Below are 285608 nucleotides of genomic sequence, written 5' to 3'. Positions count from 1 at the left end.
TGTAAAGCACATGAAGTCTCAATGTGTGTCAATGATGGAGTTTCATCACAGTCAGTCAGAGATGATGGATTCTCTTTAAGTGATGAAACATCTACTGGAGTCTTTACTGTAAACATCAGTCATCTGAGAGAAGAGCATTCTGGGATATACTGGTGTGGATCTAACATCATCACTAAAGTGCATCTAGAAGTGAAAAGAAGTGCTTCATTCTCAGAACCAAATATATTGTCTATACAGTAAAATAAATCAGCTTCAAATCAGGTTTAAATAGGGATACAGAGAGAGTCTGGATCCGTATGTGACTTTGGTAATAAAACGACACTTTTGTCTTCCTCTAACCATGAAACTGTAAAGAAAAATACACTGTTAACGATTTGCTTGTATTTTTACAGTACGTTACTGGCAGCACGGTTGCCAGTAAGTTACTGTATTTTGATTTACAGTGCTGTACTGTAATAGATTACTACAGTACAAAAAATATTGCTGTATAAATACAACACAGTACTTTACTGTATTTTTACTATATTTTTACTGCAATTTACTGTAATACCTATATTGACAAATTACTATTTAATTCGTATTGGCAATAATTACAAATATTATTATATATTTTAGCTAGTTTGGATATAAATCTGTAGTTATTAATATTATAAAACTGCTATACTTGACATTATGAATCAAAAGGCAATCCAGGCAAATTTTTTATTGAATCATTTCATTGAAACAAAAAGTATTAAAACATTTAAAACAGTATTGAAGAATGATGTATTACATTAACAACATATAATGACTATGTACAGTAGTCAACATTTAAAGTGGATCAAAAAGGCGAGAACAATACCTATTCTTGTAACTTTTTTGACCCACTTCAAATGTTGACTACTATATATATTACAACATTTAAGTGAGCAAAAATATTCATACATTACATATCAAAACAAACAATAGCAACAAAGTGACAGGTGTCATCTAACACTGGCAAAGAAAACACTGGTCTGTAGTTAAAATGTTCCATTCCACCTGAGTGTCGTGTGTAAGAGTGTTGTGTGTGGCTGTGTGAGAGTGTTGTGTGTGAGAATGTTGTGTGTGGCTGTGTGAGAGTGTTGGTGTTTGGGTGAGTGACAGTGTTGTGTGGGGCTGTGTGAGAGTGTTGTGTGTGTGTGTGTGTGTGTAAGAGTGTTGTGTGTGGCTGTGTGAGAGTGTTGGTGTTTGGGTGAGTGACAGTGTTGTGTGTGGCTGTGTGAGAGTGTTGTGTGGGGCTGTGTGAGAGTGTTGTGTGTGAGAGTGTTGTGTGTGGCTGTGTGAGAGTGTTGGTGTTTGGGTGAGTGACAGTGTTGTGTGTGGCTGTGTGAGAGTGTTGTGTGGGGCTGTGTGAGAGGGTTGTGTGTGTGTGTGCGGGTGTGTGAGAGTGTTGTGTGGTGCTGTGTGAGAGTGTTGTGTGGGGCTGTGTGAGAGTGTTGTGTGTGGCTGTGTGAGAGTGTTGTGTGTGTGTGTGTGTGTGTGTGTGAGAGTGTTGTGTGCGGGTGTGTGAGAGTGTTGTGTGTGGCTGTGTGAGAGTGTTGTGTGGGGCTGTGTGAGAGGGTTGTGTGTGTGTGTGCGGGTGTGTGAGAGTGTTGTGTGGTGCTGTGTGAGAGTGTTGTGTGCGGGTGTGTGAGAGTGTTGTGTGTGGCTGTGTGAGAGTGTTGTGTGTGTGTGTGTGTGTGTGAGAGTGTTGTGTGCGGGTGTGTGAGAGTGTTGTGTGTGGCTGTGTGAGAGTGTTGTGTGGGGCTGTGTGAGAGGGTTGTGTGTGTGTGTGCGGGTGTGTGAGAGTGTTGTGTGCGGGTGTGTGAGAGTGTTGTGTGTGGCTGTGTGAGAGTGTTGTGTGGGGCTGTGTGAGAGTGTTGTGTGTGTGTGTGTGTGTGTGTGTGAGAGTGTTGTGTGCGGGTGTGTGAGAGTGTTGTGTGTGGCTGTGTGAGAGTGTTGTGTGGGGCTGTGTGAGAGGGTTGTGTGTGTGTGTGCGGGTGTGTGAGAGTGTTGTGTGGTGCTGTGTGAGAGTGTTGTGTGCGGGTGTGTGAGAGTGTTGTGTGTGGCTGTGTGAAAGTGTTGTGTGGGGCTGTGTGAGAGGGTTGTGTGTGCGGGTGTTGTGTGCGGGTGTGTGAGAGTGTTGTGTGTGTGAGAGTGTTGTGTGTGTGTATGAGCGTGTTGTGTGGTGCTGTGTGAGAGTGTTGTGTGGGTATTTTTGTCGAGAAACTACATGACTTGCAGTTGTAACTGGACATCCTGGGATGACTTGCCTGGTTTAAAAATGACTGTAACACAAAAAGCCAAAAATAACAAAATCTGTTAGCCATTGAAATAAGTACAAATTGTGAAGTAAATGGTGAAAGAAAATTCAGTAACACTTTACTATAAGGTTTTATTCCATAACATTTATTAATGGTTTAGATAATATGAACTAACAATGAGATAAATTGATTGATTAAAAAATGTATTGCCAAATGTTAAAATGTATTAACATCCTATGTTAACAAATAGAACCTTATTGTAAGTGTTACTAAAAAGTCAGAAGTAAAACCAGAAACAAATTTGAATAAAAGTTGTATTATAAATACATGGTGAATACTTACAGAAACTCATAAGCCCAGGGTGCAAAAGTGGACCAAACTGTGACGTTAGAGCTGTAAGAAGAAATATATAATGATATGTTACTTGCTGAAATTTAGAAACCATTCTGTTTATTATATACGCTTAAGATAGTCAATCAAAAATGTAGCAAAATGATCATTTAAATGTTTTCCCCTGTATACATTAACATTAAGGGTTCAAATATTTGGGATTGCATTTTCTATACCGTTGGTGTAGCGAAAGTCAATGTGTTTTTGGAAATGCATTTAAAGCTGATCGCGCTCCTCTTTCCGTACAGCGTCATTACGTAAAGGCGGAGTCAGCAGCGCTCTTAAGCAAAGTACGTGCATTGATTTGAGGTGTTGGAAGCAATATCGCTACAAATATATTGTCATACAAAACTTTTTGGACAACTGAATGTAAAACACTCTAAAGAACATCATATCTGCTTCTGCGGATATACCGTAAATACAGAAATAAGCGCCGCAAACACATTTATAAATCTGTTAGTAATGAAATCTGTATGGATCGCACTCATCGCAGTTAAATATGACGTTTCATTTTGTGTAAAGCAGTTTGGTAGCTGTGTGGGCTACTTTACAGTGACTTTGTTATTTCGTATGAGATTTATTTAGGAGGAATCTTAGTTGAATTGGTCAAAGATTATTTTATTTGAACACAAACGCGAGTTTATCTATTACCAAATACAAGTCGGTTTACCTAGCTTGCCATTATAAACGAACTTCAACTATTTGACAGAAAATAAACTCACCAAAACCCTCATAAATGGTTGAAATAATCCTATATTCATTAAGTGAGATGTGTAAAACGGGTTTAAGCAGTGGGCTGACTTAGTTTAATTTCTGAGGTAGAAGCAACGTTTGTTGGCGACCATATCTCTCTCATTCCACATTTAAAACAACACTGTGACAAACTGTTGTGCAAAATACAAAAACAAAATATTTTTTTGTATGAAACACATAAAATAAACCAAACTAAAAACTTACCAAACTGCCAGAAATCGATTATCCTCCTCCAGCTGCAGCCAGGATGGGCTCTGTGTGATTTGACGTGATGACGTTGTGGCGCACTTTCGTTACACATTACAGCAAAGCTACAGCGAGGTTACAGCGAGACCAAAATTTACTGTAAAAGTTTCCCGCTCAATGAAAATTACCCAGAATGCATTATGAGCTGCAGTATTTTACTGTAATATACAGATGCAGTATTGTACTGTGGATTTTTACAGTAATGTGCTGCTAATCTACAGCGACATCTAACAGTGTAGGCATCCACCCATACATGAACTCAATGATGACATTTAACTGCTTTGTGTTTGAGTTTATTCAACATGGTGTGCTCTATTTTTTAACTTGTTCTCCAAATTTGATCTGATAATCTCTGAATTTATGGAACTTCATACATTTGCGTGTTTATCAGGTTCAGGTGTTTTTGAAAAGATTATCGCTGCTATCCATGTGGCCCCGCCGCTGATAAGAGTATTGATCCCCAATTTAGCTCAAGACTCGAGGTGATGCACGCACGCACGCGCGCACGCGCGCGCGCACGCACACGCACACGCACACGCACACGCACACGCACACGCACACGCACACACACACACACACACAGACACTTTTTAACGGCATGCTGGTCTTGTGTGTCCTGGTATAGTTTAAACATCCCCTTCTATCATAAATCACAAGATTTTTAAGACATTTCAAGTAAATTTGATGAGATGCCGTATTGATGTGAATGAAAAAAATATAATATAACGAAAAAAACAAATTTGAACGCTTGTGACTATGATGTGATGATCTCTTCATCATGTTTTACGTTACATCAATTCAACTTAATCATTTAACCAATTACAGCAACTTACAGTATTACTGGTCTTATATTTACTTAAAGTTAAAACAAAATAAGTTTAAATGTTTTTTATTTTTAGGGCACCAAAACATTTACTGTGTACTTGTATTAAAACATATTGCATGTGAGGTATGAAAAATAAATGTTTAATATCACAGAATTTCATCAAAGGTATAACAATATATTTATTTTTTGTAGTATTTTATTGTGTTCCGTATAGGCACATATGGCCAGAAGGAGAGAAAACAGCAGACGAGTGGAGAGGTGAGCTGTGTGTGTAGACGTCTGGCTGTACAGGTGATGATCAGATATAAACATCCTCACAAATATAATGAAACATTTTAAGGTGTCTGATGCTACCTGTGACTATGAAAATGTTCAAGACCTCAGAATGGAGCGTTTGTCCTCACACCATACAGAAGATGTGATGTATTCCACTGTTGGGATCACCCGCAAACCCTCCTCATCCACAAACGATAAATTCTACTGTACAATTACCCACAATCCCCTCTGATGATGTTCTGTTTCCACAGGCTTGAAGATTCTGTCAGTGATGATACAGTCACCTTCAGTAAGGACGAGATTTCAACACTGTCAATCGCAAACCAAGACTCAACGAAAAGCTTTTTGTATTTATTAGTTATTTATAGACCTCGTAGTGTTTTTAGTTTGTGATTAATATTATACGAGATCACATGAGGCACATTAACCCAGTGAAGAACTTTATGCCATCCAATGTCCAGACCTGTGACCATCACAGCAGCCTCATTCATATCCTTACAGTATTTACTGTACATTATCTGTTTGTGTTTGTCTCCCCCTGCTGGTCAGTATCAAACATGCCATTAAACCCACCTTCAGTTCTGATGTTCTGGTACATTTTGTATTGGTTTTATTTTACATCAAATAAATCAAAGCACACGATGTGTCTTTGTAGTTAAACGGAAGAAAACACTGTTCTGGTAAAGAGATTTCCTACAACGCGTCTTGAGATCTTCACCAAACTCTATCTTCAGTATCATGGCCCTCGACACAGTCATGCAAATAATTCTCTGATAAAGAAGAGCTAAAAGAACTATAAGAGCTATAAAGAACACAACACTTCCTTAAAAAGGATAGATAAAGGAACAGATGCAAATATTAATACATCTCATAAAGTATTTGACCAAAGGCTGGTAAAGCGTGTAAGCAAAAAAAAAACAGTGTGACAGTATTTCATCAGAGCAGCAGTGGGTCAGCGAGGGAAGAACAACAACCCTTCAGAGATCCACAATTCAGATCCACCAGAAAATAACAAACATCATTGATGATAAAGACCCTCCTATTGATCTCCATCTTCCTCGGTCAGATATTCTGTGACAGTTGTTTTGTTATTGTCTTATTGTCATTGGATGTGTCTGCCAGTGTCATAACTTTCAACAGGACTGAATTTTGATTGACAGGTCACGTAGACGGGGCTGCTGAAACTGTGAGTGGCATCGCTGGAGAAAGTCTCCTCATCAACCGTCCATATCCACTGGAAACATCTGAGAAAGACAAAGAAAGATACGGCATAAACTACATCTCTGGTTCAGATACCTGCTGTGGGATCACAAAATCAAACTGGTTATGTAAGAAGTGTTACTGTCATCTGTTAATATCCAGAGAAATATAAGAACTATGCCAAGCATTTGTACAGATTGAATAATACATCTCTAGAGTCTGTCATTCATGTTCTTGGAGATACACTATTGTGGACAACCCCGCAGCAAAAGTCTTCACTGTGACTATTAAGAAAGTCAGTAGACACGATGACGGCATCTAGAAAAGAACTACATTCACATTTATCTCAAAGTTTCAAATCAAAATCAAACCTCTTTAGTTGAGAAACGTTCTCATGAACGGCACAGCAAAGTACAGGATCTGTCCAAGTTCAAGCAAAACAAGCAATAATGCTTCAGTCTTATAATCATAAATGTCTGATATATCATGAGCCAGTTTCTGTAATAAAATATGAAAGATTATCCAGAGCATGAGCAGAAATGTTCAGATTGACAATATGAATTCAAGCTTCTGTCCGGTTGAACTTTACTAATCAATTATATATTAGATTTTCATGCAAAACGATTCACAGGTATAAATAATACTAGTATAAAATCAGATGAAGTCGTCACCAAGAATAATTATTGTGTGTTTTTCAGATTTCTATATGATTATTACTAAAGTGTGTGTGTTTGATTCTGCTGGCAGCTGGAGGACTGAGTTTGTTGGGGTTCAAGCTGAGATGTAAAAGAACGCAGGTACTCTACAAACACACAGCAATGTTATTTAACTGCTGTTCATTTTCTTATCAGTTTTCTTATATCACATTTTTGATAATCAACAGGTTCAATATCATCATCAAATCAGAGGAACTCAATAGAATGTCAGGAGGTAGCGTGTGTTTTTACATAAAGTTAGGGTCACTGTCACATAAAGTGTGATCATCCTAGTCGAGTCCAGCAGACCCTTAAAGAGACGCAACATCACTGCCAAACAAATACCACACTGGTGAACATCACAATCTTTTCACAAATTGTACTCTGGGTTTTCACAATTAAATATTGTATTTAATTTTGTGCTTTGAGTTAATTTACACAGCAAAAGTGTATAACCCAGTAACACGTGAGGTCACACGATGATCACAGTGATGTCACCATCAGCTTTCATAATACTCACCATGAGGTCAAAATGAAACCTCACAGCAAACTCACTGTGTGCTTAAACTGTGATCTTACTATTGTACTGTGAGCTCAGAGGTTTACATGTGACTGGTTTATCATTTGAAGTCAGCTTTAGTTGAGCTTTTAGTTGGGCTGAATGTTGTGATGGTGTGTTAAATAGCATTTGTTGAGGCAATGAAAACTAAGATCCATTGGGCTCAAGTGATTGGTGACTGTAATCACTGTGTGGTTATTCAAGTAATTGCTCAGGAGTGTCTTGTTATTGCTCCAGTATGAGATTTAAACTACAACACAAAATGATCTTATTGAATTGAAAAAAAAATCTAATTTTGCTGACTCAATCAAACATCAAGAATCAGTGTTTGAAACTCAACAATGGTGACAATCAACAAAATAAATCTTCTTGCGGCAATGCATGCTGGTTAACATCAAAGTACAAAACTAATTTATGCATTGAGGTTGATCTGTTTACTTGCATTAGTTTGATGATTGTCATCCCTATTGATGTCCAAGTATGTCAGTATACATAATTGTTTATTTATTTTGCGCTCTTAAAGAAACCAATTTCCACATTATTTAGTGTCACTACTCATCTTTCACAAATATAAAACATAAATTGATATTCCTTTTCACAAGTATTCTTATTGAATCATTATTGTAAACACTTCCAGAGAAAATAAATTAAGTTAATCTGGACAGGGATCAAGAGACCAATTTACAGCAAACACTGATCACAATAATGTTGTTGAAATGTATAAATTTGAATACATTTGTTTCTGAGTTATGTGTAATCCCCTGTGGGATCGAACCCAGCATTGCTAAATTAAACCTAACATGGCCTGAGACATCTCAAAATAGCCCAAACATAATTCAGATAGAAAAGCAAAAGTCTCACTGAATATTCCCACAATTTTTCCACCATACAGATTTTAGAAATTGCTCTTTGTATAACACTTAATTTAGTTTTAATGCGAAGGCTATGAAACATTTCTTTGGAATCTATAATTGTCTAAAAAATGATCCAAGATCCTTGATGCAATATTTAAACAGTCTTTCACATCACTAACATTCAGCCAGCAGATGCCACTATATTAACATTGAAATAAATGAAATGGCTTGTACACCACCATTATTGTCATCAGTGTTTGCTTTAGTTCTCTTATATTTTATTATAAGGTTTTTGGCCTTAATGTGTCTTAAAATGCATTTGTTGTCAAATAATGTTAAGCGTGTCGTGTGATTGATGTGAAATTACTGTGTGATATAAAAGCAGTGGTATAATACACTGTCATCATGTTAGGAATTAAATATACTCCAATCTTGTCGGCTAACAGAATCAATTATACATCAAGAATCAAATGTTGTGACAATCAACAAGAGAAAACTTCATGCTGCATTGCATGGTAACATCATAGCACAAGTTCATGACTCGCATTCATTGCTGTTTATCTCTTTGATGATTGTCACCATTGTTAATGTTTGTATAATGAGTGTTTATGTCAAACTGTGTCAGTACAGCTTTTGTTGTTCCCTCTTAACCTTAAAACTTTTGCTAATAATGAAAGCAACTGATTCAGTGCATCATCTTTTTACCGTGTTCATTGTGGTGACATTTACAGAAAGTAGCGTTAAATCCGGTATGCTATGGAGAAACAGACTTCAAAAACAAACTTTAAGGTTTGGGAAACAGTTTGAGAACTTGGGTCACACACATTCTTCCGATGTGCGTCTGTAACCGTCTTACGCTACTGTAAATATGCGATGATGTGCGCCAGCCCACTAATCGATAATGAGATTTGATAACAACAATTTTCATGATTGATCATTATCGTTTGATTGATTTGATCAATCTATCAGCCCTAATTTCATTTTAAACCAGTGTTTTTGTCAGTGGCATGGTAGGAAGATAAGCCTTCCAACTTTTATTTCTACTCTTTTCTGGTACCTTTCTTCCCCAACACATAGACAGCACATCACCCATCTGCAGCATTGATTTTTGAATGCAGACTTCTTTATGTAATTTGGTGTAAATCTATTTTACATAAGTCTATGATTAGAAATGTCACATGAGCTATATGTAGCAAAGCCAGAAGAACTAGTTTAGCGAGTTTGCTGTGAGGTTTCATTTTAACCTCATTGTGTGTATTATGAAAGCTGATGGTGACATCACTGTGACATCAATGTGTTCACTGGGTAAGATCATTTGTGCTCATGCTAGACTGTAGATTCCTACTTGTGTGTTTGTCTATAGGAATTTATATAATTTTTTTATCAAAGTTAAAGCTTATAAGGGAACATTTGTTGTTGATTCACGTCCATTTAAGGAAATTTGGATGCAAATGTTGACCTGTATAGATAAGCATTCATTCAACATGTGAATAAGATAACTCAGACACACCCCTGATGTTTGTCTAGTGTTACAGGAACAGCCCTGTATTTCCATAAAACAAAGACTTGTGTACTTTCTGTTTCACTTAAGCAGAGAAACAAATGTTGACAAAAGTCCTGGGGTGTGATATGTAAAAGGAGCCATTACTTATTTGACCCATGCATGAGCAACCCAAACGTGTGTTTACGGTTAACCAACCAAACCAGAACTTTGATCCAACTCAATTTAACCAGCATTTTAGAGTTTATTGTAAGAACAGTTCTCACTTTTATCTAAAAGTGAATTTACAACAAAGTTGGATTGGGTGCTTGGTTACACATCACTTAAGAACTATAAAGACTATATAAGACACTATAAAGTAATCCTCATCACCAAGCACAACATAACCTAACACCAGACAAATATGTTTTTGAACACTGAAACTGACATTTTGATCCAAAGAACAATCCAGGAATGTTTTCATCAAAAACCTTAATTTCTTTTCGACTAAAGAAAAATATACATAAACATCTTTGATGACATTTACATTACATTTTACATTTAGGCATTTGGCAGACGCTTTTATCCAAAGCGACTTACATTGCATTATCCTATACATTTTTACATAGGTCTCTGCAATCCCCTGGGATCCAGAAAATAAGTATTTGGTCACCTACAAAAAAGCAAGATTTCTGGATCTCACAGACCTGTAACTTCTTTAAGAGGCTCCTCTGTCCTCCACTCGTAGTAAGTAACAAAGCCTACCATCAGTAACACACAAGCCGCCAGGGATTCAAATTTGGCAGCGACAGACGTTTTCCCTGCGTATACCAGTACATGTCCGGGCCCGTCTGAAGTTTGCTATAGCGCATTTGGATGATCCAGAAAAGGATTGGGAGAATGTCATATGGTCAGACGAAACCAAAATATAACTTTTGGGTAAAAACTTAACTTGTCGTGTTTGTAGGAGAAAGAAAGAGAGTTGCATCCAAAGAACACCATACCTATGGAGGCAGAAACATCATGCTTTGGGGCTGTTTTTCTGCAAAGGGATCAGGACGACTGATCTGTGTAACGGTATCTTGGATTTTGAGTAAAAACCATCAGCAAGGGCATTGAAGTTGAAACGTGGCTGTGTCTTTCAGCATGACAATGTCCCCAAACACACCGCACGGGCAACGAAGGAGTGGTTTCGTAAGAAGCATTTCAAGGTCCTGGAGTGGCCTAGCCAGTCTCCAGATCTCAACCCCATAGAAAATCTTTGGAGGGAGTTGAAAATCCGTGTTGCCCCAAAACATCACTGTTCTAGAGGAGATGTCATGATTCTGCCTTCTCTTGTCTTGATTTTCTGGTCTAGGGGCAGAATCATGACAGACCCACGTGTTTTATGTGGAGAGAAACATATTATTGTCAATCAGGACATAATATGTGTTCTCTCCTGTCTCGTCATTTGGCCCCGCCCCTCTCGTTTCTAGTATAGCTTTCCTCCTGTGTCTTATTACCCACACCTGCCCATCGTAAGGTGCCATTATGTCCATATATATATATATATATATATATATATATATATATATATATATTATCTGTTCATATCCACCTGTTCATATCCATATATATATTATCTGTTCATATCCACCTGTACATTAATGTTCATAGTATATACCTACTGTCAAATTTTCATAGAACATACCTACTGCTAAATATTTGTATAGTCCATGCCCACTGTATTATATTCTCTCATATTGTATTCTGTATTTATTTTAACTGTATATCCTGCACTTGCTAACTGCACTTCTGGTAAGACCTAAACCACATTTCGTTACACTGTACTTGTATATGTGTAATGACAATAAAGTTGAATCTAATCTAATCTAATCTATATATATATATATTAATAAACATCTACTGATTTAAGACAACAGTTAGGTTATTCCAGTGCTATATTTCAATGGCTTTTTATAAAAAGTTGCATTCTCGGAATATGCACTCTTTTAATTTAATTACATTTTCAGTACAAGAAATTTAACTTTAGAGTATAGGAAAAAATAGTGTTGAGGAGGCATATTATGAATACAGCCCCTGTGATCATAGACAAATTTGAACACATTTATGTTATGTGATTTTTACAGATATATTAGTATATTACTATTTATAAGTATAGTATACAAGTATATTTCATTAAGTATATCATTACATAAAATTGTATAATATAGAGGTACACTGTAAGATATTAGGGAAAAGTAAAAAAAAGGGTTTTACAAGCAGTGACCTGTGTAATCCAGGTTTAAGGTTTAAAATATAATTATTGAGCATCAATGTTTGATTTTACCCACTTATTTAACTATTTAATTTAGCTTTTTAGATCAAGTATCACTTTTGATCAAATTAATTGTTCCAAGTACCACCTAATGATCACCAAAATCATATGAATAAATAGTAGAGCTGTGAATCTTTATCTTTCCACCCCTAATCTAATACAAACACGTTTTTATTCACCAGCTGTCTTCAAACTAAGAACATGTTTTTTTTCCATGTTTTTCAAGTTAGTCAGCAGTAATGCTTGCTGTCTGCGTATCCACTTTAGACATCACACACGTCACTTTCTCCATAGTCTATTTCCATAGACTAGTAGTGTTAGTAAATTACATTGAAGTTTTATGGAGATATTTCTGAAGTATTTTTACAAAGCAAGTAACTCCAAGTGCACCTAAAAGAAGATATTTTAAGTTAAATTGATTTCCTGTTACAGAAGGTCTGGTACCCAAAACCAGATGATGTAGGGATGAAAGACTTGTAATCACTTGTCTCACATCATTGTCTTGTACAAAAGAAATCACAATAACTGGACCCACTTCTTTCAGTACCACCAAGAGATTTCTGCTTTTGCAAAATGATTGAAATTGTGAGCCCACAAATTTTAACCCATCAAACAACCCTGCCAGTAAACCTTTTCCAGCTTCCTTTTGTTTCAGATTCTCTTCCTTTACTTTCAGATTCTCTTCCTTTTCTTTCATATTCTCTTCCTTTTGTTTCAGATTCTCTTCCTTTACTTTCAGATTCTCTTCCTTTTCTTTCATATTCTCTTCCTTTTGTTTCAGATTCTCTTCCTTTACTTTCATATTCTCTTCCTTTACTTTCATATTCTCTTCCTTTTCTTTCAGATTTTCTTTCATATTCTCTTCCTTATCTTTCAGATTCTCTTCCTTTTCTTTCAGATTCTCTTCCTTTTCTTTCAGATTCTCTTCCTTTTCTTTCATGTATGTTTCATACAGTTTTTTCACTATTTTCTCTTGTACCTTAAGCATTCTCTGAGCTTCCTGGTACAGTTCATTGGTGTAATGAGCTCGTCCATTTCTCTCAAACAGTCTGTTTATCTTCTCTAACAATTCAGTAACCTGTGTTCGGTCATTTTTGTCTTTGTTATTGAAACAGTGATATCCACCCTTACATTCCCTAATCAGCTGTTTGAGATGTTCATTTTCATTTATATACTCCTCTATTGGCTTATCTAACTGATCGTTTCGGGTGAACAGAACCATTGCGTAATGCATGGCCTTATCTCCAAAGTTGTCTTGAATCCATGTCACTGTGTTCTTCTCCTCATCTGTGAACTTCACATCCAATCTGATGACCAGCAGAAACACATGAGGACCAGGAGCTGACATAAATATACACTTCTCAATCTCAGACTTCAGCTCCTCTGGTTTCATTGATGTGTCAAAGAGTCCAGGAGTATCAATGACTGAGATGACTTGTCCCTCCAATTCTGCCTCTTGTTTTTCACACTGTTCAGTGCCAGACAAAGAGCTACTTGATTCTGTAAACTCATCGCTGCCCAGTATAGTGTTTCCTGCTGCACTCTTTCCTGATCCAGTTTTACCCAGCAGAACGATCCTCAGATTATTATCTGCACAGACACATTATAATATGTACACAAAAATGTTTTTGTGAACATCTGAAGAAATGATAAAAAAAATGTAATGCCATGTAACAGTCAATAAATAAACCTTAAAACAAAGTTATTTTTTTCACCAGATTTTTGAATAATACAATAAACATTGCTTTACCTGGAAATGATGCCATTATTCTTGGTCAAAATAATATATGTTTAAGAGTGCTTGAGATTGTTCTCACTTTCTTCCTGAATAGAAAATTAAACAAGTTCAACTTGTTTTTAGCTCCTCTGGTTTTGCTGAAAAGAGTTTATATAAAACAGTATTACAGTCCACATAAGTGTTATTCTGATATGAACATATGATGTAAAAATTGTTTGTTATGTAAATAAAACTGAACAGATTTGAAGAAATATCAGTGCAGGTTCTTTTCAACAACTCTATCTATTTTAATCCAGAACTAATTCAGTCCCTGTCTGTGTTACTGCCCTAAAGAGTTATAACTATTATCACAATAATGGTTATTGGTAGAAACGTCAACATTTTTTCAACATTAATTGTGGGTGCAAAAGTGATCAAATCACTTGTTTTAAATCAACAATTTTTAACATTGATTCAATGATTGGTTGCTAAACTTTTGTTCCAATTATTTGCATGCTGCTGAATTTAAGATTCGCCACTGAAAGCTTTTCACATTATAAAATATATCAATTGAAATAAATAAATATTTTCTAGACCTTTGTAGATATTTGTGTTTATACATACTCTTCACACTCTTATGAGAATGTACAACAACGATACTGTAATATTTCTACATACCCCTGCATGACACAACAACAGTATGAATTAATTAATCTGTTATATTCTTTAATGCTGGAGTCTCTGTTCACGCTATTTTACCATTCATGGATTATGTGTGACGGATCTACTTTTAATAAATCCCTTATAGTCTAGTATTACAGAAAATGTGTACTTATAGAAAAACTTTCGTATGTAATAATGTCCTAATATTACCACTCACCCTGTGTTCCCTTTAAGATTCCAAGTTGTCTGTACAGCAGTATTTCTTTTGTTGCGCACATATCAAAAACCCCAAGAGCCTCTCCCACATACTGTACCATTACTATAGCAACCTCTCAAACACACACCCATTATTCAAAACCAAAAGCTTTTGTTAGACCTACTCAATTTGTATTTGGTTATGCATTAGACCCAGAGGTAGAGTTACACGCAAATAAGTTCAGGCACAGTCAAACTACTACCGAGTTTAGTTTCCATAATCCTCTCCAAGTTTCACTTAGGTATGATCAGTATATAAGATACATCCCACGTAATAAACACTGTATGAGGTCATGCGATGATCACAGTGATGCAGGGGCGGACTGGCCATCTGTGTGATCTGGAGAATCACAGAATGGCCGGTACTCCTGGACGCCCGCCACGCACGCAGTCATCACAAGTTTTTTTCCAACCCATTAATCTGTTTCACACTCCAGTACTGTAGGTGGCAGCAATGCACCTTTAAGTTAGATGCCAGCTGCACTGGCCACGGCCGCATTGCTTGGCCGCCTATACAGTCTATGTTGGCCGCCAAGTAAGGAGAAGAAGAAGAAGAAGAAGAGGAAGAAGCGGGAGGAAGAAACTAACAGCAAAGACGTTAGAGGCTAGAAACAAATAAACCTTATGCATAACACGGCTGCGGGTCAAAAACGGAAAGAAAAGGGTGGGGCTGAGAAAGCGAGAGAGAAAAAATTGCGAAATTTAGATGCTGAAGCCACTAAATGTCGCAAACTAACAGAAATATTTAGCAGCACAGCCAGCAGCAGCACCTCGCAGCTTAAAATTATCAGCAGTGAAGAAGTGAGCCAGACAGCTACGCAGCAACATGCCACCAGTGATGAGGGACAGAAAGGTGTGCTGGTCTCACAGGCAGATACAGGGCAAGTAAGTATGGAACATGAGAGGAGAAAGAGAGTTACTTAGGGATGATGTTAGGAAGTTATATTCAGGTTGCTACATTTTTAATGATTACAGTAGTCAAAATTGTATCTGTAAAATGCCACATGCAGTAGCTAATATTAAGAAATATGTTTTGCTTTTACTTTTGGTAATGTTGGTAACGTTACAGTTAATGCTTACAAACTTTGAAGATTTTCAATATAGAAGTTACATTTGTAATGGTGTATTTTCATTTAGATGTGGTATTTTTTGTGCAGTAAGATTAATTACTGCATAAATTAAGATTATTAATAAATTCATTTTAAAACAGCATGGAATAGATTGTATAATATGCTGTTATAACAGCATATTATATGACGTTTTATTTAACAAAGTTTGGGAGGAGCAGGTTCAGATAATTTACCCAATTAGCACAAGTGGAGATAATTCAGTAATCAACTCAATGACCAGGTATATATACACAGCAGACCTACCTCTGTTCATTGACAGTTTATCAGCATCCCTCCTCCACCCCATCTCCTCACTTGTAGTTCCATCTACTACTCTTACCACTACCGGGGAGTACTCTGGGTTCAGGCCTCCTCCCGGACAGCATACCAAATAAGCATTACCTTTTATTGTATTCATTTTATGTAGATGTGAACTCGTGAAATAATCTATTCCATGCTATCTTGAAATAAAACCTGTTTTTATTTTTGTTGAGACCTCCATTTCTATGTGAGAATTCAAGTTAATCTAGAAGAATATGCTTTTAACACAACATCTAGTCAACATCAGTGCTATTGCTATAATTTGGATGGTATAGTATTATGAGCCACAATTAAAGTCTTGTAACACTCATGCCAGGCGTTGTTGTTGTCGAGTTTCCGCGCGCTGTTTGCTCTGGGCCGGGCCTAGTCAAAGTCCAGGGCCGTTTTTTAGTCCCAGTCCGTCCCTGCAGTGATGTCACACCCTTCTCATACCGTGACAGTGTGAGTAATATGTGAGCTTAATGTGAACACATTTTATTTAGTCACCATTATGGTGATTAATGTTTGCTTTAGTTGGACTCTTCACACTGTTATGAAAATATTCTTTGTATTGCTGCAGTATACTTTTATGTCAGAATTAACATTTGAATCTACATTTGTTTAATACATGTCTAAATGGAATTTTTACTTCTGTGTATCTCCAAAACTACTTATTTCTGTCTATACACATTATGTAATCAAGACAATGAATCAATTGCATTTAGACAGACATTATGAAAAATTAATTGTTTATTCTGTGTAAAGTGGAGAAGGACGTTGAATTTTAAATAAAATCTTCAAACTCCATTTACATGTTTTTACGAATTTTTTCTATTTTTTATCTCCCATTTATTATCAAAAATGGTGACAAAAGACAAAATAAATCTTTAATGAAGGCCCCACATGGGTTGGCGCAGATGAAATGAACACTGCTTAGGTTCAATGTGGTAAATGTGACACTGAATGTAAAAGATAATGAAGTGATAACAAACAGAATCACTGATGGACACAGAAACACCTAATTTAAAACATTAGATCTCTCACCAGAGGAACAATAAACCCCACAAACATTATAATCATCTTCACCTATTTACTTTCTTGAGAATAAACACTTTTGATTGCCAATGTTTTATTGAAAATAATTGTAAGGTTGGACGTCACCATTATGGTGATCAGTTGAGTCTTATTGGCAGTTTGAAACTTGACGTTTCAGCTATAATATTTCTCTAGTTTCCTATGTCAAGAAAATCTGGAAGTTTGAGCACACAGTGAGTTTGCTGTGAGGTTTCATTTTGACCTCATGGTGAGTATTATGAAAGCTGATGGTGACATGACTGTGACACCAACGTGTTAAGATCATTTGTGCTCATGCTAGACTGTAGATTCCTACTTGTGTGTTTGTCTTTAGGAATTTATATTATTTTTATCAAAGTTAAAGCTTATGAGGAAATATTTCTTGTTGTTGGTTCACGTCCACTTACAGAAATTTGGATGCAAATGTTGATGCAAATGCTTATCTGTTGTATAGATAAGCATTCATTCAACATGTGAATAAGATAACTCAGACACACCCCTGATGTTTGTCTAGTGTTACAGGAACAGCCCTGTATTTCCATAAAACAAAGACTTGTGTACTTTCTGTTTCACTTAAGCAGAGACACAAATATTCCTTTTACATTTCACACCCCAGGACTTTTGTCAACATATGTTTCTCTGCTTAAGTGACTGCACAAGTCTTTGTCAGTGGATGTGAAACAACAAAAAAATGTATTTCCTTATCTTTAACTTTGATAAAAGAATATAAATTCCTAAAGACAAACACACAAGTAGGAATCCTCAACAATGGTAAGAATAAACTGAAAATCACAAGGTCACAATATGCGGCTGTTGCCTGTAACAACAGTCGTCAGCGAAACCCTGAAAGCATTCCATCCCAAAGGAGTTAAATTGTTACACAGTAAAATGTCCAGTGTTAAATCTCCACTACTCAGAGTATATTTAGTCCCACTCTATAGAGTATTAAAGTAACACTGATGTAGTGTTGAAGATAATAAGGCAATTAAGTGATTAATTAAGAGATGATTAAACAGTAATGATGAACACCTACTGTTAACAAGCAGAACCACTAAAGGAACCAGAAACACAAGAACTACAACTGACATCCAATCATAATAGTAGATGAAATCAACAGAAGATAAAATAAGATATTATATCTCGCAAGATATGAATAAACAACTCTAGAAACAGCATTACAGCTTCACTTATTAGGTAAGAATATTTGAAATATATTGAGTTGAATGATCAATAAGATAGTAAGCAACCCTTGAATCAATGTTACGAATTTTTGATCTTTTTTTATCAAGGTAATTACATAATAAAACAATATATGGCAATATAATCAAACCACAATATCAGTGTTTCCCAGTTCGATCCTGAGCTCTGTTAAACAAATTGTACAGAAGTATGATCTGCTCTTTATGATATATCCAAAGATAGATGCTGCTTCATGTAATATTGAGAGTTATACTTTCATGCAGATATGGGCATTTCTGATCCTGCAGAGTCTCTAAATTAATCTCAGTCAACTCACTAGCTCCCAAGGTTGTGAATCAGTATATCATGTACACAAAGTCAAGGACCCTGGCTCACTACACATCCTTCAACCTTCAAAAATATAATTGTGACAACACTGTCATATCACGGGGTGGCAAGACAAAATGTAAAAGAACAAAACCATTGATGCTGCAATGCATGTGTTGAAATAAACAGTCTGTGAAAAACTGCCTCCTGGGCATTGTTTAGAGGGGCTTCTCTGGAAGATGTGTGCGCAGCAGCTGGTTGGTCATCATCTATAACATTTGATAAATTATTTCGTCTCGATGTTGCTATGACGGTTATTACCTTTCGGTCGAAGAAACCAACGCAGCACTTACCATGGGTGGGCTTACAAAAATACAAATTCTCTGGTCCAGTCAATATCAGATATTTAGAAAACGTCATGAAAATATGTAGAAATACCTTTCACTTTTGGCCCGTAAAGGGGACATCTTTTCAACTTAATTAAGGGCGTAGAAAAGACGTCTTTTGGACATAAGAGAACGTACACAGATTTTACAGGAATAGCTGTTGTTTACAAGAAAGCTTGACATCACAGGTGTGTTTGTATTCTTCTATTTACATGTCAAAGTAGTTCTTTCACTTTCAAGGCTTGCGGAAAAACCTCCTCTGACAATGTATTCCAAATCACAACTATCACAGGCAACTAACACATGCTTTAACATAGGAGCTCAACTAAAGGAAACACTAAACTCTATTGGGTTGACTTCTTATTGTTCATGGTTTATTTCACTGATAGTGGTTGTTAACAGCAGGTGATCATCATTAATGAGATAATGAAGTTATGATTTATTAACTCAACCTGATTTAACTCATTAACATATTTATGTGTTATTTAAGACAACATTCAGGGTTGGAAGGCCTGTGGCCTGAATTGGAAGGAACACATTTTTTGGTTAACTGGGTGCGTGTTTTGTCTTTCACTTGTATTGTTGTAGGAGTGGCTTTTTCTGTCTGTGGACATTTACAGGGATATAAGCTTTTCTATTCATATTCTGCTCATACAAACATCAGGTAAGTGTTAATATTTTAGATTAGCTCCGGGTGGCATTGGTTGTACTTTAATGTTAAAAAACTGATGTCAAAGTCCAACTTTGCCTTGAATTAAATAATGATATTTTTAAAATGTTGGTAACAGAAAATCGATGGCTTATTTGGGTCTTTTACATTAAAAGTTATTGGGGAACCAATTATTTTTAATTACCAACGTTCTGCAGAAATCATACGTGTTCCAAACACCTAGATAATGAATTATTTATTAAGGAATTTCCATTTTCAGGTGAACTATCCCTTTAAAGCAATATTCTCAAATATATCATTTTACTTACTGGGTTTTGAAGCAACAGCAAGTAGAAGCTACAATGCCAGATGAAAAAAAGACAGATGATGGAATGATCTCAAAAGCAACAGCTGCTGGATTTCTCCTAGTAGCAGCAGCAACAGGTTATGCAGTAGCAACAGGATCACCAGCTTCAGTTACAGTAACTACACCAGTGGTTAAATTGGATATGGCAGTAAATACAGAGAAGAAGCAGGATTCAGGGTAATTTATAACTTTTGTTCTCACTGTTGTTTAATCTCTCCTTCTGTATCAACCTTCTGTTGAAGATTAATATTACAGAAAAAATATTATTTACTATATAACAATTTAATCACCTTTTAGTTTTCCTCATAAAAGTTTGGTCTCTTTTAAGTACTGTATTTACCCACCTTGACTTCAAAGTGACAAAAAACATGTCAAATTATTGACATCAATCGGATTCGCATTTTTGACATTCACTTGACGTCCACACATGATGTTCTTTAAACCACCAAACCACATCCACAATTTTGCACTTCAAAACATCATTATTGTGAACAGTGCTTTAGTCGGGCTCGTGATTCGTGCTCTATCATTTAAAGGGGTGACATGACACGTCTAAAACGAAAGTTATTTTTACCCTAGTAGTCATCTACTTGTTGACTTCTTAAATTAGTTTTAGGCATGCACTGCTCCTGTTCCAGCCCGTTGTCTGTCTAGCTTTGTCTGCTTCATCAATTGACATGTTATTCTATTCTATAGTTTTAGGGTGTGGGCCTGATATGAATGCAATGCCATTTGGAACAGCATCTTTACTAAGCTTCTTTTAATGTTACCTTTTATTTGAATTTGTACTGCTGTAAGACATCTGATTTGTGCACTTCATTATCTTTAGATACAAACACGTATGCGTTACTGCCCGTAACCAATTTAAGGCTTGTTAAATCAAACACAATTAAATGAAGGATACAGGCCGAACATATGAAAGAGTCACAACACCTTACAGCTGTTGCACCAACAGTTGGTTGTAAGCCCAATGTCGGACTTAACTACGTCCAAACTTGTGATAAATATTTAAATTAAAGAAAAACGCTTAAGAATAAAGAACAAACTCTTAATGAACCTACATTCAAATACAGTACAAATGAAAGAATAAACAAAACGTCTACATATGAGATTATTGCAAAAAACCTAGATCTCAAAGTTTTTCATCACGATTGCCAAGCAACTTTTATAGAAATATGGTTAAAATTCTTTAATCAAAATATTTGTTACAATGGTTTATGCCACAAATCGCACTACTTTTATGATGTTTCACTCAGTTATTAGATTTAAAAAGGTGTATATATTAAATGTTCTCTTTATTTGATGCTTTGTGCCTTTTTGTAATATAACATCCTTTAAGACTCCAAGCTGGTCAAGTTGTGTGTGTTTTATTAAGGAATAATGTAGTAGTTGTTCATTGGCTATTATTGCTGATGCTCATGCATATGTGTGGTCATAAATGTTAAACTTTGACTGCCGAGTTTAAAATCTCATTATTATTTCTAATTAAAAATAAAATTTAGGTCAGTTTTTGTCAGATTATTTCTAGACTATAAATTCTGGATGTTGCTCAGACCAGAGCTGTACCACTGAATGTTTCTTATTTGAAAGTGGAATATTATAGTACATTGAAACCAAACTAGAGTGAAGACTGCCATCTAGTTTTGAAGCATATAATTCACGACTACTTCATGCAAATATTCCTGTGGTTTGGGAGGCAGTCATATTTTGCAGGATCACTAAATGCACAGCAAACCAAAGTGTTTTTTTAGTCTGCACTAATTCTTAAAACACTCATGCACAACATCAAAAACAAATACACATACCCTGGGTTTTCCCTTTAACAAGTCTTTGTTAATTTTAAACAGTCTTTGATATATAAAGCAAGATTAACATTTTCAGTTTAAAAAGAACCCAACTAAAAAAAAAAACACACCAGAGTACCGCTGAAGAAAAAAGTACCTGATCCTGCAAGCACTGAACCAATCCCATCTACTGAAGTTACTCGACCCCCCACAAACTTAACTTTGAAAGTAACCTATAAAAGTGTGTGTTATCTCTTTAAACTTCTGATTCAGTCTGTTGTTCTTCCGGACGCTCTTGAAGCTATTACGGGTGTCGAGATGTTCTCCATTCCTCCTCACCATTTGCCTGACCTGAGACACATTTACTTTGTCGTTGTTGTTGAGCACATGATATCTGCCACAAAAACCGTCTATAAGTTTAAAAATCTTTCCGCTTTCTTGAATAAAAACTTCCACTCATTTTCCTTTAAGATGATTGACATGTGTGAAGAGGACAGAGGTGTTCAGCGATTCATCATCTCCAAAGTTCTCATTACTCCTCCACTTCTGTAAATCTGTCCAGTTTGATGACCAGCAGGAACACGTGAGGACCAGCAGCAGACCTCAACAAACACTTCTGAATCTTTCTGATCACATGATCCTTTGACAACGATGTCAATCACATACTTATGATTGAGTTGTGGGTGATATTTATTTTACATTGCATTGTGAGATTAAAGCAGTGTAACGGCTGTTGTAACTAAAAAGATGTTAAAATTCTTAATGTCAAAACAGATAGAAATTAAGAATTAGTGTATGAATCCCAACAAGGTTGACAATCATCAAAAGTAAGTTGCTTGCTGCAATGCATGCTGGGTAACATCATAGCACAATCTCAGAAAAGAATCCCAGCATGCATTGCAGCGGCATTAAACAGAACTTTAATATTGTCACCATTGTTGAGGTTTGTTTGGGTTTTAGGGTCTCTCTTCCTTCAGAGGATAAAAATAGTTTTTCCTGCTTTAAATGTTAGTGATGTAGATTAGATTAGATTCAACTTTATTGTCATTATACATATACAAGTACAGTGTAACGAAATGTAGTTTAGGTCTAACCAGAAGTGTAATTAGCAAGTGCAGGACATACAGTTAGAATAAATATAGAATACAATATTAGAAAAATATAATACAGTGGGCATGGACTATACAAATATTTGCAGTAGCTGTGTTCTATGAAAATATGACAGTAGGTTTGTACTATGAACAATATATACAGATGACTATATACCATGAACATTAATGTACAGTTGGCTATGAACAGATAACATTTAGACAAAAATAATTTATATATATATAATTTGTTTTGAAAAAATATCCTTTATGATCTCATGCTCTTAGAATATATAATCTGTTGAATTAAAACTGCTGTAGTCAATGCTGTTCTAATATTACACAAATTTACTTTCATAAAACACAATTGGACCTGATGAAAGAAAAAGTTATTGTTGAAAGTCAAAATGTCCTACTGAAGCAAACAAATATAACCATAATGGTGACATCACTCAAAATCCTATTTCCAATCAAATGTAAAGTAGATTAAATTCTCACTAAAATTGTCTATACACATGAAATAAAGTCAATGTGGTGTCTGTTATAAGTGAAGATTGTAGTGTTGTTTGTGTTTAATTTTCCACTGGTGAGTTCTTGACGTCAACAAGATGATTGTGTTCAGAGACCCGTTTCAATAAGGAGGTTCAACCAACACTGAGTTAAAATATGAACTCTGAGTTGATTTACTCTGAGTTTTCTGATTCAGAACAGCTGATTTCAATGAGTTCAATCCACTCTGAGTAAGTTCACCCTACACTTTAAAAAAAATTATTTTATGGCTTTGTAAATAAAAAAATCAAATTTTTGCAAAGAATAATTTTGTTGAAGTAAAAAAATTAGAGTATTCAGTAAAATCTACATATGTACTGAATTTAAACTTGTAAATATTAGAAACCCAACAGTAAAGTAAATTTTACTTGTGATTCTTTGACAAATGTACATGAATTAATAACGTACGTGTGACAATCAAGTAAAATTTAGGCCGAGTCCAAGCAATCTGCGCATGCGCGAAAAAAGATGACCCGCCATCATCACCAAGAACTTCTCTTGTTTCTTCGACAGGTAAGTAGTTTAAAAGGAATTATATTTTGGCATATTTGACTTATTGTATTTGGTTAAAGTGATAATATTGAACATCCGAGTTGTCACGACTGTAATTCTCTATATTTTCTGCACATTTGGAATGTTTGGAGTCTTTTGTGATCTTTATTCTAACGTTAGTAAAACGTCCTACGACATCTTACAATCTAGTTTTACATAAAGACACGATAAAGTGAATTTGTTTGTTTCTTTACCTGTCTTATATGTTTTGTTCGATTAGATGTTATTCGATATACGTATGCTGTATAGTCATGCAGGGATTCTACGATATAACCGTTATAACGTTACACAACATCTTGAAACCTTTTAAGTAATACGTAAAGTGTAACCTTGAATATGTGATTGGACACGTGATATATGACATAAAAAAATGTGTTCATGAAAACGTCTAAAACCCTTAAACGTCTGACTTGACCCGTGATATACGCGACGAGTATTTCGACAGTCATACAAGACCACATCTACACCAGACGCGAGTGGCGTGAGGCATGATGCTTAAAATGGCGGTTATAATCTCTTTTCGGGTATGATGTTAAAAATAGTGCGTCGGATTTGAACATGTCATTATAGATTGAGGTTTCATTTAATCATGTTTGTATGTGTAATCTCATTCTGGGTGCAGCAATTAACGTAAAATTCACAGATTCTTTTATTTAGCCTTTTTTGTTTCAGTGATGTGAATTCAAATATGAATATTTGGTTTATAGATAGTATTTTACAGTTTACTAATTACTTCTTTTTATGTTTCCTTAACAGCATATTATATCTGGATCCTGTCCAGTGTATTATACTTGTTCCAGATCACTTGAAAGGGACCAAACACAATTCATTTTGGTCTTACGTCCACATTGGGGTACAGTAAATGAATCAAACTGCAGGACTCAAGATTCAGCTTATACTCAATGTAATGACTCAGGTATGTGACGAGTAGCTGTGTAAACCAGGCAATCATAGTTTTATGTTGTTTTGTATAGGCTGCTATAATTTGTGTATTATTAAACAAATCTGATCTTTTTTTGCGTTTGTTGAGTAGTTTTGAGGTCAGTTTTAAACATAGTTACATATCTTTGTTTCTTTACATAAATGCCTTTTTGGAAGGAGGAGGGAGGGACTAACAACAGGTTAATGCACTGATATTTATTTAGAAAACAGCATGATTTGCAAAATGCCATAAAGTCCACTTTAAAGCCTGAAATAGAACACAATCTTTTAGGAATGGGGAATGTTGTCCTTAGTTCAGTATCTGCTATTCTGTCTGCTTTCCTTGGTGAAACAGTGTTCTTTTATCATAAATATAAACAGATCCATTCCTCCACACTCTCTCTATTTTACTTACCGAAGTTAATCAAACATCTTGAATTGGTTATATATTTTAAAACTAAAAAAAAATTCGACTTAACAATAAAGGTTGTTTGGATCGAATATACTTTGATCCAAAGTATCTTTCGATAATGTGTATTACAAATCTCTTCACAGGACAACCGTATTGTGACGAGACGAGATGCAGTAATCCGCAGTCTCATTGTATATCTCGGAGAGGTGCCAGACAACCTATTCAAAGACAGCAATGTAAGTACCAGACATATTAATGGGTAAATTTACCCCAAAAAACTAATTGCTGTTCATTTGCTCACCCTCAGAGAACAGAGAAGAATATTTTTAGCTAAAACCGCAGTCCCCAGTGATTCAGATAATGCAAGTTTGCAGGTTCTGCCTTTTGGAGTGTTCTAAAAGCAGATACATTCAGCAGTAATCTCCACAGTTCCTGGTGACATATTGACGTCTTGTGCAGCAAATTTATTTGTTTTTGCAGGAAACTGAACGTTTCTTACAACAATGGTATAATCTACAGGCTCTGCCAAATGTGCAGATTACACCTGAAATGTGTGCCCTATATATAGGAGCGGAGCCATTCAAGATTAAACTGGGATGATTGGCAGTTGTCTTGTAATGTAGCAGTTTGGATCAGTTTGGTGTGTTATAAGTTGCCCATGCATGCATTTGACACATAAAATTGCAAAAATTTAAGTGTCGGAACAAAATATGCATTCTATCTAAAAGGGAACTCTCACCCAGACCTGCCTGAAACACCTTGTGTTACCACACCCCCACTAATCTACATAATTTCGTGGTATGACCTGACTAAGATCGCTCCTCTTTCGTCGTGTTTATAATGCGGTTTATTGTCTTTGTTGAGTCGCGACGAGACGCGTTGTATTCCACCAATCACCACGCACTGGTTAACTGCCCAATCATTGCACACCTCGCTTTTCAGAGCCATGAGCTTTGTTAAAAATCTGCGCATTTCAGAGAGGTGGAGCAAACAGGCGATACAAACATGCACGTTATGTGGAAAATACAGCGTTTTTGATCCTTAAATCGTGTATACACATTGCATTACATCTAAATCAAACGATAATATTAGTTTTCGCTGTGTCATATGACCCCTTTAAATAACATTTAGGTCTTGATATCTTTGAGACATCAGTATGTCATAAAATGTGGGGATTACTTATGTCACCTGAATCTCCGTTTTGGACTTTCAAAGATGCAGCACCAAAGAATATCCAAATCATGGACCACCTAGAAGCATTTATAGCAAAATAAAAAATTCATAACTGTTCTACTAAAGAAACACCAATGTCTTGGAGAACTGAGAGTGAATAAATAAACAGCAAATGTCCATGTTTGGGTGAACTATACCTTTAAAGCTATACATTTCCTGCCACATAAGCAGGAAAAGCAGTTTGAAGATACAGATTTAAAGAGATTAATATTTTATTAATTTACTGTCATTCCAACCTTTGTGGTTCCCAATTCCTGTTATGAAGTTAACATTTAAATGTTCTTCTTTCCCCTCATCCTCCTGGATTGCAGGGTTGGCAATCAAGAAGACTTCACTCAGGATGTCATGACAATTCTTGCCCATGGAAACGGAGATGAGCCAGTCATGTCAATTGTTCTAGAAGGAAACAAGGTCCTAACACAGTGTGAAAATACTGCAAAGGCTTGTGCTCTTCTGATGGGACAGATTTATGCCTTCAATCTACAGTATGCGTCAAATCTGAAATACACTTTTGAGATTTTTCAGAAACTGTTTCTGGATCTCAATGGATTTAAGCTTTCTCCTAAAGTACAGTCATTGAAAACCAAGCTGCACACTTGAAGTGTGTGAAATGTACTTTTTGATGTTTTTTTATAGGAATTAATCTGTCTTGTTAACCAAACTGCTGGAGCATGCAGATTGATTGTTACCATTCAAATGTTTACAAATGTTCATGTTTACATTCACATTATAATGGCTGTATGCACATTTTGTATGCTTTATTAGAAAAAAGGTTCTAGAGTCTTTTCTGTAAGGGATGTTTTTTGTTAGTTTAAATTACATTCAAATTAGCATTTGGCCATTGACTTGCTGAGTGTGCTTGGTAGGCAGGTTTAATGTGTAACAGCAGTCTGGTAATATCCCAATTTGTTATTCAAATTAAGATTCTGTCCAGTCTTTGCAAAAGTGTAGATTCTTACAATATGTGAGCAAAAGTTTTATTTGCACACATATGTTTACTGTTGCTTGACCTGTTCAAATGTCTGTATGCATTGATTTTAATGATTGTTATGGATCTTAAAGATTTCTGTAACGTTGTGTTATTTGGTAAAAATAAGCTCTCAATAAATAAATCTTGATAGCACATTTGTTGTCACAGTGACTTATTTTATTTGACTAAAAATAATTAACAACACTAAACAAAACCAGTTAAATTCAATTAAAAGAGAAATAAAATGTACTTAATTATATCAATATATTACATCAGGTACATAAGTAAAAACTACTCAACAATTTTAAAAGGCCAAAATGTATTGAATTATTACCTTTGTTAATTTTACTCAACTTCCTTAAGTAAGTTTTACTTAATTTAACAAGTATTACATTTACTTAAAAACCTGAGTGGAAAAATTTGCAAAAGAAAAATTGTGTAGAATTTAATTGTTATTTTTTTCAGTGTAGGTTACACGTGTTCACCTTTAAAAAGCCATCGTCAATATCATCAATGATATTGACCCGTTTAAACCGGAAACTGGTGTTTGAATCACGCGTTGTTTACGTGTATTCTACTTACTTGACGTGTATTTAACACATTAAGTACGCGTTAAATACACGTTAATACACGTAAACCTCAACAAATCCAGATAGGGTTTAAATTTACATTTATGCATTTGGCAGACACTTTTATCCAAAGCGACTTACATTGCATTATCCTATACACTTATACATAGGTATCTGCAATCTCTGGGATCAAATCTACAACCTTGCATTGTTAACGCAATGCTCTTACCACTGAGCTACAGGAAAGCTGTTCACAAAGTTTTGAACGAATGAACGAATGATTATGCTCCTCCTTGCATTTGCTCAATACATTTCAGCATATTATTTAAATAATGTCTAATGTCATTTACATTGCTACATACTGCCAAAATTAAAACAAAATAGTTGAAAAAGACAACAGGATGAAAGGAAAATGTCAGCGTGTGAGAGAAAAAAATATATATGTGTGTTAATGCAAAAGAAGAATGTGAGTGTGTGAGTAGAAATGTATGTGTGTGAAAGGAGAATGGGTGTGCGTGAATGTACTAGAATGAAATTTGGCTTGCACGGCCCCTCATATTCTCAATTTAAAACATCACATTAACGGTATTTACATTACACATAACACAGTTAATGCATTTTGAGCAAGTTACATGACCCATTTTATTATATAAAACACATCATACAAAACATTCACAATTGTTTTTCAAAACATACAAATGTTCCAAGTCTACCAAGGTTAAATGATAAATTTTTCGGAGAAAAGACGCTAAAGTGATAACCATCGACAGTATATCTTCAAATCTCGAGAATTTCTGGGTGAAACAGACATTTAAAATTACCGTTACTTAAAAATGTCTTAAGTGATAAGTCAGCTGTGATTGTGAAATGGCGTTACACTAGTTTGAGTTAACTTATAGTTGCAAGCCTACTACTGGATGGCGAGATCTGCATTCAGAGGAGGTATAAAGCGATGACTGTCAGGTGGGACACTTTATGCTTCCCCTACAGTACTGAACCTGCGGCAGACTGTTCCTAGTTTAGTTAGTACGTGTCCTGTTTGTAACTGTTGTTTATCCTGTCTTGTTTTACCCCCTCGTGGGTTTTTGTTTTGTCGTTATTGTTATTAAAATCTTATTGTTAACCCCGTCATCCCTGTGTCTGCCTGCACTTGGGTTCTTCCCTTACCAAACCTTGACATCATCAACATTACTTGTGGGTGCAAAGGTGATATTGATTCAATGACAAATCATTATTTTTAACATTCAATGGTTGCTTGCTATCAGGTATGTCTTGTCATATGTCTAATCGCTTTTTTTGTGTTTTGTCGCTTCTGGTTTTGCCCCTGCAACACCTCCTGCAATGCCTCCTGCCAAACCTCCAGTTCCTCCTGCAACCCCTGCTCCTATGGCTGCTCCCATTCCCAAGTCTACTGCAGCTAGACCTGCAATTCCTAATCCTACTACAGCTCCAACACCTGAACATACTGCTCCTACTCCAACAGCTCCTACCATTACTAATCCTGCCACTGACGCTATATCTTTTGCCTTGTGACATTTTTCCTTGAATTTCTTTTCCTTCTGGGCTTTTTCAAACATCACATTACTGTAATAAGTTTCTTTATTATCTGCCACCATCCTACTGATCATCTTTAGCAGTTGTGTGACCTGAGAGCGGTCCTCTGTATCTTCATTGTTAAATTGGTGATATCTGCCTCCGCAGCTTCTTATCAGATCCCGTAGTGCTTTGGTTTCTTCTATATAACTTGTCAAAGGTTTTCTCTTCAGCTGATCAACATGTGTAAAAAGTACAATTGTGTACTTTAGTGCCTCTTTACCAAAGCTTTTCTCTATATATGTCACAGCATTTTGCTCCTCTTCTGTGAATCTACCCACTTGGACCACCAGCAGGAAGGCATGAGGGCCAGGAACAGACAGATTCACACACTCTTCTAATTGTAGTGTCATGTCTTTCGTAGTCAAGGATCCACAAAATCCTGGTGTGTCAATCACTGAGATTCTTTTTTTTCCTATTTTCTCGTTAAATTTCTGGCAAACTCGTGTAACACAATTTCCTGCCATTTCTGCATGAAACACATCGTGTCTTAGGATGGTGTTTCCTGTAGAGCTTTTGCCCGCTCCAGTCTTACCCACTAGAATAATCCTTAAACTGCTGTCATCTGTGAATCAACAAATAACAAATAACATTAAAGCTATACATGTCTAAAGTAAAAAAAACTTTACTTTAAAAGAGCCATGAATTAAAACCAACATTTTAAATAAGAGGGAATTGTATTCAAGCGAACATCCTGTAAGTTTCAGAACTGAAAATGCCCTTGTTGCTGAAATGACAACTGTTATTGACACCAGGCTCAGCGAAAGGCAAGTCTTGGAATGCACGGTTGAACACCACCTCCACAGAAGAATATCAATGACTTCTTCTCTAGCCCCGCCCACTGGTTCGCGCAAGACAATTCTGAAGTAACAAAGTTGCGCGGTTGTTGGATTTGCTCCTTTTGAAATCTTTTGTTCCAAGAACGTTATCAGAACATCCCTGCTGGTGTTGAATACATTCCGGGAACTTTCTGATATGTGGAGGTTTTTAAAGGGTGTGGTGACGTTTCTTGGTGGACCTTCACAGAACATTCAGGACATTCTCTGAACGTATAGGGGACCCCCAGAGAGCAAGCAAACAGGTACAAACCATTGCATCAATGTCAATTAATAATGTTAATGTTGAATTTCAACAAACCACCATTATTGCAATTTATTTTTGAATAAATATCAGCTCTGGTCTCCCTGCCACGCCGACCCACCACCTTTTTTCCACACTTGTTCGAACTATATTACATACAAATAGAAAGGAAAGGAAACACAGATATATAGGGGGAAACAATTTTTTTTATATCTTTTTAAATATTTAAATGATGAGCAAAAGCACAACATTCATGTTGTCACACTGGAAGTTTTGATGACAAAAGTTGTCACTTGCCACTGAGAAACATCGTGCTCCAGTCGTGCTGGAGTTTCTTATTGATGAGCGTCTTCAGATGTTTCTTCGCCAGACGTCGTCTCAAACTGATATCTTTACACTGTATATAATATCCAACCACCTGTAAACCTTAACCCAGTAATGATCATTTACGATGTATGTTTTAAAAATGTTTTCAAAAACATGGAAACCTTCTAAGGAACGCTTGGTGAACACACTATTATAACAAACATTTATTAGCTGAGTAAAGAGATCCCTCTGCAAACAAACGCACAACACATCTGCAGGTTTAGGTTTGTTAAAGTGGCATGCAATTACATAAGTCTATTGTTGTCGTAATACTACTTTTGTGTACTGAATGGTGGGTGTTGAAAACACGAAACACATGCAAATGGCAGCCACGGCTCTGAGCTCCCCTATGCTTCTCACTATCATGTGTCTGCACTATGTGTGTACTTTCTTTTGCACTGGAAGCTCCTGTCGCCAAATTCAAATTCTTTGTGTGTTTGGTAATAAAGCTAATTTTGATACAGCAGAGCATGTCTATGGTTACTCATCAGCGTTTTAGATTTTAAGTTTGCAAATAAACATCCTGTAGTTTCAGGCGAGTTGCTACCGGAACCGGATAATACATTGAAAAAAATAGAGGCGCTCAGTTACGAGACCACAATAACCACTGCACTATCTTCTGCACTTTGGTCATGCGTCTCTTAGAAACGAAGCGTGTGTTTGTTGTGGTTGGAAACTCTTGTGCATGAAAGCTAGTGCATGATACCAGTCCTGTAGTGTTTTTAACCTTAACCGTTTATAAAGTCGGAAAGTGTATGAAGCCCGGTATAAAAAATCTGTTCAGATTTTAAAAGCCCTGTTAAGTATTCCTGCTAAAAGTGTCTCAGTGAGATTGTTTGTTTTTTATTTATTTCACAAATTTCATCAGCTATAACAACTTTAATCTACACTTTATTTGAAGCCCCTTGTTTATTTGATCACAACAAATTATCAGAGACAAACAACCACAAATTAACATGCGTAAGCCATCTGTTTTCTATTAAACATAATTAAATCATTTTTTTAATGACAGTCATGAGTCAAGATCTCAACTAAAGCAAAAACTGATCACAATAATGGTGGTTTGTTGAAATTTAAAAGTTGATAGCGGGTGCAAAAGTGATATCGATTTTTTAACATTGATTCAATGGTTTTGACCTGTTAGCTTGCTGTCTGGGTCGGTAACACATCCAGCTGACTCTCATGAACATAGGATTGCCATTCATTTATTTTTAAGCAATACTAAAATTATATATCTGCTCAATGTACAATCTGCACAGTGTTCTGTCTTGTTTTTTCATTGATACATATTACCACTATTTTATACACTATTATAAATAAAATACATGAAGCAAACTTGAAAGTGTGTATAGTGTGCCAGACTAATGTCTTTACCATATAATGATACTTCCTCCAGGTCTGTGAGTAGAGCCACTGTTAAACGATAAAGGAAAAGGTGTAAAACAACCAAACCATTTTATCATAAACAGATTATTTTGCGTTTGAAGACAGAGCATCAAATTATCAGTCATTATTTTCACTATGATTTCCATCTTTAACATGACCTTACTCTGTCAATATTGAAGATATCAAGGTTGAATATGCAAAATGTTATTTACATACAGTATGTAGGATGACAGTAGAAAACTGTTTTACCTGTGTTTTCACATGCAGGCAGGGTAACAAATAATTATATAATCATAATCCTCCAGTTTGTGTAATTCAGAGCATAATGATGTACTCACCATTCTCAGCCATTTTCCTTTTTATTGGTCCGGACAAGGTTCTTTGCAAGGTTCTTTGGATCAGCAAATCATTAAAATAATGAGAACTTGGTCTTATTTGATATACCTGTATATGTCTGTCAACAAGTAGAGGACTTCAGGACGTTCTGGGTGGGATCAAACTGTTCACAGTGTTTTTATTCTAAGTGAAACAGAAAGTAAATCTCTGTTTTATAACAGTTCTGCTTTACAGTAAAACATTCTTTGATATCAATCAAGCCTCTCTGCAAACAAGCCTACACTGGCATTACACAGGCCCACTTAAGGCTAGCCTACACAATAAGATGCCCAGTGTTAAATCAACACTACTCAGAGTATATATGGATTAGTTTGTTTTTAATTGCTGCCGTAACAAAATAGAGAGACTTCCTAATATCACTCGCACTGTAAATGTCACAAATTCACATTTACTTTACTCAACCCATGCGGAAATAAAACTAAATGTACAATATGTTTGCATTACAATATTTCTAAATAGATTTTATTAAATATTTGTAATATTACAGTAGTATTTTAAAGTAGTAAAAACATATTTTTGGCATTAAAAATCAAACATATACCACCTCTGGTTTTGGGGATAAACTTTTTAAACCAGGAATAAGAATAGGAAATAAGAAAATGCCTAATAAATATATTTTAAATGTGAAATGTTGCAACATCATTCTGAAACTAGAAAGCTGTGGTGCTCCACAGAAAAACATAACAAAACATGATAAAAGGTTTTTATTTACATCGGTGTAGAACTTTATTTTTTAGAATCTCATCAACCAACATCTTTTATAATAAATATACAGCTTATAAAAAGACAAAAAACTGGCAATAAAACTGCCTCATTGATGTGTTCCACTGGATCTGGGTCATACCATTTATGACCTGCAATGATGCTTATACCCTCCCACGCGTCGAGGAGTCACTTGATGCCTTGGGAAATGCGCAGCTGTTCTCAACGCTGGACTTGACTTCAGGCTATTTCCAGGTAGACATGAGTAAGGAGGACGGAGCAAAGACCGCTGTTACCACTCCTTTTGGTTTATTTGAATGGACCGGGATGCCGTTTGGCCTTTGCAACGCTCCGGCAACCTTTCAACGTCTGATGGGAGTGGTGCTTGGTGATCTGACGTTTGACATATTGCTCATCTATCTTGATGACATTATTGTATTCTCAAAGGACTTTGATAGCCACTGTCCAATGATTGAAATTGTGTTCAACCGATTGAGACAACATGGATTGAAGTTAAAACCCAGCAAGTGCTTCCTGTTGAAACCTGAAGTGAAATTTCTGGGTCACTTAATTTCCTCCAAGGGAATACAAGTGGACGAAGAGAAAACTCGAGCATTGGAAACATGGCCTGTACCCACGAATGTCAGGGAGTTGAGACAAGTCCTGGGATCCATGAGTTATGACAGGAGGTTTGTTCCTGGTTTTGCTCAGTTGGCACGGCCACTTCATGCTCTGGTTAGTAAGGGAATAAAAGGGAAAATTATGTAACCTTCTACTGAACACCTGAGTGCCAGACTGCATTTGACAATCTCAAGCAGTGCTTAATGGGTTCACCAGTCCTCGCATACCCAGATTTCAACAAGCCTTTCGTACTCACAACTGTAGTAGCCTGCATGGTCTTGGGGCTGTATTGAGTCAACGAGAAGGAGAAGTTGAGCGTGTGATCGCGTATACGAGTCGAGGCCTTTCGTGATCTGGAGATGGCATATCTAGGTGCTGTTGAACAACGGTGGATGGCAGAGTTTGATTTCGAAGTCTACTACAAGCCAGGACGACAAAACACAAACGCTGATGCAATGTCAAGGATCCCGTCTGTTCTGGAGCCGGAACAGGAGGTCTGATAAAGACTTCCTTAAGATGAACTCAGAGGAGTGCGCACGTGCTTATGGCCAGTCTCTAAAAATCAGCAGAAAGTACAAGCATCAGTACAGGTGTCAGTGACAAGGACAGTTCCTGGACATAGCTGGAGTGAGATAGAAGAGCAACAAAAGGTTGACCCTATTATAGCACCTATCTACCGTGCTGTACTTACCAACAAGAATCTGAGTCCAGTCGAGCTGCGAGACATGAATGTGAAATCAAAAAAACTTGCTAGACAGTTAATACGACTCAAGCTTAAGAAAGGATTGCTGTTCCGAACCATCCTTGATCCTCGAGACGGAGAAGAAATTTGTCAATTGGTGGTTCTGGAATCCCTGCGTCAAAAGAAGCTAAAATAGCATCAACAGAAAAAGGTTTTTTAATGTGATCATTTTTGCGATATTCATTCAGATTTTTGGCTCATTAAAAGCAAACTTATATATTTTCTTAACAAAATTCTTACATTTTACTAAATTTTGTGTACAAAATCTAATGTTTCGTGTAGTTTTAAAGTTCTAGATCAGCAGCATCTTTTTTACTTATTTTCTCAGATGTTACGCAGATGTGAGGATTGCTCCGCGTGGTAAAACGGAATCAGGAATGAGTTCAACAGGAAACACTATACTGAACAGAGATGAGTTTACAGTGTCTTATTCACTCATGTCAGTCACAACATGTTCAAAACTAAATATTGTAATGAGTGACAACACCATCATCATAATTGACATTCCAGGACTGTTTAATACATCAAGAACAAATAACCAGCAGTGTGACGTGATCAAGAAGTGCATGGAGCTGCCTGCTCCTGGACCTCATGTGTTTCAGCTGGGCATCATATTGGATATGAGAAATGCAGACTTTAAATAATGTGCTGTATTACACACAACATGCCTTCTCATGCTATCTCGCCAATGCACTAAGGAGAACCTTTTTGGATAAACGCAAAAACCTACTATAAAATGCAAAGGGTCAAGATCCCAACTAAAGCAAACACTCATCACCATAATGGTGACTCAACAAAAGTCCTCAACATGTAAACTTCTGTTAATTCTCAATAAGAACTTTTTTAGACGTACAACAGAAATAAAGTAACAGTGTGCCATTAAGTGAAGGTGGTAATGGAGTTTTTTTCAACTCTACAAACACTTCGTAAAAACTGTGGAATTTCAATGTTCATTTCCCGGAGACTTTTACAGTGTTTTCCGTATTTTTACGGACCTTTTCTGACAACAGCTTTCTCAGTGAAAACTATAGAATTTCACTGTTAATTTCACAAGCATTCTTAACAGTGTACAATATTTTATGGTGAAATATCACAGTCAAATCTTGTGAAAACCTAGCAATTTAAATCTCTATAAAACGTTTCACTTAGTATAATACACTGTTAGGATTTGTTTGAACATATTTCAAGCTCTGACTTTTTCTCTCAGAGTATGTTAGTGTTTTCTTCTGGACTTCTGAAAGATGTGGGTTTGTCAGACATTGATGTTGTTTTTCTTTTAAGTGAAACCGAAAGTAGATGTCTGTATTACAGTAACAGCCCTGGTTTACAGGAAAAGTCATTCAACATTGGGGGGGGGGTTATCTGTTTGTTTAATCTGTATGTCAAACCACAACATTTCCTGCAGTCATAAAATGATAGCCAATGAACCTTATAAAGTTTAACCTATCCTCTTTATTACACATCAACATCAATCAAAAATGTCAACTATAGTTACTTTATGATAGTTGCTTTCAGAATGCAATAAATGTTTTCAGTGAATCACTGCTATAAAAAATCCAAGAGATAAGAATCACAACTTCCTCAAAGTCAGGGATCAAGGTCCAAACTGAAGAAGCTGAGATTTCAAATCTTCTGTTTAGTTTCCTGCCGAAGTAACTTTTATTTACCTCAACCTATTTGTGACAGTGAAGACATCAACATTTATCGAACAAATCTGAACAATGGTGAAAATCTTCAAACCAATTCAGATAAACAGAGTTCCATCAAATTAAAATCTTTTTGTTCTCATGAAAAAATACAGCAAAACTGAAGACTGAGATAGAAAAATGTTTGGAGATGTCAGCTCCTGGTCCTCATGTGTTTCTGCTTGTCTTTAGACTGGATGAGAGGTTCACCGAGGAGGGGATGAACGCAGTGAAATGGATTCAGAAGAATTTTGGATATGAGATTATTAGATTCACCTTGGTTTTGTTCACTGGAATCGATCATTTAGACAAACCATTTGAAACATGTCTGCAGGAGAACATTAAACTGAGAGAAGTCTTGAATGAATGTGAGAATGGGTATCACACAATTACAAACGTGGAGAAGAAAGATGAGGTTCAGGTCTCTGAACTGATGAAGAAGATGAAAACACTGGTGACCAAGAACAGAGGAGAGCATTACACTGAAAAGATGGACCTGGAGAGGAAGAGAGAAATCAGAGAAGAGGAAGATAGAAAAAAACAAGACGAAGTCAAGACAAACTCATATGACTTGACAACTACCCTGCTGAGCGCAGGAATAGCAATTGTTCTAAGTTTTCTTTATAGTGCTGGACAACATTACTTGCGTAGATTTGGTATAATCTAAATTGAAGCTGGTAAAACTTATGTTATTTCATAACATAACTTGACATTAGTATAACATAACATGGGTTCCTCAACCCTGATCCTCAGCGCCCCTCGCCCAGAATGTTTAAGATGTCTACCTATGTAAAACACCTGATTCAACTCATCAGCTGATTAGTGTGTTAATTGTGAAGACTCATTTGGAAAACTAGACGTCAACTGTTAGACGTCCTAGATATCTAGTAGATGTCTGTATGAAATTTATGATTTAGGAATAAAACTGATGTTTTGACACAGCCGATGTTTTCCAGACCTCCAATTCAATAGCAGAATGTACCTGTGCTTTCTGGGGCGTACCTAATTTGAGCAGGTTCATTCAACAAATATTTTATTTTGTAGCAACATGACTTTTTAGAATCTCTAATTTTATCCATTCCAGTTATCCAATCAACAGGGCCGGATTAACCATATGGGCAATTGGGTTATTGCCCAGGGGCCCACGACCTCTAAAGGGCCCTGCGGGCGGTAACATCAATCAACGTGCACTGAGCCGGTCGCGTGACGGCAAGCGCTACAACACAACACGACTCAAAAAATGCAATCACGGAGTAGCTAAGTGGGAGCGCTAATCAGAAATTAAAAAGGTTGAAGGATATCAGGAAGGCAGAAAATTTAAAATATATATACCGAAAATAGGGAATTTCTTTACGCTAGTAAGCAACTAGTCCTAGCCAGGACATTTCTTCACTGCCGGCTCGAGCTAATGTTCACAGCCCTGAGAGCGAAGAGCCCCAGCAGCATCTTCAACCGAAGACCCGGATTCTGTTGCGAGAGCGACATTGAGTGAAGCCGTGATGGGTCTCAAGTCTAACCGCCATCTGAACCGCTCGTCGAGTCTGCGAGCAGCACCTGTTTCACATTCAAAGTCCAGAGAAATGCTCGTGTAAGATGTCTTTGCTAAATGAAATCAAGCATTTCAAATGTTAACATGCTCTTCCCCATTATTTAGGATTCAAATTGTGTATTTTGCCAGATTATTTAGCATTTCTTTCTGTCTTATCTAATTGAGATAAATTGACAGATTTCCAAATGTTTATATTGCACTAAAATGTTTAACCCTTGCCTGTCTTGTTGAACTGTGATGTGACAGGTTGTTTTCTGTTTTAAAGCCAGTTCAAAAGAGTTTAGGAGCTGGGCCCAGTTTTTCAAAAGTAATCCACTAGGATTTTGGATAACAGATTGGATCAAATCTTGAAAATGTGTTTTTCAAAAGAAAAAACGGATTTCATAATCGGATTAGATCACGTAATCCAATCTTGGTTTTGATCCGGATCAAACCTTTAGTTTGGGCTTTTCCGAAATTTTTTGTAGGATTTGGATCACTTTGATCCTAAATATCTGGATTAAACTGATCCCATCAGAAGGGTGGATTCAGAGTGGATTTCATGCCCAAAATGTAATGAAAACTTAAAAAAATGTATCAAATAATGCTATGTTTGGATCATGCAGTATCTTACAAGATATCCTATTTATTCATAAGGTTTTCATTTTATTTGTTCATCCATCAGGCTACAGTGATTAAACATATTCAGCCTTTCAGCATAGGCCTAAAGCAAAGTAGAAAGAGTTTGGCCTCATAAAATAATTATCCAAACAGCTGTCAAAATTGACCAAAAACAATAAATTTTATTCTGTCACTAATTGATATATATATTCATCACAATCATCACAACAAAGTTTTTAGAATATTTATTAGTGATGCATGCAAGGATTACAGAATAACCAAAAAAATGCAAAGAATGGCAATCACTGATTTTTGAAATCCAAAACAAATCCAAATCAGAAATAGTGTCTAACTATTGCGTCCTGTTTGCTCGTTCTGGCAGAGGAACAACTGACTCTGACCAAACTGCAGCAACCCAAGGCCAGACTTGAGATCCGCCTCCTAAAGGCTACTCTAAGACAAGCTGGTCTCTCCACATCAGATGAGGAAGTCTGAAATTATTGTGGAGTATTTGACATTAAGTCTTTTATTTAATTCAATATATCTATACTTGATGCTTGTTATAAATATCCTCAATGTACAGTGTTTGTGTTGTAGGTCTCAGATGAGCGGACTGCAGGAAGAGGATGGGGTGGGGTTTTTCTTTTTTTTTTTTCTTTTTTTTAATTTGTGTGTTTTCATTTCAAATCAAAATAAACTTATATTGACCCCACATTGGCTATTCTACTTGTTGCTCTTTACATATCTATAGTTCTACATTGTGATTTCCTATCCTGTTTGAGCACTGGTTATCCAGCACTGGTTATCCAGATTTGGTGATCCTGAAAAGTTCCTATCCGGATCAGATTGATCCAATCCGATGTTGCTTTAAAAAACTGGCTCCAAAAGTAAGATGGATTACGTGATCACGGATCGCAAAAAAAGGATTACTAAATCCGGATCAATTTTATTAATTAAACCTTTTGAAAAACCGGGCCCAGATGATACTGCATTTGATCAATTTTTTCCTTGTGGTGGCTCGATGAAAATGCTGTAAATTTTGTTTGTTTATTGTTGTTGCGAGAAAACAGCAGATTTCCAAATGTTTATATTGCGCTATAACTTGATTGTCCTATTGAATTCTGAGGTGACGGTGATTTCTGTTTAAAATGAGCTGAGGACCAAAATGCTACTTGATTCTATAGGAGATGGATTCAATGGATTTTTGTTTGTGTCTTGTCTGTGGACTTCCTCTGTGATGGCTCTATCAATTCTATGCATTTGTGTTTGGAGAAGGTGTTGTTAAATAAATATTGGATGCTTTGAAAGTCGTTGCTTATTTATTTTTTGTGACTATGTAGGGGGTCAATTTTGCCAAATGATACTGATGCCGATGTGTTTTGTTTTCATAACATAATGACTGAGTGGTCTTGACAAGAGAACATAGTGGTGCATCTGTAGTTCTATGAGCATTTGCACATCTGTACATCAAAATGCACTTGATGGCAGTTAGTTATTGAATTATTCAGTATTTTGACTGTATTACTGTAATTTATTCTGTATTTTGCCAGATTATGGTGATCCTGGGGTTGTGATGATGGGGCCCTTGAATATTGTTGCCCGGGGTACAGTGAAGTGTTAATCTGGCCCTGCCAATCAAGAAACGTTGTGAAGGATTTGTATAATTGTTATGTCCATTTCCAAGGGTGCTTTATGTAAAACTGCATTTTGATAGTAATAAAAGTAATTGATGTGTTTTAGTTATATTTTTTTGTTTTACGGTTACCGTTCTTCTGTAGACCATTGCCTTTGTTTATTTTTTGGGTAGTGACAGTCCGACTAGTGTTTCATCAAATTTGTTAATCTTACTCTTAAGCAAAAGTGAGCATGCTTTATCTTATTTAATAGTTTGGATCAAAGTTTGTGTTTTTAAGGTATAAAGTCTATGTTAGTGTAGGAGGCATGCTTCAGGAAACTTGAACATTAGTTATGTTGTGTCAGCATAACTTAACAGTATTATATGTTTGACAAACATTCATCATATTTGTATGTTAATCAACATATTTTTTTATTGTGTGCATTTGTCTTTTTGTTTAATCAATTTCAGGTTCATAATAATTTTGCTTAAAATAATGAATTTTTTCCTCTTCGGAAAATATAAGTATAGTTACACATTAAGAAGTTGTTTAATAGTTGTGGTATCACTATTTTTATGTTTGCATTTTTCAACAGGAGCTGAGACAGAAAGAAAGAGAAACGGCATAATAGAAGTACATTAAAAATAAACAGAATTAGTGAACAGGGTAAAAGTTACATTTTGCTTCCTTTATGCGTTTTAGCTAAAATGTTATAATTTAATATAATAGACATGCTTAATTTCTTGTTATAGGTTATTCTGAAGTCTTCAAGTTTCTATTGCAATGGGTGAGTGTAAATCATAGAATCGTAAATTTAGCTAAGTTTAGATCTTACCCTAATCAAACAAATCAAAAACACCTGACCAAGCTCCTCAACATCTTCAAGGTCACATGAACTGCATCTTAAACAAGGTCAAGCAAACGCTGATCACAATAATGATGATCTTATGAAATTTCAACATTAATTACAGGTGCAGAAGTAACATTGGTTAAATCCCATCAACATTGACAAATCAACGGTTTAACACTACGTGCAGAGCAAGTCAAGACTCAAGTCAAATGAAGTCAGTAATTTCCCTCTGGGGTTCTCAATCATGAGCCTAGATAACCCACTGACAGAATGTTTTAGATGTCTCCCTATATAAAACACCTGATCCAACCAAAGCAAACAGCGATCACAATAATGGTGATTTTTGTGGGCACAAAAAAAGAAATATTGATTAAATTCTATTATCATTCAGGACTGGCAACTCAACATAAACCTCCTCTATTGACTCAGGACTTGAAATTTCAAATTACATTTGAAATGTAAAGACAAACCTGTGACTTAAAACCAATGATTAAATGTTCTTGTTATATGCTCTAACATAATTTAAAAAATTGTTGCGAAACACACAGACATCAAGAATCAGCTTATTTACCTAAACAACGGTGACAGTCAACAAACGAAAGCATTGTGCTGCAATGCATGCTGGGTAACTTCATAGTATAACGGTACGTACAGACCGGGACGATAATTGCGTGCTTATAGGTGTGCTTATGCCTGCTGTTTTCCGCGTCGGTGTATACATAGTGAAGTAAAATATTCCTAAAGGAAAAACACTAAAATAAATTAAGATGCTCGATAAATGAACTTGAGTAAAATACTCGAGCACTAAACACCTCTGACAACCTGTTCAAGCTCATCAACATCTTCAAGATCACTAGAAATCCTGACAGCAAGCAACCAATAAATCAATGTTAAAATGTGTTGATTTTTCAATGTTAATGGAATTCAATCAATAGCCCATTTTCACCAGTAATTAATGTGGAGAAGATGTTGACTGGGTATAAAACACATCCAGAGGAAGCCGTTTAGCATTTGATGTGATTCACGCCAATATATAAAAACTGTAGCCAGTTACACACTTACTGGACCCGAAAGCAACAATTGTAGTGTCTTATAGCAACTAATCAGATGAATTAAAACTGCATGTAAACAGGATTGAAGAGCTTTGCTCATGTCATGTAAACATGTTACTGCGATTCAGTCTTGAGAATATTGAAAATAATCACATTGTTGGTGCACATGTAAACGTAGTAAATGACTTGGTCTCACCTCTGTCTTTATGTTTCTGTCTTGTAACACTTTAAAAACTGTTCTGTCGCAAGCTTTCAGCCAGTCAACACACTTGCATTGCTGGTGGTTCTATTATTTTGGGGTAAGATCCTGCCCTGCAGAAGGGGCTATTGTGTTCCTCCCAAACAGGCGATCATGTACTAAAATTCTGGCATGGTTCCTACAGTGTGACCACAACAACAAAATACAAATCGTTACTGCCATGCAAGAGCCCCTACTATGAGAGAATATTAATATGAATTCAATTGTTTTTACAACAAATACACGGATTTTAGTGTTGGGTAAGACTGGATCGGGAAAGAGCACCGCAGGAAACATCATCCTGGGTCAACCTGTGTTTAAAGAATATTGTTCTTCTGAGTCTGGGACCAAGAAATGCAAGGAAGGTCGGGCACAAGTAAATGGGCAGAATATCACAGTGATTGACACACCAGGACTGTTTGACACATCAATGACAGAAGCAGAGTTGAAAGAAGAAATAGAAAAGTTATTTAATTATTCTGGTGATGGTCTTCATGTGATTCTTCTTGTTATAAATGTAAAAGAAAAATTCACAAAAGAGACCCAGGACACAGTGGAGTGGATCCAGACAAATTTAGGAAAAGAGGCCTCACAATACACTATAGTGTTGTTTACACACACAGATCTAATTGATGCAAAATTAGATGATTACGTGAAACAATCGCCAAAGTTAAATTCACTTGTTAATGAATGTAAGGGAGGCTTCTATGGTTTTAGTAAAAAGAACAATGACAGATATCAGGTCAAAGAGCTACTGACAAAAATTTGTGAAATAAAAAATAAAAATAAATCCAAAGGCTATGATAAGAAGAAATATGAGGATACTCAGTGGGATCTTTATAACACAAAATGAAGCAAAGAGCAGTTATAGGGGCATTGATAGGAGGGGCTGTGGTAGGGGTAGTGGTAGGGGTAGGAGTAGGGAGTAGGGGTAGGTGTAGTAGCCATGGGAACAGCAGCATTGGGAACATCAGTAGTAGGAACAGCAGCAGGAGTGGGAACAGCAGTAGGGGGAACAGCAGAAACAGCAGTGGGAACAGCAGTAGGGGGAACAGCAGAAACAGCAGTGGGAACAGCAGCAGGAGTGGGAACAGCAGTAGGGGGAACAGCAGCAACAGCAGTGGGAGCAGCATGCGGCGCAGCAACGGTACCATTTGAAAACCAATGGAAAAACTCTTCGTCGGAAGAAAAAGATAAAAAATACTATTAAAAGACATGTTAAATATTAACTCAGCAACATCATGTAATACAATTATAGATATTATGGAATTGTAGTTTTATTCAAAAGTGAAGTTTGGTGGAAATGTTTTACTGTTTTACAATTTACAGTACAAACATGGTTAATAAAGATTTAAACACGTTTTCAAATCGATTCAGTGGCTTACCTCATGCAGTCGAATCAAGTCAAATTTGATCAAACCACCATCTGTCTGATCAGTGTTTGTTTTATTTTAACCCTTGTGAACCCTTGCCACCCACACATGACAAAGCGCATTGACAACAGGAAGGGATGATGGGTTTAACATGCCAATCTAAACATTTGGAAGTTTCTTCCAAAGTAATCAGGTTTAGAGTTGACAAACCACCGAAATAAATTTAGAAATATTTTGTAAAAATACAAAATTCAATAAATCACTATTGTTTTCATATACGGTTACAAAAGATGCACAAAGAAGGGTGCATAGTGTCTTAGACTTGAAAAAACGTAATTATATACGATAAACAGCCCGACTAAAGCAAACACTTATGTTGAAATTGAAAAAAAATTACATTATTTGCAGAGAAAAAGTGCAGTTGATTCAATGTCGTTTAATGATTGTTGTTATTACTATGAGTTTTGCATTACTTATGTGTTGTACTCAGAGAAATAAAGAAATGACTTTCACATTATACTTTTCTTAACATTACCAATGATAAGAAGTTTCGGTGGACCCGTGATTTTTGTTTGATGTTTTAGCAGGCACTTGGTCAGGCTGTAATGCGGTGGCTTTATGGAGAAATAACTGATTATATCACAAAGACTAAAAGTACAGAATTGAAGTTTAAAGTAATAAGAAAAATATATTATGTTTGTAAAATGTTTAAGATGTTTATTTCATATCGTGGACATTAAAGTTATTTATAGCGTGAGCAGTGTTTTCTTTGTAGTTTACTGTTTTTTATGAGGTGTGATGTTTGTGTCAGCAGTGTTCATTATTAGTGATATAAAGGTGCTCTTTCTCCAACACATGCAGGAAAGGATGCTCCAATCTAACACACTTTGTGTCATGACCCCCAATAGTTGTCAGGGAGGAAATATAAAATGTAACAAAATCCTGTCATTTTCTTATAATAAATGTTGTGTTCATTTTTTTCTAAAGACCTTGATGACCAAGCAACCTGTTTCCCCTGTGCTATATATCTAATGTTTAGTGTATATAACACCATAGATATTGTCAGTTTTGGTGTAATCTGAAAGACTGGGACACACAGTGAAAGAAGCTCCATCAAATGAAGAAACCAGTTGATGAAATTCAGTTGAATTTTAATGTTATGTGTTATAACAAATAAAGCTTAGAGTACAAGGTGTGGGTTAATGGTAAATATGATAAATGCATTTACCCAACCAAAACGAGCACAAGAAAGTGAAGCTTTCGGAGGTTCCATGATTTCTCCGTTAACAATGCAAGCTTCGAAACGAGGCTTCATCTGGCACGCCCAGTTTTGCTCGACACAAGCTCCGAAGCCTCGGTTCAAATGTCACATCACTAGGGTAAGTTATAACTTCTAACATGCAAGCAAGCAAAACCACATGAAAGGATTAATAATCAATATAATGATATAAAGACATGATTTCAGATAATGCATTTCTCCAGGAGGAATCCTCTCTAGGGCTGCACAAAGTTCAACTGCACTTTATCACCAATGATCTCCAAAACATCTATGTCTTTTAGTTCAGCGTATCGATGAGTGTAAGTGTCACCGGGTGAACGAACCAGGAACCGAAGAGAGACTGCGACTCGTTGTTAGGGGGAAGAAATGCCGGTGCGACACCATAACGAGCGCCAGCTGAAGCTAATGATTAGCGCTTCATTGAAGCATGTGCTTCAGTATAAAGAGAGAGGCTGAAAGCATGGTAAAGAAAGAAGAGGAAGGGGGAAGAGAGTGTTCGTGCAGTTGTGAAGCGCTGTAGGAATGCTCGAGGATCATCGTGGTGGCGGTGAGTGGTGAGTGAGGAACAGAAACTGTACCAGCTGGGGAGACCATCGAGCACGGGTTTTATCGTTTGGAACTACTAACCTTTGGATCATTCGCCCTATGAAGAGGAGAGAAACGAGTTGATTAATCGCTGTAAAGAGAGAGTGAGTTTGCAGTGTCTGATAGAGTGAAACCAACACGTGTGAGGATTTACCAGAGTGATTTATGCACGAGTGTGGTGAGATCGAACAACTGTTTTCTCTGAGTCTCTGATGGATGAAACTGGTCTATAACCTTGAAGATGTATTCGAATTGAACTGTCCCCGTAGTTGTTTCCAGGACCCTAACGATCGTGTGCCTGGCGTAGAGGAGGAAGGAGAACTCAATGCTCCGTTGTTGCCACGAATCACGAGCACTGTATCCCGCCTCAGCGAAAACCCAGCCTTGCCAATTCTCCCGATGATGCCGTTCCAGTATATCCAGAACGAGAGTGGAGGCTGGTAAAGTACCCGGTTTTTGTCTCACCTACTACTGCCTGCCTCACTATCGAATTGTCCGTCCCTTACAGGGAGTAAAGAGGGAGCTACTGTGACGAGTTGGATGGTGGCTTTGTGAGCACGTTGACGAATCCAAGTCCAGAAGCTGCCTGCCCCACGAGTAATTCCACGAGTCTGACGACGAGGAAAGTCCCGATCGGTCCCACGAGCCTGCTTAGAGAGGAGTATACTCACCTGGAGAACGGAAAAGCACCTACCGGCACCCCCCCTTCCTCACATTCGTCCACGCTACAGCCACAGGCCCACCAAGAGAGGAATATCCTTACCTGAAGGACGGAGAAGTACCTACCAGCCCCCGCTTCTTCATTGCGTCCACGCTACAGCCACAGGCCCACCAAGAGAGGAATATCCTTACCTGAAGGACGGAGAAGCACCTACCAGCCCCCGCTTCTTCATTGCGTCCACGCTACAGCCACGAGCATCCCCACCCCTGCTTTTATCCCTTTTAGATTAATAAAGAAACTTACCTTTTAAACTCATCCTTGTTGTCCGCCTCTTGGTGTTCTCTGGTGTCTGCTCCTCCGGAGTGTGGTAAATAACCCTCGGCCCTGTCACCGGGTGACATAACTTTTGGCGTAGTCGGCAGGATTACCACTCGGGGTTGAGCGGCCAGAGGACCCAGGATGGCGGATGAGGATTTGCCAGCCGCCCGGCAGCCGATGGCATCTATATTTATGGGAGCCCCGTGGGCTCAGAAGTACGGTGGGCCCGGCTCAGAGTTGAGCTTGACAGACTGGAGAGCGCAAGTCGAGTACCTGGCCGGACTGCAAGGGCTCAGAGAAACCCAGAGGATACAGTTTGTGCTGAATTCGCTCGAGGGGGAGGCAAAGAGAGAAGTTCGAGCAGCACCTGAAGCCGTCCGAGCCACTACACAAGCGATCTTTGAGTTCTTGTCCAGACAGTATGGCGATTCCACACCCGTGGCAGTGTTGCGGGCTCAGTTCTTTAACTGTAAGCAGGGACCTGGGCAGACCCTGCGAGCATTCGCTCTGCGACTACGAGAACAGTTCGCCAGGTTGAAGAGTCGGGAGCACCATGGTCTAGGAGATGAAGAGACATTATTAAGAGACCAGTTCCTGTTGGGGTTACGAGAAGGTCCAGTGCGACAGAGTCTGAGATTGCAGCTTCGACGGGACGCAGCACTGACTTTCGAAGACCTACGTAAAGAGGCCCTAGCCCTGGAACAGGATCACCACCAGACCGTGGAGTCGCCGGTGTGTATGGCTGCAAGTGGTACTAGTGCCCCAGTACTGCCTGAACCGACGGATTGGAAACAGGCCTTACGTGCAGAGTTGATGAAGGATGTTCGAGAAGAAATGGCTGAGTTCTCGAAGACTCTTCTGGGAGAGATCCGTCGTGGACGGCCAGAGCCCCCGCCTTTGCTCCGAGACCGGTCGTATTCTGACGGGGGGAGGGATCCGGGGAGACGTACCGGCCGACCATTCAGTTCCAGGTTCCAGTGGGATGGGCAAGGGCGCCCGATCTGTAACAACTGCGGAGAGCCAGGACACTACAGCCGCCAATGCGGCCCCCGACGTAACTCACAGGGGGTTTTTTTAGGACGACCGGCCACTGTGGGTCAAGTGGTCGGAAACCCCCGTATGGACCCCTTTTTAAGCTCAGCTCCACGAGACGGCCTGGTGGGACGTTGCCCCCTCGTGGAGATTAAAGTCAATGGAGTTACTGTTCGGTGCCTGGTAGACACAGGATCCCAGGTCACCATGTTTGCCGAGAGTCTGTCTAAAGATCTGTTCGATGCCCATCACTTACTTGAAGCTGAAGTCCCCTGGCTCACCCTGCGAGGAGCAAATGGCCTGAACATCCCCTATATCGGATATCAGGTGACCGACTTTGAGATCCAGGGCACCACGATCCCACAGAAGGGAGTGGTGATTGTGCGGGACTCCTGTCTGGGGGAACATCGAGCCTTGTTGGGGATGAACGTAATCATGGACTGTTGGGAAGAGCTGTTTCGCGTGGGTCCTCTTCGTTCCACTTCTGTAGCCGAGAAGCGAGAGTGGGAACGTGTCATCACCGACTGTCGACGAGTACAGGTCGCCAGCTCCCAACAGGATTGGGAGGACGTTGGCCGAGTGGCATGTCGATACGCTGTCTCCATTCCTGCCCGGAGCGAGGCTGTGGTCTGGGTCCGTCTTCCTGAGCGGGCCGATGGTCCTGAGGAGTGTGTCCTTGTCGAGCCCCACTGGGAATGTCAGGCCGTCGAAGTTGCTCGGGGGTTAACGGTAGCCCGTCGGGGCCGAATTGCAGTTAAAGTGAGAAACACGAACACTTACCCTGTCCAACTCTATCGTCACCAACGGTTGACCCGTATCACGCCAGTGAGTTCCCATCAGGTGAGGGAGGAGCAGGAGGTTCGCTTCTGCCAAGTAAGCGCAACGGTGGTTGAGGTCGGTTTGGCAAGGGAGGAATCTGGTCATGGACCCGCTACCCACAGCATGCCGACCCATTTGTGGAGTGAGTCCCTGCAGGGGGAGGGCCTACAAGAAGAGCAGACCCACCAACTTCAGAGCTTGTTGGCCAAGTGGCAACACGTCTTCTCCACCCACGATGAGGACTATGGGTGCACCGACATCGTCAAACACGTTATACCTACCGGAGACGCTCCACCCAGTCGAGAGCGGTACCGTCCGGTACCCCCGACTTTATACTCCGAGGTCCGTGCCTTACTAAAGGGGATGCTGGGACGTGGAGTTATTCGGGAGAGCAGCAGTCCATGGGCCGCCCCAATTGTCCTGGTACGAAAGAAAACGGGCTCTTGGAGATTTTGCGTGGATTATCGCAAACTGAACTTGGTCACCAAGAAGGATGCTTTCCCCCTTCCCCGGATCGAGGATTCCCTTACAGGACTGACCAATGCCGCCTGGTATTCCACCCTTGACTTGGCGAGTGGCTACTGGCAGGTACAGGTAGAGGAGCAAGACCGAGAGAAGACCGCCTTCACCACCCCTTTTGGCCTGTTTGAGTGGGATCGCATGCCCTTCGGACTCTGCAACGCCCCTGCGACCTTCCAGAGGCTGATGCAGCGATGTCTGGGGGGACAGCTGATGGATTCCACCCTGGTATACTTAGATGACGTGATCGTCTATTCCCCCGACTTTGACTCTCACCTGTTACATCTGGAGCAAGTCTTCCGAGCTATGGAACGGTATGGACTGAAGCTCCAGCCAGGGAAATGCCAGCTCCTTAAGAGGGAGGTCCAGTTCTTGGGGCATCGAGTGAGCGCTGCAGGAGTGGCTGTTGACCCGGAGAAGGTGTCCGCAGTACAGGGCTGGGTTCCACCAAAGACCGTCAGGCAGGTGCGGTCTTTTCTGGGATTTGTCGGCTACTACAGACGCTTCATAAAAGACTTTTCAAAAATTGCGAAGCCCCTGAATCAGCTGCTGGTCGGATCCGGTTCTTCACGGAGCCGGAGTTCCCCCACGATTACTTGGAGCCCAGAGTGTGAGACCGCCTTTCAGAGGCTAAAACAGGAGTTGCTGCAGGCCCCCATTCTGGCTTACGCTGATTTCACCCGACCCTTTGTAGTGTACACCGACGCTAGCAACAGCGGACTGGGAGCCGTACTGGCCCAGCAAAAGGACGGAACAGAAAGGGTCATCGCCTACGCCAGTCGGAGTCTTCACCCAGCAGAGCGGAACGACGCCAACTACAGCTCTTTTAAAATCGAGCTGCTGACCCTGAAGTGGGCTTTGTGTGAGAAGTTTAAGGACTACTTGTGGGGAGCTGAAGTGTTGGTGGTGACCGACAACAGCCCATTGGTCCACCTCCAAACCGCAAAGCTAGGGGCGGTGGAGCAGAGGTGGGTGGCTCAGCTCGCCAATTTCAACTATCGGCTGCAGTATCGGCAAGGCCGTGAACACATAAATGCTGATGTTCTGTCACGATTACCACCGTCAGGGGAAGGAGGAACCCCAGAACCAGAATCAGAGGAAGGGCTGATGGTAGGGATAGTGGAGGTACCTGGAACACGATCGGAGGGAGTACCGGCAAGTTGGGGATGGGACCCCCACCGATGGAAGGAGAGGCAGGAACAGGATGAAGGGTTGGCTACCCTGCGGACCTACCTGGAGCGGAACAAACTCCCGGGGATGGATGAACGACGGGGACAGCCCGTGGGATTAAAAAAGCTTCTGGGGCACTGGAAGCGACTGACGTTGCAGGAAGGAGTGATCTGTAGGTCTGTCTTGGACTCGAGGACCCACGAGATGGTATACCAGGTGGTGGTGCCTGAAGCCCAAATTCAGCCATTGCTCCAGGCCTACCACGATCGGCTAGGACATCAGGGTCAAGAACGGACGGTATCACTGCTGCGCCGGCACTTTTTCTGGAGCGGGATGGAAGAATCAGTGGGGAGGCACGTACAAGGATGCCCCCGCTGTGTGTTGTTTAAGTCCCGACGAAACGTGAGGGCCCCCATGGTTCCGGTGAGGCCCAGAGCCCCATTGCATATGGTGGCTATGGATTTCTTGACCTTGAGTCGTCCAACAGATCGTTATCAGAACATCTTGGTCGTTACGGATTTGTTCACCAAGTATGCCTGGGCCATACCGACCTTAGATCAGACCGCCACCACCACTGCCAACGCTCTGTGGAGACATGTCTTCCAGCCCTTTGGATGTCCCGAAACACTCCACTCGGACCAAGGGCCGAACTTCGAGTCCCGTGTCATCCAAGAACTATGCCAACTGTACGGATGCAGGAAGACCCACACCACTCCATACCACCCACAGGGAAACGGGGGATGCGAACGTTTCAATCAGATGCTTCTGAGTTTACTGGGGACTCTGGATGCGGACCACCAGGGTTATTGGACGGATAGCCTCCCGGCCCTGGTGCAGGCCTATAACAACAGCGTCCACAGCACTACGGGTTATGCCCCTGCTTACCTGATGTTTGGGAGACATGTGCGTTTACCCATGGATCTGCTCCTTGGAGCAGCAGTGGTCGAGGCCCCCGCCACCACCACCGAATGGGTACACCGACACCACCGCCAACTCCACTCTGCGTATGAGAAAGTGTCCAAACATCTCGACGTGGCCGCCCAGAAGAACAAGCGTCTGTATGACCGTACTGCCAGAGAGGCCCCCTTGTTACCCGGAGAACGGGTGCTGGTGCGAGATAACCGGCGCCAGGGGAAGGGGAAGCTCAGCGACCGGTGGGAAACCGTGCCATATGTGGTAGAGCAACGACAGAGACCTGACCAGCCCGTCTACACCATCCGGCCAGAGGGGAAGGCCGGCCCTGTGAGAATTCTGCACCGAAACTTGCTTCGCCCCTGCCCAAACTATCCGCGGCAAGAGACTGAGGAGCCGCCGGCGCCTGTGGCCCCTGCACCACCTTGGGTGGGTTGGGCTACGTTCCCTAGAGCCCCTACTCCTGAACTCAGGGAGGAAGAACCCGCTGCTCCAGCTCGACGCTCCCAGCGGGAGACCCGAGGAGTACCTCCTATCAGGTATAGAGAATAGGAGTCTAGACCCCGTTCTCGGGACTAGAACGGATCCGGTGGGGGAGGATGTCACCGGGTGAACGAACCAGGAACCGAAGAGAGACTGCGACTCGTTGTTAGGGGGAAGAAATGCCGGTGCGACACCATAACGAGCGCCAGCTGAAGCTAATGATTAGCGCTTCATTGAAGCATGTGCTTCAGTATAAAGAGAGAGGCTGAAAGCATGGTAAAGAAAGAAGAGGAAGGGGGAAGAGAGTGTTCGTGCAGTTGTGAAGCGCTGTAGGAATGCTCGAGGATCATCGTGGTGGCGGTGAGTGGTGAGTGAGGAACAGAAACTGTACCAGCTGGGGAGACCATCGAGCACGGGTTTTATCGTTTGGAACTACTAACCTTTGGATCATTCGCCCTATGAAGAGGAGAGAAACGAGTTGATTAATCGCTGTAAAGAGAGAGTGAGTTTGCAGTGTCTGATAGAGTGAAACCAACACGTGTGAGGATTTACCAGAGTGATTTATGCACGAGTGTGGTGAGATCGAACAACTGTTTTCTCTGAGTCTCTGATGGATGAAACTGGTCTATAACCTTGAAGATGTATTCGAATTGAACTGTCCCCGTAGTTGTTTCCAGGACCCTAACGATCGTGTGCCTGGCGTAGAGGAGGAAGGAGAACTCAATGCTCCGTTGTTGCCACGAATCACGAGCACTGTATCCCGCCTCAGCGAAAACCCAGCCTTGCCAATTCTCCCGATGATGCCGTTCCAGTATATCCAGAACGAGAGTGGAGGCTGGTAAAGTACCCGGTTTTTGTCTCACCTACTACTGCCTGCCTCACTATCGAATTGTCCGTCCCTTACAGGGAGTAAAGAGGGAGCTACTGTGACGAGTTGGATGGTGGCTTTGTGAGCACGTTGACGAATCCAAGTCCAGAAGCTGCCTGCCCCACGAGTAATTCCACGAGTCTGACGACGAGGAAAGTCCCGATCGGTCCCACGAGCCTGCTTAGAGAGGAGTATACTCACCTGGAGAACGGAAAAGCACCTACCGGCACCCCCCCTTCCTCACATTCGTCCACGCTACAGCCACAGGCCCACCAAGAGAGGAATATCCTTACCTGAAGGACGGAGAAGTACCTACCAGCCCCCGCTTCTTCATTGCGTCCACGCTACAGCCACAGGCCCACCAAGAGAGGAATATCCTTACCTGAAGGACGGAGAAGCACCTACCAGCCCCCGCTTCTTCATTGCGTCCACGCTACAGCCACGAGCATCCCCACCCCTGCTTTTATCCCTTTTAGATTAATAAAGAAACTTACCTTTTAAACTCATCCTTGTTGTCCGCCTCTTGGTGTTCTCTGGTGTCTGCTCCTCCGGAGTGTGGTAAATAACCCTCGGCCCTGTCACCGGGTGACATAAGTGTGAACTTCTACGCCACTGGCAAACACGGTGTAATGATTGTTGCTGCAACAAATAGTCATCTGAAATGCAAGACATAAAATATAAAACTTTCAACCAACAAACCAAGAAAAGTCAGATTTTCTTGGACTTCTAGTTGATCACATTAAGCATTTAAAAAGTGTATGTACAGGGATTATAAAACTGCATGTCTACCTGAAAATGTTGTCCGCTTGTATATGGCATTTCGTCATGTTGTTCTGGTTCTCCCCACTCTCCCTTCTCATAGTTGTTTAGCACGACAACATTCTTGTCAAAATGACAATGGTAGTTGAACGCAACTCCAGTTTTGTGCCGCAGACTAACTTCTAAACTGTGGGTGAAAAGAGAAGAGTACAGTGTTAACCTGGAGAAGTTGAGTGTACTTCAACATTTTGAGGATACCGGTTTCCCGTAAAAACATTAAGTAATGTGTATTTGATATTTGAGTAAAGTGAACTTAAAAGGTTCAGCCCATCCCAGGGGGATTGCACTAAATTCTAAGTAGACTGAACTTAAAATAATGAGTTTATTAGTTATTAATTGTTGTCTGAACTCACTCATCAAGTATAATTAAATACTGCTGACTCATTACTTAAGTTATTATAATACTGTTCACTTTACTAAAGAAAAGTTAGGAAGTCATTAAACTACCATTATGGTGATCAGGGTTTGCTTTAGTTGGGCTCTTGACTCTTTGCTTCTTTTTCTTTAATTACTAATTCAGTGCTTCAGAAATAAAATTCTCTCATTGATAAAACAGAGGTCGTCATAAAGAAAGTTAAGAGTACATTTTAATATAGGTGTCAGGATCTGGGTATCCTCCCTACTCTCCCGTTAAACACACAGAAGCTGTTGAAAAAAGATCAAGTTTGATCCATTTCTTACTTGTGAAAATATTTCAGTTCATAAATGCACAAGGATTGTGTCGAATTGAAGGCTGGTTAACTGACACACTTAGACAATCAACACTCATCATACAAACCTCAACAATGGTGAAAATCATCAGCGAAACAGATCAACTGCAATGCATGCTGGGAATCATGAATGAGTTTTGTGCAATGATGTTACCCAGCATGCTTTGCAGCATGAAGTTTTATTTTGTTGATTGTCACCATAGTTTACATTTAAATGTAGTCATTTAGCAGATGCTTTTATCTAAAGAGTTCAGGGAGCAATAAGCGATATGTCATACAGGAGCAATAATAAAATCGGTGCTAATACAAAGTTACTAGTTTCAACAAAAGCTAAACCACTACCTGTTGAGAGAAGAGAGATGGTTAGTGTAGCTTTTCTTTTCATTATCTGTCAAGTATTCACAGAAGAGATGTGTTTTAAGTAGTTTTTTGAAGGTTGTGAGAGATGTGGTTGACCGGACCGAGTTGGGAAGAATGGTTCACCAGGAAGTTGTGAAGGAGAATGAGCTGGAAAGAGATTTACTGCCCTTATGAGAAGACGCAATACAAGACGCCGGTCATTGGCTGAAAGCAGGGTTCTTGATGGGGTGTAGTAGGGTGTGAAAGTATGCCGTTGCCGATCCAGTGATACAGTGGTCCTGTAGGCAAACATCAGTGACTTGAATCTGATCCGGGCTTCAACCGGTACCCAGTGGAGAGAGATGAAAAGGGGTGTCACATGAGCCCTTTTGGGCTGTTGGAAGACGAGGCGTGCTGCTGCGTTTTGAACCAGCTGAAGTGGTTTGATAGCCTTTGCAGGAAGACCAGCAAGGAGAGCATTGCAGTAGTCCAACCTTGAGATTACCAGGGCCTGGACAAGGAGTTGTGCTGCATGCTCAGTGAGATAGGGTCTAAACTTTCGAATGTTGAATAAGGCATAAACAGCCACACAGATTTCTTTGCTTTTTACCCCAAACAATTGTGTTTTAACACACTGTTTCAGCAGTTACAGAGAACCTAAGCAAGCATTCTAGTAGTACTGTAGAGCCAAGAGTCCAACTTAAGCAAACACTGGACACCATAATGGTAGTCTGGTTACATTTTAACCTTTTTTTATTAATTCACTGGTTGTTTTTTGTCTTTTAACTCAACTATTTCAGTTAACTCATTTTTTGTGGATTGTACTCTTCGGGCATACAGTGTAGCATTGCAGGGGTGGACTTTTAGCAGATCTTTTGAAATGTGTTATTTCATGTGCAACAAAGAGAAATGCTGATGTCAAACCTTTTTGCATGAAAATAGATAAGTCCTTGGATAACAATGGTTTTGCCAGCATACAGTCCACCATAGATGATGCTTTTGTACGGGATCCTCTGAATGGGTGTCAGAATAAACATTTTGATATGCTGTAATGGGATTCTGCATAAAACTACTGTTTAGCCCTTTTATCCACGTTGAATCATCTAAGTAATTGTATTTACAGTACATTGTGTTTAACAGTAAGCAGCTTCCTGTAATCTTTAAACTACATGTAAAACAAAATCACCATAATGAGATCATTTTCAAAATCACCATAATAATGATTTGTCTTCAAAGGATGTTTGATAACTTACAAAGTTTCCGGGAATTGGAGCGTACAGAGGCTGTTAATGAAATGAAAAATAAAATGTTTTTCCAGCAAAATACAATTTTTAAATCAAACTGATTGGAAGTGGAAAAACTAGAATGCGGGGGTCATTTTCAACAGCAATGTTGTATTGCAACTGAGCTGATATTGCAGTTAACAGCATCAAATAATATGACACTGTATCTGTTATAATATACAGTTATTCTTACCTTACTTCTTGATTAAATCTCAAATGATTCGTTTGGCGAATCATCAGTCATTATCCCCTACTTTCCGCCAGCCTACTCTGATCTGATTGGTCAAATGGTCTAGTCTGCTATATGATTGGTGTCCAGCGGATGAGGCTCACTATCTACAGTAGCTATGTCCCAATCCGGGGGCTGGATCCTTAGAGGGCTGCATTTTAAGTAGGGCTGTTCCATTCAGATTTTTTTGGAGTCGATTCCGAATCCAATTCCTAGCTGCGGTTTTCGATTCCTGCCTAATGTGAATCCACCATTAAACAGACGTCCAAGTAAACCTGTTGTGAGACTGTGCTTTATACAGGCCTACATGTAATTGTCTTCACGCAGTTAGAGTAAGAGAAGACAGTCCGTTTACAGTCTGTCTGAAAAGCAAATGTACTTATATGATTTGTTAAATGTACATCTTATTATATCTGCATTTGCTTTTATGATGCAGAGTATTTCACAGCTCTAGACTTCTTGCATCAGCTTTTTCTGAAGTCTGCCCTGTTTTAGACAAGAAACTAATATCATTTAGTTGATCAATGACATCAGCTAAGGGTTTATAAAGGCTCTTAAAGAGGAGTTGATTCCTTTAATGGATTGGACTCAACTCTCAATGCCTTGGATTCGAATCCATTCTCAGCCCCAATTTAAAAGACCTATTGCATCAAAGCAGCCAGACTTAAGGCTGGTAAAGCTGTCCTGATTCTAAGGTTGCTTCAAATGCGATCCTATTTCTACAGGGTTTTAAGGTTAGAGTGAACGTATCCTTCACAGCTTTGGCTATTTCCAAGATTCATTGCACGCCTGTAACGAACATTTGAGTGTTTTAATAATAAGCAAGATGTTTTTCACTAACATTGTTGGTGCATTACTTTGTTTTCAATTTCTAAGGAAAGTAAATTGAATATACTGTTGGGCTATCTTAATATATAAACATGTCATATTCTCTCAATTTAAACATCACTTTTCAGGCTACTTATTTGTTCAAAAAGGTAAAAAATGTATCTGCTGTATCCTGCTGCTGTCGCCACACAATGAGGTTTTCCACAAGGCTAGGCCATCTCATTGTAGTTTGCTTCTTGGACTTTTGAGGCCGTGTGCTTTGAAGATAAAGACTCGTTGTTAAATCTGCAACTTTAGAAGGTTGCAGCCCCGGGAATTGGGACAGAGATAGTTGGGGAGTTTTTAAACTTAGTCAATAGTGACACTACAACAAATCAAAAGACCCAAATCAAACACTAATCAAAAGGATGGTGGTTTGATGAAATGTCAAGTTTTCAGCATTAATCGATGGCGAATTTTGAATGAATGGTTTCTTGCTGTCAGGGCAGGTAAGATCTGGATAACATCTGCTAAACATCCTAGAAAAGGCCATTTTACATACGGTCTTAATTCTAAACATATTACAGACATCTTATGGATGTTATTAAGCCATCTGACTTCTCAGAAATGTAGTGCAGATGAGCAAACAAAAAATATGTCTTGCAGATTTAAATGCAGACATCAGATGGATATCTGACAGATGTATGTGTGCTATCAGGGAGTTCAATGGCAACATCAATGTTTAAACAATAATTTAGAATTGATGAATTTACAATGATTCAATGGTCACTTGCTATCAGGGTTTGGTTTACTCAATAGTGGTAAAGAGTTGCATGCATATGTTTGTTTCTCACCTCAGGAAACTGAACGAGAACTAAATTTACATCCACCATTCCACTCACATGGATGCTGTCCACGCGAGAGAACAAAACACGGTGTTTGTATTCCCAGAGGGGTTTCCCATTGGCACTTATCTAGTCAAACAAAAACATTATTATCCCTCCAAAAGATAAACACCTGTGCTGGTAGACATTGAACATATATTTTTTTGCCTGCCTAACAAAGTCAAGAACAAACCTTGTAATGCTCATGTGTGACAAAAATCTGAAGTGCAAATGGTTTGCCTCTAGGGAACGGACATTCTTCGGCGCGTTCTTCTGAGCCCCAGGAGCCGTTCTGTAAGGTGTTGTGCACTACATACTCATGACCATTCTCATAGCGTGGGTTAACATGCAGAACGACATCGGAACAGTGCAGAAGGTTCACCTGAAAACTTAAGATGAAACTGTAACAAATCATTCTAATCATTCTGACTTTCACATGGGTCTGAACCTGATTTTCTATTTGAAGGTCTTATTTTAGGACACTTAAATGGAAAAATAATAAATTTGATCCTTTACTAAAACATCCAATACAGTACAACATAAAATATCTTTGTTTTTTGGTCGATCAGATGTTACTTTCATATTATTGTTTGCTCACAGTTTGCTTTATTATTATTTTTATTACCTTTAAAAACCATTTTAATGTTGTTTCTTCTCTGCAATCATTTTCTTGTAAAGCACTTTTAAATACCTGTGTACATGAACTGCAGTGCATAAACATTCTTGCATTGATTTACCTGTTGGAATCTGCCTGAACTCGTCCACATACAGTAATAATCATTCCTTCCAATAATCCCCCCTGGACCTCATAAGCGTCAAGCTGTGTGGAAAACATTTTTATCATCTAAATACTTACTTCATTTTTAAAATCAGATTTATGCAAGTAAAACAGTGTCATGATTCTGCCTTCTCTTGTCTTGGTTTTCTGGTCTAGGGGCAGAATCATGACAGTCTCACGTGTTTTATGTGGAGAGAAACATATTATTGTCAATCAGGACATAATATGCATTCTCTCCAGTCTCGTCATTGGCCCCGCCCCTCTCGTTTCTAGTATAGCTTTCCTCCTGTGTCTCATTACCCACACCTGCCCAGCGTTATCTCCTTTGTTACACAATTTAATGCCCTCTTGACTATTGTCTTGTGCTTGTTCGTTGTACATGTTTCCTGTCCTGTATGGTGTGTTACAAGTTCATGTACCTGTACACTGTATGTTTATTTCCAAGTTCCTTGTTTGGTTTTCCTTTTTGGTTTTTATGGCCCACTTGTGGGAAGTGTTTGTTTTCAGTTCTTGTATCAAGTTTGGTTAGTGTTTAACACTATTAACACCGTTAATATCTTAATTATATTATTGAGAATTAACAATGTTACCATTATTGAGATTCATTTCAATATTCTTGATATTTGTGTGTTAATAAGATTTGTAGGAGTTGAAAGGGTTCAAAGTGTCTATATCTGAAATTCTCAGATTAAGTTGTGCTGGTTCATCTACGATAATGAATCATAAATACTATACATTCACTCTTACATATAATTCTTCCACAATTTAGAAAATTCACATCAACATTGGAATTATGAACTCTGTATAATACAGCCAAAAGAATAACATCATGTTCTCTCATGATGACCGTAACTCTCCATAACAATATGAGCTCCAACAGTCAGAGAGAGACAAAGATTAAAAAACACTGATTTAAAATGATTGGATACTTACCGAATCGAAAACTGGCTGGAACATTGTGCTAACGGTTCTCTTCAGCTTGTGTTCAAGGTGGACTGTCTGTAGTGTGTTTGTCAGGAGTGACTACATCAGCCTTGGTATAAAACCTGTATAAGTAAACCTTTGTTGGTTAGCAGTTGCTGATTAACTGAACTTTGGGCATTGCACGGACATCATACTATGGAGGGATTTTTCAGTCAAATTATAAACTAAAAGTCTAAATTTGAAACAAAGTCCAAGTTGAAAATAAATTTGGTATATGGGATTGGGCATTTGGACACACACTATAAAACACTTGCACATACATACAAACTCTGCACACACACAAGTCTATAAAACACTCGCACATACATACAAACTCGATGCGTGCAAAACACATCTATAAAACACTCGCACATACATATAAACTCTGCACACACACAAGTCTATAAAACACTCGCACATACATATAAACTCTAAACACACACAAGTCTATAAAACACTCGCACATACATATAAACTCTGCACACACACAAGTCTATAAAACACTCGTACACTCGATGCGTGCAAGGCCAGATTAACACTTCGCTGTACCCTGAGTAAAAATATTCAAGGGGCCCATCATCACAACCTCAGGATCACCATAATCTGGCAAAATACAGAATAAATTACAGTAATAGTCAATATACTCAATAATTCAATAACTAACTGCCATCAAGTGCATTTTGATGTACAGATGTGCAAATGCTCATAGAACTACAGATGCACCACTATGTTCTCTTGTCAAGACCACTCAGTCATTATGTTATGAAAACAAAACACATCGGCATCAATATCATTTGGCAAAATTGACCCACTACATAGTCACAAAAAATAAATAAGCAACGACTTTCAAAGCATCCAATATTTATTTAACAACACCTTCTCCAAACACAAATGCATAGAATTGATAGAGCCATCACAGAGGAAGTCCACAGACAAGACACAAACAAAAATCCATTGAATCCATCTCCTATAGAATCAAGTAGCATTTTGGTCCTCAGCTAATTTTAAACAGAAATCACCGTCACCTCAGAATTCAACAGGACAATCAAGTTATAGCGCAATATAAACATTTGGAAATCTGCTGTTTTCTCGCAACAACAATAAACAAACAAAATTAACAGTATTTTCATGGAGCCATTACAAGGAAAAATGTATCAAATGCAGTATCATCTGCTCCTAAACTCTTTTGAACTGGTTTTAAAACAGAAAACAACCTGTCACATCACAGTTCAACAAGACAGGCAAGGGTTAAACATTTTAGTGCAATATAAACATTTGGAAATCGGTCAATTTATCTCAATTAGACAAGACAAAAATAAATGCTAAATAATCTGGCAAAATACACAATTTGAATCCTAGATAATGGAGAAGAGCATGTTTAAACTTGAAATGCTTGATTTCATTTGGCGAACATCTTACACGAGCATTTCTCTGGACTTTGAATGTGAAACAGGTGCTGCTCGCAGACTCGACGAGCGGTTCAGATGCGGTTAGACTCGAGACCCATCACCTTCGCTCTCAGGGCTGTGAACATTAGCTCGAGCCGGCAGTGAAGAAATGTTCTGGCTAGCTGAGCTGTCCTCGTTGACGGGCGGTGCCTTAGCAGACTAGTTGCTAATGCTAACGTTTACTAGCGTAAAGAAATTGCCTATTTTCGGTATACAGTTTACATTTTCTGCGTTCCTGATATCGTTCTCCCTTTTAAGTTCCCGATTAGCGCTCCCATTTAGCTACTCCGTGATTAAATTTTTTTAGTCGTGTTGTGTTGTAGCGCTTGCCGTCACACGACCGGCTCAGTGCACATTGATTGGTGTTACCGCCCGCGGGGCCCTTTAGAGGTCGGGGGCCCCTGGGCAATTGCCCATATGGTTAATCCGGCCCTGCTCGTATGAGTAAATGTGCCAGTTAAACAGAAGCCGGAGACAATGGAAAACGCTGTTAAAGAAATCGGCTATATCTTCATTGCAACTTGCGCAAGCAAGTAAAGGACTAAGGAACTTCAATGCCATTATAGCTCTCAGTGTTAAATGTGTTTTGCACGCATCCAGGGCCGGATTAACCATATGGGCAATTGCCCAGGGGCCCCCGACCTCTAAAGGGCCCCGCGGGCGGTAACACCAATCAATGTGCACTGAGCCGGTCGCGCAACGGCAATCGCTACAACACAACACGACTCAAAAAATGTGTAGCTAGTGGGAGCGCTAATCGGAAATTTAAAAGGGAGAAGGATATCAGGAACGCAGAAATTTTTAAATATATACCGAAAATAGGCAATTTCTTTACGCTAGTGTAATGGAAATTTTCTAGTCTAGCTTCTTGATGTGTCTGTCTATATGTTTACGAAGTGTTTATCTATGTTTTCTTTTCAAATGTTATCATGTTTCTCTCTATACGCGTCATACCACTCTGCCTTTGCCCTCGAGCAGGGGCCAAGATGTTCTGTTTGGAATAATGGACATCACTTCTCGTAAACCAGCTAGGGGGCAAAGGGAGGGGGTGTCACGTTTTAATATATACTCTGTGTGCAGGAGGAAAGAGCGCCTTTTCTCTGCACCATCTCATTGCTTATGATGCAGATTAAACGACAATAAAATAATTTGCAAAGTAACCTCACCTCTCTGTGTATTCCGTTTGTCAAAAGTTGACTCAATTAAGGAATAAGAAAATTCCACAACACTAGTAAATGTTAGCAACTAGTCTGCTAAGGCACCGCCCGTCAACGAGGACAGCTCAGCTAGCCAGAACATTTCTTCACTGCCGGCTCGAGCTAATGTTCACAGCCCTGAGAGCGAAGGTGATGGGTCTCGAGTCTAACCGCATCTGAACCGCTCGTCGAGTCTGCGAGCAGCACCTGTTTCACATTCAAAGTCCAGAGAAATGCTCGTGTAAGATGTTCGCCAAATGAAATCAAGCATTTCAAGTTTAAACATGCTCTTCTCCATTATCTAGGATTCAAATTGTGTATTTTGCCAGATTATTTAGCATTTATTTTTGTCTTGTCTAATTGAGATCAATTGACCGATTTCCAAATGTTTATATTGCACTAAAATGTTTAACCCTTGCCTGTCTTGTTGAACTGTGATGTGACAGGTTGTTTTCTGTTTTAAAACCAGTTCAAAAGAGTTTAGGAGCAGATGATACTGCATTTGATACATTTTTCCTTGTAATGGCTCCATGAAAATGCTGTAAATTTTGTTTGTTTATTGTTGTTGCGAGAAAACAGCAGATTTCAAAATGTTTATATTGCGCTATAACTTGATTGTCCTGTTGAATACTGAGGTGACGGTGATTTCTGTTTAAAATTAGCTGAGGACCAAAATGCTACTTGATTCTATAGGAGATGGATTCAATGGATTTTTGTTTGTGTCTTGTCTGTGGACTTCCTCTGTGATGGCTCTATCAATTCTATGCATTTGTTTTGGGAGAAGGTGTTGTTAAATAAATATTGGATGCTTTGAAAGTCGTTGCTTATTTATTTTTTGTGACTATGTAGTGGGTCAATTTTGCCAAATGATAATGATGCCGATGTGTTTTGTTTTCATAACATAATGACTGAGTGGTCTTGACAAGAGAACATAGTGGTGCATCTGTAGTTCTATGAGCATTTGCACATCTGTACATCAAAATGCACTTGATGGCAGTTAGTTATTGAAATATTGAGTATATTGACTATTACTGTTATTTATTCGGTATTTTGCCAGATTATGGTGATCCTGGGGTTGTGATGATGGGCCCCTTGAATATTTTTACTCAGGGTACAGCGAAGTGTTAATCTGGCCCTGTCTTCAACAGTCAACTTTGAGATGCCATGTAATTCCAGACCTTAACCAGGACTAAACCACTGAAAAGGCATCCAAATGAAAACATTTAAAACACTTCATCTTCAACTACCAGTTACAATTACATTTAATGAACATGTAGGATATGTTGTAATATCACATCCATGTCTTTCGTCTTCTTTCTCTCTCTTTCACTGTTACCTATATGGCTATAAACATTTTACTAAATAAAGTATAGGTACTTTTGACAACAACACTTGGAACAATATGGGTGGCAAAAGAGAAGCAGTGAAAACGTTCACTTTATTACCTTTAAATCTTCCAAGGATTCTCAAAGTCATTCAGGTCTGACTGGGATCGAAGGAGTTTAGGTGGTATACTGGACTTCTTGGCAAACTTTTTTTGGACCCACTTTCTGGATTTATACCCACCAGCTCCTGTTGTAAACATAGCAAATATGTATAACCTTACTTCGCTTGGAAAATTTGTCTTCAATGCTGATCCTGATCCTATGTCTTACGACTTTTGGTAGTTGTCTCCTTTAGAAAATAAGTATTAGTAAGAGAAAAAAATAATAATAAGATTGGATGTAGTTGATACTTATGTGTTTATTTTCCTATGTGCTGTATACAGCTGTCTGTTTCCACGAGCATTCTGTCAGTGATGCTACAGTCACCTTCAGTAAGGACGAGATTTCAACACTGCTAATCGCAAAACAAAACTCAACGAAAAGCTTTTTGTATTCATTTGTTATTTATAGACCTCGAAGTGTTTTTAGTTTGTGATTAATATTATACGAGATCACATGAGGCACATTAACCCAGTGAATAATTTTATGCCATCCAATGTCCAGACCTGTGACCATCACAGCAGCCTCAGTCATGTCCTTACTGTATTTACTGTACATGATCTGTTTGTGTTTGTCTCCCCCTGCTGGTCAGTATCAAACATGCCATTAAACCCACCTCGAGTTCTGATGTTCTGGTACATTTTGACTTTCTGATAATAAAACGGAAGAACTGATCAGAAAATGAAAGTTGGTGTCGTAGGTATGTGGAAGGTTGTCAGAATGTTGCTAAATGGTTACTTACTAACCCAAGACAAAAAATAAAAGTAAAAACTATGGTGGTCAATGGTGCCACAGAACTATTTGCTTTCCCACATTCTTCAAAGTTTCTTCTTTTGTGTTCAGCAGAACAAAGAAATGTGAACAGGTTCGAAACAACTTGAGTTTGAATAAATCGAGTAAACCACAATTCAATTATTTTGGTGATGGCTGGAAATCTTTATACAGTATGTGTATTGGTTTTATCTTTATACATTATTTGTATTGGTTTTAGTATTGGTGGCAGGTCACGTAGACGCTGCTGCTGAAACCGTGACCGGCATCATCAGCTGTCTATATCCAGTGGAAACATCTGAGAAAGACAAAGAAAGATACGGCATAAACTACATCTCTGGTTGCAGATACCTGCTGTGGGATCACAAAATCAAACTGGTTATGTAAGAAGTGTTACTGTCATCTGTTAATATCTTTAGGTGAGAAACGTTCTCATGAACGGCACAGCAAAGTACAGGATTCTGTCCAAGTTCAAGCAAAACAAGCAATAATGCTTCAGTCTTATAATCATAAATGTCTGATATAACATGAGCCAGTTTCTGTAATAAAATATGAAAGATTATCCAGAGCATGAGCAGAAATGTTCAGATTGACAATATGAATTCAAGCTTCTGTCCGGTTGAACTTTACTAATCAATTATATATTAGATTTTCATGCAAAACGATTCACAGGTAGAAATAATACTAGTATAAAATCAGATGAAGTCAGAAGAAAGCTGATGGTGACATCACTGTGACATCATCGTGTTAACTGTGTGATGCAGTTTCAGATTGGGTGATCATGCTTTGTGTGAGTTGGTGTTGAAATCATGACCAAATGATTAGATGATCTCTTGTAATTATGTTGGCTTGAGAGAGCCAACATACTGTTATGCTAAATAAACTTATTATTATTCTTCCGACAAAAATTTTCTGCCTGCTACTCCTCCTAGAGCTTTTAAGCTACAGCCACTAAACTTCACACGCATCTTCAGTCTGGTCTCACTCGAGTTGCTATATCTTTTCTAAGGGATTGGACTTACGGTTTTCCTAAAAATGCCAATCAAACTCTCAAAAAAGTCCCATTGACTTACATTGACGGAATGTTCAGGGGAGATGTTTATGTTCCAAATGTCAACTGACAACTTACAAAAATAAACATTCACACACTCTCTATAAATCTCTGCATTCATCTCTACCTACCTATCTTACTACTATTTATCTCTTTATCTTTTTATCTGTTTATCTTTTTATCTTTCTTTTTATCTCTTTAGCTCTTTTTCTTTCTTTTTATCTCTTTGTCTTTTTATCTTATTATCTCTTTATCTTTTTATTAACCTCTTCTCCTTTCTAGCTCTTTTCTTAAAATATTTCTTTCTTTAAAATTATTAACTTTAATTATTAAATTTCTTTAAAATTAGACCTGCCTATCTACTTATCTTTTTATCAATTTTTCTTTTTATCTATAACACTAACCTCTTTTTCCTTTCTATCTCACAATTCAAACTTTTTCACCAGACTTTCTCAAGCCAACATAAAGTTTGTTCACAAACTTTTCCTCATCTAGTTTATATCATTAGAGTGAATTTGGGTTCACACGCTGTAAGTTACTAATAGTAAAAGATCAAGTGTACAGCATGACTGCAATGCTAGTGACTTGAGATCAAATGTAGAAATGCAATGTGAATGTGTAAATGAATGCAGCCGACCGGATTGATAATATTCATGACCCTGTAAATGTCAAAGCGTGTGTGTCGGGCACGCACTGCTGATTGGCTGTTGATAGGTTTTAATTGTCAGATGGAGTTTTGGATTGGTCATAAATGAGTCAGTAATGAGCGTGATGAATGATGAAGAAGCACTTAATGTGACTCATTTCTGCAGCTGTAAATGATGATTATTAAAGATTATGATGTCAGTATTAACTCTGAGCAATGTGCTGAGGCTTTGGAATGTTAATTCTTGTATTATTCTGCCTGTTTTTCATCTTGAATGATAAATTCATATGGAAGTTACAATTTAAATGCTTTTTATGTCTTGAAATGGACAGAAGAGAGCAGACGGGTGAACAGGATTCAAAGTGTGAATGGGCCTATCAAACACTCAATTGTAAACATTGATGACTTGATTTGCAAGGTTTTACAAAGATTTACAAAGGTGATGCGATACTTTACTGCACAAATCAAGTTTAGTAAAAACACACTGTATTTGCACGTTAATGTTGTTTTTTGGAAGCTGTCAGCTGTGTTAATTGATATATGATTTTTTATTTCTCATAGTTTACGGTTATGTGTATCTTAATTTACCTATGACAAGAGCCCTCACAAAGGGCCCCCATACGTCTAGGACCGGCACTGATTCCTCCTCATTCCACATTCCGTGGTTTACCTTTAAAGTTGACTATTTGTTGACTTCTTAAATTAGTTTAAGACAAGCACTGCACCTGTTCCCCCACAGTGTTGTATTGTCTGTAGTTCTAACAAATTGTTGTCAGATTTTTGGGTGTGGCCTGATTTATTACTTTAGAAATGGCAGGTAAGGGCCAACAGTGTACAGTTTAACAAATCAGACCTTCATATGATCCAACCTCTCCAAACCTTTCATCCGATGATTTTCAAAACCCATATTTATTTTACTTTGTATCAGAGCAATGATATAAATTATATGGATTATCAGAGCTTCTTAATGTGGCTAAATATGTAGTTGGGCAGAGCTGATGAATGAAGGTTTAGTTTTGGTTTCACTGCTTGTATTTATCTAAGAGTCTCTTTATGTGCAGTCTTATTAAGGGTTACACACTGAAGTTGGAAGCATGTCTTTCGCAGGCACAGGAACACAAGGGAAAAATGATTCTCTAAGTGAGTGTCTCTAAGCTGTGTTTTGGTTATTTTATTGAGTCTTTTGATGTTCTTATGTTTTTTCACTTTATTAGTTTGTCGTTTGATTGGACCAGTTTCAACTATTGTTGGAGGTGGTGTCACTGGTGAGTAATGTTCTAAACTACAACAATTGTTCTCAAGTAGAACCATAAAATCTACACGGCGAAAAATGTTCTGTAGTTTTTTGTGGAAAAATACCGGAAGCTGTGGTTGCCAGTAAAATGTCTGTTGTGTTTATGTAACTCACTGACACTGAGTCTTTCTTTATGTTCAAGTCTTTGTTGTGTTTTAGCTTTGTATTTGTTTCTTTATTCCAATAAATTGCCCTTGGTGTATTGCAACTATAACTTGTAGAATAAAACATATTGAACATTATTCAGATTTGAGCATATTTCAGTGAAATATGTTGAATCAAGTAAATTTATGGAGTAGTTTATAGACTTGTTCTTTTTCCTCCCCAAGGTGTTTGTTTATTGACGGCAGATCCAAAAACGAGAGTTTCTACTTTTGGTAAGCCATGCATCATTCATATCATAATCAAAATTACACGAGTAAATAAAGAAATTGATTTATGCATCGCAATTATCATCATTTTGCATTAAATAGAAGTTCAGTTGGCATCTCTTCTTTGTCTAAACGTACAATTTATTTTGTTTTTTTCAGTTGCAGGAGGAGGATGTTTATATTTGGGTATGCCGTTCATTTTAATTAATTAATTATTTTCCGAGCTAAAAAAGAACATTTCTCACCCTGAACATTGTTTCTTTGTTGGGATGTTAGGTGGGGTTGCAAGTAATTTAACATCCTCTGTCCTTAACTCAGCCACAGGCTGCAACTCCACATCCAGCGGTCAGAAGTGATTCATCAGGAATACAGTGCTTGAGATTCATTTACATATAAACGCTATGAATGCGTGCTAAGTGAACATGCATTGATCTCTGTTGCCACCAGTCTTTGTTAAGAACCTGAATAAAGACGTTATACATTTTGGACTGTCTTTCATTTCATGAATTTTTTTGGAGTCAAACCCAAAGACAACACAACAGAATAAGAAAAATACACCCCATTGATGACATGAAATAAAGATCAAGAGCGGCCGCTAAGAGAGTAATAGTGTAATAGATAATAAATAATGATCAGCAGCTTTTGACTAACTTAACCACTGGGCACATGAAACCTTCCAACAATCTAACAAGAAAGGTTTTTATTAAAAAAGGTTTAAAACTGAAACTATATTGTGTCCATAACTTTAAGCCCGCCCATTCAAATGTTATTAAAAGTTGTATTCAAATTAAGTTCTTTCACAATTTCCAAAAGTCAAACATCTTGAACACAAATAAACCTGGAAAGCTAATACGCCTTTCATTTACAATAAATGTATTTTCTTCTAAAATAAATAAAACCCTTTACATTTAATATGATTAAAAATACCAATTTCCATACCTCACAAATTACAGCGTTTTACTGTAAGCCATATTCTAGGGGTCAGTTGATGGTGAAGCTGAGTTCCACATGCATGTTGCTGGTTCAACACAACAATTATAAACATTAAATAAATAAAATATTTTATCTAGAAGCGAATGCTCACCCAGACCTGCCTGAAACGTTGTTACGGACTGACGCGAGTTGAGTTTGATGTTGTTGTTTCTTTGTGATCTGCAAATCCAAACACGTGCACAACGTCGAAAAAAAGACAACATAAGTCCTAATTATTAGTAATTCTGTTCCAACTAGAGGCAACAAATGTGGTGTTTATAGTGGGATTTATTGTCTTTGAGTCGCGACGAGACATGACGTAACACTGGTTGATCAAGAAGGGCCGAAGCACTCGTGGTATTTATTATGTTTCCATTCCCTGCTGTAATGCCAGCTTGTTTATATCGTCTATAGTGTTGGTGAAAACACTGCATTATGCATGACTACATCATGACTACAAATAGCGATGTCACATTGTGAAACAATACGCACCTGCACAAACATGCCGACCCAGCTTTAACAAAAAAGAAACTTTTTTAAACAAACTTTTTTCAAACAGATTTGCATGCATTTGAAAAGCATACTATCATGTGCAAAATGATTTTCCCTGATGTGATGTAGATGTTTCCTGTGCTTGATATCTTTTTGCAGTCTGTCATGAGAGAGCTTTGTAATGTTTAGAAGAATGAGTTGTATTTGTCTCAAAGGTGTGTGAGCTTTCTAATGTTTCACACTCACTCAATTGTCAGTTTACCCTCATTGTGAAAATGTTCTTTCGTTTTTAAGCAAAAAATACCGGCGGCTGTGATTGCCAGTAAAACTTCAGAAAAGACCTTGTGTATGACCTTAATACATTTGAGTCTTTTATATTAAGAGTACTTCTTCATCTAAAATTAAATCTTGGACCTAATGCATAAAAGTGAAAACTTTATATTTACTTATTTTATTTCAATTCATTACTTAAAAACATCAAAGTCACTTTTAAACAAAGCAACATGCAGCATGACATCAGCACCTTATTGCCTGACCTTGACTTAAACACAGACTCATTCTTCAGCTTAGTGGTGATCAACAAACATTTAATGTCAGAAAAATTCAGTTTTTACGGAAAAATACTGACAGCTGTGGTTGCCGGTAAACTACTGTAAAAATACGGGAACCTCCTGTTTTTATTGGTCCAATCAATTCACTGCGGAAAACATGAGCCACACCCACTATTCATGAGCCACACCCACTATTCATCTTGGAAATATGTCAAAATGCTGAAGACGATCAACACTTCTGCTTCACAGGGACCGCAGAATAACATCCATGATTATTGATGTTTAAAGTCTCCATTATTGTGATCAGAGTTTGCTTTAGTTGGGCTCTTTCATCCTTCATCTGCAAAACAGCTTTTGGCTTTTGGCTGCTATGACAGAGTTTCGTATAAAATATAATTGCTATAGCAAATATAGTAACAAATTCTCCTCCCCCAAACACTGTCGCTCGTTCGTGATGCGTGTATGGCAAGCGTCTTAAGCCTTGAACCTTTGGTTTGACTATCCATAAAATATATTTGAGATAGTTTCAATTGTATTTCGACGAGTCATAATTATAATTTCACGAGTCAAATTGATAATTAGAGATATCTGCATTTATAATTGCGCTAGTAGGAAATCAGATTGGAGATATCTGCAAGACTAGTCACGATTTGTCTTGCCATTGCAGATGGCGGACACTACATGAAACAAGTTCATACACCGAATGTCCCGCTGCTGCCGTGCTGAACATCATCATAGCTGCCCGTCATTGTGTTTCCTTCATGACAGATCTGCAGCACTTCACTTAATGAGTTTGTTCATTTGAGATTTTCTGAGAGATATCCGCACACGGTTCACATAAAATAAACCCTCTCCGCTTTCCTGCTCTTAAATGTGATCTTAACCAAAACATGTCAATTAAATTAATGTCACAAAACCCCTTTGTGTGTCAAATACTGTGCAGTAATACTGTAGCATCTGCTCATTTAAAACTCCTTTTCCTAAGTAATTATTTAGTTTGAGGTCAATATGTTTTCATCCTTTATTCTCTCTCATATGGTTGTAAAGCTGCATGTGACTCAGTGGTTTTGTGTTCATTGGGGTATAACAATATGTAGATTAAACAATATATACATTTAAAACTACTGACGCTCGTTTAATGTACAAAAACATTAAGATATGTATTGTAGACTATGGCAATATATTTTATTTTTCATTCACAGATCTATTCAGTTGTTTATTTTACATAAAATGGTTAAATTAAACCTTGAAAAATTGTCAATTCTTTAACAAAATAACAAATGTTACTAAAATATTGTATGTTTTGGGGAAAAGAACCTGTCAGATTCATATTTCATTGTTTTACTAATATCGTGATGCAATGGAAGTCAATGGCGTTCAGTCAGTGTTGTTTGATTATCATAATTCTTCTAGTTATCTTCCTTTGTGTCATGAAGAATAAAGACTCATACAGGCTCAAAACGACATGATGAATAAACGATAGAGAACTATTCCATTAATACATGCATTCGAGATGTGGGTCTGATTTTAAGTTCACAGGGGAAAACATTCGTCATGTGATGTTTTATGCGCTCTGTGCTGAAAGATGTCTTCTGTATATAAGCGTGAATCCTTTAGGAAATGTGCTCGGCTATGTGAATAAATGTTTAATAGAGTGACACAAGACATGTGACAGCGGAACTGAGTTGATCATCTCAGAGGTTTGATTTAACACCAGCTTGTTAGAAAGAGAGAGTTTGTGGGAATGGAAACAGATTTGCATGCATTTGAAAAGCATACTATCATGTGCAAAATGATTTTCCCTGATGTGATGTAGATGTTTCCTGTGCTTGATATCTTTTTGCAGTCTGTCATGAGAGAGCTTTGTAATGTTTAGAAGAATGAGTTGTATTTGTCTCAAAGGTGTGTGAGCTTTCTAATGTTTCACACTCATGGTGTTGATGTGTTGTTTAGTAGACTATCGCACTGCTGCTTGCAATTAGACGCTTGTTTTAAACCTCACACAAATTATTCACTTTATTAAACATTTATTCACACATTTCTTAAATGATTCAAGCTAATATACATCTTTCAGCACGGAGCGCATAAAACATCACATGACGAATGTATTCCCATGTGAACTTAAAATCAGACCCACATCTCAAATGTATGTATTAACGGAATAGTTCTCTCTTCATTTATTCATCTTCATGTCGATGGATTGATATTATAGATTTTTCCAGTTTCAATGTGAATTGTGAATCGTGAAATGCTGTCCGCTTCACCTCCTGCGTTGTATTTTTAGCTTATTGCATGTTTCCAAACGTTTTTATTCTTCATATCTGTGTATGGCCATGATTTCTATTAAAACATATATCGCATATATGCTCAGATATGTGCCATATTTCACATCAATTGTTTCGGTGAAAAACCTTAACACTATGAAAGATGTAAACACTGTAAATCCATTTTAGTATACAATAAAATCTCGAAAGCATTTAGCATCTACACATGAGCTGACCTCCTTATGTGAAACATTGCATTGCTTTTCTCTCTTCTCCAAGTGGCTTTGGATCTAAGCATCTTTACAATATAAAACACACATTTGCTTTATAGTTTTAGAGATACTTTCCCTGGCTGTAGCTCAGCTGTGATTTCTCTCAGTAAATGTAGTTTCTGTGTATAACTGCATTCTTCGGTCTCTTAACAATTCTCATTTTGTTTTTAGTTTAAGTCTATTAAGAGACCGGAGTCGTTGCCTGTGTCATACTGTCTATGGATTGATAATGATTTACGAACAACACTGAGTGATTGACACTGTACTCGCATGACACCTTTTGAATAAGAAAACAGTATGTTTGTACTGGTTCAGACGCGATTTGGTAAAGAAAACGGAGTGTGTTAAAAGACGAGTGGAGGAAAACACCTTCCGAATGTGACGTTGTTGTTTCAGAGCTGCGCGACGCAAGATGACGCGCATTCAGGTGGAGCGACGTTGACCGCCAGCAGCAGAGCGTCAGTGAAGATCCGCTCGCGGCTGGTTGACGCTCGATGATCGCGTCCGCGTCTCTTTTGGCTTCTGCTGAAGTAATGCGCGTTTCCACGGATCTTTAAATCTCTCGTGACAGGTAAGACGCCGTGATTTGTGCACGTTAAATGAACTTCCTGTTGTCTGCGCTTTACAGCTGAAGGTGCGCGGATGTTTTTGACACTCCTGGTGTGCCGATATGTTGACACTCCTGGTGTGATACGTTATCAGAATGTAATGGATATCACGCGATTATTTAAGCACATCGGATGCGCGTTTCCGCGGAACATCTGTGCGTCGATTCTCGTAACGTGACGCGGATCTCATGAGTGCCATTTCAGCACATAAAGTTACAAATGAGAGGAAAATAAAGACAATTCGTCGTTTTTATATGATAGTGTCGGCGATGAAATGAATCCCGTTTAAATGTGTTGATTTAACGTTTGGCACACAGTGGGATTATTTCAATTCCTCAAAAGCACGCGAGCCAGTCGAGTTCATCGACTTTAAATAAATGTAAAACTGCAGAAAGGTTTGTTTGAGGGATAAAGGAAAGAATATACCATAACCTAGCATAACAAACCGACATACAAACAGTTTTGTCTGTATTTTAAAAGCATGTGATTATTGTGTGCGTGCGTGAGAATGTGTGCGTGTGTGAGTGTGTGTGTGAGAGAGAGAGTGTGTGTGTGTGTGTGTGTGTGTGTGTGAGAGAGAGAGAGTGTGTGTGTGTGTGTGAGAGAGAGTGTGTGTGTGTGAGTGTGTTCGTGCGTGAGAGTGTGTGCGTGTGTGAGTGTGTGTGTGAGAGAGAGAGCGTGTGTGTGTGTGAGAGAGAGTGTGTGTGTGTGTGTGTGAGAGAGAGAGAGAGTGTGTGTGTGTGTGTGTGTGTGTGTGTGTGTGTGTGTGTGTGTGTGTGTGTGAGAGAGTGTGTGTGTGTGTGTGTGAGAGTGTGTGTGTGAGAGTGTGTGTAGTTGACCTGTTGTGTTTCACACATGTGTTTCTAAGAAACAAACTTTATAAACACCATCCCTCTGATAACACTTCTCAATTGACTATCGTGTGCGTGTGTGTGTGCGTGTGTGTGTGTGTGTGTGTGTGTGTGTGTGTGTGTGTGTGTGTGTGTGTGAGAGAGTGTGTAGTTGACCTGTTGTGTTTCACACATGTGTTTCTAAGAAACAAACTTTATAAACACCATCCCTCTGATAACACTTTTCAATTGGCTATCGTGTGTGTGTGTGTGTGTGTGTCAATTTTGGCCTTCATCAATTACAAAAACAAAATAATGGAGGTGAGATGGATCCTCTTTTTTTCTTATAGTATACATCCACAGTGCACCCTTTCCTTAACAGTGGTTCAGCGGTGCTGTTTCTTTCCATTTATCAGTTAAATTCACAGTTTAAAGCCAAGTTTCGTTATTTTTCTATGTTGTTTTAAAGGTCATTGAGGAATCGTATTAAATAATCGGGATCTCGATATTAGACAAAATAATCTCAATCTTTGTCATAATCGAGCAGCCCTACTGTCCACAGGCGTGAGGGGCTCCTTGAGTTTCCTTGAGGTCAGCAGCAGACACATATGTTAATGTGAGATAACATCTCACACACACGTCTGCCTTAGCCACTGCTGAATGACCTGGTTCTCAAATGTTAGCTTATATCATTTTATTATTAGATGAAAGTGAAGAAATTGAATAGTGACCATTGTTTCAAAGAAAAAAGAACCCGCTGTTGTTCAGAGAATATGTCCAGCACATGATTAAATACATCACGAGTAAAGTGTGTGTGTGTGTGTTCTGTAGATTCAGTCTCAGATCAAGTGTCATTCTGAAGTGAAACACAGCAGCTCATGTACATTGATCGTCATCTTCACATCTTTCTGTTTGTTGTTTTCGGGATGACTTGAAAATCAAGTTTGGGGCGCTTGAGAATCAGTGTTATGAAAGCATTATAAACTCTTGACTTACATGTAGTTCAGTTTCCGTGTAATGAATAAAATCATGGTGTATGTCGGAGGTCTCTCTTCCGGAGACGGGTTAACTGGCTGCATTGTCTGTTATCCTGAAGACTGATCTGATTTAGTTGTGTTTGAGTCTCCAGGAGCAGTGTTCAGTGTTCAGCACATCTGCTGTATATTTTCAAGAAGATTCAGGGACTAAACACGAATGTTGTGCTGTGATCAAAGGTGCTTTTGTTGATCCGATGAAGGAATGATGAACATCTTGTTTATCTTGACACTAATAACTGCTAAATGTAAAGCTGTCACCACTCACATATTTAGTACTTGACGTGATATATCAATGCCATATAGAGCCTGTTCTCTAATGAATGTTTAAAAGCCACTTGTTTTTCTATTGAAACGTATGAAGGTAAAATTGCATCAGATGCATCAGAAGCATCAGAAGTAAAACTTGAACACGTTCGTGTCATCCGGTGTTTGATAGTTGAGTTGTAAACGCGTTGCGACGCTGCACTTCTCTCCCCGAAGTCCGCACTAACATTTAAAGAGTAAACATACAATGTCCTTAAAATGATATTTCTTGCCATGTGTAATGTTGCTGTGTGTGAATGTGAGCAGTCTGTCAAGTTGTAACGGCGAAAGTGAACGAATAACAAAGTTATGGTCTTGGGGAAAAAAGGAGTCGACTCTGAATCACGCGAACAAGTCGTCTGTCGTTCTAATAATAAGGTAATAAGATAATAATGACTGCCTGTTATTATAAAATGAAAGTGTTTTTACACCGTGTATATTCTCATGAGATGTTGTGAAAAACATCTCGGCTTCCAAATGATGTAATTTTAATCAAATTCCCCCAGTCTAAAAACCAAATTCAGGCCCTGTATTAGAATCTGCTGTATAGACGTTTCACTGGCAACAACATGAGGAGACGTCGTAGTTTTCTTTTTATTTATTTCAATCAAACCATCATATAAATTAAGATGAATATAAATTAAATTGGAAATAAATTGTTATATTATTACCAAACCAAGAGCGGAAGTTATCTTTAGGCCAGGCGTGTCCGATAAAACCTTCCATCTAGTATAGTTTGCAGTGCGTTTAGACTGCAGTATGTATTGAATGTGAAAAGTATATGTTCTGTAGGTATATTTTCTCTAACAGTGAAATGCTTATGAATAAACTCTCAGATGGAGTTCATGTACTCATACAGACATGCAGACAAATGCACGAGTGTCACACGCGTGTCATTACGCGTTAAGCTGTGCAGCTCATTCACATTCATGCAAAACAAGCATAGGTGACGTATTCAAAGAACCGGATTGCGCCTCCACCATACCTTCCCTGGAAATTACAGGGCTCTTATAATGGAAACTACCTTTAAATGCAAAAACAACTATAAGAGCGGCTCTGTTTAAACACGCGCAAAACTGAATCGCAATTTCTTCATAGTACAGACAGATTTCTTCGTCGCATGTGTGACATGTATGTGGCACTTTACAGCCTGTGGTGCATTTACTTTAGATTTTTCATTGGGGACTCAACACTGCACCAGATTTACTTATTACACAGCAGTTAAGTCCTTCAAGCTTTTGTAAACTAAATTAATTCTCCATAAACATGATTCAAATGGAGAAGTTTATTGCGTATGATTTGAATCTATGTAATATTATTTCAAGATTCTGGGAAACCCGCTCAGCTCCTTCGTTTGCAGTTTTATCAAGCTCTTGCAGCAGTTGTGGTTGCCTTGACGACTTCGACCTTTCTTATTGATGCTTGACTTTTATGGGTATTGTAGCTCTTAAACATATGAATGAATATGTTTGTTGATTTGAATAATTAATGCTTAGAAACGCCGTGTTTGTGTGAAAGCGGGTGTCAGGGGACCTTTAAGGTCAGATGGTTTATTTGTGTGTTTGTACTGATCTCTCGTAGCCTACCGCTGTATGTCGATGATGTGATCACATGTATCACTGGCTGGAAACATCCACACCTAAAATGAACAAATAAACTATATGCAAATGCATTAATATTTGTCATGTTATCTTTGCAACTATTACATTGAATATGCGTTATATATTTTTAGTTGTTAAAAGTAAAAATGACTTCTAAACCTTGACAGTTAATGACGTGTTTAATGATAAATGACATTGTGTTATTGTGATGCATCATACGTTTTACTCACGTGATCTCTGATGCACTTGTGTCTCTATGTGTGCATGTCGGTATGGTAGAGTGAATGTCAGTGACCCACTTACGTCTGTGTGTAGTTCATCATCATGGTTGAATGACGGGCAGTGAAGTGCAGCTTTATTGATTTTTTCTTCAATTAATTGAACAGGCGGCTTAGATGTGGAAATGAAAATATGCTCAATACAAAAGCATTATGCATCTGTTTGTTGATTGTTATTGTTATTGATATGTTTGCTGTGAAAACCTACCCTACATTATGCTTTATTATCTGCTGCCCCTGATGTGTTCATGTATTGATGTTTTTGCTCTATTTGTTTTTCGCTCTGTTGAAAGGGATATTTCACAGGTAAAACAAAATTTCCCCATGTTTTACTCACCCTCAAGGCGTCTTGACCGAGTGAATGGGCATCGACTTTTTTGAAGCTCCAAAAAGCGCATCCATCGATCAAGGAACTGACACGGCTCCGTGGTCTTAACAAAGGTCTGCGTTTGTTTAAGAGAAATATTAATGAGCGCTATTAACGGTAATGACTAGCTTACGTTACCGCTCTTCTACGCCTGAGGCTAAATGACGGTGACGAAAGCTCCAGCGCAGAGGAGAAGACAAAACAAAACACCGGAACTTGCCTGCGCCGTTTGCCAGAAAATCAAGCCTCAGGTTCACTCGCAGCAGAGGGATAACGGACGCTAGACATCAAGGTTAATAGCGACGTCAAGTCAGTAAATATTTCTCGTAAAAAAACGCACCGATTCGCCGTGCGGAGCCATTCTTTGATGGATGGATGCACTTTTCGGAGCTTCAAAAAGGCAACGCCAATTCATTCCACCGCTTGGAAGTAGAATTATACGTGGTATATAACTCCGAATGCATTATTCTTCAAGAAGAAAACCGAATTCAGTTAGGATGCATTGAGGGTGAGTAAAACTGTGAAATATACATTTAAAAGAGTACAGAAACTAGTTTTCTCATGACTAAACACAACAAGCTATTTGTATGATTTCTAGTTCCAGCACAAACACATTGTTTTAACAATATTACCATATTGAAAGGTTATAAAACAAATACTTGAGATTCTTTGACGTTCAGATGATAGAATTAGTGATTATTTACAACACCATTAAATACATTTAAAACAGTTGACATGATGCACGATTTGTACATTAGAATAGCATGATTCTCTGTTCTGTGTCATTTCTAAGTTGATGTAGAATTCAACAATATCTGGATTGGTTTTTATTTTGAGATTATCTGGAAAAGTAGTTGTCGTGGAAGTAATTTTGTCTGATAAATGAATCTCTGCCGCTGTATGTCTACAGCCTTAATATCGAGGCTTCACTTTTGATGTGACGTAGGTTGAACTGTCATAACGTCAACATTTATATTGTTTCCGTGTTTCTTTTCACTTTAAAGAACTGAAGGTGTGTAACACATGAACATTGTGTGTTGAATTAGTTTGTACGTTTATTGTGTGGTGACATGTGCAGGTGAATCTGGTTGAGCGGGTTCTAGTCTCTTTAGTCACATGATATGGTGTAAGGATCCAGGTTATTCATTGTCTTACCTTCACGGGCGTTTTATAAAACCCACAAACTAACAAAAATAAATAGATGACCAGCTTAACATAGTCAACATGAAATGTTTGTGATTTTCATGTTGTTATTGTGTCTGCATGAACCAGTAGACATTTACGATCAAGAACCGCAGAATGTCGGTGTGAAAGCGCGTACATGAAACACAGGTGTGATGGCTTCTTGTTCGTCTCGGTGTTCTCACATCGGCTCTGTTTTCATCTTCGGGAGTTTTGCTTTCTCTTTTAACATAACATAACATAAGATTTTATTTCGCTCACAGATAATCACACATAAAAAATAAAGCTATACACAATAACCGAAAAAGGTGTGGGCTGAAGCCTCTGCTTATTAAGCCTACCCTTTATACATCATTATCAATCAATTTAGCATAATTTTTCCACAGGTATTAATTAATACAAGACAAGAGAAAAAATAAAACAACATGGTACACATTTCGGATACTATAATAAGTACATAAAGAAAAAACGTCATACGCATTGAATTAAATAATTATTTACCACCTTATTTTTAAACATTTTCTTGAATTTATAAGGTGAATTACACAATTTTAGATCCTTATGCAAATTATTCCATAGATTTACCCCTTTTTACAGTTATGCATCTATTTTTTTGTATTAGTTCTTGCCCTTATTTTTTTAAACATAATGCATTCCTCTTAGTTTATACTGGCTTTCTCTTATTTCAAACAGCCTCTGGATACAGTTTGGAAGCAAATTATAATAAACCTTATACATTGTCTGTACAGTATAGAAATGTACTAAATCATCAAATTTTAAAGCTTTTAAATTACTAAACAATTGATTTGTTGGTTCGTGATAGTCAACGTGTTTTATAATCCTTATTGCTCTTTTTTGTAACATATATATTGGATTTATATTGGTTTTATATGTATGTCCCCAAACCTCCACACAATAGGTCATGTATGGAACTATGAGGGCAAAATACAAAATATATAATGAATTTTCATTCAGAATATGTTTAGTTTTATGTAATATTGCAATGGATTGTGACATTTTTCTTTTTACATGAATAATATGTGGTTTCCAACATAATTTATGATCTATTATAACGCCTAGAAATTTATTTTCATATACTCTATCTATTTCCTCATTGTTAATCCTAATTTTAACTTTATTATTATTCTTTCGATTACCAAATATTATGAGCTTTGTTTTACTTAAATTCAGTGACAATCTATTATCATCCAACCATTTTTTTAAGATCATCAATTCAAGTTCCACTGTATTCAGAAGCTGTTCCAAATTGTTCCCTGAACAATATAAGTTTGTGTCATCAGCAAACAAAACCATTTTTAATATTTTCGACACTTTACAAATATCATTTATATACAGTACAAACATTAAGGGGGCTAACACCGAGCCCTGTGGAACTCCACAAGTGACTTTCATTAAATCTGATCTAACATCATTTATTTGTACAAATTGATATCTCTCATCAAGGTAACTTTTTAACCAAGAATAGGCTTTGCCTCTTATACCATATCTTTCCAGTTTCCTCATATATAGACCATGGTCAATAGTGTCAAAAGCTTTTTTTAAATCCAGGAACACCCCCACAATATATTCATTATTATCCATTGAAGTGGAAATCTCTTCCACCATTTCCATCACTGCCATTGAGGTTGACCTATTTGCTCTAAAGCCATACTGATGTTCACTCAATAGTTTATGTTTGTCTATGAAGTTATCAAGCCTACGCACAAATAGTTTCTCTAAAATTTTTGAGAACTGGGAAAGCAGAGAAATTGGTCTGTAATTGGAGAAAAGATGCCTATCACCACTTTTAAAAATAGGAATAATTTTAGCTGTTTTCATATTATTTGGAAATATACCTGTTCAAAATGATTGATTACAAATATGTGTAAATGGTTTTCTATATATTCTATAATATTTTTTACTAAAGACATGTCAATATCATTACAATCAGTTGAATTTTTATTCTTACAATTATTAACAATATCAAGTATTTCCATTTCATGAGTTCCCCTAATAAATATTGAATGTTTATTACTAGAGATATTTACTTCATCTGACTTATCCTCATTTCTTTGCTCCACAATCTCTTGTGCTAACTTATAACCAACATTTACAAAATACTCATTAAATGTATTGACAATGTCATTCACTTTATTTATAATTCCTGAATCTTCATTTACAAAATAATTTGGGTAATCTACTTTTCCTCTATTCTTTTTAATTATACTGTTAAGTACTTCCCATGTTTTTTTAGTATTACTCTTGTACTTGTTCAATAATGTGTGATAATAGTCCTTTTTACTAAATCTTATAATACTTACTAATTTATTTTTGTATATTTTATAATTATTTTCAGCTTGTTTTGTCCTTGTTGCAATAAATTTCCTATATAATGCATTCTTCCGTTTACACGCCTTCTCTATTCCATTTGTAATCCATGGTTTATCCAGATTTTTGCGCTTCCTTACAAACTTCTTGAAAAAACAAAGTTTTTCATATTTTTCAATCAGTATGGTTAAGAAAGCATCATAGGCTCTATTAGGATCTTCATTTACATAAACCTCACTCCAATTATGTTTCTTTAAATCCTCCCCAAGGGCGGCAATGGCTTCTGGTGTTCTATGTCGAATCATTTTAACATTGTTTGTCCTATTTACCCTCCAATTTCATTTGTATATATATTATCAATGAGTGTAGCAGTGTCGGATGTTATTCTACTTGGTTTTGTAATCACCGGAAATATACCTTTACTATACATTGTGTCTATAAAGTCTCATGTTCTCTTATGTCCATTTGGATTTAACAAATCCATGTTAAAATCTCCACATATAATTTGTAACTTGTTCTCATTCCATTTATTTAACACACCTACTAATTTATTCATAAATGTATCAACACATGTTCCTGGTGTTCTGTACACACAACTAATAATTATATTTTTAGATCTTTCAATGTCAATCTCTATGGTTAAGCATTCCAAAATGTTTTCTATAGTCCATGACATACTTTAAATCAAACTACATTTTAGCGCTGTATAAACATATAAAGCAACTCCTCCTCCTTTTTTGTTAACTCTATTAATCGTAAACAAATGATATCCATCCAATTCCACATCTTGTGGTTTCTCATTATCAAGCCAAGTCTCTGACACCGCAATCACATCAAATGTATTAAACTGGCACAAAAAATCCTTTATTTGTACAAAGTTTTTGGAGAGACTTCTACTATTAAAATGTATTATTGATAATGCCCCTTCCATTTCCACATTTCTCTTAAATTGTTCTTCTGTATAGTACTCACAAAAAATTATAATTTACATTATTTTCAGACGTCTTTGGCTTGCTGTCTGTTTGATTTGAGGATGTCATGAGAACCCATACTCCGGTAGCAAGTTTACATTCTTTAACAGTTGTAGTGGTTTTCATAGTATTTTATTTATTTCAAAATATATCTTTTTTTCAAAATATTCAGTTCACAAATGCTGTGTTTTGTTAAAAGGTTTCTTTTAAAGAGGTAATGTTTAAGAATTATTGTTCTCTTTTGCCGTGGCAAAGTATTGTGTCCTTTGTTGGTATCAGTACCGACTACTACAATCTTGGTACAGTAACAACCCCAGTTTGACTGGACATGGCATGGAATTAGGGGATGAAAGACACAGAACTCATGTGTGTTATATGATCGCAGTCACGCATGTAACGTTACAGTTTTTCTTTTAGCAGATAAAGACTTGAGCTGTTCGTTTCACAAACGTCACTGAACTCATTTCTCATCTGAACTTCACCGAGACGAGATGTAAACACACAAAGTTTGGGTCTTGTTCAGTCTTCTCTTCGTTACGTGACTCTTGTCGCCCGAGGCAGATTAAATAATTACAGACGTGTTTTTCGTTTCGGTGTGCAGAGTTTGTGCTCGTCGTCTGAATCTCACCAAATCTCTGGACAACGTTATATCTGATTTTGTTTTATCTTTTGAATGTTTTATTTATAACTTTATTTGAAATCATTAAAATGACATTGAAGAAAATCAAACAGTTTGTTTATGTGTGTATGTGTGTTTGTAGGTGGTTTTGTTTGTGTGTGTGTGTGTGTATGTGGGTGTGTTTTTGTTTGTGTGTGTGTGTATGTGGGTGTGTTTTTGTTTGTGTGTGTGTATGTGGGTGTGTTTTTGTTTGTGTGTGTGTATGTGGGTGTGTTTTTGTTTGTGTGTGTGTATGTGGGTGTGTTTTTGTTTGTGTGTGTGTGTATGTGGGTGTGTTTTTGTTTGTGTGTGTGTTTTTGTTTGTGTGTGTTTGTAGGTGTGTGGGTGTGAGTGTGAGTGTGAGTGTGTTTTTTGTGTTTGTGTGTCTAGATGAACGTTTATGATGATATTGTTGTGTGATGGATGGACTGTGTTTGTGTGATGGTCACAGTAGGATTGATGTTAAAGATGCACTGCAGATCTCCCATGTCAGATGTTGCTCTAGTAACCCAAGGCTTTATGACAATTAAATGTAAAGCAGATTTAGTGTCACATGCAGATATGCAGTGCAGGTGCTTTATATCTCCAGTGATACTACAGTACATTCAAAGCTCTTGATAATGATGATGAACACGCTAACATCACACATCAACTTTATCTCATCTGTGTGGTTAAAGTCCACAAAACATATCTGTGGCGTTTCTAACCTTTTAATCTCTTGTGTGTGTGTTAAAGGTGTTGTTTTGCTGTGTGTGTGTTTGTGTGCTTGTTTTTATATCCCAGTGGGGACCTAAACCTGAATGCACACCAACTCATGGGGACTCGTGTTACCGTGGGGACCCAAAATATAGGTCCCAGTCGACGTATAAATTATACAGAATGATATTTTTAGAAAATTCAAAAAGTTTTCTGATCTTAAGGTTTACGGGTAGGGGATAAAAGATATAAATCATTACGCCTATGGACTGTCCCTCCGGTAATAATAAACCTGTGCGTGCGTGTTTGTGGACAATATTTTGTGTAGAATATACACGTGTGTGATTATCTGTGGATAGAACTGCTTTACATTATTCACACATGAGAGTGATGATGAAGAAACATATGAAGACGATATGCAGCAGCAAATTCCCAGAACAAGACCCGACAAGACCGTTTCAGTTCAACATGTTCAGATGTCAGCAGATAAAAACCTCTAGATTTGACAAACATCTAGTTTTTACATTAATCTAGATCTGGTTTTCATTATTCATTATTGTGTACTGACATGATTCTTGAGTCACTGTTCAATCGTGAAGATGTGGTACCTTGACTCTGAGAGACACTTGGATGTGCTGGAGCTGATATTTGAATGCTGCTTTTCATGCGGTGTCTACTTTATCGCAGTATTTCTCATCAGCCGGCTACATGAATGAATGGTGCGGAGGTGTGAAGGTTTGCGTTTTGTGTTCACGTTGTGTTCTTCAGCAAACATAAGAAGCTTTGGTCAAGAGCTGATGAACTTCATTTGTGTCGGGTCACTAGAGTTCAGCAGCCGTCACAACCACAACGGTGAATAAATCGGCTCTTATCTTTCTTTCTTCAGACGAGACGATGTGATGCTCAACCTGATGTTCAAAAGACAGAGGAAAGATTATCTCTTGACATGATTTACTCCAATCCACAATTGTGTCGTTGTTGCTGTTCTTTTTAAGCTGTTAATCTCCTCTAGAAAGCTTTGGTCTGAGTTCATGTGTGTTTGCTTTACATCCACATCATTGATTCTCAATCACTGACCGTGTGTTTATTCTCTACCATTTTATCCCATAGGGCTGTCACAATTATTAAATAATCGTCTCATCGCAATTATTTTACGTCATCTGAATTATGTCAGATAACCGCAATTATTGTGAATCCTTAGAAAACAAGGTTGATCTTTAGTATCTGCTGCATTTTACATCCACTATATGATATCATCATTTGAGTTGTGTAAGCTTTTTTCTTCAAATTAATAGTTATATTGTCAAAGCTTTAAATCAGACGATTAATCGCTATTATCGCAATTATTTGATAGACAATTCATCTTCAGCCAAATGTCATAATCGTGACAGCCCAGCTGCCAAACGATTAACCGTGATTAATCGGATCCAGAATAAAAGTTTGTGTTTACATAAAATAATGCTGTGTACTGTGCATATTAATTTGGTATTTAGAAACACATACACGCATATATTTAAGAAAAATCTGCAATTTAATAAGCATTTATGTAGAATGTTAATTATTGGTAATGTAAATATAATTTTCATCAATATTTTATGTATGTTAGGGCTGTCAATGTTAAAAATCTTCAAATATTTAACACATTTAATGTAGCATCCTTTTGTTTTGTCATCCTTTGTCATTATATAATCACGCTCTTATTCATGTAAAGGCAATTTGAAACCACGACAGCGGTCCAGTCTGGTGTACACAGTCAAGGGCTAAGGTTGCGTCAGTGAATCTCTTGTTAGACAGTGCATCAGTATTAAGTTCACTTTCGTGCTTGAATGAACAAAAACACACAAGATTATGTCAGAAAGCACGTTTTGTCTGGGATTTTCGTAAACACAGATTTCAACGTATTAAATAAAATCCTAAATGAATTGTTGTAAAAAGGGGAAAAAGCGTCAGATCTGCGTAGAGCTGCAGCTCTTAAAGGCCTGGTGTCCTTAAACCTGCTGCTGTGACTCCTGTCACTAATGTTCATCAAAGAGCAAAATTAATCACAGATTAATCACAGAAAAACATGTGATTAATCAGATTACTTTTTTTAATTGATTGACACCACTAATATATACAGTATATATATATATATATATTATGTGTATGCACAGTCATACATACATTAATGTAAACACAAACTTTTATTCTGGAAGCGATTGATCGCGATTAATCATTTGACACATCGCACAAGACTCATTAACTCTCAAAACCTCAGCAGACATGTGATCGAATACCATCATGTGTGTGTTTGTGTGTTTATATAACTGCAGGCGATGGCCGGGTTCATCCTATGATGTGTCTCATGACTCTCTCTCTATCTCTATCTCTGATTGTTTAATATCTTCTTGTTGGTCGTCTCTGTTTGTTTATGACAGATATAAGGCGTTCACTGCTGTGTATTTCCACTTTTATTTCTCACATTTGGCCAGAGGCGAATTCCAGTAAATTCCAGTTTAAGCGCTACTGAGAAAAATACCTAAACCATTCTATGGTAGGTAATTAAATTAATCCGCTTTAAACTGGTATAGCTCATAATTTACTAAACCGACCAGCCCAACCAGTTAACCCCATTCAATTGTTTTCATTCATTCTTTTGTTCTATTTTCCTCCGAAGGGGAGAGATTGTCAAATGTGCGGTTCGTTTGATCATCATCTTTATTTGATCTCATCCGAGGGAATCCAGAAGAATTACAAACCCTCGTCTCATCTGGATTTGATGATAAAAAGATCAATCTCTGAGAAAGTTTGGTAAACATTTAGGAACATTGTACCAAAAACTAAAAGTGTTGTTGTATTCATGTCAGGCAAGAAGTTGGCGATGTCAGTTTATAAACACAACACAGACACTTTCTCTTTGAAACCCGTTTTAAAAAATTTGCGTGAGACTTGAAATGAATTTCAAAATGAATAGAAATATTTGTGGTTAGTAAAAGAGAAAACATTGCACCTTGGAATTGTTGTGTCTCTGAATTTAGTTTCATGTTATCACCTGATTTGAAATATTCAGATGGTCTTCTGATGGTTCCACGTAAGACTTAAGTTGAGTCTTTAGTGTCAATCACAGTGTGATGAGTGTTGTGAATCCGGTCAGAAGAGCTTCAGGAGGGTGGATTCTCATCTCTCAGGGGATGCGTGTTGTGTTCTTATCATTCATGTGTGTTGTGTTGTGTTGCAGTGCCCTGATGTACGATGATGCTGTTTGTGCTCCTGATGCTTCATTGGATGACGCTCACCACAGCGCTTCATGAGTCGAGACGTTCCGCCGGACGGCAGGACGGTGAGTCAAGGTCACAAGGCTGTATTACTGAGTGTGAATGAACTGCTCTCAGAACAGTCTTTGATCCGTTAACTTCAGCGCTGTTATATTGGACAGATTTAAGTGGATAAACAAAACTAGATTTGAAATTTTGTCGAAACAAATGAATTAATACGTAGTCAAGGTAATGAATGGATAAAAGCTTCGGCTACATGAATGAAGGTAAGAGTTTACTGTAAAAACAAACTCGGACTTGAACATATTCAATATGTGATGAATATTTTCCCGAAGCTGAAGCCGTAAAACACTGAATTCAAACACATGAACACATAATGGAGAGAGAGAGAGAGAGAGAGAGAGAGAGAAAGAGACCTTGGACTGACAGGATATCAGTGTTTGTCTGGTTTTTATAATGCACAGAGTCTTAAGAGAACCTTAATCACACCTCGCTCGCCTGACGCCACTCGTTCTCCATTCACTTCATTTTCACTAATCAGCTGCTGTTGTGATTGGCCGGCTGCTGTTGCCCGGGGCAACACTGGTACATATCTATCGAAAGGTCACTGCAGTAGTATTCAACACACCTCGGTTAGGAATCGAGTTTGTTTTATTTTCATCTTATAGAAGGAGAGCCGGAGGCACGACATGTCTAAACACAAACTCTCAATCGTTTCTCACACGTGTTGCTCAAACACGTCTCTTCTCAGAAAGGCATCTCATGAGGTGAATCTATATCACAGTGGTCCACGCCTGTGGTCATGTCACTTCTTAAAGGCGCAGTTTTTGATTTACAGCGGCCACTAGCGATGTATTATAGATTTTCGAATGTGAATATAAACGTATAATTCTGTCACAACATGACGGCGGCAACCACAGTACAAAAATATGTCGACGGCTGTGACAACGTGACTTCTCATGTTGACGCAGGGAAGAGATCAGCGAAAGACTATAGAAAGAGCGATGTCTCATTTATTACATAAAATAAAAGGTCTGTGGAACCCTGTGTTGTTCCTTTTAGGTCGTCCAAGGTGATGTATCACCATGGAGACCAGCAATCCTCTCTTCATTATGTCTTTGACACTACGTTTAAATGTTCAAACCATTGAAACAAAGCATTTCGCTTATTGTGATTGTGAACGATTCATCTGTTTATAAAAACACATTTCACGTCCTGATCATACTTGTTTACTAAAAATTAGGGCTGTCAACATTAACTTCGCTTTGGATAAGCGTCAGCCAAATGCACACATGTTAATGTAAATGTAAATGAAAAAAAAATGTGCGCATGCGTTAACGCGTTAAAATATCTACATTTACGCATTTGGATGACGCTTTTATCCAAAGCGATTTACATTGGGATTGAACCCATGACCTTGGCGTTACTAACCACTGAGCCACAGAAAACATTTAAATAATTTAACGCAAAATTATTTAACGTAATTAACAATTAACGTAACGCTATTAACGTTTATTTGGTCATCCTCTGTCTAGTGTTACATAATCACGCTCTTATTCACGTTACCAAAACCACGGAAGATTATTTCAGAAAGCACGTTTTGTCTAGTATTTTCGTAAACAGATTTCAACGTGTTAAATAAAATCCTAAATGAATTATAAAAAAAGTTATAAAAATATGTATACATCTGCAAATATATTTTCTGTACATTTATTGTGAATGTTTAGTAGTTTAGCCATTTTTATTCGTCTAATATATACATTTGGTGCGATTAACATAGATTGTGAGGGCCCAAACATTTGAGTTTATCTGTGAAATGCTGTTCAGACGGACAGATGATGTTGAGAATCTGTCATTAAGCACTGACCTGGAGTCAGCCGTTTGTTCATGTCACACTTGAAAATGTAATCCGTCTCACAAGATTTCTGTTGCTAAACTTGGGTTCAATTCAATTTAATTTGTTTTGTCAATCCCTTCACAAACCCTCTCCTTCTTCTTCATTTTTAATTTAAATTGTATTAAATGAGAATAAAGTCCTTGTGGCATAAACTGCTCTGACTTCAGTCAGTTCATTATTGTGAATGAACTTCGTTGACCTGTTCTTTCTTCAGGATTTTTCTGGGGTTCTTTCTGACTGCGTTAAATCAGATTAGCATAGTTGTAAGCATTAGCCTCCACGTAATAATCTCAAAGGTTCGAAGCACGTAAGAGTTTAAAACGCCTGAAAAAACAACTAGACACAGGAACAAACAGTCCATAATACACAACATATGTGTGTCCTGCGGTGTGAAAGCAAAAATGTAGCTTCTTTAAGTAACGATGAAGATAAATCTCTCTAATCCTATTTTATATGATGAATATAAATATTCATCATATAAAAGAATGCATTATTAATCGTTTTTTTTTCTGAATTTTTGCGGTCGGTGTAAATCATTTGATTTGAACTAAAGTCACTTGAGGTCAGTTTGTACGCAGATTAAAAGCTGCTTTTCATTTTGTTTTGCAGATGTGGTACGGCCCAGTATTTCTAAATGCCGCTCATCCAACATGGAGGACTTCACCTGTCATTGGAATCCACTGGATGGTGAAGAAAACGTCACCTACACGTTCTTGTACACAATTGAGTAAGAAAATAAATCACAAAGGGACACTAGATTTTTTATATTTCTAGAAATAGCGTATGTAATTAATAAGTGTAACAAAATATAAAAATATTAGTTAAATTAAAAATAAAACCATGCAAATAAAAAGCCATCAGCCGATCGTGACCCCTGAGGTGATTACGTCACATTAATGACATTAGCATCCGCATTAGGTGAGGTGCAGCAAGTCCATTTACAGCACCATGTTAAACAGGCAGATATTTTTTCAGGCTTTAAATTTCAGATATTCGTATTTGTTGAAATGAAACGTTGATTAATATCGACCAAAAACAACACAGGGAGGGCGGAGAAGCGTCCTCCGGTACGAAAAGAGGCACATCCATAAGCACTCGAATCAGTTTGATGGAACTCGACCATCTATAGTAATAGTTCACAGTTTATGTATAAAACCAAGTACAGTAACAAGTTAATAACTTTAAAAGAATATTATGTTAGACTGTGCTCTTTTGTGTTGTCATTTTACGTGTTTGTTTAGAATATGTGCATGTGCGCATTTGCGCGCAACATTTGCATACTTTAACCACCTCAGAGGATAGTGGGGGTCACCGTTATTTTGGGGGTCGCGGGCTGAAAAGTTTGGGAACCCCTGCACTAGAGGATGATATCCAATGATGTGATTTGGTATCAATCGGTATTGTGAACATTGAACAAATGTTATAATGTCTCTGGTCTGCTGTAGCAAGGATGTCCCTCAGGACTGTCCGGATTACGTAACCGCTGGTCCGAACAGCTGCCACTTTGATACCAAACACACTCAGGTGTGGCTGATCTACTGTATGAACGTCACGGCACACACCCGCAGCGGTCCAATCACATCACCGTTATTCTGCATCGATGTGGTGGATATAGGTGATGTATTACACACTCCCCAGATCACCAGAGCATCATTAAGAGCTTTCTCTGAGCATTCAAACATCTGATTTTTTTGTATGCGTTTTTGAAGTTTACTCAGTAAGAGCTGATATGTGTTGCTCGTAACACTTCTCTCTCTCTCTCTCTCTCTGTGTGTTTGTGCAGTGGAGACAGATCCGCCCTTTAACTTAACTTACAGCATGTTGAACAAAAGCGTCGATGATTCGGGTCACTCCGTTCTGGTGTCCTGGTTGTATCCGAGTGCACTTGACGTCAAAACCGGCTGGGTCACGCTGGAGTACGAGCTGAGATACAGACATCTGTCAGAGCCTGACCGATGGAAGGTAAAAACTGCTGAAATATTCCTTCACGGGTGTGATGTCAGTCGATGTGCTCAGATGTGAGTGTGTGTAGGTAAAGGAACGCTTGCGTGATACTCGTCTGGAGTTGCTTGATCTTCCGATGGGCAGTTATGAGCTGATGGTGCGCTGTCGATCTGATAAAAGTAAAATTTGGAGCAGATGGAGCGATCCCATCCATTTCACAGTCTCTACTGGACGTCTGCCCGGTAAACACAAACACAAACACACACTGATGTTAAACACGCATTTATCTTCCGTCTGACTGATGTTTGTGTTACAGTTCACATGTTGGTGATCATTTTGGTAATAGCCATCGCTGTCATGACCTTCCTCATCATTGGCTTTGGGCTCATTCCACAGGGCAAGAGGTCAGTGACATCACAGCTCTTCTGACAGTCGTATTGAGATTTGTCTGAGACTCTTCTGTTTGTGTTTTGTTTCTGCAGAATTAAAGCATACCTCCTGTCGCCCATTCCCAAACCGCGCATCCGAGGACTCGACCCCATGCTCATCAAGGTTTATATCCCAGAATTCTGTGTGTTATGAGTGATGAAGTCGAACTTCTCTCAAATAAAACAATATGTCAGGGTTCGTACGGGTGTTGGAAATCCAGAGAAATTATTGTTTTTATTTGATGTTTTCAAGGTTTTAAAAATGCTTGGATTTGGGATCAAGGGCTTGAAACTGTTTAAAATTAGAATGTGACAATACTTCACTATCTAGATAAAATAACTGAAAAGTTCTTTAAAAACATTAAAAACATTCTGCTCGAGCCTCGCTTGCCAATCTGAGCTTGTGGGGGGCGGCTACATATGAAGAGTTCACATGCAAAACCCTCTAAAAGCAACCTCGGTCAAAAATGAGGTTACGATGTTAAATTGGGAATGTCATTTTAAGATCTTTTTAAGCACAATGTCATTACTTCATGTATTTGTAAGTATTTATACTGGAAAAGCATGAAAACACACTTGGAAAGTACTTGAAAGTGCTGGAATTTGACTTTGTAAAAGGTGTACAAACCCTGAACATTGTGACAAACAACACTGCCATTTCTTTAATCTAGTTGATTTAGAGATGAATGAAACTACACGGTGACATTTGTTTATCAGTTAATGTGATGTTTTTTTTGTCTCCAGAAGGGGAAAATCGATGAGATCAATCAGTATTTCTCCAGTTTTCACGGCTATAATCCTCCACAGTACTGTATGGAGACGTGGTATCAGGTCAGCGTGGACGCGAGTCCGGCCGCGGCACTCAAGGGTTTGACGTCTTATTATAACCAGGAGGACAAAGCGGCCCCTCAGCACCAACCCTTCCATCAGATCAACCAGAGCCTTGCGCCTTACTGCCGCAGCCCCACTGATCACGTCACCTCTTACTGCAGCACGCCCGCCGAGGTAGACAAACCCTCTCAGAATACAGAAGAGGCGTGGCCAGAGCCAAGCCACACCCACCCAGAGCTGGTGTCCATCCCAGGAATGAACTACAGGCATGATTGTTAACCCCGCCCCTGCCGAGAGCGCCGTGACGCAGCCCAGTACTCTGGATTTCTACACCTGTGTGGGTGAGATGATGACCGGTGGGGCGGTTCATCTGGTGGCCTGTCTGCCTGAGCCAATGAGAAGCACCTCCAACCTGCAGTTTAACGACGGAGCGGCAGAGTCGGACAAGTACTGTCAGTTAGCAGCTTTTCTGGAGAGACAGATGGAGGAGATGTCCGGTGCCGATGACACGGGTGAGACGACAGATCAGAGGGAATGTGACGTGCCTTTACTGCCGTATTCAGACGACAAACACTGAGACTCACAGACACTACAACTGTTCAAACACACACACGTGTGTATGCGACGTACAATCACACTTTTCTTTTGCTCTTATATTTTTACTAGTGAACAAGTGCTTAAGAAATGTTTAGATGTCATTAAGGTTGTAACTTACACGTAACCAAAAACACAAAAAAGATTCCTCAGACAAAAGCGGCAACCTTCCGATCTCTCTCGTGAAGCCAACACTGAAGTCACTTAGACTGCAATTCATCCACTGGCCACTAGAGGCTGGCTCCAAAACAGAGCAGAATCTCATTGAGCCCCATGTTGAAATGGCCAACTTTACAGCAGAAAAAAACATGTTTACAGCCTGGTGCAAAAAATTATTTTGGTCTATATAGATAATTTTGCCCTTCGTAACATTTCTTTTATAACTCGTCCGTTTCATTTGTATTAAGCCTTAAAATTCTGCATAATTAAGGGTGCGGCCACTTGAGTGACAAGTGGTTTCAGCAACCAGACACCTCAACTTTAACACGTCCCACCTCTTTGCCCAATTAAGGGTGCGGCCACTTGAGTGACAAGTGGTTTCAGCAACCAGACACCTCAACTCCAAACACGTCCCGCCTCTTTGCCCAAGTAAGGGTGCGGCCACTTGAGTGACAAGTGGTTTCAGCAACCAGACACCTCAACTCCAAACACGTCCCGCCTCTTTGCCCAAGCAAGGGTGTGGCCACTTGAGTGACAAGTGGTTTCAGCAACCAGACACCTCAACTTTAAACACGTCCCGCCTCTTTGCCCATTTTGGAACAAACGCAAACATCAACACATGAGTTACTGTGTGAATTGCTTGTGTGTTTTAAACAGTGTTCGATATAAACAAACTGAACTCAACATCTGATCACAGCCGAACAAATCTCAGAGAGAATTAAATCTCTTGAATGTTGTTGCCGTATCCATTGACTCATTTAATTTACAAGCGGTTTTGTTCCGAGCTTAAACTTTATTTTTATTTGATTTTCATTTACAAGTTTAAGCCGTAAACGCAACACACGCACGCAGGGCACACCTAAGACTGTATTCATCACCAGCTGAAAGACTCACAGCACTACTGCAGGATTGTGTTCATGTATGGAGTAAAGATGAATGACACAGAGAGACTCGAGCTAAACAAAGTGAAAGTCTGTTCAATAAATATTAATGAGAAGAAATGATGACAGGTCAAAGGTTACATGATAATGTTTTTTTTTATGAATTATTGTGGATCAATTTGAACTTGAACACATCGGAATAATTTTTGGTATACCTCCATATATTGACCTTGCACACATATGTCAACATTACAACAAAGTGACGTCCAAGCCGTTAATATGTATAAATATGTGGATGATTTTAACTCAGGAAGTGATGTCATTCTGCAGGTAGCAGGAAAACACGCAGGTCTGAATAATCTCCATTCATTTACTGGATTATCACACAGATTAAAGAAAGATATTAAAGACATAAACGTTTATAAACAACTTTTAAAAAAAAACACCATTTGATCTTACATTTGTTATCTCTTTGTACAGTCACTCGGGTGAAGTTTGTGCTCATTTTATTTGTATATGTTTGTAAAACTGTCATTTATGTATGGTTTATTTGTCACGTGTGTGTGTATAAGAGACTTCAACACTGTGTTATTTGCACACTGCTTCTTTATTTAGTTCTCTCTTGATTTATTTTTCTCGTTTGGTGTTTGTTGTGCCTTTAAATACTAAATGTAAATACTCACTGCAGCTGAATGAGATGAAATATAAAGCTCTCCTATATTTTATGAAAGATTTATACAGTAATAAATAAAACTGACAGGATGAATGCTGAATGAGAAGTACGTTATATATTGTGAGTATAAACTGTTTTTTGTACATTAGATTATTTTTGTGAATTTTCTGACATTAAAGGGTCACTTTACTAGCAAATCAAAATGTCCCCATGTTTTACTCGCCTTCAAGGGATCCTGACTGAATATGGTTTTCTTCTTGAAGCATAATGTAGTCAGAGTTATAATACCACTTATCATTTTACTTCCAAGCGGTAGAATGCGAAATGTGCCCAAAATTGCATCCATCGATCAAAAAACCCGGCTGAAGCCAATCGATGCGTCCAGTTAAGAGACATATCTATTAATGTTGAAAGTTCCGTCATTTCTCAAATGCGGCTTGTTTTTCAGGCAGATGATGCAGACGTGTCGTAACTTCTGGTGACGAACACCTGCATTTTCCGTTTTTGTTCCAGTCGGAAAGCGTCTACTCTGGTGGGAGCTTTCATCACCGTCATTTGCCGGAAAAACAAGCCTCTGGTTCACGCGCATTGGTTTTTGGAGCTTCAAAAAATCAACACCCATTCACTCCCATTCTACCGCCATGATATTAAAACTCTGAAGCGCTCTGTATTATTTTTTAAGAAGAAAACCATATTCAGTCAGGATGCCTTGATGGCGAGTCAAATGTGGGGACATTTTGATATGGTAGTAGAGTATCCCTTTAAATGTTGTCGCTCTAAATGTCATCTGTGGGGAAAAGGCATTCATGTGTTCTCAATAAAGGTGAAATCTGATGGGCTCAACATTTTTCTTATTTACACACAGGTGGGATTTTCATGGAAACTGTGTGTTGCTATTCTTCTGTTTGACAAACAGATGAGAACAAAACAATGATATTACCATAGGTTAATACAATAATAGCTTTTTTGTTTGTCACATTAAAGTTTCGAAATAATTTATTGAGCAAAATAATTAACTGAAATTATTCAGTGTTTTTCCAGAAGTACAAGGTGGAAAAATTTACATTTCGATTTTTATCCCTTTTTTAAAAAGTAAACGCTTGTCTTAATCCGTTTTGTGAAGCATCATTACCGACCAATTCATAAAAAAACACATTCCTTCACATCTACTCCAAATACTTTCTATTTATCAGTATATATCACACTACAAAAATGTTGTGCCGGTATTATGGGGATTTTAACATTGTTATCAGGATTATTTTGCGACTAATTTTCACAATTGTAAAAAGAACCAAACTGAATGGAAAATGCATTTCTTTCTTTTGTTTGTGGAGTTGTATTGGCTCTTTTCGTGCCCCTGTGATGATGTCACAGCTGTTTTGAGGGACGGCCCCGGGGGTGAGGAGCATCTAAGTTTAGAGTCTAAACACACTCACAGTATCTTCTCTGAGGGCCTGTTGAGACGGACCGCTCGAGCCGACACACCAACAAACACATTCAGGTCAGAAAAATCTCAATCCAATTCATGATTCAACTGTTTCACATAATAAAGAATGAAGCGCTCTTATATTCAACACTCGTAGATATTATAAACTAGTACTTTTCTTCATGTTCTGTTTGTGTGGTTGTGTGTGTGTGTGTGTGTGACCTCCTTCAGCTCTAGAAGTATCTCTGCAGCTGTCAGACTCTATATATAGACAAACACACACACAGATAACACAAGCGCTCAAGTTAAATGTTTCATGAGGGACTTAATTACTTTTTAAAGTTTTTCATGGTTAATTGCTACGTTCTGTGTTGAGAAATACATTGTGATTGAGCAAAAAAAATGTTGTTTTTGCAAACAGTCACCGCTATTCCTATTGATGATGTAAATCATAGTACATTTATGATAATACTCAGATGTCAAGGTTTCTGTAGCAGATATGGTATTTTGTCTTAAATGTTTTTAATAAACTATGTTTACTAATGATTAAAGGAATACTTCACCCAAAAACGATCTTCATTTACTCGCTTTCGAGTTGTTACAAATGTGCATACATTTCTTCGTTCTGATAAACACAGAGAAAGATATTTGGAAGAATGTTTATAACCAAACAGATCTTGACTCCCATAGTAGAAAAAAAACTATCATATTCAATTTTCTGTTCTGTTGAACGCAAAAGAAGACGTTTTGAAGAATGTAGGACTCAGAAGTGCAAACACTTCTGGGGCACTTTTGACCACCGTTGTATGTTTCCTACTATGGAAGTCAATGGGGGGCAAAATCTGTTTGGTTATCATCATTCTTCCAAATATCTTTCTCTGTGTTCATCAGAACAAACACATTTATACACATTTGTAACGATTTGAGGCAAGTCAACGATGACAGAATTTCGGTCAAGTATTCCATAAGCTGGAAATCTCCATCGACATATTTCCTATGAAATTCAGCCATTCTCTTCGGTCGTGTGGTTTTGTTGTGTCCTGTTATTGCACTCATATAACAAACACAAACCCGCATGTACTTCTTTTCTTTTACAGATTATATCTATATAAATATATGGTGTTCATATATGGGAGATTCCCTAGGATTCTCTTTGGTTTGTTATGCAAAATGTATTTCCTGTTTATATATTCATTTTCAAAGGAACATCATATAAATGAAACAAAATGCACCTAAATTCAGCACAAATGCTTTCATCTGTCCACTCAATACCTCTGTCTGTCGGTCTCTGTTTGTTTGTTTGTTTGTTTGTTTTTTAAATGATTGATGTCTTTTCTGTGTGAAGGCAAAGTGTGTCTTTGTCCCTGAACTTACTACAAAACCACTGTGATGCCACATTTGCCCCCGTACACTTAATGACATCTCTCTCTCTCTCTCTCTCTTTAAGATGATGGCGTCGGCTGGTGAGAGCAGCGCTGGGACGGAACAGCAGGATGCAGATGAAGTGGTGTCGGTCAGAGATGTTCAGTCGCATTACCTGCGCTGTCCGTCCCCCAGGTCAACACACACACACAGATCAGTGATGCAGGAGTGTGTTGCACTTGTGTTTTTGACTCTGTTTTATTTCACACACAGCTTCTCTACAGCATCAGATCGTTTCTCTATGATCTCTGGCTCAGACGCTGAGAGCATCTTCATGGAGCCCATCCATCTGTCATCTGCCATCGCTGCCAAACAGATCATCAACGAAGGTCCGAAAAGAAAACCGGATTCGTTCTTTATGATTTTCTTTACGATAGGCCTAAAGCATGTCGAGGACTGAATGTGTGTGTGCTGTCCTCAGAGCTGAAGAGCAGAGACGTGAGATCCACTGAGACGTCTGACAGTATGATGTTGGAAACAGCCGAGCAGCTGATGGTGGAGGATCTGTATAACAGAGTTAAAGACATGATGGACGACCGGAGTCCTTATAATACACCCTGTGTACTGGACATCCAGAGAAGTCTGCTACACGATAAACATGAAGCTCCGTTCAACCCTGTAGACGAAGTCTGGCCAAACGTCTACATCGCTGAGAAGTGAGTCAAAATAAACTCGACACAAAACATCCTCGACTTGTCCAGCATGAAACCAGTGTCTGAAAACTAACCCTGAGAGGAACTCTTATTGCTCAGATGTTGCTCTTTCATAGCTCTGGAGATTCTTGTCGAAGTCTCAACTTATTCTCAGATGTTTCTCTTGAGAGAAATGAAAACAGAATCAAATGATAGTGTGGTTGTGTAAACACATGAAGAGTCTGGAGGTGTAAATTAATGTACAGTAGATTGAAGAGGTGAAAGAATCTGGATTTGCGAGAAACTCATGAATGAATGAACGAATCTGAGCTCAACACGTTGTTGACATCTCTTCTCAAACATTAATAATAACATTTGTCAGATTTCGGACACTTTTCTCAGAAGAAATATCTGAGATGCAGATGAGACTTAAACAAAAGTTTCCGCTCGCTCTCCATCGAATCTCATTCATGTCTAGGAGAAATCATTGAGATTTAAAAGAGAACTGATCCGTGATTTGTCTTTTGTATGGTAGGAGACCTCAGCAGTTTCTCCCGTGTTATGACATTTGATGATGACAGGTCAAGTGTGTCTCACGTATGTCTCATGTTTGTCTCAGGTCCGTGGCAGTAAATAAATCTCGTCTGAAGCGTCTCGGCATCACTCATGTTTTGAATGCAGCTCACGGGACGGGAGTTTACACGGGTCAGACGTTCTATCAGAACATGAACATCTCGTATATGGGCATTGAGATCGATGATTTCTCGGAGTCTGACATGTCGCCTCACTTCCGCTCGTCTGCTGAGTTTCTGGATGATGCTTTACTGACGCAAAGAGGTGACAAGACTTTCCCTTTATCTCTTCTGATGTTCTGAAGTGACTCGCTTGTCGATGTATTTATTTTCTTTATTAAATGAGTTTCTGGATTTTTCTGGAGTTTCAGAGACTGTAGAGTTGTTGTTATTATGGTTAAGTATTGAAGCCTCAAGTCGTTTCGTGTAGAAGAGTGAAGGACTTTAGAAATTTTTAGACTTCACAGCAGATAAACCGTCACCTCTTCAGTTCCTGAATCACGTAAAAGCAGAGCGTCGTCATTTAAAGAGACAGTACAACCAAAAATCTAATTTCTGCATGTGACTTTCGTTGGAGAGAAGATATTTTGAGAAATGTCTCAGTGGTTTTGTGTTCATACAATGGAAGACGATAGAGTTCGGTGTTGTTTGATTATCAACATTCTTCAAAATATCTTTGTTTGTGTTCTGAAGAAGAAAGAAACTCAAACAGATTTCAAATGGCATGAAGATAAATAAATGATTAAAAGTCTCTCTTTAAGTTTAGCTTCTTTTTTTGGTCTCATTTTCTGTATGTTTTTATAGTTGTCATGAGTATTGCATGACACTGTGTGACGTCATGATGTTCAGTTGCATGTGTTGTGTCTTAATTCTTTTTCTCTTGTCGTACTTTGCAGGTAAAGTTCTGGTGAACTCGATGATGGGTGTGAGTCGTTCTGCTGTTCTGGTTGCTGTTTATCTGATGATCTTTCAGAACATGAGCGTCATGGAGGCGCTGCTAGAGATCCGAAAGAAACGTGCCATCAACCCCAATGAAGGCTTTCTAAAGCAACTGCGTCGGCTCAACGAGACTTTAATGGAGGAACGTGATGAAGACGATGACGACGACACCCTGAGTCAGTGTTCTGTCATAGACACCCGCACTCACCCGGATGAAGAGGAGCAGAGCGTGTTCGGAGTTAAAGCTGAATCCATCATGGTGGAGGAGGAGGAAGACGGCGGCAGCGTCATGAGCAGCGTTGCGTCGTCCGCCGCCGCTATGAGAGCAGGAATTCTCTTTAGACCGAGTCAAACTGACCTGAAAGTGACTTCAGAGGACCCCGTCCTGCCTGGAGAAGACAAAGACGATGAAGACGGAGATCTGGGCAGCATGATCAGAGAGTGGCAGAAACGCAACGAGAAATACCAGAACGAGGATTGGTGGGAGGCGCAGCTCATGTGTGATGACGGCGAGTCCTCCGCCAGCGAGGTGCCACGACCCGAGGACCTGGAGAGCGTGACCAGCCAAGACGTGAGAATGCTGAAAGAACGGATCAGGCGTCGCCCGCGTCGAGCCGCTTCCGATGCCGGAACCGCAGCGAGCTGCAGCAGCTACTCCGATCTGTGGAAACAACGGTTGAAGGAGATCGAGGAGCAGGCCGCCGCGCGATACAGACAGAAAGAGGCCGACGATATCGGCGGAGAAGCAAGACAGAAAAAAATCGAAGACGACGCACAGAGCATCATGTCCGATTCCAGCTCCATGTACGACTTCTGCAAAAAGAACAAAGATTTAAGTCCTTTGGAGAGGTGGAAAATTAAGCGGATCCAGTTCGGATGGAACAAAAAAGATGCGGGGTCAGAGAACGGCGAGGGAGAGACGGAGGCGCCGGCACCCTCTCTGGAGGACGTCAACTTAACCGCCTATCAGACCTGGAAACTGAAGCAGCAAAAGAAACATGGCGGCGAGGAGAACAAGGACGAGATCCTGCAGATGAGTCGAGGAGAGGACGCGGCCACCATCAAGAGACGACAGAGAAGGGTGGAGCTTTTGGAGCGCACCAGGAAAACACTGGAGGAGAGCCAATCCGTGTGCGGTTGGGAAACCGAGAGCGCTCTGAGTGGCAGCATCCCGCTGTCGGTGTTCTGCGCTGGGGCCTTTCCGTCCGCCAGTGTCGCTGGAGACGATAATGTGTCTGTGTTGAGTGGGAGATCTTCTGTCCTTTCGGGTCACAGTGCTCGATCGCAGCCCATAGATCCTCCGGCGCCTCCCGCTCCAGTCATTGGCCCCAACGGCGAGCCCATGGTCAACATCGCCAACATACAGAACTGGATCACCAGCGTGGTGAACGAGACGCTCATGCAGAAGCAAACGGAGATGATGATGCAGACGGGGACGAGTCTCGCTCCATCCAGAGCCGCTTCAGTGTTCAGTCGTGGGTTTGACGATGACAGAGCCTCCATGTTGAGTGGAGCCACATCTTCCAGCGTTCTGTCCCGCTGTAGAGCCCAATGTGCGCTGCCGGCAGCTGGGATGGCCCGCTCTGTCATGTCTGCCGGCAGTAGAGCCGAGTCTGTGATCTCTTCTGGAGGAGCGTCAAACCTCTCCTCGCTCTCCAGCTCTCGTAAGAGCAAAATTACCACAACCAGTGTGCCGCTGTACAGTCTCTTCCAAGACCAGGTGAACCTTCACAAACTGGACAGCATGGAGAAAGAAGTAAAATCTGACCTTCGAGACAAGATGGCGTCATACGAGGTGAAGAAGATTGCGGAAGACAACAAGCGCAGCACGTTATACAAGAAGAAAAAGCAGAAGGACGAGGATGAAGAACACGAGGGAGAGCTCGGAAAGTTCAACGGACTGGACGATGTAGAAGCCCGTCCACGCGAGAAGCCGAAACCCAAGCGAGATTTCGGTCGTTCAGGAATCCTCAACCTCCCGGCATCAGTGGGTGACACCAGCAGTAATATCGACGAATGGCTGGAGAACGTGAGACCTCCCTGTAAAACAAACTCGTATGAAGGTGATCCTGAACCCCGCATGTCTCGACCGTCCTATGAAGAAGATCCCTCAGCGTTTGACTTCACCAGCCGCAGGAGCTCAATCACGGTCCATGAAGATGAAGAGGAGAACTACAGCTTTACATCCAGATTCACGTCCAGACGTCAGGCCGACGATGACCTGGATTTGTGTAGAGATACTAGTCCCGAGTTGAACTATCAGAGATTTCAGAGATCTCCACCTTGCACTGAGACGCCGTGTAATGGTATAGATGAAACCGTGACGTATAGAAGCCAGAGCTCTTATGCCAAAGACCAAAGATCTACTCGCTCCTCGCGACCTGAGAATGAGGACGAGGACGAGGAAATCTCTGCTTTCATTGCTCAGATTAAAGAGAGAGCTCGAGCGCGCATCGCTGAAGAAATAGAAGATGATGAAGTGCTCGCTGCGTGGAGAAAACAAGAGTCACACACTGACCAATCCTAAACACGCACACACATACAGACTGTAGTTTATAAAAATCACTGTGTGAGCACTTGAGTAAAGACTTGAATCCAGAATAATAAATAATCTGAATACACGATCATATGAGTGACATCACCGTCATCTAGAATCTCTCACTCTGCTATCAGACAGAAATAAATTAAATCTAAGTGACAGTTATTTGTGTGCATTTCTGCAATAACACTCGTGGCGTGTATATGACGCTGTGTTCACACTAACAGTTGCTTTTAGACATTCAATGTATACTTTACATGTCTCAGTCATTGCCATCATCATAACTAGAACAAATATAAATAATAATAAACATGAGTGAACAAACGTGATGTCGGGGGGGTTGAAAGTGAAATGAATAGCTGTGTCTTTCTTCTCTTTGTAGTTGATCTGATTTTATTTATAGATCTGTAGAGGCACGAGAGAGATCCTGTTGCATTATTTTATGGTCCACTTGCGATGACGTCAGAGACCACTAGAGGTCTAAATAGCTCCGGTTGATCCCACCACACATGTACAAATGAGAAAATATACAGTAAACAAGTTTGCAAATGTAAGAATTGACATCCAAGATATTTTAAAGAGAAAAATTATTTAAGTAAATTTCTTTGAGTATACTGTCCACTAATCACTACAAATAAGAGATCATAGTATGCTTTATTTGTTCTGTATTATTAAATGAAGTAAAGGAATAAACTGTAATAAATACTGCAACATTTACTGTAGCGAGGTGCAAAAATGAGTGGATCTAGAAAAATATTACTGCAGTACATAAATACTATTGTTTCATATAAATATATCTTATATATAAAGAGACTGTATGTACTTAATTTACTATTCGGGAAGAATGACACCGAGGATAAAACCTGTGGCGTAACCTTTGCTAGGTTTTGTATTAGTGTTTAATGTTTAAGTCAGTTACAGGAGATCTTGCGATGTGCGCTTGTTCCAGTGGGCGGAGCTTCGCCCTCACACTAAATATTCAAAATGGCGGACAGTGGATCAACGACTCAAGATGAGCACTCGACTGCAGGTAATTATTACATTTTACATATTCATAATCTTTCCATCCTCCTCGAGTAAACACACACACACGTGTGCCACTCGTTCATCTAGATGAAGATTATTGTTTTGTTGTTGTTGATATTGTGTGTTTGCAGTCCGTCAGATGAGTGTTGTGTGTTTGTTCTGCACTAAACTCTTAGGATTTGAAATGGCGCGCGCGTTGCATATTCACATATTATTATTATATTTCAGCGGACGGTATATCGGCGATTAAAGGGATTCGTCGGGTCGATTGAAGGGTTTTGCGCGGTGTCCGTGATGTTCGTGTAGTGTTGCGAGTGTGAGTTAGCAGCGCGGCTATCAACGCGCTTTGTGTCGCTACGCAGCGCGAGAGAACTCAACGGCCTCTCATTTACATATTCATATGTTTGCTAAGCGAACACGCGCACGTGAAACCTAACATTAAGTTATAAGTTCATTTTGTTCTGCTGCAAACTGATAACGGATGAAAAGTCGAGTGTCTGTTTACTCGTGGACTCAACGGTTTGCCCCCAGGGCAACATAAATACCCCAGCAGGTTCTCTCGCGATGTGTGCGCATGCGCACGACCGCACGTATGTGAACGACATATTAAGTGCGTTTCTTCCGGAAGCTGTTGTAATATTTCAGTGTGAAGTCATCGAATTGTTGATTTGCACGAGATGAGCTTTTGCGTAAATGCTGAAATGTTATTATTTTGCATAATGTATGACGCGCGTCACAGTTTTTATTCATCACGAGAACTAAATATACTCATGAATATTCATAACCACAAACGTCACCTTCACGAATGAGTCATTTATCATTATGTTTTCAATTAACCTGATTCATATACTCACATTTTATAGATATTACTTTATTTTTGTAAGTTTTGAAGTAAATTTGTGTTATGTTTATTGATGCTGATAAATATTGATGAAGTCTAACACTGTGTCTTAACTGGATTTGACCGACGCAACACAACAAAATATTTTAGAAATGCATTACAATTAAAAATTTCGTCCACACTACGCGACAAATCCATTAACCCCTCGTTCACACTACAAACGACAAAACAACATGATCCCATTCATTTCAATTGAGTAGGCATGGGCCGAAAACCGGTTTCTACTGAGGTTTAAAGGAGTTAAGGTTTAAAAACCACAAAAATGTATAGAAACTAAACAGAAAAATGTAAAATTCAATCAAAAAATAAATGTTATGTTAATGTCTAATATATGTGAAAAAAATCCTTTCTTGAAAGAATATTTGAATGCTTAATTTTTACGCGACACACGTCTATATGTTGGTTCAAATTAAATGTTTTGTGTCCAGTTGAAAAGTCGTTTTTTTGTATACGCAGACATTTGGAAATAACACATTTTAGTGTCGTAATAGCAGCACCGCAATACCGTGAAACCGTGGTATTTTAGATTAAGGTTATTATACGGCCAAAATCTCATACCTGACCATGCGTACAATGGAGAGCTGGTGACTTCTTGCGACACGAGCAGTAGTGTCGCAAGTCTTCAAGTTTTTTCGACCTAATGCGGCGCCGCAAGATGCGAAAGAGAACTTTTTATGCTTTTTCAAATCGCTCTCGTGGGACTTTGACGTAATCCGCATGTTGAATCTTGTGGCGCCGCATTAAGTCGAACAAGCCTTTCAACTTCATGCAAGCAAAGAGCGACTTTCAGGAGGGACAGCCAATAGGAAGATGCTAGAGCTAACGTGATTAATGGATGTCGTCACTCAGGCAACCACTAGTGGTAACTACCCGCCAACACCTGGCGACTTGCAGCGACAAAGTGGCTTCAAATCTGAACGCAGCATAAGAACAAGCTGATTGTCACGTCCGGTGTAGACACGGTGTAATAGAAAAGTTTGGACTACAGTTCAGTCTCCTTTATGTGTTTAATTATTCAGCGTGGCGTTCAGTAGTTTAAAATGCTAATGAATTGCTTACTTAAAATTCTATTAATTAAAATATGTGCATAATGTATTATGTGTCAGACGTTGTAAAGTCTGACAACAGCAGCAGTATGTAAATTGTGTCTCTCCAGCTTTGGCTTTTCTTTTAAGTCTCTCTTTCTCTCGGTAGAGTTGTTGTCGTGGCAACGGTTGAGGCACGTGAGTTTTATCATCGTATAATTCAGATCAGTCTTTGATGGGTTAAATGAACACTGGTGATGTTATATTTATTTCTGTCTGTCGATCAATCAGGTTTTTAAGAGGTGGTCGCCAGGTAGTTGTTAGACCGTTACTAGTGTTACGGATGGTTGCTATGCAGTTGATAGGTTGGCTAGGCCAGGATCAGAGCAATAGAGAGAGAGATGTTTTTTGTCATATGTTTAAAGCTTTGGCAACATTGTGAGAACATGCAATCGTGCCAATAAAGTACATTGAAATTGAAAACTGAGAGAGTTGCGTCAACTCCATAGACTCCAATGGAACAGATTTTTTTACAGCAATGGCGGCTCATGGAGGTAAACGTTTAACCCATTTAAAGCGGTAAATCATTGAATGAGAGAAATAAAGCATTTCAAGAGAAAACATAACTATCTGAAGGCTCCATGAGACATTTTGAATTTCCGTTGGCGCAACTCTCTCTCTCAATGGCTCTGGCCAGGGCTATCTGTGATATTCTGGTCTGTATTTAGAATCAGAAAGACCTTTATTGTTAAGTGTGCTTTATACACACGTGTCAAGGAATTTGTCTACGTGACAGAAGCGTCCAGTGCACATATAGGTGGAAGTGACAAGACATGTAACATAAGTATGTAAAGACGGTAAACTTTTGAGAAAAGACAATATATGACAAATGAGAAACAAAGTTTAACTGCTATATACAAATTATGTAAGGATAACTGTGAAAAGTGATAGTTCACCCAAAAAAGAAAATTCTGTCATTTACTCGCCCTCTTGTCATGTTAAGCCTGGTTGACTTTCTTTCTTCCGCAGAACACAAAATAAGATATTTAGAAAACTTTTGTTGACCAAACAGCGATGGCAGCCATTCACTTGCATTGGTTTTGTGTCCATACAATAGAAGTCAATGGCTCCCACCGCTGTTCGGTTATCAACATTCTTCAAAATATGTCCTGAAGAAGAAAGACATTTTTGGGTGAACAATCGCTTTAAATCAGTAGCACGAGCATTATAAATAAATAGAAGTATAATACGTATTAACCTCAGGTCCATCCTCCAGTTTACAATATATAAACCAGAACCACAAACTAAATTTAGTTTTTAATGTGATTGTGTAGCAGAAATGTTACATTTGTATTATTGACAAATCTGAGATGCTCTCTCTCTCTCTCTCTCTCTCTCTCTCTCTCTCTCGCTCTCTCGCTCTCTCTCTCTCTCGCTCTCTCTCTCGCTCTCTCTCTCGCTCTCTCTCGCTCTCGCTCTCTCTCTCGCTCTCTCTCTCTCTCTCTCTCTCTCTCTCTCTCTCTCTCTCTCTCTCTCTCTCTCTCTCTCTCTCTCTCTCTCTCTCTCTCTCTCTCTCTCTCTCTGTCTCTCTCTCAGTCTTTCTCTCTCTCGCTCTCTCTCTCAGTCTCTCTCTCTGTCTCTCGCTCTCTCGCTCTCTCTCTCTCTATTTGTGTAGGGAAAGTGTGATATTGTGACTTTAGTGTATGTCTGTAGGATTTCTCCGCATCCACACAATCTGAATGAACAAGACTGTGTCGTTGTTGTAATTAAAACAGACACACACTGCTGATAATTGGCCTTTTGTCTTGCTGCCATATCCTCCATCCTCAAAGTATCCAATTAATATGCTAATGAGCTGATAAATATTCATAGAGACTGTTGAATAATGCAGAAAGCTTTCAGAGCTGCGTGTGTGTGTGAAACTTCAAAGGCGAGTTGTTCTAATGAGTTCTTTCACATTTCCATCCGCTTGAGATGATGTGAATACTGATGTGTGTTTAGTCTTTGTGTTTGACTCGCTGCTGAAGCAACTGCACATCATCCATCAGCTCAAACGCTCACCTTTTACACACTGATGTTATTACAGCGACAGGTGAGAAACTGGTCTCCAGAGCGTTCTGTCCGTCATCGCTTTACGAGTGTTGAGACACGGGGTCACTTCAGAGCGTTGTGATGTGATGTAGCACACTTGTGCTTTTGTTGGATCTGTTGTGAGTTTTAAAACACACTTGTTGTTTTTCTCTCTCTTAGCAGACTTAAGTAAAAACGCGATGGAGATCGACACACATGAAGTTGAAGGTAAATCATCTTTGTTTGTGTGCGATCACTGATTTCACCTCACTGTTGTTGTTGTTGTTTAAGACATTTTTTTCATCCCTGTCAGATCAAACAAACGTCGTGACCATTGAGAAATCAAACGCTCATGCAACGCTCAGTAATGTCCAGGCTCAAGCATTACTTCAACAGGTGAGAACACATGAGATGAATATGTGCTGTATATTGATATGTTGTTTTATTGGACGCTCGTTGGTGAGCTGCCTACCTAGACAACACTTCGATTTGATGATGTGTAGATTGCGTAAATCAGATTTATTATAATGTGCTGTAGTTTTATTCAAGGTTATGATAAAGATTTCACGGTCAGTTTATTGCGTGTGTTTGTGCAGTTGGGTGTGAGTTCAGGGCAGCTGTTGTTGCAGCAGACGCAGGCGCAGCTCCTCGCCGCGGCCATGCAGCAGTCTGCAGGTCAGCAGTGCAGCACCACCGGAGCAAATATCTCCGCCTCCGCAGCCACGCCCATAACACTGTCCCAACCAATCCAGATCGCCTCTGTGAGTGTCTGACATGGACGTCTCTTCAACTTCATTCCCGCTCTGTTTGTGTTGTTGTTATGTGACATTTATGATCAACCTGTGATAAACAATTACACATAAAAATATCATTTAATATCATTTCAATTCATCTGTAAAAGTATATCAGTTTTTTAGTGCGTTTCCAGTCTTATGGTCCAGCAGGTGGCGCTACAGTCTGAGAACTACTGGCTTGCATAATAATAATAATAATAATAATAGTGTTAAATCTTAGTGTTGATAAAACAGAGGTGTCTTTATTCATTTAATGAAGCTGAAATGATGTGTGTGTGTGTGTTGTCAGGGTCTGCAGCAGTTTGTGTTGGTTCAGCCCGGTCACTCCATCACACAACAGATGCAGCCGCAGTTCATTTTCTCATCATCAGCTCAGGGACAGAACGGTATGAAACCAAACCCTTACCAACATCACACTTGTGTTTCAATTACGTCTGTTCTTCACCAGTGTCTCTCTCTCTCTCTCTCTCTCTGTCTATTCTGCTTCAGGTCTCCTGCAAACTCACAATCTTCTGACTCAACTACCTCAAAGTCAAGTGAACTTCCAGCCGTCTCAGAGCATCATCACACAGGTCACACACCTCATCTTACACCTGTTTTCAATTCATTCACCTGGACTCACAGACTCTGCATTAACTCTGCAGCAGTTTTGAGTTTGTAAAAAAGGCGTTATTTTTCCAATATAAAGGTCTTTGCACATACAGTCTGAAATCTTCGTATACGTTTTTGACGCTACAGTGTCTCTGAATTGTCAAAACGTCTCTTAAAATGCTCGCTACGGATGCAGAATTTGTTTTATGACGGAGGCAGTGTGTGAGTATGATTGACACAACACGAGGTCGTATTTTTTTTACGTGCAGAAATTTGGGACTCGATGTGCAATAAGACTTGTCGGTGACAGGAAGGTGTTGTATCATAAATGACATCAGCGTGGAGTTTCAGTAGCTGTCAGGATGACAAGTGTCAATATGTTCGTGAACGAGTGAATTCTCTTTAAACTCACAGGCAGCGACTCCGACAAGAAAAATCGCAGCCTTGCCCGTCCCGCCGGCGGTCACGCCCAAACTCATTGACGCCACGTATGTGGAAGAAGCCAGTGATCTGGAGGAACTGGAACAATTCGCAAAGAATTTCAAACAGAGACGTATAAAACTGGGTTTTACTCAGGTAAGACTTCGGGTTCCTATGACTGCTTTTGTTTTATACTGTGATAAGCTGCAGTGTTTTATGTAAGTGTGGATGTGTGCGTGTCAGGGTGACGTGGGTTTGGCGATGGGGAAACTCTACGGGAATGACTTCAGTCAGACCACCATCTCCAGATTCGAGGCGTTAAACTTGAGTTTTAAGAACATGTGTAAACTCAAACCTCTTCTGGAGAAATGGCTGAACGACGCAGGTGCGTTCATCGTTCATTCTTCGGTGTTCTGCCATATACAAAGCTCTCTCACAATACTCCAACAGGTCTCTTACTTTCTGTCATCTGCAGAGAACATGACGAGCGACTGCGCGGCGTCTAGTCCGAGCGAGATGTCTCCCGGTATGTGTGATAGTCGACGGAGGAAGAAACGGACCAGCATCGAGACCACCATCCGTCTGGCATTAGAGAGGAGTTTTCTGGAGGTATGCAGTGTTTCTTCACGACACCAGAGGGCAGCACAACATCTCAAAATACGCAAAGACTTGACGCTGTGTGTGTGTGTCTACAGCAGAGTCAGAAGCCGTCATCAGAGGAGGTCACGCTGATCGCAGATCAGCTCAACATGGAGAAAGAGGTGGTGCGCGTTTGGTTCTGTAACCGCAGACAGAAACAGAAAAGAATCAATCCGCCCAGCAGCAGCTCGCCCATCAAAACCATCTACAACACATCAACACCAGCGGTACCAGATCACAATAACAACACAACTGCGCTCAGTGATTCTCATCCGTCAGAACACATCTTTCTAATGTTCGACATTTGTTGTTGTATGTGTGCAGGTGTCCGGCGCTACAAACACACTGACGGTAAATCCGGTGGTTTCTCTGAACACCAGCAGCATCCCAAACCTCACATTCACCGGTCAGTCTCTCAGATCTTCTGCGAATGTGAAGAAGCTGCCGATGCAAGCACTCGTCTTTACCTGATGTCATATGGGTGTGTTTCAGGTGCTTCTCTGGGTCACATGACCTCTAACACTGCGTCTGTCATCTCCATGAGTCCTGCTGTAGCCACAACCGCCCCTGCAGTGACATCACTGACACCGTCCGTTACGGCCGGCGGTCAGGTATCCACGGCAACGACCATGACGCCGGGGACAGGTCAGCTGGTGTTGGCGGGCACGGGGCTGGGCGGTTTCCCCACACAACTGACACAAGGGTGAGTGAGAGAGTGTGTGTGTCTCATTCTTCCAGTGTTTGAAAGGTTGTTAACTGGTTTTCTGTGTTTAGTGGAGCCCTGTTTAGTTTTGCTCCTGCCCTCGGCAGCACTCTTAGTCCAGCGCTGATGAACAATAACACACTGGCCACTATACAGGGTACGTAACCGTCCGCCCGTCCGTCTGTTCATCCACATTAAACAATCATTTCATGACGTGTGTTGCGTTTCAGCTCTTGTGTCTGGAGGCGCGTTCCCCTTCACCTCCATCGATGGAAACACTGGTCTGCTGTTCGCCAACAACGCCGCAGGTAACGCTCCGCCCAGCCTGATGAGCACGCCCTTCTTCCTCAACCCGTCCGGCCTCTCGCTGCTGCCCACCCATCTGCTGTCAGGAGGCGGCGCTCTCAACCTACAGGTGACCAGTGACGTGCAGAGTTCAGTTGCTACGACGACCACGCCGGCTAAAAGCATCGCTGTGGCCTCAAAGGTCCAATAAAGATGTAGACGCGATTTAATCCTGTTGCTAACCAAAAACATTCTGACGTGTGTCGTTCTTCCTGCGTGTCTGTTGAGCTGAACTCCGTCACACTGTGCAAAACCTTTAAGGATGAACTTGAATTCCTAACTAATGTCTAAACGAACCAAAAATGTGAGACAGGAAGTTAATCTGTAGATTATTTCAATTCCTGTCATGTCATCTGTAGCTTTTATTGAAGGGTGAGTTCACATCTATAATCAAATGCATTATTCTGATCTTTGATGTTTTATGCATTTGAGTTTTATTTTCTCACAGAAATCTATTCGATGCATTTGGAGGTTTTTAAAATCAAATACTTAAACTTTATAAATACGGTTAGACGGCTTTAAAACGAGTAATGTTTAATGACAGCGAGCGTATTTTGTCTGTTTGATGTTTTCAGACACATTAAACCACTCGATCATCTGTGTATCGTCATACAAAATACTGGACGACACTTGCCTTTTATTTTTCCGTAAAGGCCATTTTGAATCATCACTGTGTGCTAGCTCAACACATTATTTCATGCTAATGTCTGTGACTCCGCCCTCTCGGTGATGCACATGGCCGTTAGGACACTAGACTTGTTCGACTTGATGCGGCGCCGCAAGATCCGACATGCGGATCACATCACAGTACTGCGGGAGCGATTCGAAAGCTAACTGCATATGGTTTATTATGTCGAATCGTGCTCGCAGTACTTTGACGTCAACCACCTGTCGGATCTTACGACGCCGCATCAAGTCGAACAAGCTTAGTGTCAAACACTACACGTGTCCTTGTATGTCAAAACTCAACGGGCTAACATCAGTCTAGTGTTAAATGCCACGTGATCACGTTTTGTGTATTTAGTTTATTTCTGATGTGGTGGAAACTTTTCGTACAAATGTTTTTGCAAACGACTGTCATCATGGCCCTGCGGGTGTTTCGTCGATGAGGCCTGTGGTTTATTTTCATGAGCGAGTTTCTGTTCAACTAAACTTCACACAGTTTCATCTTTAGTTTTTTTAGATTGATCGATAGATTAATTTTTTCACAGACAAACCAAAAAAAATATTTTCCAGACTGACCGTGTTCACAAGCTTTCAGCTCCAAAGATTTTTCCGTTTAAGAGCTGTTGTCCAGACGGACAACATCGACAAAAAAAGCTTCAACCAAAGTGAGTTTGAAACTTGTGTGTGTGTGTGTGTGCGTTTGTGTCTCCAGCACTGATGTTTTTTGCTGCTTTGTGTGACACAAGCGATGTTTAATGAATAAAAGTTTTGAGTGGAATCCTCCTGATGTCTTCTCAAAGTTAATGTTACTGTGTTTTCCTCTAAATATAACCTGAACATTAATATATTCATCACCTTACTTGAGATCATTCAGACATTTACGAAGATTTGTTTCATGTGTGTCTTGAAAATCGACATTTTACATCAAACGCAAAACAACAGAAATGTCAAATCATTTCAAATCGTTTTAGTTTATATTTGTGTTGTTCCTCTTAAATCATTTCTGGTGTGTGTGTGTCATTGATAGTGTAGAAATAAACCAAAGAAATGGTCAGACGTCAGCACCCCTGAGACGGATGCTTGTTTCGCACAAACCCATACGGTTTGATGGCTAAGACCGGGACTTTATGTAAATATATAAAAGAACAATTTTATTTAGCAAAAATCTATACTTACGGACACAAACCAAAGGTTCTTCACACCTGCCTTTAATATTTTTCCTTTTTTCAGTCATGATTGTTCAACTTCGTGATCGTGCATGTGGTGGAATATGAAACCACAAATATTTGCGTTTATTATGTGAAATAATACAGAATGTTGTTGTTTTGTATAGAAACTAACAGAAGGGCTGTACTGTATGTTCACTAACGTTATCTTACTTATTCCATTTTAAAAGCATTTGTTGACTCGACCTTACACAGATTCATGTTTGTCTGATGTATTTAATTATTACATTAGTTTGTTGTGTTATAAAACCGTTTCATTAAATGCTTGTTTTCTCAGATTATATGTGTCTGCTCAAGTATTTCTTTCATCTTTTTTGTAAAAGTATATAAACTGGTGAACAAAATGAATGACACGAGAACAACTATTTTATTTTTATAAAATTAGAACTCACACAATCAATTTAACAAACACAGATTTTATAAGTACTTAGTTTGAGAGACTGAAGCAGAATTATGCTACAGAAACCACAGAAAAATGATGTTAGGAAACATTTTGCACGACAGCTGTGGAATAAATGAGCAACCGTGCACGACTGTGTGTTTGGGCCGATAATGTTTCATAAAGATAAACACAGTGTTGAAATCTTAAAGATTCTTTGAGCCTGAAATTCTCATAAATAAACTCATGTTTGGCTTGACTGTTGTTGGGCTATAATGAATTGAAATAATATATTAATCTAATAATGAAACCGCGTGTGTGTTGACATGAAATCATTCTCATCGCTCATTCCTGTGAGTGTGAATACGGACTCAAACACTCATCAAGAGGATTTTTTTGTCATGTAGTTCATGAATGTTAATATTATGACGTGTTCGTTGTATTGGAGAATTAATAACAGATTCAGGTGCATTACAGTAATGAAAGTTATCATTTTTAATTCTTCTAAAACCTAGTTACAATTTATTTGGTATATAAATATACTTTGATATTTTTGCGTGTGCTTGCTGCGAAGAATACATCAATGTAGAGCAAGGACTGATGAAAGTTACACAATTAATATCAGTTATTAGAAAACATAACAACATTTACAGCTGAAGATGTGAGAGACACAATGGACTGTATGGATTGTACAGAGGAATTGTAGAAAAACAGAGTTTAACGGGCTGAAGCAAGAGACTGCATGTGCAGAGCATCATACGTGTCCCTCGTCCCTGAGCTCAGACCCTGAGAGAGAGAGAGAGAGAGATGGTCTATTATTATTGTGTTGTTTAATGATCACACATCAGAGACAAACTGATACGCACACAATCTCTTTATTTCAGTTCGGACAGGCCAGTAATAGATCAAAGGATCTAAACATATTAAACCATGTGTATTTTCATATTCCGAAATGTATAGACGTTTTAAATTGCCTATTTTTGATCCTTATTGTAATTTCATTATTCTTTACTAATTGTATATATTCAGTTCATAAATTATGTATTCATATTCATATATTCAACTTGTTATTTTAATCTAACGTAGATTCTTAATGTTGTTTAATCTTATGTTGGATGCTTCACAAGTAGATACGGGTGTTTCTCAAGATTCTTAATAACGTCACAAGACATGAATGCAGTCTGTGTTGGTATAATAACACCTCCTGAATGTGTTTCTATTCATGTGAAGTTGGTCTGAGCGTCGCAACACAATTAAGTAAGGGATAATGTACAGGCCGCCGGTTGTAATCTCAGAAATAAGCCCCAACACTTTTATCAGGACCCGAAGCGGAGGGTCTTGTATCACACTGAAGGGGCTTACTTTGTGATAATGCTTGTACATTATCCCGCTACTTGCCACATGAGAAAACAACTGGACATGTGAATTTGAAATATTTTATAAGCTAATTTTTACTGAATGCAGAACTTCGGCGAAGAAAAGTCGTTTTTTTTCGGCTTTAAGGTAAGAAACGACGTTCTGATGTTAGGAACAGGCAATTTGTTAATCATCTGTAAATATAATGTCATACAAATTATATCTACATTTAATTTGTCAAAAATGAATATATCAATTTGTTGCATCTGGTTTACCGTGTGTTATTAGTTTTGAGAGGTTGTTATCTGGGAATAACAGACCTGCAAATGTTGCGACTGGCCAATCAGAATCAAGCGTTCCAACGAGACGTGTAATGCGATTATTTCATAACCTCTGCTTATTGTATTCTATCATCAGGTCACATGGGCCTTCTGTTCTTTCTCTTCATCTCTGTATCTGTCTCGTGGTTAATCTGAGGAATTAACTCACGTACAGACTTACTCATATCCGGACGAAGAGAGCTTTAGTTAACCCGGGCTCTCGTCTCTAATTCTCGATTAAGAAAGTATGATAACTTTTTGGATAATCGGGTATTCTTTTAAGAAATTGAAATACTGTGATCGTTTACCAGACAGCAGATAGAATTCATTTAATGTTGATGAGAATAACCTATTGAACATGTATTAAACATTGTTCAAATCAATGCTATTTGCTATTTGGATGAAGAAATGAATTGTTAATGTATTTCTATCAGCATTTAAAGCAGCAGTCAAAACTCATATAACAGACAAAGAGACAAAAAAATCCCACTGGATGAATCTCGTACGGATTTATATTTCTCAATGTTCATATTATCGTGTGTAAACTGTTAACGTTTTTGCTGTAGTTATGCAGCAATTTGCCAGTAACTTACTGTAGATTTACATTTATTCTCAACAGTTTGTTCAAATATAAATGAACATTAAACATGAACGAGTCTTCATCCTTACAGAAACAAAACTCAGCCACATGCAAAGCATCCTGTGAACCAGAAATCCACATAAACCTTTTTCATTTCTTTTCTCATTTTGGTTCCCAGAATGCTTTGCATGAGGCTGATATTTTATAGTTTGTTTCTGTAATGATAAAGACTTGTTCATGTTTAATGATCATCTATCTTTGAACAAACCGTTGACAGTAAATTACTGGCAAACTGCTGCCAATAATACTGTAATTTCTACAAAATCTTTTTACAGTGATAATGTCACCGACCTGATAAACCTGATCACTCCGCCGGTGTCGCTGAAGAGAAAGAAAATAAAGAAACATGCTTATAAAGATAAAGAGCACCACATCAATGTTTATAATAATGCATTTGTGTGACTTACATCAGGTTTGACTTCAATCTCACGATACGTGTCGTCTGTTTTCTTCTGCAGAGGCTTCAAGTCAAATCAACAGTTAACACTCATCATATATTAGAATAATAAAACATTTGTTATAATAACAGTATGACGAGTCATTATTACATAAAGGGATTATTATGCGTTATTCAAATCTTTTATACGGTTGAAGTTTCCTTACCATGTATGCGTCTTCTCTCTTGCGACCCTGTAAAACATCAGAGACGACAAATAATCAGAAACACCAAACACACATAAAATGAATGGGATTATGTCGCTTTTAAACTAACGGAACATTAATATCACACATGACATGATGTGAATGTGTGTTTCATATATGTGACCTACCCCACGAGCTTCTTCAGCGTGTCTTTGGTTTCTGACATCATACACATCTCGGCCGCTCTTATTGATGGTCTATAAAAACATTTGTTTATTTTTCATTCTGTCTTATGAGTTTATGGATCATCAGGTTGTGTGTGAATGTGTTACCTGGTACGGCGATTCCTCTGGTTTATTTGTCTTTTTCGTGAACTGGAGGAAAAAACAAACACCAGCAACGTTTCATTCATTTCATGTATTTTTCGATTCAATGAACATTTTGTTGTTAAATCGGAGCAGTTTTTTATATGAGATCTTTACTGCAGAATCATTTGAGAAAAGAATCATCATAGTGAGTTATAATAAATGAATTGTTCATGAATTGCAAAGACATTTATGTACAAATAATATAAAGTGAATATAAATTATAAAGCGTGATCACTTAGTGTGATGTGACGATGTCTTTATAAGATATGTTTTTCCAGAGATATTGAGGTAGAGTCTGTTCTCATCATTATTATCATTACAGTACATGTCGGCGGTGACATCGAGACTTTGAGTTCCAGTGAACACACCTGTGTGTATTGTGAAAATGCATAAAAATATTGTTTACTTTTGAATAAAAGTATCTGCAGATGTAAATGAATGGACAACTCACCCGCTCGCGCACAAAGAAAGCGGTGATGATGATGCCGTAGATGAGCAGAAAACCATCGAGAATATAACAGTATCTGGGGTCATATAAGAACGTCGACGCCTCTGAGAAGCAACACACAAGAACATTCACGTCAAATCTTTCTTACACTCAAATCTTCACAAATATATTCACTTCAATAAAGCAGATATCACACACACGGGTTCAAACTGTATTTTCTGTCCTCTACCCCTTAACCAAACCATCACACAAATCTTTCTGCAGTTGTACATTTTCAAATAAACATAATATATATTTTTTTTACAATCATTTGATTGACAGATACTGTACTGAACACACAATGTAGATGATGTCATGTCTTACTCTTCTTATGGGGACATTGGGGAAACCGGTTACACACTTAAAAAAAATCCTTCCTATAATACTTCTCTATCCTGACCGCTTCAATGACACGAAAACCTCTTCCGATACCTCCACAAATCATTCACATTCAACAAAACAAGAAACCTGTTACAAACTTATAGACATATGAACACTCATACACACACACATTAACACACTCGCTCGCACACACATACATCTGGTTTATCATCTCCGTTGGAACAGTCTATAGGCGTAATGTCTTTTATACCGTACAAACTGTATATTTTATCCCTAAACCCAAAGATCATAGAAAGCTTTTTGCATTTTTTGAGTTTCCAAAAATATCGTTCTTTACAATTTATGCGCCTTTTTGAGTCCCCACAGTGACATGAGTCCCCATGAGTTGGTGTGCATTCAGGTTTAGGTCCCCGCTGGGATATAAATACAAGGCCACATCACACACACACACACACACACACTCACACACTCACACACACACACACACACACACACACACGTGCTATAGAATCAGGTGAAGTGTTTTGTGGTTGTGAGACTCGAGCCGTTTTCTGTTCGAGGCGGTTTCATCTGCAGAGACATCAAAGTACACTGAACCTACATGGTGTGTGTGTGTGTGCGTGTGTGTTGGTGTGCGTGTGTGTGTGTAAGAGAGAGAAAGAGAGAGAGAGAACAAGTGAAACACAGTTCAACAGGTCTCAACACACACACACACACACACAGCAATGTCATACTATTGCTAACACACTTCATTGTGTAATCTTCTCAGTGTTGTGTAGTGCGTCTAAAAGGTTTCATTCACACACATCCAACAAACACTAACAAATGAGAAGAGCAGTGTTTGTGTGATACATGTGTGTTGATGCTTCAGTGGCAAATAAACATCAAAATAGATTTACATGAAATAAAACATTTATTCACTTTATCCAAAGCGAGTTTTACGAGTAGGGGCGCATATTAACATTTTGTCAACCCTACCGTTAGTTTTCATGACCAAGCTACTAGGAGGGTTAAAGGTGGAGTGAGCAAAGGAGAGAATGAACAACAAGATGTGTTTAGACACAAGACGGACAGTTATCGGTTATATATGGATCTGTGAAAGATCGGATTTGATCAGGAGTTTATATGAAAATGTTCTGTTTTCATCGCACAACAGTAAACATGTTACCAGACGGACAGAAGATCAGCAGACGGCTAAAATTTTACATTAACCGGCTTCAACTCACGAGAAGAATATTTATGTTTGTAATATATACGTGTATAAACACAAACTTGAAAATAACAGAATCCAACACAAGAACAATACTGAACCAAATTATTGAATATCACTAAACAGAAGCGACACGACGGGGTGGATACACTGAATTGATTATGAATTTATCGTGTCCTTTTTCATTTCTTTTGATATTTAGATCACACTTCTTTCCCTTTATAATCTTTGTATATTACTGCTGTTCGTGTTGATGCTTTAATCATGTCAATAATTTGTGAGTTTGGAGTTGATGCTGTAAATGAATCACAAGCATCCGCAAACTGCTGTAGATGAAATATGTCAATGAAGCAGTTTATTATGACTATTGAATTTATAATGGTTAAATCGTGTCATTCAATACGAAGCATGAGATGTTTGACTTTATAAGGTTTTGTATCATGACTTGTGTGTTCAATGTTTTTAGAAAGATGATGGCAAACATCATCTTTGTGTTGAATATTCGTGTAATAACTGGCGAACAATTTCTGACAATAAACTATTACATTGTAAAAACTTTCTCTAGAAATTACAGTATAATTGGCAGCAGTTTGCCAGTAATTTACTGTAGATTTACATTTATGTAATTTACTGTCAACGGTTTGTTCAAAGATAAATGATCATTAAACATGAACAAGTCTTTATCATTACAGAAACAAACTATAAAATATCAGCCTCATGCAAAGCATTCTGGGAACCGAAATGAGAAGAAAACAGAAAGAGGTTTATGTGGATTTCTGGTTTCCAGAATACTTTGCACGTGGCTGATATTTTATTGTTTTCTTTCTGTAAATATAAAGTCTTGCTAATGTTTAATATTAATTTATCTTTGAACAAACTGTTGCAATAAACTAGATAAATATAAATCTACAGTTAATTACTGGCGACTAGCTGCATAACTACAGCAAAACATTTACGGTGTATGAACAGAAACAAAAAAGCTGAAACATCACAAATCTGTGTGAATATATGAAAAGAAATAAAGTGTTTGATCGAACGCCGGTCATCTATAAATCCATTTGATGTGTAATAATCTAAAGGACTCGATTTGTTCGATGCTTTCTGATGGATTCACAAGCTGAAATAACCTGAATAAATGACTGAAGGTGTAGCGTATTGAATATGACACAGTGATGTACTTTGAAATGTTTTTACATAAAGTGAATTTTCCATTTAGTTTGATGTCATTGATTCACAGAAGTATCGTGTGTGACAGTAAATCGAGTTTGTCGCCTACTAAAGTCGAATGATTTTCCACAACATCAGCATGAAAAACAAACCCCATGTTTTTCATGTGTGCATCATCTCTGGTGTATTTTTAGTTTTTCAGCATCTGTACAGCACATTCTGTTCCTTTATTCTGTTTTCATACGGCTCATACCCTACACCGCTTACACATCTTCTCTATCTGGTATTTTCTGTAAAGCTGCTTTGCGACCATGCACAACTGTGAGACGCGCTGTACAAATACATTTACATTCAATTAAATATCACATTTCAAGAGACGGATAAGATGGTTAAAGGAGTAGTTCACCTCAAAATTTGCCCCATTTACCAGGAATAAAAATGACTACGGAAAGTGCATGGGGCGGATTTTGAAGCAAACTACTCCTTTAAAGAATAAAACGCTGAAAAGAGTTTGAGAGATATTTCAGAATTTATCTGTAAAGTCATACATTTATGGTTGAAGTTTTATACAGGTCAAACACGTACATCTTTTTTGCCTTTTTTACATTCGACATTTCTTCTTTACATCACATTTTCCTGCAATCTAACAAATGAATTCTTGAAATGAATAATCCACAGATATCCATATTAAATTATATTGTCATTATGTTGTTCCATCGCTTCCATTTTTTACCTCATCCGTAAGTCGCTTTGGATAAAAGCAAAATGTAAACAGGACGATGTTTTAAATGTTCATTATGTCCAGAATAAATGATCTATCTGAACAGTTTGCAGAAGTGTGTGTGCTATCTGAGCTCATGGAAAACATTCACACAACGTTTTGACAAACAGCTGCTTTGACTGTTAAAAGACACTATCAGACGCTCATGAGTGTGGCTGGAAACACACACACACACACACAGTGTGTGCTGATGAAGGTTAATAACGGTGAAGTGACACAAACTTCCTCCATGAACATCAGAAAGCTTCACGAGTGTTTCCGCTCAGACTGACGGAGCTGCAGTAGTGAAAATAATATGATTTCTCATCGCTCGCTCGCGTGTGTGTGATGTGAATGTTTAACACATTATTTACAAATAACTGTGATGATCACATTGTGCTTAAATACAAAAACATTCAAATGTACATGATGTGATCACAATTTAAAGTCAATGACCTTGTTGATAAATTGTTGATGTTTGTCTTTGACAAGAGCAGCTTACGCAACCTTAACACATTCACACACAACTCAATGCTCTTTATGACAGAAATACAGTTCGCTGTGTCATTATTGAGCAGATAATTCCTTCATATTTTATGAGCCAATGAAAGACAATCGTGAATTATCTTTAAATATTAAGCGAAACTACAAGGTTCACTTCTATTTGTATAGTATAAAGTTATGATAAATGAAATATACACGAGTAAAATAATTGTACATAATTATCTTCAAATGTAATGTATTCATTTAAGATTGAGACAGCCTGAGACTTTTGTTTTAAATGTAACAACCTTTAGTTTTTAATTCGGAATTGCAGTTTGGTTTTATTTATCAATAAAAAAAGTTTGAAGAGTTTGTCCGATACGTATAAAAAAGTGATGAAGATGTTCAGCTTCAGAGAGAAACACCTCAAACACGCAGAGAAAAATGATATCACACACACGAAAGGTTTCTTTCTCTCTCCAACTCTGAAGAATCGACCCGATGTTTCAATATCAATTATTCTCTCGCTTGTTTACATGCAGATTCTGTGAAGAGAATCTTTGTAGTGTTTTGACATCAGTAAAGTTGAAGTTTTTCAACGTCAGTAGAGTTTCAAAGATGGCCGTCTTCCCTCAGTTTCCCAACCCTGCAGCGGCTGCTCACGCCGCCTTTATTATGAGCTGAACATCTTTACAAACAACATCATTCCACCGCAGACACATCAACATTCATCACGCTTTAACATGTTACCTGAGAGAGGTGTGATGGACAGCAGGACCGTCAATGTTCTCTTTCTTATCATGATGATGATGGTTTCAGAGCTGCTGATGTTCACGGATGTCGTGGCATAAGGTCACAGATCACATGTGTCACCGTGTGATGTCTGATGCTGGAGTTGTGTTTTCTGACAGGAAGAGGCTCCTCTGAGCTCCACCTGTTTATACACACGTCCCACCTACAAACACACACACACACGCTGGGAGGCTTCCACTCGCGGCCTACTTTACTTTCTGAGACGCCACAGTGAACTGAGCTGAAACATCACCTCAGAAAACTACAAAATCAGTTAACTGAGATGCATATACAATCAAACAACAACAACAAATCTGATCAATTATTTATTTCACGTCCAGACTGCATCAAAAACTCTTCAGCAATTTTTACAAAAATATATCAGAATGATAACTTTTCTATAATTCATTACACATATATTCAACATTATAAACACACGTTTGTTTGTTTTAATATATGATCGGGCATTTTTCTAGATGGATTAATATTTCCATATTTCACCTATGTTATGTTGGGTTCACACCAAGAACAAATGAAGTGATTTGCACGAGTAAATTACATTCAAAGTCAATAGAAAGAGGTCAGAACGCGCGTCTCGTCTTCCGTGAAGGTTGAAAATATTTGTCAGATTGCGTCACTCCCACGAAATAAGGAACTTTTCCCACAAATAATAAAGAGCGTGGAACGCGTTTGGTGTGAACCCTGCATTACATCGTTTCTACGCTTGACGCGGATCAACAAAAGTCAATGAAACGCATTAGAACCCAATCACACACGCAAACTGCAAAAAATTCAGTCTCAAGCCGTCTCTAAAATGCTTTCTAAAAACATCTGAATGTCATCCGTTACCTAACACTCATATTAGATTTTCACAAACACAAACTGCACAGGGTTCAGCTACAAACTATAAAGATTTCAAAAGCAAATCGGTGCCTATAGGCTCGTGGTTGGTGTGCCGACATATAGCGTCAGTAAGTTAGATTCCTGTCTCAGCCGACCCCAAGCTTTTCTGTCCCCCTCAAAAAAACATTATTTCAAAAAGATTTCAAACGCAAAACACAGCAACACAATCTCTGATACATTCATCATATAAAGTCTCTGTATGGATTCTTCAGGACATCTGTGATTCTGGCCAGAGCTTCCTCTCGTTCAACAAGATTCTGCGAGTCATTTCCTGCACAAACACAAACACAGATAGAGAGTGTGGTTACATTGAGCAGATATTGAGATCTCTTACATTAAAGTTTCTTTGGCTACACTGTGGTCTTTCACGCTCTTGGTAATCTTTCATAAAGAGACAGAAAACTTCATAATATCAATTCACTTTTAGTTGTAGCATTATTACATATGTAATACAAACATAAGGACATGGAAGAATTATGAGTATTTCAACTAGATTTAATGCATTAACAATGTGCGGGCTGTGGGTAAAAAAACCACTGACATACATGTTAAATATTGACTAGTGATATGAGCTTCATCAAGTGTAGCGTGTGTATAAAGATGCTTTATGTTGTGACTCACAGTGCTGTGAGGCCTTGTAGTATTCCTCCATTGTCACTGTTTTCACTCCACCAAAATAATCCAGTACCCACACCTGACTGATGTTCATCTTAGCAAAGAACCAGTTATGATCCGTAGGCCAGTCGATCATCTCTGGATGTCTGCTGAAGAGAGATTCTTTAGCCGTAGATGCCTCCGATCCGTTCACCTGCACCAGAACAAAACATCACTTAATTCACGTTCAGCTTTTTACAGCGTTGCATTGCTTTAAAAAATTGCATACAAAACCACAGCCTACATCATACTCTACAATCACAAAATCATAATCAGTGAATCTGAATTTTATTTCATCTTTATAATTTAATCAATTATTATTCTCTTTCACATCTGTATGTCATCAAACAGGTGATGACATCACCAGTGCCAATCAATGAACGGTGATCAGAAACACGGGCTGTCCGATCAATGTGAGGTCATGAGGAGGTCGTGAAACACGTGTTGTTATGATTATTGAGTCCGATCTTAACCTCATCTCTGTGTGTGTGGCCTTGTTTTCATATACCGGTGGGGACTTAAACGTGAATGCACACAAACTCATTGGGACTTGTGTTACTGTGGGGACCACAATTTAGGTCCAATTGGGCGAAAAAGCTTATAAATCATACAGAACATTATTCTCTAAAAATGCTAAACAGTTTTCTATGATCTTATGGTTTAGGGGATAAAATATCAAGTTTGTACAGTATATAAGTCATTACGCCTATGGACTGTCCCCACGGAGATGATAAACCAGACGTGTGTGCGTGATATTTACCTGAATGACAGATCCAGACAGAATGATGTGAGCACACAGTGGACTCTGTGGATCAAAGCCGTGTTTCTTACAGTAACTGCTCTGAGCTAAAGACACAGACAGAGACGCTTGTGGATTCACCTGTCAAACACAACACATTCATTCATGATACTATACACCTAATACAAACTGCTTTATTATGTCACACAATCATTCAGTTCTGTTGCTTCTTATTATCTGATAATGTAAATGTGGTGTGTAGGGTGTGTTTAAGTCTATCTCCGTCATGCCCGCTCTGGACCTGCAGAATGTTCAAGCTGATAAGAAACTGAGAACACTGAGTCACTTCTGATGTGTTTACAGAAAACCTCTGTATTTGTAGTAAAACATTAGATGGTAATCGATCGGCCAAAATGATGCATTAAAAGTGTGATGATAGCAACGGTGTGTTTACTGCACGCTTTCTATAATGGATGGTTAACACTAAGAAGTAAACATACAATAAGCTATATAAATACATCACAGGCAAAAGTCACCACAGTAAGGGACACTATAGTAAAAGCATGGTAAGTGTCTGTAGGTTTGCTATGAGCAGGCGTGGGCCGGATGCCGGTATCAAGGTATACCGAGGTTTAAAGAGTAAGGCTTTAAAAGCACAAACAATCTCCGTGATACCGTTTCTAAGTTATGAGCTGTGTTTACATGAAAATAAAACATGTCTAATATATATGAGCCAAATATGTTTTGAAAGAATATTGTATTTTGAAGGCTTTATTTTTACATGACACACGTGTTCTATATGTTGGTTCAAAATGAAATATATTGTGTCCAGTTGAAAAGTCGTTTATTGTATACGCAGACATTTCTAAATAACACATTTGAGTGATGTAACAGCAATACCGCAACACCGAAATACCGTTGTATTTCGATTACGCTTATTATATCGCCAAAATATCATACCGGCCCAAGCCTAGAATTGTGATAGTAAATATTGTGAAGTATCTATCCGGGAAGCATTATGGCCCGGTTTCACCAGACCTTTAATAAATGAGGTTATTTAAGGCACTTTTATAAATAAAGTTATAAACATCGGTTTGCATCTTGACGAGCACTCGAATCTCTATCGCGATACTTTGATGTCAACCGCCGGTCAGACCGAGATGACACGCGCCGGTGACGTTACCTGCAGGTCCTGCACGGAGATCTCCATGTGTGTGAGGTACATGTACGGGGTTCCGGTTCCGTTGCCCGCGGGCCCGTCGCTGATGGAGAAGACGTTGGAGAACGGCTGTCCTTTCACCGGCTCGTGAGTCGAGATGGTCGCCATTGAAGCCCAGTCACACTTATTGACCACGAACCGAGCCATCCGAGCGACCTCCTCATGAGGCGGCACAGACGACGCGACGCGCGTCAACGCTAAACTCAACCCGATCAACATCAGCGTCATGACGGAATACGGTCGCACGCAAACGGACTAAACACAAATGATCCAGAAGATCGTCGTGTGTTGTGATCGACTCTCGATCACGTGAGCACGGCGGCGGTCATGTGACCGCACTACACGTGCTCACGCAAGGCGTCAAAAGCGCAGCAATAAAACTTGTCATAAGAAACGTTTTACTTTGGTGTGTGTAGTATAGACATTATATTCAGTAAACATTTAATTAAGTGCGATATTACAAATGTTATTATGACAACAAGCTTAGAAAGTTTGCAGAAAATACATTAATTTATTGTTATTAATATCAATAATTCAGTCTTAAACATAATGGTCGGTAATGTGATTCTAACTAAAACCGAAGTGTTTTGAGACCCAACTGATCTGTCATCTATGGTCTTGAAAAGAAAGTGAATAAGAATAGTGATAGTCACTGCTTATGACGCATTAATAATGTGATTGGTTAATTGAATAGTTAATTGGTCACATGACACCAGTATGCAGGTGATGGTTAATGAGGAGCGAGTATAAAAGCAGCACAGCCGGGATTAGAACTCAAAACAGTTTCCTTGTTTTGTTTTATTGGTGTTGTTGAGCTGTAAGGTGAGGTGTGTTTCTATTATTAATGTTTGTTCACTTTTAGACCTAATGCGTAAGACTTTATATAAAGAACTTTAATTCAGAGTGCACTGAATTTGTTAGTGTTGTGTTTTATTGCAGTTTCTCTTGAAATGTCACAATAGTTCATTACAGCAACTATTGGTGCTTGTAGTAAAACCTTCGTGACAATACACATGGTCTGAGATTAGTCGGTCATTGTCACTATATATCATGGTTTTGTCGATGTCTTTAAATAAAGTCTGTTTTAATAGGTCTGTTTATCATGTCTGGTCGTGGAAAGAAACTCGCTCCCACTGCAGCAAGGGCCAAAACGTCCCGTTCAACGCGCGCGGGCCTTCAGTTTCCAGTGGGCCGCATCGCGCGTCTCTTGCGGAAGGGAAACTTCGCGGCGCGCATCGGCTCGGGCGCGTCGATTTATCTGACGGCGGTTATCGAGTATCTGTGCGCCGAGGTGCTCGAGCTCGCCGGGAACGCGAGCAGAGACAACAAGAAGCTCCGCATCGCGCCGCGTCACATTCAGCTGGCGGTGAGAAACGATGAGGAGTTGAACACGCTGCTGGGAGGCGTCACGATCAGTGAAGGAGGCGTTCTGCCCAACATACAAGCGCAATTACTGCCCAAAAAAACCAAAGCACCGCGAGACCCCAACAACGCCAAAGATGTCCAGTCTCAAGACTTCTGAAGCGCTTTAAAGCACTTTTAAAATGTTTACTAATAAAGTTTTATTTTAATATCTGTCTTGTGCTTTTTCCTGCTTTGCTGGGGAATTTGAGAACCGTCGCCTGGTTTTCAAACAACTTGATCTTAAAAATCGTGCTGTCATTGGATTAAATTTAATCGCAACCTTTTCGAGCGATTAATCGCAACCCTTTCGAGCGATTAATCGCACACGTAAGTGAAATTAGACGCACTTTTTGTTTTTTTAATCTCACAGCATTTGTTCATATTAAGTTCTTGATGTAGAAACGAAATATTTATTTGACTGCAACATTTTATGAAGGCCAACATTCTAAAAGTGTTTGCTTTGCAACTGATGTCTTTTCATATGAAGCGTTTGGTTTCAAAAGTTTTTCAAGAATCATGTTTCTTTACTAGGGCTGTGCGATATTGATGAGAAATGCTAAATTTAATTTGTAAAGAAATTGTCTAACCATATTTCACAGTATTTTAGAAAACTACATCTGAAAGTGAACTGCCATGTTTTACTGTTGCATTAAACAAATGAAATGGCTAATTTTTCGCAACCCATTGCAATATGCACATGTGTGATATTTCGATATATTGCAGTGCTATTTTCTACTGTGCATTCAATTTAATAACAAACTGCAGTTGGTTTTGATTTAAGACCCAACTAAATTAAACACTGCTAAGTAAATCGCACAATTTTTTTAAATTCTTTAAAATGTACCTCGTATTTATTCTACACATGGAACCCATTATAGTAAGTGTGCCCTTCCTACCTGTCTAACAGGTGATTATATGTAATGCTATTACACAAAAACAGATGTTGCGAAATTGAGTTTTTCTAACACGTTTAAAAAAGAATTTATCGCACGATTTAACAGCCCTATTTAAAAGGCACAAAGGCTTCATTAATTCTTTAAGACTAGTGATCTAGATCCCAAGTTTAAAATATTTAAAAACCTGATCTGACAATCCACTGCAACAGTACAACCAAAAATGTTTCTTAAGAAAAAAACTAAACTCGCACAAATCTATTTCTACAGCACTTAAAACAAAATCTCAATCTAACAGAAGATCTTTATTGATCTGCGTGTAACTGTTTAGAAGCTTATCACAAGATCTTTGAAGACATTTCGTAATAAATCTACACTAACAGGTCGGAGCAGGTCGATCTTATTCTACTTGTGCACTTTTTAAAAGTGTGAGTGATAAAACCACAATCTGCAAACTCTCACAGACTTCCAGTAATAAAAGGCTTATGAAATGTATTCACAAAATTGAAATGATGCGTTTCAGATGATGAGTTCTTGACAGGTGCCTTTTCCGCAGCGACAGGACACCTCATGGTCCTGACGACTTCCTTCGGTGTACGAATAATTCCACGTCAATTCAGTTCCAGCTTTAATCATCCTAGCAAAAGAAATAGAGGTCAAGGTGTTTGTTTGAGTGTGTTATATTCATAAAATAACGTGAAAATCCTGATGTCAACTAAATGATGTGCTCATTCTGTGTGTGTGCGGTTTATTCAGGTGTGATTCTGACCCAGTTCTGCAGCGATCTACTCTCAATTCACCACAGCACTTACTGAAACGTCTGTCCCATCACTTCCTGTGCCAGATACACACAGACAGGAAGTGACATCGCTCACCTGTTTGTGAAGAAGGCCACCAGTGGGAATTTGGGATCGTGTGTATCGACAAAGATGTTCTGGACAAAGAGGTTGGGCTCACAGCTGTGCTGCAGGTTTAAGATGATTCAAATTAAAATCCTTGCACCCAAAAAACTGTGAATGAGTCAATGATGTGATGTGTCTATACAGCAGTACTGTAAGTGCGAGTGTGATCAAATTAAGATGTTTACGTTGATAAATCTGGCCACGTTTCCCTCAGTGGAAGCGCTGAGATAATACACGTCTCCATAGGACGTCACCTCTCCCCCATTCCTGCGTCCCTTTGATTCAGTTAATCTCATCTTCTTCCTCACCACGACTTCATTCTCTACAAACAGAACAACAGTTTTTCACATCAACATGTTTCATACGTGACGACTCCTGCATGCGTGTATGAAAGTGTGTCGTGTGATTTCACCTGTTTCGCGGCAGTCTGCAGACAAGATCACCTGCTGTTCACACAAAGCACAGAAATACTGTGAGCACACCAACAAATCACACCAGCCATAGCCGACAGACAGTGAGTGACCTTGTGTTGTGTGTGTCCGTGCTGATCCGCAGGTCTCTGTATAACGGGGACATGGAGCAGAGGCGAGCGCTCTGGAGGTTCTGTCCCGCTGCTCTCCGTAGGAAGAGTCCATTCATCCACCACCTCCACCTCATCATCAGACACCTGCGATTCTCTGCCCTTCACAGTCACGGGCTCCACGTTCTGCTCTCGTCTCAGCACCACACCTGCACTTCAACACATACACATCACTGTACACACACACACACAGCCAAAGCACGACAATGATATACAGTATGTGATGTGATGTTTCGGTCTAGATGTTTCACATGTGTGTACCTGCGTAAATGCAGATGAATGTTCCCCTGTCGAGGTCATCCTGACATCGCACGGCCCAGCCGCAGTCCGGGGTGCGAAAGACCTGCAGACGCACGCGCAGTCCTCTCTGAACCACACGATTCTGACAGCGAGCCCGGTCACAGCTGCACCACGGACCGCACTCGAACAGCCTGATCACATAGCAAATCACGTGACGAACAACCTAGCCAGTCACAACACATGTCTAAAACTTCAAACTGAAGCGTGGCTCTACTCACCCTGTGTTTACAGGCGTGTCGAGTCTCATGTGTTTGTATGAACGATGACTCTGCTCATCTGTACCTCCTGTGACGGACAGCTGAAGACACGCACACTTCTGGACATCTGTGCAGCCGTCTGTGCAGTCGCAGCAAACAGAGAAGACGGGAGCAGCGCTGAGGAAGCAGCCGTGAGGCCAACGCTCTTTACGATAGCGAAACTCTTTAGGCCGAAGCCCGTCCACCTCATTGCAGAGAGAAACTGGAACGGGCTCGATCCCGCGGCTCAGGTCGCGATCAAACAGAATCGACGGCAGGCAGGGAGTGCGCCGCTGCGTCTGACGTTCTGGAACGATCTGTGGATTGAAGGTGAAATTGTCCGGCAGGAGAAGGCCCAGGCTGTCAGACTCCAGTAGAAAATCAAGCACCTCCTCCATGGATTGCAGGCCCCGCCCACATGGGGCGGTGTAAAGGACCTCTGACTCCTCCTCCTCCTCCTCCTCTGTGGCCGGGTGGATCTGGATGAAGTGGCGCTGAAAGTGGCACAGCATGGGCACACGGAACGGGTTGTGTCCCAGGAAGTGATCAGCGTGAGCGTGCAGCTGCGGGACACACGCCGGGCTGCAGTCGTGAGGTTGGTAGTCGTGCTGGACAGGGGAATCGGGGTCCTCGGAACAGACACTCAGAGGAGACATCAGCGCTGTCAGGTCATGTGAACACAGAGCTTCATTTCTACTGGCCGATGACATCTGACTGTAGTCCGAGCTCGTCTCTGTGTCCTTTGAACGTCTGCAAACGTGAAATACGTTCAGCACAAACTGATTCGTAAAAACGCCACAAAACTGAAAACAAAAGAAACATTTCTACTCTCTGTTAACATAACATTTCTTTTTTCATAACATCGAGTTTAAACCACAAACCACAGACACTGTACATGTCTGATGTGATGCTCGTGTATTGTGACACACCGCGAGGCGTCCTGAAGAAGATCATCAGTCAAGCGGCCGTTCTTCAGGTGATCAGGAGAACATTGAGACCCTGAGACGGTCACCGTCAGTATATCTGAAACACACAACACTCATGTTTATGTGATGTACACACAATTATGATGATGATGATGATGATGACGTAGAACACGTGTGTGTGTGTGTGTGTGTGAGGAGCACAAACCTTCATCAATGAGCACCTCCTCAATGCCTTCATTCTTCAAGACGCTCACTTCAGACTCCAAAATGATCTTCATCGCCTTCACATACTCTGACACAACATCCACAATCAATTGAACACAGATTACAGCAGAGATTGTAGACAGACTCTCTGTGTGTGTGTGTGTGTGTGTGTGTGTGTGTGTGTGTGTGTGTGTGTGTGTGTGTGTGTGTGTGTGTGTGTGTGTACCTCTGTCTGATGCTGTGTGTGTTGTGATGGCTTCTCTTAAATGTTGCAGTAAATCCATCAACTGGTCAAACACAACGTCAACATCAACACCCATCTCCTGCCAGAAGATCCTCGCTCTCTCTGAAACACAACACAAATATAAATCTACAACATTAATCATGTGATCAATAATGACTCAACACATGATGTCACGCATTGATGCTCACCGGTGTCAGACTCCATCTGTTCCGTCATCAGTCTCCGCGTGAAGCGCTTCAGATGAGCACGTGTGGTCGATTATAAATGACAGATCAACACACACGAGATGAACACATCGTCCATTGTGCACATCGACAAAACATCGCCGTAAACCGTAACTCACAGACGCGTCGATTCACGGCAGCGAAATATCGTTCCGGCGGTGAAATGCGAAGAGAAAGAGAAAATATCAAACTTACTCGTTGAATGAGTTCGTTGTTGTCTGAATCAAAGCGCTCGCGACGTCCGAATCGCGAACCGGTTGTACGTATGGAGAGTTGTGATTCCTTCGAACCGATTCGCTCAAAACCGTAACCAACACAACACGTGTCCTCATTATAACCTCACACTATAACAACACCGACATTTTAATGCACTTTACTGCAAATATGACACCCAGAATGTCGCGTGAAGGGGGTTTAATCACTACGATTCGACTCTCCGATGCAATAAGTCCAAACTAATCGACAATCGATTTCTCAGACTAGTGTAATCGGTGATGCTATACGTGGATGTTTTTAAATGTCTGCGTGTAATATCACATGGAATGGTTTGTTTTACTGTCGAATAAACAAGTACATAGATCATTTGTCTGTTTTCTATGACGTTCATATGTATGTTAACAGGTGACTATATGAGGAGAAGAAGTGACGTAACGCTGTTGCGTAAGTTAGTAGTAAAGCGCTCACGTGAGGTTTTATAACAGCGATTGTTGAGTTGTGTAAACAGCGGATCTACACACAGCGACGTTCACAGTAAGAACTCAATTCATATTCATATCAATTCGTGTTGTAGTTGTCTAGTTTTTACAATTGTAATAGAGAAAGAATGTGTTTTCCTCTGCTTCACAGCCAAATGCCACCTGTTATCATTTACTGCTGCGTGTCAATAAATAAACCACCATAATGATGCCAGTTATCATTTATAAAGTGCTGCGTTTTAATTGTATTACAGTCCGGTGGTTTTGTAAATAATTATAATAAAATAATGAAATGCTGCTTTATTTATGTCTTCAAATTCTAGATGTGTCCGGCGCGCAAGGTTGTCGTGCACGCGCTGTGGGGAATGTGCGCGGCGGACGCGATGTCCATGCCCGTTCACTGGTACTACAACACTCGCGATATCACACGTGACTTCGGTGGATGGATCCGCGGACTGCACGCGCCGCGTGAACGACACCCGTCCAGCATCCTGACGCTTTCTAACACAGGTGTTAAACGTCATCATCTGTCAAACTCTTCATATTATATTAACACTTATGACATATACAGTCCAGATGTATGGGAGATTATAACTTAACTCCTCATCAGCAGTGGTTACTATGGGCCGCTGTCGTCCGCCATATTGGAACGGTCAAAGCCAACTAGAAAACACGTGGACGACAATTATACACTTGTATGGATAGGAAATGTTACGCCATGTTTATGTATGGGCTGGTACGCGATTTTGACGGTATAATAACATTAACCAAACTATCACAGTTTCACTCTGTTACCATATTGCTATTACAACACAAAAATGTGTTATTTCTGCGTATACAAAAAACTACTTTTCAACTGGACACAATATATTTAATATATTTCATGTCGAACCAACATATAGAACGTGTGTGTCGGATAAAAATAAAGCCTTCAGATTACAAAATTCTTTCAAATATATATTTTTGTCATATATATTAGACATAAACATGCCCAGCCATGTTGTATGTGTATACACAGGCATTAACAAACACAAGACAAAGATGTTTGCTAACTCATAGATTTGACTGTGAGTGAAGACAGCAACTGAAATGTTATCCACTCACATCATCATCATCTGTGTTGGGAGCGCTCAAACGTGACAGCTACATATGTTTGATAATGACATTGAATACAGGTGGCAGTGGGCGTACAGCCGGGCCAACCCGTACCAGAGCTCCAGTGGTGGGAAACGTTATTCTGCATGATAAACTCAAGTTCTGGATGAATCCCAGCGGATCCGTACATTACCATCAAGGTAAATGCTCAGATTTCAATGACCTAAAGGACAATATCATTGGCATGAAGAGAGATTTGATTCATGTGTAGGTCTTCAGGCTGGTGAGAACACACTGAACGCCCTCTGTGCTCTGAGAGTGGCGCGGGTTCTGAGCTCAGGTCAGTACAGAAGCGTGGCAGAAGCAGACGCTCGGGCCGCCGTCCTGTCAGATTATGTGAAGTTCATGACGAGTCCTGGATCACACGATGACACGTATGCAGAATCCTTCCATAGATCCTTTTTCTGTGACTGGCAGGAACTCAGACCCACTTCTTCAAGAGATGTAAAATCCATTCTTTGTGTCAATCATAACGTCAGCTGAAACATCCCATAGTGTCTGATTAAAATGTCATCATCTCATCAGGTTCTGGAGTTCGCGGAGCGGCGATCCAAGCGCATGTTAAAAGCATCAGTTCCCGACGGTCAGTTAAATGTCATTGGCTGTCTCCCCATGGCCGTTCCATTTGTCCTCCTGTCAGCCAATGAGGAGGAAGCAGTGAGTGTTATAAATCATAATGGATCGTGATTATTTCATCAGATGTTGTGTTCATGCGAATGTGTGTGTTGAGGTATCGGCTGCGGTGGAGTTTGTGAATCTTACTCATCCTCATCCAGAGCTGAAGAAGTTTGTGTCTCTGTACGCCCGTGCGCTGTACGCCACACTGAACGGAGCGTGTTTGAAACAGCAGGCTGAGACAGCGCTGAAATCACCCGCGCTGGACGCATGGCACACATGTCAACACTTCATACAGAAAGCTGAGAGGTTCAAATACAGCCGCATTCATTTCATCTAAACAAATAGTTATTGGGCTGAATTCAGGTCAAGACTAAGGTTAAAACATCAAGCTGAAAGATAAAGTTGATTTCAAATCAGAATATTATCTAAGAAATTATTTCCCTCTTATTCTTATTTTGACATAACGGGAATTAGGAAATACAATTTCTCTCATTACTGTAATGCAGTTATGAAAATGAATCACCTACAGAAGGATGTTTTAAATGGTAAATTAGATTTCAATTGAATTCAATATAACAAAACCAATGATCAAGTAAATGTACAGATTAAACAATAAATATAATAATTGATGAATAAAAGGATAATTCTTTTCAATTACAGAAATGTTATTCTGCGGCGAAAATGTGTTTTATTGTCACAAAAGTATCTGATGTTTAATATTTTGTAGTTTTAATCCAAATTTTGATTAAATAATAATAATAATTTGACTGTTAGACTGAGAGTTATACACTGATTTATCAGATGGCATCTTTTGCACAAGTGAATGATATTCTCTGTTTATTCTTCAGTTTTTCTAGATCATCAGAGGAGCGTCTGAAGGTTCATCAGCGTGCCGTCGAGTCTCTCGGTCTCGCCTGCTACATAAAAGGTTAGAAAACTCGACACAAGCGGACGCATACGTGTGATTACCCTTGACATCAGTTAAAATTCTGTGTCTGTGTGTTCAGGAGCTGTGAGCAGTCTCTTTTACATAGCCTACAGTTTTCATGATGATGTGACGGAGGGAATCCTGACCAACACCAACTGTGGAGGTGACTTTCTAAATGACTCTGTGTGTGTGTTATGTGTCATGGGCTCATACAGATAACACAGTCATCTTACGCTCTGTTTTCTGTGAAGCACAGCAGATGTTCAGCTTCTATATTTCAAACAGACATCACTAAAGCTTTATTTAGTGCACACACTTAGTATTTTAACACCGAAACCTCATTTGTGATACTATTAGAAATAAGAGCTAATAGTGCACCGGTCAAACCTGCTGCTGCTTGTTTATTTATTTAAAGAGTCTTCTGATGTGAAACCATACGCATTCCTATTATCAACTTATTTAAAGAACCATACGTCACGTATCCATGGCAACATACAGATCAGCACAGGAAGCTCCCTTTTGGTGGCACATCGATAACTTCAAATCTCATTGGTTCTGTCGTGTCTTGTGACTACAATAGTTCTCATTTGTCTTTCATCACAAGAATTGTGAGATCCAATGAGATTTGATGTTATCAACATGTCACCATATTTGTATCCAGCGCTCGAGTCTGTTTCTTTACATTTTGCTAAATCAGATGAAAATAAAAATGTTTTCGTTTCACAAGCGTACGGTTTCACTCCAGAAGAGATTATTGACGGATGTTTGTGCTTTTTGAAGATTCAACATGTTAACGGCTGTATTAGAAAAAACTGAAAACTATGATGTCATTTTAATAGAATATGATTTGTGTTCAACTGAAGAAATTAAGTCATATACATTTGTGATGACAATGAGAATGATTAAATGAATTATTATGCTCGGCTGTACCAGTTAAATGATCTTGTATGTAAAGATGTGTTTTGTGTCGTCAGGTGAGAACTGTAACCGAGGGGCGGCATTAGGAGCTCTGCTGGGGGCCAGAGCGGCGTTTATCGGCTCAGACGTGCCTCAGAAATGGAAAGATGGATTGAAAAATGCCCAGAAACAAATCTCTGTCATTCTGAATGATCTGCCCTAATGATACTCTACAACAATGATGCGATTCATCTCTTAAACTACTTTTGCTCTTAATTCTTCTTAAGCGTTGTTCTGCGATGTCAGCCCCCCCTCCACACACACACACACAGGAAGTGTTGCCCACAGATGTGGTTTTGAGCTCAAATACCTGCCTGCCTGCTTCTCTCGCCTTCAATATAACATCACGACCTACTTACATAGTTCATGCATTAAAAGAACCAAGATTGAGTTATTGATAAACGCGCTTTAAGAAACTGTCATTAGACTGTGGCTTTTTACCCTGAAAACGATCTGGCGGTGTTCTGATGTGATGGGCGTGTGTGCATTTTAAATGAAGTCTACACAATAACACGAAAGTTTCATAGGTTGGATATTAAAAATAAGAATACAATATTTATGAATATCTATAATTTTATATGTCCCTCTGTATCATTATTTATCTTTCTGTATATTTAATGTGATTAAACTGGCCTGTTAAATGAGTTTGTATCGTGTATGTTTACTAGTGATGATATGCAAGCGCTCGCTACTATAAACTTACTTCTTTGATTTATAAGTGTTCAATTTATTCGTGAGGACAATAGTTTTAATAGTGCAGATTATGTGCATAATTCAGTTTAGTTGTGATCATATTTAAGATTTGACAGTAACTCCGTGAGATGTGTATTGAATGTGTGACAGCGAGCTGAATTCTGTTGAGCGTTTCATCTAACCACACACGTCTCATAGATGTGTGACACTTCAAACGTTTTTTCATACAGCAGTAGCGTGTGAAAGAAAAAACAGGCACCGGCACATTAAAAGTCTTATGCAAAGTGACAAAAAGCTGTTAAACACAGAGAGTGTTATATGAAAAAAAACGGATCTGTCATTCACATCATTTGTTGAGTGAACCGGAAAGACATCTATAATCTGATGGTTTTATGGTGTGATGGTTTGTGGTGCATAAATTGTTTAATTTGAGGACAGACAGATGATGTCTCCATCTGCTGTTGACTTCATGAAAAGCTTCAGTGGAAACGTGTTGGGAAATCTGATGAGTTTACATGTGAGGAACGTGCTGGACTTTGATCTTGAAAGTAAAAACATCATGGAGTCAAACCTGAACAGACTCTCATACACCATTGTCGTTCTGCTCGCTCTCCCAGCGTGCTTTGCGCTTTCATCAGGTGAGACTACAGAATTTAAGAATGATATGTTGTGTGTTTGTCTGATGTTTACTCACCGTGTGTCCGATTCATCTTCCTCAGTGTTCCTGCAGAAGTCTGAGGCCAGTCGTGTGATAACACATCGCGTTCGGCGTGCAAACTCTTTCATGGAGGAGCTGAAGCTGGGAGATCTGGAGAGAGAGTGTCTGGAGGAGACCTGCTCCTACGAGGAGGCCAGAGAGATCTTCAGTGTCCCAGAGCAACTGGTGAGATCAGAAAAAACATTCATTGTGACAGAGAAAAGCTCTGTTTTTTTTCTTCCATTCAGATCAGATGGTCCAGTCTGTTTGAATTACGGTTTTGGACTCCTGGATGCTCTGTTTCAAAGACGACCGTCATAAATTTAAATGTTTGTTGTGGATGCACTCATTTCTGATATGTTTGATCAAATGACAGCTTACTTATTCCTTGTGGGTTTTTGTTCTAATGCTCATGTTTTGTTTCAGGAGGACTTCTGGAGGAGATATACAGGTAAATGCTCACATTTCAGTTCAGAAATCATGACATGATCATAAAGAAAAGGATTTGGAACATGTTAGCAACTGTATAGTGTAGATATAAAAATGTGTGGTTTGTCTCTTCAGAAGAAGATCTGTGTCAGTCGGACCCCTGTCAGAACGGAGCTATGTGTATTCATCAGGTCAACACGTACATCTGTATATGTCCAGTCAATTATGAGGGGCGGAACTGTGACAAAGGTAACACACACACACACACACAACATCAACGTTACAGTAATTATCTACACAACTTTAATTCTGTCCTTCCCACAGAAATATTTCCACACAGTTCCCACAGCTGTTTGTACAGGAACGGTGGCTGTGAGCATTTCTGTACTGAGATCAGTGAGTCCACGCGTGAGTGTGAATGTGCACCAGGATACAGACTGCAGGCGGATAACACCAGCTGTGTGCCGGAAGGTCTGTCTCAAACACACACATCTCTGTACAGTAACAGAGTAACAGAGAGTCGAGTGTATAGTAACAGAGCTTCGAGTGTACGGTAACATAACATTGAGTGTACAGTAACAGAGCCTAGAGCGTGCAGTCACAGAGCGACGAGCGTGCAGTCACAGAGCGACGAGCGTGCAGTCACAGAGCGACGAGCGTGCAGTCACAGAGCGACGAGCGTGCAGTAACAGAGCGACGAGCGTGCAGTCACAGAGCGACGAGCGTGCAGTCACAGAGCGATGAGCGTGCAGTCACAGAGCGACGAGCGTGCAGTCACAGAGCGACGAGCGTGCAGTAACAGAGCGACGAGCGTGCAGTCACAGAGCGACGAGCGTGCAGTCACAGAGCGATGAGCGTGCAGTCACAGAGCGACGAGCGTGCAGTCACAGAGCGACGAGCGTGCAGTAACAGAGCGACGAGCGTGCAGTCACAGAGCGACGAGCGTGCAGTCACAGAGCGACGAGCGTGCAGTAACAGAGCGACGAGCGTGCAGTCACAGAGCGACGAGCGTGCAGTAACAGAGCGACGAGCGTGCAGTCACAGAGCGACGAGCGTGCAGTCACAGAGCGACGAGCGTGCAGTCACAGAGCGACGAGCGTGCAGTCACAGAGCGATGAGCGTGCAGTAACAGAGCCTAGAGCGTGCAGTCACAGAGCGACGAGCGTGCAGTCACAGAGCGACGAGCGTGCAGTCACAGAGCGACGAGCGTGCAGTCACAGAGCGACGAGCGTGCAGTCACAGAGCGACGAGCGTGCAGTAACAGAGCGACGAGCGTGCAGTCACAGAGCGACGAGCGTGCAGTCACAGAGCGACGAGCGTGCAGTCACAGAGCGCAGAGCGTGCAGTCACAGAGCGACGAGCGTGCAGTAACAGAGCGACGAGCGTGCAGTCACAGAGCGACGAGCGTGCAGTCACAGAGCGACGAGCGTGCAGTCACAGAGCGACGAGCGTGCAGTAACAGAGCGACGAGCGTGCAGTCACAGAGCGACGAGCGTGCAGTAACAGAGCGACGAGCGTGCAGTCACAGAGCGACGAGCGTGCAGTCACAGAGCGACGAGCGTGCAGTCACAGAGCGACGAGCGTGCAGTAACAGAGCGACGAGCGTGCAGTCACAGAGCGACGAGCGTGCAGTAACAGAGCGACGAGCGTGCAGTCACAGAGCGACGAGCGTGCAGTAACAGAGCGACGAGCGTGCAGGCACAGAGCGACGAGCGTGCAGTAACAGAGCGACGAGCGTGCAGTCACAGAGCGACGAGCGTGCAGTCACAGAGCGACGAGCGTGCAGTAACATAGCGACGAGCGTGCAGTCACAGAGCGACGAGCGTGCAGTAACAGAGCGACGAGCGTGCAGTCACAGAGCGACGAGCGTGCAGTCACAGAGCGACGAGCGTGCAGTCACAGAGCGACGAGCGTGCAGTCACAGAGCGACGAGCGTGCAGTAACAGAGCGACGAGCGTGCAGTCACAGAGCGACGAGCGTGCAGTAACAGAGCGACGAGCGTGCAGTCACAGAGCGACGAGCGTGCAGTAACAGAGCGACGAGCGTGCAGGCACAGAGCGACGAGCGTGCAGTAACAGAGCGACGAGCGTGCAGTCACAGAGCGACGAGCGTGCAGTCACAGAGCGACGAGCGTGCAGTAACAGAGCGACGAGCGTGCAGTCACAGAGCGACGAGCGTGCAGTAACAGAGCGACGAGCGTGCAGTCACAGAGCGACGAGCGTGCAGTAACAGAGCGACGAGCGTGCAGTCACAGAGCGACGAGCGTGCAGTAACAGAGCGACGAGCGTGCAGTCACAGAGCGACGAGCGTGCAGTAACAGAGCGACGAGCGTGCAGTCACAGAGCGACGAGCGTGCAGTAACAGAGCGACGAGCGTGCAGTCACAGAGCGACGAGCGTGCAGTCACAGAGCGACGAGCGTGCAGTCACAGAGCGACGAGCGTGCAGTCACAGAGCGACGAGCGTGCAGTAACAGAGCGACGAGCGTGCAGTAACAGAGCGACGAGCGTGCAGTAACAGAGCGACGAGCGTGCAGTCACAGAGCGACGAGCGTGCAGTCACAGAGCGCAGAGCGTGCAGTCACAGAGCGCAGAGCGTGCAGTCACAGAGCGCAGAGCGTGCAGTCACAGAGCGCAGAGCGTGCAGTCACAGAGCGCAGAGCGTGCAGTCACAGAGCGCAGAGCGTGCAGTCACAGAGCGCAGAGCGTGCAGTCACAGAGCGCAGAGCGTGCAGTCACAGAGCGCAGAGCGTGCAGTCACAGAGCGACGAGCGTGCAGTCACAGAGCGACGAGCGTGCAGTCACAGAGCGCAGAGCGTGCAGTCACAGAGCGCAGAGCGTGCAGTCACAGAGCGCAGAGCGTGCAGTCACAGAGCGCAGAGCGTGCAGTCACAGAGCGCAGAGCGTGCAGTCACAGAGCGCAGAGCGTGCAGTCACAGAGCGACGAGCGTGCAGTCACAGAGCGCAGAGTTTACAGCAACAAGAAAGCGCCGAGTGTAAAGCAACAGAGCGGTGAGTGTACAGCAACAGAGCGTCGAGCATACAGTAACAGAAAGTTGAACGTACAGTAACAGAGCCTCGAGTGTACAGTAACAGAGCGGTGAGTGTACAGCAACAGAGCGTCGAGCATACAGTAACAGAAAGTTGAACGTACAGTAACAGAGCCTCGAGTGTACAGTAACAGAGTGGTGAGTGTACAGCAACAGAGCGTCGAGCATACAGTAACAGAAAGTTGAACGTACAGTAACAGAGCATCGCGTGTACAGCAACAGAGCCTCGAGTGTACAGTAACAGAGCGTCGAGTGTACAGTTAGAGAGCGTCAAGTGTACAAGCACATTGTTGTTTTTTACTAATTTCATAGTAGAAGTGCAAACTAACATGTTACTGTGATGTGACGTCATACTCTGTTATGTTTACAGACATGTTCCCATGTGGCAGGTTGGCACATGTGACTGTAGGGCCGAGGATAGTAAAGGGTGATATGTGTCCTAAAGGACAGTGTCCATGGCAGGTGGGGTTTGATGAGATAAAAACACACAGGAGTATCAAACAGAAGCTTGTTTCTCAGACTCTCTCTCACACAGGCTTTACTGGAGTACGGAGGAGAATATAAATGTGGCGGTGTCATTGTAGATTCTCAGTGGATTGTCACGGCAGCTCACTGTGTTTGGGGGAGGCAGACATCCCTTCTACAAGTGACAGTCGGTAAGAAATTGTGGCTACCCTATAGAGCTGACTCTTTATTACGGGTCTTTGTCTTTATAGGGTCACACAACATGAAAACACTCTCATTGTGCGAAAACCACTAGCATACTTCTCAACATGATTTGTGTTGCACGGGCCGAAATGTTCATTTTTGGATAAACGATGTCTTTATAACTAGTGCAGTATTGACTCTTTTTTTCAGTTTTAAGACCATGGATGAAATCGTGAAATTCTACAAATGCAGCAGTTTCGATGTTTTTTTTTGTTGTTGTGACTGTAATGCAGGTTCCCTGTTGGTGGTTTTCCTCCCACACTTTGTTCTCAGATGAAGTTTCGAGTGAATCTCTATCTGCTTTTATAATCTTCTCTTTCAGTCTAATTTTGTCTTTTCTCGTAGGTGAACACATCCGTTTGAAGGAAGAAGGAACTGAGCAAAGAAGGAAAGTGTCTAAAGTTTTGATTCATCCGTTCTACAATCACTCCATCATTGACTCTGACATCGCTCTGCTGCGTCTGTTCAGCCCCATCACGTTCGGTCCTTTCGCTCTTCCAATATGCCTTCCGCCCACTAACAGCACGTTTGCTCGCACATTAGGGGCCATTCGAATGTCCGTGGTCAGCGGGTGGGGTCACCTTTCTCAGTCTGGACCTGAATCCGTTGTTCTTCAAAGGCTGGAGGTGCCGAGAGTCTCTTCAGTTGAGTGTAGGACCCAGTCTGGAATGAAGATCACAAGGAACATGCTGTGTGCCGGTTTCAAAGAAGGAGTGCGAGACTCTTGTCAGGGTGACAGCGGAGGACCTCTGGTTACCCGTTATAAAAACACCTGGTTTTTGACGGGCATTGTGAGTTGGGGTAAAGGCTGTGCACGCTCTGGTTTCTATGGCATCTACACGCGCGTATCTGTCTTTGTGAATTGGATTGTGAAGACTGTGGACACAGCATGAGCGACAGGAGATTCATTTCTAAAAATGAAATGTAAAATGTATAACAGTAAACAAAAATAAACAACAAAACATTGTCATCTTGCAACACGTATTTCTTGGTTCATCTGCTGTCTTCAACATCTTTTAAAACCAGGAATACATCTAACTGCTTTCACAAGAACAAAGATGAAATGTTTACATCAAAGGCTTAATTAAAAGTCACGTGATACTCTATTCGTGAAATGTGAAAGATCATTTTGGGTGGACAATGAAACACTAGCAACTACACAACCAAAATCACACTGAGACTAAAACATGAAATAAAGATAAAAGAACATGAAATTAAATAAAGTGCCATGTTTGTAGTTTGTTATGGGAGGGTTTAGGGGTGGAGAGTGTTTAAGACCTTTGAACGCACAGCACACAGGTCGAGACGGATTCAGATTAAACCGCTGGTCAACATGTGTCTTCTGTCTCTGTCATACATGATCTTGAGTCTCTACTGCTGTCCTTCAGCTTCAGGTAAAACTCCACAGAACACAGACACATCCAGCAGTGTTCATGAAATGAGAATGAAGTCCTCCTGTGATCTGTTCTCTAGTGTTTGTACAGAGAGATGAAGCTCACGGAGTCTTGGACCGGATCAAGAGAGCAAACTCGGGCTGGTTTGAGGAGCTGAAAATGGGTAACCTGGAGAGGGAGTGTCTGGAGGAGAAATGCTCTTTCGAGGAGGCGCGGGAGGTGTTTGAACACACAGAGGCGACGGTCAGTATTACACAACAGTGACCTAAATACATGTTCATTCTGTTGGGTTTATGCGATGTGCTGTTACTCTTCTTTACGGCGTGTTGGACTGTAGTCGTATATAGTTTATTAGCGCAATACCACAGTACTGACTATTCTTTGTCTTCACACAGAATGAGTTCTGGAAAATCAACAGTGGTAAGAATACTTAAGAAAAAATTATACATTAATAAGTCAGATTACATTAAAGAAAGTGGTGCATTGCATGAAATATTGATGATGAAATGATATGTCTGTCTGTGTTTAAGTGGAAGATCACTGTAAATCAAACCCGTGTCAAAATAACGGCCTGTGCGTGAGTCAGAATGCAGATCTCTACACGTGTATGTGCTCGCCAGGCTTCAGTGGACGAAACTGTGAAAATGGTAAAAACGTCTTCACTATTAATAAAAGTTTGAATCTAATAACTAACATTTGTAAAAAAACAATAAATTTCAATTCATTTGGTTCTACGGTTGTTTGAATATTTTTTCATGAAAGGTTTAGAACTGACTCTGGGATTAATGCATTTGAGTAAAGTATACAGTACGTGAAAGGGCTTCATGTCTTTATCTAAACAGTGTTGTGAAAGATATTTGGATCTTCGACACCGTGATAACAGTCACATCCAAATGCATTCTTGAATCACACAGACAGAAACATTGACCGGTTGTTTGTGTTATTTCAGTAAAGAAAGATGTTCCTGATTCATGTCTACATGATAACGGTGGATGTGAACACTTCTGTACGGAAGGCAGCGGTCAGAGAAACTGCTCGTGTGCTGATGGATATTTCACGGGATCAAACGGACACAGCTGTCTGACGGACGGTGAGGAACATCACAAATCTCATCGGTGTACTGTAACTGTTCATGAAGTGAACCCGTACGTTTGAGCTGGACAGTTTGTGTTGAGCAGTGTGATTGAACACCATCAATCCTCTACATACAACACAAATAAAACCACATGAGACAGATGCATGAAGCATAAAAATATCAATAGTCCAACCGCTACTATCAATAATATTTTTAATAAAGCAATTAGCCCCATGAAGCAGCGGGTTACACTCCATTTTATCACAGGTAGATGTTATAAAATGCACTGCTTCGCTGGGCTTATTGCTTTTAGAAAACGGTTATTCCATATGCGAAGGTTTCATAAAATCCGTAAGGGATAATGCACGACGCAAACATCCTATAACGCACGGCTAGCTGTGGATTATCCCGCTTATACCATGGTCACTTGCCAAGTTAAAGCTTTTATTGATGTTAACATTGTTATTTTATATCAAACAGGTGAAAATAACAGTAATTTTTTAACAGTTTATTTCAAATGTAACCAAACCGATTGGAGCTACCCGTGCGTTAAAAGGTTTTAACGCACACCTTCCAGCCAATCAGAATTGAGTATTCAAACAGACCATGGTATAAAGTAAAATAAAATGATATTTAGGCTATGTAATGTGGTCAGCCGTTATAAATCAGGGTATTTTATAACAGCTTAGATCTCGGATCAGCCAATCAGAATCAAGGACCAGAACCCTGACCAAAGCACAATAGAAAATGTATGGTTATAACGGGAATTTTACTGGTTTTAATGGAAACTATAATGATACTACATCAGTATAAATTTACTGGTATTTGATGGATTTTATTAGTGGGATGTAGAAAATACAGAAATTTGTATTTTCAGCTTCTATTTAAAATGTTTTTATTAAAAAAGCGTCTCAATATATTGCAATATGAATCGTATCAAAATACATCGAAATACATTGTATCGTGACTCAACTAGCATGACATGTAGCGTATCGCAAGGCCAATACACAGCCCTCTTCAGTATTGTGATGAAAAGACATTCAGTGCCGGTTTACAAACACAACCATGAGTCTATTTTCACTTAAATGTTGCTGAATTCCTTAATTGAATGAAAATAAAATATGTTACAGAATCTTTTCCATGCGGGAAGGTTCCACTTCTTCAGGGAGCTAAAGAACAACACGACGCAAGATCTCGTATCGTCGGTGGAACCGAATGTCCTAAAGGTCACTGTCCGTGGCAGGTACCAACAGCCAATCAGAATTGACATGTGTATGACTCATATTAGACCGTACTGTCAAACACGTGTGTGTTGATATGCAGGTGTTGCTGAAGTATGGTAATAAGGGTTTCTGTGGTGGTGTGATCTTAAAGCCCACGTGGATTCTCACAGCTTCTCACTGTCTGGAAAAACTCAAAGTCAAGTTTCTCAAGATAGTGGCAGGTACATTCACTTCTTCAGCATCTGAATGTGTACAGCAGACTGATCTGAGATCAGACGTGTGCCGCTCAGATTTGTCAAACATCTCAATATGAACATCAATCACATCTAATTTTACACCTTTATTCTCTTCCCGTGTTTTCTCATTTGTGTTTTCTCTCTGGATTGTGACTCAGGAGAGCACGACATTGAGGTGGAGGAGGGTACTGAGCAGGTCATTCAGGTGGAGGAGATCATCATGCACCCCAAATACGTTTCAGAGACTGCAGACAGCGATATCGCATTACTGCTTCTGCGCAGCCCCATCGTCTACAGCGCATACGCAGTTCCCATTTGTCTGCCGCTGCGAGACATGGCTGAGCGTGAGCTGTGGGCCGTCAGCATGCACACGGTCAGCGGCTGGGGCAAACGCAGCGAGGCCGGACCCACCTCGCGATTACTGCGACGTCTAGAGGTTCCACATATCCGAACGCAGGAGTGTATGGAGAAAAGCAACGTGCTGCTCACTAATAACATGTTCTGTGCTGGATACATCGAGGGGAAGCAGGACTCGTGTCAAGGGGACAGCGGCGGTCCACTGGTGACCCTCTACAGGAACACCACATTTCTGTTGGGTATAGTGAGCTGGGGTAAAGGTTGTGCACGCCCGGGATCTTACGGCATTTACACACGAATCTCCAACTACCTTCAATGGATCCATGAACACACGTCAATCAACTCTACAACAGGAAAGATTGAGCTTGAACAAGAATACAAATGAACATCATCATCGTTCACATCTTCCTATTTATATCTCATTTGATTATTTTGATCTAACAAAAAATCTCAAATTGAACGTTCCTGTTGTGCAACTTTACTGTAGAGGATGTCCTATACATGTACAATATACATGTATTTTGGTGTATGTACACCAAAAGAAATAAATTAAGTGACCTAAAGCGTTTGGCCTCATTTTCTTTGTTGGTTGCTCATGTAGCTATAGCAAACCTTTACACACACTGTACATATTGGCAGCTAAAAAAGTATTTTATTTCATAGATATAAATAACAAGATGCCACATTAGCATCTGTCTCTATGTGCCATGTAGGCTGTCCGCCATATTGGAACAGTGCAAGCTGATCTGTTTTGCCACGTCTGCGGCCTTCCAGTGGAATTGGGTTACTTTGTAACTGTTGCTCCGGTTTGTTTTATCCACAGGTAAGAAATGGAAGGGTTTTGTTTTATAGCTGTCAATCTTAAGATTATTTTATTTATGAATGTTACGTTCTGTAATGTTGACTAGGAACCTAAGGCTTGTGATGAAGGATTTTGATTCAAAGATCTAGCAACCCTGCAAGCTGACTGTGTATGATTATGAAAACATATTTGTTGTTGTGTAAACTCAAACATTATATTTGCTACGCTAACACATAACAACATGGAAAGGGATATCCAATTGTTTGGATTGGATACGTCAGTGGACTGCTCCAAGATGGCGGATCTGTCTAATTGCCTGGAGCAGTTGAACGCGGTATCTAGTAATTTATATCTATGTTTTACATAAAAACAAAATTTGACCTATTTTGTCACTTGCATGGACCAAAGATGTCTGATAAATTTAAGGCATTTGACACAACCTGTGCTCGACCCTCTGCAATTTGCATATCGCCCAGGAGTAGAAGATGCTTCTTGCACCCTATTGGATATGACTTTAACCCCTCTAGAAGGGCTGGAAAAACCTGCTCTTCTGCTTTTTATCGAAGTTTGGTCTGCTTTCAACCGTCTCCAGCCACATATTTTAGCTAGGACACTCATTAACAACTTTAGCTTGTCTTCCTAAAAATAAAAACATACAAAAACAAGCTTAAAATCATCAAATGATGTCATTTCCTCAAGACGCGTCCAACCAAAGGCGTATTGCACACATTTTATGTTGAGTTTTATGTAAATGTGACAGGACTGACCAGAAACATGGGGACGGTTGTATAATAGTATTTATTTGTAGAACTTGGGTATAATTTCATGTTTTTAATCAATTGATATGAATGATAACAACTTCGACTTGGTATTGGTGGAGTTTTTTACGAAATAACATTGTTGTGCATAACAAAATGTACGTTTCTGTCCCTCCATGGGTTGACACAACACTTTATTATAGAGTACACTGGGCCAATATTCACAACCATAATCAAACCAAACCTAACAAAAATACCTTACAGATGTTTAATATACAATGTAAACAAGTACTAAAATAAGAGAAAACTAGAGTATGCATGACAAAATGTGTTTATTCTGTAAAAGTTTTTACTGTAGTAACTGCAACAGTTTGTTCAAAGATAAATGAATGTGAAACATCTGTAGTCTGTATCTTTACAGAAAAAAACTGATAAAATAACAGACTCACGCAAAGCATTCTGGGAACCAGAAATCCACATAAACCTTTTTCAGTTTTATTTATAATTTTGGTTTCCAGAAGGCTTTGCACGAGGCTGTTATTTTATAAACTGATGAACTGCTGCCAGTAATACTGTAATTTCTAGAGAATTTCTTTAAAGGAAAGCAGTCACTAAAGGCATACGAGTGTGTGAGAGAAGCAGTAAGAGTTTCGTGTGTTTGTGTTTCTTCTGTTATTTCTGATAAGACGTGAATGTTCTTGTGCTGCATGTGTTTATCTCTGACAGACGCTTTATCTCAAACACACTGAAGACTTTCTGCTTCCTCTCTCCGCATTACTGCCACGATCATGAACATAACCTTCTTAGTGTTACTCATGAAGCCATATACCAGAAAAAGCTCACATTATAGAAGTGAACTGGGTTGTGAACATTGATTTTCAACACACAGGACAGAGGTCCCATGCGTACCCGGCCACCCCCCAAAGCAAATATACTGCGGCAAACAGTGTACAGGTCAATGTCTTGCATCATAACTTTATTCCTGTAAATGTTTTTCGTGTTTTCTTCTTTTATGACTCTCGTTCAATCGTTCTTGTTGTTTTTGTCTGCCGTTCTCCTCATCACTCCTCCCACTGTCTCCGTCCGTCTCATTTCATTTCACCCTCCCATCAGTCGGTGGGTTCATTGACCTTGTGTGTTTTCTGAGCGTTGCTGTAATGTAAGAGAGCCGTACGCCGACGCTGATATGTCTTGGGTTTTCTGGAACTTTCTGTGCGTGTTTATCATACACGGCGTGTCTTCGGACGGTGAGTACACAACTCAAATCTCATGTCTGTCTCACATTATTCTTAAGTTTTATTTTTTGTGTGTCTGTGAATTGAATATTATTTACATCACAAATGAATGATACTAAATAAAGAGAGAGAGAGAGAGAGAGAGAGAGAGAGAGAGAGAGAGAGAGAGAGAGAGAGAGAGAGATTCTCATTAAGAGAATGTGCCAATGATATACTGTGTCACACGGCTGATGATGTCATGGCCTTCTTTAGTTTTTTAATTAATGCCATATAGTGAATACAAAGAGAAACATTCACATTATATCAAACAAATATTAATGTAAATAATCCGGAGTCTGATTACTTAGGAAAAAATTAAGGGGAAAAAGGAGGATAGGCGTTTCTTAAAGTCACCATGAAATGAAGTTGCCATTGACTTTTTTTCCGTATCGTGATGTGTATCTGAGTGAGGCCTCTGAAATGAGAAAAAACGAGGGGCGGGGCTTTATTTTATAAAAATGCCTTGCCATTGGACAGTCAGCATAGTCTCGCCCCTTTTTTGTGGCTGACGTCATGTGGCGAAGAGTTGCCGTTGGGAGAGGAGCTTGATGTTTTTGATTAAAGATCACAAGTGCAAACGATTTGAAAAAATAATAATAATGGTGAGCAAGGAAAAATCATTTATAATAATCACTGCAACACACTTTTCATGGTGACTTTAATAAACAATCGAATATTTGCGTGTGATTAGAGGGAAGCTCTGATTGCTTTTTAAGTTTTGCAATTTTGGAAAATATTACTATAAACATAAAGTTCGTTTTGAACATGTGAAAATGTTGGTTTGGAGTGAGACCGTTTCATTTTATGAATGTGAAATTTCCCCAATAAAATGAACAATTGTGTGAGATATGCTTCATCTTTATCCAACCCTTGATTTGTTAAAGTATAGTAATATGTCCAATAATTTCTTCATAATGAGCCGTTCCATATCAACCCAAAACAGTTTTGTGTGTATGCAATGGAAAAATAAATGAATTTTTTTTTATTTTTCAGTATGACAAAAGCGACAAGAGTAGTCAATGTTCAGCTTAAATCTTTCCAGCACATGTTTTATGGCTTTCTTTAGTGTTTCTCCACAGTCATGATGCCAGTCAGGTTCTGATCCGTCGCCGGCGTGCCAACAGTATTTTTGAGGAGTTGAAGAAAGGGAACATGGAGCGCGAGTGTGTGGAGGAGAGATGCAGTTATGAGGAGGCCAGAGAAATCTTTGAGAACGTTGAGAAGACGGTTGGTGTTTTATTTTTCCGTCAGCTGATATATGAGCGATGATGTTTAAACTGTGTCAACCTGTCACTTTTGTTGAGACGTAAAAACAAATCTCTTTAAAATCTCAACCATTTCTCCTAGACAAAGTCTCGTGTGTGTCTCAGATATTTCTCCTGAGAAAAAGAATCAGAAATTTGACAAATCTCTGAGTTCGAAGAGAGATGTCAACAATTGTCAAACTGAGCTCCGATTTGTCAAGTCTACAATCAAACGTCAATGTTATTGAAGATCTCTACATGAACTCAGACATTTGTCGTTGGATTCACTGAAATCCAGATTGTTGTTCATTTTACACCTCCATACTCGTGCGTTTTAACAATCACCCAGGAACGTTTTTTGAGGAAACACCTGAGACTAAGTTTAGACTTGAATGAAACACGTCTGAGAACTGAGAAACCCGCGAGCACTAGCATGTTCTTTAGCGAAACACAAACATCCCGAATGACACGCATGTTGTTGTCTTATTTTCTCTTTCAGACCGAGTTCTGGAATGTTTATTTTGGTAAGTGTCTGTGAAATTGGGCTCCTTTGAAAGTGAATCGCAGCTTGTTTTATGAAAACGTCATCGTTCTTCTGCAGATGGAGATGCGTGTGCTTCTCATCCGTGTCTCAACGGTGCCGTGTGTAAAGATGGGATCGGTCTGTACACGTGTTACTGTGCCGCCGGGTTTAAAGGACAGAGTTGTGAGATTGGTAAAACTGAAACACATCACACTAATGGTTTCCGAAATATTTCCAGATGTATGTTTTTTTTACAATGTGATGTTGTTGCAGCCATTCCCGAGCTGTGTGAGTCCGAGAACGGAGGTTGTGATCATTTCTGTACAGTCAAGCAGAAAAACGTCGTCTGTTCTTGCGCTAAAGGCTACACACTGGCGTCCAACGAGAAGTCGTGTCAGTCTGATGGTAATACGATGAGCTTTACCGCGGTAAATGACCACAGTGATGAGGTTCTTGACCTCCAGTAACAATCTTTCCATGGCAGATCTGTTCAGATGCGGTTACGTGCATCCATCAAATACCAGAAGCATCTTCATATACGAACCCAACAACACGGACACTGAAGATCCTCAAGTCGTGACTGGAGATTTCGGAAACACAACCGTAGATAAAATGGATCTCTTCGGTTTGTACGAAGATGACATCGAGAACCCTGTGGAGGAGGAGGCTATTTTACCAGAATCATCCGGAAAAACGAGGATTGTGAACGGAGTGGACTGTCCACCGGGAGAATGTCCGTGGCAGGTACAGCGATGTTCATGGTGGGTTGCGATGTTGTGATGGTACGAATGTCTTCAGTGTGATTGTTTTCTCAGGCTCTTCTCATCAACGAGAAAAACATCGGCTTCTGTGGTGGAACGATCATAAATGAGTTCTTCATCCTCTCCGCCGCTCACTGTATGAATCACACGGTCTCCACTCGAGTGGTGGTAGGTGTGTACACCAGTGTCACTTCTCATTCGTCGCATTCAATTCAGGAGATTCTCGTTTAAGTCTCAACCTTGTCTCGGTCCTAAAATGTTTCCTTAAATGAGAGTGTAATTGTTGAAACGCATGACGAGTATGGAGGAATGTAAAAGTACTAATAATCTTTAATGATCTTGACTTTTGAATGCAGAGCTCAGTTCGACACATTGTTGACGTTTCTTCTCAAACTCTAATGACAGAGACACAGGGTGTGTTTCTCATCTGAGATGCACCGGAGGTGGACCGTTACAAGTTTCATGTCTTTGTGATCTTGTCGTTCCAGGTGAATTCGACACGCTGGTGGATGAAGGTGAAGAAGCGATACATGACATAGACAAAATCCTGTTGCACATTAACTATGCTCCAGAAACGTACAACAACGACATTGCCCTCATTAAAGTCAAGGAGCCAATCAAATTCAGCAGATACATCATCCCTGCGTGTCTGCCGCAGCCCGACTTCGCCGAGCGCGTGTTAATGCGTCAGGATGAGGGCATGGTCAGCGGCTTCGGTCGGGTGAGGGAAGGCGGCCTTCCGTCCACCATTCTGCAGAGGCTGACCGTGCCGTATGTGGACCGCGCCACGTGCCTCGAGTCCAGCCAGTTTAAAATCACCATGTACATGTTCTGCGCCGGATACGATCAGGAGGCCAAAGACGCGTGTCAGGGGGACAGCGGCGGGCCTCACGTCACCCGTTACAAAGACACGTGGTTCATCACGGGCGTGGTGAGCTGGGGCGAGGGATGCGCGAGGGAGGGCAAATACGGCGTCTACACGAAAGTGTCCAAATACATCAAATGGATCCAAAATACCATGAGGAAATTCATGCCAAGCAAGGAAACTTCAGTCAAACCCAAAGCCAAGAGAAGTGTCACCAGATATGTGTAGTCAGAAGTTTGTCTCTGCTCTCAGCTCTCGATTCACATTCTTATCTTGTAATAATTCAAGATTTGGTTTCATTTGCATGTGTGTCGCATTGTGAACATCTGCCGTTTTGATCGATTAGAACATCACGGCATGTCTTTTAATGGTCAACAACATGTTGTAACATCATCTATATTTACATTTACTTGTTACAGTGCACTTATAGTCAAATGTATATTCTGACGAGAAATAAACGTTAAACACTTGTCAACAATTATTCGAGCACGTATGATTGTATTTCTTCTCAAACTGACCCCACGCACAGACGAAGAGTTCATAGGTTTGTCATGTTTACAGATACAGAGTCCAGCTTTTCTCAAACAAACTGAATCGAGTTTTTAATATTTAACAGCTGACATGAAATACAAACACACGTAAAGAGATGAAATGTGTGTTACTGTGACAGAAGATTGAATATGAGGAGACGTCATTAACATTCTCTTCTGGATGTCCTGTGTGTTTGTGATGTGAGGTGAAGATCTTCATTTCTCTCTATCACTCCGGTAAGCAGGTTTGGACGAAAGCGTCTGTTTCAGTATAATGTGAATGTGAATGTGGGAGGTCAAAACTCCGCTGGATGTTTCTCTAGATCACTTTCAGACGAACGTCAGAGTAGTTTCGTAGATTGATGTCGATGATGGAGCGCTTTGTATTGTGTTTGCTCTTATGGACACTGAACAGTCATCAGATGATGTCGACGGAGGAACGCACAGGTGAGAAATCATCTCCGTGTGTTTCACACATCATCCGTTATTGATGATTCATCTTTGATTTGTCTGTAGACTGGACTCCTCAAGAAGTGTTTTTCAGTATGTTCATCGTCTCGGTTCAGTATTTCAGTCGCCCCGACAGGCCAACGCGGTTCTCTTGAGATCCAGACGGGCCAACATGTTCCTCGTGGAGGAGATCCTTCAGGGCAATCTGGAGCGCGAGTGTTTCGAGGAGAAATGCAGTCGAGAAGAAGCCCGAGAATGTTTCGAGGATGACCAGAAAACCGTGAGATACCTTCTAGAATAACACAAGCACACGTGATGTACAATCAACGCGATTTCAGTTCTTTTGTTTGTTCTTTATCATGTGCATGACAGTAACTCAGTAAATCTCTCCTCACATCTCTGAAGGAAGCGTTTTGGAACAAATATTACGGTGAGTGTGCTTTATGCAGGTTTGATTACATAGTGAGTGTTTTGTCTATATTTTCTCTCTATAATAAACCTGACAGTAAGTTACATTTGTTTAGATGGAGATCAGTGCAGCTCAAACCCGTGTAAGCATGGAGGCACGTGTACAGATCTCATCGGAGGATACAGATGTAAATGTACTGAGATGTACAGCGGTGTAAACTGTGACACAGGTACAATATTAAGCTTCACTCAATAGTGCTCTTATTAATGCAATATCGCTCGAGTATTACGCTGGGTTCACACCAAATGCGAATCATGCGTTTAGTGTCGAGGAAATGACATACTTAGTCAATGCAACGATGCAAACTCGCAAATCAGGTGCCGTGAATGCCGTGAACGCACATCAATCTCGTCTTCCGGGAAGGTTAAAAATATTAGTCTGATCGCATCACTCAAGCGAAAATAATGAACTTTTCCCGCCAGTAGTGAAGAGCGTGGAATGCGATTGTTCGCGTTTGGTGTGAACCCGGCGTAACAGTGCTCTTATAGACGCTTGACCCCGAGTTAACTTCTACTTTGTTTTTGTCATCTAAGAATATAACTATTTATATTTTATTTATGTGCATATTAAGCATGCATGTATTATTCTTTTACTGTATAATAATCGTATTAAATAAACTTTTCGTTGAATGTTCATTTTGTTGATGGTTCCTGTATGCGGTCGGATTTAAACAAACCTATGGTACACTGACATCTAGCGGTTGAGTTTGGCATCGCAGTCTAAATTCAAAAGAAATCCAAGTAACGGTTCTTCTCGGTTTCTTTTGATTGTTATCAGAAATAATCTACAGGCGCTCTATTAATTGTGACTGCGGACCGGAAGTCAAGTCGGGGGCACAAAAGTGCGCATTCCCAGTGACCTTTGTTTATGTTGTTAAGCTCAAACCGTCTATATTATCATGGCAGTGATTAGGCCGGAGGCACGAGGCCGCAATCACAGCCGCTGATATAAGAGCACTATATACACAACTGCGAGAACAATATTGCATTTATACAACAGTTCGACGGCACACATGTGTAGATCAATCAGAAACAACATAGGGGTTCCAGATCCCAGCCCAGCATAGCAGTTAAACAAACCTCCGCTACTAATTCCAACCCGTCACTCCTTTTAAATGTGCACTGTGCTGAGAGAGACTTTGAAAGGCAACTCACCGATATTGTGTTAATCCCATTTCTATTATTGCAAGCGTGTGATCAAGACCCATGCATCTCGTGCTTTTTTTAAACCATGAAAGCATACATTGCTAAGAGACATTGACAACGTTTAGTTTAACTTAAGTGCGTGTTCCATTATCATGGTGTATAGTCCCCACCTAGTGGCCCTTTCCAGTATTGAAGTTTGTTATTCCATACATGTCCGGTGTTGAGATTTAGATCTCATTAGTTTCGGTTCACCACGTGATCAATCTTTGCCTTGATTATTTACTACCTTTGTTAACATAATATTGATTCTTGGAAGTTAAACTGTGATCGCTATAAGATGATAATGAAAGAAAGTCCTTACCATCACATGTACACCCACGTGCAGATTGCAGGCCACATGTTTATATGCAGGCTATACCAAACAAATCAATGTACTGTTTATAATGTCACATCTTGTTTTACAAAACATGCGACGAGAGAAGAACTGTTGCATAATATTATATAAACATCCTCTGCTGTGATAATATAAACATGACGATGATGTTTTTCAGATGTTTCTCAGTGTCCGTCTGAAGGCCCTTCAGTCTGTGAGCATTTCTGCAGACCCTCAGAGGTTTCATATCGCTGTTTCTGTGCTCAGGGATACACACTTCACCCCAACAAGAGGAACTGTTTACCTCAGGGTACAAGCACTCGATAGAGCCTCAAAATCATGTGATTTAAAATGACTCCTTACATTTGGACGTTCAATGTGTGTGTCATATCATCGATGACATCATCAGCGGCCACACTAATAAACTCAATGTTTGTAGTTCAGAACCCTTGTGGGATCTCAGAGAGCTTCAACCAAAGCAGTGGCGTCATCATCTGTCCCGATGGACGCTGTTCGTGGGAGGTGGGTGATGTCCATCATCTCAACATCAGTCCATCCTTTTTCTGGTCGCATGTGCAGATCCTGGATCAGTTTAATTCTTTATCCTTTCAGAAGACATTAAATGTGTTGTTTAGGTGAAGTTTGTGAAGGCTGATGGTGATGTCATCTGTCACGGTGTGATCCTGGGACGCAAGTCTGTGTTGACATCAGCCGTGTGTGCGCTCGCACTGAAGCATCTCAACGTCACTGTCGGTGGGTGCGAACCAAACTCATTTAAAGGGATACTTCACCCAAAAATGAAAATCCTGTCAACGTTTACTCGCCTTCGAAATCTGAATAAATGTCTTTGTTTTGATGAACACAGAGAAAGATATTTGGAAGAACGCTTGTAACCAGACCGTTTTTGTCCCCCATTGACTTCCATAGTAGGAAAAAATACTTTTATAGGCATTTTGAAGAATGTAGGACAGCAAGCAGTTCTGTGGCACTTTTGACAACCATTGTATTTTTGTGTGTGTTTAGTTTCAGCAGGTGGTCATTCTGTGGTCAATCTGCGCGTGTCCAGCTGGACGCCTCACAAGAGGTTTGTGCCCGGTCTGCTGGAGGACAATCTGGCCTTTCTAGAGCTGAAAGAGTCCGTTCCACAGGAGCTGCGAGCCGTCCCGCTTTGTCTGCCGGAGAAAGACTTCAGTGAGAATATTCTCATGAGGAACGGTCGAGAGGCCATGGTCATGGGTGGGGCCAGACACTCTTATCTCTCACTGGAAGACTGCCGAGACTCTCTCAATCTCACATTCTTAATGACCAATATGATGTTCTGTATGGAGAAGCAGAAGTCTAAAGGGAGATCCAAACTTGATGTGAAGTGTGAGGTGAAGTCTGGCAGTCCCGTCGCTACAGTGGAGGGAAAAACGGCATTCCTGACCGGAATCTCTCTGTATGACGGAGACTGTCATCATGGACTTGTGTTCACTAAATTATCAAGATACCTGCACTGGATTCGTCCGCTCCTGAACGCCGTTGAGAAACATCACGCATGATCTCGCAGTGACACGTGATTCAACACAACTCTGTGACATCATCAGCCGAAAGTCATCATGAACGCGTTATGTTACTGTTTTACCCAAATCAAATATCAAATCTACAATTGCTATGCTACAGCAAGTACACTCGAATCATTATTTTGAAATACTGATGAAGCAGGTTCACCTCATACATACGGTTTATTCAGACATGCTACTGTAGGGAAGTATGCATACTTGAAATTAGTTTTGATAATCCATTTTTAGACTGCAGCTGCTCTAATGGTGTCCATCTGTTATCCTGACTTCCTTTTATGTTGACAGAAATCATAAACCTAATAGCTTTAAATTTAAAAAAGATACGCACAATGCAACACAAATCTTTCAGCTTAAAACCAGTGCTTCATTTTCCTAATGCAGAATACAATTTCTGAATGCCATTTTGATGGATTCCTTTGCATGTTTTTGTGATATTCACTGTCTGCTTTTATTGATGTCCTGCTGCAGAATGAAATTAAACTCGCAAACATGTAGAAAACAGTGTCACGTTTATTTGACAAAATTAGTAAAAAGAATGCAATAATGTGAATACTGAGAGCTCATCCCCATGTAATTGTAATAATGAGAGTAACAGGTGCATGTCTATGATGTCAATGATACAGAAGAGAGCGGAGGAAAGGGATTCTGTTTACTGACCACCAGTTTCTGATGCTGATGTGAGATATAACCTTTGATGTGACTCTAAAATCAAACACGGAGAGAGAGGGAGAGAGAGAGAGGGAGAGAGAGAGAGAGGAAAATAAATAAATCACAGACGTCGAGTGTGAATAACAGGCACATTACACAGATTTATCATATTGAGCACACAATGAAAATCTCTCACCATGTATATGAGGTTGGCGAGGATGCACTGAACCTCATCGATGTCCACGTCCTCCACCTTCATCATCTTCAGCGCCACGAGGAAAGCTTCCAGAGGAAGCTGATGGGTCTTCAACAGATGATACCTAAAGAAAGAGTCCAAACATATCAAACATCTTTACAGGTGGACATCACCATGACAGTCATGTTCGCAGCCTCAGAAATGTATGATTTATAAAAGAGAAATAATGTAAACATGTTTGAGATTGATTGGCAGGTGTGGAAAAACATTCAGATCATGCTTGCAAGCATGTATGTACTCACACTTTCTTGAAGAGGTTTCTGTAGGTGATGATCTTGAGTTTCTCGAGGATGAGGAAGATGCCGCAGCGGATGAAGAAGGTCTCGTGTTTGGCAAGAGCTTCATTCAGCAGCAGCATGTTTCCCTCGCTCAACGTCACACACACAACATTTATGTTATCATCACACATGCGATTCAAGTCATCGTCACATGTCTGAACTCTGAACCTTATGAGATTTACCTCACAGCTTTAGTGACATCAGCGAACTGCATGAGGTCATACTTTCTCAGCAGCTGATTGGTGGGCATGTGACCCTGTCAACAGCACAAACAAACACGTCAAGGTCACACACGGATTCCCATCATTACTATGGCACACACACACAGAGATGTTTTACCAGCAGCATCTTGACGGGCAGCAGGTAGATGAGAATGAGTCTCTTGTTCCTCTGACAGGAGCGATGACAGTGTGTGAAGGAGAAGGATAGATACTCTTCAGCTGAAAACATTAAAAACAGTTAGTCTTACTCTTGATGCCCACACACACAAAAGCAAGTGCACGCACAGACAGACGGACAGAAGTGTCACCTTGTTTAAAGTTGCTGTCAAACATGGCCTTTCTGCCCACATAATACTTGTATGTGACTCTCTGTGCTATGCTGTAGTCGTCCTTCAGGTTTGAGCTGTCGATGGCGCGGATCAGAGGTTTGCACAGATGAAGCTTATTGATCTGATATACAAACACACAAACCGTGTCACAACTCACTCACATGTATTACACTGTGTCAGGTGACGCACTAGGCTAGAGTTCACATGACTCTCACCTTGAAGTAGATCTTGAAGAGCTGATTGATCAGGAACAACATTCCCCATTTCTTCGAGTCATCAATGCCAGCACGACTGAAACGTAAACACACACACACACACACACATATGATGCACTGGAACGTCTAAAACATTTTCTGTGTGCTGTGATTGGTCACTTTAGATGTCAATCTTCCTGACTAAGCGGGCAGGTCTTAGTCAGTATGATCCGACGTGCGTACACCTACAATCTAGATGCGCTGTATGTAATGTATGCGCGAGTGTGTTTGTGTGCGTGTTTTACACTCACTTGTCACTGGCACACACTCTGAAACAACTCATGAGCTGCTCAGCGGCTTTCTCCAACATATCTCCAACCTTCCCTTTACCCTTCACCTGCTGCTCCGCCTGACACCACAACACGACACACAAGCAAAGATGAAGAGACGTGCTACAGTTATAAGATGACAAAGAGATGACAACGTCTGACTTACATTATTGGCAAATATCCGGAGGTCAAGGGTCACGGCGAACATTATGGATAAAGCCCTGAGAAACACATAAAAACACAATGACTTCATCTCTAAAATGACAGTAACAACATATGAGCAAGAATGACGTCTCACCAGTTCTCCTCCTTATGAGCTTGAAGCGCTCTCAGAAACGATCTTCAGTGAGGTTAAGAAAAACACGCATACGTTTGATATCATACACACACATGACTCTACACACATCTGATGTGACTTTCAGTATTTGTATTAATACTTTGTATTAGCACCTATTGTATTTTGCTCTTGTACGAAAGTGTCTAAATGACTTAATGTAAATGTGACTCTGTGATGTATATAATTCAATATACAGTGTGTGTGAGTGACACACAACAGTAGAGGATACTGAACCACAACGGTCTGGCACTTATACGCTTCCACAAAGTCATGATTGGCCACAGCGAAGGTACACCTGCAGAGAAGAGAAGCTCAGGTGAACACACAACACACACACACACACACCTGAGCTGTCACCTGTGATGCTCACCTGAGATGTGCTGCCATCATCTCATCATACGGCGGCTCTAACAGCTGCTGACATTTCTCCTCCGGACTGGACAACTGCACACACAAACATCACAGCACGAGTCACACATCTGATGGAGAACAATCACTTCTTCGTGTTTAAAGTTCACTTCAAGCTCAGACAAACAGAGCAAAACGTCCCGTCAACAACACATAATAAAACACTACAGTCGTATATTGTGCGCTGTGATAAGAGTCGAGATGACGCATTGACACCTGCAGTCGCGGGTTAGCCACGTGTGGATGTTTGAAAGACATCATCTCAGCACAGAATGATCCATCTCTGTTTTCTATCGCCTCCACGACCTTCAAAAGAAACAAAACATTTAGAAGAATCAACACGATAATGATGTCATAGAGATGTTGAAGATCGCGTGGTTCACCTGTTGCAGGTATTGGTTGAGTGTGATATGAGCCATCACGTGTTTCCAACAATTACTCCCGAGAAAACCGGATCTGCACTGTCAGTTGAATGTGAGAATCACTGACGTTTTATAATATGATGCGTGTGCTCATTCATTTGTTCAGCACGCGCATTCGACAGACGCTATACAAACTCTATAAACATCACAAGTGCGTTAAATCAAAAACACATTTGATCTTATTTACCCTAATTCACTCGCATCACGGTCGAGCGTGCGTTACACTGCCGCTGCTGTCGTCACTTCCTGTTTACGTCTGTGAACAAGCGTCTGTCGATTCAGAACTGCACTTTCTACAAGAGATATAAAATGCGTTTTATATAAACAAACGATGTAAAAAAGTAACTCTTATATATTGATCATCTCAGGACCTCTAAACACATCCTTTGAAACGTTTTAGAATTTGTTATTTTTAATCAAACATCTGTAAGCCTGTCATGATTAGTGACATAACACAAACTACAAGATCTTTGTCACAGGAAAGTAAACATAACACAGATTTTTTTTGACTGTGAAATGAAATAAAAATAATACATATATCACATTTATTATGCTACATCATTATTAATTTTGTTAAAGCAATAATATTAATCGGAACCGTAAATGATGCTAAACGTTGTTATTAGTAATAGTATAAAATACTAATATTGAAAATATATGAGTTTTTACAGATATTTGTAAAATGTGTTACGTATTAATAAATTAGTTCCTTTAAAATATTTCATTGTATGTGTGTCACAGTGTTGTTGTTAATGACTCTTATCGAACCGGAAGCGGCAGTTTGGCTGTTCGTCTACTTCCTGTTATGATTCTCGTTGCGGATCAGTATGGATGTACAATATGTGTACAGTCTAATGCAGTTTTTACGATGATTATGTGATTAATATTTCTATGTTTTTCTCTAGCAGATCTTTAGCTGACAGCAAACACTAGAGTTCAACTTTACGGACAGATCCTCCACACTTATTAAACTCTTAGTATGATTATTATTATTATGAGTGTGATTTAACAATGGCAGAAGATCTTCAGAAACCAAACATTAACGGACTCACTAAAACACCTCAAAGCGGAGCGTCCAAGAAACTGATCATTAAAAACTTGAAAGGTGAGTTTCACTTTATAATAACTGTCAGTATAAATCTGTGTCTAACTACAAAGTGTTATCAACACATTTAAAAAATGTTTTTGTTAAAAATGATACAAATACGTAAACACATGTGAATACAGATAACAGATATGCTCTTGTGTATTTGATAAATCAACTCGACTAGTTTGCACACATAGACCAAGTTCTCTCTCGTTTGTGAGATGCTTTAGATAAAAGCGCATGCGTCTCTCTTAGGTCTTGTTTGGGTGTTTTGACTCATTGTCTTATGTTCTGTGTGTTCATGACAGACAGGCCGAAGCTGACAGACAGTTACACTGAAGACACATGGCTGAAGCTTCGAGATGCCGTGTGTGCCATTCAGAACAGCACTTCCATCAAATATAACCTAGAAGAGCTTTACCAGGTCATTACCTTTCATCGGTCTACCCAGAATCCTTTAACCTCTTTAAAAGGGAAGTTCACCCAAAAATCAACTTTGTGTGATTTTTTTTTCTCACCCACAAGACGTTTAACATGTTTAGAGAACTTCGGAGCACAAATATAGATATTTAGGTGACGTCTGAGGGATTTCCAGGCCTCCTCATAGACATCATGGTGTCAGTTTTTGCCAAGGTCCAGAAAAGTACTAAATTTGTCCATCCGCGCATAGTGGCTCAGTTGAGTTAGTTCTCTAAACATGTTTAACGTCATGTGTGTAAACAATCACACAACGTTGATTTTTGGGTGAACTTCCCCTTTAACTGTTTCTCTCTCTCTCTCTCTCTCTGACACACACACAGGCTGTGGAGAATCTGTGCTCATCTAAGGTCTCACCCATGTTATACAAACAGTTGCGTCAGGTTTGTGAAGAACATGTGCAGGCTCAGATCCATCAGTTCAGAGAATATCCTTCAATATAATTCTACTGGATCCGTTATTCACCACTAAAGGACGCTGCAGTAAACTTCCTGTTATTACGAGTGTGTGTCAATGTCATGTTTGAGCTCTTAACAGTGTTCCACAGAGACTCTGGACAACCTGACGTTCCTCAAGAAGATGAACGGATGCTGGCAGGATCACTGCAGACAGACGGTACGCAACAGAGGGACTGATGTGAGACTGTTTTTATGACATGATGCACATTAGATGCACTTATGACATGAACGTGTATTTTGTCTTGTAGATCATGATTCGCAGTATTTTTCTGTTTCTGGATCGGACATATATTCTGCAGAACGCTCTGCTGCCCTCCATCTGGTGAGTTGACCCATCAGAGTGATCTGCCCTCAGTTTGTGTCGCAAAAAGTAACGCAGATGTGTCATCAGGGACACGGGGCTGGAGTTGTTCCGGACGTACATCGTGAGCGACAGCGGCGTTCAGAGGAGGACGGTGGACGGGATACTGGAGGAGATCGAGCGCGAGCGTGCCGGAGAGACGGCGGACAGGAGTCTGCTGCGTAGCTTACTGAGCATGCTCTCTGACCTGCAGGTGATTGGCTGCTGATGATGATGTCATAGAGAGTCCGATGATGTCATGCACAAGACTGAATAGAGTTTGATGTGATGTGTTTTCAGGTGTATAAAGAGTGTTTTGAGCAGCGTTTCCTCTCAGAGACGGAGCGTCTGTATGCCACGGAGGGTCAAACCCTCATGCAGGAGAGAGAGGCGAGGACCAATCACATTCCATCTCATTCACATTAAAACATAAAGCACGTGCGCCCGTGTCTGTTTGTTTATGAATGTGTGTTTGCTGTGTCTGAAGGTTCCAGAGTATCTGCATCACGTCGCACAACGTCTGGAGGAAGAGAATGATCGTGTCATCAGTTACTTAGACCAGAGCACACAGTAACAACACAACACAACACACACTCCTCATGCGTTCTGATGTGTTTATCTGGTCTCTCTGTCTCATGTGTAGTGATGTAATGTTGTGTAAGCTGTGTGTTTTATTGTGTTTGTTGTGACAGTAAAGCTCTCATCTCAACTGTCGAGAAGCAGCTGTTGGGCGAACACATGAACACAATCCTACAGAAAGGTACATGTGTGACTGTGTGTGATACTGTGACCTGTTATCATGAGACACACATTAACTGTGTGTGTGATCCTCAGGTCTCAGAACACTGTCGGATGAGAATCGTGTGACGGAGTTGACTCTGTTGTATCAGCTCTTCAGTAAAGTTAAAGACGGTCTGATCATTCTTCTACAGTTCTGGAAACAGTACATAAAGGTACAGACACACACAAAGCTGTTTGAGGATGTGTTGATACTAAGATGCTAATAAGAGCATTTGCACACTGACTCAAACTAGCCAATCAGATTAAAGCATGTTGTTTTGAGAAAACTCCTGGTGTGGGCGTGGCCTGTGATATAAATGTGCGTGTTTGTTGTGTCCCTCCGCAGGACTTTGGTGGAGAGATTGTCAGTTCTCCAGAGAAAGATAAAGAGATGGTTCAAGAGCTGCTGGACTTTAAGGATAAGATGGACAATGTCATCCAACGCTGCTTCCAGAAGAACGACAACTTCAACAACACAATGAAAGAAGCCTTCGAGAATTTCGTCAACAACAGACCCAACAAACCAGCAGAGCTCACCGGTACACGGCACACACACTCGTGCACACACACATTACGTGTATATTTATTGTGTTGTTGTGACACACTCGTGTGTGTTTGTCTTCAGCTAAGTTTGTGGACTCTAAACTTCGTGCTGGAAACAAAGAGGCCACAGAGGAAGAGCTGGAGAGAACCCTGGACAAAATCATGATTATATTCCGCTTTATTCACGGTAAAGTGTTTTCACTTCACACATTCATCAAACAAAAACTGTCTAGAGTTAAATAAATGAAGTCTATTATGATGATGATGATGTAGTTATTGCTGTAATGTTGTGATGTATTAAACATGAGTACTGTTGTGTATCACAATATCGTGTAGCAGCAGAGGTTCCGTTTTACTGACCTGTCATAGACTCAAAGAAACGTGCGTGTGTGTGCAGGTAAAGACGTGTTTGAAGCGTTCTATAAGAAAGATTTGGCCAAACGTCTGCTGCTGGGGAAGAGCGCCTCTGTGGACGCTGAGAAGTCCATGCTGTCCAAACTCAAACACGGTTTGTTCCGATCTCTCTCTCACACACACACACACACTCAGACCTCTGATTGGTCATCAGACCGCAAGGAGCGAGCTCATGAGGGTCACGTGATCATCTGAACAGGAAGTGAACACACTGTTGTGGTTTTTGGTTCGGTCGGGTATATTTGCCCTGATTTCACTGTCAGTTTAACAGGATTCTAAGTGAAACTTTGTGTGTATGCTTGTGTGTGTTATAGAGTGTGGAGCTGCGTTCACCAGTAAACTTGAGGGTATGTTTAAAGACATGGAGCTCTCCAAAGACATCATGATCCAGTTCAAACAGGTTTGTGTCAGAGCACACACACACACAGTGTAGATCTGTGTTGAGATGTTGTGTTGAATGTGTTCACACTCTGATGATTTTTCTTCTGAGCTAATCACACGTGGTTTGACAGTGTTGAGTAGGTTTGGGCAAGCGGTCACTAGAGTTGTGTGTGTTTGTGTAGCATATTCAGAACCACAGTGAATCCAGCAGCATCGAGCTGACCGTCAACGTTCTGACCATGGGCTACTGGCCCTCATACACACCGATGGACGTCCATCTGCCCACAGAGGTGTGTGCGTGTATACATGCGTGTGTTTGCACTAATGATGCAGGCCTCGGTGTTAACTGTGTTTGTGTTGATCAGATGCTGAAGCTTCAGGAAGTGTTTAAGATCTTCTATCTGGGGAAACACAGCGGACGTAAACTACAATGGCAGCCCACACTGGGTCACGCTGTGCTGAAGACTGAGTTTAAAGAGGTGACACACACACACACAAACTTGACATTGATTATGAGCACACATTACACGTGAGTCATTGTATTAAAGAGTAATGTGAATGTGAGCAGTCTGCCACGTTGTAAAGCAGAAAGTGAACGAATAACAAAGTTATTGGCCTGGGAAAAAAGGAGTCGACTCTGAATCACGCAAACGAGTCGTCTATCGTTCTATTTTCAGTTCCGGTGAGATTTGCGTCACTATGTTCCATTTGCGACACTGCACGCGGTAGACCAATCACAGAAGACTAGAACATTTGACCAATCAGATCAGAGTAGACTGACAGAAAGGAGGGGATTAGACAGATGGATCGCTGAACGAATCATTTGAGAGTCAGTCAATAAGAAAATGAAAGTGTTTTTACATCGTGTATCTACGTAAACTTTTTGTTGGTCACTCCATTAACCAACATTTACTCTTAAACAATTAATATAATGGGTTATTTTAACATTTGTATGTTAGCTCAGTAATAACTGCTTGGTATTGTGTACAGTATATGATGGTGTGTGTGTGTTTGTGTGCAGGGTAAGAAGGAGCTTCAGGTGTCTCTCTTTCAGACTCTTGTGCTGCTGATGTTTAATGAGACGGATGAACTTACAGTGGAGGAGATTCGGACAGCCACAGGCATCGGTACACACACACACACACACACACACAAGCTCATGTCCTCTGTCTCAGCCTTCTGAAGTCCTGTGATCAGTTTCTGTGAACTTTCATTGTTTGGAAAGACAGTCATGTGGGTTTAAACATCATGACATCATATGTTTTGTAGTGATCTGAGGCCATGTGTTGTGTGTTTATCAGAGGATGCCGAGCTCAAGCGCACACTTCAGTCTCTGGCCTGCGGGAAAGCTCGTGTACTCAATAAAACTCCAAGAGGGAGAGACGTGGAGGACGGCGATCGCTTCAACTTCGACAGCGACTTCAGACACAAACTCTTCCGCATCAAAATCAACCAGATTCAGATGAAAGAGACGGTGAGTTCTCCAAACGTCAACCGTAGCAACACCCGGCAACCACCTGAATCTCATCACGACTTTGCGTTGTTTTGTTTTCTTTATGAACTCGAGGTGGTGATGAAACGTCAGACTTCAGTGGTTTTGTGTTCAGGATTATTAATACGCGTGAAATATCCAAAAATGACGTTGTGTGTCATCAGGTGGAGGAGCAGGTGAGCACCACCGAGCGAGTGTTTCAGGACCGTCAGTATCAGATTGACGCTGCTGTGGTTCGGATCATGAAGATGAGAAAGACTTTGAGTCACAATCTGCTGGTAGCTGAACTCTACAACCAGCTCAAGTTCCCTGTGAAGGTGAAACTCACAACATCATTATGTCTCTTATAGTTAATGAGTTGAGAAAGACATCCGGGAATTATATCGTACAGTCTGACGAACAACAATCATGACAAAGCGGAACAGTCGTATGATGTGCCGCTTTTGATATTGTATCTGCTAGAAATTGCTTAACATGAAGACGACCAATTAATACGTCTGCTTGTATTCATCTTATTCGGAAAACTCTTGTTTTCAACAACTTGTTGGTCAGCCTGCACGGAAAATTCCCATAATTCCATGCAGCACTGACAGACTGTTAACACACTGTTCATATTACAGCCAGCGGATCTGAAGAAGCGCGTGGAATCTCTCATCGATCGGGATTATATGGAGCGAGATAAAGAAAATCCCAACCAATATCACTATGTGGCTTAAGAACTTCAGGCGGTGTGATACATGTGAAAGCACTTTATCATTGATGACTATTGTGTGTTCAGTCGTGTCTCATTATTAATGCTGATGTGACATCAGTCGCATTGATCAGTTTATCAGTGACACGCTCAGGCAACGGAAATCACAAACAGGATTTCACACACACACACACACACACACACACAAACCTTTATACACACAAACACACACATACACTGAGCGAGTGAGAGTCTTTACAGCAACATAAAACAAGACGTGATGATGAGACCGAAATGATGTGTGTGTGTCATCTGTCAGTCATCACCTGTATTTTGATTCACACCTGTCAATAGTAACGTTTTATAGAACAGAGATTCTATTGTTTGTAAACGAGTGAAGACATGAAAAAGAAATTAAAGCCTATTTAATTAAAATCATATGTGTGAAGTTGTTCTTTTTCATAATTCTGTGTCGATCCCCTGTAGCTGAATCTCATGAAATGTGTCAAGAACATAAAATAACTACCGTAAAAACAGAACAATCTGATCATGCTGATTTTGTTTTTAATCGGATAACAAAGTGACGTATAAAGACAGTCAGACTTCATGTTTTCTGAGACACTGGTTTATTGTTTGTGTGCAGCTGTCTTTGTGTTTAAAACAGTTGTGCGGTGATTCAGTCTAATGTGATTTTCTGCCTCATTCACAGAGTAATTTCTTAAAGAAACAAATGTTTGAGAAAGACAGCGAGTCGTGTGTTCGTGTGAGCTCTTCTCTTCACACTGCTGAGAAATACTAGAGCTGAGCTCAAATCATCTGCACATGAAACTGACCTCTGACCTCTCTCGTGTTAGTCCATTCGGTTTTGATTCAAAGAGAGAGAGAGGGACAGAGAGAGAGAGAGAGAGAGAGAGAGACACACACACAGAGAGAGAGAGACAGAGAGAGAGACAGAGAGAGAGAGAGAGAGAGAGAGAGAGAGACACAGAGACAGAGAGAGAGAGAGAGAGAGAGAGAGAGACAGAGACAGAGAGAGAGAGAGAGAGAGAGAGAGAGAGACACAGAGAGAGAGAGACTGAGAGAGACACACACAGAGAGAGAGAGAGAGAGAGACACAGAGACAGAGAGAGACACAGAGAGAGAGAGACTGAGAGAGACACACACAGAGAGAGAGAGAGAGAGAGACACAGAGACAGAGAGAGACACAGAGAGAGAGAGACTGAGAGAGACACACACAGAGAGAGAGAGAGAGAGAGAGAGAGAGAGACACAGAGACAGAGAGAGACACAGAGAGAGAGAGACAGAGAGAGACACACACAGAGAGAGAGAGACAGAGAGAGACACAGAGAGAGAGAGACTGAGAGAGACACACACAGAGAGAGAGAGAGAGAGAGAGAGAGACACAGAGACAGAGAGAGACACAGAGAGAGAGAGACAGAGAGAGACACACACAGAGAGAGAGAGAGAGAGAGACACAGAGACAGAGAGAGACACAGAGAGAGAGAGACAGAGAGAGAGACAGAGAGAGACAGAGAGAGAGAGAGACAGAGAGAGAGACAGAGAGAGAGAGAGACAGAGAGATACAAGTGTATATAAATGTAGTTTAATTGTGTGAATGTTTGTCACTTTAACTCATAGTGAGATGTGATATGAGTGTTCATGCGAAAGTCTCATGAGCGCTCGTGGTCTTCAACTGACCGCTACTTCCTGTCATTCACACTTCACATGTGTCAGTTTCCGTCACATCACACACCTGATACAAGAACTGCACCTATAATCGGTGTTTATTATATGAATAATGTAAAGCGCGACGTTCTTTCTAATCAAAGCTGCCGAATTAGCACCGCGCTGTTGACAAACTGATAATAATAATCGAGCTCGTGCGATCGAAATGATTAATACGAACTGCCCCTCTCACGTGACTACTGGGGTGGATCTATCCTACCGGCCTCCTCACATGACTGGAACATTCGCGCTGCGAAAGGCTGACGGATCGCATCTTATAAAGTCATTCGTGTATCGATCGGATATTATCAGACACAGACAGACAGCTCGCGGAGATGACGGGCATCAGACAGACAGTGACGGCAGGTGTCTGTTTAACACTGATGGGTGAGTTACAAGAACTTGCGCCGGCGTGACGTCACGCGCACAAATCCCCCGTATTCTCCGGCATTTTGAAGTTTTGTGTTTAATGTCCGTGTCGTGTCGTTGAGTTGAATGTGCCACGTTTGTTTTTCTCTAGTATTGTCTTAATCGACACGATGGCGGATCTGATCTAATCTGATGCGACGTGCGTCACTGTGTCTCTTCTCTTTCACACCGAATCTGTGTTTTCTTCTGTCGTCCATTATTATTCTCCATCACATCATTGTGTCCTCTGCATAACAATCTGAAAAATCTCTCTCTCTCTCTCTCTCTCTCTCTCTCTCTCTCTCTCTCTCTCTCTCTCTCTCTCTCTCTCTCTCTCTCTCTCTCTGTCTCTGTCTCTGTCTCTCTCTCACTCTCTCTATCTATCTGTCTCTCTCTATCTCTCTCTCTCTCTCTCTCTGTCTCTCTCTCTCTCACTCTCTCTATCTATCTGTCTCTCTATCTGTCTCTCTCTATCTGTCTCTCTATCTCTCTCTCACTCTCTCTATCTGTCTCTCTCTCTCTCTCTCTCACTCTCACTCTCACTCTCTATCTCTCGCTCTCTGTCTCTCTCTCTCACTCTCTCTCACTATATCACTCTCTCTCACTCTCTCACTCGCTCTCTGTCTGTCTGTCTGTCTGTCTGTCATATGACTTCATAGACGAGTCACGTGATCACCACCAAACGCAGATAAGCAGCTTGTAAGAATGTCGACAAATCGACACAAAGCTGTTTATCATCAAGTTTAGAGCTTTATTTAATATTTACACACCTGTATATTGAGATGGTGAAGACACTATAATAATACTATAATTCACCTTATTATTAGTGGTATTAGTATAAGTGTTTAGTTTGATTAGTGTAACTGTGTGGTTTTGTTCTATCAGGGTCACAGTCTCATTGGCAGCCAGTGTGTTTTGCACAGTTGCTATTTCCCGCTTGTGTGTGTGTGTGTGTGTGTGTGTGTGTGTGTGGTAAGATGGGTAGTTGATTTCTCAAGAGTTCTAGTTCACAGTTGAATCTATGCAGTCGATACGACACCTAAATTCTGAGAGACCCGTCCTGATCTGATACTAACTCTGTTTTTCTTGATCAACGTAGAATTTTATTAAATTTATTAAAGGCAAAAAAACATATTAACATGTATTCATAAATTGTACTGGCTTTACAATGTAGACCCATGAAGTACAGTTGTACTAATATCTCTGTTTATTGCACAAAATTGGATAAAGTCTCCAATGCGGAGTGGAACAGACTCGCTCATGCGCATCCTGGACACAGAATGAACATACATATTTTATTGAATAATAATTTAATTAATTAAACGATTTGTTGAATTTTGTGGTATTTTGATTTTATTAAATAACCAACTTGTTGAATGGGTCCTGATGCATTGACATCTAGTGGTGGAGCTTGGTATCGCAGTATAGGTTCAAAATATTGGAGAGACAAGTTTAGCCATCCAACGGTTCTTCGGTTTCTTTTGCTTGTTATCAGAAATAATGATGTGAACTAATCTTATTCGTTATGTAAATTATATTCATTTGTCTATATAATGTTGTGTTGTTTTATTAAGTGCAGTGGTGTGTTTGATGTTTAAGGTTGTTTGGTTGTGACGCACGCGGTCACGCTGGAGGTGAAGGACGGAAACTCGACGTGCATTAAAGCAGAACTCAATGCGAACTTCAGCATCACCTACAATACCACCAATGCCACGGTACAACAACACGCACACAATTGCTTGTCATGTGTGATTTAAATACTGTAAACATTTGACATCTTTCAGACAGGTGTTTTGTGTATTTTTGTCCATCGCTTATGTTAAGCTGTGTGTTGTGTATCAGAACTCGGTTGTGTTTGCTCTGCCGGACTCAGCGTCTACAGACAACAGCACATGCACCGGTGTCTCTCAGCGCCTGGTGGCGTCGTTCGGTGACGGTCACGCGCTGACTCTCGTGTTCTCCGGTAACGGAAGTCTCTACGAGGTATCACAAGTAAGCTTACGCTACAACCTGAGTGACAACACCAACTTTCCAGGATCCACCATCACAGGTGAGAGACGAACACACAGGTAAGGTGTCCAAGTGTCGCTTGTACGTCCATTCACGCCTGTTATCTACTCTTCCAGGTGTCGTTACCGTGGAGACGAACTCTTCTAGAATATCAGCAAGTATGAACAGCACGTATCGCTGTCAGAGCTCCATCCCCGTCACTCTGAACTCTGATGTCACCGTCACATTCTCTGATGTTCGTCTGGAGGCGTACATGCACACAGGAAACCTCAGCACAAACGGTGTGATTGTGTTCGCATCAGTTGTTTAAATGAGTCTGTTTGACGTGTGTTTGATGATGTGTGTTTGTGCAGAGAGCGTCTGCAGCGCCGATCAACCCGTCACAACTACTGCTCCACCCAAAACAACCCCTGCCCCATCTCCATCACCCCCGGGCGTCCCGGAGCGGGGCAACTACACAATCACCGGAGACAACACAACCGCCTGTCTGCTCGCTGTCATGGGACTGCAGCTCAACATCACTTACTTATCAAAGACTCACAACAAGGTGCTGACACACACACACAAACCCACAGGCGTTCAAGTGTGTGTCGTGTTGTAATATCTGTATGTGTTTTTGTGCGCACACAGACCGTCAGTGAGGTCAGAAACCTGCAGCCCAATAGGACGTCATTCTCTGGATCATGTGGGGTCACAGTCGCCACACTCATCCTGACTGAAGACACAACGAATCTCAACTTCACCTTCACGCTGGTGTGTGTGTGTGTGTGTTTTAAGTCTTGTATAAGTGAGTGCGTTGCATAGTGTCATTTTCATGATGTTTTGTGTCGCTGCAGAATTCAACCTCTCGGAAGTTTCATCTGAGCGCCGTGAGCGTCTCCGCCCGCTGGCCTGACATGACGGGTAAAACGCATCACTGATCATGTGACCAAGCCGGAGGGATTTCTGTTTTATTGAACCGAAACAAGAAGTTGTTTAGATGTTGCAGAACGCTCTATATGTAGCTCTTAACTTAAATCATTGGATTCTGGCGTGTGTGTGTTTTGTGCAGCTGTGTTCTCGGTGGAAAACAGCTCTCTGCAGTATCTTCAGGGCAGTGCGGGTCGTTCGTACATGTGCAGTTCTGAGCAGACGCTCGCCGTGGTGTCAGACTTCTCTCTCAACACATTCAGACTTCAGCTTCAGCCCTTCAATGTCACAGGAAACCAGTTCTCAGCAGGTACACATCAGCTCTGTTCACACTCAACACAAACGCTCAACAACATCATGATTTTAATGTGTGTGTGTTGGTGTAGCTGAAGAGTGTCGTATGGATCAGGAGAACATGCTCATTCCCATCATTGTGGGAGCAGCTCTGGCGGGTCTGGTGCTCATCGTTCTCATCGCGTATCTCATCGGCCGTAAGAGAACTCGTGCCGGGTATCAAACCATCTGAAGCATCGATCCCAGCTCACCAAGTGACCGCTGACCATCACACAAACACACATGCACGTCTCTCTGCGTGTGTGTGTGTGTTTTTTTGCGAGGTTGCATTTGTTACCTACGTTACGGTCACTTAAATTTGTTTAATCTAAATATTTGTTTTGAATACTCGCTGCCGTTTTATTTGTGCTTCTTGCTTTGATTTTATTTCTGTGTAAATAATTGTTTTAGACGTCACCACTGGGATTTTCGGCAGTTTGTGTTGAGCTGTAAATGCTGATCCATCAACCCAGAACCAGGAGCGCTGAAGTTAATACTGTATAAAATATGTGTACATATTATTTTAAATGTTAGTTTAAAACGTCTCGAGAATTGAATGCAGAAATGATTGATAAATAGTTCGTATGTCTTTGTAGATATAATCACTTCATAGAGAAGTCTGTTAGAGAGCGTGTGTGAGAGACTTAATGTTAATAATTCATTACATGTTTTTGTTTCTATACCCATAATTCCTCACGCGCATGTATTTATCATCAGCTGGTGTGAAATACTATGTTTGTTTGAGTTCACCTTCAGTACAGAAAAAGGGAAAGCTGCAGTTATTCTTTATAAATGAATTCGCTTTTAAGTTTGTGTAATTTTATTGATCATAAAACGGTTTTATTTTCACATAACCGAAGCGTTTCTAACCCAACAGCTATAAACTTTTTCAGCAGTTTAACACAACGCCAACACAATGATGTCATGTTTTATTTTATGTAAACATCATTGCAACGACTAGAAGTGTTAAACACACACAGTGACGTGTGTGTTAAAACAAATGAACGTTTACCTTTGACAGATGTGTGTTTGTGTCTGATATTCATCACAGATGAGCAAATGTTCTTTATCTGAAGGACTCGAATGATGTTTGGATTTTCTTCATTTAATTTTGTGCGTGTCTTCTATAGAAGAACATGAAGTGTGTCGGCTGTGGTGATCTCATCTTTCATTTTTCTGGAGAACGTTCATTGTTTTTTTATGCATCAGGTGTGAAGTTAATAAATAATGATCTGCTTTCATTTGTGACTCATTGAAATCTCTTCAGACTCGATGTGCTCGAGTGATGTTCAGAACCATATCATTACAACAAAAACACATCAAAATAATGTCATTAATAGATCCAGACCAAGGTTATTTTAGTTAACTCAAATTAAAACTTTGAAATGTTCCTGTTCATTGAAATTAAAAGTTTAGATCCAATATGAGCCAAAATCATGTTTTTTGTGTGTTAGTTAGCTGTATGTTTTAAGTTATTATGGCTCAAATAAAAAAGAAACTGCGGTTTGATTTATATTAACTGGAACGCACAACTGGATTTAAGAGAAAACAATGATTTACAGTGTTATCTCATTTTGGAACCAAACGCTTCATATTGACCTAAACAGTTTTGGAAAAACTTGACTCAAGGAAAGATTTTAATGTTGCTTCAAAACTAAACTGAAGTAAGTTTAAAGCAGTAAAAATATAACAATAAACAAGAACTAAAATAAAAATGTATTCATCTTATATAGCAACATAAATAATAAACCAATCAATGTGTAAAATGAAAAAAAGTGTATAATAAAATTGATAAAACACAAAAAGTAAACATCTCAAAATAAAAGCCAGTTTAAAGTATGAATAAAACTAAAATCAAAACTATAATAACTGATTCTAATTAAACAACATCACCAATATAAACCATCAAGTCATTTTATTTGACTGTGATCAAATCTCAGCTTTAAAGATTCTAGAAATAGACTTCATGTTAAAAATACAATAAATATTCTGTATTGTGTTTAATTATACATATGGAATATAAATCTTGAGAGTCGGCACTGAAACTCCATCGTGAATCATGTTTCTAAATGAATGACTGACTGAAGATGTTCAGGAGTAAATCATGAGTTTATTTCACAGTGCTGTTGGTCAAATGTGATTGAGAACCATTAAACTCAATCACAAGAACAGTCATCGTGACATCTGTGACTCTATAAAAATACAAAATACTCTTTTTCTTCTATCTGCACACCTGGAAATGTAAGAAAATAAACATGATTGTAGAGCGTCTCTGTCAGTAAACCGCGACGTCTGAATATTTGTGCCGCTGTGAGGAATCGAGTGCAAACTAAGAGTCTGGAATGATCTGAGAATAAAAGAAAAGAGTCAAGACTCTTCAGCTATAATCCGAGCTCGACAGCTTCCTCTGAGCTTGGAAACGGTTGCCATGGAGAGACTGCCAGGCTCCTGGAAGATTTTCTTGGAGAATGTCCGAAAAACAAAAAAATGACATTCTTAAAAGACAAAAAGAAAAAGATTTGTCAACGTGTTCGTTGTGAGAGTTACCTGCATGAACGTGTGACAGTCATGAACATCAGAGCCTTTGGTGATGTGTTTGAAGCGCTCGCAGATGTCTGGAAGATTCTGAGCAGGGAGGATATCAGCCTGATGCTGTCGGATCAAAGTAATTGCCACACGGAACAGAATCTTAGAACCCTCGTAGAACAGACAGTCCCAGATCCGGAGAACCGTCTGAAGAACAAACAAACAAGCATGTATGAGCATCTACACGTGTCAGGTGTGTGTGTGTGTGTGTGTGTGTTGTACCTCGACGGGCAGAACGTCAATGTAGAGACAGATGAACCAGCGTGACACCAGCAGTGTCCACATGACTTCATGATCCTGAAGGAGTTTCCACACGGCAGGAATCTTCATCTTCACCAGCTCACCCAGAACCTCCTGATCCGTCTTCAGACCCAACATCGCAGGCGAGTAATAATCTGACACACACACACACACATTCTGACATAAACAACTGTGTTGACAAACTGATAAAAGAACGAGGAAATGTTGTTGATTTCAGTTTAAAGGTGCAGTTTGTAAATGTTTTGCAGTAAAATATCCAAAAACCACTAGGTCAGTGTTAAATATTTTTTGTTCATTTGAGTACTTAGAATATCTAAAATGTTTCCAACTATTTGTAAATCGTGAGAAAATTGTCCTTTTAACCAGTGACACAGGGCCGTAGAAACCATGACAGATAGGGATGTAATGATTCACTCAGCTCACGCTGCGATGTGATTCACGATACTTATCTCACGATACGATTTATTCACTATTTATTTTTACAAAATGAGTCGAGACAAATTAGAAATTTTATTATTTTTCAAATGCTGCACATTTCGTTGTAAAATTTCAAATACATTTTGTGTCAAATAACAAAACTAAACTTTAATTTTAAAACAAATTCCAAATCAAAGAAAAATATTATAATTCAAAAGTCTCTTCAATATAAACAAACTGAGACTTTGTCTTTGCTGTTCTTGGATTTTCTTTACACCTAAGAATTATCAGCATATCCACGTTTAAGTTTGCAGAAAACAAAGCGGCCCCTGCTGTTCAAAACAATGCGATTCATTTAACATCTCAGTCGACTTGAATAGTCACGTATTATAATCCATTTTCAAGTGGCTTGCGGTGAATCGTTACATCCCTAATGACAACATAGTGTCGTGGACAAATGTGAAAGTACTTTATCAAGCAACTATCTTGTTTGAATGTCTTTTTCTTAATTTAGTGTCATGTACAGTATATATTAAGTGAACAAGCAGTAATCGTTTTTACATCATCTGACTTGAAAGTAATAAATACATTTGATGTAATTCATACGTAATTCATTATAATGAAATAAAATCACGTCATCAAACGCAACATTTATAAAACTTCATTACTTTAAATCCTCCATAAACGTGATTTCTCATTCACGTCTGATGGATTGTTTTGGTGGCGATGAAAACGACATTCCCATAATTCCACGCTCCTTCACAACGTCATCAAGCTACGCCCCGATGTTGTTGATTTGAAAAAAGATTTGTTTCGAATGTGCGCCCTCTAGCGGCGGAGCTTACAAACTGCGCCTTTAATTCTGTTCTTCACTGTGTCATCTGTTCTGAAGTGAGCTCCATCATCTAACATTATTTTGTTAGTTTTATGTATTTGTATTCAAGTAAGATTGTTAAATTACTTTTACAATGATATATATTTTTTAATTAGCAATTTTTTATATGCTTATGTAACTTCGTGAAGATTATAAAACTTTCAGTTAGTCTTTACTTTCTTTGTTTCAGTTGATTTGATTTCCCTGTAGAAAAAGGAAGTTGAATGAGTGTGTATGGGGTCTTGTTTTATATCCCAGTGGGGACGTAAACATGATCAAACCAACTCATGGGGACTTGTGTTCTGTACGATTTATACGATTTTTGTGTAAATTGTGCAGATTGATATAAAAAAAGTTTTCTATGATCTTTAGGTTGGGGTAGTGTTAGCGGTACGACCTAAAATATACAGTTTTTAGTCGTCACGCCTATGGACTGTCCCCACGGAGATGATAAACCAGACGTGTGTGTGTGTGTGTCCTGAGCTTGAGGTTATTCATAGACACTTGAGCTCAGAATAGATCTTGACATGTCACACACCCTGTAATCCACATTAACCTCACCCTGAAACACTCTAATAACGTCCACTCACTCTCTCTCTCACGCACAGATATAAGACTTAAACAAATGTTTCTATGAGGAAAATGGAAATATATTTACATACCTGGCAGAATTCTGCCGAGTAACACATCCATCAGCCAGAAAGATTTCTCCTCATCTTTAGTGATCAGGAGCAGATATCCTGCCGTGAAGTTCATTCCCTGAAAAGTCGCATTAATATTTATTATTGATATAATTGATATGTGTGTGCTGTAGTGATGATGGATGAGATATGAGCGCGACAGGCAATCATTTGCATTGTAAATCACGTGTTGGTGAAAATGAATCATGTTTTCAGTTTGTTTGAGAGATGATGATGATGATGATGATGATCATGCTTGTCCAGAGCCGTTGAGAGAGTCGCGACATCGGAAGTTAAAAATGTGTCACATGATTCACAGAGGCTTCAGATAATTCTCTTGAAATGACTTTAAATGGTTTAAAAGTTCGTCACAGTTCGTTCGCAGCCGCATGCGTTTCTAGTCACTTCCGGGAACTATTGTGAGCCTCCGTGAACAGAAAAACGTTCCATTGACGCAACTCTCTCTCTCTCTCAATAGCTCTGGGCTTGTCTTACAGTAAATCATCAAACATTTCCAGTCCGTGCTGTTCCTCATTATCTGCTTTTATCAACACCAAACTCACACAATACACCTCAACAATAATGCCACACAATAGAGCGACTTCAATGAGAAAATGATCCTGTTGATTGATCTTCATTAGGAAACGTTCACGTGTAGATGACTGATATTTGTCAGGAGTGTTGTTATTACCTGACAGTAACCCACAGCCGGATTGTGATGTCCGTACGCTAACAGCACACGATAAAGAGCTCCCTGAAGACACGGATCAGATGACTGACGGAAGTGAATGTTGTCTGGAAAAGTTCTGTGCAGGTCTGTAAACACGAAGAGACGTGTAAAGGACATGTCACATGTGTGTTCCATGAGAGAGAGAGAGAGAGAGAGAGAGAGAGCTGTGAGACCTGTGCTGATGGTTTCTGTTAGTTTGGGGTCGTGTTGAAGCTCCAGTAGCGAATGATAATATCCAGAGTTTCTCTCCATCCGCTCCAGAGCGCCGCTCGACATCATCCACACCAGAGCTCGGTGTTCATTAGGAACTCCCTTACGTACATAACGCTTTACTATACAAACAACACACATTAACACACAACGACACAAATACTATAATACATCATGGTAAGCTTGACTAGCGTTGCAAAGGGGCGGAGATTTTCCAAGGTTGAAATTTAACAGGAATTTATGAGAGTTTATGTGCTTACAACACGTGGTTTTAAACATTCATTTGTGTTATATTTATGGACATTTTTTACATTCTTCCGTGTGCGGGATTCAAGAAATGATCTGTATTATGTCATAGAAGAATGCACGGCGCATGTAGGGTGCGTGGTCTCAATAGCCCTGCAGTACGCCTTGTAGTCTGGGGATGTGACTGATAATTCCCTGTTTATTCCCGTTAATTCCCATATGAATTCCCGAAGTTTCCAGCCTTGAATATTCCCGGAACTTCACAACCCTAAGCTTACGTGAGCGTGTTCTGTGTGACGTTTACCCTTCAGGTTTCGATCGACGCGCGGTCTTCCCTGCAGCAGTTTTGACCACTTGATTGAGCGCCTAGTGAGCACTGCCAAGTACTCAGACATCAGCTCCTCGTGCCACTCGTAGTCAAAATCCCCGGAGCGCTCGAAGCCGTACGGATCCACACTGAAACACCAAAACAAACACACGCACCGGTTTTAAACAAGAACGGCGGACAGATCATCGGATCCAGTGGTGAAACGTCAACTGCAGCGTCAACTTAAGAACCTGAAAGAAAATATGAGAACGCAGAAACAGATATAACAACAAACATACACAGATCTGACGATTCCAGTGATCTTAGAAAATTAAATAGACATTAAAATAAGACTTTATTTATCTATTCCAGTCGGTGTCGTGAATGATTTTGTTCGTGTGTGTTTTCCAATTCAATGACTAAACATCTGCCGTCTGACTGAAGTGACCGAATGTATAGAATAACTGTGCAGGGTAGACACTCAACTCAAATTGCATTAAATCTGGTTGTTTCAACCACTATTCAAGATCTTTACCTGTTATAGGGTCACCTGCAATTTTGTTAATTCCCTGTTTATTCCCGTTATGAATTCCCATCATTTGGCTGCAGTGTGCAGAACAAATAAAAGAGAGAATAATATAAAGGTCTCGGTTGTGCATCTGCTCAGGTAACTGTCACGTGACCTGCTGGACGTCTCTCAGGTGTTATGTAAGAAGATCAGGTGACGTCCTCGCATCTTTCCATGAGTCAACATTCTGCTTCCTTCTAAACACTCCACGATCTCATATGTACGATGACGTATTAAAGGTGTTTATAAACTGAGAACATGTAATGAAGGATTTGACTTCTGCGTGCGTGCGTGTGCGTGCGCGTACCTGGGCACTCTCTCTCTGGCGCTGCTGGGCACGTTGATGCGCAGCTGCGGTTGATGACCGGAGCGCGTGCCGTTCCGCTGATCCATCGTCGGTGTTCAGATGAACGTCAGACGCTCCCGAGTTTCATTCCGGTCCGATCCGGAGAAGATCCGATCCATGAAAAGTTTCGTCCCGGCGGCAGTAGCGGCACCTCCTCCTCCCGCGGGACAGCGCGCGGGCCCGATCCACCTGTCGCGAGCGCGCGGCGCACTCGCATCCGCGCGCAGGTAAACGCGGAACACACTTCGCGTTTAAAGCGTCGAGGGTTTTAATCGCCTCCTGACGCGCGCGTCACACATGACGGACACTTTAAACAACAAGAGCGACTCGTGGGGCTCAAGGACGCGCGTCAATCAAACGGAGGGGAGGGGCCTTGTCGGCCGGTCACGCCTCTCTCGGGGGCGGGGTTGTGTACGTTTAATAACGTTATAATGTTTCAAAATTTACAGATGGATCTCTCGTGCACATATCGCATATATATATATATATCATATACCACAGTATTTGTTTAGTTGTCCGTGTGTTTTGTGAGATAACATGAGCTGTAAATACATTGTTTTATAAGTATAATATAGTAATATCTAGTAATAACGTTATACAGATTCTTAAGATAATATGTGTAAATGATGATTATATACAGTATTACATACGTTTGATCCGTGGACTTTGAGATTGTTATGTTATTTGGCGTCACATACACACAACTGCTTTAAACACACGGGATGAGTGACGTGTTTCAATTCATTCACTCTGTCAATCATCTACTGACTCCGCCCCGTTTCTCTCTGGTGGGCGGGGTTCAGACTTGTGTTTGACCTCTTTCAGATGAACCTGTTGAACAGATTATGTTTTTATGCGTACACACTATGTTGTGTTTACTCTATCAGAGCGACATAAATCTGAGTTGACCTGATCTGGTCTATAAACGACGACATTAAGAGAAGAATAAAACAATACAGCGTATTGTCAAGGATAAAATGTCTAGTGTGTGTTATAATACACCGAGTCACGTTTACTGTCTGTGTGTTTGTAGTTTGAGGTGTGTCTGTGATTATAGATCTACCGCTTGTGTTTATAACACACGGACACACACACACATGAAACGGTGACACACCCTGTACACACACACACACACACCTGAGTCACAGCTTGAATGTTTTTAATGCTTCACTACTTTACACGAGTCGTATCTGTTTCACATGATTTTAATATTTGATATGACACAGAATTAAAGTGTCTCATTCGGGACTTTAAACTGTCAAATCACAGTCAAATCTGCAGAGAGAAATGTTTAAATATGATTCAATATGTAATATTTATAAAAATAACAATGGACACTTATCATATGAAGTGTATTTTTACGGTCCTGGATTCTGATTGGCCGATACAGTGTGACAGTCGCGCTGAAATACATCTGAACGTTTGTGTTGTTTCTTTAAAGTGCATCTTCACATGCTGAAGGAAGTGAATGACGTATGTTTTTAAGCGTGGCGTTCGACGAGAGGATCAGAAGTTAAACGTGTCCGTGAATCTGATGGTTTTGAATGCATGTGCCCTTTTTACAGACGGATCACAGTAACTCAGGCTTTTATATTTTGTCTGTTCTCTCGTTTGATGTTCCGTTGTTCTCAGATCACACGAGATGTCATCCAGAACCTTAATCTCACCCGTTTCTCCATCAGAGCTCACACAGAAGCGCGTGTGTTCGGATGAACCGAAGGGTTGATCTTCATCCGTCCGTCTCTTCAGATCAGAAACAAAGCAGAGGTTTTGTTCTCTGTTCGGTTGTGCTGTTGGATTCACCTGCGGCTCTAATGAAGATGTTTTACAGGTTTCATTCACATTCGTCACATCATCCTGAACACAATCCATCAGAGTCGTGCGATGCTGTTGAAGATCATCTGAAGGTGAGGACTGATGGAGATGTTGCTGTGATAATTGGTCACTTGTTTGGATGTCGTTCTGTCTGTTTCCGGCCGAAGTGTCAGTGATGTTAGTGTGTTTGGTTTCGTTTGTGTTCTTGTGTTGCTGAAACGCTTCTGTCTGTATGAGAGAATCTGTATAAGAAGCTAAAGTCCAAACGACAGACGGACAGACCGTGACCGTGTTCATCTCACGAGGCGCTTCTGTCATGACACATCCATTCAGACTCTCATTTTCTGACCATTCCTCAACCCCACACCAAGACACGACCTTCACTTCACCTTCACTCAGATCAGTCTCCCAAGTGCACGTCTGATTCTCTACGGTTTCATTTATAAAACACGAACATTTCTCATCCGTTCTCGGATCATCTCGAGAAACTGCGGCCGATGTTAAATGTGTTAGTTCTGCTGTGTGTGAATGATCTGATCTGATTTGTTTTTTAATCCCATTTTTGTTTTGTACCTTCAGCAGATTCTCAAACTTCTTCACGATCTCAGAGATGACGGGTAGCTCGCGTGTGCGCCTCGTCCTCGTCTCATCTGGAGTATTTCTCTTCTTCTGTGCTTCATTTAATTTGTTCACCATCTCCTGAACTCCGGTTGTGTTTCTGAAGATCACGGGCCGTGATTCCACTCTTTTTGTGTGTTTGGTGTGTGGTGTTGCGATGTTCAGAGATCTCACCTCTCGTCTGAAGCTGAACGTGCCCGTCGAACGGTTCTTCACAAACTTTGATCTGAGAAGATTGAATGTGGTGAGACGTGAAGGTCGGCGGTGTGATGACGGACGCTTCGGTCTCTCGTGGGTTTGATAAAGATGAAGATTCTCCAGAACTCTCCGGATGGCCGGATGCGTTGACTGATTCAGGATCAGATGTTTTAATGTCCTGTTGTCCGGTGGATGCTGATGTTGAAGTTCATCTCTCTGTGCTCTGCGAAATGAAATGTTTCTCCGTGTTCTTACAATGACATCATCAACAACTTTATATATGATCTTTTATGTTTTATTAGTTCAGAGAAAAGCAGGTGTGTGTTCGAGCGTGAGAGATTAAGATCAGCGGTGAAAGTAGAATCTTTTCTGAATGAATTTCACAGAAGCCGTCGTCAGTTAAGAGACGTGAAAAATACCAAGAATATCATTTTTCTATTTCATCTTTAATTTACAGAGCTAAAGTGAAGAACACTTTAACACAGAAGTGTCTCTTTAGTTTGTTTAAACAGAAACTTTTCTAATTGTTAATAACAAGAGAAATGTTTTTATTTAACTCTTCGAGCACATTCACACTTGAAGTGAAGCACATACAGAAAAATTCAAAACCAAACGAATGCAGCGCCATCTAGAGTCAATGTTAAAACTCACACGAGATCTTTACAAAATCAGTTTATTATATGATCTCATGTTCTTAAAGCCCCTGTTTTCTTTTCAGAATCGTTGATTTGTGTGTTTAGGTCGTGTTAACACACACAGAGGGAGTTGATCGTGTGTGTGTGTTTTCTAGCTTTACTTCTCTGTAGATGAGGATCTGTATAACTGAGCTCCCAGATCTTCTAGTTTGTCTCTTTTGTCCAGATTCTGATAGAGTCCTGCGGGAATATGACTGAGTCCATACATCAGACCGTACAGACAGCCGGCGATCACACCTGTCGCACTGCTCTCACCTGTACACGTCATCACATCAGAGTGTTGTGTTATATGTTTGTGTCTACACAACATCACACTACATACGATTCATTTCATCCCATAGAAACACAGTAGGCATCTGTATACTGTATATCTATGTATAGCTGTGCTCTTTTTGTGGATTATAGTGTTTATTGGTGGGAATGCTTATTCAGAATAGACCGTTTCGCGTGCGCGCCTGACCCCCTGTTAACTTCCGGTTTCTGTTTGGCTAGTGTTTAATAATCTAACTATTTAATTTAATTTATATGATTATTTTAATGTATAATTCAATTATTTGTTGAATGCGTCCTGTAGTTCAGTCGCATTTAAAGAAACCGTATGGCACATCTAGTGGTTGAGCTCGCTTTCAGCCTAAATTAAAAGGTTTAGCCAAGTAACATTTCTTCTCGCTTTCTTTTTATCGTTATTATATAATCTACAGGCGCTCTATTGTTTGTGAATGTGTACCGGAAGTTAAACTGGGGTCACAAAAGTGCGCATGCGCAGTAAGGTTTGTTTAAGATGAAACCGTCTATATGCAATATCCACAAAAAATATATCCACAAACTTTTTTCCTTCATTTAAAAAAAGCATTACTTGTCACATTTTACTTTATTACAACTTTGTACCTTATTGCTAGAACTCTCCCAGTCCAAACTTTTACTTATAGTGACTATGAACAAACGTCTACATGATGTCGGATGTAATGAATGAATCAATCATTTCTGACCTCCGTGAAACATGGCACGTTTACACAGCTCCTCCCAGTCGGATCCCGCAGCCATTAAAGCGTCGTACGCGATCATCGGTGCGTCGTGACCTCTGCGACCCGGACAACCTTCTGAGCTCCAGCGCTTATACATCTGAACACAAAAACGTGTCAGACAACCACAGCAGGTGTGTTCGACCACTGAATGATGATGAATAATAACGATGTGAATAAATAAACACATGATGACGCTGTGTGTGTTTGACCTTGTCTGTCTGGTCAGCATCATAGTGGTCAGGAAACACAGGTTTACTCTGAGAATCTTCTAGACCTCGCTCCTCCACATAAAACTGCCACTTCGCCTCAAAATAAAACCACGTCTCCTGATATTCTACACAGCAGAAGAACAAACACATTTCATCATCTCTAACATCGACAGACAGACAGACAGACAGATGTATTCACCTGCCATGTGTCGGATGGTTTTCCTGCAGTATTCTTCTGCTTTAGATATGACAGTGATGAGATCTCGAGCCCAGTTCACCAGCGGTTTACCTTGAACAGCGTATGAGGCGAAGAGAGCCGTACACAGAGAACCCAGAAACCCTACACACACACGTTTAATTCATAGACATCAGAGATGATTGACAGTAGCTGATGATGATGATGTAATACCTATAGGGTGATTGTGGGTCATTCGGCCGGTTTCAATGCTCACTTCCACCAGATTATCCAGACGCTCGGGCTGCCAGTATCTCATCCCCACACACATGGCTTTAGACGCGGCTCCATGACCTGAACCTACACACACACACACACACACACGTGAAGACGTGTCACAGGGAATATCTCTGAGAGAAACATTGTGAATGTTCTTAGCACATGATAATGAACGTGTTCTCTTGAACCTTTCTCATTGTACGGTGTGTGCCAGGCTAACAGAAAGTTGTTTGGTTTGAGGTTGGCACATCCTAGAACTGTACTGGGATCAGGAGCTCGACCCTGCAGACGGATCATCGCCTCCACATAGAGCCGAACCAAATCTCTGTACAGATCCTCCAGACACCAGTAATCTGAACAACACATCACACATGAAATCAGACGCACAACACAATCACAAATCACAAGAAATCAGACACACATCAACACAACACATGAAATCAGACACACGACACAAGAAATCAGACACAACTCAAACCACACATCAACACACATCACAACAACACATGAAATCAGACACACAACACAAATCAACACACATCACAACACATGAAAACAGACACACGGCACAAATCACACGACACAAATCACACATCACAAATCACACGACACAAGAAATCAGACACACAACACAAATCACAACACAAGAAATCAGACACACAACACAAATCAACACACATCACAACACATGAAAACAGACACACGGCACAAATCACACAACACAAATCACACATCAACACACATCACAACAACACATGAAATCAGACACACAACACAAATCACAACACAAGAAATCAGACACACAACACAAATCAACACACATCACAACACATGAAAGCAGACACACGGCACAAATCACACGACACAAATCACACATCACAAATCACACGACACAAGAAATCAGACACACAACACAAATCACAACACAAGAAATCAGACACACAACACAAATCAAGACACATCACAACACATGAAAGCAGACACACGGCACAAATCACACGACACAAATCACACATCACAAATCACACGACACAAGAAATCAGACACACAACACAAATCACAACACAAGAAATCAGACACTCAACACACAACACAACACATGAAATCAGACACACGGCACAAATCACACGACACAAATCAAACATCACAAATCACACGACACAAGAAATCAGACACACATCAACACAACACATGAAATCAGACACAACTCAAACCACACATCAACACACATCACAACAACACATGAAATCAGACACACAACACAAATCACAACACAAGAAATCAGACACACAACACAAATCAACACACATCACAACACATGAAAAGAGACACACAAATCAGACACACAACACAAGAAATCAGACACACCACACAAATCAACACACATCACAACACATGAAAACAGACACACAAATCACACATCAACACACACATCAGACGTGAAGACATGTCACAGGGAAAGAAATTCACAGGGAAAACATTTAAAGAAATCTCATCTTTGACCGAAACATCATTATAATGTTCAACAAAATAAAACACAATAATAATCTCAAAGGAAATGTGCATGTAGTGCTGGATTCAGTTTACTCCACACTCTCACGCGTGTGTGTGTGTTTCATTGGCATGTGTGGCATTCGGTCACATGTCAGTTCTGATTAGAGTGTTCGTGTGAGGTCCGTGGAAGGTATTTTGTGGACATCAAGGGTCCTCGGGGGCCACGACAATCCCATCATCCAACATCTCATCTGTCTGATGCCAAAACACACGAAGGCCACATGGATTAGACGAAGTATCAGATGTGTTCTCGCGGTAACAATGTTCCTATTCACTCCAGTTATGACAGAGTTTGTGTCTGTGCGTTTGGTTTATTTTCTGATGGTTTGTCAGCGGTGTTGGTATTTGGATAAGACGAGCGGCTGTCAACACAATCCAAAGAGAAAAGCCACACTGTCCAGAAGCCAAACGCCTACTATTGTGTGCCATCAGAGATGAACGCGGCTCTATTTTGAGTCCCGCTGGAGAAGTGCGGTAGCTGCGTTTGTGTTTGAGATGTGAGATGATCTGACAGGATTACAGATAAAGCACGGCTCGTGTTATTTATGACAGAAACACACACGACTCGCGCCTCTATTCTCAGACCACAGCGATGGAATGTTGGACGTGAAATGTGCATTTGTGGATGGTGAACATTCATGCGGTTTATGTGAGGAAAGATCACTTTATAATCATCCGTACACGTCTGTTAATGAGACTTGACCTGAGAAAGAGAAGATTCGTCTGCTTCAAAACAGCAAATCAACAAAATTAAAGATTTGAAATACACGTGCTGCACATATACTGGATTTAAAGAGACAGTTCTTGCAAAAACTGAAAATTCGGTCATGTCATATGAAGTCTGTATGAGTTTCTTTCTTCATCGGAACACAAAAGAAGATTGTTGATCATCAAACAACACCAAACTCCATTGACTTCCATTGTATGAACACAAAACCACTGAGACATTTCTCATGAAGAAAGACTCTGCGTGTATTTCTCACCTGTGACGAGAGCTTGAGCGGTGGTCATGAGCATTAGAGCTCCGTCACTCAGAGGCCACCTATCTATGTCCAGTTTTAAAGCCGCGAGACCCCCGAGATCAGCCAGCTCTTTCTGAATCCGAGCTCCTGAGATGCAGTTCTGCCATCGACCTTTCCCATATCCCAGAGCATCTCCCACGCCTGCCAGAATCATCGCTGCCTGAAATTTCTCCATGAAGAGTCTCAAACACTCGGCGTCGTGAAGCGTTCTGTGGAGCGGTGTCGGCTGTCTCTCAGTTTATTTCTCTGGGCTTCAGCATCTAAACTCACTCCAGACGTTATCAGCGCAAAGTCTTTGTTGGCGTCACGGAGCGATGATCAGGTGTCTCCTAAAAAGGCAAAGCTCATGGCAGCTGGAGGGGATGAGGGGGCTTACTCATCTTAGTGAAGCACATTATATGGGGCAGAATCATCAGAATACAGTTAAATACTCTTTGAGGTGTTATATGACAGAGAGAAACAGAAGATCATTACTCATCTATTGATACGCTTCATGTTGTCACGTTACCATAAACATGTCTTACGAGACTACACCAGCTGAAGTGTCTCGATACCAAGTAGTATCACGATGTCGTGCCATGTTCATAATTCAAATCTAACACAGATTTAGATTAAACATTTTGTATTTCCTATAGTAAACTGTATTATACTTTTGCACTTGAATATGTTGTCGTATTAACTGTAGTAATTGGATAAATTGTAGCAAATACTCTAGTTTATTTGCTATGGTAAGACTCAAAAACACTAGTGTCTATGAGTTTTAGTACTTTACTGTAGTAAATACTTAAGTACACAAGATACATTTTCAGGTGGGGACGAATTCAAAGTATGGGACAAATTTAAATTTAAAGAAACTACTTTAAATGCAGAACTAAAACAGCCAATAGGTGGTGTACATTTTCCACAGAGTCACTGAATCATTTAATCAACTCCTTCAAAACACTAATTTGAATCATCTTATCGTCTGAGTCATTCAAACCACACATTCATTTAAGAGATAAACACAGCAAAAAGGCAAATGTAAGTGTTCAAATGAATATTAATGTGCATATGCAACACTAACTATGGTACTACGGTTTCAAAAATAGAGAGGTATCCGTAGCACCGGTATACCGTGCAACCCTACTTCATGCGCTTTGAAACCATTTAATTTCGAACCGAATCGGATTTACTTTAACACACATTCCTGATATTATACACAGACACTTTTTCTTTTAATTTGGTTTAAAAGAAGAGCACCAAGTTAAAGTTTAAAGCATGGTTTATTAGCAAGATAAAAATAAAAGCAACACAGATAACAACTTATGAGTATAACTTAAAGGACAAGTTCATAGCATATAGTGAAAGACTAAAACATTACTAAATATGAAAAATATAAAATACAAATGTACAATATAAGATGATTACAGAATGAGCTCATCATTATTAATCACCGCTGTACACAGTCTATACATAACGCAGAAGTGACTGGAAAATCGATCTCGGTTACACTTTATTTGACAGTGCCGTGAAAATATACATTCAAGTGCGGACGAATACAAATTATCTGCATGCGCTACTATAGGGTTAGGACTGAAGTTTGTTTTAGGGTTAGTTAGGTGTAATTATGCCTTTTTTATTTCGTATTAGTAAATACACGTGTAACAAGAGCACCGTAAAATAAAGTGTTACCTCAATAATATGTGAAACTAGACAGGGTAGCATACAAAAAGGGAAATCTTGTAGTCTAGAAAAGGTATAAAAAAAAACCTGTTAAAATGCGAGATGTTCCTGTGATTCAATATTGCTGCTTATTTGCTTTTACAATCGTATTTTTAATAAGAGCTATAGTAAATCAATCGCCAAAACAGAGTTATAGCTTCTGTATCTCAAGCAGCAGATTTGATCTCAGGAACACACACATACTGATCAAATGGACTTGCTTTGGATAAAAGCGTATGCCAAATCAACATAAATAAGATTGCACGTCTGTTTCTCAGCTGAGACAGTAGTAACAATGTGAATTGTATAATGTCTTTAGCGTGACAGTTTGGTTATAAGTGTGCTGAAATCATGCTAACACACGCCATGAGCCTCAGGACACAGATGAAAAAAATGTTCTTGAGGTTATCATTGTGTTTTCCCAACTATTCCTATGAGGTTAGTGTCACAGACAACAGAAAGAAAGAGGGAAACATTCAAATGCCAGAATTTGTAAATCACATTCGTATGAGTTTCACTTCAAGAAAGAGACGCGCATACAGGTTTACAAACACGAGAGAGAGAATAAATGATGCTTTAAAACATACAAACTGCTTCCTCGCAGAAGTGTATATTAAAGAGCAATACAAATTCTTTCAAAACCAAAAAGAAAAGCAAAGCTATGAGAGCGTATTTAAACACCCCACCCGGTCACTCAAGGGTACATTTAAGCAAATGTTTGAGAGGGGAGGATACACAAGGACGCGGCTCAGAGCCCTGAGAGCAATTAAAGTGATTTACAATGAAAATAACAGAACAATTTAATACACACACACTCAAAATTCACAATTATTATCGAATTCATCCAGAGAATTGACATAGAAGGAATGGCTCTTTTAAATCTGCTTGTTTGTGGGTACAGATCATGACTTAATGACTTTAACCCACATACTGACAATTATAAAAATATAATAATGATGGAACGGTGTGTTCTCGCACACACAGCAGATCTCATAAGATCTCGTCACACCCCTAGTATATTGTGAGCTGAACGCACGGATGAAACTGATCTCTCTTTCAGTCCGGTTCATAAACTGGATTCTGTGAACAGATATGAACGATCAGAACAATAACAACTTTGAAAATCCATGACCGAGGTGAACAACATGATCGTCTATGTGGAAGATTTATTGAATCTTATAAAAACTCTGATGGCATCACAACACTTCTGAGAAGCAGAGCTCTTTATTTCTACAAAGATAAATAGAGAAGTGAAAGAGTCATTTTAAGCAGCAATTGATAAGAAGAAAGTTCATTGGAATATGAATGATCTCACCTCACAAATCATCTGAATGTTCAGTAGGAGTGTTGTCCTCCTTCTTAAGAGGCGTGCCTACAGGAACACAACATTACAAAACACACATGAGAACCGTTCGGAGTACTTTAAGTGATAATTCACCCCAAGATGAAAATTCTGTCATCATTTACACAGTCTCCTGTCATTTCTAAACTGTATGACTTTCTTAAAAATATCTTCTATTGTGTTCTGCGGAAGAAAGTTGGTAACCGAACAGCACTGGACTCAAGTGCTGTTCGTTTTATTCTGGGAAGGGGTGAACTATCACTTCAAAGAAAACAACAACAACTGTAAACTCAATATGACCATCTAGTCATATCACACACATATTGCGTGTTAGAATGGTGAGAGAACCGTGCATGCGAGTAACATTTGTTTATGTTGATGCTTTGACCCCGTCTATATTTAATATAAGGAAGCGTGTTTGTGTTTCTACACAGCATTCCACCTTTTCACTTTATAACACGCAGCTTTCAGTTTTGTGTTTAAATCATTCTCAAATAAAGGTGTTCTGCCCTCGAACAGTAAACTACGGAGCCGTTGAAGGGACATTGGCGGAAAAAAAAACAAAGCGGACAAGAACAAGACTTTCGCGTGCGCACGCATTACAATTTCCGATGTAGGTAAGACTGTTTAGCTACTGTTGCAGATGTGATGGTAATTGCGTGTGTTTTGGATCTTCGTTCATAGACATAGATACATTTGTGCACATCCATGCTTTCTCTCCCCTTCGTTTACCCAAAAAAGATGCCAGGAAACAAGGTACACTTAGGCCGGAAATTGTAATGCGTGCGCACGAGAAAGTCTTCTGTTTTTTTTCCGCCAATGTCCCTTCCACGGCTCCATAGTAAACAGATCACATTCCCTGAGCAGGAGTTTAAAATAAGTTATTCTTACCATTTTCCACATCTGTTTGTTTGTCACCCGATTGAGGTTCTGTGAGAAAGAAATAACACACTTAAACAAGCTGAAGTTAAGATCTAGCATTAAATACAAATGATCAACATTAATGACTTTAACCCACATACTGTAAGTTTATAATGGAATTACTTCATGTCGAGGTCAGTAGAGCAATGCAAATATAGTGTATATGAAGAGTTTGGTTCTAAAATGAGAAAACTCAGTTTAAAAAAAATGAAGGTTATCATGGCTTAAATCAAAACAAACCAACTGCAGTTTGATTTATATTAGTAGAACTGCATAGTAAAAAACTGATTTTTGATTGATCTCAATTTGGAATCAAACTCTTCATATATTGGTATACTGTGGGCTGAACCCAAAGATGAAACTGATCTTTATGTCCGTCTGATTTAAACACAAATGAATTGAATTTTAAATGAAATATATTTCATTTGGAAGATTTGAGATCATTTCTTAGGTCATAATTTCTACAAAGCACATAAATGAAGGTAAAAGTCATTTTAAGCAGCAACGAACAGGAAGAAAGTACTGAAGACCAGCAAAGAAAAACTCACGAACTTGAATGAAAAGGCAAAAATCTCAATAAATTATGTATATGAATTATCTGACCTTCATAATCGTGTTGGGGGTCAGTAAGAGGATCATCTACAAAAACATAACAATACAAACACACAAATATAAGTCAATAATACACTTTTAATGTCTCACAATTTCATGATTTTAAAAAGAAAATATTAGTAGCTTTATTGTTAAAGACTTAATTATTTTACCTTCTTTGTTGTTCTCCTCGATTTTATTTACTTCTGTGTAAACTACATATATAACAAACAATTAGTCACGTGTCTATTTATGATTCATAACAAATCAGACATGCTTTATTGAAGGTGCCAAACAAACATCTTGTTTTTTGTGTGTTTTCAAACCGCTGGTCAAAACTTATTTAGTTATTCTGCTGTTTTTACCATTTTAATACTGTAAACATGTGTCAGACATGATTGAAAACTCAGTTACATATAACTAACGGTAGCAATAACTTCAGTGGAAATTTGCAAATATTAACAAGATAAAACTGCAATAACTGAAGAAAATGTGAGTGCTGCTTGCTGTGGCAAAACTGTGCGCTATGGTTGCTAGGGCGTGGTTTGAAAGTTTCATCAAGATTCTTGGAGAATGATTGGTTGCCCGAGTAAAATAAGCCCAGTCCTTTGTATCTATGAAACTGGGATGCAGTGATGTTCAATACAAAATCCCTACGCAATTGACCATGTTAGGAAAAACAATCCCTGTTTAATGGGCATTTTCTTCACCACAGTATCTCAATGGGCGGCGGCTCTTATATTAAATCACATTTACATTTATTCATTTGGCAGACGCCTTTTTCCCAGGATGTTCATCAGCATGAAAGACCCCAGTGAGCACACAACAGTTTCAGCAACAATTAACATGTATACAAAACTGCATTTATACATTTATATTAAGAATGAGCTTTATTCATAAAATTGTCTTTCAATTAGCATGTACTGCTTTGCTTTGCGGTTTTGCTTTGGTACCGACATTGGTACAGAGAACCGTGGAATTTACAGACTACTGAAATTTGAACACAGCCAGTGTTTATATGAACTATAAACACAATAACTAATAGTCAATCATAAATGATGGTCTTCCGTGCCATGTTCAAGGGCTTCTGGGGAAAAACTGCTTCCCGCGCAAGCAAGAGGGAAAGTCCGGTTCACATGGGGGATTTATTTTGAGTGCGTGTCTGATTAATTGAAATTAAACGCTAGGTTTCAGTACTTATGTCTACAGATATTGTTCGATAAAAAACACAAACACAGGCATAAAAGACAAAAGAATAACGTACATAGTTGGAAATCAAGTGCTTATGGCGATGCTTCTCTTTTGTGGTTTAGGCTATTATTTATAGTTGTGTTAGCAACGTTGGAAAAAAAATTGAAAAATACATATCTTATGCCGAGGCCAAATCCATTAACATTAGTGAAATGTACATTTTTTTTCAAATGTTATGCGGAATTACATTTCCTGATATTTATTTTGAACCAGATCTCGAGGTCGGGGAGAATACACAAAGCAAAGCCATAAATAAACATTTTCTAATCAATCAAAACACAGTTAGTGATTTAAATAAATGAAATTTGACAAGCTTTACATTGCTCTTCTTAATGTTGACAATACGTTAATCTAATTTGAATGAAATACATCCGCTTAGAATGTATTTATGCTACAAATAGCAAATTGTAGCGATTGTTTGCGTTTTACTATCATCGGCAGTCTTTAAAAATAAATGCTCAATCGGTTTGTACATTCAATCACAAAACAACCCTATCCTGTTTTAAATGGAGTACAGATAACTGTAAACACTGCTTCATCCAGTCTTTGGCCACTTAGTGGGCGCGACTCGCTTGACCTCACTTGACATCATTTGCATTACCTCTATAATGCTTGCTAGACCTATTTTCAACTTGCTAGCTAATGTAATTTACTTGTTATTTATTTAGTATTTTATCAGAAATAATCTACAGGGACTCTATTCTTTACGGATGTGTACTGGAAGTGAAGTTTGGGCCACAAAAGCCTATAGTCTATATTTAATAAAAGGAAGTGTGTTTGTGTTTCTACACAGCATTCCACCTTTTCACTTTATAACACGCAGCTTTCAGTTTTGTGTTTTGTTTTTAAATCATTCTCAAATAAAGGTGTTCTGCCCTCGAACAATAAACAGATCACATTCCCTTAAAATAAACTGTAACATGTTATTCTTACCAGTTGTCACATCTGTTTGTTTGACACCTGTTTCTGTGAGAAAGAAATAACACACTTAAACAAGCTGAAGTTAGAAGTTTAGACCAAGCATTAAATACAAATGATCAACATACTTTTCCCACTTCTGCATTGATCCAGATTTTTCAACATTCCTAAAAGAGAGAACACGTTTAAATTAGTTAAAAATGCTTTCTGTCCATTGAATAATCTGGAACAGATCAATTTCATAAGTATTCCTTATATCTGTCTGTAACAAACATAAACTTACCCCCCAAACATGTTGTTTTTTCATATTTCTTAAAAACATAATCTGGACAGACAAAAATCTTTGTGTTATACATACACAGTTTTTCCCAGGTGTTTAGTAACATAAAAAACAACATAAAAGTGACTACAAATAAATGAATATGGCAACTAGGGATGTGCGCTACAACTAATTTGACAATCATTTAAACTTGAGTTTTGTAACCGTGTAGTGGAAACTAAGAATGGCCCAGAAGGCCGTCCATAAACTTTGCATAGGGCCTATGTATTACACTAACAAAGACTAAAGAATGTAGCCTATTAATCGGGCAAGTCTGTTTTACGCACAAATTATTCTGTATTTGCTCATATATTTTCAAATGTTTTATGAATGAGGCCCAATATCCTTATCAATACATCTCCAGTAAAGTGTTTTTCAAAGAACAAAGAACAATCCTACCGTGAAATTTGTTGTTGAACCGGTACATGAGGACGAGGACAATGACGACGAAGAGGAGGATGAAAAGCAATATAAGCACCACAGTAAGTGCAATGTTGGATCCTTCTGAATAAAGAAAACATCAGCTTTCAGCAATGATGATGTCAAATTCAGCAAACATCTCACTCGGAACACTGAACTGCTCAAATCTCAACGTGTGACCCGAGAGGTTATTATTACACAACTCATAATGTGAAACAACCTCATTTCTGTCTTATACTTTTCCATACGGTTTAATAAAACATATGTTTCATTAGGATTTGTTCATACACAGTACAAATGTATGATACCAGTAAATGTAAATACTACTTTAATCTTGTAAAGAACATATCAACATAAAGGACCTGATCCCAAACATGGTCTGATGCTGAGAAAGGCTCTTCTTGATAAACATGGTTCATTAAAAGCACATCTTGTGTCTTACCATGAAAGAGATCGCTCTCGCAGATTTGATCGCTGGTTTCCTGGCTCACATCGTTCTTTAATGTACACGCGCAGCAGAGATCTGTTTTTCCAGTCTTTGTGTATGCTAACTCTTCTGTTGTATCATTTGAACAGCTCCAGCTGATTTTTGCATCTTTATCGACGACTTTGTCGTATTTACATTTTAAATATACAACATCAGGATTCGATGTGGTCTTCTCATTTGTTATTTCTGGTTTTTGGACTACCCCTGTAAAGAAAACAATCAAAAATAGATATCAAAGAGATAACAACATCATAAAGAAATCAAACAAATATACATCCTAAAATTACTCTTATACCATGATGATGGTTGACAGTACTTTGGATGTGTCCAAAAGTTAACACAGGATTTATTAAAAGTTTGTAAAGTACCATAAAATACCGTAGTACTCTCATGTCAGTATAATTATTACATATTGAGATATGTTAACTATAGCACAACCACAGAACCACACGGTAAACTACAGTAATCTGCTGCACTTTGAGGGAAATTCCCTCACAAAAAATGGTAAAGATTAAAACCGTGGTTGTTCATATGTACCATTAGTTTTATTTGATAGTAGGCATTGGCCGACTTTGGCCAGTATAATAACCTTAATCAAAATCCCACGGCATTGCTGTGTTGATATTACAACACTAAAAAGTGTTAACAAATGTCTGCGTATACAAAAAACTACTTTTCAACTGGACACAATATATTTCATGTTGAATCAACATATAGAATGTGTGTGTCGGGTAAAAATAAAGCCTTCAAATGATAATATTCTTGAAAATGATATTTTTGTCATATATATTAGACAAAAACATCAAACACTGAATTACATGATTTCATTATTTATCTGTAAACGCAGCTCAAACCTTAGAAACGGTATCACAGAACATTTGAGTGGTTTTGAAACCTTAACGCTTTACACATCGGTATACCTTGAAACTGCTATTCAGCCCATGCCTGTTTGATAGCATGATGCTAAATGCTAAAGTTTGATACCTTTTGAAAGACCAGTTAAAGAATATGGGCAATAATACTACCCCTGATAAATAACAACAACAGAAAGATTCCACTGGTTAAAGTTGGTTTAAATGAAACTATATTGGTGTCTGTAGGTGTATCCTGAACCAGTAGAACACCATTGAATCTTCCTGGAATAAGACTCGAAACACACTAAATAATGGACTTTAATGCTGGTTTAAACTTCACCCAAAAATGAAAATTCTGTCATCATTTACTGACCTTCTAGTTTTTCCAAATCTGTATAAAAAATCTGATAAACACGGAGAAAGATATTTGGAAGAACGCTTATAACCTGAACAGATCTTGCCCCCCATTGACTCCCATAGCAGGAAATAAGACAATGATGGTCAAAAGTGCAACAACAACAACAAAACAATAAGTCATTTTTCCAACTATGGACGTCTGCTAAAAAGCATTCTTCCAAATATCTTTGTGTTCATCAGAACAAAGACATTAATACAGATGTTTGGGTGAAGTATCCCATCAATGCAGGGGTTCATAGCGTTGTTTGTCATCAAAACTTTTAGAATATATATTGTTGTTTTACGGCACGGATCACAAATAATAAAAGGATATCAAAGCACCCCACGAGATATTTACATTCACTTACTCATAACCTTTAATGGGAACTTCTCCATTTGCTCTTTTCCGTTGAGCTCAAAGAAGTAGAGTCCACTGTGGTTCTCTGTTAAATTGTGTAGAGTCAGTTCTCCAGTCTTCTTGTCTGCGCTTGCACAGTTTTTAAAGAGAGGATTCTGAGGAGTTGCACTTTCGTCATAATCGAAATCCATCACTCGAATCACACCCCCTTGAAGATCCTTGAACTTCCAGGTAATGGTTTTGCCAGATGATAGTGGAGGGGTCGCTTTAAAACTAACTTCTCCGTCAATCTTAATTTTAAACTCACGGCGTTTAAAATTCGCACCTGCGAACAAACACAATATGAAAATCAACAACATGATCCGTCTACCACCCTGATAGCACACATACATCTGGCTTACATCTATTTGATGTCTGCATATGTTACATCTCCAAGACACCTACAATACATCATTTGCTCATCTGCAATACATCTCGGAGACGTCTGCTGTCAGACGCCATATAGACATCTATAAGCTCTGTACGATTTAGAATGGATGAACAACAGCTCTTTCTGAGATGTTTCCACGTAGCAGATCTTTAGCGGACCTATTACAGACGTCTCCGAGACGTATTGCATATGAGCAGACTATGTATTGTAGATGTCTTGCAGCTGTAAATGCAGACGTCTAATAGACGTAAACCAGATGGATGGTGCTATCTGCATTTTACAACAGTATGGTATCCGGCAGATATACTTTAATACACTGCAAAAAATTACTTGCTTACTTTCCTAAAAAAGTCTAAACATTCTTTAACCAAGAAGAATTTTCTTGATGCACAAACGGACTTAAGAAAACAAGTCTTGTTTTCAGTCTGTAAAGTCAGTGTCAGTGAATTTGTGCTTAAAACAAGCCAATAAATCTGTAATTGGGATAAGAAAAAGAATCTTGAATTGAGCGACTAAGAAAAAGATCAAGTTTAATTCAAGATTCTTTTTCTTGCCCCATTGACAGATTTACTTGCTTGTTTCAAGCACAAATTCACTGACACTGACTTTACAGACTGAAAACAAGACTTGCTTTCTTAAGTCCGTTTGCGCATCAAGAAAATACTTCATTTAAGTCATTTTTCGCAGTGTATATTACAGTATAACCTTGAGTCCCAAGTTACTACCGCGGTAACAACGAACTACATAATATTGCCATCCGTTAGTTTTCTTGAATCAAGAAGTATTTTCTTAAGTCAAATTTCAGTGAATTTGTGCTTTAAACAAGCAAATAAATCTGATTAATCTTGAATTGAGCAACTAAGAAAAAGGTAAAGGTATTTGTCTCAAATGTATTAGCTTGTTTCAAATTCACTGAAATTTCACATTTGTTTTACTTAAAACAAGACTTGTTATGACATTTTTACTGGAAAACATATAAAAAAGACAAAGAAAGTCATTTTTCGCAGTGTATACCGCAGTAAAACCGCGAGTCCCAAGTTAGTACCGCGGTAACAACGACCTACATAATATTGCCGTTCGTCGCGCGCTGGTAACGTAGCTGAAATGAGGCCTGTGGGTAAAAACTTCATAAAAAAGATAAATATAAACCCCCGACGGTCGCCATCAGTCATAAACACGAGTAAATACACAACAACAATGAACAATCTGTGAAACAAACAGTAATATTACACAGAATTACAGCATTTCGGTGTTTGTCGAATGCGGCCGCGCCTCATTTCACACTTAAAACAAGAGACGAACCTGAAACAGCGACGATCGCCACGATGACCAGCGGGAGGAGACATCTGACTGACATCTTCACACTAACTACACGTTATTGACTTATTCTAGGGTCAAACATTTATCGATTAAATCAAGATCCGACGAGATTATCTCCGCGCCCATGCAGGACTCGCTGCCAGCGGAAGTGACAACAAAACGAAAGCGAAACTTCACGGTCCGGTGTTGCGCGCATATTCAGTGGTTTACGGTAAACTGTGTTTACGGCTTTATTTATATGTAGATTTTATTCAATTTTATTGTCATTATACATATACAAGTACAGTGTAACGACATGTAGTTTAGGTCTAACCAGAGGTGCAATTAGAAAGTGCAGGACATACAGTGAATAAATACAGAATACAATATTACAAAAATATTATACATGGGGCATGGACTATATAAATATGACAGTAGGTATGTATATAATATGAACATCGCGTCTCTTGTCAATTACATATTTCTTATTTTACGTTTACAATATCTATTTCTTCTCATAATTGATTGCATTGTGATTGCTGTTACGTTATATTGCGAAACCACTTTCTCTCTATATTGTGAAAACAATGTCTCTGTCTGTTACTTAAATATTTATTATTTTAATGCTTTTTAGACCTTTGTCCTGTGAATAAAAAGAGCAATGTCTTACGAATTAACCACGTTGGTTGTGATAGAGGTGCAGTTTGCTGCTTTGATTATGCAAAACCATGTTTTATTACAGTACCTATGGATTTGAACAGTTTTAACTACAGTATGGTTTTTGAAAGTCAAGTCAGCTTTATATCTATAGCGCTTTTTACAATTATCATTGTTTCAAAGCAGCTGTACAAGAAAACATTGACTTTAAGAAAGCGTTTTGGAGAAATGCGCATACTTCCACTTTTAAATTCCTAGAAACATGACTTCTAATAAGTATAATAGAATATCATTAAGAATAGAAAAGATGCCCCCCTTCTGCACCACAGTCATTTCCAGCAATGCGTTAACCAATGTTCACTACATCACCATAGTGTGCTGTGTATAGTGCACTTAAAAGAGTGAATGAACACGACTAGGACACTTCTTCCCGGACTGCGCCATCTTGAGCCGAGACATTTCTCCAAGTGATCAAACTCATGAAAAACAATGCGAATCCCCCCATGAAGACTCAGATAAAAGAGAATGAAAGTAGATCCAAACAATGATTCATCACGGAAGCACTTTCACAAATCAACTCTAACCTGGTAAGTTAATAACTTATATTTTAATGCATAGCAGACTTTAATAGCCAAAACTTGTGTTTTATAAAACCTTTTCATATTTTATGAAGGTATTGTCATTTTTATCGTTATATGTTACATTCAGCTATGGTTTGCTGACATAACACGTCACGTTTTGTTAAGTAAAGTTGAAAAGTTGCTAAAACACATCAATAAATAATTATTGCGTACTTCAAAAGTAAGAAAGTTATTGTATCACTTTGTTTGGTGGGGTATGGCTTTAAATGATGGCGTCGGCCACAAGATGTCAGTATTGTATGTCATTTTTCATGCTCATATTATACCACTGGAGCGTTGACAACTCACAAAGTTATAGATATTTAATATATAAAACGACACACGATCTTTTTATGGATTTCTTCATCATATATGATCGATGTATTCCTCTACTGTAGATCAGATGTTGTTTTTATGATGTCCAGATTTTATTATGTCAATATGGCAGAGAAATGATTTCAATGCCTTTGATGTCAACCACAAAAAACCCCGCTCCTCCCCTAAACTATGACAGTATATTATTATATGGCTAGTTGTATTTTTTCAGGATTTATTACGACTGTGAATATTTCTTGTTTTCTTTACCGGTGTGACACATTCAGAATAAACCTGTGACACATTTGAGTTTTGCGACCCAGAAACCTCCTTTAGTGTCATGTAAAAGATAACATGGATGTTCTCATTCACAACAAGTGTTCAACCTCAATAACATCAAATCCTTCTATTATACAAGATCAGCGTAAAACGGTTATAACATTATGATTAAAACGTAAGATTCAAGTTATATTTCTTTTTAGATGGAAAAATGTTTTCCAGCGACATAAACTTCTTTACACCTGTGATGCACAATGACATTTTCAGCTTGTGTCTCTGCAGCTCGAACAGGAAACTCAGTGTCTGTTTCCTCCGTCTCAGTGTGTGTGTGTGTGTGTGTGAAAGATCTGGAACAATCGTTTTACTTCAGAAGCACAATGAGCACCAAACACATTCTTACAGTTTTATTCTTCTGTGGCTTCGCTCTGCTCACTGGTACGTTGTGTTTTATTAACAGAACTTTTATTACATTTGAATGGTGATTAACTATAATGTGATTCCATCTCTGCATTTATCCTTTAATTAAACTAAAATGTTATAACGGGATGAAAAACATGTATTAAATGTGAATAAGAGACGTGACTCATGTTATCCTTTCGAAAAAGTTGAATGCAGTTTTGAGTTAATATCTGTAATGTCTAAGAATGTGAAACGACACAAGTGATCTGGTTTTAATCTCAGGTGTTTTTATAGCAGATACCTGAATGTTGCTTGTGACTATTTAGGTCTAATCTTTCAACCCAGTGATTTTTTCAGCAAATATCCTCAGTGTTGGTTCATGTGAAACTTAATTGATGTTTTTTAATCATCACCCTGTTGTGTTTTATGAAATACTAATTACATTTTAATTTGTTTATAGTTTCCGCGAAGACATGTGAAAAGAATCTTCTAGAGGGAGATTCTTGCATCATTAAATTGCCAGATACAATTCAGAAAAAGATTGATGAAAAAGGTGCGATAAAATGGAGCTTTAGCTCTAGTGGTTCATCATTTGTAGTTCAGCGGAAACAGGGTAAAGATCCAAAACCATCTCTGTATGCAACAATTCAACCAGATGGATTAAAGCTTCAAAATGTTAAATTAAACAACACTGGCACCTATACATTTGAAGTTTATAATGCTGAAGACACAGTGGTCGGACAACATAAACATGATATAACAGTTTACGGTAAGATCATAGAATACACATGTATACAGATTATATCACATGTGTCCTATAGTACTGAAATAGAAATAACCAGCATTACACTGTATCCTGTATGTTTCAGCAAAAGCCCTTAAACCCACCGTGACACATGTATGCAATAATGGAAATGTCACACTCACCTGTGACACTCAGAAGAATGAAAAAACAGATTTAACCATAACATGGATTAAAGAAAAAGAAGACATAAAGCTTGAAACAAAAGAAATTCTATTCCAGACATCAAAACAATTTCAAGACAACAAAGAGTACTCTTGCCGTGTAGAAAATCCTGTTAGCAATGCACAAAGTGACATTTTAATCGTATCATGTAAGTAACTTTCATTTCACAATGCTTTGGATTATTTAATGTTATGATTAACGTTATGATTTTATTAACTATAATCTACAGCTTTGCTTCTTTATAAATGTAATATTACCCGTATTGTCTCCTGATTTTCATTAAGATTAGTGATCATTCTTTTTTCACACTTTTCACATCACAGCAAGGATGTGTCCATTGTTTGGACACTTGTACCTTATTCTTTTGACAATATTAGTAAAAAAGAGAAAGTTTAGATGTCCTTTGTTTGGAACTGTGATTCTCAGCTGGTAACTTTTATTCATCAATAAATATTAGAAGGTCAAAAACACAACGAGAATAAATATTCTGGACATTATTGAAACCGATGTCTGTTGTTGTGTTGCAGGTAAAGATGAGGGACCTCGAACACTCTTTGGATATGATTTCTGGATAATGGTGGGCATTCTATCGGGTGGAGGAGCTCTTCTTCTGCTGCTCATAACTGTTCTTGTGAGCTGTGCGTGTCGTAGTTGTAAACAACATGAGAAAGAGCAAGGTAAAGAGAAGTTTACTAGTACCCCTAAAGTGATGCCATGAGCTCATTATCTGTTAGCTGTGCAATTGTCTATCATTGTTTTTGACTATAAAAGGTCCCAATACAATCCCAGCATGTTAAAACAAAAAATGAAATGTAGACTGTAATGAAGTTCCATAGGAAGGAGGCAGGAACCGGCCAACATTTAACAACTTTAAATAAATCAAATAAACAATAAACATGGAAGTAGAAATGCCGGCAGCAGAACATAAACACAAACACAAACATATGTTCGGGCCTGGTCTTCTCTTGTCAACTGTCCTGCCGGTTGTCCTTTTAAGCCCCGGATATCCTCCGTAAGATATGCGGGACCGGTGCACGTACAGCTGATTGCAATTATGTAAATATAATTACTTCATGAACTTAAGTAAAACTTGTACTCAGAACTGTTTTTATTTGAGCTTTAGACAATGATGAATATCCAGATAGAACAGATACATATACACAAGCAGGTACACACAATCTAAGATCTATCCCTTTTTTGTTTAAATTCAGACCCCATGATAGAATCATACAGTACAGTCTTTATTAAAGTCGTTTTTTGTTATTGATGTCTGAACTGTGTGCTAACAGAGATTATAAACGTGTTTTTAAATCTAAAACTTGGAAACACTGTCTTTCATGAAATCCTCAGATGAAGAGGAGCTCAGACTGAGGAGTTTCGACAGTTCACTCCCTAATCGGCAAGGAACCAAAGTTACTGCACGAGGTCAACCGGCACCCCCCGTCCCGCAAGAAGATTCATATCCAGCCACACAAACCCCACCTCAAACACAAAGTCAAGCCAAAGGCCTGGGCCGAGCCCGACCTCCACCGCCCCCGCAGGATGAAGAAGAACCTCCTCCGTTACCTCGACCGAGAAAGAAACGTGAGAAGAGAGCTCAAGAACCGTACCGACCGATGGAATGACTGAATCCTGTGACTGATGTGATGTGATGATGGTAAGAGTAATGTTATAAAGACACGTCAACAACACATCCTGGACTTCACACTGACATCTATGTGAAGCTTTCAACAATTCCACCAAGACCTTTTTGTTTTTGAGTTTTACCATGGAGATAAACACATTTAAACCATCATCTAAAACAAACAGCTCTCATATGAATCTGCATCAACTAACGTGAGTTCACTTGATTTAATAAAGGATTTTATTATTATTTTGTGTAGCTCAATACTTGTTTATATTGCATGAAGAAAGATTATAAAAAATAGCACAACGTTCCTTATAATATGACTAAATGTAAATAAGTGTAATACAAAGTTATCTCTGGCTGATATACGTATTGTAGGCTTTTATTAAAAAACTGAAAATAAAAGTCATAATGTACCAATGTCTGTATCCGTGCATATGTAGTAAACAGATCAGATGATCTCACAGGGAAGTGACTATTTTATCAGGTGTCAGTTTTGTATGAAGTTTATTATGAAAAAGCAAGAACGAACATTAAAGTTCATTTAATCAATAATTGAGATTGTGTGAAATAGATTCACTGAAGAATCATTAAGAACCAAAGATGATGATAAAGACAATTATAAACTACTTTATTCGCAGGTCATGATTGCAGACGCATACAATGAGTTTTTTTTAACTCTGAAGTGTGATGGTTTTGAGGGAAGTGGTTTGCTGCGCATCTCTTTTAACACGTCAGTCTTTTCTGCATTGTTTCTGCTGTTTTCCTGTGCGTGGGAGATCTGCACCAAACTCTTCACACATACGCTCACATCAGCGCCTCTTTTTCCTGAAGATGAAGAATAATTTTGTAATGAGTAGTCATCTCAATTCTTACTTTATACTCATTGTATCCATTAGACGCTAAACAATACTTGGGGAAATGAGCCATATAGCTTAGGTCAACCCTGACGGCATTTTTTCAAAACCATCTACTCAGTGAATTCAAATGATTTTTTGTGTTGCGTGACTTTTCACTCCATGAGTTTACTCTCCTTCCAGCTTTAAAGGTTGCAGAAACATGATCATTATAGGGTTCATCCAAACATAGACATAATACAATAATGAAACGCTCCGTGTTGAACATGAGCAAGACATGTCATCTGTCGACATTTGAGTTTACTTTAGAAACCCAGAGTGCTGTGTGAAGGTGATTAAAGACGCCCGTTGAAGTCCACCAGCGAGGAGGAAGACTCTTCACAAGTCTTCAAAGCGCTGGACGTGATGCACTCCGACGTCAGAGAAAATGCTTAAAACTCTACAGGCCATGTTAAAGTTCATGACTTGGAAGAAATACCTGGAGAAAGAACCTCTTCTCTGAAAGAACACGGTGCACGGCTTAGGTTCACAAAGTTATGTCTACAGGAACCACGAGTCTTCCAGAACATTTGGACGGACGAGATCAATGTGAGGATGTAAAGTGAAAACACCTCATCCCATCCTTCAAGAGCCGATGGTGGATTTGTGTCTGTTTTACAGCTACAGACTTAGTCCATCTACACGTCGACCCGACTGAACCTCTGTGGAGCTGAGCACAAAGGACCACAAACATCTCACTGAACTGAAGCAGACCGAGATCAAATATATGACGGATTCCTTAACTTCAAATCATTACTACGCTACATATGTGATATTAAATCAGGATTTGTACTTTACAGTAAATTCTCACAAAGCTTCTTCATTTACGGCTAGTATTTGTTAAATCGATAATGGAACATTTACATTTAGTCATTTAGCAGACGCTTTTATCCAAAGCGACTTACAGATGAGGAAACATTGGAAGCAATTCTAACAACATAGGCAACAAAATACATAAGTGCATCAAACTAGTCCATTAAAGCCTAGCACAGTATAAAAAGCTAAGAATAGTGAGGTTAGAAGGTTTTTTTTATTGGTTTTTTTTATAAAGAAGGAAAGGGAAGAGAATTAGGATAAATCAATCAGCGACGCGTTGACGGAAGAGATGCATTTTTAGCCGTTTTTTAAAGATGGCAACCGAGTCTGCTGATCTTGTAGCAGCTGGTAGATCATTCCACCAATGTTGGAATGTAGTTTTGTGCGTTAAGACCTGCAATGACCAAATTATTTTATTCTGTTTTTCTGTCATCTGTTGAACTGTGAGTACAGGTGACCTCAAACACAGCCAACCTGCTCATGTCATTTAACTTTATACTATTATAAATACTGTATACACATACACTGTGTTGTATCTGCAGAACTCAAGACTTATTTGGAGATGTAAGACAAACTTTAACAAATAATTGTTAAAGTCCCAGTGAAATAAGAAATGTCACTGTCTATTGTTCCTTGAAATATTGCAGCGTTTATTCTAAAGAGTTGATCAATGTGGGTCATTCTCTTTTTGAAAATCGCGTGCCCTCATAATCTTGAAATCTGAAAATACACTTCCTGTAATAACTATCCATCTCAAATGATGTTAGACGGCTCGGGCGGAGCATTCCTTAACTCCTCCCCTTCAACTGTAAGTCTGCTGCCAGTTCTATTTCAAATCGCCGTTTTTTATACATCCAATCAAATCGCAGATAAAGACGAAAGCCACGCCCCCTATTCTCTAAGTAAAAACGATCGCAACTTCCGGTTCACAGGGACTTTAAATACGTGAATTGTCCTTTGCTTGATCCCTTAGATTGTCTTCATTAAAGCACATTTATTGTGATCTTCATGTATAAATTTGTCTATGGATCCCAATGACATTTTAAAGAAATGTCACAACACTTTTCTTTATTTTTTTAAACACGTGCAAATCATGCATTTGTTTTGTGTGTGTGGAGGGGGGAATTGGGTCATTTTTTCGATTTATCTTTAAAATCTGTACATTTTAATTGTAAAATAATGTTTTTAATGTTTTCTATGAGGAAAAGACAAAGTGGGAGACAGAGTAATTATTATTATTTGTAACAATAAACATCATAAACATGAAAGATCTTGAATGAATTGTAAACTTCATGGATACGGAGAATAGCAGTAACAATGTTCTGTATGGAAGCTCCATCAAATCTTGTAGTTGACTATTTTTTATCAATTTTGTGTTCGGGGGAAAATTTAGGAAAAGTAGTTAAATCTTTCTTCCATTTAAGGGGAAATTATATATTTTTTTCACAAAAAATATCACAAAAAAGTGGATGTTGGATTTGAAAAACTACAACATGCTACATAGACACATTTAAAATGACATCTACACACAACTCTTTCATACATCTGTGGATGTTAAGTTTTTTTTATTTGACCAGAAAAACGTTTTCAGTTGTATTATGCTACTGCAAGATTCAACTGTAAAAAAACATAGAAACAATTAACAAGAACTTATCAACCCGTTCACTACTATGTGTCTTTAATAGTATGAGGGAACTAGCGTTTGTAAAAGAGTACTATGATCGTTTATGCCAAAGGTGCCTGAATAAGTATACCTCCGTTCTAAACTTCACAACCTTCATGAGTTTCTGACACATGATATCACAGATATATAAGTTTGACAAACAAATGGTTTCTAAACCACTGCCAGTGAATTAAATCTTCTCTATAGTAATGACAAATCTGTTTAAATAAAGATCTTATCTAGTTTGATGGGGGTTTATGCTAAAGCTTCTGGTCAAACACACTGTTTCCATCTAATCATAAGTTATTTCTTTACCACAGCGCTGATGTATGCAGAGTACTCTTGATGTGGGTCATAAATGTGTCATGGTGGAAAATAACATATGCTTTCATCTCATTTGCATACGCAACCTTTACCCGGACGCATGCACAAATGCCCTGACCTGTGTTTTTAGGGAAATAAATGAAATATTGTAAAAACAGAAACAGACAGAAATAACAATCGTGGTCCGTGTAACATTATTCACATGCAAAGTTTGTCTAAATTGTTAATGAATTCGAGAAATGTCTGTATTGAATCAACCCCTTCGCCAATAGTTAGATATAGATCACACTCTATTCGCTTCCTGTTGTTGGCTATCCACACAGGAAGTGGCTAAAATAGCGGTCATGCACTTTTCAAGACACATCAAACACATCTCTCTGAGAATGAAGCTGGTTGGCAAAAATGTGAGACACAAATGGTCTTTATGCAGGCTTGGTGTAGGTTATATTCTTAAGTGTGTATTATTTAAGAACAAAATCACTTGTCACCGTGTGGCTGACTTAGAGTAACCACAGAACCTATTTAGGCAAAGGGGTCTATATTTTAGGGCTGCATTTCACACCTGTCTAACATACAGCACTGAGAAAAAAACAGGTCCTGGTTTTAGAAAAGAGTGGAACACTATCCTCTGTTTTATGAACAAGCATTTGGGTTTGATAAGGTAAATTTGTGTTTTTTAGTCAATTTATTGAGCACATAATAGACTTATATAGCGCTCCTTTACCTTTAAAAACGAATGAGGGACGGTTGTTCTGTGACGCTAGACCCCGCCTTCCTTTGATTGGATTCGATAGTAACTTTGATATCTCTTTCGCGATTGGCCAGCTACATTACCTTCGTTGATTTGATTTTCCACAAACCCCGCCCTTCTTGGGTCAGATCACGGTTTTGACTAGAAGAAATAAGGCCAACCTCCACTGAGCATGCGCACTTCAATACCGCATCATTCTTGTCACGCTGAAAACAGTCGATTCATTTTTGTTTTATTATCGTAAGGAAAGGTTTATGGTTGGAGTAGGTATAAGAGTTTGCTAATGTCATTTGTTGTAATTATATGGCGAGATTTTGCACCACTTCCGGCCGTAGGTGTATCCCTTCTTGCAACAACCGATTCTCAAACATTTTGACATTAGCGCCGCTTATAGAGGCCGAGGCAGACCGGGCGTAAATGAGTTTATCGTCATTAATAATTTGAGTTTTTTTAGTTGTCTTTCCTCTCAAACAAACGCCAAAGGAACAGACGCAATCCTCATGTATTCTAAGTATATTCTCAATTTTGTAATGCGAGTCTATAAAGTGCACAACTTCACAGATCCCTGTGTTTCACGAACCAGCAAAACAATATGTGTGTAAAACCATCGCGGTCCTATTTTAGGCACAAAACCATCTGTGTTCATTGAACATTAATTCATGCATTTCGCATTAAACAGTGTAAATGATCGTTTTGATGTCTTTCTCAACACTAGATGGCGCAAGATACTTCCACAATATCTGCTGATCTTACACATACTGTCCATTAAACAATACATTTATAGATTTATAGATAAACTCACATTGTTTCAGTAACTGCAACTCTTTTTTGCATTTGCGGTCATGAAACCTACATGGATGTTATTTAAGTAAAGTTAAGCATGTGATGGCTTTTTTGCTGTGAGGTAATCCGAACCTGAAATAAGACATAAAACACCACACAGAGGAATCTGATTGGCCGTGATGGTATTTGCATTATAATTCCTATATTGTTTGTTTACAGCACGGGAATCTTTAGCTAAAACCTACTTAAGCAGAACAATTCAAAAGGCGAACACGTGATCACGGCCCCAATAAGAATAGCCCGATGATGTCTTATTGTACAGCTGTTCACGTCACTCCTCCGGTCACGGAGGGAATCCCGCTTCACTTCCGTCAATCACTCGTTAAACCTCCGCGAGCGCGCGCGGGCGACAGTCATCCCGAACCCAACGCGTGACGTCACCCCCGATCGCGAAGGTGTCCCCGGAGATCGCCGGTGCGTCGGCGAACCTGCAGCAGCAGTCGGTGTCTGTCGGCTCGGTCCCGTCACGCGCAGCAGCGGATCCACGCGGACATGGGAAAGGCTCGCGCGCTCGTTCTCCTGTGCGCCGCTGTCGGTGAGTTTCTCAAGATTTCGTACAGGCGTACGCGGTTTATCGTACGGTATCGCGTGAGAACGAACCGTGAATGACATACCGTAGAAACGTTAAGAACGCGTTTTTACCAGAGTAAAGTGTCGTAACCGCGTCGCTTGTTCGTGTTTCACCACACACGCGAAATGTTCAATTGAACCACGCGCGTGTTTTTTTTTTAAATGTTTCTCTGAAAGAAATCGTGTAAAATGTTTGTGTTCTCCTTTAAACGTTTGTTTTACCTCAGATAACTTGCACGTTGTGTTTTGTCGCGCGACCTTTAAATCGCGTCCTGTAATGTGACTGAGCGTGTTAGAAAAATGTCACTTAAAACAAAAATCCCGTTCAATCACGTCATTGTTAAAACACTTTACTTTGAGTTGTACAATTTCTTGGTAAAACATGTCGCGATATACAGTCACACAAACGTAAATATACAGAATACGCACGTTACTAAAGCGTTGTTTTAACATCAGAAATACGTTCTCTTGTTTATTGACCCGCTGTTATCATTGAATGGTTGAATCTACAGATCTGAGCAATAAATACAGAACACATGTTCAATAGGCGTCTGTCTGCTGCTTGAAGTGTCCTGTATTATGAGATATTTTTAGCGTATTATCAATGGTTCACCTTGTTTGTTTATGAAGTCCAGTGAGAGTCAAAGAGTTGTGATGTGTTTTGACAAGAACGCTCATCATGCTGTCATTGTGAAGTGCTGAAACCGAATCGGATCGGAAGTCAAAGTCCTTGTTTTGAGGTCTCGGTTGTGTTTCATTTACGTCTCAACTTAATCTAAATAAAATTGCTCAAAAGACGTTAAGAGAGAGAATCAAATGAGAGCGTCAGGACACACATTCTCATGAAGTCATGACGTTGCATCTATGGATGCACCGATATGTACATTTTGGCCGATAACCGATATATTGTCCGATATACAGTATCTAGATATTAATATAACATTTCCTAAGACAAAAAGTGGAGACCTGCTTTCATATGAAAACATTCACTGCAGAAAACAAGGTAACCGTTAGTTTCTCCTTTCCCCCTGAAAACCATGTACCAAGCCTACTTTAAGATTATATAACCTTCAAACTTTTCTGGTATTTTTTTATTCAACAAACACAATGATAGATGTTCTTCCCGAGCAACCCAGAAAAGTGTTCTTTATAGTCACTTGTCTAACAGGTCTCAAGACAGAAAGCATTCAGACGGCAGTCTGATTCACACAATATGCTTTTGTTCCTATAATTTAAACATTCATAAAGACTTTATCTACATCAACAATGTTTGGCTGATAGCAGTAAGTGAAAGATCACGACAGAAATACAGAACTGTGCTGGATTCTAACTGAAGCTGAAGAAGTTTAACCAGAGAAAATGATTTATCGGCTATAATATATATACATTTTATTATCGATACCAATGACATTAAAAATGACAATTTATTGTCCGATACCGTTATGGCGGATAATTTATTGTGCATCCCTAGTAACATCCTCACTGCATCCAGCAGCACGATGCTTTTTTCTCTTAAATCTAAACCGTGACTTGATGTGTTGTGTGTTGTGAAGGTTTATGTCACTGCAGGCTGGTGACGGTTCCTCAGGGCCCGTTGCTCCGTGTAGAGGGTCAGCCGTTGTCTCTTCGCTGTGATGTTAAGGATTACGAAGGTCCCCGCGAGCAGGACTTTGAATGGAAGATGATCCGAGGAACAGAATCCATGGATGTGATTTCAACCTTTGACCATAAGTTCACAGACCGCTCGATTAAAGAGCGTATCAGCAGCGGCGACATCAGCGTGTCGCGAATAGACGACAACACCGTGGAGCTGAGAATCAGAGAGGCCAGAATCACAGACAGCGCCACCTACAGATGCAGTACACCCAGCACAGATTCAGTTTTCAGAGGAAACTACGACGCAGATGTTCAAGTGAAGGGTAAGTGTTTGTTTCGGGGTCTGATATCATTCATCTTTATCTCTAAAGCACAATAGTTGACATCACCTCATGTTGCTCTCTCACAGCTCACGAGATTTGATTTGAGGTCTCGGTTGTGTTTCATTTAAGTCTCAACTTAATCGGATGTTTCTCATAAAATTGCATAAAAGAAGTTAAGCGAGAGAATCAGATGAGAGTGTGATTGTGCTAACACACGGAGAGTCTGGAGGTGTAAATGAATGTAGTTCACATCATCGTGATTTGAGTACCTTCCATGAGAAATGTCTGAGTTGATATTAAGAACTTCAATAATATTGACTTTTGACTGCAGACGAGACAAATCTGATAAACTCTCATGACATTTGTCGGACTCTTTTTCGCAGGAGAACTCTTGAGACTTGAGCAAAAGTTTCCATTTGCACTCCATTGAATCTCATTGATGTCTAAGAGAAATAATGGGATCTCATCATTAGTCGCATGGTGTTCATTCTTGTGGGTTGTTGAGAACGGCAGTGCTGTTATGTGGTGGGACAGAAAGATTCAAACAGACCTGATCCATATGAAGCAGAATATCCGTTTATTGATTCTGTCTGTACACAAGTAAATCATTCTTCAATCCGGAAGTGTTTATCGTGTAAAACATTCATTAGCTCTATCCGTGAATGACTTGATGATGTTCATGTGTTTTTTTAGTTTGAGAATATGTTGAACGTTCAGTTGTGTACAAGGTCATTTTAGCTTATTAAAACTAAAACGTTTGTAAACGTTTCTGTTCATTGAAATCAAATCAAATATTGATCTGTAGAATCTTATCTTAGAAAAGCGTAACTAAAGAAAACATTTAAATGTTGCCTAGAAAATAAACTGTTGAAAGCACTACAATTATAATAACAAAATAACATTAATTGATATTATATAGCAACCAAAAAATAATTATAAAATGACAAAAGCATGCATTGCTAAAAATGTACATAAAAACTACAAATCTAAAAGTAAAAGCTAATTTAAAAAATCAAAAAAGTAAGTGTGTATGTCAGATGTTTCTCCTGTAGAGTCACAGCCGTGTCTCAAACTCATCTTCGAGTTTACAAAGAAAATCAAAGTCTAAATATTTCTCTGCTTTACCCCAAGACTCCTGCTCAGATCACAGAAGATGAGGATTTCTTCAGTCACACATATTAACAATATCTCAAATAAAAGTACACGTCATTCAAGTGGTTAGCAGATGTCCACATTCATAATATTAAAATCTGTGAGCGCACTTTGAGACGCTGTTTCTTTTGAAATGCTACACATCAGATGAGAGGAAAAAGTGTTCTCCGCCATCAGAAACAGAGGAGATAAACACAGATCTCATTTGTGATTTTTTTTGTTCCTATGAAAACTCTTGTTGGTTGATGACACTGAACATCACAGTGTTTGTCTGCGGTCGGGTGTTGTGTTCTGTCAGGAGCTAAACATCATAAAGCCATCGCAACACAACTGACGCACACATTACACAATCACAAACACAAAAACCCTTGAGTAACTGAAGCCTTTTCAATTCTGTGGAAATACTCTCTCTGTGTGTGTCACTAATGACATGTACAGTATAAGACAAACGGTTAAAGCGCAACACAATAGAAACCGAGAGATGATTTTCAGAAGCCCACTCTTTCTTTTATTTGAGATCTCTAATGGCTCTTGTTCGGGGGAATGATGTTGGTGTTTGTCAAGATCTTTTATAAGAGCTTTGTGTTTTTACACGATCACATATCTGATTAAACAGATCATGTTAAACTGGTTGATCTGGTTCTGTCACACAGGAAAATAGCGTTCACGAGAGCACAACTCACGCTCACAAACAATCTCTTTATTTTATTTTAAGTTGGCTACTTTAGAATGTACTCGGGGTATTTCTCATTGTAGTTCATTGACGGCGAGGTGTGCTAAAGTAAACACAACTTTATTTAACATGCCCTGTTTTATTCTTCTTTACGTCAAGGTTATTCACATCACATGTTCCATTATCATTTGACAAACACGGACAACACAATACTCATTGTCTTCAGCTTAAGAATATCACATTATTATTTTAAAACCTTTTGTTTACTTCAACATTTTGTTGTTACCTCTATGTGTCCTGACTTCAGTAAACTTCTGACACAAATCTCGGTGTGTTAACTATAACCGTTGTGTGTATACATGCATTAGATGTTTATCTTTATCTTGTTGTTTTTCATCTGTCGCAGTTGTTCCTAACAGTCTGCTTGTGGTTCCTGATGCCGTGAACCGTGTTATTCCTGAGGGTGGATCCTTCAGACTCGTCTGCAATGTTTCTCATGACTTCATGGAGGGAATTCATCTTTCCTTCAGCTGGTCGGTGATAAAGGGACCGTCTCTGTCTCAGGACCTGCTCACCGTCGGCCCTGATGTAGGTGTAACGGCTGGAAACGGTTTCACGCAGCGTTACGCAGATGGTGCGATGAGGCTAGAACTGGGAAACGGAGGGTCCCACAGTGTCGTGCTCTCCGGAGCGATGCCGGACGATCAGGGGATGTACACGTGTACGGCCAGACTGTGGACTCGAGAGCAGGCGGCCTGGAAGAGAATTCAGGAGAAGACTGTGGAGATGGGAGATGTGACTGTCACTCCTGCAGGTCAGTGTGCGAGAAACTTCACACAACATGAACTGGTTTACATGGAGGATAATTCATATGAAATTCTATAAAGACGAAGATTATTATTACAAAAAGCCATAAAGAAGAAGCCCTGCCCTTTAATCGTCAAAGGCATGAAAACAGATCCAAATGAGATGTCATGTGATTCAGCCAGCACATGAAGAAGTGTTGAACCGAGCACGGCAGAATTCACAAAAACATTTGTATCAAAGATAACAGGTCACGATTATGAATATGAAACTTAATACTGTGTGTACTATATGTGTCCAATCGTGGATTTGACATCGAAATTCAAAGTCTAACTTGAAAATCCGTGCTTTAATGTATAACGCTCACATTTGTAATAATTTGGTGAGTTAATGAGAATACTTTATGTAGTTTATATGATTTATTTAAATGAATTAAAAGAGACGTTTCATGTCTATCCTTGAATCACTTAACTAATGACTTTCTATACCCTATATCAACCTTGATAAGTAATTCAATACTTATTAAGAGTCATTTGTACAGTAATCTAATTACACTATTGAATATGTAACTCGTAACTGATCACTTTTTCAGAGCAACGTGCCCAACACTGGTGCACAAGTGTCTTTGGTAAATCCACGTTAAACCGACAACATGATTCACTGCTGTATATCACACGTGTGTGTTTTATAAATTCAGATGATTTGAGTTTGGTTTCTGATATGTCTTATATACTCTTACACGTGTCCACAGCGAGCTCTCTGAACGTGGAGGTTTGGAAAGACAGCACGTTATCATCCGGAGAGCCTCTGATACTCAACTGTTCTGTTACTGTCGATGGTTTGACGTCAGTTGATCTTGAGGTGACGTGGCTTCTGAATGACACGCGTGTGTTGGCCCGCTCGGGTCGTGACGGGGTGCTGTCCGGTGCTTCTGATGCTGTAGACGTCAGGCGGTTGGGGAAATGGGATTTCCAGCTGAAGGTTCATCAGGTGGACACGACAGACGCTGGACTTTATTCCTGTAAAGCTATTGTGTGGATCCATCAAAGCAGTGGACGCTGGTATGAGGCAGCTGTGAAGATTTCAGCTCCGGCGCGAGTTCACGTCATCAAAAACAGTAAGTAGTTTCGATAATGAATGAAGCATCAATACTTGTTTCATCTGATGTTTGTTGTGATGGCATTGGCAGCCTCCTGTAGGGTCTTAACATTACACACAAAAAATATGTGACATTCTGTGGAAATGCAATCTGAAAATGATAATGTGTTGTTAGCCAGAACTTCTACAGGCAGCTTAAAGAGACAATATCTTGTGATTTTTAAGGTCCTACTTTTGTTTAAGGAGTGTCCAAAAACAAGATAACATACATTCACAGTGATAAAACACTTTCATTTTCTAATAATAGGCAGTTATTATTACCTCCCTTCTTGACTGACTCTCAAATGATTTGTTCGGCGAATCATCTGTCTAATCCCCTCCTTTCTGTCAGTCTACTCTGATGTGATTGGTCAGCTGGTCTTGTCTGCTGTGATTGGTCTACCGCATGCAGTGTCACAAATGGAACGTAGGCGGCCATTACACGAAGTGACGCAAATCTGACCTGAAAACTGGCAGACGAGTCGTTCATTACTTTGTTATACAGCTCGCGCAAAAATCTGTAATATTTATCTTTTTTTTTGACAAAGACTAAAAAGAGTTTTCATTTCTACATTTTAGTCTCATCATTTTTCGTCACAATATGGCGTGCCGATATAGTCTTAGTAGTCCTTTAAGGGCCTTACTTTTCGTCTCTGAGCCGTTCTTCGATCGATCGATTCACTTTTTGGTCATTCACTCACATTATACCTCTTGGAAGTAAAATGATACGTGGTACCATAACTCCGACTGCATTATTCTTCAAGAAGAATGTCATATTCAGTCCGGATGCCTCGAGGGCGAGTAAATCATGGGGACATTTTGTTTTGGTCTGAAATATCCCTTTTAAATATTTACATTTACATTTATTCATTTGGCAGACGCTTTATCCAAAGCGACTTACAAGTAGTTTTTTTATTTTTTAAATACCAAAAACCTAAAGCTGATCTTCTGCAAACAAATGCTTTTTGCAATGACTTTGAACCGTTATTTGGTCTTATTTAGTGTTTTTCTTCATAAGATAAGAGTAATGTACCTGCTTGAGTTCAGAGGATTATAAAACAAACAAACACATCTTACAGTAAACTGCCTGAGGACTCGAGTCACAGCAGAGCACATCATCCCACAGATTTCACACCAGTGTTCTTTCATAACCTGATCAAATACAAGAACAACTGAACTCATGCCATTCAGTTCATTGTTCAAGGAAGTACAAGTGTGTGATCGTCCCGATCTGGTGAGACAGATTTTGAGCTGTTGGACGTTTGGTTAAACTTTTACATTTCAACTCTTCTGATAAGTTCAGCCAATGAATGAACCGATGTGATGCGTCTCTGTAAACCTTGAATACTTTAGATGAGAATTCAGTCATCTCATCCTCATATGACACTTTTATTTTATTTCAATTCAATTTTATTTATAAATAGCACTTTAATCATGTTGCAGGAAAGAAAAACAGAAAGAGGTCAAATACGATACGGTTATTGCTCGAAGTATTTTGAACTTTGACCCTCTTCTTGTGATTATTAGCATACTTGAAGACGTTAGACTAGAGTAATAAAATAATAAGTGCCGATCATTGACGAGACACACCTGAGATTAAGTGAAGGGTGGATGAATGGTAAAATGTGTATTTGTTTTCTGTTAAGTCTCAACAGTTGAGATATGAAAGAGATGAGATGGAGTCGAGAATGTGGAGGAATATATTTGAACTGTAAAGTTTTCATTGCTTAAACAAATGTTCTTAAACTTAAATGGCATTGAGTTGTTTAAATTAATAACATTAAATTGCAAAATGAAATAACTTCGACAACTAGATTGAAGCTGATGTCTTAAAGTCAAGACCCCCCACTGCGCTCGAGGCACAATACACAAACATCTCGACCCCTGTGATCTTCAGAAGGACAAATGGTCCCTTTTGGTAAGAAAGTGGGGGTGGAGACACAGCAATAAATTCCTACATTACAACATTCTCTCATCATTCTCCCATCATCAAACAAATCATTTTATGTTCATATACTGAATGTCAGTAACCACACTATTTATAGGTATTTATTTCCCTGCTATGGCAGTATATGAGCCGAGAGATCTGACATTACTGACATTCTTTTTAATAAATTCCCCTTTTTTTTACAGAACAAAGAAATTGTACAAAGTATTGACCGTTTTAGTGCGCGGCTGACCCCGTGTTAACTTCCGGCTAGGGTCTAATAATATAAGATTTTTATTTTATTTAATTTGTTGATATTAATTTGTATTATTATTTTACTGTATAATAATTGTTTTAAATAAACGTTGTTGTATGTTAATTTTATTTAATAAACAATTTGTTTCAAGGGTCCTGTAGTTTAGACGCATGTAAAGAAACCGAATGCAAAGCAAGGCCGTGTTTCCCGTGCGTATATTTGCTTTTTTTAAATATAGACGGCAGGCGCTCGCAAAAGGGGAACTGTGCTTTTTTGTAGGCATGTCGGCACTGCATGGAAATAGAAACAGTTGAACTTTTCTGAGTGCCTCGCACGCAACGTGGGTTTTGAAGAGAGAAAGCAGTGCCGATTGCGTTTTCCACATGGTTTTAGATGCGAAATGTGAATCGGGCCTAGTCTTGGGTTCACACCAAACAAAAATTAAGCGTTTTGCGCTAGTAAATTACATATGTCAATGCATAGACGCGTATAGACGTGAACTCATGGCAGGCGCTCAAATGATGCGAATCGGTGGCTCGACTGCCGCAAACGTGCGTCAAGCTCTTCTTCCACGAAGGTTGACATTTTTTGTCAGATCGCGTCACGAACTTTCTCGCGAGTAATAAAGAGCGTGGAATGCGTTTGGTGTGAACCCAGCATAAGAGGTCGGTCAGACAGAATGTGTTTTTTGCTGTTAGACACGCCTCTTTTGAGTTGTTTTCAGGTGCAGGGACCGTTAAGCGTGTGGTCAGTGTTTGGTTGTGTTGGGGTTTGCTTGATTCCTTTAGATTCATCTTGGTTTTGGTCAAGGTGTGGGGTTTTGGTTTCCATTGGTTTTGTTGATTGTTTTTCTCCAGCGAAGGATAAAACCTGTAAATTATGGGGTGTTCAACAGATTAGTTTGGGTTTTCATACAGATCTCCAGTGACTCACCTTTGACACCTGAATCTCTCGCTCTCTCTCGCTCTCTCTCGCTCTCTCTCTCTCTCTCTCTCTCTCTCTCTCTCTCTCTCTCTCTCGCTCTCTCTCTCGCTCTCTCTCTCTCTCGCTCTCTCTCTCTCTCGCTCTCTCTCTCTCTCGCTCTCTCTCTCGCTCTCTCTCTCTCTCGCTCTCTCTCTCGCTCTCTCTCTCGCTCTCTCTCTCTCTCGCTCTCTCTCTCGCTCTCTCTCTCTCTCTCTCTCTCTCTCTCTCGCTCTCTCTCGCTCTCTCTCGCTCGCTATATATATATATCTCAATTTCAATTTAGCTTGTGCTTTATTAGCTTGACAAAGTGTAAATTTGTATTGCCAAAGCATTTGCATCTCTCTCTCTCTCCATCTATGTTTTTTCACTCTAATATAGAGGACAGAATGTCACATGCTTTTACCTGATGTTTAATATCTGCTGATATTAAAGAGTTTGTTTGAACAGGTGTACAGGACAGAAATAAAGCCAGCAGGACGATCGAGAGAGAGAGAGAGAGAGAGTGTGTGTTTTCTGTCTCATATTGTAGACTGAATGTCTTGAGTGAAGAGGCTCTTGTTGTTAAAGTTGATTGACAGTCACTCTCGCTCGCCCCTCTCTTGCCCCTCTGTTCCGTTCTCAGGATACTCGGCTCTTGTCCATAGCGACGGGCTGAAGAGAAACATGTGTGTGTGTGAGAGTACAGAAACGTCTTCATCTCTGGACCTAAAGCCTAACTATCACACTAACTGTATCAGCAGATGATAACATTACGTTTACAGTTTCATTTTTACAAACATTTGTGAGTAAACGTACTTGTATTTTAATTGCCTCTCAATGTGTTTTCATTCATCTGCTGGAAAAGCGATCACAACCATATCAGGATCAGAATAAGCTTTATTCGCAAAGTGTGCACACAATGAATTTGCTCACGTGAACACGAGATGTAAAATAAATCTGAGGCTACAAGAGGATAAGAATTTAAATGATGTACAAAGGTTGTGCCAGTTGAGTAAGAACTGTATATTACAATTGTGTTCTGTACATTTTTATTACCACAACAAAATGCATTTACATAGTGTAAGAGTAAATATGATTTACTGTGGTATATAATTGCTGTGGTGTGGATTTAAACAAAGGCTTGTTATGTTTATTATCGACACTGATGTCTATTAATATTGACCGTGGAGGTGGGAGGAGCTTAATGAATGACAGGAAGTGATGCGGATCAGAAGCACAGTGTGCAGATGGTCTCTGTGATTCAGTCACTGTGACGTCCAAAAGCTCAACACAAACCCCACCAGCCCATATGCGCCTCCATCACTTTCTGCGTGTGTTTCAGAATTCTGAGATGATTTGTGTGGGAAAGATGCCCCAGATATCTTAAATGTGGGCCAAAAATCCCCCCAAGAACTTAATTGTTTAATCTGTTGTGGTTATGAGTTTAGTAGACGTACACTGCAGTATTCACATGAGCTGTAGTGTAGTAAACTGTGTGTGTCGTGGCGATGTTCACCGAGGCATGAAGGTGTCTGTGTGTATAGTAGAGATGTAGGGGGTGTTTGAGGAAAGTAAATCCCTGCCGGGCACACATCCCAGAAACACTTGACACTGTTGAGTTAGAAACAGGGTCACTCACCGTACGCCTTTAATGAGCGCTTGTGTGCGTCTGACTGTAAGAACACATTTCTCTCTCACACGCACACACAGAATCCTTCAGTTTTCCTTCATTTGCTCGACACACATTGTGTTACACTGTTCTCTTTTATAGAGATGATGGATATCCGGCATCCACCCGTAACACCCTAACAACCGTCTGCCAATGTGTGGCAATGCACTCGGACAACCTTAGCAACTGCATAGTAACAATCAATGTGTGAACACTTAAGACGGGGTTTTACTTCGCCGTCAGACCAACGGAACGTGCGTTGTTGTCTCCGTTGACATGCAATGGCCACTAGGTGTCAATGTCCAGAGGCGTGTTGCTTGTTTAACAAAGACAAGAGCCGAAGAAGAAGCGTTTCGTGGTGTGTACGCCATAGATATAAATCACTGGATGTTGCATTAGCATCTGTCTCTGGGTAGGCTGCGGCGTAAGTCCGACGCAGAAGTAAAAATACGCCTTTACCCATAACACCTTAAATATCCTAACAATCACAACCTGCTAGAATTAATATTATAATGTCAAAAAATTAAGACATTATTATACACAAAAAGTAAATGTGCGTGTTGTGTATAATATACGAAATGTACAAAAACAGGAAGAAACGGCTGGCAAAAAAACTTTTGAATTTATATTCATTTTCTGTGTGTATTCTAACTATTGAATATGCTCTAAATCATTAAACCGAACTTTATTCTTTGTTTTGGATAAAAGAAAAATGTCTTTCTCTTGCAGGTCCAGATTTCACAGTCATTCTGAGCTCGACTTTAACTGCAAAGTTTTCCGGAGACCCGACAGATCTGGAGTGTAAAGTTTTAAACGTGTCTAACCTTCACAGCGGGCGTCTGGGGGTGTCCTGGTTATTTAAAGACACACATGAGCCTTTAACCGGCCACACCGTGGCTTCACTGGACGAGAACGGCACGCTCGTGCCGGGGAAGTCATACGCGAGTCGTGTGGAGGCGGGGCTTATCACAGCCACTCGAGTTGAACCGTACACGTTTAGGCTCCGCCTCCTTCACACAACGCATGAGGATGTGGGCGAGTACTCCTGCGGCGTCACCGCGTGGATTCCGTCTCAGCATGAGAAATTGAAAAAGACGACGGAGATCCTGAGTCCATCGCTCAAAGTCAGCTTTACTAACAAGAGTGAGTGTACAGATATTCACTTGAAAGTAAAAAACTCATTTTACATGCTCATAATCTCATCTATTCATGATGTTAGGTGAAGGTAAGATCCAAACTCGGCCCACTCGCGTGTATGTCAAACAATAAATATTAAGAGCATCTGAATGTGTGGAGACATGAGAAAAAGAGAGACACTGATGGAGAAATCTTTGATGAATTTTCATCTTTAAACTCGTATTCACAGAGACATTATTTCTGATTGTGTGATGGGGAATCCTCTGTTTCATTATATGATGCTGGTGTGTGTGCAGTCACATTGATGTGTTTCTCCACAGGCAGACACATTATATATCTGCACCAATCACAGTTCTAATGACTTTCAGAAGCATGTGGCATAAATTCCCCATTTTCCTCTTGAGATACGAGACCCGTAACATCATCATATGAGAAACATATCCTTCATATCACTGCATTAAATCAACAGATGCTCTCCGTGCGTCCGAAAACGCCTACTTTCATACTATATAGTAGGCGAAAATGAGTATGAGTCACGATTCACAAGTAATATGTCCGAAACCTTCAGTTTAATGCATCATAGGTCAAAGAGCACATGGGTCATAGAAAACCTGACGGATGCAGTACGTCCCAAAATGTATTCATACTACCCCCACGCATACTATATAGAACGTACAGTTTAAACGGTCGATTGCTAGGTGCTTCATTTGAGATCTCATCATGTGTGATTGTTTATACAGGTCCGGTTCTCGGTGTGGTAGCCCAGCGTCTTCGAGAAGCTACAGCGAGCGGCTCCACATTTGAGATGAGTTGCCGTGCCAACACGCAGAACCTCCCGCCGGGAACCGCCCTCTCCATCGTCGTCCTATCAGAGGCGTCGGTCGGCTCGTCCAGTCGTAAACTAGCCTCACTGGGTCCCGAGATGGTCCTGAAGCTGGAGGACTGGACCGAGTCTGCTCGAAAAGACGGTCTGACGCTGATCAAGACCAGCAAGACAGAGTTTCAGTTCCGCATGTCTGGGGTTCAGGTGACCGATCGAGGATTTTACTCGTGCGAAATGAAAGCTTGGTCTAAAGCGTCTGGAGATGACTGGACGGAGATGGCCAGAGGAGTGTCCAATAAAGTTCAGATCACTTTTGAGCACAGAGGTAAAGGAAAGATTTATCCTTTCAAAGAGCAAAACTCTACAAGCACTCTTTAAAGTGAAAATGATTGACAGTCATTTACTCTCCCTCATGTGTTTGTAAATCTGCAATGTGAGTCTTCCTTCAGTTGAACACATTAAGATATTATGAAAGATGTCTCAGTGGTTTTGAGGTCATACAATGGAAGTCAATGGGGTTTATCAACATTCTTCAAAATATCTTCTGTTGTGTTTTGAAGAAAGAATGTCACACAGGTTTGACATGACTTGAGGATGAATAAATGATAACGACAGAATTCTCATTTTTGACTGAAATGTCAGGCCTGTACGTTAACTTTTTTTGCCCATAGCACCGGTGCTACCGAGGTTTTAAGTTTTGTAGCACAGGCCACATAGTTGAATAGCAAAAGTGCAGATCATCACATATATAGGCTGGGAAATGACAAAAGACATGTTATGTTACTTACAGATGTATAAATTTGGGAAAAAATCATTTTTAGTTTTTCCCAAATTCGATTTTTTCCTTTCCAATTGTTCCGAGTTCTGTATTTTCAATGTTTTGCTGTACAATAGTACATATATTTGTCCATAAACATTCTCGTATATTACAGTTATTATTTCATTATAGTGAAACTATAACTCGTGTGTCGTTCTGCTTGTTCGTGTGTGAAGTTAACAAAGGCACTTCACACAAACAAGCGGCTCTGTCTAATGCTCTTTCAAAAACTATATCATTTAAAAGTGTAGCACGCATATATGTTCTTAGCACAGACTGATTCTTTTTGTAGCATACATATGTACAGTCCTGAATGTCCCTTTAAGACTATCTAAGTGTTTGGTGGTCTCTCATCAGGTCCCTCATTCGATGTTTCCATCAGTTCAGACACACTGAGTGTTTTCCCCTGGGAAACTGTCAAGATGGAGTGTGACGTGAGGTTGACGGGCACATCGCCCACTACAGGCCAGTACACTCGCACACACAAACACATGGATTGTTTTACACCACATCTCTTAAAAGACGCATTATGAAGTACTCTGCTGATTTAAATGAATGTTTGTATCACAAGAGCTCATCATCAATAATTCTCAAAACTTAAAGAACGTTAAGGACAAACATCAGAAACGTAAAAACTGATATTAAAAGTATATCATCTGAGCATTAATACCCGAGATTAATTTAGTCTCATTCATCGTGAAGTGTTTTACACAAGTTCACAGCACGACACTCATTGTGACTCCTGCAATAATAACACAACAGTTGTGCTCGGATGTGTGTGTGTTTATATCTTTCCCTCTGATAATGAGTTCAATCTTTGATGGATGAACTATGTGTTTTGTCTTATATTCTCTTATTAGTTTGAGTGTAGTGCATTTGTTCATGTGTGTTCTGGAGGTGTTAAAGGTTCAGTGTGGTTGTGATGCGATGGGTGAAGTGAACGAATGAGGCTGTTAGTCAAGTTCAGACGTGTATGTTCTCATCTCTTTCTGAAGTTCAGTGTTTAAAATGAATATTTCATGTCGTCAAAAGACTTTGTGAAACTTTCAGAAGTGAGAAACTGGGTCACACTGTTAGATGTTTTTCATCATGCACTAAAATGTCACTTTGGGCGATGAAGATTTCATGCGCAGTTTGTGTTTAATGCACACATTCATGAAACATTCGTAAACGTATGACCTGATTCAGAAATACATCGTAAACGTCAGATTTGATAGTAAACCGGGTGTATGTTAATGAATTCCAATCACTCGTAAACAGCGGCATGCACACTCATTCATCATTTGCATAATGCCCGTCTATGAATTACATCGACGCAAATTACTTCTCTAGGAATGCTGGAATCCTCTGGAGATAATACTGCAGTGTTTTATCGTGACATCATCTCTGGTTCTCTTCTGCTTTATTATTTCCTGAAGACACGACATTAACACTGTAATCCAGACAGCTGATGGATGAAGAATCTCTGTGCTTTTATGTACGATCAGAAACAGCTTGGACGCTGCTCTCTGTCTGTTCATACAGTATGAGCTGGGGATGCACCGATATGTAGATTTTGGCCGATAACGAGAACCGATGATTCTTTAACATCGGAAGCCGATAACCGATATATTGGCCGATATACATTATCTAGATATTAATATAGCATTTCCTAAGACTGAAACAAAAGGCAAAAAGTGGAGACCTGCTTTCATATGAAAACATTCACAACAGAAAACAAGGTAACCGATAACCTATTTTCGCTTACACTAGTTTAAGATTATTTATCCTTCAAACGTTTCTGGTGTATTTTTTATTCAACAAACAAATGATACAGTAGATGTTCTTTCAGAGCAACAGGTCTCAAGACAGAAAGCATTCAGACGGCAGTCTGATTCAGACGATATGATTTTGTTCCTATAATTTACATATTTATTTATTTTATATATAAGTTTATACTTGCTAGCGTGTCAGGTAATATCGCAAGATATGAATGATAAGCGCAACTCTCTGCTTTCGTGCCTGAAGCCCCGCCTTCCAGTAGAAAGAGCCAATCATCAGTCATTAGACGGTTGTCTGGGGGCGGGTCTCTTAATGGTTTTGAATGACTTTTGAACATGTGACACAATGTTTATATCAGTACAGTTAACGTCAATGTTGATTGTGATATATTTTTTGTGATTTATTTTGTATGTCTGGAGGTGTTTTGGGTTCATTTTGCCGCAGTGCATAGAGAGATTTTTCTTTAGAGACTATTCATTCACAATGGATGTGTTTCAAAGCTTCCGTGAATATTATTTCTGTATTTGTCTTCACATTCACATCTATAAACAGATGTGTCATCTGTTGTCCAATTCTTTTTTTTGTTCATAGCTTAATAGTATCCTGATGAAATGTGAGGTTTGTAATTATTATCATCGTAACTGTAATTACACTCGAAACAGAAAATCCAACATGTGATTCTCACTCTCCATCTCTCTTCTGTTTCTCATGTGTTTCTCCGATCTGTCAAAACACAGAAGTCTGAATGAAATGTCAAAGCGCAGATCTGAAATCTGCTGTCCACATTTATTTAAAGTGATACTTCACCCAAAAATGGAAATTCTGTCATCATGTACTCGCCTACGAACTTCTTACAAATGTGTATAAATGTCTTTGTTCTGATGAACACAGAGAAAGATATTAGGAAGAATGAAGAGTTTTTGGGAGTCAATGGGGGTCAAAATCTGTCTCATTCTTCCAAATATCTTTCTCTGTGTTCACTAGAACAAAGACATGTATACACATTTGGAAGAACTCAAGGGAGAGTAAATGATTGAAGTGAAGTATTCCTTTAAGAGTTGATACTTGAATTGACAAACTTACTCTCATGAGCTTGTGAAGAATAAAATGAGTAATATCTGAGCCGTTGTGGTGTTGTGCGCGGGTTTGACAGCAGTGGGTTGGTTCACAGTCAGTTTAATTGCTGCTTTGAGATCAGTGTATGTTTATAGCCTCTCACACATCTGTGTGTCTCTGATGGCCAGTGGTGTGTTATTTTTACATCACATCTCTTGTGTGTGTGTTTGTGTTAGAAAGACAAAGAAACGGATAAACCATTTACATTTCCAAAAGATTGTGTTGTAAGTCATGTGACTGCAGTTGAATAATCTATATTAAAGAAAGAAAAAGACAATAGAAGATATTGAAATAATTTCATAAAATATTATGAAGCCTTTCTAAAATATAAAACTCGTCAGCTATCTTCATTAAGGGCATCATTTCTCATACTATAAATGCATGTTTTTTATATATATATATATATGAAAAGATGGTGTATTTATTTTTCAGAATACAGTGTTCGATGTGTGTTTTATTAATATTTAAAATCATTAAATAACTATTTTATATTCATAGTTTTTGTTAATTTGAATCATTTTAGTGCTTTAAATTTATTTCTGTTAATTTAAGTCAATATGTTTTTTTGAGTAAAGTAAAATAATCTTGGTTCATGGACGTTAATGATGTTGTGATTTGTCTCACATCAGATGACGTAGCGTATGAGCTGAAATGGTTTCTCAGTCGTCTGAAGGGTTCCAGTCGCACGTCTCTGTTAGCCGGTGTGGACCGATGGGGCGTCGTACACAAAACCCCTCGTAACGACAGCAGTGACTGTAGTCTGGAGCGACTGGGACCCAGAAAATTCACCCTGAACATTCACAGCGCTCAGGACAGTGACGGCGGGGAATATCACTGTACCGTAACGCCCTGGATACAATCCACCGGCACCAGCGTGTGGAGTCAACTTCCTGAAGTCAGCTCAAAGAAAATCTTTCTAAATGTCAAGTTTGCATGTGAGTACACACCTGTGATGAGAAACACATCTGACGCAACACGACTTTCTCTCTCATTCCCAGGATAGCGTGCGAATGCATGTTGAAGCTTGTAAGCGTCATATTAAGATCATTCTGCCATCATTTTCTCCCCCTCCAGATTTTCTTTCTTCTACAGAACTCACATTTTAAGGAATCTTTTACGTAATGCTATTATATACCGAAGGTCAAAAAACACTAAAGATCCTCAAATTAAAAATCACTATTATAAATTTAACCAAAGGTAAAGCGTGATTGTAGTTGATCAAATGGTTTTTCTTTAGGAAAGATTTAATGTCTTAAATTTGTCTTCCAAGTCTGTATGATAACTGCTTGTGATCGAAGAAATGTAAATATGTAGCACTTATTAATTTCTACTTAGTAAGACAATTTCTTGACCTTTTTAAATGAATCTGCAATTACTTGAGAAGAAAAACCATATTACGTCACCTTAAAGTACAAAAATATCTGCCAGTGTAGTAGGAAAAGCTTTATTAATGTATAGTTTCAATATAATTAAATAAACTATTATACTATATGATAACTACATATATAAACTAAATATTATTCTTACACTGCATGCAGATTTTATAGCATGAACTAATAAATGATTTTAGGAAATGAAGCTCATTTTAATTTATTTTCATTTATTGATCATTCATTTTATATGTTTTGTTGAAGTCACGCAGTATCAGGGATTTTTGTTCGTCACCTTAAATTGTAGTTTCCATTTATCCAAATGTTATTTTTCTCTACTATATTTTAATCGTGTTTTCTTTTTATAAATTTTAGCGTTTTATGTTTATCTTAAACGCCAGTATTCCCTTCCCACTTGTCACCTGGCAATCACTTTAGTCAAATGCAGTCACCTGTAGCTCTTAATTAAGGCAAAATGTCAGGAAAAGTTTACATTTCAAGAGCTTTGGCTAAAAGACTGGGTTTCATTCATTACGGAAATTCTGCAATTTAGTCAGGGAAAAGTCAGGGAAGTTGACATTTGGCTTCGAGTAGGAGCCCTGCAAGTAAATGTTTCTTCAATAAACAGTATTTAGATATTTGTATAACAAAACAAACGTATAAGAAAATCTTTTTTTTGTGCAGTGTATATGATTTCAGAAGTGTTTATCATATTTTTGTTGTTTTTCAGTGTGGGATTCAATGAAGTTGCCGTTACTGTACGGGATGTGTGCTTCAGTAACTGTTGGAGTGTTTTCTCTTGTTCTGGGTTTGGTTTGTGCTCACTGTTGCTTCAGAAGCACATCGTCGACTCCTCGCTCTCGCACCAAACTCTTGGAGCTGGAGATGGATTGACAAACACTGAATCCCAACAGCTGGACACCACGAAGTCGGTCTGACCGACACACGTGAAGCTTGTTGGAATCTGCCGTGAGGAGATCACAGAACAAAACTACTGAACCATCGACTGCCAGGTCGTTTGTTTATCTACAGGACAATATTTTCTTGGATTTAAGAACATTTAGAAGATTTTTATCTGTTCTCCAGTTGAAGGATTATAATACACTACATCAAGAGCTCGGCTGTTTCCAGATCAGGGTTTTCATCACAGTATGGTGCTACTTCACTTTTATAAGACACTTGAACAATGTTTTTATCTGTGATTTTATGATGTACTGTATGCAGAGTTTAACTTTCTCCTGCCCGTCCAGAGCTATCTGGAAACCGATTGGTCGAAATGAACAGATTAATTGATAGGACCCTGGATTTTAGAAATACTCATGACAGGGGCGTCATTTATTTATGTAGTTAACTAACTAACAACTTCCTTCAGTTAGCCTAGCAACCACCAAGAATGCCACCTGACAACCATGCAGATCGCCCTAGTAACCACGCGGGGGGGTGTTTCTCATCCAGGAGCTCAACAAACCGACAAGGAGAATAACACAAGCATGAACTTCATCATGATTTCATGGGACTTGTGAACGAACAGTATGATGGTGTAGTGCGCTGCCATCGCTCCGAAAGGGTTTTCACTAAGTGAGTGTTTGAGACATGAAGAGAGGTCAGAGGTCAGGGGAAACTGTGCATTCAGGCCAATTCTCTGTGTCTCGTCACAAATGAAGTGAAGCTGAATTCAGGTCAGAACAATCTCTCTCTCTCTCTCTCTCTCTCTCTTCTGGACCGCTTCTGATGTCCCGAGGGCAGCGTTTGGACTTTCTGTGATTTCCGAGGGTCTTTGTGTTCACTGCTTACAGCGCTGGGACACAAAAGACCCCTGTCCACAAATTCTCTGTGAATCTCCCTCAAACCCCTCAGAATATCGATAAACATCACGTTAGGTTTGAGTGACATGATGTTTCAGTGTCACGCCCAAGAGCCGGTCACGCTGGATTTTACGCATACCGAAATAATTTCACATCGGCAAAATGAGTGAGAGCAACAGGAAGTTATGTCACACTCCAGCAATTCTGTTTTGAATCATACAGTATAAATATAATAGTCTTCCATCTCTCATCGGTTCAAGCACTGAATTCTGATTGATCTTGATTGGTGGTTGTCGTGACGACAGTAGCAGCATTTCATCCTCTCTGATGTCAAGACCGTATCTTCAACACTTTTCTTTCGCCGCCGTGTGCTTTGGGAGATGAGAATCGAGTCGTGACATGTCCACTCGGAGATGATCTGCTCCGTCATGTGTGTTTGTTTTTAGAATATTAATATTGTTGTTCTTTTACAACTAGTTTTTTTAAATAAAATACTTTCTTGAGACGAGTGTCGGTCTCGCATGACGTTTCTGTATGATTGTATGTGATTTTTATATCTCACCGTGTCCTACATACAAGATGACAAATGTTTTCTGTCTGATGGCTGTCGGTGGGAAATCTATGATGTCATCATGTAGAATTGCAGCTGATTGGCTGTCTGGGATAGGAAAGGTGTTTCTCGCATGTTACAGGTGATTTATACACTTTCATTTGTCAGGTTTCTTTGTTGAGCTGCAGTCTGACCCTCTTCTCCATTTCACTTTAACGTCTCAGTTTGTGTATTTCAGTATAAAGCACAGCACTGAAGGATAACTCTAATCTAAAGCTGAAATGTATTTTTCCATTAGACGTGTTGAGTCTCCCGGGGTTTGAGCGTTTGAACATTATGGTATGTTTGACTGTTATGTGAACATTTGTCTTCAGTCGTCAGTGTAAATGTTAAAGGGCTTTTAATTTCTTTGGCTTTTCATCGACGCCTCACACGTGTCATAGCAACAATGTAAACCAGCTGCTGTGAGAAATAAACGAGTGGAAGCGGAGAGAGGATGAGAAATACTCAACGCACACATTTAAACATCTCTTTTCCTTGTCTTCAGTATGTGTGCACATCTAAAAATATGAGATTTTGAATGAACATGCAGTATGTGATGCCACGTGTGACAACCCAGACACAGTTTTGTGTAATTTACTGTTTTATACTTCAAACCATTCTACATGTTGAAATCCTTCTGTGGAAATAGATCTTGACCTCCATCTTTAAAGTCCCAGTGAAATCAAAAATGACAATGCCTATTTTTTTCGTGAAATATGGCAGCTTAATTGTAAATAGTTTATCAAAGTGGGTCATTTTCTTTTTTAAATTTGTGTGCTCTCAAAATCTTTAATCGAAATCTGTACTTGCTGCAACGACTATCCATCTTAGATGACATGTGTTGGACGGCTTGGGCGGAGCATACGTTAACTCCTCCCCATTTCGCTCGGAAATGCATCAAAATACGGAAATAAAATGTATCACAACTTTCTGTTCACGGGGACTTTAAATAAGACCATCGTTGCGTCCGATATCGCATACTGTGACAGTTCGTACTGAATTTGAATACGTACTTACCTATCGGCCGTTCTATATAGTATCAGTGCGGGTAGTATGAACCCATTTGGGACAGACTGCGTCCTCCGCCACTTTCATTTAAAACTGCCCGAAAGTTTTTCGCTATATTTATTTGATTTTGCTATTGAAATGTTAAAATGTTCTGCTCCTGTGGCATTATGTTTTAGATAAGTGTCCATCCGATCCGAACTCGGCATAAGTAGTAGACTATCCGGGTAATTCTTGCTTACAATTTTTTGCACAGGTTTCGGACAAACTATTCGTGACATGGAATATGGAAGTAGGCGATTTCAGACGTAGCAAAGATTGAAAACGTATTACGCAAGATAATAAAAGGTGGTATCAAAAATCAATTTTGATATTATAAACCATAATTTACAGCAATAAACACACATCAAGTATTTTGTCTTTCATGGCTTTTCTTTGTTTTCTTTTGCATTGGCTTTGTAAAAATAAAGTGATGCCAGTTTTAAGGAGTGTTAAGTTTCAGATATGTTGTGACGTTGTCTGGTTACACTTTCTCTGTATAAACTTTCCAGTGGATAATGAAAGTTTTGGACTGATACACATATACAGTTAATATTCATAGAAAGAGCAACAGTCTGAACTCTAATATCATTCAAGAGTTTCTACAGTAGATGTCTGAATTCTCTTGATCTGTGTGTATAAAGTCTTTGCATTATTATAGACATTAACCCTTTGTTTGTAGTCATAAACCGAGTTGTGTATTTGTTCATTTTGTGTGAGATGATGTGTTTAATATCTTCTGTTTCTCATCATTACGAATAAACGAAAGTGGAGAAGCTGAATATGTAAGCCACAAGAGATCTCAAGAATGTTTGGGTTGTAGATGTGTGAAGATATAAAGTTTACAGTGATCTCCGTATAAACTCTTTGAGCGCTACACGCACACACTCTCTCTTTTATTTCACCCATGAACATGTTTTCTCATTCCTTCAGCTCACCACTGTTTCTCAAGACATGCTCAGCTTCCCGTCTGTTCGGGGTTTTTTTGATGTCACAGAAAGCATTGATCAGTCCATCATTATGTCTCTTGCACATTTAACATCGCAATCTCAGTGAAACTGGAAAACAAAGCAGTGCTTTGATGCTTGGTTTGTGTGCCTAAAATAGCACGTCCTCATTATTCAAACATGGTATGGAAGATAACCCTTGTGCGTTTTTATTTCTAAATGAAGCTCCGGTGGTTGTTATTGACCTACAAAGAGTGAAAGTCACTGCGGGAGCAGACGTTTCAGCTGAATGAATGATTTTATTTGATCAAGCAATGATGTGTTTTTTTGTTGAACTCATTGCGCCGTCTATAAGAGACAGTAATAGTGATGCTGTTGTGAATCTGCACATGTGTAATGTCTGCTTCTGTCTCTCTGTAGAGAGCACCCGAAGGTTTGACTAACCTATTTCTCTCTCTCTTCATTCTATTTCTGTGTTGAATGGTGAATGACCTGAAGCTGTTCTGATGTGTCTCTATAGAACACTTTCTATCTGATGAGCAAAATCTCTGTTATGCTCATTTTTACAGGGTTTGTCGTTGTTTTCTCAAGTGTACAAATGCTGTGCTCCACACCTTCTTTCACTACAAACAAACAGTTCTTTATGGCGACAAACACCCCATCAAAGAACCTTCTTGAAACCTTTCTATTTTCGCAAGTGTTAAAGGGATACTTCACCCAAGAATGAAAATCCTGTTATCGTTTACTCGCCTTCCCGTTGTTCCAAACGTGTATAAATGTGTTTGCTCTGAACAACAGAGAGAAAGATATTTGTAAGAATGCTTATAACCAGACTGATTTTGCCCCCCATTGACTCCCATAGTAGGAAAAATACAATGATAGACAGTTTTCTGTCCTCCATTCTTCAAAATGTCGTCTTTTGTGTTCAACAAATCAATAAAATGATCAAGTAATTTTTCCTACCATGTGGGCAAAATGTGGTTATAAGCATTCTTGAAGCATCCACGACTCAAAGGCGAGTAAATGATGACAGAATTCTCATCTTTGGGTGAAGTATCCCTTTATTTCTCGTGCAGTCTCTGACAGCTGTTTGGTCTTCACTTCAAATTATAAATATTCAATTGTTGAGAACTCCTGCCCTCTAGTGTACAGAAAGAGACGGATGATCTGATGATGATATCAGACGCTCAAACTTCTGTAGATATAGACATACAGCATGATTTCAATTTAACTGTTGTTTCGATTGTCATTGGTTGAGTGTGTTTGCAATCGTCTGCACATATATGTAGTCTTGACCTACATACTATAATAATCACACCTGCTGTGATCTTCATCTGTCTCTCCATTGGTCTTTGATTTCATTGGTTCATTCATTGGGTGATACTGCCACCATCTGACTGATCCTCTTCACACACCTCCACATTTAGTCCAACTATTGTGAATGCAACCACGACACTACGTTGTCGAAATATACATGGTTTTGTATTATATGATATAATTGCACTTCTATTGTATATTTGTTATTGATGAGTTTCTTTCTGATTCATATTCTTTTAACAGCATGCACACAGTGGAAAAAAGCAAACATTCAATTTTACAGGGAACTGTGCATATGACCATAAAGGCTTGAACTTGAATATTATTATCTTATATAGTCTGCTATAATTCTATGAATGTAATCGCAATACAGTTATTGTAAATGAAGCATGTAGGCAGGCATTACGGGAGTGTTTTAATTCCGTCTAGAGTCAATCAAATATCGTCTAGCATGTGATTTTATTGCATAAAAAATTCCATTATGCACTGTGATGTAAAAACATGCTATCGTTATGATGATATCGTATTTGTTAAAGTCATCTTCTTCATCTTTATGTTGATGTGTGCGGAAAAACTGGGTTTCTGTTACAAAACAACACTAAACATCATTATGTGTGGAAAGTACAGCAGAGACTGGAGATAACAGTCTCTCGAACACAAAAACACGCTCCGTTTGTAGTTACATTTACGTCACCGCGAGCGGGCGGGAACGGAGGTTTGTGTGGCACCAATGACGTGCCAGACATGCGGAGGTGTTAAGCATTGACAAATGTATGACTTCGTGTACATAACATAATTTCGTAACACTTTACATCAAGGTACCCTTTATGAAGCATTTATAAATGTGTTTATTAATGATTAATAAGTCATTTACAAATGCATTATAAAGCAGTTATAACTCCATGAATAAAAAGAGGGATTCTAACGAAATACCTGCCAAAGAGTGAGCAGGAATAATAAAAACAACACCCTACAGTGTCCAGTCTGACGGCTTATATTACAAACTACATCAAGATAATAATAAATCTACTTTCGAGGAAAATAAATGATGAATTAATACATTAATTAAACATTTATAACATGTGAGTTAAACATGGCTCAATTTTTGGCAGGTATTTGGTTAGAACAGCAACAATGCGTTCAATGAGCTTTTACAACATCTACGTTTTTTTGGCCAAATTGGCATCGCTGTGAAGAACCTTTGAGCACCTTTATTTTTAAGAGTGCAGATTGACTATATAAGAGAGGAAAATAACCATGTGCTTTTGATCTCATCTTAGTTAACTCTCAGCACAGATGTGGGGTTATTTTCAACCCATCGTTGGGTCAAAAAGAGACAAACCCAATGGTTGTGGTCACGATGCATGCATTTTTTTACGCGCGTCGGTGCCGCATTGATTTTTAGTGCAGTGCTAACACCGCGGGTCAATTGACTACAGAAAGCGTAAAGGATATATTTTTAATTCTTTTCCACGTTTTTCTTAAATTTGTTGCCTTTTCTGTAATTTTATAATTTTTACCATATTTCAAAAATACATGAGAGAGAGAGAGAGAGCTGCAGACTTACTGGTGCAGAAATAACCTTTGACCTCACAAGTGAAGTTCTGATAACTCAAGCTCGCATCGAGTATCTGTTTATAGAAGTGATTCTGAGAAATGTGAATGTGTCTTAGCAGTAAACACACACACACGATCTAAATATATATATATTGTTTAAGGAAGCATTGATTGGATGATAAGATGTGATGTCATGATAGAGTAACACATGTGGGTGTTTCTAAAAATAAATACAACATGACGCTTATTTTTTGCTTCCCGTGACTTGTGTGGACCTATATACAGTACAGAGCTTTTATAGTTTTGATTTTAGTTTAATCTTTAGATGTTTAGCTTTAGTGTTCATTTTAGTTAAAGTTGTAGCAAATTTGGTATATGCTTTATTTTGGTATCACTGTTGCAGGGCCACTTTAAGTTTTTCCCAAAAAACATGACATTTACATGTTTTCATTTACTGCAACAGATGTTATTATGCAAAGCAACCTTCTAATATATGAGTGCATGTGTTAAGTTAGAGGGGTTTATATAAAAGCACATTCAGACTGTAGAAAGTTGCGGGTTAAGTGAACGTGGAACAGATAAAAAGAATATGAATAAAAACATTTTTTGTTTTCGATGGTGTGAAAAACAAGACTTTATCATCCCAGAACTTCTTAAAACAACAGACGTGTTCAGGCCTTCAATGAAAAGATAGTGAAAATAAAACTGATTTACAGTTGTTGGCAGGTTTTCATTGAGGAAACACCTCATCCGATTCTGTGAAATGAAGAGAGAAGTGTTGCATTTCATTTACAGTAATACTCAATAAACTTATTCATCCTGTTCTAGTACATTTCTGTATTTGACAGGTCCTTTTCAAGTCAATTGGTGGGCATTTCATTTATTATTTTATCAGTAAATGTTTGTTCCCTAAGAATTGAACCCAATCACAGTGATCTACAGGACCACTCTACAGATTTCTTGTAAATTGTTTGTTTTGTGTGGTTTGTTATAATCCGTCGAGTTTCCCGGACTGCTGTCTGATTTCCTTACGGTGGTGGATCAGTAATGTTCTGTTGATTTGTTCAGTATCACTGCAAGTTTGCTTATAATCAAATACAAGCCATAAAGTCAAACATATGTTTACTGTACATGCCTTTGAACAAATATTTTTTTTGCACTTAACAGGATGAGTTTATAATGATTATAGACATAAAACTAAGCAACATGAATTACATTGTGATGAATGAAGACTACAGTGATGAGCTCTGTACAGTACTGTATGCGTGTTCAGAATGTATGTTGCTATTGTAAAGTGCATAGTTTTAGTTTTTTTCACAATATTCTTTAAACATCATTATGTTATGTTCATAATGCTCTAATGTAACCTTAAAAGAGATGTGTGCGTGCGTTTGGTCAGATGTGAACTGGGTTGTAAATGAATCTTTGCAGGTTTGTTGTTACACAAATGTGGGATGAAAACACACACACGTGCATGTATAAACATGCACATGCATCATTTCTTTGGTGTGGTAAAATGAATACGGTATGTGAAGGCTTGATTCCTGTGGTATGAATAGAAAATGTGTTTGATTGTGTAAGAGTTTCAGTGCAGAGTGTAACACTTCCTCCTGCATACAGCAGTGATATAACACACCTGACACCTCTGTCAGGAAGAGGAAATCAAACTCTTCTTACTGTAAAAACCTCACAGTCTCAACATTCAACGCCTTCATCCCCAGCACCTGATTGGAAAGCTGAACCTGTTGGGCATGAAACCCTTTCCTCTGTAATTAGATCCTAATCTTCCTGACCGGGAGACCTCAGTCAGTCTAGGATCGGAAACAACACCTCCAGCAACACCACACTGAGCAATGGAGCCCCACAGGGCAGGGTGCTCAGTCCTCTGCTGTTCAAACTGCCGATATGACTGTAGCAACGCACTGCTCGAACAACATCATCAAGTACATCCATTATAAATAAAAAGACCCAAGACTAACACATATAAACACCCTGATCGCACATTTGCACCAATAATTGCCCTATTTACATATTATTGCACCAACACTGCTGCAAGTTCCTCATTGAACATTTACATGTTCAGTAGTGTGATTACACGGTCAATGTTTCACTACTTATTTGCACTATGATGTTTAACGCTATGTGTTGTGATTTAATTGTGTCATATTTTTGCACTAAATGTCAGTTTTCTGTGCTAAACTTTACACTTTACTTAGTCTGTGAATACTGCATGTTTTCAGTGTGTATAGCACCTTGGTCCTGGTGGAACGTTGTTTAGTTTCACTGTGTACTCTACTGTATATTGTTGAAATGACAAATAGAAAAGCCACTTTACAGAGTGTTCTATATAAATCTGTACATACACCACCATTAACATGTTGGGTCACTTCACTAAAATGATTATTTATCGAAAGGGATGTGCATAAAGGTCTGAAATGACATTTGTAGACAAAAAATTATCTTAATTTCTTTTAATAGAAAACTAAATTTGAATTATGTGTTTCTAAAATGGATGACTTGGACTGAATGATGAAGACAAATCGGTCAATAAGAGGTCAGAGTAAATGTGAACTCTGGATTTTATAGATTTCTATTCTGTAAGTTTTTAGAAAAATAAAGAATTTTTTGTCAAATTATTGTTTTGCATATACTGAACAATATTAGCCTAACCATGTTTCTAACCATGCCAAAATGCATCAGAAAGTGTGCCCGATTTACAAAACAATATTGCGAGAGTTTGAAAGTTCCCAAGATGCATTGCAGCATGTTCATTTCTGTGTTTCACATGTACTTGATCAAAGTTTGAGAAAACATCTTCAATTGTAGTAAAAGACAAATAAATTCGTTTATTTTTAAACAATCAATCTGTTCCCTGTTTATTTTGGCCAACAAAAAATATTAAGTTCTGTTGTTCATTAGATAAACTTGAAATTAAATTGTATTATTTAACTTGTTTTATTAACAAAATATTTAGAGTAGTGTGGATTTTGGTGTTGAGAAAACTCCTAAATGTTCTTGTGATCTTATTATTAAGATTTTGTTTTGTTTCATTTAAGTTTTGTCAAACTGCGTTTGAGATCATCTTTGCATTTTTCTTATACGCCACAATTATATTCATTTCGTGGTTCAATTTTGTAAGTGGCATTATTGAATAAAAGCAACTGTTAAATGACTAAATGTAAATGTAGGTTAAACGTGTTGGACCTCAGCTCACGAATAGTCTTCTTTAACTCTACTGACAGTTTAGTATATTTGTGCTTTACTTTTAGGCAATATCAAATCATATATAAATAGTAAATTGTGTTTATAATAGTAAGTTCACCTAAAGAAAACATATTTTGACAGTATTTTAATCTGGATGAGTTGACTGGGTGTATATAAGTATGTACTTTCATAAATAGACACGTGCTACAAGTATTGAACTAGTAAACTATCCGTGTACCTATTAGATCACTTGATGGAAATACTGAAATGGTACAGCTACACGTTTTTATATATCTCTATATTTTCTTGTAGACAGAATGAGTGTGTGGATCAGCAGCATTACTTGTGTAACCTGTATTTGTAAAGTGACCTCATCACACTTCATTGTTTTCCCTGAATGACAGTAAACTGTTATAGTGAAACTTATTCAGATGCATTTCCCCATACGCAGAATAACTTCCCACCCAATTATGTTATTGTTGTTTACCTCGGACACACAACCTTATGGGGTTTTTCTGCCATTCGATGGATAATTTCTTCCTTTGTATGTACGTTCAGTAGTCAGTAAGATCTGTTTGACAACAGCGGCTCAGCTGGCATCACTTTACATTGATGTGAGTCGAAGACATCACGGTGAACAACACAAATACATACTGATAAATGAACAATTCTGTAGATTGAATGCACTGTTGCAAAATACATAAATATAAACACACTTTACACAGAAAATTCTGTTGGAATTGACGGCTCAGATCGACGCTCGAACAAATCATTTGTGTGATATTAATGCATTGTTGTGGGTCAAACATTATAATTGATTGATTTAATTTAAAGTTTGACGTCTGAAACTATTTGATGAGTTTTGCTGACTTAGAGTATTTCACTTTTATAAAAGCCCCCATTGACTTTCCGTAGTATCCGGGGGCTTATTTTAAAGTGAACTACTCCTTTAATAATATTGAAAGTGCATCAACTTTATATTGTGTTTAATACTTATCTGTGTTAATGTGTTTACAAGAATATCAAAGTTGTAGTAACTTAAGTATTTGATAGTTATTACCTTTTACAGATGGGGCAGCATGAAGGATTGCTTAGAATTTCTATTTCCCATCATGCTTTGCTCCTGACTGGATAATGCGTAAATGTAGAAAATAAAGTGAAGAATTTGATTTCAAAATGAGATAAGTCCGTTTTTCAAAGTTTTTTTACTGTGCATTCCAATTAATTTCAATCAACCTGCAGTTGGTTGGTTTCGATTTATAATAACAGTTAACTAACACAATAAAACACAATAAAAACATGTTAAGATAATAAGCACCTATCGTACTATTGCTCTTGTATGACATATCGCTTATTGTAAGTCGCTTTGGATAAAATCGTCTGCTTAATGACTAAATGTAAGTAAAAAACATGATTTTTAAAAATTCTTAATGTTATATCTTTTTTTATTTTGGTATATACAATATCTTACCATGCTGTCCTGAAGAGAACAACAGACTCCCACACATTGGAAATGCTAGAGAGGCAAAATCAAAGCTTGCATTTAACCAAAAAAGTGTTTTTAGTTTTGACCCAATTTAATCCGCAAAAATGATTAAAAATTGTTTTTGTTGTGGCAGACAAAGCCTTTAGAAAACAATTCAAATCATGTTGGTTGTGCTAAGCAAATTGAGTTAGGCTAACTCGACAAGTCTCACAATATTTAATCAAAAATATCTAATTGTTCCCAATTGAGCCGGTCGATTATTTGAAATGTTTTGAGTGTTCATCGTGGATTGATGAAATGAATTTATTCGACTGATTTTGGTTATAAACTTTATTCAAATGAATTTCAGTAAAATACAATACTCTCGTGTTCAGCAACAGTGTTCATTTGTTCTTCTTGATGACGTCAGACAAAGCTAATATCAGTGAATCCGCCATGAAATAAACGGAAAAAAATCCTGTCTTTGGTTCCCCCTCGTTTACCAATGAAGTTCACTAAACAATAGGCGCACACATGATGATGATGATGAAGGAGGAAACGATCAAGATGAATATGACTGACATTCTTAGATCTTGCAATAACACAAAGCACTATACTGTATATTCTAACATAATCACATCACGCCTATTTTGTATACAAAGCAAAAGTGCATGCATGCCATTATTTACTTAAACAGTAATAATATAACTCCTGGCCCTGCCGTCCAAAAGTAATGTTCTATAACAGAAAGCACCTCGTGCATAAAACATACAGTTGCTACACATAAAGAAATGATAAAGAGATTAGGCTCCGTTTGCATTTGTGCGTGTTTGACATGAAGTGAAATATTTCCGTTCTTTTACGGCCGTTACTGTGAACTGGTTGTGGGTTTGCTGATGACAGCTACGCTAAAGATGTGTTTAGTCTTTTCAGCGACTTCTTTACATCTGAAGAGTTCCACGAACGCCTGTTTAAAGGAATCCCCCGACAGCGTGTACAACATCATGTTAAAAACGATGTTAAGAACAGCGATGGGTCTAGAGACCACATACGCCGCGTGTGCGCCCTTGTCCAGCATGCAGGTGACGTCCGGCATGATTCTTGTGTAGATTCTCAAAGCTCGTAAGATGTGGAACGGTAAGAAACACACGATGAAACAGATCAATATCAACACGATGACTCTTCTCGCTCTTGTGCGTCTGGCGCTTCCGTTGTGAGGACCCTTGGCCAACACCTTCATGATACGCCAGTAACACAAACACACCACGATCAGCGGCGTTACGTATCCCAGCACAGTCATCACCCAACTGTACTTCCAGACGAAATCTATCTCGCTGCTGCTGGCGTAATCCGGACAGACGGTTTTGTTATTTTGCTCTTTCAATTCGAATAAGTTAAACATGGGCGATATCAAAACCACCGCGAGAGTCCAGACCAACAGGCAGGCCAGAACACCCCAGCGCTTCTTCTTGATGCTCTCTCTCTGCAATGGACGCACCACCGCCACGTAACGGAAGACCGACAGACAGGTGAGGAAGAGGATGCTGCCGTACAAGTTAAAATGAAAGATGAAGCGAGTGAAGCGACACATTTCCACCCCGAGGGACCAGGTGTCGTCTAGGGTGTAGTAGTACACAAGGAAGGGAAGGCTGACCATCAGCAGGAGATCGGTGATGAGAAGATTCACCATGATGATGGTGTTGTTGGTCCAGGGACGAACTTTCAGCACGTACACCACCAGAGCCGTGAAGTTCCCCACCGCTCCCACGATAAAGATGAAGCTGTACATGACCGGCAGATAGTAGCGCTTCACAATATGATCCACTTCGGCACAGCTGGCATTCGCACTCACATTTGACATCGTTCTCTCTACAGGAACACCAGAAGTGAAGAAGAGATGAATCAAGTGTTTTTCATCATGAAGTTTCAGAATCAGAAGTGAATACAAATACTTACGGGGATTCTTCACGTCCAGCTTCTGCTTCGGCCAGAAGATTCTGGTGCGGATTAAACCCTCCCACCCCATGATAAAGGACTTCCTTCTACGGGAAATTTACTTTTATTGCTGACACATGATCCCTTGTTCACATTCTTTGTTTTAGTGCCATTTGAATACCAGACATGTAAAACAAATGAAGCGAGAAGAGCGAGCGATCCACACACATGTACATGAACACATGAACTGATGCCAATCACAGACTCCACGGTGAAATCCACTGATGTCATTTCATTTGGCCACTGACTGTCATTGTGTAAGAAAATACTTCTGTTGTATTGCTCGCGCGTCAAACAAGCATCTGTTCAACCGTTTCATATTCATTCACAATAAAGATGATGCGTCGTGTAATCTGGTCTGTTCAGTTGTGTTCTAACAGTCAATCTTTTAGATCTGAGCATTCAACGGTTAAACCTCAATGTCCGGTGAAGGTTTACTCAAATCCTGTAAAAAAGAAACCCCAACACATGTTACGTCAGAGATGAGCAGTGTGTATTCAACACATTCATTTACCTTTAAAACTCAAGAAAACATGAAAACATGTTTAAAATAAACTTAATATGTCATTTCTTAAAAGTTTTGCATAGACGACAATGTTGTCAAAGTGATTCACATTCAGTTTGGGCCAATCATATACACAACAACAGATATAGCCAAATATAGGGCCGTCATAAAATACAGTATAAAGTGTTATATATAGTAAACACACTGTAAACGTTTGGCCAGTAACTTAATGTAGATTTAGATTTATGTGCAACAGTTTGTTCAAAGATAAATGAACATTAAACATGAACAAGTCTTTATCATTACAGAAGAAAACTATAAAATAACAGCCTCATGCAAAGCATTCTGGGAACCAAAGTTTTGGTTTGCATGAGTTTGCATGAGTTTTAACAGTAGATAAAAATGGTGTTACACAGCTGCCAACTCTAACATGTTCGATCGACTCTGCTCTCACGATCCCTGACCACACATCTGTTTTTTTGTCACGCAGAGCTGTACCGACCATGATTTCTGTGATGTGTAAGCAAATTTGTCTGTGTCGCTTTTAGTTTCAGGAAGAGACGCTAACAGTGAGACTTTAATTTGAGTTTCATGCGACTGCAGATCAGGGGGATGACGCCTTTAAAGGGAATATTTGGGATGTGTTTGCTGCTTCTCAGTGGTGAGTAAATTATAATATTTACCTTTATTGAACTGAGGCACACCTGAAGCGGATAATTTTAGAGGGTCATAGAATTGAAGGAATAGTTGTCATTGACCTTTACAGAAATGTGCTCAAGCAGCATCTTCATCCTGAGACGCTTTTTAATCGCATTACTACAAAACTAGTTCCAAACATACACATTAATATACAAATATTATTAAGATCATGGGAAACTTGAATAAGAGAGTACGTGCAGACAAAGAGATTTAATAAAATCCGCCACTATTTCTCACGAGAAAAGATTCGGATCTCAACAATGTCTCAAAGTGTGCTCGAGATACTGATCTGAAATGAAATGAGAAATGCTTTGGCAATACAATGTACAACTTTCCGTCCTGACAATATACAAACATACAGTTATAAATTATAGATAATATATATTGCTTATTAAAGGGATACTTCAACTATGGGAGTCAATGGGGGGCAACATCTGTCTGGTTAAAAGCATTCTTACAAATATCTTTCTCTCAGATCAAACACATTTATACACATTTGAAACACATCGAGGGAGAGTAAATGTGTGGACGAGATTCAAGAGAGACTTCTGTATTTATATTTGTGTGTGTGTGTTTAACAGGAGAATACGTAAGCTCCACCATGACAGTAGACATCCCACAGAAAGAATATAAGGTTGCCCGGGGTGATAACGCAACAATACCCTGCAAATTCACACCTCAGGTGGGCGATGTGGACGTTGTTGTGGCATGGTCGACAGATTCAGGCCCGCCGGATAATCCTGAGGTAACAAATCAGACAAGTTATTATTTAAAGACCTGGAATGAAAGTCCTTTAATAACTTTCTGGCCGGATCTGAGAATTCTAAAGCTCAAAAATATGTTCTATACAATTTCTACATCAAATCATTCTTCTACAACATTTAGTTTTCTGCTTTCACAGGTGACCGTCGCCAAATATCTCTTCAATCCAGCAACTCCAAATACAAAAATTCCATACATAGCCAAGAGCTATAAAGGCAGGGCGACTCTGCAACACGATGTGCCAAAAGGAATAGCAAACCTACAGCTCAGAGGCGTCACCAGCACCGACACGCGAAGTTACGAGTGCAATGTCCAGAATATGGCCGATGAGGAGGGCAGTGATTCTGACACGGCGAATCTTGTGGTTTTGGGTAAAGATGCTTCTCTTTTATGAATTATACAATTATATATGTTTTTTAAGATGTTAAACCGGTTATTGGAACCTCACGACATGCTGCAGACTACTGTACATCTCAGCCTGTGTGTGTTTGTAGAAAACATCATTGAAATAATTGACATAAACGTCCAGTTGAAATGAACCCGATTGTGTGATTTCTCAACTCTGTGATAGTGGCTCCATCGACGCCCATCTGCAAGATTGTTGGAGTCGCAGAATACGGTCAAAACATCAATCTCACGTGTCTTTCTGAAGAGGGCACGCCAAAACCCATCTACAAATGGCAGAACAATGATGTCAACAACATCCCTCGACCAAACCCACCCAAGACCACTGACCGTACGTCCTGTGTAGTGTGTACGAACGTTAAAGATATTCCTAGCTGTGACCATTACCAATCATTGCGTATCTTGATCTGTCATTAGAGAATGGGATTTTATCGCTCTACAACATTTCCAAAGACACCTCTGGTTTCTTCATCTGCACGTCCACCAATGAAATCAGATCAGAGAAGTGTAACCTCACCCTGGCCGTCATGCAACGTAAGTAAACACACAAGATTTCCCTCCTGTCACCAATAACATGTCCCTGTTAACTAAACCAATTCTTCTTCATGTCTCTAATAGCATCCATAAATATGGTCTTCATGTTTGGGATTCTCGGCGCCGTTGCGGCTGCCGTCTTAATCTTGGGAGTCATCATCTATTTCTGCTGCTGTCGGAAAAAAAACAAACCTGAAGAATACGAAATGGGGTATGTGGACATACTGCGTCCCAGCTGGTTATTTGTTCCTAAAACATTATTTTCTAAGGTTTGTTTTTGGTTAGTCAGGATAGTTAGTATTTTGCTCCCTTGCGAAATGGTTGCATTAATAACCGTCAGGGAATGTTCTGTATAAGTTTTTTTAAGTGATCTAAGAAAAACTTAATCAAAAACATTCTGCAAACATTATTTTATGGTTGCAAAAATAAAATGCCACCATGTAATGGTTCCTGCGACATCAATGTATGATTCCCAAGAAATAACCAAACCGAACGCTGTTGTTGGGGAAAGTTCTGTGTGTGACCGGCTTTAAACCTCTGTTAACATTTTCTTTCCTTAAGGAGGTGAGAACACGGACATCTGGAACCTGAAGGAATCATTGCCAAAAAAAACCAGTAATCTCATGAGAAAAATGGACAAAGAGAAGTTTCCAATAACTTTTTTTGCATAAATATTAAATTTAAGATTTTTGACCACATAACAAACAAAACCACACACACACAAAGGCGGAGCTTGATGCAGGAAGATTCCCCTGACCACATTACTTATGCTAGGTAGCAAGTTTTGTTTGCTTGCTATTTGACAATAACGTGAAAATAATCTGATTCGATTTTAAACAGTGTCTACACCGGATGAGGCTCGACAAAAGACAATAGTGTCGCAATTGTGCCGCGTCCGGTGTAGACACAGTGTCACTGTCTAGGACATTTAATTTGAGTAGAGTATGCGGTTCTTAGTGCTCTTTTATGTGTGCATGAGTACATACAGTAACTGTATTTCAATCTTTTTGTGTTTTATGATTTATGTGTTTTTTTTCAATTGATTGATGTTGTATGCATTTTATTTTGCCCTTGTTTGTAACGTTGTGTTTTGTCTACAACATTATACAGCTGTCAATGAATGGATGTTACAATAATGGCGGGTTATCAATTCTCAGGGTTGATTCTGTTTTGACTGTGTTAACTGTGCACACGCTGAACTCATTTAGAGGGGCACGTTGTCACAATTACGGTTCATGTTTTAAACGCATTGTCTGACATTCATGGCATTGATGAAATGTATAACATCAGCATCTGCTCAGTCGCTTCTTTTGTTTTAAGCTTCTCTTTTTTTAAGTGACAGAAGACAAAAAAAATGTAATGCAAATGAGTACATGACTATCATGAAAGAAGGAATTCGTTGTTTTAGATGGGGGTGTGAGACCACTTCATTAAATCACCAGTATCTTGTAGTCATCAGAAGAAGAGGTCAATAGTCAGTGTGTATAAGTATTATACTTCATTCCTTTCTTGTTTACAGAATGATGGACCAAGCAAAATGATCATACGAAATGTGTTTTGGTCAAAATATATTTGGTAACACTTTACAAAATGGTTGTATTTGTTAACATGAGTTAATGCAATAATCAACATTATACAATAAACAATATTTCTGCAGCATTTTTCTGTAAATTTCAAAATTGACAAACATTTTTAAAATGAAAGGTTGTGTAATGCACAAACCACCAGATCATTCACAACACACACAACCGTGTGTCTTTAACTATCATTCTCTTTGTACAGTGTTGTTTTAGAATTTAATAAATAAAAAATATTATGTTTAGGTAGTTTTTCAAACTATGTATAAGTAAATATTGCACTGTATTATGATATATAAAGCATTCTGGAGTGTGTTGTTGGCAGAAGTTCTCCTGTTTAGCCACTAGAGGGAGTAATATTCAATAAAACAAACAGATCACTGTACACACACACACACACACACACACACACACACATATATATATATATATATATATATACCTATGTCACCTTACTTAAAGTGATACTTCACCCAAAAATGAAAGTCCTGTCATCATTATTCCCCTTCGAGTTGTTACAAATGTGTATAAATGTGTTTGTTCTGATAAACAGAGAGAAAGATATTTGGACGAATGCTTATAACCAAACAGATTTTGCCCCCCGTTGACTCCCGTAGTAGGAAAAACTTTTTTTTGTTCTGTTGAACACAAAGAAGACATTTTGAAGAATGTAGGACAGCAAACAGTTCTGGGGCGTTTTTGACCAACATTGTATTTTCCTTCTATGGGAGTCAATGGGGGGCAAAATGTGTCTGTTATAAACATTATTACAAATATTTTTCTCATTTCACATTTATACAGTTTTGGACCAACTCGAAGGCGAGTAAGTGATGACAGAATTTTCATTTTTGGCTGAAGTATCCCTTTAACACAGCCTACATATAATATGGAATAAAATCTAACACTTTAACTAGAACAAACTAATTTATATGTTACACAATAAACTCCTGCAGGTCTGCATTTCAACCTTTATTTAAATTAAAAATTGGAAAATTCAGGAACTATTGACAATTGTCACTTCGACTGGTGAATTCACGGCCGTCTAACACACGGACAACAGTATAAACTGTGTTCATCAGTGACACTATAAGAGAGAACTCCTCAGAGTCCGTAAGACTGAGCTTTAACTAAAATTGGATCCAATGGCCTCATTTAAGTGACTGAAATGAGAGCAGATTGAAAAGCAGGTCAGACCGAAGGACAGTCGTCGCATCAGACCAGATCAGTGTGATCAGAATCTCTATTGTAACATCTGATGCTAGATTTTGTTCACACGTGTACAGAAGGAGTGATGAAGCTGGCGGTAAACAGCTCTTCTGTTGGCACGGCATAATTTCATCGTCTCGCTGTGCCGTTACGCCTACAAATAACGTGTGAATACCTGCTGTCCAAACGGCCTTTCTGTGCCCTGAAACACGAACAATGTTTTCTGGTAAACCGGTGCCGTGATCTCGATGTATATTTCAGTTCTCAATATCACCAATATCATTTACAAAGCATGTGATCAGAGGACCAGCTCCTCATTTTATTCAAATGTATTATTTATTAAAGAATGTATTACAGATGTTTTATGCACGCAGTCGAGTTTGTCATTCAGGTGAACAGCTGTCATGCAGGAAAACTCAGTTGGTGCTTCACATGTTTACTGCTTGAATTGAGTTTAATTTGAGGTGCGTGTCAAGTAAACTAGATCACGGGTTCCGAACACTTTTCCCCTCGGGACCCCTGAAATAAAAGTGCCAGGGACTGGAGACCCCACTATCCTAAAAGGTGGGTAAAGTATACAAACATTGCGTGCAACTGTGAAAATGCACTTATAGGTCTATCCAAACACGGGCATAATAACAACACAAAAGAACAAAGTCAAACATAATATCACTTTATAGTTTACTTGTTGTTATACATAAACCATGAACTAATACTACAGATGGTCACATTTCTTCAAACTGATGGCACTAGACTTACAAGTAGGACATTATGTCAGCACGCCATTATTTTACAAGTCCATTTGCATGGTTTTATTTGTATTTTTAACTTCACTAAATTGTATATTTTGTTTCACTTATTCATTAAATACGCTATTCCTAATAATAAAGAAAATATTTCTGGAAATCATCTTGTGACCTACCCTCGAGGCCTTGCGACCCCCCGGGGGTCCCGACCCCTACTTTGGGAACCCCTGAACTAGATATCTAGTAAACTAGAAGTATAGTGTCCCTGCAGCTCGGGTCGAGAGTTCCTGGAGAACACACACACTGATCAAATGTATAAAACTGTAATCTGTGTTCACAATCTCCACTGTGTCTTTACATCTGACCAAGAATTCACTGCAGCGTCTGATCTGTTCTTATATCTGTGCTCTTTAGTGTTTTGAGAATGTAAGTGCACACTTATGCATGACTATCTCTCTCATTGCATGTGTGTGTCAGTGTGTGTGTGTGTGTGTGTGTGTGCCTGGTGGGGGATGTAGGTGTTGCGTGGGTTGGCTTGCCATTGGCTCTTCTCCCCATTTCAGTAAGTCTCTCTCTCTCTCTCTCTCTTTATCATTCTAACGCCCTCGCTGTTGCCAACCACAGAAAAATCTTTTCTACTGTTAACCATCTCTGCTCTTATATCCTTAACTGTGTTTGTGTGTTTTGTCATTTTTATTTTTTATGTTTGGTTGTCACTCTGGACCTGAAGTGTGTAATGATGCTGATGAATTCTTGAGGATAAAAACATATTCACACAGTGAACTACATGTTGTGCACATTGACTGTGTGTGTGTGTGTGTGTGTGTGTGTGTTTTTCAAAGAAACAATCAGAAAATGAATAAACTTATCTTTAAAATATGAATCACTTGAAACAATCGCCACAGCAGCAGTACGGTACAGGCAATGTATGATGATCTGTACATAAAATCATTGTGTATATGTTTACACGTGTAAATCTGCATGTCTGTGTGTGTGTGTGTGTGTGTGTGTAATGTCCATTTGTGTCATTTGTGTTCCCATAGCAACACTCTAGTACATCAATTCAACATAAGATAAATGAATAAAATAATAGAACAGACACTTGTCATCAACTGTATGAAGTCATTACATGGAATGATCTGTGTGTGTTGTGATTTTCATTTCTGCGGATCTCCACGGATGCTGTACGCACGTCTGCAGCTCTGGTCATCTTCTCTCATTTCAGTGGATCTGCAGTAAAGCTGCATTAATATTTCACACAGATGGTGTTCAGTAAAACACAGATCTGAGGTCAGACACTCACATTCTCACATCTCGTGTGTGTTTGTGTGCACACAGCAAGATCAAGATGTCACATTCAGGGCACATAAACAGACTGAAATCGTTTGCCATCACATTATTATCATATTTTTTGCATTGTGTCCAAAAGATAAAACACAGAGTGTTTACGAATCTTTGGGTTTTGAAAAGGTTTGTTGTCTCGATTGCGAATGTCATGTGTATTTGTTGTTTCTCAATATTAGAAGAATAACACACTTTTGGTGACACGCTGCAATACCTTTAAACGCACACGTTTGCACTGAAACAGGAAGTTGATGAGGGAAATACTGAGTGACTCCTCCCCTTTTTAAATTGCCAGTGACGAATGATGTCATAGAACGTGTTGTGGTGTATTGGCTGAACGGAGAGACTGTACGTTTTGAACGTTTATATCTGTGAATGTTGTCATTTAAAGATATGTTTAAGACGAACGCATTCACACTAAGAGACAAACACTGTGATTTTATAGGGACTTTAGATCGTATTGGATTATATTCTGTAGGAGTTTAACTGAGAACAGATAAATAGTGACATGTATAATAGATGTGGTCGGAATAATTCATGAGAAGATAAAATAGATATATACGCATTATATCCAGACAGCCGATCGCAGTCTGTCCCACTTTTTATCAGAAATATTCATTTAGTTTAGCATTGATATTATCCAGCTGTCCACGATCAGATCAGACCTGCAACCCATATCAGACCCACGGATGCTACAGTGAGTGTTTTATGTGTTACTGTATGAAATAATCTGTCGTGTGTCTAATGTGTTTTATGTGTTACTGTATGAAATAATCTGTCGTGTGTCTAATGATCTGCTCATCAATATTGCATGGCAGTAATATTGCACTGTCTGTGAAGTGTTAATCCGCAGGTTCCGTGATGGGAAATCCTTCCATCCATCAGTAAATGAGGAAGGCTTTGTAATTCTGCAGGTGGAGCGTTTTCAATCAATCTAATTGACGGTTCTCTCAAAGCTTCATCTCTTCCTTTAGCCCTTGTTTATTCTTTCATGTCTTTTGTTTTGTGTTATGAGATGAACCGTTCATCATCCATCATCAACAGTCAACACCATGTCATTGTCATGTACAACATCTATGTCTGATCAAACCCTTTATGGATGAATAACAAATGTTAACAGATACTCTGATGTTGACTGATTATTAATGGAATTAATTGATTTACCTGTATTTATAATAAATGATATTCATATATTTAACCGCATCACATTACAGTATTCAAGTCACGTTTATTTATATCCAATACAGACAGTTTCAAAGCTGCAAATAATAACAATATAACGTTCATTCATTATTAAAAGTGCCTTTAAGGGAAGGGATTTATATTCATATTACATTATTCTTATGTATATATATACATACATACATACAGTCTCGTTCTTATAAAATTGACTTGACATCAGTATTCTTTACTGTTTTCTTTCATTGAAGATCTAGAGGTCTAATGACACAGCATCTCTATGTGAACATCAATACGTCACATGATCTTGTCCTGTATTGTGTTTCATATAATAATATCACGTCCACATTCAGGTTGGACGGAAGCGGATCATTACTGTAAAAATGAACTTTTATTGGTTTGTCAGAGGACAGTTGATGTAGAGTCAACGAAGAAGAGCATGAAGCGGTCAGTTTCACGTCTCCTCTACAGATCTGTGCGTTTGGAAATGATGCACATCATTAAAACTGTCTTTATACAAAACACATGGCCTGAAGGATGAATATTTTCCGCGAGCGTGCGTGGGTTAAGCCCCAGCTCTGCTTTTAGTGCTGTTGAAATGATTTGTGTTTAAAACGCCGTCAGCAAGATGTGAAAGTTCATGCAGTTTTTCCCAAAGCAGAATATTTCACATTTACACAATGCTTTTCAAGACCACTGCAATCTATAAAAGTCGCTTGTAAGTCGCTTTGGATAAAAGCGTCTGCCAAATGAATAAATGTAAATGTAAATATGTACATTGCTGAAAAGCAATGTTCATTCATATGCATTGACCCTTTTAAATGAATAAATAAAAGAAACGTCACGCCCTATGTTGCATTAGCGCCGCCATCTTGGGAGGACACTCTGCTGCTATTGTTGTTTTGATATGTCTACAAGTTTAGCCAAGTAACGCTTCTTTCATGGTTTCTTTCGAATAATCTCCATGCACTCAATCGTTTCCTTTAGCCCTTGTTTATTCATGTCTTTTGTTTTGTGTTATGAGATGAACCGTTCATCATCCATCATCAACAGTCAACACGAGGTCATTGTCATGTACAACATCTATGTCTGATCAAACCCTTTATGGATGCTAATATAATTTAGAATATTTCTACAAGTTTAGCCAAGTAACGCTTCTTCATGGTTTCTTTAGAATAATCTCCAGGCGCTCTATCGTTTATGTATGTTTACCGGAAGTCCAGTTGGGGTCAGAAAAGTGCGCATGCGCAGTACCGTTTCTTGATATTGTTAGGATGAAACCGTCTATACCACAGTATTTCCTTTTTGCCGAGTTTTCACTTTTGGCTGGACTATTACTTTGATGTTTGACTAGAATGTTTCTCTATTGACTTCCTGTGCAGTGTCATCGATCGGCCGGTCTCATGAGAATCTCTTTGAGTCAGTCTGCACAAGATGCTCATTAAACCTTTAGTGAGATGTGCATTTCTGTGTCTAACACGATGAATAGAAACAGAGCAACCGAAAGAATACTGACACGATGAGTTATTATTTACTGTATATGAATATCAGTCTTTCTGTGAGAATACAGTAATTATTCATTCTACAAAGTTGTCTATTTACACATCATCATTACTGTTTGGTACAGTAAAACAGTTTTTTTTTTGTGAAGTCATGGTTAATAAACTCGTATATTTCCACCTGCTTCCAGACTCTTGTTGAATTTTTATGAATCATGGGACAGTGTGTGTGTGTGTGTGTGTGTGTGTGTTTGGTTCAAGAAGGCTGACCTTTCCACAGTCGAGCTCAACCGGTGGCTTCTTTTTATATCTGACTTTTAACTCACATCAAAACAATCCTTCATATGAGCTTTCCAGTATGGTCTCTAGTGGATATGTATTCTGAGATGTTTTTGTTATTGTGTGTGCTGTGTTAAGATGGTGTTTAAATTTTAAGGTCATATGTTTTAGAAGGTGGCGCGCCTGATGTTGAAGTCTGGATTTAGCGCTCATCTCCAGTGGTTACTCAACACATTAGATCTGTACATCTCTCTATCACTCCAGCTTCTTCTGAAACAACACAATTTCACATGAGTATAAAATGGAACACACTTGGGTTGGTCATTACTTCGTCTCAGAGACACATAATGAGTTGTTCATGTGTAGTGTTTTCTATCCCAGAGGAGCGGTGATGTTTGTGTTTGTGAAGGACTGGTGAATTCTGGGAAGGGTTTGGGAGGAATTCTCACTCAGCAGTTATGGCTTTAAGGAATGCTGATTGAAATCTTTTCCTGAGTTGTGGCGCTGTTGTTGTTTAAATTTAAAATAAGTAATGACATATTTAAAGCAACGGTTTGGAATAATCTGATTCCATGTATGTTATGAAATACTGGAGGTTTGAATAGACACCCTTTCTCTTTTCCATCCCACAAGTATAGATATAACTTTATAATGAAGGAATGAATTTCAGTATTAGGCAAAAAAAGAATTTTCTGTAAACTGGAAAAACTGAAATATACCATAACATATTTGATATATAATACATTTGCATATTTTTCTTTTAGATTTGTTGTATTTTTCTGTAATTTTAAAGTTTAGACCCTATTTGAAAAAGAAACAAAATGTTAAACAACGTTTCTTAACTATTTCACTTGTCTTTTTCTTAAATACAGAGTTTTGGACTGTTATAGAAAGATTCTGTACAAAATATTAAATTTCTGCTTTTTTATTTAGGTGGAAAATCTGTCAAAAACTACAGAAAATTCTGTAAAATTACAGGTTTTTTACAGAGAACCACATTTCAAAATAAAGGATTTACTGAACCTAAAAGAGTTTTATTTTGGACTACCGTTTACATTAATGCATCCAGTGTAACTGCTAATGTAGAAAGTATAAAATTCACATTCTTATTTCAAATTCAAAGCTACAATCTCTTAATCCATCTCTGTTTGAAATATGAAATGAAGGTCCTTGCAAGAGAATAACAAATTGTATCTATCTGCTAAATAACTATTTTCTTTACCAAAAAGTTATATGTGTGTATGGTGTGTGTAGGTGTAAACAATGTGTGTATGTGTGTGTGTAAATACGGTGACAGAGTTTTAATAATTGAAGAGGCAACTGAGGGATAACAAGTGCAGATAACAATTACATTAACATTGAGCTCTGAATCATTTTAGGAATGCTTTGACACACCCCCATCCCTGTGAATCATCTTCATACCAACTCTCTTCAGAGATGAGACATTTACAACAATGAACACTTATTAAAGGACATTCATTATACGTCTTTCAAGATGATTTAATGTGTTTTCACATTTGAAAATTGATATAATCTTCAATATAACAAACAACCTTTCTTAAAATGCCTTTCAGTACATATTTGCAATCATTTATTTCTTCATTTAATCACATTGAAGGAATGTTAATTGATATCCTGCCAACCTATGGAGTTCCCTCAGGAGCAGGAACACCGGCACGTTGATTATTGTTCTGCAGAAACTCTCGATCAAGGGTTCGTCAGTGCACTAATACATCACAGTTCTTAATTCAAATGTCGTAGTTCGTGACATATTATTCATTATAGTCGTCTGCGAAAGAAGACGATTCTCCTTCATCTAAAGCAAAACATGGACAGTGACTAAAGCTTTGTGTGTTACTCAGAGTCATAACTTATTCAAATCAAGACAATGTGTTTATAAAATGTTTTCAAATTAAAGTGTAACGAGAATGTATTTTAAACAAATCAAGAGAAAGAGAGACAGACAGACAGAGAGAGAGAGAGAGAGAGAGAGAGAGAGAGAGAGAGAGAGAGAGAGAGAGAGAGAGAGAGAGAGACAGAGAGAGAGACAGAGAGACAGAGAGACAGAGAGACAGAGAGAGAGAGAGAGAGAGAGACAGAGAGACAGAGACAGAGAGACAGAGAGACAGAGAGACAGAAGGACAGAGAGACAGATTTGGTTGTATTGTATCAAACCCTGTGATGTATCATATCTAACTTACATCTATTTGTATTTTTGCACTTTCCAACAACTACAACAACTTAGTTTGTAATGTGCAGTCATTGTGTTCCTTTAAATTGTGATATGGAATACCAATATAAACCAAAATAAATGACATAGTTATAAATAATAGATATAGGCCTACTAGCTTTCACTGTAGTTCGCTATTGAATGATGCGATCACTATAGTATAATTGAATATTTACTGCAGTAAGGTTCCAACACTAAATAAATAGCATCCAGTAATTTTCCTACAATTCCCCACAGTTAATACTAAAGTATTTCACGTGTGCTGCTGAGAAGTATTCATCCCCTATTATGAAACGACCCGTACATCCTCATATTATTTCTACCCTAAAGCCTTTCATTTAAAGTTGCCTTGTCATATTAAACCATCATACTGTCAACTATTTCAAGATGACTATTCGATGTGACTCAACTAACTCGACACGTAAAGTGTTGCTGATGGAGGCACGAGTAACAGCACTGTAGCCCACATCCATTGTGCCCTCAGGAGATCCGCTGTTGTTACCACGGCAACAAGCAGACCCTTGCCCTTCCCAGGGCTCCTGACATTCGTTCGGACCGTACCACCTCACACTGTAAATAGGAGGGTGAGGAAAGACCGTCGCGGCAACGCCCTCGACAAGATCACAGACGACACGCTAACGACGTCGCTTTAAAGCGGCAAACACAGACGCGCGATTGAAAAGACGCGAGAGAACGAATTGCGCGTTTATTCTAGTAAAAAAACAAGCTCCCCCCGGCCACGTCACATGACTTGGTCCCTCCTCCCACGAGCTGTCAGAGAGAGCAGCTTGTTGCACGAGCAGCTTCTTTGGTAAACTAAACTTGAGTGGGGTGTCAAATCTAAACCAGTCACCCGACAAAACGCGTTTCGCGTGGACCGACGGGAATGTGCGCATCGGTGGAGACGCAGGCCTTAACTCCGACGACCTAGCGAGTCGTGCACGGCGGCGAGATTTGCGAGGGCTGCGTGATTCGCGGTGAAGAAACGGCGGGCCACGGTAACCAGGTAAGCGGCAGGTATATCAGCGATTAAACTGCGTTAAGACGCGAGCTTTAAACGCCCGCGTCGTCGCACACGGACCGTCGCCCAGTGATGCCGACACGGCTGTAGTAAACCAGCGAGAATGGCACGAGCGCGTGAGAAGTTTCTAGGTCTGCGCGCGACGTCAGACACATAAATCAGCGTTAACGTGAAATACGACGCTGCGTTCGTTTCAACGGCTCGAATAAGCTTGTCGGTGAGGGTTAAGTTGACACGGCTCCGTGAGGAGAATTATCGCGTCGGTTTACAAATCACGCGTCGATCCCCGCGTGCTTCGGTCTCGACGGTTTCCGTCGGATATCGACTTCAGTAAGTTTATATCGTCGCGTAATGTGAGTTCGCGGTGTCGGTCGTCGGAAACGCGCCTCAGCCTCTCGATACGTTTAAAGTGATAGTGGCGGCCTTTTCCGCGCGTCACCGCTACGTGAAGAGAATTTAACGGAATAAATCACGTCAGTTTACGACTAAAATAGTAACGCGTACGTGTCGGTCGTGTATCGATTCGGCGTCTAAATTGAAATTGCGGGAACTTTTATTCACAGAAAAAAAATAATATTTTAATAATTTGACAGATGCCGAGGTGACGTTGGTTTAGTCTTTAAAAAGCGACTTTAACGTTACCTCGCGTCGCCGCGTGGGGTATTTTAAGGCATAAATCACGTCAGTTAACGCGTAGCGTACGTAAGCGGTTGTCGTCTTAATACGGAAACATTTGCGTACAAATCGGTGCCACCGGATTCCCGTCCGGTCACGAAACCCAAATCCCGCGCCACACCCTGCGAGAGCAATAACAAGGCACTGTTGTCATCACAGGACGCAAACGACGCGACGCAGCTGAAACGCTTTCTTTATAACGCACGCACATGCGTTGGGTCTCGATGTAGGCGGGATGTGACCCGTATCAAAAGTGTCTTGTTGTGACGGCAATAATCGTGTACGTAGACAAAAACTAATACTGCACATTCAGACGGTCATATCTGTCAATAATACGCATCTGTCATGTTTCGCGTTTCTTTTGAGCTGTTTGGTTTGTGGTGTCGAGTCATGAGCTACCCGAGAAACTGCTGAGATATAAGATGGAAAAGAATATATGCTAAGATGCTTTTCTAAATCCCAGTAAGCATAATGCAGGTGTGACCTGAATAGGAATCTTAATTCTATCATCTCATTTTTATCTGCAGGTCTTGCAACTTTCATCTAGTGATTTAAGTGTCAGTGAGTGTCCGACGTTACAACTACATTGAGTAGTTTGTTTACGTGAATTTGCTTAGTAGACACTTGAATCCTTTTTATCCAGAAGTGAATAAACAGCTGGTGTAAATTGTAAACGTTACGCGGCGTGCACTGGTGCAAATAATAGCTTGACCGCACATGCACACGGATGTCTTAAGTCACTTTTTGACAAATAAGTTCTCGATGGATCCGTATGCTGCTGAGAATCGATTTTCGTTCGAAACCGGAAACCCGTTGGTGTGCATTTCTTTACAACAAGAACAAAATGACACGTTTGATAAAGTAATAATCATTAACCAGTGTTCCACAGGAGCGTACGTTCGATATTTGTAACAAAAAAAACTGTATTACTCCGACCAAATAAAGAGGGAAAAGAACTTGGAAATCAAATCTGTGAAGGATTAGATGTCATGTTGTCCACACAGTTTTATATCAGAAAACTTATGTCAAAGGTTAAATTATTGACCAGTGACAGTACGTGATGCCAAACCTTTATTAATGGTTTTCATATCCAAAGCATTTACAACAAATGCATGTTTTGTTTTGATACTCGACCCTCGGTAAGGGTTTTATAAGGTGTATAATTTGTATGAAGTGGTTACGATTGGATATTTTGGCTTCAACTCCATTTATATGATCCACTTTGTGCAAATTTATTCATTAAATACGTACAAACTCCTGTGAGACATGCGTAAAATGCACACGCAGAAATGTTTAACGTGTTTTTTTAATTATGCAAAGCGTTTGGTGACGGTGTATGTGGGTTGAATCAGACATGTCCCCGCGGGAGTGAAAGTGTTGAGATTAATGAGAAAGAGTTGACAGTCGGGTTATCAGGGGTTAGTCGGCAGCCGCATTAGCGTGTTCGCGTCTTGCTCCATTGTTGTTTAAGCCGTGCACTGTTTTAATGTGTTTGCTTTTGTAAAAAGCACTCGGACTGTCACATAATTGCAGTGCTGTTGCAGGAACGAGAGCCCCTAAAAGCTGAAGGCTACAGCTGTTCTATTGATTAGGATAGAAGCTGCTCTGACTCATCACTTCTGCCCCACTGCATCATCTCTCACGTGATGCCCAGAGACTTCCTGTCACGAAGATAGGGGAGGGGACGTGTCCTCATCGCCCTGCAGTAACCATGCTCATTGTCATAGCGATGGGTTGCCAGGGGATGCGGAGACCTTGGAGGGAGGCAGGGATGCTGAGGTTTGATGTAGACGTGCGAGAGAATTCTGAATTCAATGTGACTGTACAAACACTGCCTTGAGGGCAAACTTATTTTAATTTAAAGCTATTATAATGTGACATTTATACAGTTGTTGGTTACAGTTATTTGTTTAATATGATAATTTTGTGTCAGTTATAAAAACAACAGGAAACTGCATTTCATTTGGAGATGTTTTTTTTAATCGATTACTCAGTGCTTCACTAATCTGGCACCATAATGTAATATCTTTATTATACAGTTTCATAAATTCTATACATCAACAATGACAATGTATTGTATCAATGAACAAAATCAGTTTACATGAATATAAATATTAGTGTCTTGTGCAATTATTTCAGTATATTACGTTTTAGTTGAATGACAGTCCTAATAAATAATTTTCAGTGATTGGTTTAGCATCGAATAATCTCAGATGCTGTATATGCTTTCTCAGATTCTCTGTTGCTATGGTGTAAAATCGGGGAAATACCTTTTTAAGAAGAGCATTTGTGAGCGTGAGGAGGCCGTCGTCTGAAGCTGTGAGGTCAGCCTGTCAGTTCAGGAAACTCGACCAACAACAGAGCCTCATAGAGGGAATGCGGAACGCTATTGGCTAAAGGAGGGATGGGCGGCCCCTAGCCGGAGGCAGTCTGGCAGGAAGGGGTTGGTTACGGGTTGGTGGGGGGGAGTGGGAATGGCTGGAAATATTTCAGTCGGATAGTTCGGCAGCGAGACGTGCTGGTGCTTTTCCGTCTCGACATGGGCCTTCAGCTCAAGAGTGCACACGGGGAATGACAGATTCACCAAGAGGGGCTGAAACCATCCTCACACCCGCTACCTCCACCATTAACTGAGAAGAGATTGAAACGTGAAGGAGGCTCCGTTATTTTAAGGTCTGAGGAGTGGAGAGTCTCTCTCTTTAATTTTTGTTTTACTGTCGGTTTTGCTGCAATATGCTGCATGCATGCAGTGGTATGTGTGTGTGTGGGGGGGGTCTGAGAGGAAGTGTGGAGTTGTCAGTAAGTTGCTAATTCCTGTCTTTGTCCCATGTGCATTCTTTATCACATGCATTTCCAGTTTCTTCTTTTCTTAGTTTATTAATATAGTTTGGACTGTAATGATGCTTTCCATGTCGTCATAGTAAAAATGAACAATTGCTTTCTGGTCGGCCACAAACCGAATGCACATTTGAGAGTTTTTTTTCCCCAGCATTTTTTGTAAGAAAAAGTTAAGTTTTCTTTGGCAGCCGTTTCTCATCGCTGTTGAAGTTTTTGTGTGCTATGAATAGAAATGGTCCAGTCTTGGCATGAGGTTTTTATTTCAACATAACGAAGTGTGATAGCTTTCATACAACTGTTTGTTGAGATCTTACACACGTGCGGTGCAGATTTCAGAGTTCAGGAGCTGTGCTGTGCTAGGAAAAGGCCGCATTTGTATGGAACAGTTGGCAAATGTGTTAAGAGGAAGAAGGTGTTTTTTTTAGAGGCTGACTGACTCTGCCCTTCCCGTTAAAAAAAAGCTATGAAAACAGCCACTGACTCTATATTTGCCATGAGAGGAGCAGCAGCCTTCTAAATCGATCAGAAACACGTCGAGACAAACGTGGAAAGGTAATTAGCCTTCACCTTTTAACGCTTAACAGCTGCGAGTCGTTTTTCAAGAACAAATTACCCTTTATTATCAGACCAGTTTAGAGAGGCCGGCGTATTGCGCACTTGAAAAGAGAAACGTGACTTTGTGCCAACATTTTTCTAACGCGCTGTCAAACACTTCTGTTTTGTCAAATTAATGTTTTCCGTTGACCGAGAGAATATCTAAACATAAGATCGGCATTATAGCCTTTTGGGGTGTTATCCCGGACAGGAATTAGACTAGTGCAAGACTAAAATAAATGAAAGAGCAACTGAAAACAACTTGCACTGACATATCGTAAAAATTAATTCATGCCTTTGTGCTATTTAAAAATGCACACAAGTCATGTTTTTTTGTAAGGCATGTTTGTTGAAACTACTTAAATTGTCTAATTAAACTAAGGCCTAGTCCTAGTTTAAGATAATCCATGTCCGGGAAACTGCCCCTTTTATACATTTTAAACTAAGTTAGGGTATCGTCACATGCTAGTGTTTTTGAGTGAAACATGTGTCAGTCGTGAAATAGCTTCTACAAAAACACAGCATAGATCTTTCTGTCGCTAAGTAGATCAGATCAGTGCCTAAATGATGTTAATGAAATTGTACATCAGTTTCACACAGCCTAAGGATATGAGCGCAGTACCAGCCCGGCACGCCTGTCGTCCACCGGGCTATAAATAAACTAGAGACGATGATCTGGGTGATAAAAGCGGCTTCGATGTTATGAAGATAATAACTTAGGTCACTGAGATTCAGTTCTAAGACTATTATCTCATGACACACCCGCTTTTGCTGACCACGTCAAATAAAGTCTGCTGAGAGCCGCATGTGCTTCTATTGCATCCGATTTGTTCTTCTTCAAATACTCTATATGACATCGATTTTGAGTTAACTTTGTGATTAGTTTTGGTATCTAACTGAAGTTTAAGCTATGTTTGATGCATTAATTGAAAGCGTTGATCTGTATGGCAGGACAGGGCAGGATTTAGTAGTTTTGACTTTAATTGTTGTGGACATGTAGAGGATGCATTTAGTTTTTTAGATTTGTACACAGTAAATAAAGAATTATGTGGAATAACTTTAATGTGTGCTTTAAATACTTTAGCAATAAGAGCTGTCTGCTTGCTGATGTTTCCTGATAATTTCCTGGTGATTTACTTTTCTTCTTGTCACATGCAAAGTGAAGCCGCCAGTTAAAAAAAGCAAGAATTTTCGTTTGAGCAAAATCATCAAAATCCAGCTCTCAACCTAATAAACAAATGATAAAATGGCTATTTGCAGTCCATGCTTGGTCGACAGCTGTGCTTTATTCGCAATAAAACACAGCTATGACCGTTTCACCTAACCATTCTGTATGTTGCCAAAGTCAGCTTATGGAACTCGTGCCACTCAGCGGCCATGTTTGCAACGCCTCTGGGGAGTTTTTTACGTCATAGCAATAGTCCGATCTCTTTGAATTGTGGCAATAAGGTACTCAAGGCTAGTGCTTCATTTTAAGGCTAATAAACCACTAGCCTCTCGTACCTTATTGCTTATTTGTGAGTCAGTATATGCAACACATTCTCACTCCCGACTTGTCATATATTGAAGCTCGGTCAGCGCAATTTGCTTTAACGCACAGGCTACCCCTTTGGCGTAATTTTCCTTTAAGATTAATGGACAGGATAATTGCGTTTAAATGACGCTATTCAGGCAGTTTATGCAAGTAAGTTTATTTATCGTAATATAAAACACACGATACAAGCAGTTACAATGTTGTTCAAAATACAGATATTCTGAGGATACCAAGGTCAAGCGATCGAAATTGAATGAGAAACAGATTAGAATGCGATCACAGTCCACCATAAATCTCTGATCCTGCGAGCCGAACAACAGGCGTTAAAAATTGTCGCTAGAACAAGTTGCGTCAGGCTCCCGCGAGCATCTAGCTAATGTTCCATTTATTTTTTTAATGAACTGCTTGCATTCACGGACAATGCATCTTCTTATAAATTTATTGTACGGCTTCGGTGCAAAAAGATTTTCGACACGAGATGTTTGTAATACTTAAAAATTTTGTGCAATAAATACCGGTTGACTGTCCTTTTTATCGAGCATTGTGTTTTATATGGTTGAAAAGTGGTTAGGTTTAGGGTGGGGTTACTAAAACAACAAATAATTATGAAAAGCTTAGTATTGCACGCGTCTCGGTCTGGAGCATTTAGCGAACAGCAATGCAGTTCCGCGCTTGTTGAAAAACGTCGCCAAAGGGGTAGCATTAAACCGGGTTAAAAGGTGACGCCAAGGGGTGCTGACCGAGCATCAATATGTGCTGAGTCGGGAGTGAGAACGGGTTGGTATATGAGACACAACTCATTAGATTCTGTGGGGTCCAGAAGTTAGGTAAAAAGAAAATATCTAACCTATGGTGAAGATAGGAGTGATGTGTTGTAATGGCAGGTGGATTACGTAAAGTCTGGTATGATGCTGGATTACTTCACATTCATCTTCAGGACCTGATGTATGGTTTCAGTTTAGATTTTATTTTCATTCAAAGTGCTGAAGTTATGTTGTATATTTGTTGTTTTCGATGTTCAGATCTGTTGTTTAGCTTGCAGTTTTAATGAAGGGCTCGATGATCTGCTCAAGAGGATCTCACTCATTCAATCCGTACAGGGATCAGTCCTTCAGCACTCTTTGTATTAGCGGCTAAGCTACTTTACAGCACCCAGTGCTCGACTTTAATTCAACATTTAATTTTCAGACATCTATTTGTCTACATGAATGTAGCATATTCCTGAGTGAAACAAAAGGTTCAAAGGGTGTGATTTTAACCACTGGGAATTGATTGGATTGTGAACAGTTGTTCTTGTGTTGTTCTAGAGTTGGAACACGTTTCACGACATGTATTACGTAACTGAGTACTGTAGGGTGAGTTTTGATGTCATGCATGTAAAGTCTGGATCTCAGTCAGATTTATTTACATTTTTAAATAGATCTGTGGAATGTGTTGTCCTTTGGAAGCGGTGATCATTGTGAGAGAGGCGGAGCTCACAGACACCGCTAATCTCTGCAGGTCATAACAAGGATAACACAGACACCTTCCTACCTGAACACCATCTGTCTGCCCTCAACTACGCTCATACCTGCTTCATTACGACTGTCTGTCTGTCTATAATCACTCACCGCTTCAAATGTTTAGGCATGACCTGAAGTCTAGAATTTCAACAGTTCAAACGTGCCATTTCCCCAACTCATACACATTTCCTCCTCTTAGTTTATTGAAGAAAAATGTAACCAGTTCGTTGTGTCTCTTTATCAGGATTCACCTTGATAAGCTAATCATCATCATTTTTAAGTTGAGCTGTTGGGTACGATTATGTGTTAAATGTCAGTTTGACTTCACAAGAGAATGTAAAGGAACCTTCAATTTTATGTTTGAAACAGAGAGACCAAATTGACGAATTTCAGTTCTCGTTGTAGTTAAATGCTACATAAAGTCTTGTGGTAGCTATGAAATAAACGGGAGATAATGATCATGTCATGTTTTTCTTCTGTGTTGACCCGAGTTAACCCATCAGCTGACATGGACACATTTGCATTCATTTGCCTTGAACCACTACAGCAGCTCCAACCAATAAAACACAGTTTGGTTTTCATGATTCGTTTTTTTTTTTAAATGAATACCGTATGTACAGACTTCTGTTCACATGTTTTCACATTGAACGGAGAGCTGATAGAAAGCGGCCTGTTAAACTCTATAAGTGTTCTATTATGTCAGTTTTCAAGATTTAAAGCACTTCTGTCTGACAGATTGTATTACTGAAGAATCCTTTAACTGTCGTTCACCTCATGAATTAGACCATCATCTTTCTGACTTCTAAAAATACAAGAGGATTAATTGCACCAGGTCACGTCACATGATTTCTATCCCATTTTTTCGACTCTCGGGGGGACGGCTATGAAATTAAATATTTCCGTAGAGACTCGTCGAGCGACGAATACGGCAGGCCGTTTAATTTTATAATAGTAAAATTATAATAGTCCAGCGGGTACATGTGACGGATGGGCGGTGATTGAAAACACTGGGCTTTTTCCTTTTCAAGTGTTCCTGCTCGCTTTCAATCAGAGCTTGAGTGAAACCAGTCTCTCCTTTTGAAAGCTTTATGAATGTGTTCTTCAAGAGCTGAAATAATGATTCTGACATTACTGTCGCACCATAAAACCATATTTGTCAGGTCAAACCTGTACATGAGTTTCTTCTTCCGAACACAAAAGAAGATCATTTGAAGAACAACACTGAACCTCATTGACTTCATTGTATGAACGCAAAACCACCAAGGCATTTCTCAAAATATATTTGATATATATTTATATATCTGCATTATATACATAAGCTTGTGTGTCTGTTGAGCTACACCTGTTGCTTTCTTCTAAAAGGGTAGATTTCTCTAATTATGGCTCAATTAAATCTTTTTTGCATCTGCACTCTTGTGGTTGCTAGGCATTATGGGAAATAGATGGAGGAAAAAGACTCGTAGCAACAGGAGTGGAAAATTAAAGACACACTCAAGTTCATTAGATTTCTCTGATACTCTCTGTGTGTTTTTGGTGAAAGACAAAAGATGGATGTGGATGACCACTCGTCTAATAATGAAGGGAATCTATCATAGTGCCTGTGTCCATAAGACATGGGATGTGTCTGTTATTACACAGCAATGAGAATCTGAAGGAGCCAGCACTTTTGAAATCCGTTTAATTTTTTCCCAAATTCCGTTTTTTCCGTGTTTATAAATGTTATAAATATGGCGTAATTCCGCGCCTTACTAACATAACGTCATCACACATATACGGCGCCTCATACAAACAGGGAATATGCACTTCTGTCATTTTATTTGTCAGTAAATGAATTGAATACATGGCAAAGAACAGGTATTTGTAAATGGGTTATAATGGGATTTGAAAATGATTTAATAAAAAATTGGCCAAATTCTGTGACAATCCGTGTCATACAGTAAATTCAGTTTTTAAGTCTGGATTCCGTCCGTGTTTTCTGCGTCGCTGAAATCATAGGGCCCTACAGCACCAGTGTTTTACAGCCCTGTTTCAAGTGACTGCACCACCCCCACATGTCCACCCATCCGTCTGGCTACTCTTCCCTCCTTTAGTTTGCACAAGACAATATTTCCAGATGTTGAGAGAAAAGAGCTTTATTCAGCAGCAGAGAGGATGTGTGTTATTTCACTGTTGAGTTTAGCAGTACAGCATATCATCTTCATAATTTCAGTCCTATATGACTCTGTGTGTCTGTGCATGTGTGTCTGTCTGTCTGTCTTTCTGTATGTGTGTGTTTCTGTCTATCTGTGTGTTTCTGTCTGTTTGTGTGTGTCTGACTGTCTGTGTTGTTCTGTGTGTGTGTCTGTCTGTCTGTCTGTGTGGTTGTGTCTGTCTGTCTGTGTGGTTGTGTCTGTCTGTCTGTGTGAGAGAGAGCGTCTGTGTGTGTGTCTGTCTGTCTGTCTGTCTGTCTGTGTGGTTGTGTCTGTCTGTCTGTGTGAGAGAGAGCGTCTGTCTGTCTGTGTGTGTGTGTGTGTGTGTCTGTCTATCTGTGTGTGTCTGTCTGTCTGTGTGGTTGTGTCTGTCTGTCTGTGTGAGAGAGAGCGTCTGTCTGTCTGTGTGTGTGTGTGTCTGTCTTTCTGTGTTTATGTGTCTGTGTGGTTCTGTCTTTCTTTCTGTGTGTTTGTGTGTCTGTCTGTCTGTCTGTCTGTCTGTCTTTCTGTATGTGTGTGTGTGTGTGTGTGTGTGTCTGTCTATCTGTGTGTTTCTGTCTGTTTGTGTGTGTCTGACTGTCTGTGTTGTTCTGTGTGTGTGTCTGTCTGTCTGTCTGTCTGTCTGTGTGGTTGTGTCTGTCTGTCTGTGTGTGTGTGTGTGTGTGTCTGTCTTTCTGTGTTTATGTGTCTGTGTGGTTCTGTCTTTCTTTCTGTGTGTTTGTGTGTCTGTCTGTCTGTCTGTCTTTCTGTATGTGTGTGTGTGTCTGACTGTCTGTGTTGTTCTGTCTGTCTGTCTGTCTGTCTGTGTGGTTGTGTCTGTCTGTCTGTCTGTCTGTCTGTCTGTGTGGTTGTGTCTGTCTGTCTGTGTGAGAGAGCGCGTCTGTGTGTCTGTGTGTGTGTCTGTCTCTCTGTGTTTATGTGTCTGTGTGGTTCTGTCTTTCTTTCTGTGTGTTTGTGTGTCTGTCTGTCTGTCTTTCTGTATGTGTGTGTGTGTGTGTGTGTGTGTCTGTCTATCTGTGTGTGTCTGTCTGTCTGTGTGGTTGTGTCTGTCTGTCTGTGTGAGAGAGCATCTGTCTGTCTGTGTGTGTGTGTCTGTGTGTGTGTCTGTCTCTCTGTGTTTATGTGTCTGTGTGGTTCTGTCTTTCTTTCTGTGTGTTTGTGTGTCTGTCTGTCTTTCTGTATGTGTGTGTGTGTGTCTGTCTATCTGTGTGTTTCTGTCTGTCTGTTTGTGTGTGTCTGTCTGTGTTGTTCTGTGTGTGTGTATGTGTGTGTGTGTGTCTGTCTCTCTGTGTTTGTGTCTGTGTGGTTCTGTCTTTCTGTGTGTTTGTGTGTCTGTCTATGTGTGTGTCTGTCTGTGTTTGTGTGTGTGTGTGTGTTTGTCTGTCTGTCTGTGTGAGAGAGAGAGCGTCTGTCTGTGTGTGTGTGTGTGTGTCTGTCTGTGTGTGTGTGTCTGTGTGTTTGTCTGTCTGTCTGTGTATCTGTCTGTCTGTGTATCTAGGGTTTAAGTTGAAGAGTGGTGTTGGGTGGAGGTCTTGAGGCACACATTGACTGAGGTCATCACGCCTGGAAAACACATCTGTTTCTGGGTGTTTAGTGGCTGGCAGGAATATTGCTGCTGGTTTTCTATTGGTTAAAGGATGGCATCACTCAACAGGTCTTTAATGTGTGGGGTGTGTTCTCCATCTGTGCCACTGTGTGTCTGCTGTTTCTCCCTCATGTTCTGTTCTTCTGTGTGTGATCTGACAGATAGTTTTCATGTGGAGACAGAATGCTTTCCGGTTAAGTATCGGCAATGCTTCAGTAAAACTTTTTATATTTTTATGGCAGACTGGTAGGTGACAGAAAATCTGGAACTTCAAATGAACATGACGTGATGTATAGAATATATTGCACCTAAAAACTGATGTGAAGACATGTTCAATAATAATGAAAGATACCAAAACAAATAACATCTGACATCAGATAATCTACAATAAAATAAATGAATAAAAAATAAGGATCACGGCATTGCTATTTGTTATGTTTTAACAGATATCCTACATCATGAATTTTTTAATCGAAGGTTTTTCTAGCCCAGTTTAATATTTAAAATGACTGAATATAACAACAATACATATATGGGCACGTTTCTTTCTGCGATAATTCGGTCACTTTGATTGTCTATGTATGACTGACAATACAAAGTCGTTCTACTGTTTTATCACTTCTATCAACAAGTGTCGTCCACCTCTATTCGTATTTAAATCAGAATTCTTGCTATTAGTCACTTAACTTTGGCCTGTGCTTTTTTCTAGATCCCGGACAGAAGTGCCTTCTCTGACGATGTTCCTACTTGAAGCTGCTCACGTCCCATAACGATAGCCTGTCCTCAATTGCTTCTGGCCCTACGTAGTGTCCACACGACTCCCAAGAGCGAAACCTCACGTGGAACACATCTCATTTCTTCAGTTTTGCCAAAGCACAAGGAAACGGCAAGCCTCGTTCATTCAGAGCGATATTACATATTATTCAAAAGAGAGCCATTGCCTTCAAATAGAGTTATCCAGCATCAGCAGACTCGCTTCAGAGGAGACGGACGTTTGGAGACGGATGTCCTGGAGCATGTTCTTATTGTTACATCCATGTTGTGCACCTGAGACTAAATGACTGATGAGTGACTCTTCAGAGATTGACAGCTTTACTGATAGCGGCCATCTCCCATGCTCCTGCCAGCGGGGCTCTGAATGTCACGTCTCTGTTTAAAGAGCCCCATCAACAAACGGCAGCAAGCCACAAATAAAAACCGCGCACGTTCGTAGATTATTAGAGACAAATCAAAGTGATTCCTTTTACTGAAGCAGACGAAGGTTCTGGTTCAACACAGCTTTGATATGGCGTTAAACATCGCTTCCATGAGAGACACAAAATGGCTGACGCTGGAGGTGTGCCGGCAGTTTCAGAGGGGGACGTGCTCAAGGAGCGATGAGGAATGCAAATTTGCGCACCCGCCCAAAAGCTGCCAGGTGGAGAATGGAAGGGTGATCGCATGCTTCGACTCGCTGAAGGTAAGCCACACCTGCGTGATGAATATCATATTAGCGATTATTTCAAACTTTTGATTTATGTCCTGAAAGTATTCCAGCTCGGGAAAACACGGACGAGATTTGTTTACGAACTGCCTCAAATCTGGCACGATGTGCATTTAAGCTCTGATCGTCATGTTGCTTTTGTAAAACAACTGCAAGATAATAAAATAAACAGGGGCCGGATTCACGAACCTGTTCTTAAAAATAAAATATTTTTCTTAGAAAAGATTATAGGAAGTCCGTAAGTATGTTTGTAAGTGCGATTCTCAAACATTTCTTAAAATGATTTAATTCTTGTAGTAAGTCTAAAATGATATGCTTTGTCAATGATTCTACTCGCTTGCTTGTGTGTTAACTGTATATGTTTATTTATATAATAGACTTTGTGTGTAACAAGCACCTTGCGTTCTTATATAGCGTATATATATTAGCATGTGATGTGTTGAATGGCATTAACGCTAAAATGTTGGCAAGCGTTTAAAGACTAGACTTATTATAATTCCTTTTGTGTGTTACTTTTTCCCAGAATAATGTAAAAAGTAAGTATGTTTTTAATCATGAAAGCTAAAGTAAGGGAGCCAGACCTTATCATCATAAATTAATATAAATAATCTTTAATGGCAAGTTAATGTCAAAATTATGATTCTGGCTCAATACAATACACGTCACATGTGAATCAACCAAATACATGTATTAAATATCTTACCTTTAGATTTAAGACAAGAATTATCTTTTAATGTTTTGTGAATCCGGCCCCAGATGTTTGAGCGGCAATTCGTAACTTTTGCCTCTCTGTCGCCATCTCTGTTCGAAAACATAATTGCAGATTACTTATGAATTTATCTTTACATGTTACGACTAGACCGCTAAACTTCATTAAATAATTACTATCAATTGGGGTAAGGAAACACTTTTCAATATTTTGCAATAACCGTCCTAAATTTTTTTAAATTCCTCCAAAAATAGACTTCAGTCATCTAACTTTAAGATGTTGCGGGAATAAATCAGAAAGTGTACGATGTGTTTCAAGAGGTCCGTTTAAAATGAAGAATGAATAAACATCTCATGTATGTGAAATTCTCATTGTTAAATGCATGTCTGTATTACGATTCATTGCAGCAAAAGTTTAAATCAAAGAATTCAAGGGCCCTCATATTAATTCAGCTCATGTGAAGTCACTTACTTTTATAATGGCTCATCCAATCAGATGTCAGGACGTTGTGTTGCATTATGTGTTGCGTTCATATTGATCAGGACTGTTGATCAGTCTAAAGTCAATAATAATTGTGTATATAAAGCGTGGCAGATCACTGGACTCGTGTAATGGAGTGAGTGCAATGGTGCGTCGACAGATTTTTTTTCAGGATACTTTTTGTGTTGCTGGCAAATAGGTTGTGTAAGTGCAGCACTCTTAAATTAGAGTGCATGCGTCAGCTGGACCGTACTGCATACTGCACACTTCAAATACAGCTGACCTATAGAGTGAAAGGCCAGAGAGCATCACACGTCTTTATATCTCTCCCTCTAATGTTACCATACCACGTCCCTCATTTATATGTCTGCCTGTTTTTGGACGGATGAGAAACCTTGACCGTGTTCAAAACAAATCGCACAGACTCGTGCAGTAAACAACAATTCAAACTTGTCTGACCGCTATATTAGCCCACACACAAGTCAATAATGCTGCAATCTGCTAACTTTGTTGAGTTAAATAAACAAAAAACAAAAGTAAGCTGCAATTTTATGTGTTTTTAGAGACAAAAGTTAAGCATTGCAGCTTTAAATACTGCAAATTAGCTTTTGTGACTGCACATCGGTTACATGTTACATAAATACTAAATCACATTTCAATAGTGATCATTTGATGACGTATGGCAGGATTTATTAAACACTGCTCTTTATATCCGTGTTATACCATGGTCTGTCTGAATACTGGATCACAGTTCGAATCGCTTTATTCCTTCAGCAGTGAGGGAGTAAAAAAAACTAGTTTTTACGGTAATAGTTCATTACACTTATTGTGTATGAACAGTATGAACCAGAGTACTTCAATCAAATCACTGTATATTTAAAGTGCTGTAGGTGATTGTTTCTCGATTCATCTGGGTTTTTTAAACACAGATGGTCATAGAATGAGCCGCACGTTTTAATGCGTAGTTGTGTCCTGAAACGCAGCAACGGTGACATTGACAAATGTACAGTTAAAGTGGAGCAGCTCACGTCTCGCATGGGACTAAAAGACTGGAGGTGATTCTCGCCTTCATGTAGCGCTATCTCTAGTATTTATTTGACAGATTTGGAGAGGTCATTCGCATAAGATTGTGTTAAGAGACGCTAGCCGCACATATCAACATATCAAATATCATGCTTCGTCTCTGTCTGTCATGAAGTGAAATCTGTGTCGGTGTTTGTTTGTTTATTTGTTTGTTTGTTTATCACAGGCATAAATGTGATATGTGACAGGATACCGTTTAACAGGATTTACAGTCTCGTTCTATTAGCATTTCAATAAAATCATATTTATATTTGACCTGTTTAGCTGAGGCTTTAAGAGTTCTTTCATTTATTTTGGCAACGTCAACCCACCCAACTATTGGGTGCCACAAAACAATTTTTGTCATTATGTGTTGTAATGTTTGTGTTGTGTTGTCAAAGGTAAACAGAACTGCAGTCATTGGCGTAATGTAGGTGGTAGTCATGGTGTTTAATGGTTGGTTAAGATAACATTGACGTCTGTCTGTTTCAGGTCTTCATCGGCTAACACATTTAACATCATTGCAGCTTGGTCTTTTTTTACTTCTGCGTCAGACCAACAGGCGGTTTTCATTTATACTTGTGCATCGCGGTGTCAGTGTTCACGGGCATGTTGCTTGTGTAACCAAAACAAGAGCTGAAGAAGAAGCGGTTCATTTAGCAGTCATAGCGGCATGTAAACAGTCACTTTCGCAGCATGAGTTGTTAAATACAGAAAAACACGTAATTTATTTAGACAATTCATTTGAAAATGCGTATGAGGTTTTTTTTACCTGAAAGAATGGGGTTCACGTAGACCAATCACAGATGCGTACCCTATGACGTAGCCAACGCAGAGATGCGTACCCTATGACGTAGCCAACGCAGAGACGCGTACCCTATGACGTAGCCAACGCAGAGACGCGTACCCTATGACGTAGCCAACGCAGAGATGCGTACCCTATGACGTAGCCAACGCAGAGATGCGTACCCTATGACGTAGCCAACGCAGAGATGCGTACCCTATGACGTAGCGTGACCCTATACGATATAGGGTACGGGACACTGCATTGGCTGAGGCATAGCGTACGCGTCTCTGCATAGCCTACGGCATATGGTACACGTCTATGCCTACCGCATACCCACGACGCATGACTATAAACTGCACTTAACTCTCAGTTTTCAGATTCTTTCCTCCATTTGACGCATGTGTAGTTAAAGTTAATTCAGCTAAAAGATCTGAAAGACTGGTGATCTGTATAATCTGGTTCTGTTCAACCCAACATTAAATGCGGTGAATGTTGAGGATGTGGTGTTTTCATTAAGGTCCTGGTGTAGAACACAGGTGCTCATTGAGTTGTTGTCTTTGGCCCTCTGGGAGACTACAGTCATAGGATTTTCTCTTTATTACTGAGGGGACTCAAGCGGCCCGAGATTCGCCTAAGACTCGTCAGTCGCTCTGACCTTGTGAAGACACACAAAAGGCGGAGTTGTTTTTCAATCGTCCATGCGCTCTGAATTAAAACATAATGAATATGGTCAGCGGCCTCATTTATAACCTTCACTGTTTCATTGTGTCGTAATGCTGCTCTCAGCGTTTACACACAGCACATCGTCCATGAGAATCTGCCTTTGTGTGTCCTGTTACACACACAGGTGTGTGTATGTGCTGCATTGTGCTGCACTTCCTGTTCAGATGAGATTTGCAGTGAGTGCAGCAGTAACTGAGCACACACAGTTCTACTTTACCGCAGTGAGAAATTCTCAAGACCATGACATTTAAACTAGCGCAATTTATTGGTCCGGATGAGAAACAATTACCGTCCGAATAGGGCTATAGTTTAGATAATGATTTTTTCAAAGCAGATCAGTGATTTTAAAAGTCTTTTGTAGGTTGCCATTTTTAGAATAGTGTCAAAGCTTCACTCTTGGATGTTGGAGGTTTTTCTTAGAGAGAGAGAGAGAGAAAGAAAGTGTGGAGGAGGGAAAGAAGAAACGTTCTTGTGTTCTGACATGAGTTCGAAATGTCATGTGATGGTGTGACACTGAATAGCTCTCTGTGTTTCTGTCACTCAGTCTTTACTCTCATGTGATGTCTGTGCTTGGCAACACACTGTGACTTTTAGCCATCACATACATGCAGAAATCCACACAACACGTATGTCAGCTCTCTCTCTCACACACACACACACACACACACACACACACACACACACACACACAGGTTTTGTCTATTCAGCTGTTGGGCTTATTTTAATGTACAGTAATGGTGTTGTGTTTGCTTATTCTGTAGTTATTGCAACACTTAACAGCTCAGATATTGTGTTTAGGAAATTAAAATATTTTGAATGAAAGATTTAATAAAGTTATTAATAAAATGATTAAATGATTTATTAATAAATAGATATTTGTGTATTGTCTGCTGTTTGAAATGGGTTACACTTATTTTCATAAGTTTAGAGCATTGGTAAAGCGTTGCGTTAATGCAAACATACTGAAACAATATATCACTTGATTTCACTGTAAGTCATTTTGCATAAATGCTTCTGGTAAATGTATACATGTAAATGTTTAAGGGATTGTTATTTAGTTTTCCTTATTGCAGTCATTAAACAAACACTTTTGTTCTTTAGTTTCTTTAACTGTGTTGTTGTAAGAAAGTAGCTAAATGTTTCATTTTTATCTCAAGGCCAATGAAACCGTAACCTGTAGACAATTACCAAAACACCCCTGCTGTTACTGAAGCTGTTTTCCATGCCTGTCCAGACTTATGACTCAACAAACATTTCTTAAAATATACTTATTCATATAAAAGATTAAGAGACTATTCCACCGACTGTTTTTCTAATTTTACAATTGACAATTTATAGGTGTTCAAATAAAATAATCATTTTATTAATAATAATATATCGTATTGATAATATATTATATATGTATTATATATTTTAGTTTCTATTTGCAGAAAATGAAAACTGGAGAAACCGATGAAAATGACAGAATAGATGCTTAAGTTCATATTCGCTTTCAAGCTACACAACAGTCACATTTTGTATTTAGGAAAAGTGAAAAACAATTTTTATGTGATAACCTGTATTTTTATGTCTTTCGCATTGCTGATTGATGACTTTGTCACTCCTGAGGTTTGATTTTGTTGAAATTCAACACACACTCTACCGAAATGACCACAATACATCAAGAAATTATGATTTGAAATTAAAAAACATAGATCTACAATATCTCTTTTGTTCTCTGTTGCCAACACAGAAAACAACTGAACATTGAGTTGCATTGAGTGTGAAGGTTTGTTAATGATGTCATTTGATTATTGTAGTGCTGTAGATGATGTCATTAAGACTACAGAAGCGTTTGTGAGTCTAATGATATGATGGTCATGTGTTCAAAGTTTTCTAATCTCAGTCAGGACTGGCGATGTTTCACATTTGGTCATCTGTAATGTCCTACAGCAAACCACAACCTCACCAGAGCAAACATAAGGGGAAATGTGTGACCCCTGGCCCACCCCCCGCTCATTCACAAACCAATCAGATACTGACTTGAGCTTAACATTACATCACTTACATCTCACATTCCTCACCAGGGCCTCCCAACACTACACGTCACCCTTGATTTTGTTCATGTGACTTAACTCTTTCTCTGGATCGTGGGGTTAATAGGAAGTAATGTGCCGGTGTGTCAGCTGCAGATGGTTAGAGTTACACTCGCTGTCAGCTGGTGCAGTGCACCTGCATGAGATACTCAAACATACATACTGATCTGTGATGAAACAGAGCGTTCCTTCAGACGGGTACAGAAACACAAACATACTCGACCTGACAGCTAATGACATGTTATTTCTAAATGATAATAATACAAACATGTCAAATAAAGGTTAAAAGTATAACTTAAGTCCCTGTGAACCGCAAGTTGCGATCGTTCTGTATTTTTGAAATTGAAATTTCGAATGAGAAAAATACTGGCCGTGGCTTTAGTCTTTCTCTGCGATTTGATTGGATGTATAAAAACAGCCGTAGCAATTTGAAATGGAACTGGCAGCAGACTGACAGTTGAAGGGGAGGAGTTAACGAATGCTCCGCCCAAACAGTCTAACATCGAATGGCTGTAATACACTACAAGACTTTTAAAATCTCAACAGACAATCTAGAACTAGACATCATACAAGTTTCTGATAGAAACACACTAACTGATCAAATCTGCCGACTGGCACAGACTTCCATAGTGAAAATCTGAGCAAAAGTCTTGTAGTGTATTTTAGCCTTAAGATGGAGAATCACTACAGGAAGGAAGTGCATTTTAAGATTTTAACTAAATATTTTGAGGGCACTCACATTTAAAAAAAGAATGACCCACATTGATATACTGTTAACATCAAACGCTGCAATATTTCAGGAAAAAAAGGCATTGCAATTTTTTGTTTCACTGGGACTTTAAAATGCAGAATTTCACTAAAGCGAAGCTAAAATGGAACCGAAATCACCAGATTTTCCAGGATATTCTCAACCCTCCTCCAAGTCAAACATTTCCTCAGAGGCTGCGGGGTAGATTATAATATTACAGCGATGGTTCCCGTGACGACGAGTTCCACCTCCAGAGATGAGAGATGAGCAGGGATAGACAGGGAGGACACAGCTGGGGTTGGAAGGCCGAGATGTTTTAATGAGCTAAGAGGTTTCTCTAATTAGACTGTAAGCTTTACATTACTCTAGGACTCTCAACTGGGGCGCTGCGGTGACAGTGAGTGACGGTGTTCAAGCGTCTCTTTCATTGTCTGATGCAGGTGAGCGTACAGTACTGTGATGTCTTACAGGGTTTTTCCTGCATGGAAAAATTGGAGGTGGCCGCATTCGTCAAAGTTCGTGCCGCCTCAGTTTCTCGCCAAAATTACGTCGTGTGTCTTCACGCAAAACACTGCATGTGTTCTGTCAACAGACTGTCATTTGTAACTGCAGCTGCGGCATTACGCCTTGAAGGAGGCGCTGTTTCGTTATCAGCCCAGTGAGGCGCTGAAGAGTCGCAGTACTAGATCTAATAGGAACTGTATTATTATTTTGTGTGTTGGTCACGCCACTTAAAGGAATGGTAGGCCTACATGTGCGTATACAAGATCTGTTTAATGCGGTGTTCTTGACACAGATGAAAATGTCTTCCTTCTCTTGAGAAAGCAAAGCCTGAATGAGAAAAAAAGCTTGTCACATGAACGCTCATGTGAGATGACTGGAAGTCTTTGAGTAGTTCATCGCCGGGCCGAGCGCTTTTATACGTGACGGCTGTCAGCACAAGCAGAATAATATCCTCATTCTTTCTCTGGAAAGATAAAGTCAAATAAAACCTCAGGCTCGCTTCTGGAGACGACGTTTAGAAAGCAAAGCAAACGCTAAATTTAGGACCTGCATCAGATGAGAAATTGCTCATTTCGGTCATTCATCAGAAGTCACGGCCATTGAAGAATTATTAGCAACACAGACAGATGCAGTTTAAAAATAACACAGCGGCCCATCTGACAGTACAATTGGTCAGAGAGATATTAATGTTTAATATGAATATATATAAAATTAATTGTGTGACATGTTTGTCTGATGGTTTGATCTGGATTGAGGACGCCTTTGGTTCTTGAGCGGCACACACATTCCAGCCGCGTTCCACAAACTTCATATCATCAGACAGAGACAGGAAGGGATTTTGTCCGTTGGGAGTATGTGTGGTTTGATCGGCCATCCCTCTCTCTCTCTACACACACGTCTGGCAGAGGTCAGGGCCGGTGGATGGTGGGACGCTGCAGGGGTCTGGCAGGGTTCATGGGATTGAAAGTGAATTTCACACCCAGCAGATGTCTGAACTGACACCACAGGTGCACCAGACACTCACACTGACATACAGACGGACTGAACGTCTGTGTGATCGAGAGAGAAATCATCTTGACATCTGTGACTGTTCCAACTATGTGTTTATTTTGGGATTATTTTATATTATAATAACAGTATGCGTTATGCTATTGTCACTGGAAATTAAACAAATAATGTTGTTTGAAAGGAATACAGGCCTATTGACAACATGGGCTGTTCACTGTAAGTGTGTTTCTGAGGGGTACGGATTCTGTAATGAAGCGAATGAGTCATGCCTGTTAAACGCTCGCTATCATCTGTAAGCACTTTAGTGGTGTTAAGAGACCACCGTCTGTGTGTGATAAGAGACCACCGTCTGTGTGTGATGTGACGTCATCTTCTGAATGCATGCAGGAGAATTATTCTGATGAAGGTCAGGGGTGGAGCACAAGTGTCCTTTGTTTGCGCTGCTGATGCTTTTATTGCGATGAGTCGGTCAGAAGCACTGCGTGTGTTTCAGAGATGAAGCGTGGAGCAGAAGTGCGTGGGACGGATGTTACGTGATTGCATTAACTGTGGTAGAGATGTGAAAATGTGTTAACGTTGAAAATTTTATGATGTCTCACCTCCACAATGTGCTGTGATGATGATGATGATGAAGTATATCGGATATTTTCATTACACTATAAAAAACACAAAATAAAAAACAGTTTTTAAACACCTAAGAATTACAGAAAAACGTACTTTTAAAAGAAAACTGGGGAAAATGTACGTTTTAAGGAAAAACTGGTATATTACAGTATATTTCTGGCGCCCCAGCAGCCAGAATTCTTTTTTAACAAGATATTTTATATATGATCAAAAACTATAAAATTACTGAAAATTAAACAAATTTACAAGAAAAATGATGTAAAAAATCGTACATACCTCCTTAAATCCTGTAATTTCACAGGGAAACTTTTTTTACTGTATATTTCTGTTTTTCCAGTTTACAGAAAATTTCATTTCTTTTATGGATTTGTGTTTACAATGTAGTTTTGTTAAACTGCTTGAAATGATATGTGTAGTAAAATGAGACTTTACTTTTAAAATAGTCACATTCCCAGTGACCCCTAACACGTGTCCAAGACATTGTTTGTTTTTATTGACAGTACACTGAAGTGAGACACTTAACACATGAACACTGAACTCAGATCAGTGCACATCTCTTTCATTATTAAAGCTCTGTGATGTCATCTGTATTAACACCCGGCCGTGATGAAATTGTGTGGTGTGCGCTGAGATTTTCACACACAGGTTCTGGATTTAGTCATCAGGGGTGTCATTTATAAATGTTGCGTACACACTAAACGCTTGTGGAAACCGTGATTTCAAGTTTGATTACAGAAAGTAGCCTAAATGTGAGAAGAATGATTATTAAGCAGTAATGCCTCACGCAAATATAATTTCACTCACGGTGATTCAATCTGCAGTGTTATTTGCGCTTGTATTGAACTGTTTCATGTGCCCTCTTGTAAAATCCAAGTCAAATCTTAAATCAAAATTCAATATAAATATTTCATCATCACTGTCTCACCATCACACTAGGTGAGCACAAGATGAGGATATGGCAGACTGCATGGAATACAGCACAGCATCAAATACCATTAGATAACTGCAGAACACAACGTTAATAAATAACTAAATACCTTTCCTTAAATACTGTGCATATATCATCAAATGTCAAAGTTTGGAAGTACAACCATTAAGCTCTCACGCAATGGTTTCTCTATATAAAGTGTATGTCCTCCTTATCAGTCCTAACTATAATGGTGTTCATTACAAAAGCCTAATGATGAAACCATTTACGTCTTCAAATGGTATCTCATGATAATCCCACCCTACGTACCATTTGTGACACTGCACGCAGTAGACCAATCACTTCAGAGTAGACTGACAGTAAGGAGAGAATTAGACGGATGAATCGGCGAACAAATCATTTGAGAGTTTAAGAGCTTTCCTTTGGCTCAGTGGTTAGAGAATGGCGCTAGCAACACCAAGGTCATGGGTTCGATTTGATCACACAATAAAGCCTTTTAGTTGATGATGTTCTGTGTACTTCAGCCCTCACAGAATTTAAATGTACCGATTATTTGCATTTATACGTGTGATGTCTAGATGTGTGAGGAATGACAGTGGTTTGAATAGATGAATGGTTGTGTTTAGAGGTGATCTGCTTCTCTCTATTGAAGCTCAAGCATCATCACCTTGAACGTTGGCTGTCTGAATGTCTGTAAAGCATCATGTATTGTCATGCTAGTCAGGATGTTTTTCTCTCCCTTTTGTTCTATTTGCTTTTCAACTCATTCACGGGCCATGAGCAGATCTGAACTCGATCTACATCATCATCATCATCATACGCCAACATCTCTGGAGCAGATTTAAAGTCCCATTGAAATAAAAAATGACAATGCCTATTTTTTCATGAAATATTGCAGCGTTTATTATAAATAGTTTATCAATGTGGGTCATTCCCTTTTCAAAATGTGTGTTCCCTCGTAATCTTCAGTTATATTCTGAAAATGCACTTCCTGTAAAGACTATCCATCACAAATGACGTATGTAAGACGGCTTGGGTTGAACATCTGTTCCCATTTAAGAATGCAACGGCTGTTTTTATACATCCAATCAAATCGCAGAGAAAGACGAAAACCACGCCCACTTTTTATTTTCATTGTAAATTCCATTTTACTCGGAAATACAGAAGTAACAAAGTGAAAACGGGAAGTTTAAAGAAACAGCTCACTCAAGAATAAATCTCCTAAGTGTGTTAAATGGAGCTGAAAATATTGGTTGCTAAAGACATTGTCATATCCTAAACAAAGAAACAAACATGCTTTTGTAGTGTTTGAATGAAGGTGTTTTGGATTGTGTGGAATTATGGGAATGCAGATTCCAAGCGGTTTTATCTGTGAGAGTCGGTTGATGTTGAGTCCACGCGTGACACTCATTCTGGGACTCTTGTCTTGGATTTTTTCCCTTCATGTTCTCAATTTCTGTATGTTTCAAAACAAAGGTAATCATAAATTACAACACATCTTAACGTCAACATGATATGAAACTAATACTTTCTTTCTTACTCGCTTTCTTTCTTTCTTCCCACTGGTTAATATGAGGTTTCTGTGAGACCATAAACCAAAAAAATCTAGTCATCAAAATGAAGTCTTATTATAAAATAGGATTTGACAGGTCTTAATAATTGATTTGAATTAGAATTTGTATCAAGTGTGTAGAATAAATAAAGAAATTAGACTGAACAAGTAGTTCTCAATTTTTGCTATTTGCAGTTGCGTTCGTGATGGAGTTCCAAAGTTTGTGTTTTCGGGGGAACCCTAGCGCCCCGCCTGCAGTACCTCTGCACCCACCTGGTTGAGGACCACTGGACTAAACCATTTATGGCAGACTTCTAGGCCATTGACATTTGTCTACACAAGTTCAGTTGAAGAACACTACAATAAAACAACTATGAACACCTTTTAATGACTATGTAACCGCGTTTAGATGGATAATAATAATTTTATTTTGCCGGGAAAATCACATTGTAAATGAGAAATAAATTCTTCATTGATAAGAAAGTAAAGTCGAGTTTGACCTCACTTATACTCTCATTTATACGGGTTGACATGGATGAGGAGTGGGAATTCTGAAGCAGAAATATGAATTGGGTCTCGTCTCTCTGTGATATTACTGACATTGTTCCCAACTCTCTTTGGGATTGATTTGAGCTCTCGTGTTTAATTTGAAATGAATCAGGTGGTGAAGGGCTGAATGTTTCTTAGGGTTCACAGTAAGTGCTGGTAAGTCGTCATCTAAAAGCTTTTGGTTACCTGATAGCAGAATGATGCTCACAGCTGTGTAGTGTCACAGATTCATCCGCTTAGTCAGGTTTGAATCGTTCAGTATTTAAAGGAACAGTTCACTTTGGAATTCAAATCGCTTATTTACTCACCCTCATGTCACCCAATACGTCATTGTCTTTATTTCTTCTAATCCAAGGAAAACATTTCCGGATCTTCCTCCATGTGCAGTAATGATTTTAATGGGGGGAAACCTGATTTAAGGTCCAAAAATCAGTTTCTTCGCAGCTTTAAATGGCTAAACGCGACACCAGACGATAAATTAAGGTGTTTTATGCTTTTTTTACTTTTTAATCACAAATACACGACTTGCACCCACGCTCACAACTTCCTGATATACGTCATCACGTTGGATAGGTCATGCCTGACGTAAGCGGATTACGTTTATTTGTTTACGAGTGGTCAGAAGAAGACCGTTCAGTAGTTGCCGGATTTTTGGCGATACATATTATGTTTTTGAGCAAGATTACCCCTGTTTGCTCTGTCAGTCCTTCCGCTTCCTCATAGCATTTCATGCGCCTCTTAAATCCACGCATTATGTTGACTGAATGCACCGCTTGCGCAATATACAATTTCTGCGCATTAAGTATTTGATACGTCAAAAATATATATTGATGGTTTTGGCAGTCGCACCGTTAAAGAGATTTCATCATTAGAGTAAGAATCAGCTGATTTTTAATTCATGATCAAAACTCAGATATTATGGTTTATTAAGGAGAGCATTGAAGACGACGGTGATGTGAGGTTTAAATTCAGTTTCACATTATCATCCAATGTTGTTTTGTGAGTAGGGAACACTACCTGGACAAAGCCTCGTGTTCTTATGAATACATGAATACATATGCATGGAGTTTTTCTTGTGAAAATGACCAGATGTAATTTAAGAACGAGATCTACACAGAAATATATTTCATGCCCTGAATAAAACCCCCGACTGATGACTATCCAGGACTGTATGTGATGGCGTGAAACACAGCGTTTATCAAGGGGATCCGTGTCATTGTAGATCGTCACCTATATTTCAGCATCACATAAAACTCTCTTTTTCCTTCAGTAATGATTGACCTCGTATCGCATTTCAAAATCTGGTGTGTGTGTGTTTGCAGTGTTGCAGTATTGTGTATCATGACAGGGATTGGTCATCTGATACAGCCTATAGGCGAAGCTTCCTGTGGTCCTCGATCAGAGCCAATCCTGTCGTGTTCACCGATAAAAATAGATCCTCTCATCTCTCCTTATTCAACCAGCACTCTCCTCTTAATAAGAGTACATACACATCCCTAAAGATCCCAGTATCTCCGAACCAATGGAGCGCTGAATGTCAATCATTCGGATTGGACTGATATTGATAGATCTCTGATCATGACGTGTCTAGACCGCTCTTCAGTTCACTCTTTATATATATTTATAAGCATACTGTTATAATTCTTCAGTGGATTACAGCTGGTCAATATTTCATGAAATCTTTTCAAACCGATGTCAACATGTTGGTTTGATGCTTCAGTCACTTTGGGTTAATTTATGATGAATTATTTGAAATAATAATATATTACAGATTTTGTGTTATTTTAGTTTTTTGGCTTCTTTTATATTTTTAGTTTTCATGATAATTTTGGTTTCATTTTTAGCTATTTTTTCATTTTAAAATTGATTTTAGTTTTAATGTTGCTATTTAGTTTCTATTCATATTTGTTTTAGTTTAGTTTTATGGTTAATTATTCCAACCCTACACTGTAAAGTTATTCTGAAAACAATCTGTAAAATGGAAAAACAGAAAATATACTGTAAAATACAGTTTTCCCTGTAAAATTATAGGATATATAATTAGTTTTTTCCAAAATAATTTGTCAATTTGTTGTCTTTTTCTGTAATTTAATAGTTTTTACTTTATTTAAAAAAGAAATCTGTGGCGCAATAAATAAACTTTAAAATAAATGTTTTTCTCTTTTTTCCTTGTAAATTAGCATTTTTCATTTAGTTTCCATTTGTCAAATAACATTTAGGCCTATGTTATATTTGATTTGAGTAGTTTATAATAATCCTAGTTGAAGCTGATGACAAAGCATGAATTATTATTAACAATGAACGATGTGTTAGACTCTCAAAGAAGAGAAAGAATCAGATGATTTTTAATTCATGAACAAAACTCAGATTAGCAGTAAACGAGTAAAACATCAGATGTGCTGACTGCGCAGATTCCTGCAAACGCTTCTGAAGACTCGTCTGCAACAATGCAGTGAAACCATAAGAATGAATGTTGATCCCAAATCTGCCTTTAACATCGTCTGATTTTGACTAAAACAAATACAATCCAAAGAAATTATGCCATTTGATTCTTGTCAAATGATTCAGTTTATATGATAGATGCTCATTCTGAACATAAAGTGTTCATGCAGTTTAAGAGGCACAGATTGGATTTTAAATCTACGAATATATTTCGTACAAATTTGTATCTTTTAAATTCTGTTTTGATCTAGTACATGTGCTTTTAATAAAACAAATGTAAAAACACAGAAACTATACGGTTTGTTTTGTGTTGATATTAAAATAATGTCATTGATGTTCTCATTAGAATATTTGAGATGTTAATATGCGTCGCCTGTTTTGCATGTGAATTGTGTATTTGTGTTCGAGGTGGATCATCATCATGTGCAGAGTCTCTCTCTCTCTCTCTCTCTCTCTCTCTCTCTCTCGCTCTCTCGCTCTCTCGCTCTCTCTCTCTCTCTCTCTCTCTCTCTCTCTCTCTCTCTCTCTCTCTCTGTATGTGTGCCGTAAGTGTGGTCTCACTCGTCGTCCTCCTGTGTTTCACACGTCTCTTCCTGCAGTGAACACACATTTGACCTTGCAGAACACTCTTCTAACTTTGGCCTTCATAATGAATATTTCAGGATGAAGAAGCCATCTGTCTCATGTCATCTCTTTTTGCTCAGGGATGGCTCTTTTATAGGTCAGGACACTTATACCCTTACGTATCTTTTTCAGACGTTTCAGTGTAGATGGGCAGCGTTTGGGAAATGCTTGAAAATGCACAAGTGTAGACATCAACTTACAGTTCATATTTGTAGTCCGGTTCTTTTGGTTATTTCTGTCCGGACAAAAAATAAAAATGTAGTCCTGGTTCGCTTAGCGTTCAGACTGGCATTTTAATAGTGAACCTAAAGATATGGAACCTAACAACTTACGTGTGAAGTCTCAACGTGATTGGACAGCTTTGATGAACTTACAGGATATCCAAAACAATGGTGTGTGCTGGGTTACACATGCTCAGTGCGAAGGCCTCAAGAAGTGTTTAAAGCAGTCAAAATGGTGGCAGGAATTCCTTTTATATAACCAAATTACTTTGCTAATTTACTTTTCTAGTTGTATATTATTATCACTTCCTGTTTTGGTTCGATGCCTTTGGAACTGTTCATATTTGAATCAAACCGCGCCAGAGTTCGTTTTAATCTAACCAAACATGGCATATGTGAACACGCCCTTAGATCGAGGACCACGATTGACTCATACATGAACATTATTATGACTTGAGAGATGATTTGATGTCTTATGTGTGTGTGTTTTTTCATGGTTTTAGGGTCGGTGTACGCGGGAGAACTGTAAGTATCTTCACCCGCCGGCACATCTGAAGACTCAGCTTGAGATCAATGGACGGAACAATCTGATCCAGCAGAAGACGGCAGCGGCCATGCTCGCTCAACAGATGCAGTTCATGATCCCCGGCACAACCATGCAACCAATGGTAAGAACAAGACAGACTGCACACGCTCTCTTGTTTAATCTGAGCGTCTTTAACGTGACAAATTGTTCATCAAATTGTTTTAATTCTTCTTTCACAGCCCACATTTTCCTGCAGTCAAGGTCTGGGCTCGAGTCCTGGTCTCAGTTACGCCCAGTATCTGACTCCCATGAGTCACAGCATGGGTCTCGTGCCCACTGAGATGCTCCCCAACACCCCCGTCATCATCCCGGGCAGCCCGCCCGTCAGCATGCAGAGCTCCTCCTCTACACAGAAACTCCTGCGTACTGACAAACTCGAGGTAGCCAATCAGGTTTCTCTCTGAGACCGTCTCCTTCAGCCTCTTGAGACAAACCAAATCCAGACTGAACCAGAGATCTACAGAGCTCAGTTTGAATCGTACATTCGTACATAGCGCTCGCACATTCTACTTATTACACGCAGAAGCACACAAATGATAGCTTTAACACCATCGCGCCGAATCGTTATAAGCACAGTCTGAAACGGTTACAGCTCACATGTTTCCACGTGAGCCTGGTTCGACATGACACGTTTACAAACTGCTCTCGGCTCGGAATTTTCAGCACTTTCCGGAGAAGGAATTTGGTTTTGCTCTTCAGAATTTGGCCGTGTAAATGGCGAATCCGCCACGGCGCGAGCGCCACTGGCTCTTAGAGGGAATGGATGATGACACTCCGATTGGTTTAGTGCACGTTACGCCCATAAAAAAACACCATTATTCATTAAGAGAATTGGGACAACCCGTTTAGACCATGCGCCCAGGTGCGCCTACCGTTTTGCCGCTGTTAAACTAGCAAAAGTGGATTCGGACACGCCCTAAGTGCAACTGCGCCTAAGATCGTAAAAATAGGGCCGTATGACTGCGCCGTCTAAAAGGGTAATGCCAGAACTTTCTCTATCATATATTAAAGTCAGAAATCGATCAGCAGCAACGTCGTTTAAAATATACACATAATAAAATAGATTGAAATGTAGTATTTACCGTAGTAAACAGTAAAAATTTAAATCACGTTGTAAGCACTGTATTGAACTTCAGCATTTTTGTAGTGTCTTTAAAAATAGTCAAATATACTGCAGGATTTCTTAATGTGGAATTTCAGCACAGGTCTGACTCACGTGTGTGTTTGTCCTCTAACACGTGTGCAGGTGTGCCGTGAGTTTCAGCGGGGTAACTGCGCTCGAGGCGAGACCGACTGTCGCTTCGCTCATCCCAGCGACAGCCCCATGATCGACACGAGCGACAACACGGTCACCGTCTGCATGGACTTCATCAAGAGCCGATGTTCACGTGAGAAGTGCAAGTATTTCCATCCACCTGCGCACCTGCAGGCCAAGATCAAAGCAGCGCAGCATCAGGCCAACCAGACGGCTGTCGCAGCACAAGCCGCCGCTGCAGCTATGGTGAGTTCGTGTATCACACAAAAACTCATCCTGATAATGGAATGATAAACAGAGCAGTGCTTAGAACCGTCAAACTTTCAGATGATGTTATCACAGTAAATGTGGAGCACTGCTTTATTATTATATAGCCACGACCCATCTTCAGAATCTGGGTGGGGTTGTGGGCCAAATCTATGTCGAATCCCTGATCCCGTCCCGGGAGGATGTTAGGCCTGTTAAACAGGGCGAAAAGAGAGAGAGAATTCTTGAGAACGCACCATGTGATATAAATCTGCGTCTGGTATTATGGATGCTATAATTATTAGCAGTAGAATATTAATCTAATAAGCGTGATGGCTTAAAAGCTTTTAGCTCACACCCTTGACCACACAAGGTCACGGACTGCTCATCTGTCTGACCAAAAGAAGCTCGGATTCCTGAAAATCACTGAAGATTAGATTAAGCAGATGGATGAGATGTACATGTCAAACTGACACGAGTGTTCACGTTCATCCATGACATGCGTTCACACTTAAACTAGATCATACGTGTGAACGGGACTAGCGTGACCTAGTTCTCTTGTGCGAGTAATCTAGACCACTCTTAATATAATCGACACAAGTAACTCAACGTTATTATATGAGAGACTGCAGATGAGAGGATGTTATCATTCACAGATCGGTCTGCACTGCGAGCCGTCGAATGTCATGTGTTCACACACAACGTTGTGAGCCGTTGTGTGTTTTTTATTATTGATAATGAGAGTGTGTTGAGCTCCCGCAGTGTAGATTACTCTGCTTTTACTCACCCGCTTGGTTTTGCTTCGTGCTTTATTTTGCCTTTTTGTTTTGACCTGTAACCGCTGCTTTATTTTTCATTCTGATGAGAGCAAGACTCGAGGACGCCTCACCAGTCATAACCAGAAAAAGGCAGATGAAAATAAACCGCTGGACTGTGGCCGGTGTGTAAAGCTCTGTTAGTCTGTAGGCAGAACCTCTCTGTTATAAAAGCACAGGTAACGGAGCAGGAGTTTGAGAATGCTGAAGTATCAATCCAGAGACCCAGAGAAAAGGGTTTAAAAGTCAGAAGAAAGAGATGTTGTGTTTGTTTTCTCTCAGTGGAAGGTTATGTAATTGCGTATGATAAAGACACTGTGGGTGGCTGGATGGTGTTTTTATTTGAATGCCTCTTTATGTTGGCGGCGGGAGGAACACCTTCAGTATCACATCCTCCTGTTTCACCCTATCATCATCATCCTGTAGATCACACAAGTACACAAATTTAGAAACAGCCTTCCTTCTTACTCAGACATTATTTCAGAAGGTGAATGAAAATAGTTCTGTCCAGAACCTTCATCGTGTCTGATGTAGACCCCACTATGTGGAAAAAACATTTCAGACGTTTAAAGTTGACTTTAAAGATCATTTTGATGATAATCATTGATAGAATATTTTTCTAAACCGATCTAAAAGTATTATAAAGTAAATAATACAAATGATACCATGGTCTGTTTGAATACTTGATTCTGATTGGCTGAAAGGTGTGCATTAAAACCCTTTAACGCACGGCTAGTTGTGGAGTATCCCTTATGTATTGAACATAAAATAAATATGTATACAAATATGGGAATATTGGATTTCCAAGTATAAAGTCCTGTTGACACCTACATAACAAAGTTTACAAAATAGTTTTTAATACTTTAAAAAAAGCTACGGAAGAGGCTATATCACAACTATAACAATAATGATACAGAAAATGCTGATGAGTGATAAAACATTGACAGCCAATCAATGTAAAGGGTTCAGAAGTGAAAACTGCAGCTCTTGGTGTGAAGTCGTGAACACTGTTCTAGTATTCTGTGTAATGGTTTCATATTATTATTGTCTATTTCTATTGTGTCTTTAGCTTTAGTAACGTCATGTAGGGTTGTTGTTTTTAGAAGGCAGTCGACAGTCAGGTCTGAGTTTAAGCGTAGATGTTTTAATCGTGTCTAAAATATATTCCATTCGTCCTGAAGACTTGCGTTTTCCTTCATCAGTCTATATGTCATGTGTGACTACTAGATCGAAACGGTCTTTTCTCCTTTTTCATTCAAGATTTTATTTGAGTGTTCTGATTTGAAGTGTTTTGCATGGCCCTCTTAATATTTTGCTGCCCTTTCAGGTGATTTTCCATCCCATCAGTCATGTTTTTTGCATGGCGTTTTATTTGTGATTAATAAAACCTTTCAAATATTTAAAGGGATGCTTCACCCCAAAATGAAAATCCTGTCATCATTTACTCGCCTTCGAGTTGTTCAACATCTGGATAAATGTGTTTGTTCTGATGAACACAGAGGAAGATATTTGGAAGACCCGTTGACTCCCATAGTAGGAAAAAATACAAAGATGGTCAAAAGTGCCCCAGAACTGTTTTCTCTCCGACATTCTTCAGAATGTATTCTTGCGCGTTCAACAGAACAAAATATGATAAAGTACAGGGGTCAAGATCTGTTTGGTTATTCTTCCAAATATCTTTCTCTGTGTTCATCAGAACAAACACATTTATTCACATTTGGAGTAAATGATGACAGAATTTAAATTTTTGGGTGAAGTATCCCTTTAAGTCAGGTGTAGTCTGAAACACCCAAATACATGACATTTACAATAACAAAAGTTAAGAAACAAATGAGCAGATGATGGGCCACAAACCGCCTCTAATAACAAAGAAACGCTCGCAATATCTAAGCTGAAAGTGAACGTCTATTGGAATATAAAAATAAACAGCGCTCCACATTCTGTCGTCACTCCAAACAGTTGATGTTGGTGTTTTTTTGTGCTGACCTTTACATTTGATGTCGTGTTGATGAAATCAGAAATGAACGTGACGGGAGGCATTTCTCATCACGCTGGTGTTTTTCAGTAAGTGATGTTAAATGTCACGGTGTTTTCACTGTGGAAGTCAAACTCATGACGCTGAGACAGAGACGTTAACGTTGTGTCGGTATTGACCCGCTGGAGCCATTAAAGCTTCGTGTGGTCGTGAGGGTCAAATGTAAAGAAATGCCTACCGTACGTTCTGCTCTGTTTAAAAGCGCCGGCCATCAGGAGATCTAAATTGACCACAGAACAAACTCACACACTCTATTGAGTGCTAAAGGTTGTCTGGAGGTTGTCGGGGGGTTATAAAGAGGATTCCGAGCGCTTACTACATACTAATCTCTACGATCCCATTAGTGTGTTTTGTTTTTATTGGTAAATGTTTATTTCAGACGCTTTTAACAAAGGTACCGTAGATGCTTTTTTGCTTCCGTACTAATTTAGACGGTAGTGATGTATGATAGCGTTTCTTCGACGGGAGTTTTTTGCGTTTATGTGCATGCCTATTGTTTCGTATGTGGTAAACTGCATTCAGATTATTTTTGTTTTGTTTTTTCCTTCTCACCTATCCACAATGCAATGCTGTCCCATGATGCACCTCTGCTTGCTGTTACCTGTATGTTAATACGCTTGAATCCCATTGGCCCACTGCCATCATGTGCTCGCTGCCTGCTATTTAAAGACTCAGTCGACTGCCAAAGCAATGAAGCGAC

General features: G+C 39.3%; 25 protein-coding genes across 43 annotated transcripts in view; 14 read left to right on the top strand and 11 right to left on the bottom strand.

The window, feature by feature from the left end:
- Positions 1-11467: 11467 nt before the first annotated feature.
- LOC306897075 (GTPase IMAP family member 7-like) lies at positions 11468-14745 on the bottom strand. Of its 2 annotated transcripts, none has more exons than XM_079461553.1 (3): positions 14458-14745; positions 13611-13735; positions 11468-13450 (listed from the first exon to the last, which is right to left on the bottom strand). In XM_079461553.1, exons 2-3 carry the CDS (start codon positions 13624-13626, stop codon positions 12186-12188), a joined length of 1281 nt encoding a protein of 426 aa, XP_079317679.1. In that variant the 5' UTR covers positions 13627-13735; positions 14458-14745; the 3' UTR covers positions 11468-12185. The 2 variants fall into 2 exon arrangements, with proteins under 2 accessions (XP_079317679.1, XP_079317680.1); XM_079461554.1 differs by having other exon boundaries at positions 11525-13450; positions 13611-13684; positions 14458-14490.
- A 12811-nt stretch (positions 14746-27556) lies between these two features.
- LOC306897003 (GTPase IMAP family member 9-like) lies at positions 27557-32914 on the bottom strand. Its single transcript, XM_079461440.1, has 3 exons — positions 32728-32914; positions 32378-32416; positions 27557-30122 (listed from the first exon to the last, which is right to left on the bottom strand). Exons 1-3 carry the CDS (start codon positions 32738-32740, stop codon positions 29248-29250), a joined length of 927 nt encoding a protein of 308 aa, XP_079317566.1. The 5' UTR covers positions 32741-32914; the 3' UTR covers positions 27557-29247.
- A 20123-nt stretch (positions 32915-53037) lies between these two features.
- Positions 53038-59363, bottom strand: LOC306897067 (galectin-4-like; the record flags this gene model as incomplete). The annotated part of the gene is made up of 8 exons (XM_079461542.1): positions 59242-59363; positions 58268-58350; positions 57724-57912; positions 57501-57620; positions 55581-55610; positions 55252-55340; positions 53249-53405; positions 53038-53115 (listed from the first exon to the last, which is right to left on the bottom strand). The coding sequence occupies exons 2-8, from the start codon at positions 58295-58297 to the stop codon at positions 53038-53040; spliced, it is 693 nt and encodes a 230-aa protein (XP_079317668.1). The 5' UTR covers positions 58298-58350; positions 59242-59363.
- A 13139-nt stretch (positions 59364-72502) lies between these two features.
- Positions 72503-92020, top strand: crfa4 (cytokine receptor family, class I receptor 4). The gene is given in 10 exon segments (XM_079461942.1): positions 72503-72654; positions 86160-86261; positions 88703-88820; positions 89539-89708; positions 89877-90055; positions 90126-90279; positions 90354-90441; positions 90520-90589; positions 91210-91560; positions 91562-92020. Coding segments are annotated over 9 exon segments (1530 nt in total). The 5' UTR covers positions 72503-72654; positions 86160-86173; the 3' UTR covers positions 91874-92020.
- A 4858-nt stretch (positions 92021-96878) lies between these two features.
- Positions 96879-101482, top strand: dusp27 (dual specificity phosphatase 27). Its single transcript, XM_079461992.1, has 3 exons — positions 96879-97107; positions 97703-97920; positions 98552-101482. The coding sequence occupies exons 1-3, from the start codon at positions 96917-96919 to the stop codon at positions 101119-101121; spliced, it is 2979 nt and encodes a 992-aa protein (XP_079318118.1). The 5' UTR covers positions 96879-96916; the 3' UTR covers positions 101122-101482.
- A 593-nt stretch (positions 101483-102075) lies between these two features.
- Positions 102076-111091, top strand: pou2f1a (POU class 2 homeobox 1a). 2 transcript variants are annotated; one of them, XM_079462344.1, is made up of 14 exons: positions 102076-102163; positions 106336-106383; positions 106469-106551; positions 106752-106916; positions 107239-107335; positions 107439-107521; positions 107955-108116; positions 108204-108345; positions 108436-108569; positions 108656-108826; positions 108924-109005; positions 109092-109302; positions 109374-109459; positions 109533-111091. In XM_079462344.1, exons 1-14 carry the CDS (start codon positions 102118-102120, stop codon positions 109796-109798), a joined length of 1776 nt encoding a protein of 591 aa, XP_079318470.1. In that variant the 5' UTR covers positions 102076-102117; the 3' UTR covers positions 109799-111091. The 2 variants fall into 2 exon arrangements, with proteins under 2 accessions (XP_079318470.1, XP_079318471.1); XM_079462345.1 differs by lacking the exon at positions 102076-102163 and adding an exon at positions 106059-106177.
- Positions 111092-111888: 797 nt separating this feature from the next.
- cd247 (CD247 molecule) lies at positions 111889-120546 on the bottom strand. The gene is made up of 8 exons (XM_079462960.1): positions 120384-120546; positions 115636-115736; positions 115149-115190; positions 115005-115073; positions 114838-114864; positions 114642-114695; positions 114526-114555; positions 111889-112704 (listed from the first exon to the last, which is right to left on the bottom strand). The coding sequence occupies exons 1-8, from the start codon at positions 120433-120435 to the stop codon at positions 112636-112638; spliced, it is 444 nt and encodes a 147-aa protein (XP_079319086.1). The 5' UTR covers positions 120436-120546; the 3' UTR covers positions 111889-112635.
- Positions 120547-120738: 192 nt separating this feature from the next.
- creg1 (cellular repressor of E1A-stimulated genes 1) lies at positions 120739-125005 on the bottom strand. The gene is made up of 4 exons (XM_079462958.1): positions 123905-125005; positions 122743-122862; positions 121950-122136; positions 120739-121599 (listed from the first exon to the last, which is right to left on the bottom strand). Coding segments are annotated over exons 1-4 (573 nt in total). The 5' UTR covers positions 124169-125005; the 3' UTR covers positions 120739-121597.
- h2af1al (H2A histone family member 1a like) lies at positions 125005-125462 on the top strand (the record flags this gene model as incomplete). The annotated part of the gene is made up of 1 exon (XM_079462959.1): positions 125005-125462. The coding sequence occupies exon 1, from the start codon at positions 125043-125045 to the stop codon at positions 125460-125462; it is 420 nt and encodes a 139-aa protein (XP_079319085.1). The 5' UTR covers positions 125005-125042.
- A 427-nt stretch (positions 125463-125889) lies between these two features.
- On the bottom strand, positions 125890-130358 carry setdb2 (SET domain bifurcated histone lysine methyltransferase 2). Of its 3 annotated transcripts, XM_079462952.1 has the most exons (12): positions 130049-130340; positions 129818-129863; positions 129612-129731; positions 129387-129473; positions 129185-129278; positions 128238-129005; positions 127981-128150; positions 127663-127868; positions 127552-127585; positions 127325-127461; positions 127113-127201; positions 125891-126874 (listed from the first exon to the last, which is right to left on the bottom strand). In XM_079462952.1, the coding sequence occupies exons 2-12, from the start codon at positions 129843-129845 to the stop codon at positions 126757-126759; spliced, it is 1851 nt and encodes a 616-aa protein (XP_079319078.1). In that variant the 5' UTR covers positions 129846-129863; positions 130049-130340; the 3' UTR covers positions 125891-126756. The 3 variants fall into 3 exon arrangements, with proteins under 3 accessions (XP_079319079.1, XP_079319078.1, XP_079319080.1); XM_079462953.1 differs by having other exon boundaries at positions 125890-126874; positions 127552-127582; positions 129818-130358; XM_079462954.1 differs by having other exon boundaries at positions 126756-126863; positions 129818-130101.
- LOC306897866 (uncharacterized protein) lies at positions 130229-134850 on the top strand. Of its 2 annotated transcripts, none has more exons than XM_079462955.1 (9): positions 130229-130603; positions 130872-131058; positions 131724-131843; positions 131915-132147; positions 132229-132360; positions 132434-132627; positions 133170-133249; positions 133329-133412; positions 134224-134850. In XM_079462955.1, the coding sequence occupies exons 2-9, from the start codon at positions 130872-130874 to the stop codon at positions 134367-134369; spliced, it is 1176 nt and encodes a 391-aa protein (XP_079319081.1). In that variant the 5' UTR covers positions 130229-130603; the 3' UTR covers positions 134370-134850. The 2 variants fall into 2 exon arrangements, with proteins under 2 accessions (XP_079319081.1, XP_079319082.1); XM_079462956.1 differs by having other exon boundaries at positions 130462-130603; positions 130872-131258; positions 131330-131843.
- A 425-nt stretch (positions 134851-135275) lies between these two features.
- f7l (coagulation factor VII, like) lies at positions 135276-140970 on the top strand. Of its 2 annotated transcripts, none has more exons than XM_079463221.1 (8): positions 135276-135537; positions 135619-135782; positions 136023-136047; positions 136161-136274; positions 136350-136496; positions 139443-139534; positions 139608-139728; positions 140126-140970. In XM_079463221.1, exons 1-8 carry the CDS (start codon positions 135342-135344, stop codon positions 140671-140673), a joined length of 1407 nt encoding a protein of 468 aa, XP_079319347.1. In that variant the 5' UTR covers positions 135276-135341; the 3' UTR covers positions 140674-140970. The 2 variants fall into 2 exon arrangements, with proteins under 2 accessions (XP_079319347.1, XP_079319348.1); XM_079463222.1 differs by having other exon boundaries at positions 135454-135537; positions 136164-136274.
- Positions 140971-141059: 89 nt separating this feature from the next.
- LOC306897066 (uncharacterized protein) lies at positions 141060-150780 on the top strand. Its single transcript, XM_079461541.1, has 17 exons — positions 141060-141174; positions 141254-141417; positions 141570-141594; positions 141705-141821; positions 142124-142264; positions 143380-143492; positions 143573-143693; positions 143867-144447; positions 144779-144888; positions 146757-146872; positions 147966-148126; positions 148643-148667; positions 148745-148858; positions 148940-149071; positions 149151-149410; positions 149482-149599; positions 149916-150780. Exons 1-17 carry the CDS (start codon positions 141114-141116, stop codon positions 150518-150520), a joined length of 2964 nt encoding a protein of 987 aa, XP_079317667.1. The 5' UTR covers positions 141060-141113; the 3' UTR covers positions 150521-150780.
- Positions 150781-150904: 124 nt separating this feature from the next.
- prozb (protein Z, vitamin K-dependent plasma glycoprotein b) lies at positions 150905-155317 on the top strand. Of its 4 annotated transcripts, none has more exons than XM_079463225.1 (9): positions 150911-151059; positions 151146-151269; positions 151389-151552; positions 151678-151702; positions 151797-151910; positions 153438-153569; positions 153699-153781; positions 153895-154012; positions 154283-155317. In XM_079463225.1, the coding sequence occupies exons 2-9, from the start codon at positions 151185-151187 to the stop codon at positions 154798-154800; spliced, it is 1239 nt and encodes a 412-aa protein (XP_079319351.1). In that variant the 5' UTR covers positions 150911-151059; positions 151146-151184; the 3' UTR covers positions 154801-155317. The 4 variants fall into 4 exon arrangements, with proteins under 4 accessions (XP_079319352.1, XP_079319351.1, XP_079319349.1 ...); XM_079463223.1 differs by having other exon boundaries at positions 150920-151059; positions 151339-151552; XM_079463226.1 differs by having other exon boundaries at positions 150905-151269.
- On the bottom strand, positions 155310-158536 carry pcid2 (PCI domain containing 2). 2 transcript variants are annotated; one of them, XM_079463227.1, is made up of 15 exons: positions 158431-158536; positions 158205-158282; positions 158038-158127; positions 157784-157857; positions 157643-157708; positions 157375-157416; positions 157243-157297; positions 157059-157156; positions 156769-156844; positions 156533-156674; positions 156343-156443; positions 156186-156259; positions 155968-156093; positions 155666-155789; positions 155310-155523 (listed from the first exon to the last, which is right to left on the bottom strand). In XM_079463227.1, exons 2-15 carry the CDS (start codon positions 158238-158240, stop codon positions 155425-155427), a joined length of 1203 nt encoding a protein of 400 aa, XP_079319353.1. In that variant the 5' UTR covers positions 158241-158282; positions 158431-158536; the 3' UTR covers positions 155310-155424. The 2 variants fall into 2 exon arrangements, with proteins under 2 accessions (XP_079319353.1, XP_079319354.1); XM_079463228.1 differs by having other exon boundaries at positions 158205-158277; positions 158431-158503.
- Positions 158537-159123: 587 nt separating this feature from the next.
- Positions 159124-165435, top strand: cul4a (cullin 4A). The gene is made up of 20 exons (XM_079463144.1): positions 159124-159348; positions 159639-159754; positions 160131-160235; positions 160354-160422; positions 160514-160587; positions 160657-160819; positions 160906-160995; positions 161093-161175; positions 161298-161365; positions 161440-161558; positions 161732-161924; positions 162011-162115; positions 162326-162436; positions 162657-162742; positions 162906-163013; positions 163089-163202; positions 163745-163850; positions 164025-164197; positions 164380-164532; positions 164836-165435. Exons 1-20 carry the CDS (start codon positions 159255-159257, stop codon positions 164929-164931), a joined length of 2226 nt encoding a protein of 741 aa, XP_079319270.1. The 5' UTR covers positions 159124-159254; the 3' UTR covers positions 164932-165435.
- Positions 165436-166622: 1187 nt separating this feature from the next.
- lamp1a (lysosomal associated membrane protein 1a) lies at positions 166623-171532 on the top strand. Its single transcript, XM_079462877.1, has 9 exons — positions 166623-167018; positions 168639-168754; positions 168882-169089; positions 169166-169330; positions 169403-169596; positions 169680-169802; positions 169886-169952; positions 170101-170268; positions 170345-171532. Exons 1-9 carry the CDS (start codon positions 166967-166969, stop codon positions 170482-170484), a joined length of 1233 nt encoding a protein of 410 aa, XP_079319003.1. The 5' UTR covers positions 166623-166966; the 3' UTR covers positions 170485-171532.
- Positions 171533-171915: 383 nt separating this feature from the next.
- Positions 171916-178244, bottom strand: grtp1a (growth hormone regulated TBC protein 1a). The gene is made up of 8 exons (XM_079462878.1): positions 177478-178244; positions 176600-176751; positions 176013-176171; positions 175801-175925; positions 175092-175188; positions 173100-173272; positions 172839-173024; positions 171916-172751 (listed from the first exon to the last, which is right to left on the bottom strand). The coding sequence occupies exons 1-8, from the start codon at positions 177561-177563 to the stop codon at positions 172659-172661; spliced, it is 1071 nt and encodes a 356-aa protein (XP_079319004.1). The 5' UTR covers positions 177564-178244; the 3' UTR covers positions 171916-172658.
- Positions 178245-180588: 2344 nt separating this feature from the next.
- adprhl1 (ADP-ribosylhydrolase like 1) lies at positions 180589-185426 on the bottom strand. Its single transcript, XM_079462876.1, has 7 exons — positions 185068-185426; positions 182719-182883; positions 182486-182611; positions 182276-182416; positions 182077-182201; positions 181832-181964; positions 180589-181097 (listed from the first exon to the last, which is right to left on the bottom strand). The coding sequence occupies exons 1-7, from the start codon at positions 185279-185281 to the stop codon at positions 180940-180942; spliced, it is 1062 nt and encodes a 353-aa protein (XP_079319002.1). The 5' UTR covers positions 185282-185426; the 3' UTR covers positions 180589-180939.
- A 923-nt stretch (positions 185427-186349) lies between these two features.
- LOC306897520 (uncharacterized protein) lies at positions 186350-196596 on the bottom strand. 2 transcript variants are annotated; one of them, XM_079462342.1, is made up of 12 exons: positions 196397-196596; positions 194675-194989; positions 193012-193260; positions 192549-192653; positions 192114-192155; positions 191959-191997; positions 191846-191878; positions 189835-189876; positions 189674-189709; positions 189041-189079; positions 188123-188179; positions 186350-188037 (listed from the first exon to the last, which is right to left on the bottom strand). In XM_079462342.1, exons 1-11 carry the CDS (start codon positions 196449-196451, stop codon positions 188124-188126), a joined length of 1011 nt encoding a protein of 336 aa, XP_079318468.1. In that variant the 5' UTR covers positions 196452-196596; the 3' UTR covers positions 186350-188037; position 188123. The 2 variants fall into 2 exon arrangements, with proteins under 2 accessions (XP_079318468.1, XP_079318469.1); XM_079462343.1 differs by having other exon boundaries at positions 186350-187887; positions 196397-196581.
- Positions 196597-197441: 845 nt separating this feature from the next.
- On the top strand, positions 197442-201884 carry cd2 (CD2 molecule). Of its 2 annotated transcripts, none has more exons than XM_079461981.1 (6): positions 197442-197637; positions 198586-198699; positions 199124-199432; positions 199533-199778; positions 200158-200307; positions 200981-201884. In XM_079461981.1, the coding sequence occupies exons 2-6, from the start codon at positions 198642-198644 to the stop codon at positions 201253-201255; spliced, it is 1038 nt and encodes a 345-aa protein (XP_079318107.1). In that variant the 5' UTR covers positions 197442-197637; positions 198586-198641; the 3' UTR covers positions 201256-201884. The 2 variants fall into 2 exon arrangements, with proteins under 2 accessions (XP_079318107.1, XP_079318106.1); XM_079461980.1 differs by having other exon boundaries at positions 197458-197637; positions 198547-198699.
- A 4924-nt stretch (positions 201885-206808) lies between these two features.
- ptgfrnb (prostaglandin F2 receptor inhibitor b) lies at positions 206809-228856 on the top strand. Of its 2 annotated transcripts, XM_079462930.1 has the most exons (9): positions 206809-207085; positions 208674-209039; positions 211271-211678; positions 212420-212785; positions 218329-218742; positions 219477-219884; positions 220734-220841; positions 223883-224188; positions 225354-228856. In XM_079462930.1, the coding sequence occupies exons 1-9, from the start codon at positions 207043-207045 to the stop codon at positions 225515-225517; spliced, it is 2583 nt and encodes an 860-aa protein (XP_079319056.1). In that variant the 5' UTR covers positions 206809-207042; the 3' UTR covers positions 225518-228856. The 2 variants fall into 2 exon arrangements, with proteins under 2 accessions (XP_079319056.1, XP_079319057.1); XM_079462931.1 differs by lacking the exon at positions 218329-218742 and having other exon boundaries at positions 206916-207085; positions 225354-228844.
- Positions 228857-236894: 8038 nt separating this feature from the next.
- On the bottom strand, positions 236895-238547 carry oxgr1a.1 (oxoglutarate (alpha-ketoglutarate) receptor 1a, tandem duplicate 1). The gene is made up of 2 exons (XM_079463447.1): positions 238511-238547; positions 236895-238423 (listed from the first exon to the last, which is right to left on the bottom strand). The coding sequence occupies exon 2, from the start codon at positions 238413-238415 to the stop codon at positions 237423-237425; it is 993 nt and encodes a 330-aa protein (XP_079319573.1). The 5' UTR covers positions 238416-238423; positions 238511-238547; the 3' UTR covers positions 236895-237422.
- An 888-nt stretch (positions 238548-239435) lies between these two features.
- Positions 239436-243129, top strand: LOC306897330 (cell surface A33 antigen-like). Its single transcript, XM_079461955.1, has 7 exons — positions 239436-239715; positions 240335-240498; positions 240655-240886; positions 241087-241251; positions 241338-241454; positions 241539-241665; positions 242016-243129. Exons 1-7 carry the CDS (start codon positions 239646-239648, stop codon positions 242020-242022), a joined length of 882 nt encoding a protein of 293 aa, XP_079318081.1. The 5' UTR covers positions 239436-239645; the 3' UTR covers positions 242023-243129.
- Positions 243130-252204: 9075 nt separating this feature from the next.
- Positions 252205-285608, top strand: part of mbnl2 (muscleblind-like splicing regulator 2) — a 40486-nt gene continuing 7082 nt past the window's right edge. For 2 of the 6 annotated variants that reach the window (XR_013787038.1, XM_079462865.1), the window contains exons 1-6: positions 252205-252520; positions 264162-264911; positions 280475-280639; positions 280737-280937; positions 281804-282058; positions 285578-285608. The exon at positions 285578-285608 is cut by the window's right edge and continues 23 nt beyond it. Coding sequence is in view for 3 of the 6 variants with exons in the window: in XM_079462865.1 (XP_079318991.1) it covers positions 264738-264911; positions 280475-280639; positions 280737-280937; positions 281804-282058; positions 285578-285608 (826 nt within the window). In the remaining 3 variants the exon portion in view is untranslated. Of the gene's footprint in view, positions 252521-255680; positions 255884-264161; positions 264912-280474; positions 280640-280736; positions 280938-281803; positions 282059-285577 lie in introns of those variants that run through there. The other 4 variants (XR_013787037.1, XM_079462866.1, XR_013787039.1 and 1 more) reach the window with 3 other exon arrangements.

The sequence above is a fragment of the Barbatula barbatula genome (genome assembly GCF_947034865.1).
Source record: "Barbatula barbatula genome assembly, chromosome: 8".
Taxonomy (NCBI): domain Eukaryota; kingdom Metazoa; phylum Chordata; class Actinopteri; order Cypriniformes; family Nemacheilidae; genus Barbatula; species Barbatula barbatula.
Note: the sequence above shows the minus strand (reverse complement) of the source record. Positions and strands in the feature narration are given on the sequence as shown.

Excerpts from the sequence above, each read along its gene's own strand:
- dusp27 (XM_079461992.1), top strand. The coding sequence starts at position 96,917 with ATGATGTTGGAAACAGCCGAGCAGCTGATGGTGGAGGATCTGTATAAC. Across the intron at positions 97,108-97,702 it reads AACGTCTACATCGCTGAGAA|GTCCGTGGCAGTAAATAAAT; the intron begins GTGAGTCAAAAT and ends TGTTTGTCTCAG. Across the intron at positions 97,921-98,551 it reads TGCTTTACTGACGCAAAGAG|GTAAAGTTCTGGTGAACTCG; the intron begins GTGACAAGACTT and ends CGTACTTTGCAG.
- prozb (XM_079463223.1), top strand. The coding sequence starts at position 151,223 with ATGGACACTGAACAGTCATCAGATGATGTCGACGGAGGAACGCACAG. Across the intron at positions 151,270-151,338 it reads GTCGACGGAGGAACGCACAG|ACTGGACTCCTCAAGAAGTG; the intron begins GTGAGAAATCAT and ends ATTTGTCTGTAG. Across the intron at positions 151,911-153,437 it reads CGGTGTAAACTGTGACACAG|ATGTTTCTCAGTGTCCGTCT; the intron begins GTACAATATTAA and ends GATGTTTTTCAG.
- cd247 (XM_079462960.1), bottom strand. The coding sequence starts at position 120,435 with ATGATAAGAAAGAGAACATTGACGGTCCTGCTGTCCATCACACCTCTC. Across the intron at positions 115,191-115,635 it reads CTTTCTTTGTGCGCGAGCGG|TTCACGAAAAAGACAAATAA; the intron begins GTGAGTTGTCCA and ends TTTTTCCTCCAG. Across the intron at positions 115,074-115,148 it reads CAGAGGAATCGCCGTACCAG|ACCATCAATAAGAGCGGCCG; the intron begins GTAACACATTCA and ends ATGTTTTTATAG.
- cd2 (XM_079461981.1), top strand. The coding sequence starts at position 198,642 with ATGAGCACCAAACACATTCTTACAGTTTTATTCTTCTGTGGCTTCGCT. Across the intron at positions 199,779-200,157 it reads TGACATTTTAATCGTATCAT|GTAAAGATGAGGGACCTCGA; the intron begins GTAAGTAACTTT and ends GTTGTGTTGCAG. Across the intron at positions 200,308-200,980 it reads ACAACATGAGAAAGAGCAAG|ATGAAGAGGAGCTCAGACTG; the intron begins GTAAAGAGAAGT and ends TGAAATCCTCAG.
- creg1 (XM_079462958.1), bottom strand. The coding sequence starts at position 124,168 with ATGACGCTGATGTTGATCGGGTTGAGTTTAGCGTTGACGCGCGTCGCG. Across the intron at positions 122,863-123,904 it reads TCTCCGTGCAGGACCTGCAG|GTGAATCCACAAGCGTCTCT; the intron begins GTAACGTCACCG and ends TGTGTTTGACAG. Across the intron at positions 122,137-122,742 it reads TGTCTGGATCTGTCATTCAG|GTGAACGGATCGGAGGCATC; the intron begins GTAAATATCACG and ends GTTCTGGTGCAG.
- LOC306897066 (XM_079461541.1), top strand. The coding sequence starts at position 141,114 with ATGTGTCTTCTGTCTCTGTCATACATGATCTTGAGTCTCTACTGCTGT. Across the intron at positions 141,175-141,253 it reads CTGCTGTCCTTCAGCTTCAG|TGTTTGTACAGAGAGATGAA; the intron begins GTAAAACTCCAC and ends TCTGTTCTCTAG. Across the intron at positions 143,493-143,572 it reads AAGGTCACTGTCCGTGGCAG|GTGTTGCTGAAGTATGGTAA; the intron begins GTACCAACAGCC and ends GTTGATATGCAG.
- pcid2 (XM_079463227.1), bottom strand. The coding sequence starts at position 158,240 with ATGGCTCATATCACACTCAACCAATACCTGCAACAG. Across the intron at positions 157,858-158,037 it reads TGGCTAACCCGCGACTGCAG|TTGTCCAGTCCGGAGGAGAA; the intron begins GTGTCAATGCGT and ends TTGTGTGTGCAG. Across the intron at positions 155,790-155,967 it reads AGAAACCTCTTCAAGAAAGT|GTATCATCTGTTGAAGACCC; the intron begins GTGAGTACATAC and ends CTCTTTCTTTAG.
- lamp1a (XM_079462877.1), top strand. The coding sequence starts at position 166,967 with ATGACGGGCATCAGACAGACAGTGACGGCAGGTGTCTGTTTAACACTG. Across the intron at positions 169,331-169,402 it reads AGGAAACCTCAGCACAAACG|AGAGCGTCTGCAGCGCCGAT; the intron begins GTGTGATTGTGT and ends GTGTTTGTGCAG. Across the intron at positions 169,597-169,679 it reads TATCAAAGACTCACAACAAG|ACCGTCAGTGAGGTCAGAAA; the intron begins GTGCTGACACAC and ends GTGCGCACACAG.
- LOC306897520 (XM_079462342.1), bottom strand. The coding sequence starts at position 196,451 with ATGTCAGTCAGATGTCTCCTCCCGCTGGTCATCGTGGCGATCGTCGCT. Across the intron at positions 192,156-192,548 it reads GTTCAACAACAAATTTCACG|ATTATGTTTTTAAGAAATAT; the intron begins GTAGGATTGTTC and ends TTGTCTGTCCAG. Across the intron at positions 189,080-189,673 it reads CCCCCAACACGATTATGAAG|AACCTCAATCGGGTGACAAA; the intron begins GTCAGATAATTC and ends TCTTTCTCACAG.
- oxgr1a.1 (XM_079463447.1), bottom strand. The coding sequence starts at position 238,415 with ATGTCAAATGTGAGTGCGAATGCCAGCTGTGCCGAAGTGGATCATATT.
- LOC306897330 (XM_079461955.1), top strand. The coding sequence starts at position 239,646 with ATGCGACTGCAGATCAGGGGGATGACGCCTTTAAAGGGAATATTTGGG. Across the intron at positions 240,499-240,654 it reads GCCCGCCGGATAATCCTGAG|GTGACCGTCGCCAAATATCT; the intron begins GTAACAAATCAG and ends CTGCTTTCACAG. Across the intron at positions 240,887-241,086 it reads GGCGAATCTTGTGGTTTTGG|TGGCTCCATCGACGCCCATC; the intron begins GTAAAGATGCTT and ends ACTCTGTGATAG.
- LOC306897866 (XM_079462955.1), top strand. The coding sequence starts at position 130,872 with ATGTGTCCGGCGCGCAAGGTTGTCGTGCACGCGCTGTGGGGAATGTGC. Across the intron at positions 131,844-131,914 it reads ATCCGTACATTACCATCAAG|GTCTTCAGGCTGGTGAGAAC; the intron begins GTAAATGCTCAG and ends ATTCATGTGTAG. Across the intron at positions 133,413-134,223 it reads GACCAACACCAACTGTGGAG|GTGAGAACTGTAACCGAGGG; the intron begins GTGACTTTCTAA and ends TTGTGTCGTCAG.
- cul4a (XM_079463144.1), top strand. The coding sequence starts at position 159,255 with ATGGCAGAAGATCTTCAGAAACCAAACATTAACGGACTCACTAAAACA. Across the intron at positions 160,996-161,092 it reads CCCTCATGCAGGAGAGAGAG|GTTCCAGAGTATCTGCATCA; the intron begins GCGAGGACCAAT and ends CTGTGTCTGAAG. Across the intron at positions 162,116-162,325 it reads TATATTCCGCTTTATTCACG|GTAAAGACGTGTTTGAAGCG; the intron begins GTAAAGTGTTTT and ends GTGTGTGTGCAG.
- setdb2 (XM_079462952.1), bottom strand. The coding sequence starts at position 129,845 with ATGACGGAACAGATGGAGTCTGACACCG. Across the intron at positions 129,006-129,184 it reads CTTCTTCAGGACGCCTCGCG|ACGTTCAAAGGACACAGAGA; the intron begins GTGTGTCACAAT and ends TCACGTTTGCAG. Across the intron at positions 127,462-127,551 it reads TGCAGACTGCCGCGAAACAG|AGAATGAAGTCGTGGTGAGG; the intron begins GTGAAATCACAC and ends TTCTGTTTGTAG.
- adprhl1 (XM_079462876.1), bottom strand. The coding sequence starts at position 185,281 with ATGGAGAAATTTCAGGCAGCGATGATTCTGGCAGGCGTGGGAGATGCT. Across the intron at positions 182,612-182,718 it reads CACACCGTACAATGAGAAAG|GTTCAGGTCATGGAGCCGCG; the intron begins GTTCAAGAGAAC and ends GTGTGTGTGTAG. Across the intron at positions 182,202-182,275 it reads AACCATCCGACACATGGCAG|AATATCAGGAGACGTGGTTT; the intron begins GTGAATACATCT and ends TCTGCTGTGTAG.
- grtp1a (XM_079462878.1), bottom strand. The coding sequence starts at position 177,563 with ATGGATCAGCGGAACGGCACGCGCTCCGGTCATCAACCGCAGCTGCGC. Across the intron at positions 173,273-175,091 it reads ACTCGGCAGAATTCTGCCAG|ATTATTACTCGCCTGCGATG; the intron begins GTATGTAAATAT and ends TGTGTGTGTCAG. Across the intron at positions 173,025-173,099 it reads TTGACGTTCTGCCCGTCGAG|ACGGTTCTCCGGATCTGGGA; the intron begins GTACAACACACA and ends TTTGTTCTTCAG.
- f7l (XM_079463221.1), top strand. The coding sequence starts at position 135,342 with ATGATGTCTCCATCTGCTGTTGACTTCATGAAAAGCTTCAGTGGAAAC. Across the intron at positions 136,048-136,160 it reads CTTCTGGAGGAGATATACAG|AAGAAGATCTGTGTCAGTCG; the intron begins GTAAATGCTCAC and ends TTGTCTCTTCAG. Across the intron at positions 136,497-139,442 it reads CACCAGCTGTGTGCCGGAAG|ACATGTTCCCATGTGGCAGG; the intron begins GTCTGTCTCAAA and ends TTATGTTTACAG.
- pou2f1a (XM_079462344.1), top strand. The coding sequence starts at position 102,118 with ATGGCGGACAGTGGATCAACGACTCAAGATGAGCACTCGACTGCAG. Across the intron at positions 107,336-107,438 it reads ATCAGCTCAGGGACAGAACG|GTCTCCTGCAAACTCACAAT; the intron begins GTATGAAACCAA and ends ATTCTGCTTCAG. Across the intron at positions 108,117-108,203 it reads TAAAACTGGGTTTTACTCAG|GGTGACGTGGGTTTGGCGAT; the intron begins GTAAGACTTCGG and ends TGTGCGTGTCAG.
- LOC306897003 (XM_079461440.1), bottom strand. Across the intron at positions 30,123-32,377 it reads GGAGGAAGTATCATTATATG|ATGACAGCAGTTTAAGGATT; the intron begins GTAAAGACATTA and ends GTTGATTCACAG.
- ptgfrnb (XM_079462930.1), top strand. The coding sequence starts at position 207,043 with ATGGGAAAGGCTCGCGCGCTCGTTCTCCTGTGCGCCGCTGTCG. Across the intron at positions 220,842-223,882 it reads GGGCACATCGCCCACTACAG|ATGACGTAGCGTATGAGCTG; the intron begins GCCAGTACACTC and ends GTCTCACATCAG. Across the intron at positions 224,189-225,353 it reads TCTAAATGTCAAGTTTGCAT|TGTGGGATTCAATGAAGTTG; the intron begins GTGAGTACACAC and ends GTTGTTTTTCAG.